This window comes from Haliotis rubra, unplaced genomic scaffold, assembly GCF_003918875.1.
Source record: "Haliotis rubra isolate DU_JTF1 unplaced genomic scaffold, ASM391887v1 Scf134, whole genome shotgun sequence".
Classification (NCBI taxonomy): domain Eukaryota; kingdom Metazoa; phylum Mollusca; class Gastropoda; order Lepetellida; family Haliotidae; genus Haliotis; species Haliotis rubra.
This window is the reverse complement of record NW_025765270.1, coordinates 868260-1078369: the sequence shown is the minus strand read 5'-3', so window position 1 is coordinate 1078369 and position 210110 is coordinate 868260. Positions and strand designations below refer to the sequence as shown.

Genomic DNA, 210110 nt, shown 5'->3' with positions numbered 1-210110 from the left:
ATATCACATCATGTCAGCTACTATCTCAGTTATATCACAGCATGTCAGCTTCTATCTCAGTCAGCTACTATCAGTTATCTCAGTCACATCATGTCAGCTACTATTTCAGTTATATCACATCATGTCAGCTACTATTTCAGTTATATCACATCATGTCAGCTACTATTTCAGTTATATCACATCATGTCAGCTACTATCTCAGTTATATCACATCATGTCAGCTACTATCTCAGTTATATCACATCATGTCAGCTACTATTTCAGTTATATCACAGCATGTCAGCTACTATTTCAGTTATATCACATCATGTCAGCTACTATCTCAGTTATATCACATCATGTCAGCTACTATCTCAGTTATATCACATCATGTCAGCTACTATTTCAGTTATATCACATCATGTCAGCTACTATTTCAGTTATATCACATCATGTCAGCTACTATTTCAGTTATATCACATCATGTCAGCTACTATCTCAGTTATATCACACATCATGTCAGCTACTATTTCAGTTATATCACATCATGTCAGCTACTATCTCAGTTATATCACATCATGTCAGCTACTATCTCAGTTATATCACATCATGTCAGCTACTATCTCAGTTATATCACATCATGTCAGCTACTATTTCAGTTATATCACATCATGTCAGCAACTATTTCAGTTATATCACATCATGTCAGCAACTATCATCATGTCAGCTACTATCTCAGTCACATCATGTCAGCTACTATTTCAGTTATATCACATCATGTCAGCTACTATCTTCAGTTATATCACATCATGTCAGCTACTATCTCAGTTATATCACATCATGTCAGCTACTATCTCAGTTATATCACATCATGTCAGCTACTATCTCAGTTATATCACATCATGTCAGCTACTATCTCAGTTATATCACATCATGTCAGCTACTATTTCAGTTATATCACATCATGTCAGCTACTATTTCAGTTATATCACATCATGTCAGCTGCTATTTCAGTTATATCACAGCATGTCAGCTACTATCTCAGTTATATCACAGTATGTCAGCTACTATCTCATTTACATCACAACATGTCAGCTACTATCTCAGTTATATCACATCATGTCAGCTACTATCTCAGTTATATCACATCATGTCAGCTACTATCTCATGTCAGCACTATTTCAGCATCTATTTCAGTCACAGCATGTATGTCAGTTATGTCACATCATGTCAGCCACTATTTCAGTTACATCACAGCATGTCAACCACTCTTTTATTTATATCACATCATGTCAGCAACTATTTCAGTTACATCACATCATGTCAGCTTGTTTTCCAGCTAATCACAGACCATTGGCTGAAAGGAGTATAAAAGAACAAGGAGATTCAGGTAACAGACAGTTGCTACTAAACCCACTATCACATGTGGACTGCCCACCAAGGGACAGAATCAAAGTTTAATCATGGTAATAATTCAAACCCAATTTTAGGAGCTTCAAAACAGCCGGTCTTCACACTCTTGGTTTAATTTTCTCCCTTGAACCTTTACCTATTACTTGTTGACTTTCACCCATGGATGGAACCCCAGCCCTGTAATTCTGAAAGTAGGTCCCTCATTCCGCGGGCTAACAGTTCCATGGGTTTTCAAATCAATGTGAAGCTGTGGTGCAATAACACCTGCCCTGTCAGTATGGAGAGGTAGGTAATCGGACAATCAATAACTCAATCAGGCACCACAACAGCTTCTGTTTCAGGATATGGTTGTGTTTCTCCTTCAGTGTAATCAGCTACATAATTCTCAACAGCCTGGATTATATATACTACTCACAACAAGTTAAGGAACAGTCTATCAGTCATGCCATTAGACATTAACCATGGGAATAAGAAGGAATTGAGTGTTATTTTACTTATTGTAGCTCTACACACATGCAGTAAGGAGGAATGGTTATGTGTTGTCAGCACAACAATCTGAAACAAGTGGTTCCACTTTCTTAGTCATTGATCTACTTGGGTTAATTCGAGGGAGGGAGAAAGATAGAGCAAGAGGGGGAAAGGGAGAGAGAGAGAGCGAGAGAGATAATGAGAGAGGGAGAGAGAGGGAGGGTTGTTGGGCTGGGGGGTGGAGTGGGGTGACGTGGAGTGGGTAGGTGCAACAAAGGTGTCCAGTAAACAACTAAGGCTGGTGAGTGACAACATAAGCACAGATGGTTAAGTCATGGAGTCTGACCAACCAGTTTATTTTAATCAACTCCTACAAGCACCTGTTGCTGAGTCCCATCCAACCCAAACTTTCCACATGGAGTATCTCCATCTGACATGGCTATCTCCAATCTGAAACAAATAACACCATGCAAATTCAAAAGAAGCCCTAATAAGATGTGATACACAGAAGCTGGGCTCCATACCACAAAGCCATCTTAGCACTGTGGTGATCACAATTACCATAATTCAACACAGGCTGACAATGGTTGTAGCACGGAGATGGCACTGGGGACAGAGTCCTAATCCTGTGGAAGACCTACACATGATTCATTCACAACTATAGCAAACCATGACGGCTAGGAGTGATGGATAAATAGTGCAGTGATCGAGAGACATGCTACGTATTTGGCAAGCATCAGTACTGGAATTACTTGACGCAGTGCCCCCAGTGGTGACATCTGGTGACGATTTCCATCCACATCAGTAAGAAACAGAGGAATGCTGGGGGAATGTCTGCTGGTTCTGTCACTTGCACAGGACATTGAACTCACAAGTCAACAGGAACATACACCATGTAAGTGATGTCTCAGGACACTGAACTCACATGTCAACAGGAACATACACCATGTAAGTGATGTCTCAGGACACTGAACTCACACGTCAACAGGAACATACACCATGTAAGTGATGTCTCAGGACACTGAACTCACACGTCAACAGGGACATACACCATGTAAGTGATGTCTCAGGACACTGAACTCACACGTCAACAGGAACATACACCATGTAAGTGATGTCTCAGGACACTGAACTCACATGTCAACAGGGACATACACCATGTAAGTGATGTCTCAGGACACTGAACTCACACGTCAACAGGAACATACACCATGTAAGTGATGTCTCAGGACACTGAACTCACATGTCAACAGGAACATACACCATGTAAGTGATGTCTCAGGACACAAGTCAACAGGAACATACATGATATAAGTGATGTCTCAGGACACAGAACTCACACGTCAACAGGAACAAACACCATGTAAGTGATTTCTCAGGACACGGAACTCACAAGTCAACAGGAACATACACCATGTAAGTGATGTCTCAGGACACTGAACTCACATGTCAACAGTGACATACACCATGTAAGTGATGTCTCAGGACACGGAACTCACACATCAACAGGAACATACACCATGTAAGTGATGTCTCAGGACACTGAACTCACATGTCAACAGGAACATACACCATGTAAGTGATGTCTCAGGACACAGAACTCACACGTCAACAGGAACATACATGATATAAGTGATGTCTCAGGACACAGACCTCACACGTCAACAGGAACATACACCATGTAAGTGATGTCGCAGGACACGGAACTCACATGTCAACAGGAACATACACCATATAAGTGATGTCTCAGGACACGGAACTCACAAGTCAACAGGAACATACACCATGTAAGTGATGTCTCAGGACACTAAACTCACACGTCAACAGGGACATACACCATGTAAGTGATGTCTCAGGACACTGAACTCACATGTCAACAGTGACATACACCATGTAAGTGATGTCTCAGGACACTGAACTCACACGACTCTCAACAGGAACATACACCATGTAAGTGATGTCTCAGGACACTGAACTCACATGTCAACAGGGACATACACCATGTAAGTGATGTCTCAGGACACTGAACTCACACGTCAACAGGAACATACACCATGTAAGTGATGTCTCAGGACACTGAACTCACACGTCAACAGGAACATACACCATGTAAGTGATGTCTCAGGACACTGAACTCACACGTCAACAGGAACATACACCATGTAAGTGATGTCTCAGGACACTGAACTCACACGTCAACAGGAACATACACCATGTAAGTGATGTCTCAGGACACTGAACTCACACGTCAACAGGAACATACACCATGTAAGTGATGTTTCAGGACACTAAACTCACACGTCAACAGGAACATACACCATGTAAGTGATGTCTCAGGACACTGAACTCACAAGTCAATAGGAACATACACCATGTAAGTGATGTCATAACTGAAAACCACTGTGATGGCATATTGTACGTACATCATCACGCAATGTTATTACACAATGTCTTATATCATTGTAAAATTATTTAACAGTGATATCTTCAACAGGTGAGTAATAAATTGTCTTCTCGGAGAGGCAGAAGGTTGGCGGTTCAATACTCAGGCCTGAAATACACTGAAGCTGCTTGTGACCCTGGCTGGCACTTGGCATCAGAAAGAAAGACATTTTTGTTAAGGTGGCACAATCAATTTTACCATTACAGCTGATCAAACTGACTGTGTTTGAAAACCATTTCCTTGTGCGACTATACATGCTTACTCTGCCTTGTGAGAAATTAAGACATTTCTATAATCAGAAGCAACTTTGCTCAAACAGATTGTACCATTTGTCCTTATCATAAGAAAAGTGTTTATGAATCACTATCATATAATTATCATCCTAGGGAAACAGTGAGCATATCCAGCCCCTAGCCATTGTGTCAGTCAACGGTTCACCCAGAAAACACTGAACATATTATAAATCAAAACTGTTAAATGTTCATCAATATTGTCACTGATGTGTCAGATTTAGAAATGTTTCGGACATGTCTACCATAAAACATTTTGAAGGCATTATAATGCCTTGAATGCTTTGAAATCTTCACAGAAAGAGATGCTGAATTATTGCTCAACATTAAGCAAAAGAATGTTTTCTACTTTCTAGAGGTTTTCTTCAATTTTTTCTAAGTTACCATGGAAACTGACTTTCATAAAATGTCAACTTCTGCATCATATGTTTTCTCAGCAATTACTTCGCTTTTCACTTTAATATTTTCAGATTCTTACTCAATGAGAAATGGCTAAGTGAGTCAAAGGCAGATATGCACATTCCTGGTATGATCCAAAAAGAAATTATGAAAATCTATGTAAAATGGCAGACACAACCAGTGTATCCTGAATAACAGTAATAACCCTGTACTGATTGTAGTGACATTACAGAGTCCGCGGCAGCTTGTGCAAACAGCCAGTACCATGACAGCGACCTGTAAGCCTTTCACAGTTAACTCCCTTGTTCTGATATCAGACGACACTTCCTGCACGTTCTGTATTTCGTGTGTAATTAATTACAATACAAAGCCAGCTAAGTGAAACAATTGACTACAGAGCTGATTGACATTTATGTCTCTGAAATGTAAATATGTTATGTTTGATAAACTGGCTTGTTTTACATAATGTAATACTAACCAACAGAGAATCAACTTCAAACTTCTCTGCATCACTTTCAGCTGTCTCCACAATCAAGCTCCAGAATATCTCACCGAACTCATCACAGAATACATTCCATCAAGATCACTCCGGGTCCCAGAATCAGCACCTACTACAAGTTCCCAAATTCCACCTAGTTTCGTATGGGAAAAGGGCTTTCTCCTATGTTGCACCAACTCTTTGGAACTCTTTACCTTTAGAAATCAAATTATGTGAATCTCTGTCAACCTTCAAGTCAAAAGTTAAAACTCACCTGTTTCAAAGTGCCTATGACTGACTCTTTTAATCAATTCTTTTCAGCGCATTGAACATTCATAAGTGTGTGGACATTTGCGCTTTATAAGTGACATTATTATTATTTAATGGACAGCAGAGAAAATAACATCACATTCATCCTGAAAATGAAGAAAACTGGACATGCCAAAGTAATAAAGACATACTTAGACATTGGGTAGACATTGTCTACGATCTTTATTATTCTATAGATGCTTCTACTGGTTTTTACTGTTTCGTACATTTAGGGCCAAGAACTGTGTGATTATCTTCCAGTTTAAATATCCTTGTTGAACACAGTATATCTATATATAAAGTCAGTTACTTAATTAGCAAACAAAGCAAACTGGATGTCCTTATGTAGCAGGGCGTGGAGTCATCCCACAGATGACATCCTTACCTTGTCAGCTTGCTGACGGGGTTAACCTCTTTGGTCATGTGGACAAGGCGTCCGACTTTGGATTAGAACGTCCGTAGTTCGAATCCCAGCACGGGACTTGGATATTTTATGGCCGCCTCACTTATATACCAAAATGATGTCCTTTTGTTCTTATTTTTCACACAATTCCGAAGAATTACTGCATTTGTTATCATCAGAACATTTCTGTGACAACAAACTCACATACTGAATCTGTGCCACCATACTGTAGAGTATTTCTGATAAAAAAACATGAGTCATCAGAAGGACTCCACTACACAACAGAACAGCCAGGCGAGGGGCTAGAGGTACTAATTATTGGCTTGTAACAACCAGGGGCTAGGGGGTGGGGGCTAGGGGACGGGGGCTAGAGAAATGATGCCATCAGAAGATGACAATCCCCTCAGCCCCAACAAATTTGAAAGAACAAATCGTCTGACAGTTCTTAAAGTACAACTTGATGTTTTTAGACTAAATCCAAATTATTTCCATGGAAATCATGAAAAATTTAAATGCCAAAAATCTGCAAATAGCAAAAGGCAGCACTTCAAGGTGTGTTTGATATATCTGCCAACTCTTGTAGAAAGATATTGCATGGTTTTGGAGGCGTGCTCCAGAAACAGAGCCTGCCCCTCCCTTTTGAGACTAAGTCTGAATCGTTTCCATGAAAACCGGGAAAATCTGCATACAGCGAAAGGCACCACTTTGGGATCTGTCGCATATATCTGCCAAGTTTTGTTGAAAGATATTGAACGGTTTTCGAGTTATACTCCGGAAATGAGGCTCACCCCTCCCTTTTGAGACTAAGTCCAAATGTTTCCATGGAAATCGAGAAAAATATAAATGGCAAAAATCTGTAAATAGCAAAAGGCACCACTATAAGTTCTGTTTGATATATATACCAAGTTTTGTAGAACAATATTGAACAGTTTTTGAGTTATGCTCCGGCAACAAAATGCTTATGGACGGACGGATGAGGCATCGACATCCCCCAGCATGCAGGGGGGATAATAACAACCATAAGTCGTCAGTTTTCTTCTGATGCCAGATTTACCATATCACAAGCAACATAGATAACACTGGACTTTCAACTTATCAATAATTAAAGTGTACCTTGTCAATACAACCAGCTCTACCAGCTGTAAACAGCTCACTGGTTTTCTTGTGTCACTGTCAACTGACTTGTAATTGAAAGCACCGGTGAAAACAGTGAGCTTTACTGAAGAAGAAAAGAAGAAGACTGAATGGGAATTTGCTGTACATCATCATATATATATGAATATAGGATAAATAAGATAAATATAAGAGATAGTATTCCTGCCAACATTCACATTGTTACCCTGAGCCATGACAGGTTCCTCCTGTCAGAACATGTCTCTTCATCTTGACTGTAGGACCCACCATGGCTTGCAGGTAACTCTTACCATTTTGTTTCTGATAGACATTTGTAATTGCCACCAGAGACCATATCGGTATATGGTCTCTATTTCCACCATGTTATAGTATGATGCCTTCTTGATTCATGATCCTTCTATATCTATGGCTTAGAGTCTCTTTTCCCCCTCTTGCTGCTGCCCATCTGTCACCTGTCAGTTGGTGCCACAAGTTTGCTCTGGGTATTTTGTATGTTCTCTCTGATAAGTTGACAGTCCCATTAAATTACTGCCAGTTACTATTGTTGGACGACTGGCTAGTGAAGCGCTCGTATAATATCTATACAGATGTTTTAGGATGTTACAACTGTGAAATCAATTAAAGTAACAACTTTTAGAGAGAAAAATAATTAAACATATTATTACAATGGTGATAATTTCCAGCCATGGTAGTGGGGCGACGGTACAGGACCAGGCAACGCTCTGTGTGCCCTCCAACGTAAACGCCCAAATATACATATGGTCTCGGGACAAGTCTGGTCTGTCAGATAAGAAGAAACGTACCTGTGATCCCATATAGCATATGTTCACGGTCAAAGCGCCAACAAACCAGTGACATAGGTCAACACTGTCTCTGACCTCGGTACTTGAATGGCCCGCTGTCATTTCTCCTGGAATGGTCCAAGGGCGTGTAACTCTAACCTGCAGGAATCAGGCGTCAGCTGGGGGGTTCAAAGTTCGGCAGACCTGGGTCAGTGGGTGTTACCACATTCCTGTCAATCAGGGGTCACAAGACTCAGTCTCACCAAAGACCATATAATAAATATCATTATTATATGGTCCCTGGTTTCACTTAACCAATGATGACAAACCTTAACCTGGACAGAATCTGATAACAACGTTTAAAATGCATAATGACTCTCAGAATGAGAAGCACGGCAGTCACAGACAGACAGACAGACAGATTATTTATTAGAGTCTCACCTAATGGACATAAAATAATACAGCATAATATACAAAAAGAATACATGAGCCACTCCATTTGGAGTTATGAGAGACTATCTGTTAAAACCATGTACAATGATAAAATACACTATGATATGAGAAGCATAAATATGATTATAAGCACATATATATATATAACAGCGTCTTGTTTGCGTCCGTTACAGAATACAAACGGCTGTGGGTTGTGAGGCCGATACGTTTATTTCTGGTCTATTTATTAAACAGCCTGAAAGAACATATAAGAAAGTATATTAAATGGAATCACATAAATATGTACAGGTTCAAATCACTCATTAAGTATATAAGATACACCTAACTTGTTTGAGTGGCATTTTAGAAGTTGAGACGTACAATATATAACAAGTTTTATGGATAACAACTTCTTTATTTTCGTGAGTGCGACGTTTCGATACAGATTCTTGTACCGTTGTCAAGCAAGAGTGATACATGAAGTGTAGGAGCTGCATATATATACTGTATATAACAATGAAACAACATAATAGACAAAGGAAACAACATAATTGCCATGATTGGCTAAGCAGTAAGCTGATGAAGCCAGTAAGTACATAAAGGATAGTGAATGGAAGCCAGAGATGTAGTTACAATGAGATGTTTATACAATGGATGCGATGTTTATACAATAGACTGGGCTTGGTGGAGGAGTGGATCATAAGCAGATGGAATGAAGTATCCTTGGTCACGGTTGATGGTAGGCTTGTGGCGTTTGATGTGAATGGCTTCTGTGAGCTTGCGTTTAGTGAAGTCCGTTTGGTTGTTGGCGAGAATGGTGATGTCGGACCACTCTATTTGATGATTGGGGTTGGCTTTGATGTGGTCAGAGATAGCTGATTTGGTGTCGGAATTAGCAACAGAGGTGCGATGTTCTTTGACTCGGGTGTTGATGGGTCGGGATGTTTCACCTATGTAGCATTGTCCACAATCACAGTCTATTTTGTAAATAACACATTTCGGGTTGTTGTTGTTGACGGTGGGTTGTTTTCTTCCGTTGGCATGGAGGAGGTTGTTGAGGCTGGAGGACGCTGAGAAGGTAGTGTCTATTCCTGCCTGTTGTTTCAGGAGTCGGCTGATTTGGTGTGATGGTTTACCAATGTAGGGAATGGATATCTTGATGGGGGCTGATTCTGGTTTAGATCTTTTGGCAGGAGGTGAAAGCGTTGCTTCGATGGTTCTGTTGACTATTTCAGGTGGGTAGTGGTTGCGTTCTACAAAGACTTTCCTCAGGTGTTCAATTTCTTCCTGTAGGTTTGTTGAGCAGATGTTTTTGGCTCTTCTGGTCAATGTAGAGATGACGCTTGACCAGAAGAGCCAAAAACATCTGCTCAACAAACCTACAGGAAGAAATTGAACACCTGAGGAAAGTCTTTGTAGAACGCAACCACTACCCACCTGAAATAGTCAACAGAACCATCGAAGCAACGCTTTCACCTCCTGCCAAAAGATCTAAACCAGAATCAGCCCCCATCAAGATATCCATTCCCTACATTGGTAAACCATCACACCAAATCAGCCGACTCCTGAAACAACAGGCAGGAATAGACACTACCTTCTCAGCGTCCTCCAGCCTCAACAACCTCCTCCATGCCAACGGAAGAAAACAACCCACCGTCAACAACAACAACCCGAAATGTGTTATTTACAAAATAGACTGTGATTGTGGACAATGCTACATAGGTGAAACATCCCGACCCATCAACACCCGAGTCAAAGAACATCGCACCTCTGTTGCTAATTCCGACACCAAATCAGCTATCTCTGACCACATCAAAGCCAACCCCAATCATCAAATAGAGTGGTCCGACATCACCATTCTCGCCAACAACCAAACGGACTTCACTAAACGCAAGCTCACAGAAGCCATTCACATCAAACGCCACAAGCCTACCATCAACCGTGACCAAGGATACTTCATTCCATCTGCTTATGATCCACTCCTCCACCAAGCCCAGTCTATTGTATAAACATCGCATCCATTGTATAAACATCTCATTGTAACTACATCTCTGGCTTCCATTCACTATCCTTTATGTACTTACTGGCTTCATCAGCTTACTGCTTAGCCAATCATGGCAATTATGTTGTTTCCTTTGTCTATTATGTTGTTTCATTGTTATATACAGTATATATATGCAGCTCCTACACTTCATGTATCACTCTTGCTTGACAACGGTACAAGAATCTGTATCGAAACGTCGCACTCACGAAAATAAAGAAGTTGTTATCCATAAAACTTGTTATATATAAGATACACCTAGTTAAATACATCTGAACTATGTCACAAGATATAATGTTACATAATATTAGTACAAATATACAACGATCATAAAGACATACTGTAGGTATCTTTAGGAAATATTATTGTAAATACATTTCTGGTATATAGGGAATCTGGTCAGGTATTACATACCAGGCTGGTTGTACCCAAGCTGATCATAATGGAGGATATTCTTCTGAATGATCACACTCACAGATCTGCATAACAAATACGTATGTATGCAGAGAACAATATATATACAAGTGATATGATATAAAATAATGTTTAAAAGTACAATTGCATTCGCCACACAAATAAAACATGAAATGACATGTAATATTACATATATATGTCAATCAACCACACATATCAAACATACGGACATGCATTTAAGCGGACTAGTAATTACTTTTATAAGTTGTCTAATATTTAGTTGATATACGTTGATATACTATACATATTTATAAGTTATATTATATTTCAAGTAAACCAAGTCTGACTTACATGGACAATACATTATATTTCTAAGTCTAGTAAACAAGAAACTGTCCATATATACAACATTTTATACAATATGAACCAACCTGAAATCGTCATAGAATTCCCATGACTCTGGCTATATCTCTCCTTGAACAGTACAAGACGGCATCTGAGTTTAAAATCTGAACATTGTAGTTTAGCTGTGGCCAGCTTGGCCTATCAGTAAAACAATAGAAATGACTGGGAGCTGGAGCAAAGAGTGTTGGAAGCATGCAGTGTGACAATTAGTGGAGGTTAGACTGAGAGTTACAAGGCTTACTAATACTATGCAGAGCTATAGACTAAGAGTAAAATAAAGTATAAAACATAACTAAGATTCTTACAGGTGTTCTAATTGTTTAATAGAGTGAGTCATTAAATGGAAACAATGCCATCCACCTTGATACTTAATATAATCTTCCTAACTAAAACCTATGTACATATATATATATTTGAGTCTGCCACATATGTACATACATACATGCACACACACACACACACACACACACACACACACACACACACACACACACACACACACACACACATACATACATACATAGGGAACATATTAAAAGCATAAAATATATAACTAGGAATTGTACAATTTTTCCATTCCTTTGTCTAAAATAAGTTTACATGTTTTGGAACATAAAATGACTATCACAGTGCAAGATAACATAAAACTAGTTTTAGTGATGTCATCAGCAGTATTAAACTCGGGCCACACTTCAGCACATCTCTGCAGTAAAACCTGTCGGACATCATTGTATAGAGGACATCGCAGTAACACATGGGTTTCGTCTTCGGTACAGTCATTACAGTTAAAACAAACTCGTTCTGCAACAGAGAGGTTAATATATTGTTTCTATCCTGATAGGGGCGACTCCACATCTAAAAACGGCTAACGCTTTTCTGTGAGATTTGGCCATAGGGGTAATGACGTATGCCTCAGCACCGAACTCCGACTTGAAACAACCGTGAAGTCGTAGTTTGTTACGCATATCAGCTCCACATATAGAGTATCAATGCAAAGTTACTTACATGCATTAAAATGCTTTTATTCAAAACTGTAGCAAAATATGAGTTGAATTAGCTGTGAGGATGACATATATGGACTCCTAGAGGGGTCATAGTCGCGTTGTCGCCCTCACAATTTTAAACAAGAAACAGTGGTAAAATTAACCAAAGAGCGACAATGCGATAATATGATATGTCTTGACCTTGAAAACTGTTGTCATGCCGCATTGTCGTCCTTTGGTTGAATAAAAAATATTATTCAAAGTGCGATAATGCGACAAATGGCCAAAATGTCGCATGGTCGCACTATGGTTAATTTTGTTACTTTTTGCATGTTTTGTAAGGGCGACAACGTGACATTGTCCCTTCAAGCCTCCGAAGACATTACATGCACAATGCTAATCACCATTGGTTAGGATAACTTAACTCAACCAAACTAGGAAAAAATCAGTAAGCACGTGCTAATATTGGCCAAGAAAATGTGCAATTGGTTAAACCTTGATAGCCTCCCGTGAGTTACAAGCCAGACCATAAATGTGACTTTTCATAAGACTTGCAGACGACACTATCAAGGACATCTCAAACTAAAACATTCAACGTCTTTAACGTTCTCTAACCGATGTCCATGTGCATGGTATGAGTTATATATATATATCAAGCCAAACAAGTGTTTGTACTGCGTTGCCATAGGCGGATCCAGAAGGGGATTGCAGGGGTGCGCACACACGCACGCATGCACGCACGCACTCACGCACACACTCCTTCATCCGCCCCTGCTTTCATTGTTTATTACTGAAGCGACACTTGCAACTAAAGTCCTAACTTTAGTATAGATGACAAATGTTATAGAAACCTAAGACTCGCCGCACCTCAACTCAAATATTACTTCCTCGGACTATTTAGTATAATCAAACCAGGCTATAGACCACTAGCGACCAAAGATAGACCACCTTCCTGGGGATCAAGGGGACTTACGATGCCTCTGCTTCCTGCAGGATTTCCAGGATTTTTACGCCATCACTTTGGGTTTTGTGAGTAGAGACGTTGCAAGTGTTTGCCTGTCGGTAGGATATCAAAAGCTCAATCTAAATTGCCCTGATTATCGGAACTGAGCTGGATGAAATTTACCTTCGGCAGTATTTTAGCCATATCCTGACTAGAAGGGTAATACATGCATAATACGTACATGTAGTTAGAATCCTGTCATCGAAGGACAGTAACTGGGCCACCACATATATTTAACATCAATTTAAGTCATGAGCTCCACCGTGTCCACTGTGTGAACCGACCTCCCAACAAAACTACTTTTTCTGAGGCCCAAACATGAAGTTGAATGTTAGAATTGAAAATATAGGAGTGCACCACCTGTTTTATCATATTCCTGGAGGTGACCTAGAATCGCGATTTCGAGAACCCCGTCAGGCATCACTTTGTACCCGATAAAATGATGGTTTAAAACATCTTCAGATGTCAGTTGTCTTATATCAAATGAAAGCTAGACGGAAGGTATTGTGGTTACAATGATGTCATTTCCATCCGAATGGAATGGAGACCAGAACTACTTCAAACACGAACGATAACTCCCAATAGAAATACACATTCCAGAAGCACATCGCTGTTTATAAAGAATTGAACCTATTGGAAAAAATGTTACTGATATGACAAAGAAGAATTTTTTGTTGAAAACATATTTTATTTAACAATCCTCAGCTGCAGTTATATTTCAAAATGTTTATTTATAAATATGGTTTAAAGTTTATAAAGAGGAAATTATGTCTTAAGTGTAAATTAACTTCTTCAAATTTAACTGACATTTAAGAATCGCAAATGTTTCCTTGAATAGACAATTACAATAATACTTTTTAAGTGTAATAAAACCAAATACAGGTACGCATTTGCCACAAGATACATTATAAATATTCAGTTTAGCTGACTAAAGCTTTCGAATTTATTACATATATTTTCCATAAACCAGTTCTGTCCATATGTTTTAGCTATATTGTAATAAAAGGTGCTAGCTGTGATAGTACAGAATCCGCCATTTGATGGTTCCGAGTAATCGAACTGTGAGTTTGTCTCACACAAAGCACGTGTTATCGGCAATCTGTTATTAATGTATTAAATGAAATGTATCTACCGGGGATCAGAATAGCACCCAGACGCGTTTGGATACGTACCTTCGATGTACATGCTGCACCTGGCATATATGTACAAATGACATCTCCATATTCCCTTTTTTTTCCTCCCTACCGACCTAATATCTTTTTTTAAATCCGTACACCAAGTAATTTTAAAAAAAGGCCTAAACAGTAAACTGGGACCCGGTAGAGTACTATGTGTGACACCAACAAACAGAGAAATGTGCTGTGCTTAACACTGCAAAAAAGTGTACGTTTACAAACTTGTAAATGTCCTGAAAGATGAGTTTTACAAGGCGTTTACAATTTTGTAAAGATCAGGCTAGCTATTCTCAAAACTTCTTAAGCCATACGAACTTCTTAAGCCCATTCTTAACACATTGGCTACGATCAAAGTTAAGAATTCTTAGGGCTACGAACGTTTCGAGAATAAGGGCCCAGATCTACAAAATATTTACAGTTTTGTAAACATTCACAAAGGGAGATACCTGGTGTTTAAAGCTAAAAGATTGTTCTGTATGGGCTATATGCAGTTTATACGTCCTGCTATAGTGGCATTAGAGTGTCGATTTAGATCCTGAAACAAATATACCCAATACACCCATGTGGCAAGTCTACATTACCACACTTTCGGGAAATAAAAAGGAGTACAGAGACTTTCTTTATCATATTTTATTATATATAATTGAGGAACCATTTTTGTCGGTAAAATCAGAGAACTATAATTAGTACTACGCTCCTTGTATAGTTGATAAGCAGACAGGTTGAAACTGTTTCTGCTGAATGTTGCGAATGATCATCGCTCTAATGCACCTAAGAGATTCGTCTAAGGAGCGGATTGCACATGCGGTGAAAGTTCCGAAAGCGGTGAATTTGCTTTTGTGTAGAGCTGCCCGTTTGTATGGTATGTGTGAATGAGGAACCTTGCGTATTAACCGTTTATATATGCCAATCAATTCTGGAGGTCGGGGTTTGATTAATATGGAGGCTGTTCATTATAGAATATTATTGTGTACCTTTGCACATATAAATTTATCGGATGAATCTCTGGTGATGGATGTCAAGACTCATGATGAAAGCAAGGAATTCCACAGCTATTTTAAACATGCCAAGGTTGTTGGACAGAATCTGAAATTTGAGGTTGATTGTGTTGATGGTGATGTACTGCTGGATGGTACAGTGATGGGAGTAAACCATGTGAAGTCCTTCACCAAGTCTGCCCAGAGTCGGACATTTGTGGAGAAGCTTTCTGAGAAACCATTGCATCGTGTATACATGCAGTGTGTGGAACAGAATAGCGATCCCACAGACTCCTTCGCCTGGATGAAGTCGGCTGGTCTTAAATGTGAAACAGAGGGCTTTTTTTGCTGCCCATGGCCAGTCACTTCCCACTTCGCAATCGCCTAAATGTGATTCTTAAAGAAAATATTAACATGAAATGCCGACTGTGTAATGAATTTTACAGAAACTGTCCAACACCTTGTCAATGGATGCCCTTCCTTGACACAAACAGCATATCTTAAACGACATGATGGCATGGCTCGCTGCTTGTACTACCGTGTCCGCCATGCCTGTGGCTTTGACTCCGAGGTCCATCCATGGTACGACCCTGAATATGTCCAGGACGTCATGGAAAATGATGCTTTCAATGCTTTTGGAATAGGCCCATATACAGCCTCAGAAGAATTCCAGCCAACAAACCTGATCTTGTCCTTTTTGATGAAGCTAATGAATTTATTTATATCAGTGAATTTTCTGTCCCTTTTGACAGCAATTTGATTTGCAAGATTCAGGAAAAGCATGATAAATATGCGACCTCGCCTTTGAAATGTCTCGCTTGCATCCCAAGTACACTGTCGTCAGACTCCCCACTGTTCTCGGTGCCCTTGGTTTGGTACCTCCTGATCTCTTGGCGCAGATCAGGAGAGTGACCAGGTTCTCCACCGGGAGCACAACCTTTCTGACACTCTGGGTAATGCAGAAGGCTGCAGTGTTGGGGAGTCTACATATTCTCCGGAAAGTTCTTGGTGGGTTCGATTAGGAAGCGTTTCCTGGGAGAAGTCTGGGCTGCGTGTAAAGGGGGCAAGGGCCCTGAGCTGATGATAAGCCTTACCAGCCTGACTGATCACGCGAACCCTCTCTGCTGCATTTGTCATCTAATCTGTAAAGAATAATAATGATAATAACAATGTTGATGAAAATGGTATTATATGGAAGTGTGTTTCCCATTTTTGATAATCCCTCCTGTTATGCAAATTAAATTATTAAAAAACGAACAAATAATGTCATGCTTCTCTCAGAGTGAAGCAAGATCATTTATATAGTGTTTCCAATTACATTAGATATTTCTTTTTCGTCAGAACAGAATTCACGAAGTGTGTGTGTGTCTGTCTGTCTGTGTCTGTCTCTCTCTCTGTCTCCCTCCGTATGTATGTGTGTGGTGTGGTGTGTGTGTCTGTGTGTGAATGTGTTTGTGTGTCTGTCTCTCTGTGTGTGGTGAGTGTGTGTGTTTGTGTGTGTGTGTACACCTCATATATATACACCTCTAAAGTAATAGGTATGTTTAAGAACAAATATGATTTGAAACAGTAACATTTTTCATGTTACCATATGCAGCCTCAAAACACTGAATGAGATAAATGCTGTATGATGAAATGGATCAGAGAACATTATAATGTCATATATGAGGCTTTAATGTGTAATGAATTTACAGAAACTGTCCAACACCTTGTCATGGATGTCCTTCCTTGGCACAGGAAATATAAGCCGTATATAATCACTATGTTGAATAACTCATGACCAAACACTTCAACTTAGTACGGGCAGATTTATTTCCAGAACATAAGGAGTATTTCTAAGTAAGAGGTGTGCAAAATTTTAATGAGCTTTATAAATCTGAAATCTATTTTAAAGATAGCAGTTTACTAAAGCAGAACTTCAACAGTTGACCATTCTCAAGACAGATCTCACTTACACTGCACTTGTGAAGGACAACCTCTTCGTGCTGAGTGCGAGGGAACAGTAACAGCTCTTCTACCGTGTAGACCCGGGGCAGAATAGGTCCACAGCACCCCATTTGGTGTAGACAGGGGTAAATAAGGAAAACAAGACGGCCATTTAGTTTTTTTTGTGATGCACATGGTCTATTGTTCAAACAGTATGGTCTATTGTGTGACATCTTTAGGTTAGTTAGAAATAGATCATTAACCTCATTACACTGGTAAAGAATATTCGACAAAGTGTGACCTCATTTAACAGGTATGTGACCTAATTAGGCAGGCGAAGAATATTCTACTATGCGTGACATCACATCAGTTCTGGTAAACTCTTTCTTTCTACAGTATTTGGAGAAACAACAAAGCACAATAGACTGTGTATAATGTAGCAATTATTGCATACAATGAGTCTTTATGTATATGTATAAATAAGACGCGAAACACAAATCTGTAGACATTCTGTCACAAATACATAATTCTTATTTACAAAAATACGGCTTGCCACGGTCTGTGAATTTGTATACATGCTTGAACACTGGAGATTCTTTTATTGTTCTGACAGACTGAATAATGTGGTTTTCTTATTCTCGATTCTCTAATACTGCCCGTCAATACATTGCATACGCAATTATTCGCTTTTCCCCTCTATGACGTTACAAATAACAAGGGGAGTGGAGTTGCTTTTCATGTTAGGAACTTCACTGGCTGCCCACATCACACCTGGGCCCAAGGAACTTCACTGGCTGACCACATCACACCTGGGCTCAAGGAACTTCACTGGACCACATCACACCTGGGCTCAAGGAACTTCACTGGCTGACCACATCACACCTGGTGGGCTCAAGGAACTTCACTGGCTGACCACATCACACCTGGGCTCAAGGAACTTCACTGGCTGACCACATCACACCTGGTGCTGACTTCACACCACATCACCTGGGCTCACCTGGTGGCTGACCCAAGGAACTTCACTGGCTGACCACATCACACCTGGGCCCAAGGAACTTCACTGGCTGACCACATCACACCTGGGCCCAAGGAACTTCACTGGCTGACCACATCACACCTGGGCCCAAGGAACTTCACTGGCTGACCATCACACCTGGGCCACAAGGGAACTTCAACTTCACTGGCTGACCACATCACACCTGGGCCCAAGGAACTTCACTGGCTGACCACATCACACCTGGGCTCAAGGAACTTCACTGGCTGACCACATCACACCTGGGCTCAAGGAACTTCACTGGCTGACCACATCACACCTGGTGGGCCCAAGGAACTTCACTGGCTGACCACATCACACCTGGGCTCAAGGAACTTCACTGGCTGACCACATCACACCTGGGCTCAAGGAACTTCACTGGCTGACCACATGACATCTGGGCTCAAGGAACTTCACTGGCTGACCACATCACACCTGGGCCCAAGGAACTTCACTGGCTGACCACATGACATCTGGGCCCAAGGAACTTCACTGGCTGACCACATGACACCTGGGCCCAAGGAACTTCACTGGCTGACCACATCACACCTGGGCTCAAGGAACTTCACTGGCTGACCACATCACACCTGGCTCAAGAAACTTCACTGGCTGCCCACATCACACCTGGGCTCAAGGAACTTCACTGGCTGACCACACCTGGGCTCAAGGAACTTCACTGGCTGACCACATCACACCTGGGCTCAAGGAACTTCACTGGCTGACCACATCACACCTGGGCTCAAGGAACTTCACTGGCTGACCACATCACACCTGGGCTCAAGGAACTTCACTGGCTGACCACATCACACCTGGGCTCAAGGAACTTCACTGGCTGCCCAAATAACTCCTGGGCTCAAGGAACTTCACTGGCTGCCCAAATCACACCCGGGCTCAAGGAACTTCACTGGCTGCCCATGAATTTTAGAATTCAGTTGAACATTCTCGCACTGATTGTTAAGACCAAGCATTGACTGGCACCAACATACATCTGTCATTTTATTGAAGATCATGTTCAAGCTCGATCTTTACGATCCTGCAGCCAACATATTTTGCATGTACCAAACTCCCGCTCCACAACCTATGGTGACAGAACCTTCTCAAAAGCTGGTCCAGTACTCTGGAATTCCCTCCAGACAACCCAAGACACATTCAGGAATTATCTGACGTTAAGTCTAGCTTGAAAAAGGCACTTCTTCAGATTGGCATACAACTGAACATCCTTTGTTAGAGACGGTTTTCCCAAAAAGCAAATTTGGTCAGACTTTCATGGACTGGATACTATATAACTAATTAGGTCTTCAGACGAAAGTCTGGAAGACCTACTGTTATTATCCGAATATTATTCTTCTTCTTATTCTTATTATTTGTACAAATTTTGTGACAGCTCTCCTGACCTAACCGCTTGGCCGATTTTCGTGAAACTTTCAGGAGTGATATCCTGTATGCTGAAATTGATACATAGTCGAAAAAATCCCGAATTCCGGCTTCCGCTAAGGGCAGATAACCCAAAATGTCGAAATCTTTGAACCTCAATATCTCAAAGACTATAAGAGATAAATTGACCAAATTTTCACTCAGTGTAGACAACATCATTCCCCATTGATTCAACCCATAGCGGAAGTTTCGCGGCAGAATAAATTTTCCGCAATTTTGAAAAAACTGAAATTTTTGCCGATTTCTTCGTTTTGACGGTGCCTGTCTTTAAAAATCTTCTTCTCCAGAACGGCACATAGTACAATCGCGTTCGATATATCATTTTAAAACCCACACTCCGGACTACTTAAACCCTTCAAGGCATATGGATATCTTGAATAGTTTAAGAGTTATCGCCCTTGGAAGTCGGTGAATTGTTTAAGACGCATTTTCATAGGGTTAAGAAAAAGGTCACAACTCTGCGAAAAATGGATTCCATTTTTCTCAGGACCAACCTGTAGGTAATTGAATGGGAAACACTTTTGCTTCACATCATGGTTATGTAAAAATCAATAATAACGTCATAATTACGACACAAACACAGCCTTCGCGATTATGCACATTTCCGCACTTTTTTGACGGTGCCTGTGTTTAACAATCTTCTACATCTGAACGGCAAATAGTACACAAGTGTTCTATATATCGTTTTAAAGCCCATACTCCGGACTACTGAGGTTGTTCAATGCATGTCGATATCTTGAATAGTGTCGGAGTTATTGCCCTTGGAATTGGTCAATTTTTGGCAAAACGCATTTTTATAGGGTTCACAGCTCTGCAAAAACACAATGGATTTCATGTTTGAAGGTACCAAACTGTAGCTCATGAAATGGGGAACATCTTTGCTTCACATTATCATTATGTAAAAGTCGATAATTACGCCACAATTACGCCACGACCAGGGAGGGACATTAGGATTTCGCATTTTGTCAGTTGTGACAGTTGTGAGATAGCTGGAGGAAGTGTCGTAAAATCTAGCAACACTGCCCACGTCCTGGTTTTCCAGTGCCCACAGAAATAGTTCCTTCTTTAACAGGCCGTAACTCCGTTGTTCTTGGGTCTACATTCAAAAGAATTAGTGTTCTGGATTTGCCAGGATGTGATCTCTCCAGCAGTTTGTTTACCAGCCTCACTGTGAGAAGAATACACTTGACTTTTTCACCACAACAAAGTCTCCAACATTTACCAGTAATCTCTCTCATAGTATATGCGTCCTATAAAGAGACTACCACTGCAAAGCGTGGTCCACGTGCAGATATATGAGACGATGTGACTCCTAGTTATAATTGTTATTAACTGAGTCTGGCCACCTGACTGTCTCTCACGAATGGCACACAATAATTTCACAAGGTGAGGTGAGGTGAAATTAGGTTTTCAACGTGCTTGAGAATATTTCGCTCATATGACGACGTGCATGCATGTGTATGTGTATGTGCGGCTGCTTGTACTAGCCCAGACTTAAGCTGGTTTTATAGTGCTAGCCCACTGAGATACCATGCCACAGTGAAGCATGAATACCCCACTCAGACACATTATACTGACTCCGAGCCGACCAGTCCTTGTTGTACCCATTAATGCCGAGCGCCAGGCAGGGACCAACAAGTACCATATTTTAACGTCTTTTGGTATGACGCGGTCGTGGATCGAACCCACGACCTTCCACTCTCCGGGCGGATGCTCTAACCACTACACCACGGAGTCGGTCAATTTCACAAGGCATGATACAAAAGGAATAGACATGTATGCACTGTATTTGTTCTGGTGCGTACTATGCTGGTTGTACAGAGCTAGCATGCTAGTTTAACATGGATCTCACCATTCAGACACCCAGCTGACCAATCCTTGTATTATTCCGTTAATGCCAAGCCCAAGGCAGGGTGACAACCGGTACCATTGCTTGACATGTTTTGGTTTGACTCTCTAAGATAAGTCAACCACTAAAACTCTCATCTCTGGGCTAATTCACCCAGAACACATCTTGTTCAAAGAGGGAGAGATAAAAAACATACAATCATATTTTGTTATAAAAGTTTATTCGAATCAGATCACAGTGTTGACTTTCCTCTGTGTTTCCAACATTATGCTTCAACATAACCATAAGGACAAGTGCTTTTCTCACAAAAACACTTAAAAAGCAGACAGGGGCCTACCCCAGGATTTGGCATTGTATATCCCTAACATAACAAAGACAACTACAGATGATGCCATCAAGAGGATAAGACTCTACAATCCAGACAACCATAGCTTTAATAATAAACGCCTTAGTTTTGCGTATTCCCTAGCAGGGATATATAGTGTGTTATCACATATTTCCTTATCAGGTATATATCGTGTGTTATCACATATTCCTCATCACAGAGATATTGTGTACTATCACAAACAATATCAGGAGAAGAATCTAGTTGATATTTCCAACGTTCTGCACTTCCAATTTAGACTGAATGATACTAGTGATGATCCGGCGTTTATTACCAAAACATGGTGAAGTCAAATCGGGAATTATGCTATAAATATACAAAGAGTTGAAATCTGAGGACCACCAGGGCATTCCAGCAGTCATTTAGCACCATGAGAAAAGAGTATTATTACATGATTAAAATATCTAGACTTGCTGAGGATTTCATTACAAGTGGTTGCTATACTAACTCCTATACAAGCCTTGTCATCGGGTAACTTTAGAAGCAAAATAACAATGTTAAAACCACATATGTTCAAACAATAGCTCCTTCACTCAACAATGCACTACAATAATCATTTATTGTCTACTTGACGAGTAGATATTTTGCTTATGACATTCCAGTAGGTGTGCCTTAACAATATTTTGCTTTTAAAGCCAACCACATTTGATTACATTTTGCCAACTTGTGACAATATAATTTGAACAGATGACAGGTACGTTTGTATGAGTTTATACATTTCAGTGCTTAAATCTACACCGCTGAAATATGTACAGTCAGTTTCTATGCATATCTATAAACATTGTTTCAATATACTGAAGGGTCATAAATAGCTATATCAGAATCTAACAATATATGTTTTGAATGTTTCCATAGCATAATCTGTTAAATTGTTACAAATTCTTCTTAAAATCTTATAGTCTTGTCAATAACAAGCATTACTTCTTAATCGTTAAGATTCAATAAAAGTTACCTTATTTAAAAATATTTAAATTCCATAATCAAAAGAACACTAACCAAGTTAAAACTATAAAATGCTGATTGGATTTATAAACGAAAATACAAAAAGTATAAAACTGAGGTCCATATTAACACAAATGTCATAAAATGCCACCAATATTATGATAAAACATTTCGTCTCGCGTTCTTCAACAGAATAACATTCGACTGAGCAACAGAGCATGTTCTCTCTCCTGTTCTACAATTTGAAAATACCTAAAATTATGTCCCTTATAGACTTAGTCCCCCTCATCATTTCTTACCATCTAGACATGGCCTAACATTGTAACCACCCACAGCATTAGACTTCACATCTAAGGGGCCTTTGTTTTGTATCCTAAGATCCAGAATGCAGCCGTTAAAATTGTGTTCCACTGCCCCGTCTGTCATGCCTTCCAGCTCGGGCAAACCACCTGAAACATTGAAGATGGAATTATGTGACTTCTTTAAGTGGCATTTAGAATCTTTTAAGATGAAGAGGAGCACATTTTATGGATCGACAACTTTATTGCAATAGATGCGACATTTCAGTGTAGAACCAAACACTGTTATTATTTGCTTGATAACGGTGTTAGGATCGGCATCATGTTGCATCTAGAGCAATAAAGAATTTGTCTATCCATAAAATGTGTTCCTCTGGACTTCTGTATTTAATTAGGCCAACCTTTTAAATATATATAAGCAATGAATTCTGTGTCACATTTTCAAAAGTGTTTCAGTTAATAATGCTTTTGAGACGAGAGCCTCTGGTGACACTTGATGTGATGTGTTCTAGTTTAGGAGGTGATGGAATAGCCTGTTAATTTCAGCAAGGTTGGAGTTTCCACAGAACTTGTGCCATTTCTGGTGTTCCCTGCCATGACGTTGCTATCAGTATTGCTACAAGCAGGTAAAACCGTACTCATACACTTTTATGGTGATAGCAAAGAAACATAGCAAATCTTGTATTAAAACCCAATGTCAGCCGATCCTGGCACAATAAAGGGCCACAAGCATGTCCCATGTGGTCCAGAAAAAACAGTTACTGATATGAACAAAGGCCGGCTCTGTGGCTGTAAGATGGTCAACAATACACCAAGCCATCGTGTCACTGATTCAACGGAATATCAGTAGCTGGGAGCCATTCTAACCCAGAACCACCTAGTGGGACAAGCATAGGTTGCCTGGGCTCTAGTCTAGGTTGCCTGGGCTCTAGTCTAACCCTGAACTGGTTCAAACACCTGTGACGTACCCAAGTAAATATTGCCCTTGACGTTAAGGACTTGGAGCGGTCCGACAGATGCACCAATCACTGATGGGCCAGCATCAACTGTCAGATTTCCTGTTCGGCCAAGTCTGGAAACAAACAATGGTCAATATCAGCATAAGAAAATGACGGATAAATTATTGCCTTGTTTGAGTGGCATTTAGAAGTTGGTGTGATGATAAATTCTATTGCTTCTTTAATATAGACATCAGTGAAAGCCCTTTCCATAGAACTCTCTTCGTTGATAAATTATTGCACAGTTTAGACATCAGTGAAACCCTTTCCAAAACTCCTTGGAAGATTAATAGCTGCTTATTTGACATCCCACCTTCACAATGACATATTCATATCAAACACATGCTGGGAATAGTATAACCCCCACTTTACTAGGCACATGATAGTTACATGTAAGAGGTCCTCACATACCATCACCAACTGGCATCTAATGGTTAAAGCAAGTGTCTTTGAGATCTTGTGTTTGTACATTATATAAACACAAAATTCAATAACCATTAGGAATCTTCCAACTGAAGGTTCAAATGTATATGGACATTCTCTCTGAAGTTAATTATTTGTCACACTAAGCCATTGTTACTGACAAATTAAACACTTACCTCTGAGCTATGATTTTGTGTGAAAATCCATCATCAATTTGTGAAGTAGATCTAATAACAGCTTCTCCGCTACCTAACTCATACCTGAAACAGACACACAGACAATGTTGGACAGGATCATCCAAAAGCAAGAAATAATCGTAAAGACAAATAAGCCCCAACTGTGAATGCTCTAATGAGCAACATCTCAAGTTGTCAGTTTCACCAACTGTCAACCAACACACACAGGTTGCTGGGTCTATTTGTACCATACCAACAATCAACCAATTCAGCTTACTATTTGATTCTCTTACAACTCATGTGGGTGACTGGGTCCAATTCTTATCAACCATCTCCACAAGATGTTAACAATTCCATTACCTAAATTCTACAAAGCCGTCTTGAAGCACAAGGGCCACATAGTCTCCTCCGCGGAGTGATGTGGTTGGCTCCTGGCCTTGCCAAAACAGTAGACCATTGGACTCCACCGTCTTGACGGTCATCTCGAAGGACTCCCCGGTCTGGCGGCCCTTGTGGAGCAGCAGGTTCTTAGGGAACTCCACATACCCATCACCAGTCACCTCGAAGGAGGAGCGCACCTCGATTTCTGGAAGAGATGGGGAATACAGATTATACCAAATGCACAAATAATTAAGCAAGCTTAAAATGTGAGTGAGTGTGTTTAGTTTTACGCTGCACTCAGCAATATTCCAGCTATAAGGCGATGGTCTGTAAATAATCAAGTCTGGTCCAGACAAACCAGTGATCAACATTATGAGCATCGATCTATGCAATTGAAGTATTGATCATATGATCACATATTTTGAAGAAAATATATACATATTTTTTAAATGTACAATTAGAGAATTTTCATTGAACAATTAAAAAACGAAAATGAAATTCAATCTTGCTGACACTTAATAAAGATTCCCCTGGCCTTATTTTTCTTAATGTAGAATCCTTAGATATTGACAAGAAGTCAGTTATGTTGATGGTTGGACACTCTCTTCTTCCCATAGATATGTAACCTTCCAAACTGATAAATAACACAATGTTCCTTGCTTTGGTCAAATACTGGGATGTTAAGCATGTATTTATTTCCTAATGTCAAATTAAAGACTCTTCCTTAATGAAATCTTGTGGTCTAATCAGAGCAAGTGAAGACCCTTTGGCGTAATTAGAGCAAGTGAAGACCCTTTGGCGTAATTAGACTAATTGAAGACCCCCTTTGACTATCGAAACACATTAGTTACAATTGTTACTTGCATCTGATATAAGTAAATATACTGTCATATGGTAATGAAGTAGTTTCAAGAACAGTTTCAACCAATAAATCTATGATCTTGATTTATGCCCACTGGCATAGAACCCTTTTGCAGGCCAAACAACCAGAACTTGAAGCAACATATGAGTTGTGAGAACCTATTCTAACCTACTTGTCTTTCAGTTAACAACTGTTTACAAAACATACCTGTATTACAGCTGGTGCCAAAGTATCCGAGGGGACAGTCACACCTGTATCCACCGTTGTACACGCTGCAGCGGCCACCGTTCTGACACGGTGAAGACGTAATGCAGATGTTGATTTCAGTCTCACAGCTCTTGCCTGGACAAGAAAGTCAGAGAATGATGTGACTGTCATTCAATTGACATTTCATATATTATATGTACAGAAAATATATTAGCATCAAAAAGGCGTTGCCATGTTGGTATTCAGACCCAGGTCCTGCTCCACAACTATAGCCATATGTTAAGTTAGGATATTACCACCATGACAGTGTATAACAGGGTATAACTGTGTATAATGGGTTCCAGGTCTCTAATACAATGTATCCATGAACAATCACACTGTCCAGGTATCATATGAAATATAATGTTCATGTGTATTGCACTGGAACAATTACAAGTGGGATAAGCTATTGGGTACTGGGATCTATTCTATGTTGGTTTTCCCTCTTGGAATCTAGTCTTTGATTCCACATCTGACAAGTACTGAACCACACCACTTTGGGATTATATACTGGAGGCCAATATTTCTGCCTGGAGTTCATTATTTCTGCCCTAAAGATCTGTATTCTGGAGGTCCATATGTCTGTGGCACTCCTAGTGTGGGTTCAACAATGTTCTAACTTCCTCTAAGCGATGAAAACGAAGAACCTACCTATATGTCTGCCTATATTTCTGCCCTAAAGATCTGTATTCTGGAGGTCCATATGTCTGTGGCACTCCTAGTGTGTGTTCAACAATGTTCTAACTTCCTCTAAGCGATGACAATGAAGAACCTACCTATATGTCTGCCTATATTTCTGCCCTAAAGATCTGTATTCTGGAGGTCCATATGTCTGTGGCACTCCAAGTGTGGGTTCAACTATGTTCTAACTTCCTCTAAGCGATGACAACAAGGAACATCACATTCATTGCATTAAAGAAGTTGACTATCCATAGAACTTAGTTTTCCTTAATCTTCACAACTTCTAAAACGCTTCTCAAAGAAATAAAGAACCTACCTGTGTAATCGGGTGGGCAAATACAGCGATAGTCGGTGAGTGAGATCTCACTGCAGTCGCCGCCATTCTGACATGGCTTTCTGTCACAGATGCCCCGGTCCCCACAGTCATACACGTTGGCGCTCTCAATAGCATCCTTCAACAGGTCAATGTTGTTGGTGTTGATCCTCAGCTGATAAAAAAAAAAAATAGGTTTTAAGTTAACTTTTTGAATGAGGTATCCATAAGGACAACTGACCTATAACAACATGGATACACTTTGTGACACAACCATATTCTGAAGAAGCAGGTCAATTCTTCTGAAGGTACACCAACATGAGTGATCTGGCCCCGATTTCTCGAAACAAACTTAAGTTTTTACTCAAATTTCAAACTGAGTTTGACAATTTGAAACAGCTGAATTTTTAACTCAACTGCATTTTTTAACTAAAAAAAGCCCAAACAAGTTAAGTAATCTATCCACCAAACTCAAATTGTCTGCTAAGTTTGAGTTCAATATTGATTTCCTGCATTTTCCTGCGTTTTCTCAAATTTGAGTAAAAACTCAGACTTAAGTCAAAACTCAGACTTAAGTTTGTTTCGAGAAATCGGGGCCTGATTCTACCTCGGAACTGATTCTTGATGTTTGAGTGAGTGAGTTTGGTTTTATGCCACTTTTAGCGATATTCCAGCAATATCATGGCAGGGGACACCAGAAATGGGCTTCACACATTGTATCCATGTGTGGAATTGAACCCGGGCCATGGCGTGACAAGCGAACGCTTGAACCACTAGGCTACTCAACCGCCCATTGATGTTCGAGTAAAACCTGACATGATACAGGCCACTGACACTGAAACAGTAAACCCTGACATTAACTAGAAAATCCTGAGCAAATATTAAACCTAGACACAGAAATAGGATAATTGGGGTTCCTCCACAACACGGCCCCCTGTTTTCCAATAATCTTTACGATAAGCAAAAGTGAACTTAGGACATATTCAAATGCAGGTTCCTACTGGGTACACATTGAAAACGCCATTCCTATGTTTAAGAAGGTCCAGCTGTTCACAGGTCACCTTCACCTACAGTTACCTCCCTTAATATTTTCTGGTATACAACAAAACAAACCTCGCCAATACAGCCAACAAATCCGGGAACTTCTCCAACAAAAGCGGAGGCAGGTAGTACTTCCTGTGGATCAACTCCACCCAGATACAGAGGGCGCTTCAGGTTCAGGCCAACTGTACGGCCAGTTGCGGTTCCTGGAAGAAACATCATCCATAATCCTCTAACATAAAAACACTTTCCTAACAGCTATTCAAATCCCCAAATAAGACTTGTAATTTTATTTTTCTCAAATCTGAAATAAAGTTTCAGTTTAATTTCAAATTTTCGTTTTCCTCATTTCATACAGTCTTATGACCTCAAGCAAAGCCAGATTTTAGATATTTCTATCATACATTTCTACAAAATCTTTTTATATTAACTGTTATATGTATATATAATATCCCTTTACCTTTCATAGCAAGATAATTCAAAACATTCATATATTGGAATACAGTGAACTTTCTCCTTCAAACCAATCTTCATTTATTTCTTTTTAAGCTTGGCATTCTTATGAAAATGTTTTGGTTTTCTAAGATTTATTATTTAATAAATTAACTTCAGAAACAGCTATTCTGATCAATTGAGAAATTGTTCTACTAAAAAGACATATGTCAGTGTCTTTAATGTAATCATTTTCAAATAGGAAAAATTTCTTCAGGATTCAAACTTTCTCAAATTGGTTAAAACATCTTCTTGTTTTAGTTTTATCACGATAAAGTTCACTGTATTCTTCATAATAATCCAGCACCTAGTAATTTTTCAAAGGAGAAGATATTCCTGGTGTAGCAGTGTAGTCCCTGGCCACCAGAACAAACTAAATATAGCAAGCCAAGCAGCAGCAGCAGCAGCAGTAGCAGTAGCAGTGGTTTATGCACAGATAACACGCCGGTACAATAAATACCATAACAGCAACATGAAGTACAATATTTACAACATTTAACAAATTTATAAAAGAAATCCCACGCAACATTTTCACACCAAACTGCACAAAATGAATTAAAAATAACCAACATGGCCAAAATAAATTTGAAATTTTCCTTGCCTTGATAAAAATATTGGCAATTTTAACAGCTAAGGTTAATCATAAATGAAATATAGCTAGCTAGGATAAAATAAATTGAAACTTAAACAAATTTGATGAAACAATTCTGAAAATATAATAATTTGGATTAAATTAGTTTGAAACTAAAATATTTTGATAAAAATGTTTAGACTACATATGATATCAAAGTGAGATGACTGTGTACACTACGAAAATAAGCAGTAGATTTTTCAAAGAGAAGTCAAGTGTTTCAAAGAGAAGTCAAATGTAACTAGTATTACTTGATGGATAAAGTCCTGATCTAAATGACTATCAGCACCTAGCAACAGGTTCCAACAACATACAGGAGCTTCAGCTTTGTATGACGATTCCAGGTCTTTAAAACATCTAAATGTGATTGGTCTACAGGAGCTTCTGCCTTTTACACTGGGCCTATATTCCATGTCTTCAATGACTGTCAGCAATATCACAGTTATAGCATGGCATGTATTATCCAGCCTGGACCAGTTATACCACTGCTGGACAGCAGTCATGTTGCCGTAGTCCAGGCACATCTGTCACAACTGTGGGGCAACTGGTCAAGTAATATTCTTTCAATTCCTGCAGCTCAATCACAGGCATGTGGATTCTGACTCTGATTCGGGATGCGAATATTGGCTTGAATTCATCATAAAGTAATTTAGCCTCCTGTATGATGTTAAGAGAGATACAGCAATGTGTAGAAAGTAACCACTAACATGAAGCAAGCAATGCACATATAACATAGACATGCCAAGCATTTTCCATGCGGGTTAATAACACCCGTATTGCATATAAAACCCAGCTCTATACAGCATGCCCCCAAACATTCCTTATGGATCAAACATATTGCATGCGTTAGTTGGAATCCCAGGTATTAGAATAATGAATGATGGGATTGTTTCATTGGCTGTTTTGGTCATTTTGTTTTGTTTCACTTAATTATGTATTATTGTATCATTTCATGCATTCATTAAATATGATTTTGTAAGCATTATCAGTAACCCTGTTTCCCAGTACACATTCTGATTCAGGCCAAGAAGAAAGGTTTCATGAATATGTGTTAATTTTGTAAGGCAGAATTTACAGAAAAAAGAACAATTTTCCAAAATGTTCAGAGTTCTAAAGTGGCTTAACAGGACACTTTATAATAAGTTTTAAAAAATATTCTTTTTAAAGTTCAGGGAAAATATTACTATCATGTCTATGGTGAATGGTCACAACAATAGAAACCTTTGATAAAAAAAGTTACCACAATTTTACTAAGAACGTTTTGATTAATCTGGTTGAAATGGTCATAGCTCCCATCCCTCATGCATTACATATAATTCTGTCACAGATGTGACATGTAGACATCACTGGACAAGTTAATCCATTAGACTTAGACTGTTTACCATTCATGAAAGTATGAGAGGATGATAGGTGTAACGTAATGCAGAATGAAGTGGTGCCGATGTCCTTATTTGAGCATCTTTGTGATGCACCAGAACTAAGGTTCATGGACAGATTGATGATCAATAAGCGACACAAAAGCCTTAGTAAACAAAGAAGTCGAGGTTGTCTAGCAGCCTGTCTATATTCTGTATGACACAAAGTGCTTGAGCTGTTTCTGATCTCACTCATTTCAGATACAACACTGATGTTCCCTGTTTGTTCTGAATGTCAAGGACACAAGCACGCAACAAGGGACATAATCTGGAATGAGTAAGATGCTACCTCGATTTGCCCACTCTTGCATAACACAGAACATAGGTATATTAGAAGTGAAGCAGAACAAAAAAATCTGAGATGACGGAACATAAGTGACAGTGACGTGGACAGAAAAGAAAAATAAATGAAGCAGCAAAACCAAAAAATATTGCCTCGATTTTTGCCAGTGAAATTTGAAAATGATACCTCTGTTATAAATATCACCACGATCCCGTCTAGAATAGTAGGCGTAATAGTCGTAGCTATTCCTAAGGCGTTCTGCAGCGGTAGAAAATAAAATCATGGAAAGGATAGTTTTCATGAAGGTGTAGGCCATCAAAGAAAAAGATGACGTACACATGTAGCAGGAAGGGTGAATGAGTGAGTGAATGGGGTTTTAAACCCTAGTCAGCAGTATCACAGTCATGTGGTTGATGGTGTAAGCATCATACAATGCTGTAGGGCACATGCTGAGTTGGTTCACAAGATGATCTACCCTCCAGGGTTCTCACACACAACAGCCATGTTGACCATCTGATACCCATTAGTCGTCTAGTCTGACAAGCATAGAATGTACCTGGCATCAAATCTATAACATTAGGATCACACATTGCTATAGGGGCATATTGAGATCGTTCCCAGGTGTTCTACCATCCGAGACCGTGATACACAGCAGCCATGTTGACCATCTGATACCCAATTGTCATCTATTCTGACAAGCAGAGACCTCACATCAGAATCCCTACAGGATCTGCTGAAAGGAGTGAACTGTACAACACAACATGGAGTCTATGTTCAAAATCTTTAAAACCGACATCTGTATTTACACTCTACAAAGCAGATAAACATATTCTTATCTGGAGACCCTATATGTATTTATGCAACAACCATGCACCACAGAAGGATGGAAATCTCAATATGAATACAGAAATCTTAAGATGAAAACAGAAATCTCAATATAACAGAAGCAAATTTCTAACATACATATTAATGAAATCACAAAAAATGCTTGATATTAAAAAGAATTTCACATCAGGACGCAACAGATTAATTCTTTGTTCTTTGCTGTTTCAAGGTCTCAAAAATTTGGAGTCTTGACACCCTCAATGTATAACTTAATTTGGAGTCTTGACACCCTCAATGTATAACTTAATTTGGAGTCTTGACACCCTCAATGTATAACTTAATGTGGAGTCTTGACACCCTCAATGTATAACTTAATGTGGAGTCTTGACACCCTCAATGTATAACTTAATGTGGAGTCTTGACACCCTCAATGTATAACTTAATTTGGAGTCTTGACACCCTCAATGTATAACTTAATGTGGAGTCTTGACACCCTCTTGTATAACACTTGACACCCTCAATGTATAACTTAATTTGGAGTCTTGACACCCTCAATGTATAACTTAATTTGGAGTCTTGACACCCTCAATGTATAACTTAATTTGGAGTCTTGACACCCTCAATGTATAACTTAATTTGGAGTCTTGACACCCTCAATGTATAACTTAATTTGAGTCTTGAGTCTTGAGTCTTGACCCCTCAATGTATAACTTAATTTGGAGTCTTGACCCCCTCAATGTATAACTTAATTTGGAGTCTTGACCCCCTCTCAATGTATAACTTAATTTGGAGTCTTGACACCCTCAATGTATAACTTAATTTGGAGTCTTGACACCCTCAATGTATAACTTAATTTGGAGTCTTGACACCCTCAATGTATAACTTAATGTGGAGTCTTGACACCCTCCATGTATAACTTAATTTGGAGTCTTGACACCCTCAATGTATAACTTAATGTGGAGTCTTGACACCCTCCATGTATAACTTAATGTGGAGCCTTGACACCCTCAATGTATAACTTAATTTCAAAACTCTATACAGTTTCAAGGCAAGCGTTTAGAGGCCAGTGTCTTGATGAAGATGTTGCCGTGCACATCTCATACACTATTTAACCAAAAAGGGAGATCCAGCTGTACAAAGATTCACTGCATTTGTTTCAGAATAAAGGGAACAGCAGGGTCCTGTTTCACAAAGCGATCTTAACACTACGACTGTCGTAACTCTATATTAAAGTATGGGAGATACGATAGTCAAAGCGCTACGACCGTCGTAACTCTATATTAAAGTATAGAAGATACGATAATCATAGCACTACGACTGTCGTAACTCTATGTTAAAGTAGAGGAGATACGATAGTCGTAGCGCTATGATTGTCGTAACTCTATGTTAAAGTATAGGAGACACGATAGTCGTAGCACTATGATTGTCGTAACTCTATGGCAAAGTATAGGAGACACGATAGTCGTAGCACTATGACTGTCGTAACTCTATGGCAAAGTATAGGAGATACGATAGTCGTAGCGCTATGATCGCTTGTGAAACGCGGCTCTGTCCTGAAGAACAAGTAATTAATTAGCTGTCGCAAAACATTAGTAATTAACAGTATTTGACAAAGAGATTTCCAGCCAGCGACTTTTCCATGGAGCTCAGCAATGTATTATTGCGACTTCCAGCAGAAAGATGTCCTGTTTGTTAACGAATCACCTACTGAAATATCAAGCTTTCTGCCAAAGGCACATGATTCGAGAATTTCAACACAACAGAGACATCCTGAAGAATACCCAACTTGAAAGATTCCAACTTCGTTACTGAGCAGTCATGCAAAGCATAGACTATTAGTTATAAACTTGTCATGAAGACATCTATTCCTCAGTTTCTAGAGGACTTAAGGCTATATATGGAGTCTTGTCTACATAAACTCAGGGAAGGTCGGAGTGGGAAAGGGTTCAACTTGGAAAAGGGAATAATAGGGGCTGCCCTAAGCTAGGGGAAGCTCCAACATAGCTAACTACAAAACACAATCCTGAAAATAAGGTTTCATGTCAAATGTATTGAGGTCAAACAGCAAAAATCTGTTAATTCTTTACACAGAAATATCTAACCTGACATATGTTTATGTTAATCAAATTACAATATCAATTTCAAAGACGATGACTACAGATTTACAACCGTGTCACGCCAAGACTGAAGAATATGAAGAATTAGTTTATACACCATTTGACCTCATTGATATATCTGTACCAGCACAGGTCCCCACTTACCGTTCACAGGGTCTTCATTGTTCACGATCAGCATGCCCTCGTTGCCCTTCCTCTCAGCAACAACCATCGTCCAGTCATCAAGGCGGAGAGGGTTGCGACTCCTCAACACAGCTGGACCTAAAACCAGAATCATGGTTTGAGTGAATGTTGTTGGGAACACATTAGAACTGATTTCAGTATTTTGTTTGTTTGTCTATTCATTGTTTACACATCAGGACCATATTTTGCTATGTGGTATACTGGCTAATGAATCTTCTATGATTTTGTAGAAGACAAAATATTATGGATGTCAAATTATTTATTGTATACATGTTTCTGGGCTATTCCTTGCCCTTTCATCAGGTGAAAGGGCGACGTAGAGGCAAGGAATAGCCCAGAAACGTTGTGTGTACAATAAAGAAGTTAACATCCAAAGTATTTTGTCTTATACTTGAATATCAACTTCTATATGCCCCTCAAGAACCTTCTATGATTTTGGTTTAATTACAAGGAGACAACACCCACTACAAAATGCTCTTAAGCAGTGAACAATTCATTCTCCATAATAGCTAAAATATTGAGTGCCAGTAAATATATTCTTACCTGATCCAGTGTCAAAGCGGAATTCGAGGTAGCCATCCTTGATCATTATGGCCATGAAGTCGCCACGTCCATCCTGCTGTTGTGCGTTGTAGAGGATGAGGCCGTCATCCAGGGAGCGAGGCTTAAACATGAGGCTGAGCTGCACCTGCAGCAGACCGTCCTGGATGGTTGGGTAGGAGATGAAGGACGTCTTGTTGAAGGATGGGTCGATGATGTCCACATCTGAAGGAAACATTTTGGATGTGTGAGTGAGTGAGGACTGTATTTAATACAAACTAGGCTGCTGTCAATGATTACAGCATATCAACCTGGAAAGAGTTATAATGGCACCATACACATGCCTATCTATATCATTAAGTGTCCCCATCCACTGACCTTTAAACAATACAAAATGAAGATACACCAACACTGTGCATGCGTGCAACTGTATAATAACTTCTTTGAGTGTCATTTGTTTTTAGAAGTTGGAGAGTCAGATAAGGACAATCTTTTATGGATGAACAACTTTTCTATTCAGGTGCTGCGAAGTATTATTACATTCTAGAAAATCATGATCAAAGAAGCAATTTTTAATAAAACAACTAAACAATATGTAAACAAAATCTATATAAATGCAACATTTTCTTACATCGCTCGCAAGATGTTCCTACACGTCCGATTGGGCAGATGCAGTTGAAGCCAGATGGGCCAGGCAGGTCATAGCAGCGACCCTCAGATCCACAGCGGCCTGCAATTGGAGTGAGAGAGTGAGTGAGTGAGTGTCTGAGGATATGGACAGCTGTTAAATTAACTTTCCAGCTTGTCTACCAGGCAACACTGGAACTCTTTGACATTAGAAGACAAGTGTGACTTGTGGACTTTCCAGTTTGTTCATTGCAGGCGTCTGTATACAGAGTGAACAACTGGGCGGACTCACTGGGTCCTGGGTAATATGAACTGTTTCTGCCCAGAAATCTCTCCAGGAAGACAAACACAGGGTACAGAGATATAGACTGTCCTATTCAGTTCGAGAATCTCCAAAATGAGATAAGTATGGGTACTGGGAGATAAGTATGGGTTCTGAGAGATAAGTATGGTACTGGGAGATAAGCATGGGTACTGGGAGATAAGCATGGGTACTGGGAGATAAGCATGGGTACTGGGAGATAAATATGGGTACTGGGAGATAAATATGGGTACTGGGAGATAAGCATGGGTACTGGGAGATAGATGGGTACTATGGGTGCTGGGAGATAAATATGGGAGATAAATATGGGTACTGGGGAGATAAATATGGGTACTGGGAGATAAGCATGGGTACTGGGAAATATGGGTACTGGGAGATAAATATGGGTACTGGGAGATAAGCATGGGTACTGGGAGATAAATATGGGTACTGGGAGATAAATATGGGTACTGGGAGATAAGCATGGGTACTGGGAGATAAGCATGGGTACTGCATGGGTACTGGGAGATAAATATGGGTACTGGGAGATAAATATGGGTACTGGGAGATAAGCATGGGTACTGGGAGATAAATATGGGTACTGGGGTAGATAAATATGGGTACTGGAGATAAATATGGGTACTGGGGAGATAGGGTAAGATATGGGTACTGGGAGATAAATATGGGTATAAATATGGGTACTACTGGGAGATAAATATGGGTACTGGGAGATAAATATGGGTACTGGGAGATAAATATGGGTACTGGGAGATAAGTATGGGTACTGGGAGATAAATATGGCTACTGGGAGATAAATATGGGTACTGGGAGATAAATATGGGTACTGGGAGATAAATATGGGTACTGGGAGATAAGTATGGTACTGGGAGACTATGGGTACTGGGAGATAAGTATGGGTACTGGGAGATAAATATGGGTACTGGGAGATAAATATGGGTACTGGGAGATAAATATGGGTACTGGGAGATAAATATGGGTACTGGGAGATAAATATGGGTACTGGGAGATAAATATGGGTACTGGGAGATAAGTATGGCTACTGGGAGATAAATATGGAGATAAGTATGGGACTGATAAGATATAGGTACTGGGAGATAAATATGGGTACTGGGGAGATATGGGTACTGGGGAGATGGGTATGGGTACTGGGAGATAAGTATGGGTACTGGGAGATAAATATGGGTACTGGGAGATAAATATGGGTACTGGGAGATAATATGGGTATGGGTACTGGGAGATAAGTATGGGTACTGGGAGATAAATATGGGTACTGGGAGAGAGATAAAGATATGGGTACTGGGAGATAAACTAGGAGATAAATATGGTACTGGGAGATAAATATGGGTACTGGGAGATAAGCATGGGTACTGGGAGATAAATATGGGTACTAAGCATGGAGATAAATATGGGTACTGGGAGATAAATATATGGGAGTACTGGGAGATAAGCATGGGTACTGGGAGATAAATATGGGTACTGGGAGATAAGTATAGGTACTGGGAGATAAGCATGGGTACTGGGAGATAAATATGGGTACTGGGAGATAAGTATGGGTACTGGGGGATAAATATGGGTACTGGGAGATAAATATGGGTACTGGGAGATAAGTATGGGTACTGGGAGATAAGTATGAGTACTCGGTGATAAATGTGGGTTCTGAGTATGAATACTGGGGAGCTGTATGGGGAATCGGGAATATGGGGAACACATTCAGTTATGAAAATCTCTTCAGAGAGGCATTGGTACTGGGATCTTCTTCACTGAATTCTCCATGGGGATTTCAAAATCTGATGATCATTACCTGGGTAGCAGCGTTCTCCAAGTAACTGGCACCTTTCACCAGCCCATCCTTTTGGACACAAGCACCTGTAGCCATATGGGTTGTTGGCCGGTTGGCAGGAGCCTCCGTTGAAGCATGACATAGTTTGGCAAGCCTCGTATTGCTGAATTCCATACATGTCGATCACATCACCACCAAGGTTCAGGGGAACACCCTCCAGTTTAACCTCGCTCACAGTACCTGGAGCAATTACAGTTGTCATAATATTGGCAGTACTATGGATGATTTTGTAGACGCCACAAAGCATGTCACACATAAGGGTTCTTACATATCACCACTTACATATCAGCTTGAAATTCCTATGGTCATTTATCTAAAGGAAAATTGCAACATAATGGTCATACCCTCTCTTACATGGTCAACTGAATTAAAATGGCCAACATCTACCTTATATGACCAACATCTACCTTACATGGCTAACTGAATTAAAATGGCCAACATCTACCTTATATGACCAACATCTACCTTACATGGCTAACTGAATTAAAATGGCCAACATCTACCTTACATGACCAACATCTATCTTACATGGCCAACTGAATTAAAATGGCCAACATCTACCTTACATGGCCAACATCTACCTAACATGGCCAACTGAATTAAAATGGCCAACATCTACCTTACATGGCCAACTGAATTCAAATGGCCAACATCTACCTTACATGGCCAACTGAATTCAAACGGCCAACTGAATTCAAACGGCCAACATCTACCTTACACAATCAACTGAATTATAATGATGGACCACTTCCTTACCCACAAATCCCTTGGAGAATCCAGCTGCCCTTGGGATGCTCTGGAAGTTTGGTACGCCACCAATGTACATGTTCTCCAGGAGATCCAGGCCCTCAAACCGCCCTGGAGCTTCGCCATAGTAGGCCGGCTCGTCGTTTACAATCAAAGTACCTGGAGGAGAGTTTGCAATCATCAGTATTGGTACATCTGTATTATACATATATATCGATCATTGGACATTAAATGTAAAGAAGAAAATATTTCCCCCCATTCTTTGGTGAACTTCTGTATAAGTATACAAATTAATCAGTTCTTGTGAACAGCATATCTGAATACTGAATCCTATGAGTACCATAAATATACAATATAATCAGTTGTTGGTAAACAGCATATCTGAATATTGAATCCCATAAATATACAATATAATCAGTTGTTGGGGAACAGCATATCTGAATACTGAATCCTATGAGTACCATAAATATACAATATAATCAGTTGTTGGGGAACAGCATATCTGAATATTGAATCCCATAAATATACAATATAATCAGTTGTTGGGGAACAGCATATCTGAATACTGAATCCTATGAGTACCATAAATATACAATATAATCAGTTGTTGGGGAACAGCATATCTGAATATTGAATCCCATAAATATACAATATAATCAGTTGTTGGGGAACAGCATATCTGAATACTGAATCCTATGAGTACCATAAATATACAATATAATCAGTTGTTGGGGAACAGCATATCTGAATACTGAATCCCACGAGTACCATAAATATACAATATAATCAGTTGTTGGGGAACAACATATCTGAATACTGAATCCCACGAGTACCATAAATATACAATATAATCAGTTGTTGGGGAACAGCATATCTGAATACTGAATCCCACGAGTACCATAAATATACAATATAATCAGTTGTTGGGGAACAGCATATCTGAATACTGAATCCCATAAATATACAATATAATCAGTTGTTGGGGAACAGCATATCTGAATACTGAATGCTATGAGTACCATAAATATACAATATAATCAGTTGTTGGGGAACAGCATATCTGAATACTGAATGCTATGAGTACCATAAATATACAATATAATCAGTTGTTGGGGAACAACATATCTGAATACTGAATCCCATGAGTAAGATAAATATACAATATAATCAGTTGTTGGGGAACAGCATATCTGAATACTGAATCCCATGAGTAAGATAAATATACAATATAATCAGTTGTTGGGGAACAGCATATCTGAATACTGAATCCTATGAGTACCATTCTTCCTATCTCTCTTGAACTGCACAGTGTTCCAAGTGTTCATCTGAACAGGGTTGTTGCCACGGATAATAGCAGGACCCGAGCCCACGTCGGAGCGGAACTCTGGGTAGGCTCCGTTCAGTCGAAGCACATGAAGTCCCCAATGCCCGTGTTATATTGGCCGTTATACAACAGCATGCCATCTGTGGCCTCCGGACGGAAGGACATGATGATGTCGAAGTTGAGGTACACATCCTGGAGTGGCTGGTAGCTCATGTAGGAGACGGGATTCTGGGGGAAGTATGGCACCAGTGCTGAAACAACCATAGAACATGATCATATACTAGTTATGGGACAACATATCAACATCATCAAAATAGATTATCATATTAAAAAGACCAGTTAATCACAAATTTTTACATTTTACATATGACAAGGGAGTTAACACATACATGACATGTAAATGTGAATTATTCCTGACAATAGCACATACATAGCCAGATGCCTTTCACTGACCTACGTAAATGTAATTCCTACTCTCAGTTCAAAGTGGAATGTACAACAAACATCGGTTTCTCTCTATTTTTTTCATGCTCCTTGTAGCAAGATGCCAGTGACATTTGAAGGTTATCCAATTACATTTGTGATATATAGTTGTGATCAATGGTGTGAATGGCAAACAAAACATAGTACCCATCTTCCTTATTGCTCAGATAATTTACGAAACAAGGTTGTTATGACTCAAAACTTGACACATACACAGGTTACTAACATAGCTCATAATATATAAGTATTTCTAATGACTGGTCAGCTGTGTTGAACCAGTGAGTGAGTAAAAAGTTTGGTTTTATGCGGCTTTGAGCAATATTACAGCAATATCATGTCAGAGGACACCAGAAATGGGTTCACACATTGTACCCATGGAGAATCAAACCCTGGTCGTCGGCATGATGTTGAACCAGTGATGATGCCTAGATTTCATGTCAGTTAGACGACACCTACCACCAACAATGAGGACCACTGGTATTTGAGCAGTTCCGTATCGGTTTGCGGCCTGGCACATGTAGGTTCCTCCGTCTTCTTCTCGAACTCGGGGGATTGTCAGTTCACCGTCTGTGATTGAGTGTTCTCTGTAGACAAACCACATTTACAAATTCAGAAATACCCAGCACTGCAGTGTTTCATTCTGCCTGAGAAACAGCTTATCCAGGATCATAGCCGGAGTCTGATTTCTTACCCCAAATCTGTAGCAAATGTCACTGGGAGTTCCCATTTCAAATGAAACAGAGGCCCAGATAAGCTGCGTATCCGGGTAAAATACGCATAGAAAATTTCCAATCACGCATTGAAAAATAATTGTTGCGTACCAATTACGCATTTAAAATGTTAGATACGCAAAAAGTTTAAAACTAAATGCGTACGAAATATATTCATAAAAATTGCTTGTGTAATGAAAAAGACATCGATTGCTATCAAGTTGTACTGTTAGTATAGGACTAGTGTTGTACTGTCAGTATAGGATGAGTGATTTTTTTATGAAATCATTTCCATTATATTTAAGTTGGTTTTGATTAGGTATGACATAAGGCAGGACATACCTGCTTAGTAAACTTACTCAACGACATAATACTTAGGTGAGTAAAATGACTGAAATACGCACATATTTGAAAGCAGTGGGTAACGGAAAATATAATACCACTCAACATTCATAATATCCACTCCAAAAAAATACAGTGGGTACAGTACCCACATGAGCTAAATCTTATCTGGAGCTCTGATGAAATATTTGTCAAACTCCTGTTATTGAAGTCTAATGTAATGGCTGTATGGACAAAATATTTCAACTGATACCAGGACCAACAAAGTGGAACTAGTTTACTGTTAAAGTTAACATTATTCCACTGAAAGCTATCTAAAGATCATTTTGAATATAAAAAAAATAACAACTTAAAATATAATCCAAATAAGCAAAATACAAATTTCACAGCTTGTCTGCAAATGGCATTTAGGTTGGAAACATAGATAGCCCATGTGGTGGACCTTTGACCCACCTTGGCAGATCTCCTTCCTGCTTCATCCAGGTAATGGCAGGGTTGGGATATCCCTGGGCATCACATGATAGAGTGGCAGGACCTCCCAGGGCTGCTGTGTTGATATCTTGTGGGACAGATATCACTGGGCGAGCTGGAGGATAACATCATATCATATACAATATGTATGGAATAAATGCATATATCATCACATAAACACACAGGTGGTCAACATGTTATCGTTAAAACCTCAAGATAACATACAGAACATGTAAGGCATAAAGGTATGTATTTAAGTATAGCTGGATGTACTATGAAATATGTGTGATATCACTCGGTAAACAATAACACAACACAAAATGCACTAAGGGAGATAACCTGTGATATTCACTGGCTATTCAGGTGATATAAAGCCGTATCGACCATGTTACTCACCTCTGACAAACAACTGTACTTTACTCTGTACGGTGCCAGCTTCATTGGTTGCAGTACACACATATGTGCCGGCATCCTCAGGGCGGACTTCAGGGACAATAAGGATGCCCTCACCAATAACAGCACTGGCTGGGAGGGCGCCCTCCACCTTGGACCATTTCACCAGGGGCTTGGGTGTGCCTGAGCAAAGTAACAGCGTATGATAGGATCAGGAACATTCCACATGGTTCTCAGGAACATTCAACATGGTTGAACATGAAGACAAGAACTGCTTTTTGGAAAAAGAAGGGCGCATTTGGTGATCTAGCTATTCACTCTCAGAAGGTATAAACTTGTCTTGAAAATGCATTACAAAAATAATTTAGCCATAGTGTTATCAGCTTTAGTTTGGAGACAAATTTCCTCATGTCCCTCGATCTGGATCAGAGCATAATGGGACACAGAAACCTACCTGACACAAGACACTCGAAGTCGACTCTGTCGCCAACATTGACAGTCTGCACGCTGCTCTGTCCTCCTCCGCCACCACCGGGGATGATGCCAGGACCACCTGTTGGTAGAGTCAGGAGTGAGTGTTGGTGCCAGTTATAATATATATCATTTTGCAGTGTTTCCGCTACACTGTTACTTGAAGAAGTTTACATTAGCACTATTTATACAAACATGTCATCAAAGAAAAGTATAATCACCAATCACAGATCCACATAAAACAACTTGTGAAACATTAACAGACTATTGAAAACAGATTCCATTTCAAAGATGACTAATACAGTCTAGTTGTAAAATGTAAAAAAATATGCCACAACAATTGTCCACACAATATTGATCCCTGAATTATATAATAGGAAAGGTTCCACACTATCCACTTGGCTACCCATAAAAATGAACAAGATAAATATTCTTGTAACAAATGCCCAAAACAGAACACTATTTACTATTTGATTCTTGAAAAAACAAAACCTATGAAGCATAAACATTATAATGTGAATATCAGTTATATTTTCTGTCAACATAGAAATCTGCCACCATCCCTATCAATACAAAACACATTCCTTGTATTCTCCCAGAACTTCAGAGATGGGTCTAGTGAATGAGTATTTAAGTCCTATCATGGCATGCCTTCTTGCTGTAGGAGGAAACCTTGCAGTGGAGCAGGTCTTAATCGTTGACCACTTTAGTGAAATCTACAAACACAGGAATGGTGCTGATAAACCTACAATCTTGGAGTTTAACCAATGACCACAGATTTCTGTAAATTCAGAGAGAGAAATCATCATGATAAAAGCCTGAGCTGCACCCTTAAACTTGCAGCCATACCAAGCAGAAAACTGAATGTTTAAAGGCAGATGGACTGACCCTGGACGCGGACGTAGGTGTAGTCCCTGTTGCTGCCAGCCTCGTTGGAGGCAGTACAGATGTACCGACCAGAATCCTCCTCAGCGACATTGTAGATGCTGCAGTAGAAAGCATGGGCATTATAGTACTATCATATATCGAGAACACTAAATAACAAAATATATTTGCATAAGAAATGTTTACACAGACAGTAAAAGAAGACGAGAGGGAAACTAAATGACCAAAACTTGACTTGACAGGATGACTGTACGTACGTGAGCACACCATTCCTGATCTGGTGCTGGGCAGGAAGCTGTCCTCCCATGTCCTTCTCCCAGCGGATCTGGGGAGGGGGGGAGCCTGTAACGTCACATCGAAGCTCCACGGTGCGACCAGCAGTTATCTGTTCATTCTTGGGAGACACCACAACTGTTGGTGGAACTGGAATGGAAAAACAGGGCAATAACATAGGCTGTTCATGGAACTAGCATAACTTTACATAATGGCAGGATCAAGGTTACTACAATGTGGAAATCAAGGTTATTATAAGCCATTACAAGGTAATCTATACTTTAATAATGTAGGTTATCGAAGGGAATACTGTAAATCCTGGAACTAAAATGCCAACCCTGCATTATGTTAACAAAACTCATTGTCGATTACCATTGACATAAACTATTGACCTCAAATTGAAAATATTTTGTATAAAATTATACAAGTACATGTATAAAGTTACTGCATATTAAAGTACAATAAACCATCTGGATCACATCTTTGGTGCTTTTTGGGGCAGTGGGGTAGCCTAGTGGTTAAAGCATTCGCTAGTCACGCCGAAGACCCGGGTTCGATTCCCCACATGGGTACAATGTGTGAAGCCCATTTCTGGTGTTCCCCGCCGTGATATTGCTGGAATATTGCTAAAAGCGGCGTAAAACTAAACTCACTCACTCACTCACTCTTTGGTGCTTTTGAATCTTTACATCTTGAAAATAGTAGGAGTTACCAATGAATGAAAACCAGTAGAGTTCTGAGAACAATAACAAGACCATACAAGAAGACAAAGTCATCAATATCCCCCACAATGGCAAAATACTCTTAATGAATATGTCTACGAGGTATGACTATGTCAAATGTGTTGGCGTGTATATAGCTAAGTGGAAGGAGAGTACTGAAAGGTTTCAAAGTTCTGCTCCAGAAAGGAGCATTACCATCAAATTCAGTTGAAGTCAAAACTGTTGCCATGGAAACACAATTTTTTTAATATTTTATTCACAAATCCAAATCTACCAAAAGGCACCAGTTCACCAGTAGATCTACCTATGTATGAAATTTGGTGATGAAACAGTGAACAGTTTTAAAGTTCTGCTCCGGAAAAGAGTACTACCACCAATTTCAGCCTAAGTCAAACTTGTTGCCGGGAAACGCAAAAAATATTATATTCAGAAAACCAAAACTACCAAAAGACACCAGTAGACCACCAGATCTATCTATGAGCCACGTTTGGTGAAGAAATATTGAACGGTTTTAGAGTTATGCTCCGGAAAAGACAAATGTGCACGCACGCACACACGGATGGGCCGGAGTCCATTTTAATACCCCCGCAACGCCGCTTTGCAGGGGATTAAATGGACTCCATCCGTCCGTAATGCGTCCGTGCACATTTGTCTTTTCCGGAGCATAACTCTAAAACCGTATAAAAAGAGTATCCCAAGTCTGACTAATTGACCTACCTGATATCTCGATGACAGCGTACCCCTCCGAGCTGCCGGCATTGTTGGTGGCGATACATCTATACTGACCAGCATCTGCGGCCGTTATGCTGCGGATTTCCAGGACTCCATCACGCTCGATGGCAGTTGGAGACAGAACCCCATTGACTTTGGTCCACTCAATCTGGAAAGGTCCGCTACCACCAGGCTGGCAGTTGAGTCGCACAGTCTGTCCGGGTCTCGTGGCCACCTGGGCAGGTGTGATGGTCAGTTGTGGGGTCACTGGAAGCAGTAAGGTGATTTATCTCTAAAAATGCTTCCTGGTATGAAAATACTGTAGGCAGTTAGTAGTAAAACAAGCTTGGACTACTTCCAGTGTACTTCACTCAATGCATCTAATGCATGAGACCAACAAGATGACCGACCCTGGTATATACCTGGTGTCTGCCTTCGTCAACAACAGAGGTGGCTGCCTAAACCTCAAGCCTTCAACAACAGAGGGAGACCAACCCTGGTATATACCTGGTGTCTGCCTTCACAACAACAGAGGGAGACCAACCCTGGCATATATACCTGGCCTTCATCAACAATTCCGATCTGGTATATAACAGAGGGAGAGGGAGACCGACCCTGGTATATACCTGGTGTCTGCCTTCATAACAAGGGAGACCAACCCTGGTATATACCTGGTGTCTGGAACAACAGAGGGAGACCCTGGCATATACCTGGCCTTCATCAACAATGGGGGAGACCGACCCTGGTATATAACCTGGTGTCTGCCTTCAAACAATAACAGATGACCGAGGTATATACCTGTCTGCCATCAACAACAGCCAGACCGATCCGGCACATACCTCTCCAACAATGGTACTCGGGGGTGATCTGAGGGATGTACAGCACACCCTGACGGATGGAGTGGTTGGGTGGGAGAGGCTGGTTGCCAGGGGGACGCCATCTAATGACAGGAGACTGGAGGCCTAGAATAATTAAACAACAACAGATTAACAAACTTTTCCCGAGGAATGAGCTGGCATTAAACACTTGAGGCATTTCAGCAAGTTGGAGGATCTTAGAAACCTCAGTTTCTCAAACAGTATAAATAGCACTGCTTTCACTTTGAAGTCATTTTAAAAATAAAGTAAGAAAAGTGTAAGCAAAATGCATTGCAACATGTTTGCAAACAATGTCTCAGTGAAGGACAATCCCACCAGAGCACTAGAGGTGGTAGCCATGTTTGATCCTACCTTGTGCAGAGCAGGTGAGTTCCACTGACTGTCCGGCAACAAGAGACATCTGGTCAGGTCCTTGAATGTCCACTATCACATCAGGTCGGGGTCCGCCACCAGTGATAACTGAAAGGTAATATGGGATTACTGGATCAAAATTGTTTAAACTTGCACAACATCCATGAAAACTTTGAACACTGAATACATACTATTTATAACTATCCAAACACTAAAGATATTCAAAAGAGATCATTCAGAGATCAATTCAATAGTTATTATTCCTTGTGTGGGCAAATCTCAGTTTTCTACTCCAGTACTGCAATAAGTGAAGGATCAGTAACTCATCAAGGTGAGGTGAGGTGAAATTGGGTTTAACGTCGTGCTTGAGAATATTTCGCTCATATGACGACGTGCATGCGTGTGTATGTGTATGCGGCTGCTTGTACTAGCCCAGACTTAAGCTGGTTTAATAGTGCTAGCCCACTGAGATACCATGCCGCAGTGAAGCATGAATACCCTACTCAGACACAGTATACTGACTCCGAGCCGACCAGTCCTGTTGTACCCATTAATGCCGAGCGCCAGGCAGGGACCAACAAGTACCATATTTTAACGTCTTTTGGTATGATGCGGTCGGGGATCGAACCCACGACCTTCCGCTCTCCAGGCGGACGCTCTAACCACTACACCACGGAGGCGGTTTGTAACTCATCGACATGCTAGAGATGATTAATGAATTTAAAAGGTTTCTGAAGGATTTCTTGGCCCCGCTGCACGAAGCTGTCAAGGCACTCCTAACTACCATACTTTCACATTTGCTTATGACAATCACATCACTTTATGCAAGAACCTCCAGCTCTACTCATGGAAACCAATAAATCTGACACAGACTTCAACCAGTGCGTACCTTCAAGATCTACTGTTGCCTCATCCCTGCCTCGATCATTGGTGGCGATACAGACATATCTGCCCTCATCAGACTTGGCCACAGAATCAAAGATGAGTCTAGCAGATCCTTCATCTTCATATGAAGCTTCTGGGAGCACATCACTCCTCCTGCGTGTATCACTACGCCAGAACACATTGGGTGTTGGCTCGCCTTCACCAGTACATTCCAGGGTGACCCGATCACCCTCCAGAGATACCACTTTGCGGCTGGGCAAGACGGAAACCTTGGGTGGGCCTGTAACAATGTAAGACATGGTAACATTTGTATGTTACCACAGCTTCAACATGTTTGTAGTTTAAGATGGCACTAAGCAATACTCAAGCTCTACAACAGAAGCCTGTAAATGGACAAATCTTTACCAGACTCATTCACTCAAGTAGCATTTTATATCTACCACAAAGAAAATGCAATTAACCATTTGCTGCTTTATTTTAAATTCTGATATATTTTCAAAAAAAACCCACACCTGTTATTTTAGCAAGATAAATATTGTACAAGTTATATTTATCTGAAATTGCTATGGTTACGTCACTTCCTTAATGATATTGTCAGAAGTGATCCACACCATTGGGTGGCGATGACATGCAAACATCCAAATCATCAGACAGACCACCTCATACATTCATACACACCAGCATAAACGGCTAGGAACCAGTTCTAACGCACCACCAAATGATTTGCTTATCTCATACAGCCATCACACTGTTAGGGACCAGCTCTATCTGGAACACCCACAGGTTTGACAATATGCTTGCAGGGAAGCAACTCTTCAACCCTTCACCCAAATATTACCCCAGAGTCTTCATTACTGACCTTCAATCCTGAGGGTGGCCGTGGCAGTGACTGTTCCCATGGCATTGGTAGCAGTGCACACATAGGATCCCTGCTCGTCACCAGTCACTCCCTTGAACATAATGACTCCATTCTCCTCCATCACGTCTGTTGTCGAAGTGAAAGGCTCGTCTCCAACTCTGCACATACATATGATATCGTATTTTAAGTCATTATCCCTATTTCGTTACATGTGGGCAAGGACAGTATGTCTACAACCACAAAACAATTTCAGTAACAGCAACGTGCAGTGAAGTTGGACAAAGTACTGTGACTATGCGTCCCAGTCTACCCAGCTGTGAATGGGTACCTCGTTAGGATGAGACAGCCAAAAAAAGTTGTATACTCCCCAGGGAGTTGAGATTGATAATACGATGTGCCGTTGAGATTGACATCCAATGATCGAGGGGAAAAATGCCAGCGCCTTGAGCATGCACTAGTTGTGTGGATATGTGCGCTATATAAATATCCTATAATAATAATATTAATAATAATAATAACCCCCTGCAAACACTCTATATCTTATTGATTTAAAGACAGGTGTATAGAATTGTAAATATGTAAATAACAGATTCATCACGTTGCTGTGAATAAGACATAAAACACTGAATTAAATGGCCACTCAAACACAAACAAGTAAATATGTTGGAAAAGTGAAAAAATCCTGAATAATGTTGACACCAACAAATCCTGAACATCTTACTCATTTATTGTTATCTGTATAATGCTCTTTCTTAGAACAGTGTCCGGATTATGGACCCCAGTGATAGCGGTATATCGAGGTTTCACTGTATCACTTTTAATCTGCATACAAAATATATACTGAGAGAAACAAATAAGGGAACACAGGAAAATTCGAGCGTTCCTGTAAAACTTTCCAGTTTTCATCACCAGCTTTGAATAGCGCTGTGTGAGGAAATCTGAGAATAAATAAAGCAACACTACCATGAAGTGGTGTTTCTTTACCTGTTTCCCTCAGTATATTTAGTACACCATTTTACTATTGAGCCAGGTGTGTTAGATTAGACAAGTGTGCCTCTGTGTACCTGGTCCATGTGATCGTCGGAGATGGTGTTCCCCCGGTGACACGGCACTGGAACAGGGCACTGGCGCCACTCCTGATAGTCACAGCGTTTGCAGGGTACAGCTCCACCACTGGCATCTCACGACCTAACACAAACAGGTGCTTGCTCAGTACATATATTAATAATGAAATGCATTACTATTCCTCATCATTCTAAGCTGTAATATACAAGATAGAATTCACACTGTTTAAACATTCAATTAAGCAAATTACCTCAACCCTAAAGAATACAATAGCATATGATCACAATACATCTTCCATTTTAAATTCTGATTACAATTTTATCAATTTAAAGTTTTCTTTTACACATTATACTGGTAGTAGTTACAAAAACTCGCACAATGCAGTTTTACTTCAGAATTTATCATATTTGTACACACAAAGAACCATCTCCTGAACATAGCAGCAAGACCATCATGACACTGACTTATAATCTGAGCGCGCTAAGACCAGCATTACTTACCACACTTAAACATAGAGTTACACAAGTGGGACTGCTATGATCATCACCTAGCGCTAGGACCATCTCATACTTTAAACATACATATCAAATTGTTTTAGTACATCATCATGGACAATAATTTGTGCAGGTGAGCCCTGACAGACCAGGGTTCATATCAACAACAGTACCTATTTCCTTAACAAGCACAATATACTTACGTTCAACATCAATCATAGCGGAGGCCATTGCTCTACCAGCAACACTCTCGGCCAGACAGATGTAAACTCCACGATCGGCCATTGATGCCTGGGTGATTCTAAGGATTTCTCCATTTTGGCTGACCTGAAGACAACAATATGATAGGTCTGCTGGTACAGAAATCATAAACTGTTGACTGAATATTGCTATTCAAGAAGGACAAGAAATATTGCGTGTTACTCGTACTTGAGACATATTACCACTTTTCCTCGCAGTTTACAAGTCTCCCTTTGTTCCTTAAAGTACCTTATCCCTGAAGATCCGGGTTAGAATATTGATCTTCAGCAACCCATGCTTGTCGTAAGAGGCGACTAACGGGATCGGGTGGTCAGGCTCGCTGACGTGGTTGACACATGTCATCGTATCCCAATTGTGTAGAACGATGCTCATGAAGTTGATCACTGGATTGTCTCGATTATTTACAGTTCGCGGACATGTAGCTTGAATATTGCTGAGTGCGGCGTTAAACAACAAACCAACCAATGCTAGAGGTACGTACCACATGGTTGCTGGAGAGCTCTCCTCGGGCCCTCTTCCAGGTGATGGTTGGTTTGGGAACTCCGGTGACAACACAGCGGAGGGTTCCTGTTGTTCCAGACGGAATCACCTGCATCTTCTCACCAATAGTCACGGTCGGAGCCTCTCCTAGAGAACAGGACGTTAGATTGAACTCATTCAAACAATAAATACTTGGCTAGCAATCCATTAACTTGGTTTGAGCAACCAACAAAATGAGGTTTTGAAACCAACAAAACCAACAATGCATTTTAACTCATTCTAACAGTAACAATCTGTCCTCCAAATCCATAAATTTGGTCTGAACCACCAACAAGATGGCTCCATACCACAACCAAGCAATAGATATACTCACTCTCTACACCAGCTTCAATGGTGAGGGTCGTGCGTCCGACGCCGGTCTTGCCAGTGGACGTAGTACCAGTGCACAAGTATGACCCAGCATACGATGGCTGGACATTGGGCAGAGTCAAGATACCGTTGTCCTGGCTGGAACCTGGAATGTAAATACAGTAAGTACAGGATTCACAAAATCATTCAGTGAATGAGTTGGGTTTAAAACTGCTCTGAGCTATATTTTATTTTTAGAGACAATACCTACCTGATGGGAGACCCTGGCGTTCCCGAGACCACACAAGGATCACATCGCCACCATTTTGAGAGTAGCATTCCAAGGTGACAGTTGTTCCCAAGATGGCAGTCACTTGCGTTCTCCTGATCACAATCGTCACTTCTGGCTCTGAAAAATTATTTAAATAAATGTAAAAGAAACAAGTTTATGGAAAGAGATCGTCTATGTTGCCAATAAATAACCGATCTCAAAAGTTACTTTTACGAAACCTAGTTTACTTCATGACAAGTGGATCTGGAACATCATTCAAACTTCAAAACCTAGACTGCCATGCTAAAGTATATTGACATGCTGTGTGGACTCTCACCTGGAGCAGTTCCTGTGACGTACAAGATGGTTCTGACAGTCGACATGCCGGCAGGGTTGCTGGCCTTGCAGTAGTACTCGGCTTCATCACTCTTCTGTACAGAGGAGATGCGGAACACGCCGTTGTCCACTGTGGCATAGTCAGGCAGAGGTCCACTCTCTCCACGTGTCCACACGATTGTCGAAGGTGGACTGGACTCGGCAATACAGCGGAACTCGATGGAATCTCCAACATTAACTTGCAGGTAGCGTGGCTCAATTCTGGCAACTGGAGCCTCCTCACGACCTGGAATAAGAACAGAGCACATACACAGTTAAACCCTTGTTGAAGATACAGTGAAACCCTAGTTACAAATACAGTGAAACCCTTGGTACAAATACAGTGAAACCACTGTTACAGTGAAACCCTTGCTACAGATACAGTGAAACCCTTGTTACAGATGGTGAAACCATTGTTACAAATACAATGAAACCCTTCTTACAAATACAGTGAAACCCTTCTTACAAATACAGTGTAACCCTTGTTACAAATACAATGAAACCTTTCTTACAAATACAGTGAAACCCTTGTTACAGTGAAACCCTAGTTACAAATACAGTGAAACCTTTGGTACAAATACAGTGAAACCATTGTCACAGTGAAACCCTTGCTACAGATACAGTGAAACCCTGGTTACAAATACAGCTAAACTCTTCTTATAGTGAAACCCGTCTTACAGATAGTGAAACCCTTGATACAGTGAAACACTTGTTACAGATACAGTGAAATCCTTTTAAAGATATAGTGAAATCCTTGTTACAGACAGTGAAACCTTTGTTACAGATTTAGTGAAACTATCCATACAAATACAGTGAAACTTTTGTTACACTCTTGTAAGCAAATGCACCAGTCACTGAACTATCTGACCAGCTCTCCCTGACATAACAATTATGCAAACATTATCTTTCCAAATGTAACCTTCTTACCAGGTATGCTGACAACGGCAGTGACACGGTCAACTCCATAGGCATCGGAGCCAGTACAGGTGTAGGTGCCCTCATCTTCAGGCTGGATGTTGGGGATGACCAGGACGCCATTCTGGTCGACGGCCTTCTCTGGCAGACCAGCGCCATTCTTGGTCCATGACAGAACAAAGTTGGCCTGCCATGGTAAAACAACTAGTTAGACATCATGATTGTATTGTATCATCATCATGTATAGATAATTATTTGAGATTATATTACTAATTTTAAATTAATATCTGTGTTAATCTAGTTGTTTTACTGTCCTCCGTTGACAGATATTTATAATTTACTTTTAATTATTGTAAATCTATAACTTGATTTAGTCACGATATGACTGAAATATTGCCCGATGTGACTATAAATTTTAACTCACTCACTCACAAAAATTCTCATCAATGTAGACAATCTATCAAGAACAGTGGCAAAACTAAATCTGAGAAAGTTTTGTAAACCAAAGTTCAAGTAAAAATATGCTTGATTCATTATAGGCACAACTGCTCCTGTTACCTGTACAACTGATCACGGCCAGTGGAAAGTGATGAGAACTTTTGTAACAGGATATGTAGCACTGGTGGTTTTGTATTCACAGGAACTACATACTTGATTTGGAAAACTCAAAATTGGTCCCACAAAAAAGCTAAAACCATTGCACATGTTGAAGGACTAGCAGACATCTTTGATGATCCAATCCCTGAACCCCAGAATGACCAAAGCTGTAAAATGTACCTCAGTATTGTAGGAGATGGCGACACAGATGAACCTGACGCTGGCTCCGATCCTGGTCTCCACTTCACGCGGCTCCTCAATGCGGACTCGGATAGGATTGGTGGGTGCTGAAGTGGCAATAGGCAACAAACATTCACTTCTACTGCTAGGTTTTGTATCTGTCATATCACAAGTCGTATATGGGTTCATATATTTATCAGGTTTTCGTTACAGTATGCCAATCTGCATTAAGATGACTGACCGTTTTCTCACCCATACACTCGGTTTTACTTGAGGTTTAAGCTTCACATGTTAAAGAGAGTTACCTCCCCTTAGTCTACATCCCAGATATATCACACTTGGTCTGTGTTTTGAGTTCATTTGCCATGCAATAAACATGAAAGAACCTAACCATATAATGTTAGTGCTGGAGAATAATCATTCTAAATCATCTGCAGAAACAGATTCACACACTCTGTTAATTGTACGCGCAGACACACACTGATGGCCATATCTCAGTACCCTCATCCCTGTCATTCCTTCTCAGCATTTAAGTGGAACCAAAGAATGGGCATTACACCTTCCAATCTGTTCTGTCACAGAACCCAATCTCTAGTGTGACAAGCCAACACTTTAACAACAAGACCTATTGTTGCTTTTGACATTAAATCTAGCAAACCCTTGACATATTTAATCAATTCAGAAGACATAAATGAACAAATGTTTCTAAGTACCGGAAATAAGGCAGTAGTGAAGTCATTATGGTACAATCACTCTAATTATACTGGAAAGGTGAGTGAGTGAGTGAGTTTAGTTTCAATAAATCTGGATCTTAATCAAGTCTGGACCTGAAAATCCAGTGATCAACATGAGCATCGATCTGCACTGCTAATTGAACTGATGACGTGTCAACCAAACCAGCAGCGGAGTCTGACCACCCGATCCCGTTAGTCGCCTCTTACGACAAGCATGGGTTACTGAAGATTCATTCTAACCCGGACCTTCGCGGGTCATATTGGAAAGGACATGCAATTGTCAAGGTGAGAATTTGAAACATCATGGCAGAACGATGACTTGGAATGGAAGTCTGATATTTCTGTCATGTTTTTAAACTGGAATCAACACAAAGGTATGATGGTGACAAGGTGTAAGGTATTGTAATGGAGTGGAGCTTCAAATCCCCGGATTATAGAGGATGGTTCAACATGGCTGTCGGAGTATCCTTGTCTTTCCTTACCACTGATCGTCAACTCCACAAACTCTCTGACACTTCCGTAGTTGTTGGTAGCAGTACAGACATATCGACCACCGTCAGACGATTCGAGGTCAGGGATGGTCATCTGATACCTGGCACTAGTGCGTACTTTCCCAGGCATTGGGCGTCCGTCCAGTCGGCTCCAGACAACGTTGAAGGGTCCCACGTCCGGACACCTGGCACTGGAAGCTTGCTGTTGATCCAAGAGGCTCACTCAGACGGATAGGGGTCACCACAACCTGAGGGCGATTGTTCACTGAAACAAACATTATAGCGATGCAGGTAATCTCCAGCACACAAAGGAAACAAGCGGAGTTTCCCGCCTTTACACATATGTATGTGCTGTGGGCTGCTTATACTACTGTAGGAAGAACAAATTGTAACAGCAAAGAGGATTTCAGTTGAAAATCTGAAATTTTAGTTGTAGAAGGATTTCAGCCACAAATACAAGATTAGTGGCAATGATGTAATAAATCTGGATTTAGGAAATACTTCCTACTGAAAGCATTCATATTCAGTAAAAAGTCAGACATACAATTTAATTATATAATCTGTTAATGAAACACATTACAGCATATCCATCATTTGATTTCACAATAACAGTCTGACAGAAAACATTCTGATTCTAAAATTTATTCAAATATTTTTATAAGACAAGGAAGACAACTCAATATGTTTCTCCACAAAAATACAACCATTCTCTCTCTTTGCTGAAGTATTGATAGCTATACTGTTTCATTTAACAGTAGCCAGATATGAAGACAGGTTTAAAGTATTACTCACCATCTCTGTCACAAGAGCCACCAGGTTCCCTTGGGTTGCCAACAAAGCCTTCACCACAGCTGCAGAGAGAAGTGACATACAGGGGAATAAATAGTCATATCAACCTTCTCACACTTACACTACAACATAGCCTTCACCACAGCTGCAGAGAGAAGTGACATACAGGGGAATAAATAGTCATATCAACCTTCTCACATACTAAATAGTCACACTACAACATACAACATAGCCTTCACCACAGCTGCAGAGAGAAGTGACATACAGGGGAATAAATAGTCATATCAACCTTCTCACACTCACACTACAACATAGCCTTCACCACAGCTGCAGAGAGAAGTGACATACAGGGGAATAAATAGTCATATCAACCTTCTCACACTTACACTACAACATAGCCTTCACCACAGCTGCAGAGAGAAGTGACATACAGGGGAATAAATAGTCATATCAACCTTCTCACACATCACACACTTCACCACAGCTGCAGAGGGAAGTGACAACAGGGAATAGCATATCTTTCTCACCACAGCTGCCTTCAGAGAGAAGTGACATACAGGGGAATAAATAGTCATATCAACATAGCCTTCACACTTACACATACAGGGAATACATAGTCACATTACGCCTTCACCACAGCTGCAGAGAGAGAAGTGACATACAGGGGAATAAATAGTCATATCAACCTTCTCACACTTACACTACAACATAGCCTTTCACACTTACTACAACTGCAGAGCTGCAGAGGTGACATACAGGGAATAAATAGTCATATCAACCTTCTCACACTTACACTACAACATAGCCTTCACCACAGCTGCAGAGGGAGAAGTGACATACAGGGGAATAAATAGTCATATCAACCTTCTCACACTTACACTACAACATAGCCTTCACCACAGCTGCAGAGAGAAGTGACATACAGGGGAATAAATAGTCATATCAACCTTCTCACACTCACACTACAACATAGCCTTCACCACAGCTGCAGAGGGAAGTGACATACAGGGGAATAAATAGTCATATCAACCTTCTCACACTACACACTACAACATAGCCTTCACCACAGCTGCAGAGGGAGGTGACATACAGGGAATAAATAGTCATATCAACCTTCTCACACACACACTACAACATAGCCTTCACCACAGCTGCAGAGGGAGGTGACATACAGGGGAATAAATAGTCATATCAACCTTCTCACACAGGGAATAAATAGTCACACTACAACATAGCCTTCACCACAGCTGCAGAGGGAGACATACAGGGGAATAAATAGTCATATCAACCTTCTCACACTCACCCTTCACCACAGCTGCAGAGGGAGGTGACATACAGGGGAATAAATAGTCACAACTTCTCACACACACTACAACATAGCCTTCACCACAGCTGCAGAGGGAGGTGACATACAGGGGAATAAATAGTCATATCAACCTTCTCACACACACACTACAACATAGCCTTCACCACAGCTGCAGAGGGACATACAGGTGACATACAGCCTTCAGGAATAAATAGTCATATCAACCTTCTCACACTCACACTACAACATAGCCTTCAGTCACAGCTGCAGAGGGAGGTGACATACAGGGGAATAAATAGTCATATCAACCTTCTCACACTCACACTACAACATAGCCTTCACCACAGCTGCAGAGGGAGGTGACATACAAGGGAATAAATAGTGACACTTACAGGGGAATAAATAGTCATATCAACCTTCTCACACACACTACAACATAGCCTTCACCACAGCATGAGCCTTCACCACAGTACAACATAGCCTTCAGCAGAGGGAGGTGACATACAGGGGAATAAATAGTCATATCAACCTCCTCACACTTACACTACAACATAGCCTTCACCACAGCTGAAGAGGGAGGTGACATAGAAGGGTATATGAAGTCACATATGAATGTATAGCCTTTTGAGCTTTGTATAGCCATTTTGTTGTTCATTATTTGTAGCCACCAAAATATAGCTTGAATACTGATAAAGGCAGCATTACAACAAAAAACATACAATATGCGTATATTAAATCATTATCCACCCAGCAGAACAAAGATAAAATATTCTTAAATTTTGTGTGGTTATCTTTTACTCACGTGCCACAGTCACGTCCGGTATATCCTTGTGGACAGCGGTCACATGTTACACGGTTGTCCGAGGGGTCCAAGAAGCATGTGCGAGAGAATCTGGGAATCAAACGACAGGATCAGAGAACAAACATGGCTGACTGAAATATCTGAGTTGCTTCCATGCAAGAGTATTGTATGAGCGAGTCAGAGGATATGGAAAGAGATAACACTTGCCATTTTCACCAAACAAAGAAAGATAAATAACAATTCATCTCATGTCATAAGTATTATGGCATACATATACTTACTAAATAGCTGGGAGATACGTCATTCGACTATTACTAAATATATACCACCACTCCATATTAGCTTATATTAACATGCACTAATATGTAGCAGGGGTATTTTTCATTGAACATCAGTGATATATTTGGTGGTCACCTGATATGTATCTACTCACTGATTGGATGGGATGGTCAGAGGACATGGGCATGGCCTGCAGTCGCTGCGAGTGCCAACTGTTGGATCACCATAGTAACCAGAGGCACACCTCTCACATCTGTCTCCCTCCGTGTTGTCATTGCAGTTCTGTAAGGTAACATCATGGTAACATCATGGTAACATCATAGTAACATCATGGTTCAATGTGAAACACATCGTAGATGACTCACCATCAGACATGTCAATGGAATAACTGATTTTCTTAAAACAACCATTTTGTTTCTGTTTGGATAACAGAAGTTACACAAAAATACAGCTAGAAGGGATTCACTGATACTTGCCGATGATGATTAATTTTTTATTCACTCTTTTTAACAGAGGACATACTTGGACCTGCTTCCTCAGTTTACCTATAGCAAGGCCTATACTGACAACTGCTCAGCACATGGAATCTGTATGAGATTCTTTTAAGTATTGAAGATGCTGATATCACATCAATTGCTGATATCTATTACAAGAGTATGCTCATAAGAACGCTGAATCTAATAAGTCTCGATGATCTACTTTCAACTTGTGCGGCACCTACCAGACAACGTCCTGTATTGGGGTCACATGACGATGCGTGTCCGTTACAGTTGCAGCGTACACAGCGTCCACGAGGAGTTCCAGGTTCCTCTACAAGCAGGTAGCCAGCAGCACATTCCTGGAAGAAGACACGGGGTATAACTAACACTACTCATCAGGTATAAACATAGCGTATTACATGACGTCACATACATGACTTTACCACATAAGTGTTAAGGAGAATTCATAAAGGATCATATAATTGACAAATACAAGCTTAAAAACAGTAAACTTTTGTGGACCTCAGTGTAATTTAGACACAGTTATAGCAATTTTACTTCAAGATCTGGGTGCTGTTGTACTCCCATACCTTAACATAGACTTCAGGTAGTCTTAGCACTAAGGTGACCGTAACTCCCATACCTTAACACAGACTTCAGGTAGTCTTAGCCCTAAGGTGACCGTAACTCCCATACCTTAACATAGACTTAAGGTAGTCTTAGCACTAAGGTGACCGTAACTCCCATACCTTAACATAGACTTAAGGTAGTCTTAGCACTAAGGTGACCGTAACTCCCATACCTTAACATAGACTTAAGGTAGTCTTAGCACTAAGGTGACCGTAACTCCCATACCTTAACATAGACTTCAGGTAGTCTTAGCACTAAGGTGACCGTAACTCCCATACCTTAACATAGACTTCAGGTAGTCTCTAGCCCTAAGTCTTAGCACTAAGGTAGACTGTAGTCTTAGCACTAAGGTGATAACCCCATACCTTAACATAGACTTCACGTAGTAGGTTATTTTGTACAACAACACCCAGGCTGTGAACAGTTTTCAAAGGCACCAGGAAACCTCACCTCACAGGACAGACCAGTGTATCCCTCGGGACACTGACAACTCTCCACCTCGTTTGCAAGACGCTGTCCAGTCGAACGGGGCACAGCGATGTCCATGCTGATGTCACGCAGTGTAGCGGAGCCCATGATGGTGTGGTGAGTGGCACGGATGAGGATTCCGTCAATCATGGACAGAATGGTGAGGAAGGAGTCTCGTGTTGGGGAAGACCCATCGAAGGAGCGGAATGATGACTAAGAAGAAGACACACGGTGAAATGCAGATGAGATTGAATGATGTTTTCATCATAACTACTCATTGTTTTCGGTGGTAAAAATGATTTTGCAACAATAAGAAAAACCTGAATAATAATTCAACAGAAAGAATCCAGAGAACATAAGAGGAAGATCTGGGTTGACCTCACATGAAAGATTTCAAAATAGTTTCCATCAATGTTCCCAAACATTATTCCAGGACAGTTTTACTCCAGTCTAAACCTAGTGCTGCACCACGGTCTCACCTCACGCAGGAGAATCTCATAGGTCTGTGGTTCAACTGGTTTGGCAGATGGATTGAAGATCATGTACAGTCGCTTGTCACCACTCTGAATAACACAAATAATGGGTTAAAATCACACAGTCACCATTCTGAATGACATGTATTTTTTTTAAAAATGCCTATCGATTTCAGAAGAAGTGAAAGATGCCGTCAGAATGTTAGAGTTCACAAGGATCATTTGTGTAAACATTAATGACACCCAAATGAAGGTATGTGCTAGAAATGGTCTTCTTGTAACCACAGCACTAACAGGATCAAGCTGTCAGACTCACTGACTTGATAGATGCATTTCATTGTATTCCAGTTGAGTTGATCAATGCTCATGATGTCAATCACTGGATTGTCTGGTCCAGACCTGATTATTTACACAATGCAGTCATATAGCTGGAATATTTCTGGAGTGCAGCGTTAAACAACAAACACATCCATCTTGAATTGCCGTACAGATGATTTGTAACAGCTCAGCACTTCAATGAAAGTTCTAGATTCTAGATGTAGGTTCTGGAACATTTAATGTTGTTAGGTTTTTAATACTGGATAGGTAGAGAAACTTACGATGATTTCGATGTCAACATCCATGTATGTTTGTCCAGAGTCATAGGCAACAGTATACTCCAGGGTGAATCGGAGCATACCACCGTAGGACGAGACCTGCAAGTACAACATTGTACAACATTATACACATCCACAAGTGGCAAGATGAAGGTTTAACATTGAGTTAAAGATTATCAAAATAATCTACAAATCTAAATGCATATAGTAGACAGTTCTCATATGTTTTGAGCATCAAATAGAACTGTTCTTTAGAAATGAAAGACAATCACTGGAATAATCTTTTGTAACATCATCATTATTAGGAAGTCAAGAATAGAATGAGACTAATGGTTAATAAACAAACAAAAATCTGAGAATTATCTAAATTTACATTTCAAAAACAAATTTGATACGGACCTTGTTGCCACGGAAACGGGGAGGCAGCTGGAAGAACAAGCTCTCCCGTTCTCTCTGGATTCCATCGAAACCCTTGAAGGTGATCTGATCCTGGCTGGCATCAACCTCAAAGCCATCCTTGATCATACGACTCAGGCGCCGGTTCGTCAGACCGAAGTTGTGGGTACCATCTGAGTTAAACTGTGGTCGGATCTGGAAATCATATAATCAGGTTATAGCTGTAAGCTTGACTGCTGTTACCCAAAACCTCAGAAGAACATGGTTGATTCAGCAAACTGGGAGGACGGGGTGTAGTTTTGTTTGTAGTCACAAACATGACGGGGGGTACTGACAGACTGACACCACGTCCCGGTAGTAAGTGAGTGAGTGAGTTTGGTTTTACGCCGCTTTTAGCAATATACCAGCAACATCACTGCAGGGGACACCAGAAATGGGATTCACACATTGCACCCATGTGGAGAATCGAACCTCGGGTCTTTGGTGTGACAAGCGATCGCTTTAACCACTAGGCTACCCCACCGCCCCCATCACAGTAGTAGCTGGAGCTGGTACTGAAGATACAGACTCAACACATCCCGGAAGATGTTGAATGAAGTTTTTGAAAGGCGAGCATGACACGTTTTATGAATAACAACTTCTTTTTTATTCTTTTTACGATGTTTCAAAGCTAATTCTGGCTCCTTCATCAGGTGAATGCTGAAGCTAATGACACTCACCACATCACGTAGCCGGTAGCGGAACTGGTACACCTCCATACAGAAGCAGGACAGACATGGTGACTCCCATACCAGCAACACAGGACAGACATCCTTGGGGACTTGACTCATCCAGGTAGAAGTATCCAGCAACACAGGTGTTACACTTCTGGCCCTGAACGACATCGGCACCCTGAACGTAAGCCTGGAACAGTAACAGTAGATGTAACGATGAGCTGCTCTGACACGGGCACCCTGAACGTAAGCCTGGAACAGTAACAGTAGATGTAACGATGAGCTGCTCTGACACGGCACCCTGAACGTAAGCCTGGAACAGTAACAGTAGATGTAACGATGAGCTGCTCTGACACGAGCACCCTGAACGTAGATGTAGCGATGAGCTGGAACGGTAACAGTAAGCCTGGAACAGTAATGTAATTCGATGAGCTGCTCTGACACGGGCACCCTGAACGTAAGCCTGGAACAGTAACAGTAGATGTAACGATGAGCTGCTCTGACCCTGAACGTAAGCCTGGAACACGATGAGCTGCTCTGACACGGGCACCCTGAGCGTAAGCCTGGAACAGTAACAGTAGATGTAACGATGAGCTAACGCTGACACGAGCACCCTGAGCGTAAGCCTGGAACAGTAACAGTAGATGTAACGATGAGCTGCTGACACGGGCACCCTGAGCGTAAGCCTGAACGTAAGCCTGGAACAGTAACAGTAGATGTAACGATGAGCTGCTCTGACACGGGCACCCTGAACGTAAGCCTGGAACAGTAACAGTAGATGTAACGATGAGCTGCTCTGACACGAGCACCCTGAACGTAAGCCTGGAACAGTAACAGTAGATGTAACGATGAGCTGCTCTGACACGAGCACCCTGAACGTAAGCCTGGAACAGTAACAGTAGATGTAACGATGAGCTGCTCTGACACGTGAACGTAAGCCTGGAACAGTAACAGTAGATGTAACGATGAGCTGCTCTGACACGGGCACCCTGAACGTAAGCCTGGAACAGTAACAGTAGATGTAACGATGAGCTGCTCTGACACGAGCACCCTGAACGTAAGCCTGGAACAGTAACAGTAGATAACGATGAGCTGCTCTGTAACGATGAGCTGCTCTGACCCTGAACAGTAACGTAGATGTAACGATGAGCTGCTCTGAGCGTAAGCCTGGAACAGTAACAGTAGATGTAACGATGAGCTGCTCTGCCTGGAACAGTAACAGTAGGCACCCTGAACGTAAGCCTGAACAGTAACAGTAGATGTAACGATGAGCTGCTCTGACGACTGCAGCACCCTGAGCGTAAGCCTGGAACAGTAACAGTAGATGTAACGATGAGCTGCTCTGAACACGACATGAACAGATGTAACGATGAGCTGACACGGACACCCTGAATCCCAGCCCCTTGGCAGGTTCATAAAGATATCCTTCAGTCTTGTGACATTTACTTTCTTGCTCACTGCTTCAAACTTCACAATATTAGTTGTATCCAAAACTCAATTTAGAGGGTATAAGTGATGCCAAGGTAACATTAATTTTCTTGTTTTAGTGAAACACAAAGCCAAGTTGTGTCTAACAGCATTTTCTGCAAAAAAATAATTTTTATTACCGTTAATATTAATTACCCCTTAATATCAACAGGTCAATCCCTGAAAACTGTAATAACTCTGTAGACTGTGCATTAAAGAAACCACAGCTACTATGTAATGTTTCTCTTCAGCAATCTGGGTTTGGATATATTTTTATCTGCATTTTATGGAGAAAGTACAGTCAACGAACGTCCCCCCTGAAATCCTCTCACCTTGCACTGACACTGGTCAGTGTTGGGGTCACACTGGGTATTGGGGATAGTTCCTCTCTGGTCACACTCGCAGTCCACACCTGCAATCACAGACAGGTATTAACAGGTAAGGAACCACTTTTATTTATCCAAGACAGGTATCACAGAAAAGTAATCTCTTTTCTCAAAGACAAGTATTAACAGGTAAGTAACCATTTTTATCAATCAGAGCCTCGTATCATAGAAAAGTAACCTCTCTTGCCACATACAGGTGTAAACAGGTAAGTAACCATTTTTATCAATCAGAGCCTCATATCATAGAAAAGTAACCTCTCTTGCCACATACAGGTGTTAACAGGTAAGTAACCATTTCATCATCAGAGCCTCATATCACAGAAAAGTAACCTCTCATGTCAAATACAGGCATAAACAGGAATGTAACCACTTATATCAATCAGATACCGGTAACCACATTAGAGTGTTAATGAAGTAATAGATAGTTTCAGGAAAAGAGGACTGCCCTACCTCTGAGTTGACAGTAGTCTCCAGGCTGTAGTGGGTTGCCTGTGTATCCTGGCAGACATCTAGAACAAGGTCAAGGTCATTAGGGTCACGGTCAACAATCACAGTGAACTTCCATCATTAAATACTGATGCCAGAACAATATTGTGAGGTCATTAAGTTCAAGTTCACACAACATAAACATTGTACACACATAGTTACCCCACAGATAAATATAGTGTAGCCTTTTAGTCTAGTTTATGAAAACGGAATTAAATGTACTGATATTTCAGGTGTAGTTTAGCTAGCAACAGACTTCATGTGTTAATGGAAGCGTATTGCAAAGTTTCCTATAGTAGTGTGATACATGTTAAAAGAAACTCAATGAGATCAATGTTGTCACTGCTCAATGTCAAACTAACACACACACAAAAAACGATCGCATGTCGTTAAGCCTTTGATTATTCTGACCAGGCTAGCTATTATCGAAACGTTCGTAGGCCCTTCGAACTTCTTAAGCCCATTCTTAACACACTGGCTATGATAAAAGTTAAGAATTCTTAGGGCTACAAACATTTTGAGATTAAGGGCCCTGGCCATATCAATCCTGACAAAAACACAAGTTTATGTTTCCACCTGACACAAACATTTCCAAAGGAGTCTTGTTTAGGGATCATTGTGATCATTAATTGTTTCAGTATTGCAGCAATTAAACCATGTCAGTCTTGACTCACATTTCACATCGGCGGCCGGTGTGTCCAGCGGGACAAGCGTTGCAGGTCACCTGACCATCGGTATCCAGAATACAAGTTGGACTGAATCTGCAAAAAAGGGTACACACCAATCAGTTATGATGCCACCGTTATATCAAATTTCAGTATATATATTTAGTCACATGGAGTGTCTGAGCAAGAAGTGACACATTTATAGACGCATGCTACATTCTGTAAAACCTGCCAGCGAATCAGTGGAGCTGAAAAACTAAGGAACAGATTCAGAGATTCGGGATTCAGAGTTGGTTTGTTGTTAAACGCCGCTCTCAGCAATATCCCAGCTATGTGGTGGTGGTCTGTATAAGTAACTGAGTATGGACCAGACAATCCAGTGATTAACAGCATGAGCATCGATCTTTGCAATAAGGGTACAATGACATGTGTCTACCACGTCAGCGAACCTGACCACTCGATCCTGTTAGTAGCCTTTTCCGACAAGTATGGGTTGCTGAAGACCAATTCTAACCCGGATCTTCACTGGTGACAGGCCACAGAACCAACTTTGGCCCAGGTTTAACCGAGTTCAACAGATACTTGACAAAATAATTTCAAACATGCATACATAAATAAATCCTTGTTCAATTTTATGGATATGTTTCAAAACGTATAAGTTTTTGTAGGGATACATTTATTAAATATTAATAACAAGCTGCCAGGGGTGAAGTCATGTGTTCTTGTTCATTATCAGTGATGCTGGTTAGAGACATTTACTCAGTATCAGGTCTCCAGGTTGGGCAGCACCATTCCCATAAACCCCATATCATGAGTACCGTTCTGACAAACCTTTAAACATAAACATAAGCGTTGGCTCGCCACGCCAAAGACCTCGGTTCGACAGATGAATGTTGCTGGAATATTGCTAAAAGTGGCGTAAACAAACTCAGTCAGTCAGTCAGTTAAACATAATACAGATGAATCTAGGATTCAAACCCACAATTTGGATTCAAACCCACAATCCTAGGTTTTCTAGGAAGTGCAGCTCTCTACAGCAACCTGTGACACCTTAACTGACATCAGTAACCCCAGAACTAAGAAGGACAACTGCTGTGTAAAGCTTAGACTTTCCGCCACGTGCCTACCACGTTAACATCATGACAAAAGTATTTTATGCTCAACATCTGTGCTGTGCATACAATGCACCTGTTTATTAACAAAGCATATCCACCATGATACACACATTTACAGGGAAACGCCATTGAAACCACTGATCCGAGATTTCATAGCATCATGAAATGCATTTTATTGCCCAATTAGCTTTACAATTATTTTTATCAGTCTGTGAGATACAACTTATATCCCCCTTGAAGAGTCTCACAGTTTTTTCCTGAATTAAATCCAGCACAAGAGCACCCATTATGGCATTAGATAATGTCACAGAATAAGATGCAATAACTTCCCCAAGTGGAGGTGGTTATGGCCTTCTGCAAGAGTATGCCATTACTGACTGAGTTTGGCTTTACGCCGCTTTTAGCAATATTCCAGCAACATCATGGCGGGGACAACAGAAATGAGCTTCACACGTTGTACCCATGTGGGGATTTGAACCCGGGTCTTCGGCGTGACGAGCCTACACTTTAACCACTAGACTACCCCACCGCCCCAGTATGCCATTAACCTACATGAGGAGGAGGAATGAGTTAGTGTCTGACTCTGAGGGTGCGGGTTCGAATCCAGGATGGGACTCAACCCCCCAAAAAGTACTTGCATCTGTACTTTACTGAGAAAGCGTAATCCCAAATATAACATATGTTACATCTGATCACTTTCTAAATAGCATTGTGTATTCATAAAAATACCATACATAAAGTCATTGACATCCATGTTAATTAAAGTATCACAATTGAAACACTTGAATTAATCCCAAACATTTTCAGATCTCAATCAAGTCTAGCTTTGAAGTGTGAGATATCTTCTCCCAAAGAACGATATTGATTGAGACTGACATGGGCTACACACAGCCATGATGGTAAACATAGTTACATGACCAATTAATCCCTGGCATGCTGACTCCATGCTTCAGTAACCATAGGCCTACAACATTATGGCTGAAATCCATGTTGGGAATCTGAGCTCTGATTTTTATGAAATGTTTCCATACCAACATGGGATGATTTCATTCAGAAAAGCTGGAAATTTACAAATCAGATCAATGAAATCAGACAAGATTAAAATATCTTGGATATGAAATTCACAGATAGCACAGGAATAACACTTATTGATTACATAAAAATGCAGGACATTTTATGATTCTATGATTAGTAAATGCGTAATGGATACGCTTTGGACATTGACACTGTGGACAGATTTGATGCTTCATTAACTTGTGATAATCATTAATTTTGATTAAAGTGATTTTATGATGAGATTTGTTCATCTGATTTTTCAAAGTGTTACATTTTGAATTAATTAGTTTGACATTATAAACAAATGATTAAAAATCAGTGTACATGTAACTGATAAATTAAATTAACAATTAAAAAATAATGTAATTAACATTCCCAGATTGCCTTTAATACTTATAAACTATAAGCAGCAAAGGATTAAAATATTACAGGACTTCTTCTTCTTTTAAAAACAATTCTCGTAATAACAAGAGAAAGGATATATCCTGAACCAAATTTTTCTTAAACTCTCCAGTAATATTACAAGCATTTTCAACAAAAACAGGTTCTTCATCACAAAGAACTAGTAAAACAACATTTCTGAAGCTGAGGAAAGTCTTCAAGATGCTTAGACTTGGAGTTGCGGACAAAACAAGGCTTGTGGTTTGACATAGTGTACACAGAATAACATTCATTATTTCCAGATTAAGATCCATATCAGTCTTGCATGACTAAGCAGCACCGAGCCATCACAGGTTTGAATACACCCACGGTTGTCACATACCATCTATTATCACAGAATTCCTCTTCTCACTCTACATCATGTCTGATAAAGGATAGCACAGTCATTGACCATCAAAGAAAGATAATCATATGTTTCTCAAAACAAACCCAACTCATGTCGTAGCGTATGTCCTGTCATAGTACATCACATGCCACTTTCAGAGACAGAAAGACATTTAGATGCAACAAAACAAACCCAATTCATGTCCTAGCATATGTCCTGTCGTAGTACATCACATGACACTTTCAGACACAGAAAGAAATTTAGATGCAATAAATGAGAAGACAGTGAATTTTTAAGTCATTCATATGAAAACAATTTATTTTCACACATCCTTTAACTGCTAGCTTATATCATAAACAAACTTGAACACAATGCTTCAAACGGAAGGTGAATTAACAGCCAGTGCCAGACATGTCTCCGTAAACACCTCTGTTTTTTATATTTGCATAGGTTCTGCTTGTGAAATATGATCTATCATTGTGACCAAAATATATTTCAGAACACCCGGGACTCATCCTAGTGGTAAAACTGCTGCTTTATTTCTTTCTGGTGGTACCAACATCACACCAAATCAACTCATTCTAAGACATTATGAGAAACAATAAAGAATCTTGTACATAAACCACATACATCAAGTATGAACATAAAGACTCAACTTGTCCTGATAATTGCAATCTTTTATCTTTTGAACACTGCTGGAACATCTAACAAATATCCTGACACCTTCAAGAGGCTGATGTATGAACATATACTGAGACTTACTCAATTATCTCGTCTGGTGTCTTGGAATTATCCACAGAGCGTTGTTGTGTCAGAGAAGATAGAAAAAGGAATATTTTTGACACATGACGAAATCGAATTCCTTCAATCATCGTTGAATATAATTAACACATACATTCCAACTCTCAGCTTAGTCCCTGTGTTCCGATCCAGTACCCATCCATGTAAACATAACAAGTGTACACAACCCAGCGAGATGTGATCTCTCGGTCAGGGGAAATAAGCCTGTAATGCTAACTTGATTAATTGAAGAAGTTTATACGGAGGCAGCTCTACTACATCTTGGCTGTAGGTGTTCACGCAAGGTCGGTCTGGAGCTGAACAATGTCAACTGACATTTAGAATGATCCTGTACAAGCTTGTGGGAGGCCTCTCAGGCTATGAGTTCAGACCATGTAAATGAAGTATTGACAAGTGGAGAATCTTTAGACAAACCACAAATGCTTCTCGAACTGTTTCCCTGACCAAACCCACAAGTATGTACTACAGTCAAGCTATGCAAATACAATCTCTCCATGACTCATAACAGTTCCTCAGCAGAGCATACACATAGACACATCAAAAGAATTCTACAAATTCCTTTTAGCTGTACAACTCACTGAAAAAAATATCATGGAATACATGTACTCCAAAACTAATTACAAAAAGAGCTCCATACACCATCATGACTCAAAAGGCAGGATTCCTATACTGTATACACATACTAATTTGTTTAAATCATAGTTCACTGTCACCATTTTGAACATCGGAATATTCTAAGATATTAAAAAACAACATAAAAATACATCAATTTTTTTATGAACAAATAGTGAATGTTAATTTCAGATAAAATAACATGAATTTTGTCCCAGTTAATCATTTCATATTTCCAAGTGAAGAACATGACAGTTGTAACCATTAACCTCTGACCATCTTCTGAGAGATTGTCAACAAGTAAGTCACTATATTGTATTCACCCACAGTCACAGGACACCCCCACAACTTGCATTCCTCCACTAGCTGGAACAAGCGATTACTCATTAAGAAATGTAACCTACATGGAAGAAGGTCAGCAGGAGGTCGACCTCAGTGGGAGTATCATTCATCCTATACAAGACAATGCACACGAGATAGGCAAGGTCATTAAGTGCAAAACACACTACACTAATATTAACATTGACGCCCAGAATCTGCTTGGCTCTTGAAGAACAATGCCGTTACATTTCTCACAGGTTTCAAGGATTCGATCCATTTCATAACCTTATTTAACCAATTAGTTTGCAGTACATTCTCCTGTTCATTTCACAGTTGTCTTCCCAACAATCTCCAGAATCTGCTGAGATCGGGTAAATAAAAATATGTCATAAGACCTTTTTCAATTGCAGACTTTATTATTAAAATGTGAACAATTTTGGACATAACGTTTTCTATTTGTTTTTACATTTATCCAATTAATCCAAGCAATAGGAATGGGTTTAAAAGATAATTTGCAACATGTCATGATACATGATCTTACAAGGGACCATTCCTTTCAATCCCACTATGTATAAATGTCTGTTGTTCTACAAAATCATTAATTGTCACCAATCCTACTTTCAATACTGGCCACGCACCACAGAGAGAATTCTGGGCCTAGATTTTCGAAGCTCTCTTAACGCTAAGATAGTCGTAAGTTAATGTTAATGTATGGTACTTACGACTATCTTAGCACTAAGAGAGAGCTTCGAAAATCTAGGCCCTGACCATTACAAGACGATCATTTCTCAAGTAAAGCAATTAATGTTTGGCTACAAAATTATTTTCAAGCAACCTTTAACTCTGTAATAACAAAACCTAAATATGCTAAAAAGATCACAATAAAAATTAATTATTAATTGCAACCAATAAGTAGTGTTCGAGCAGAAACTACAGTCTAAGTGATCTTAAGAGTAGCATTGGTCACTGCGACCTTGGCACTGAAGAAACATCGTTCATCTTGGCATCCATTAACATGGTGATACATTCTTATATCCCTCTGTGAATATACATTCTTATATCCCTCTGTGAATATACATTCTTATATCTCTCTTTGAAAGTAAAGCTGGTTTTAGGGGAAATATTTGTGAAAGTGATGTTGGTTTTAGGAGGAATATTTGTGAGGAAAGGCCAATCCCCATTGACAGTATCTCGCACTGATCTGGAGTTTACAACTTTCCCCGGTCTGTTTATCATCCAAATGACGCTTCCAGCTTGTCCCAACCTTTGACCTCTATTGATCTGGCGACTTGCCATCCATTTAGAATCCAAAACAACTCTGTCAGTTTAAATGTGATTGCATCTTGGGGTGTAGACGTCAGAGACAAGTTTGTCTTGTGAACTGAGTTGGGGGACGTAGGAATCAATATCAGATAGAAAGCTCATGTCGGTGAGCCAGGCTTCAACAGACAGCAGAAATAACAGAAATATGAATGGAATCTCAGAAAGTGAGATGGGTCAAGAAGAGTGGTGCCATGGTCAGCAGTGTCTCCAGATCATGGTGACCTTCAAAGTCTTGCATGGAGATAACAGTCATTTTTTCACATTCTGTGATCATGCACACAGTGAGTAAGTGAGTGAGTTGGGTTTTACACCACTTTTAGCAATATTCCAGCAATATCATGGCAGGGGACACCAGAAATGGGCTTCACACATTGTACCCATGTGGGAATCAAACCTGGGCGTGACGAGCGAATGCTTTAACCACTAGGCTACCCCACCGCCCTCGTGTACACAGGGTCTAATTTGTTAGCTAATATCACACTGAGCAATATTCCAGATACATGACAATGGCCCACATATAATCAAGTAAGTGCAGCAGGAACCAATGATTGATATCATTGCAACACCCTGAGCTGTTCTGATGACACACAATACACCAAGCCAGTAACCCGGAGCCCAGGAGTATTCTGCTACGAGGTTACTTGAATAATGCTAAGGGCATCGTAAATCTCCTGACACTTGGGATACTGTATCTACCAGCAATAAGCACCCTCACCATTTAGAAAAATTGGGTTGCTTACAGTGGTGTTCCGACTAATTGAAATTATCGAAATTATCGCAGTGACCAAACAATCAAGCAATCGATCAAATTTTCTCATAATCGAACACAAACGATGTTGTCACTACTGTCTTAGTGTCTGAAACACTTGAAACATATTTTAGAAGTTGTCATGAAACATATTTTAGAAGTTGTCAGGGCCTGAAGACATGTTTAATTCTTAGAAAACTGACTTCACTTATTGAAAAGTCATCACTGCATATTTCTTGAAGACTCCAGGAAGTTTTTGTTCATGATATATTAGCATTCACTTTAAAGTAGCAAGTTGCATCATTTTACATATGATGTGAAGATTCTACATAAAACTACAAACAACAGAGAACCACGTTATATCAGCCATGAAAACCTGAATAGAAATATATGAAAAATGACACTAACCAATTTGTTTCGATGATTGCTTGTTGGTAATGGATCAATCATCAATTGTGAGATTTCAACCAATACCCAACACCAGTTGCTTATTATAACTTAAAGTTAAATAATAACTATAAGTAAAATTTGTTGTCAGAAAACATGTGGTAGTGAACAAACTTAGCTCAAATGTCACAAATTTCAGTCTGCATAGAGGTGTCCCTAATGATTCCTTACAGACTCTTCAAGTTGGTCAAAAGTCAATTAATAAGGGCACTTAATAAGGTGATTAGGGATTGATTGATTGATTGATTGATTGATAGATTGATTGATTGATTGATTGATTGATTGATTGGTTGGTTGATTGATTAACACCACACACAGCAATATTCCAGCTATATGGTGACTGTAAATAATCGAGTCTGGACCAGACAATCCTGTGATCAACAGCATGAGCATTGAACTATGCAATTGGGATATGATAACATGTGTCAACCAAGTCAGCAAGCCTGACCGCCTGATCCTGGTAGTCGCCTCTTACGACAAGCACAGGTTACTGAAGACCGATTCAAAACCGGGTCTTCATGGGTCGAAGATATATTCATTCAATCATGTTGTATAATGCTTTTTGGCCGATAACTGTCATAACATACATACTAGGCTATACTGTAACCTGTCATGTGATATTGTCAATAATTACACATTGCCGTGACCTTCTAACGGCCCTATCCAACAAGCATGAGTCATATTTTCTACAAATGCTCATTATATGGAAACAAGTGGCCTATCTATCACAACTCCCATATTTAAGCACAGAGATTTGTTGTAGTGCTATCGTTGCCTTGTGAATGACTCTTTGATATCAAATTGGATTATGAATACACAATGCCATTTAGAAAGTGGTAAAATATAACATGGTACATTTGAGATTACACTTTCTCATTAAAATACAGATTCCAGGACTCTTGTAAGTTTGAGTTCCATCCGAATTCGAACCCAAACTCTCAAAGTCTGGCACCTAGTTCTCAGCACACAAAACAAGCAAACTAAGCCAAGCAGCCACTGTGGCTTTAAAAAGGGTAACATTATCAGTGCATGTCGACACGTTATCAGCCTTGTCACACGCTGAGACTATCCTCTCCTTACAACAAGCACCTGCTGGGCACCCATTCTGCCTTGAACAGCATCAGGGCAAGGGAACAGATTATAGCAGCCTTCCAAGAACAAGGAAGTCATTGTGCTGACACTGACGTTTAGCAACATCTGAAAGGCTTCATTACAAATTCTTGCTTGTAATGTGTGTGTGCATGCATGCGTGCATGTTTGTGTGTTGACAATATGAAACATTCAAACTGCTCCCTTCCGATTATGACCACATCACAAGAATCAATTCAATTTGATGAGTCAGCTTTACTTCAACTATGTTTAAAAGAACTGTTTAATTATTTTAAAGGTTTAAAAAAATGCTACTGTCTGAAATTAAGGAACCACTTTATTCATCATCTTTGCAATGTGCTTAAAGGGTTGGGAATTAAGCTGCTATAAACAGAATGTGTACACTTCATGGAGAATGAGACCCCAGTGCGATACAGCTTGTAGACATGTACACTTTATTCATTGCTACAATAAGCTGATGGTCCCCTCAATGCGATGCAGGTTGTACATGTCCACCACTTGGGATGACAATTTAGATAATTCACACACATAATTGATATAAGGCCCCCAAAACAAATACTTGTGTTTCTGCTTTCCTGACCAACCTCAATCTGTAGCCTGTTCTTTAGTTACAGCTTAATAACCTCCTTGTGTTGTCATTATTTAGTCAGTTGCTGCAGTTTGTTGTGTAAGGGGCGACTAATGGGATCGTGTGGTCAGGCTCGCTGACTTGGTTGACTCGTGTCATCGTTTCCTGACTGCATAGATTGATGCTCAAGATCACTGGATTATTTGACCCAGACTCAATTATTTACAGACCGCCGCCATATAGCTGAAATATTGCTGAGTTCGGTGTTAAACCACAAACCAACCAATTTGTAGGGCATCACGTTAGATATATGCTTATCCTTTAAAGAGAGAGAGATCTACCTCCTCCCCCATAAAAACATACCAAGTTGAAATACAAGACATCAATACTCCATGGTTGGGTGTCTATGTGAAACAGGAAACACAGGTATTGTTTGAGGGGCCTAAAGATCAAAGATCAAAGTACTTACTGGTTGGGCCTCTCTGTTAGGGGGCAGGGGCATTTCTGACAGTCGTTGACAGATCCACGTGAAGCATCACCATAGTAACCAGCAACACATCTCTGGCAGTTCTCTCCTTCAGTGTTGTGTTGGCAGTTCTGGAGAAAAAACGTGAGTGAGTGAGTGAGTGAGTGAGTGAGTGAGTGAGTGAGTGAGTGAGTGAGTGAGTGAGTGAGTGAGTGAGTGTGAGTGAGTGAGTGAGTGAGTGAGTGAGTGAGTGAGTGAGTGAGTGAGTGAGTGAGTGAGTGAGTGAGTAAGATGTTTCTTATTGTGACGAAGTTCAAAGAAGTGACACACCACTTTGTTGGATAGATGATATATAGTGCCTAAAAGATCAGGGAACACCTGAAGGTAAATGTTGGGAGTTAAACTGCTGAACAGCAGCTCTTACCTGACTACACTGAGGTACTTCAGGCCAAGAACCATAACAATTTACCATGCTTTCAATATCTATCCAACAAACAGAGTAATACCACTGGGTTCATATTCTGATATTCACTCTGAAGACAGACTGACAGCTACACTGTTATCCCATGGCACTTGATTAGCCATGCAATATTTTTGGCTCTGATGTTTGCATGAATCAAAACATACTAGGCCATTAAAGGACTACTGTTTGTGACTGGTTGATACAAGACTTGGCCGGGCTAGTGCTACACTATAGTGTTGGATGGGACTAACCACGAGACAATCGTCAGTCCCAGAAAGCTTTATTGGGGTCATTCATTAATACCCAATTTCTGTCTGTTAAATAATGATCACCCCAGTATGTCACAGCATGATATGTTGATTTTAAGACGACATAATACCCTGGACCTAACTGTCATTACAGCCTTGTTTGGTGCCTGATCCAAATGACTTGTACCTATGTGGGGAAGTTGGTGCAACAAGCAAACGCTTTAACCACTAGGCTACCCCACTGCCCAATCATAAGGAAGATAATGATACTTAATAATGTAATAAGAGACAATGTAATTACAGTATTAATTCCATTCTGATTTATCATCCAAAACTGTGTTCCACAGGAGATATTGCGTGTGTGAGATCCTATGATATCTCCTAGGAGATATCGTTTTGACAGTAGATTTTGTACAGAGCCCTGACAATGCTATGACATCATGAACTTGATGATGTCACAATGCTATGACATCGCTTCACTACAAGTCTAATGGCAGAACCGTGTTCAGAGATGTACATTTTTCATTGAAAACTAATGAAGAGTGATTTTTTATGATAAATAGAATCTCACCCTCATGTCTTCTGATATCAATTATATCAGCACTCGATAAAAGTAAAAATATCCTCAGCAAGCCTCGGATATTTGTAACTTTATCAACTCGTGGTGTGATATATATGATATCAAAAGACACTCAGGTGAATTGTCTATCCTCAATTCACGTTTGTCCGAATCCCTCAGCGAAGCCAGAATTGTGTCTGCAACTGGTGCAGGAATTGCTCATTGCAGATATATGGGGCGCTCCTCGAAAAGCTTGGGGGCCAGAAACCACGAAGATAACCAGCTATGCCAGAAGCTGGTTGTCGCGGTCTGCGACAGGACCCTGGAAATCCAGTGGTATCGAAGGCACGCCCACGGTACCCTGTCCGTCAATCTCCATTGGCTACAATGTCTTGCTCCTACAAACAGTTTTAATTCCATTCTGATTTATCATCCAAAACTGTGTTCCACAGGACCCTGTTACCTCTACAGCCATATTGCTTGTGTGAGATCATATGATATCTCCTAGGAGATATCGGTTTGACAGTAGATTTTGTACAGAGCCCTGACAATGCTATGACATCAGTAAAGCCGCATGCGACCCCCAACCTGTGAGGGAGGCGTCGATCTGAACTGAGAGGAAGGTGTCGGGTGTCGAGGGGATCCCCCTGGACAAATTCCCGACTTCCGCCCACCATCGCAAGGAGGGATTAACCACTCTGGCGCTATGAGCATAATCTCGTGAGTCTCTGCGAGTGGGACCACAGCTGAGCTGAATTGGTCGGATCTCGGACGCCAAGACGCCAAACCACGGCCCACTGTAAGCCGCCATGTTGCCGAAAGCAACCGGGCCATGTTCGGGCCGACGCAACGGGGACTGGAGGAACTGTAACACAGTCCCTCGGACTTTGACGATGCGTCCGTCGCAAGGAAACAATCCCTAGCGCCCTCCAGAACTTGATGCCGAGCCGGGCGAAAGCGGATGCAAGCGGGAGGGCCGAGGCGATGGAGCCGGAGGGCTGCTCCAACAAAGGCTTTGAGTCCTTAAAGCAGAGACAGCCTCCGCCTGCGCCTCCCTAACCACCTGCAATGCCCCAGGAACAGGGAAGATCCCATGGTATAGGGCAATGAAAGTAGAGTTTGCTGTGTGGCCGGCGAATACCGTGCCACAGACAGCCACAGGCGGCGCAGAAGCTCCATGACTGCACCCATCATCTGGCTGGCACGCTGTCCACAATGCTATGACATCGCTGCACTGTGTCAGCTCCGCCGACGACGACCGGGCGCCATTGAGCTCCTTACAAGTCTAATGGCAGAACCGTAAAACAAGCGTGTCTATCGCGTTCAGAGATGTACATACCCACATTTTCATTGACAACTAATGAAGAGTGATTTCTGATGATAAAACAGGAAGGCTAGAATCTCACCCTCATGTCTTCTGATATCAATTATATCAACACTCATCGACAAAGTAAAATATCCTCAGCAAGCCTCTTCGGTATTTTTAACTTATCAACTCGCTCTTGGCTGTGTAGGTGATATATTGATATAAAAAAAACTCAACTGGTGAGATTCTCTATCTATCCTTGAAACTGACTCTAATGGTAGAGCCAGGTCCCTGTTGGACCACCCAGCAATCTCCTTAATACAGAACCATTCCTTGAACTAAGAACAGACACTAGCACCCTCACATGGCAGATTAACATGATCACAGACACTCACCCTGCAGACTCCGGACTCTGGGTCGCACTGTCCTGAGTGTCCGTTACACTGACAGGGCACACAGAGACCCAGGTAAAGGCCACCACCAGACCTGGTGTAGCCTGTGTCACAGTCCTGAAACACACACACTGACATGTCAACAACTTCTGTACAATATGAACAGGATGGATGAGATTGTGAATGTTGTTTAATGCAAAATTCAACACCCCTAAATAAATTTTTTTACACCCATACATGAAAGATTCAGGACCTAAACCTAATGCCTAAAATGTTTAAAATATATTGGCATCTTGGATAAGGATTCAGCATATAATTTGAGCGTATGAACCATCAAAGTCAGTGCCAATATAAATATACTGATCAAAGAAAGTTAGGGAACATGCATATTTTGTGGGTATTTTGCAGTGAAGACTGACCACACAATTTCAAATACATACAGCAAATCTATTCAGTGAATGTTCCTTAACTTTTCTTGTTGAGTATACCTGGACATGAAGCACAGCAGCAGAGGCTACAGACCTATCACACTCAATGTTTCATCTTAAAACAAAGAATTTGCCATTTAGCTCTGTGGCATACAATAACTCAAGAGTGTACCACATATATGGCCTTACCTCACAGGACAAGCCCTTGTATCCTCGGGGACAGCTGCACTGCTCAACAGCGTAGGCGCGGTCCTGTCTGGTCTGACGGTTCTCCGCAATGTCCAGAGAGATGTCGCTTATTCTGCAAGGAACACAGAGCTGTAGTCAGTAATATTCTGCTCAAGACAGAAGTCAATATTCTCCCACATACTAATCTCAGTCACCTCAACTTCTTCTCACTTCATAATAAAACAGACATAAAAATTCTAGAGAATGCTGTACTTGATTTGAAAAACACTTTCATCAGAGCCCTTTTGGACAGAAGGATTGCATAAAACTATTCCAGAAAACACAATTCGGAACCTCTCTGGTGTAAAATAAAACAAAGAACTAATCCACTGGTACTTACGCAGCTTCATCGGTGGACTCTGAGTATGTTCCTCGGATGAGGATGTAGTCAAGGTCGGCAAGGGCCATCAGCAAGAACTCTCTCATGGCGGGGTCACCATCCAGACGATACCATTGTTGCTGAAACAGAGAACCAATCAGTCACCAGAATGTCACAGACATAATCCTTTCTTCACAACAGTGGACAAGATAAATGGATGGCAGTAGAGGATCCGGGCATTACTTTTGAGGATTGTATGTAACAATAGAGTATTAGGGTATGTACTGCCAACATGGGAGTGTTAAGGGCTGCAACACTGCCAACATGGGGGTGTTAAGGGCTGCAACACTGCCAACATGGGGGTGTTAAGGGCTGCAACACTGCCAACATGGGGGTGTTAAGGGCTGCAACACTGCCAACATGGGGGTGTTAAGGGCTGCAACACTGCCAACATGGGGGTGTTAAGGGCTGCAACACTGCCAACATGGGAGTGTTAAGGGCTGCAACACTGTCAACATGGGAGTGTTAAGGGCTGCAACACTGGCAACATGGGTGTGTTAAGGGCTGCAACACTGGCAACATGGGAGAGATAAGGGCTGCAACACTGTCAACATGGGAGTGTTAAGGGCTGCAACACTGCCAACATGGGAGTGTTAAGGGCTGCAACACTGCCAACATGGGAGCGTTAAGGGCTGCAACACTGCCAACATGGGAGTGTTAAGGGCTGCAACACTGCCAACATGGGAGCGTAGCGTTAAGGGCTGCAACACTGCCAACATGGGAGAGTTAAGGGCTGCAACACTGCCAACATGGGAGCTGCAGTGTTAAGGGCTGCAACACTGCCAACATGGGAGTGTTAAGGGCTGCAACACTGCCAACATGGGAGTGTTAAGGGCTGCAACACTGCCAACATGGGAGTGTTAAGGGCTGCAACACTGCCAACATGGGAGCGTTAAGGGCTGCAACACTGCCAACATGGGAGCGTTAAGGGCTGCAACACTGCCAACATGGGAGTCTTAAGGGCTGCAACACTGCCAACATGGGAGTCTTAAGGGCTGCAACACTGCCAACATGGGAGTCTTAAGGGCTGCAACACTGCCAACATGGGAGTGTTAAGGGCTGCAACACTGCCAACATGGGAGTGCAACACTGCCAACATGGGAGTGTTAAGGGCTGCAACACTGCCAACATGGGAGTGTTAAGGGCTGCAACACTGCCAACATGGGAGAGTTAAGGGCTGCAACACTGCCAACATGGGAGTGTTAAGGGCTGCAACACTGCCAACATGGGAGAATTAAGGGCTGCAACACTGCCAACATGGGAGTGTTAAGGGCTGCAACACTGCCAACATGGGGCGTGCAACACTGCCAACATGGGGCGTTACATGGGGGCGTTAGGGCTGCAACACTGCCAAGGGCTGCAACACTGCTAACATGGGAGCGTTAAGGGCTGCAACACTGCTAACATGGGAGCGTTAAGGGCTGCAACACTGCCAACAGACAGTGTCAAAGTACATACCTCAAACATGGGAACCTGGAAGGACTGTCTGGAGTTGGCCTGGAACTGTTCCCGGGTAGCCCGATATACCAGAGTGATGTCATTACCCTGGATAAAAAGAAAGAGAGAATGTCAGCCAATGAGAGAATCAGTTTGGATTTGCAGAAAGGAACTGTGGCACCTTAGATTGCTGGGTTCCCTTGACCATTCATATGTTTCAAAACATTTCATGCTGAAAGAGGTCAAACTTTTATCATATCACATCTACTGGAGATGGACAAGTCAGTAGTTGATAATATGGACAGCGTAAAATCACATACAGTCAAGTATGTCATATGGCCTATCCAATTGAGGCCTAAACTTGCTTGTGACCTTGAGAAGACAATTAAGCTGTCTGGCCTCATCTCGGTGAACAAGAAGAGTACGGGGGACCTATTGTAACCTAGGTGTCCAAACAGCAAATAACATACCGAGAGCTCAACGATGGGCTCCTCCATGGAAATTGGGGTGCTATCCTGACCAGGGCGATATCTCAGTGTGAAGCGCAGGTATCCTCCATAGGCTGTAACCTGAATAAGAGAAACACACTTATGAAACATAATGGCACAGGTTTTACAAATTGCAAATAAACTTTGAGAATATTGGGCAATTCTCTCATTCTCAAAAAGGAACTGACCATTTGTACTTGCATTTTGTTGTAACAATTGTTAGCAGAACGTTTTGAGATAACAGATTTTACTTGGGACTAACATTGCAAGATATCTCACACTGACGAGATCAGCTAAACACAGCAGTTCTCTCCCCTACCTTGTCACCAAGGAAACGCTGAGGAAGGCTCCAGTAGTAGAGGTTCTCCCTGAGGTTGTTGAATCCACGGTATGTCAGCTCACGAGAGTTGCGGTTGACGGTGAAACCCTGTTCAATCTTCTCCTTCCTCATCATGTCCGTCAAGCTGACACCCATACGATCCTGAGTGAAGGACACCCCGATCTGGCAACAGATAAACAACATGGCATTGACGGAACTTCATAAATGGGCACTGGAATACCACCAAATCATATTATTCCCTTATACTCCACTGAGAATATATATAAGTTAAAGTACTGTGACTCACCAGGATTAACTCTGACACAACATGACTAGAATGTCATATACTTGACTGAGCGTATACAACAGTTATAGCATAGCTATCCACCTGACCTGTCTTATACTTGACTGAGTGTATACAACAGTTATAGCATAGCTATCCACCTGACCTGTCTTACACTAGACTGAGTGTATACAACAGTTATAGCATAGCTATCCACCTGACCTGTCTTACACTTGACTGAGAGTGTATACAACAGTTATAGCATAGCTATCCACCTGACCTGTCTTATACTAGACTGAGTGTATACAACAGTTATAGCATAGCTATCCACCTGACCTGTCTTATACTTGACTGAGTGTATACAACAGTTATAGCATAGCTATCCACCTGACCTGTCTTACTGAGTGTATACAACAGTTATAGCATAGCTATCCACCTGACCTGTCTTATACTAGACTGAGTGTATACAACAGTTATAGCATAGCTATCCACCTGACCTGTCTTATACTAGACTGAGTGTATACAACAGTTATAGCATAGCTATCCACCTGACCTGTCTTATACTAGACTGAGTGTATACAACAGTTATAGCATAGCTATCCACCTGACCTGTCTTATACTAGACTGAGTGTATACAACAGCTATAGCATAGCTATCCACCTGACCTGTCTTATACTAGACTGAGTGTATACAACAGCTATAGCATAGCTATCCACCTGACCTGTCTTATACTTGACTGAGTGTATACAACAGTTATAGCATAGCTATCCACCTGACCTGTCTTATACTTGACTGAGTGTATACAACAGTTATAGCATAGCTATCCACCTGACCTGTCTTATACTAGACTGAGTGTATACAACAGTTATAGCATAGCTATCCACCTGACCTGTCTTACACTAGACTGAGTGTATACAACAGTTATAGCATAGCTATCCACCTGACCTCTGTCTTATGCTATATTGAGACCACAGATCATATCAGGGTGTACCCACCTGACCTCTGTCTTATGCTATATTGAGACCAGGGATCATATCAGGGTGTACCCACCTGACCTCTGTCTTATGCTATATTGAGACCACGGATCATATCAGGGTGTACCCACCTGACCTCTGTCTTATGCTATATTGAGACCAGGGATCATATCAGGGTGTACCCACCTGACCTCTGTCTTATGCTATATTGAGACCAGGGATCATATCAGGGTAAACCCACCTGAGCTCTGTCTTATGCTATATTGAGACCACGGGATCATATTAGGGTAAACCCACCTGACCTCTGTCTTATGCTATATTGAGACCACTTGGATCATATTAGGGTAAACCACCTGACCTCTGTCTTATGCTATATTGAGACCAGGGATCATATCAGGGTAAACCCACCTGACCTCTGTCTTATGCTATATTGAGACCACGGATCATATTAGGTGTAAACCCACCTGACCTCTGTCTTATGCTATATTGAGACCAGGGATCATATCAGGGTGTATCCACCTGAGCTCTGTTCTATGCTATATTGAGACCACAGATCATATTAGGGTGTACCCACCTGAGCTCTGTTCTATGCTATATTGAGACCAGGGATCATATCAGGGTGTACCCACCTGAGCTCTGTCTTATGCTATATTGAGACCAGGGATCATATCAGGGTGTACCCACCTGACCTCTGTCTTATGCTATATTGAGACCAGGGATCATATCAGGGTGTACCCACCTGAGCTCTGTCTTATGCTATATTGAGACCAGGGATCATATCAGGGTGTACCCACCTGAGCTCTGTTCTATGCTATATTGAGACCACGGATCATATTAGGGTGTACCCACCTGAGCCTCTGTCTTGTGCTATACTGAGACCACGGATCATATCAGGGTGTATCAACCTGAGCTCTGTCTTATGCTATATTGAGACCATATATTGAGACCACGGATCATATCAGGGTGTATCAACCTGAGCTCTGTCTTATGCTATATTGAGACCACGGATCATATTAGGGTAAACCCACCTGACCTCTGTCTTATGCTATATTGAGACCAGGGATCATATCAGGGTGTACCCACCTGAGCTCTGTCCTATGCTATATTGAGACCACGGATCATATTAGGGTAAACCCACCTGAGCTCTGTCTTATGCTATATTGAGACCAGGGATGATATCAGGGTGTACCCACCTGAGCTCTGTCTTATGCTATATTGAGACCACAGATCATATCAGGGTAAACCCACCTGACCTCTGTCCTATGCTATATTGAGACCAGGGATCATATCAGGGTGTACCCACCTGAGCTCTGTCTTATGCTATATTGAGACCATCATATCAGGGTACCCACCTGACCTCTGTCTTATGCTATAGACAGGGATCATATCAGGGTACCACCTGAGCTCTGTCTTATGCTATATTGAGACCAGGGATCATATCAGGGTGTACCCACCTGAGCTCTGTCTTATGCTATATTGAGACCAGGGATGATATCAGGGTGTACCCACCTGAGCTCTGTTCCAGGAGGTGCTGGTACACATCTGAGTGACGCCCATACAGAAGCAGGCGATACAGCCGAAGGGGTAGTTCTGGGACAGGTAGAATGTCTCCGGCTTACACTGATTGCAGGTGTTTCCAATCACATTGGGCTGCAAAAACACAAACCATTTTCAGTTATTCCTACACGTACACAGAGAAAAGAAGGTAAAATAAATGCTATTTTCTCAAAGTTTGTGACCCTCCACAGATCTATGATACAGTCAGACTTTTAATATATTTCATTGTGTACATTATTCCTAGAACACAAACCTAGTGAGGGGAAAACAAAAACTATAGGCAGTCATTATTCTTGATCTTCAAATACCTGTACATTGACATGTGTTAAATAATCATGTGTCTTGCATAAATGTAACCACATCTACTGTGTGGTACAATGTGCATTATCAAACTCTTTTTCGTTTAATTTCTTTTTTAATAAATATTTATAATCCACCTTTCCAGGCTTCATATCCTACTCAAAGCGCAGATAAGGATGCTGAAAGCGCACAGTCTGATTATTACTACCCCGGATAAGCCAAGCTGCCTGTGAGGCGCTAGAATGTTAATAGTCACATGACTTCTCCCACCGGGTACCCATTTTCTGCTGGGTGAACAGCATTCTTATTGATTCCATTCCTTTAGGATGAAAGAATAGATACAAACAAATTTGTGGCTTATAAATATTTTTGGAGATATTTCTATTAATTTGTAAATGTTAATAATCCCTTTGTTTTTCTGGTGCAGCTTGTAAACCAAAAAACCTAGCAACTGTTTTTCATAGAAAGTATTGGTACTTACCCTACAACTACAGCGGTCGGTGTCAATGTTGGGGGAGGTGGAGAGACTACCCCTGGGGTCACAGCCAGTCTCAACTGCAACATAATAATACACATAATTACAATAAGCCAAATCCTCACCCAAAACATGCTCAGAATACTATTTTCTGACTGAGTCAAAATCATGTGCATTATCACTTTGAAATCTCATGGTCAGTTTACGTTATCATATATACTGTACATAGTTTATAAACACAGCTATTTTGAGTGGAAACCTACTGTTGTCTGGTTTGCAGGAGCTTCCAGGGGTGCTGGGGTTGCCACGGTAACCTTGGGCACAGGTCTCACACTGTCGACCGGTGTAGCCCTCAGGGCAGGCAGTACAGCGAATACCTGCGTTGTCTCTCACGCAAGTGCGGCTGAACCTGTACAAGGGAAGAATACAAACTGTATCCTAACACAGTACGGTGCCATTTTCATGGCATGACATAAGAAAGTGAATGCTCTTGCTGATCGATGCTCATGCTGTTGATCACTGGATTGTCTGGTCCAGACTCTATCATTTACAGACCACCGCCATTTAGTAAGAATATTGCTGAGTGCGGCGTAAACCAACAAACCAAACCAACCCAAAACAGACAAGAGTCAGTTTGATATTTTGATAATTCAGAATTGTTCTCAAGTCACATGACATGAAGATGACTTACTGATTGGACGGGATGGTAAGAGGACATGGGCAGGGTTCACAGTCATTTGGAGTTCCTCGTCTGGCGTCCCCAACTGATCCTTCAATACACAGATTACACAGGGGTCCCTCCGTGTTGTGTTGGCAGCTCTGGAAATGGAGTGAGTGAGTGAGTTTAGTTTTACACAGCTTTTAGCAATATTCCAGCGGGGGGAACACATTGTGCCGATGAGGGGAATCGAACCTGGGCCTTCAGCGTGACGAGGGAACGCTTTAACCACTAGGCTACCCCACTTCCCCTCTGGAACTTGAGAAGAAAGTGCCATACAACTGTACTCTTGTTTCAGGTTGTCAAACCGTAGGAAACCGTATACTCCGTATACGGCTCATCACAGAACATGTTTGTGATATACATACATAATTAAAAAAATTGGAAATAAAACAAGTTATTGAAGTCAACAAATATAATGATGCTACAACTGTCTACAAAACTTATAGCTACGTCCTGTATAAGCCAAATATATCCCCAAGATACTGCTGTAATCTCAACTTTTAAACAATAGCAAATATGTATCCTGGAGTAAACATTCATCAATAAATATTGAATAGCGACAGACGTATATGTGCGTGCCTCCTTTCACTAGTGTGGACTGTGTCTGTTTAATAGAGCTAAGTGAGTGAGTGAGTTTAGTTTTATGCTGCTTTTAGCAATATTCCAGCAATATCACGGCGGGGGACACCAGAAATGGGCTTCACACAGTGTACACATGTGGGGAATCGAACCCGGGTCTTCAGCCTGATGAGCGAACGCTTTAACCACTAGTCTACCCCACCACCCCAAATAGAGCTAAATGACTGAGGTATCACATAGTTTGACATGAATGAGGCCCTACTCAGACACAGTGTACTGACTCTACCTCTCCCCCCCCCCCCCACCAAAAAAAAAGTCCTGGACTCATCCCCAATGTATCATGTTGCCTTGAACCACCGGCCTTCCACTTTCCAGGAGGATGCTCTGTATCAACAAGGCCACGGAGGAAGTAAATATCACTTGTGAGGAGAAACAGCCTCAAATTTGCTGACACATCAGAAGGTTAAACAATCACATGTTTTTACTCACCCTGCATTCTCCAGTAATAGGGTCACAGTCGTTGGAGTGGCCATTGCACTGGCAGGGCAGACACTCACCCAGGTAACGACCCCGACTCACACGGTAGAACCCGGCAGCACACACCTGGAAAAAGTATTCGATCAAATTTATTTACTTCATTTTGTAAAGAACGATTTCATCTCACAGACCACAGTCTTTTTCATTTCCTTCTTAAACCACAAACAGTCCAACCCTACCTCTATCATACCAAGGACTACCCTCCAGTCTCTTCATTGGTCTCACAGTCTCTTATTGGTCTCACCCTCTCCCCCACCCCACACCCCACCCTATCATACCAAGGACTACCCTCCCTCCAGTTTCTTCTTTGTCTCACCCCACCCCACATCACCACCCCTATCATACCAAGGACTACCCTCCCTCCAGTTTCTTCTTTGTCTCACCCCACCACACATCACCACCCCTATCATACCAAGGACTACCCTCCCTCCAGTTTCTTCTTTGTCTCACACCCCACCCCACACCCCACCCAACATCCCACCCCCTATCATACCAAGGACTATGCTCCCTCCAGTCTCTTCTTTGTCTCACCACTCCCATCCTACCCTATCACATAGAGGACTGCACCCTCCAGTCTCTTCTTTGTCCGAACCCTATCCGGTCACACCCAGACTACCCAGATCTCACCTGACAAGACAGACCAGTGTACCCTGTGGGGCAGGTACAATCTTCCACAAGCTCAGCTCGGCCAAGTCCAGTTTCCTGAGAGACAGCAGTGCTCAGCAGTACGTTGCTGATTCTATAGGACAAAATGAATGAAACACATGTTCAAATTTAACAGACAGTAGTTCAGGCATATTGTGAAATAGTTCATTTATGCAGGTAGCAGATATTACCACTTCAGGAATCTGGTTGGTTGTGTGATGACGCTCTAGGCAGTGGCACTGGCAGTTTTGAGAACTGGGCCAGCTCGGCAGGACCAGTATGGTATGAGCGATATTTAATCCAGACAATCCTAATGGCACAGTGAGAGAGAAAAAATTGTCATGGATCCTTTTGGCTGCAGGAAGTTAATTATTTTCAGTCATTACAGATCTCTACTTTATGACAGAGTAAGTAATATTTAGTCCTTTTGAAGTCCCTCACCTGATGGCACAGTAAGAAAGAATCAATCTTTGCAAGTCTCTACTTCCTGACAGTTAATACTACCTCACTCTCACATGTCTCTAACCTGATGGCAGACTGACGGTCATCGTATGTGGCTCGGATGAGGATGCGAGTAACATTCTCCAGAACCATCATGAGATCTTCGCGGTTGGCGTACTCCGAGATTGGGGTGTCTCCACGGCGAGGCCCATCACTCTTGTCCCAGGCAGACTGTCAACAGTACAGACACAGCTGAACATATAGGGTTTACCGCAGTGTTGGTGACATTATATCCAGCGTTTACCATTATTCCACCCATACCAGGGTTTGGTGCACACCAATATAAGCTTCACTGAGATTCAAACCCAGAACTTGGCAGGATGATCCAATGCTTTAACCGCTAGCTTACCCAACAAGTTAGTTATCAGGGCCCATGACACTTACGACTATCTTAGCGGTAAGAGAGCTTTGAAAATCTAGGCAGAACCATACCAGACCTTCTCTACTGTAAGAACTCCTTATCTGGGTTCAAATCAATTCACACATTTTACATAATGTTCACTTTCATTTCATCCTTATTCAACCATATTTTGAAATTTTATAAAAAAATTGTTATACCACCTTTTGTTATGTCCATCGTTTTGATCTCACACCTACAATTTCCCGAAATTAGCAATTTCCCAAACAACGCAGGACACCTGGTGACACTTACCTCAACCAATGGAATGTCGACTCTGAAGGGGTCACCAGCATTAGCAGTAGCAGCTGTCCGGTGGTACAAAGTAATTCCATTACCCTGGCAACAGAAACAGAAATATTTAAGTTAAACATCTCCTGAAGGGCTCAAATACTGAAGATGTGCAAATATCTTTTGTGATCCTCAATAAGCATTAGCAATTTTAGACCTCCAGTGAAGATTTCAAATATTCCAGGTTCAGTGTCCACTGACCGTGATGATGACGTCCTGGTCCTGGGTTGGACGGGGGGAAGTTGCTGCGGATGTCGTAGGAGATGGTGTAACTCAGTTTGCCTCCATAACTTGTCAGCTGTAACAGACCAGGTGTAGCTGACACAGTTTAAATATGGAGATTATACAGCTGAGTATCATAAATGTCACATCCTTTGAATAGCATATCATATACATACGAGTAAGTAAGTGAGTGAGTTTAGATTTACGCCATGTTTAGCAATATTCCAGCAAGATCACGTCTGGGGACACCAGAAATGGGCTTCACACATTGTGCCCATGAAGGGTCTTCGGCATGACGAGTGAACGCCTTAACAACTAGGCTACCCCACCGTCCCGATATATACATGAGCTTTGGATAAAATTGGCACATATATATTTCATATATGATATTAAACACATGGGTAATAATCCTTTACAATAAAATGACATTCTTAAAACAACCTAATATTAGTGAGTGAGTGAGTTTGGTTTTACGCCGCTTTTAGCAATATTACAGCAATATCACGGCGGGGGACACCAGAAATGAGCTTCACACAATGTACCCATGTGGGGATTCGAACCCGGGTCTTCGGCGTGACGAGCGAACGCTTTAACCACTAGGCTACCCCACCGCCCCCCAACCTAAGATTAAGCCATTGCTATTCACTACAGTAACTTCAGAAAACATGAAGCAATACAAAGCCTGAGTGACCTGCCCCATTATTGGCCAAAAGCCATGTTGGTTTACAAACATACTCGTCTTACTTAATGCTGTGCCTACTAGGTAAAATGACGTTGTGATCAGTAAACAGAAACCTACCCTGTTTCCCAGGTACTGGGATGGAAGACTCCAGTAGTAGCTGCCCTGCTGTAACACACGGTCGAAGTCCGACACGGAGAACTGGCGGGACGTGGGCAGGAACTGGATGAATCCTTCCTCCACAGGCAGGAGATCTGCACGACGGACCATCTTGATCTGGTTGCCAAGGGTGATCTGAAGACCCAACAGTGACAGTATGCACAAAATGGAAGAAGAGATGAATATTGACTCCTATTCTTGAGATGGCTGAGATTCTAGAACTTAATGCCAAACTATCTGATATAGGGGAGATAATTCTGTTTGGAGAAAATATTGCCTCCATTTTACATAACTTCAATCAATGTTTAAAAAAATCTTTGAGAACATGTAGTTCGTTAAAACGGAAAGAACTCGAAAGGGTTCCTTGAGAGCACAGTTAGCAATCTTGCATCAATATCAAGACAGACTTTTTACCTGAGATTTCTGCAGATTTGAACTGTAACACGTCCTGGTCTGTCCGAAGCAAAAGCACTTGACACATTCACCAAGCTGTCTAGCACCAACGTTATAGTCTGGTGGCTGACACACGCCAGCTTGCCCTAGGGAACAAACAATCAGATGAGAGACATGTAAGTTAATGAGAAGGGGATGACACTTGCTTACTTCTTGAAGTCAGCATCACAGTAAATTCTTGTCTGCCTCAAACCACCACAATTTTACTTGAGTCAAGTAACCATGACAACAGTTCCCAACTGTTTGGGTTTCAAAATCCAGATTTATATATTTCATATATAATAATCAATCTGAAGAATTGCATAATTTTTAAAGAACAATAGATTTCATAGATACTGTCAACTTACGTCTGACAATGATGATAGCATCCGGGACAGCAAAGATGGAGCCCTTGTTGTTGAGAGCCTCGCAAGGTGTAGGCACCAGAGTCTTCTGGGATAGCTTGGTTCACAGTGAGGCTACCGCGACCATCAACAGATGTCACAACCACACGCTCGTGCCTGTAGGGATGTTGCCCCAGTTGAGACGCCAAACGATGAGTGGAGTGGGGACACCGACAGCCTCGCACACGATGGAGAAAGATCCACCCACCTCGACCTCGACCTTGGGAACAGGTGGCTTCACAATGGTAGGTGCAGCTGTGGAATAAGGTAATACATTTGAACAGTGTTCCACGGATGAACTTTGGATCTGAGCAAGCTACTGTAAATAGGGTCAGACATGAGTATAGTTTATGTTTCATCCCGAAATATGTTCAGTGTTCCACAACTTTAAGACAAAAGGTACATTTGAAGTTTACTCACCACATCCAATCTCATCGGAACGATCCTGACAGTCAATCTCGCCATCACACTGGTAGCTGGAGGGGATGCACTGGTCCCCAGTCAAACACTTGTACTCATCCGCACGACATGCCGCTCCTGGCTCCCGGGTCGCTGAAAACACAATTCATCGTGAGGGATTGAGCATATGGGTATTTGTATTTGCGTATTCTAGGCTACACCAGCTTTTATTAAAAAAAAAGCCTGTAAATGATTGCATCTGGACCAGAAAATCCAGTGACTGGAGCAGTCTGAGCAACTCATCCCATCAGTTACCCCTTAAGACAAGACTAGGTTGCTGACTGGTTTGATCATACCCTGTTGTCCATTGTCTGCCATCATATAGCTTGGATATTGCTGTCTATGGCATTAAACAGATGTATCAGCTGACATCCTTTGGTTCTCTGCTCCAGGCCTTAACAGAGACTAAAAAAATTGTGCCGACTTGAAAAAATCCTGCTTTAAAAGTACTCCATCTGAACATCCAACTGTGCTTTGAAAGTCCTCAAACTGACAGGTGTTGTGATTTCTGCCTTTAGTTATAGTCAATGAGATACCCATCAAGTGGTTTGGGTGGTCGGTTCGAGGATTTTGAATGTGCCTCAGTGGCATACCTTGTTGCTCAAAGTAAACATTAGTGACAGCCTCATAAAGATTTGGAGCACTATGGGTCTGTGAAATGCCAGTTTGCCCATAACCTTGTCGGTTGTCCACAGACCTGGGAGTGGTGACACATCAGTGCTTTATGTAGCTTCCATACCTCATATGTTAACCTCAAGGTCAGGTAACATTGTATGACTGCCTTAAAAAGTATACAACATTGCACTACGACTGCTGAAATACAGCAGCTCATGACATCTTGATGATACGTACACAACAGGATTCCAAGGAGGAGAGTGTAGTGATAGAAACATCCATATAACTCCATGGCCACACACAGGAAGTCAGTGCTTGTAGAGGTCAACATACTATAACAATGTGGACAGGTCACTCACACATGAAGTATCTGGTATATCTCCTTCAAACTGGGGAATATCTACTTATAGACTACAGGTTTAATATGCAAATATGCTGAGCCAGCAATATTCCAGCTGTATCAGCATTAATAGCAGAAATTTGGACCAGGCAAACCAGTGAGTGTTGTTCTGCAAAGGATTTCAATACCTTCTAAGGATTTCAATACCTTCTAAGGTTTTCAATACCTTCCAAGGATTTCAATACCTTCCAAGGATTTCAATACCTCCCAGAGAGTTCTATACCTTCCAAGGACATGAATCGGTAGAGGTACTAGAGGTATCTCCATAAACCTGATCAAATACTTACGACAGTTGGTCTCATCAGAGTCATCACCGCAGTCATTGTCACCATCGCACCTCCAGATCTTCATAGCACAGCGGCCATTGGCGCAGCGGAACTCATTGGGCTCACAAGGCAGAGCAAAATCTTAACAAACAGATACATTTTTATTACCAATTCTTTTTCATCTCCTTCATACATCTTATTACAACGCTTACCACCACAGAGTGAGTGAGTTAAAATTCAAAGTCACTTTAGCAATATTTAAGCCAAACCGTGACTACCACTACAGAGCATTACATTGTGACTGATTTAATGGAATCCATCGATTGGTCGTTTTCATCAACACTATTTGTCAAGTTAACAAACAATTACTGTATATTCATATCTATTTCATCCTTTATGTGAATAGAATCATAAGCCAAAACAAACCAAACATGTAAAGGAATTTTTTTACAATAAATTTGAATGATTACACCATATAAAGGGATCAACTTACTGCAGTTGTTCTCATCTGAATTGTCAGTGCAGTCATTTTCTCCATCACAAAGGTAGTCGCGTGGAATACACTCTCCGCTGGAACAGGTGGCCTCGCCAGCACCGCAGGGACCAGAGATAATCGGACGCTGAGTAGGAGGACCAACTAAAAAACAATTACTCACTGATTGAAAATCTATGCAAATCGCAAATCAAAATCTCTCTGTGTGTGAAAATTTACAATAAATAACATAGTCAAAACGTTTGTTCGTTCGTCTCTTGAGTTGATGAGGATCAAAATACTATTGAGACAAGAGAATACTTTATGAATGGGGATAATTAGAAATAGCAGAGTAAAACAGATAGATCAGAAAGTTATCTATTCAGATGTCAGGACAGCTAATGTTCTCCATTGAGATACCGGGATGACAGCATACTCACTGAAGTCTACTTGGAGTCTGGCTGTTGATGTGTAGCTGCCGGAAGTGGCTGCAGCAGTACACACGTAGTCTCCAGCATCTTCCTGGGTAACTCCGCGGAACGACAAGCGGCCGTTCAACTGGGTCGCACTGGCAGGCAGAGGCTGAAAGGAAGTTGATGTGACAGATGACTTTTCAAAATATTGTAGATATATCGTTGATGGTCGACTAAATGGGAGAAAAACTCCTGTGTCATCTTGGCTAGCTGTGATGATGTCTGTGAAAACAGGAATGGCACTGACAGACCACAGATCCTGGATGGGTGATACCAGGTACTCAAACCCATATGCAGCATTAACCTTTTTCCTCTGTGTCATTGGAAAATTGCATGGGTATAATGATGTCAAGCCTAGAAACATAACTGGGGCAAATCTGGATTCAAACCCACTGTCACAGGTTCCTGGTGTTTGAAAGGGAAGCAATTCTATCACTTTTAGCAATATTCCAGCAATATCACGTGGGACACCAAATAGGCATCAATGAACCTAGGCCTTCAGCATGATGAGTGACTGCTTCAACAAATGGGCCACCCAATGTCCAGCTAAGAATTAAGATAAAAAAAACAACAACAAAAAACAGAAAACAAACCAAGGCAACTCACCCTGTTGCCAGAGCGACTCCAGCGCACAACTCCGGACGTAGATCCTGTCACCTGACATTCAAACACGGCTTCTCTGCCCGCTCGGACTCTCATTGTGGCAGGAACGACAGAGATGTCAATTCTCTCTGCCTCTGTTGGACATCAGCACAACTTATTACAGGCACGCTCTCATCTCTCAGAAAGTCATATGATCATTTTCAGCTGGATAATTTCAGAAAAATTTCATATTTCTTTGTCATGACATTGTTCAAACTTGTAACAGTATTTCTTCCTAAGAAAATCTATGACACAATCATGTATTGGAGTATTGATATTTGCTTTCCAGCAAACATCATGAAGACATTCATCCCAGTAAGTTCCTAAATATCTTAAAATCATCTTTACACAGATTGTCAGTACAAGATAAGCCTGTGCAAACGATAAACTCCCTCAACATGGCACTCAACCACAGACACATGCCGTTTGATGACCTAGAAATGCAAAAAGGCTTGTTTTGGTCATGCGGACCAAAATACGTTTGCGAAGGCGCCGCTGCTGTTGACGCAATATGGCGACTTTGTCGTTGAGCTGCTGCGTTCTTATAATCAGTGTGGCAATGATCACTGCTTTGCGACAGCATTCGTGTGTTGAACAAAGCTATGCAACTATAAGCAACCCGCCTCCTTACAGGAAGTCATCTCTGCATTGTCTACGGTGTTTCTGGGGATGGGTTTTAAGGCATGGTATTTTTAAAGCAACATGCACTGTTTTATGACAAAATATGCAGGGTTGAAGGGTTTAGGAATGTGTTTGTGACTACATGAACACATTAGTCTTGTGGCAGTCAGTTGAAACATCAGTTATTTAGCATGAAGTGTCAGTATGGTTGAAGTACTAGCAACTGGCAGTCTAAAAAGCTGAACTGCAGGACATTAAACAAGCACATGATGATAAATACTGCACCAAGGTACTGTTGCTCACCTGCACATCCATGTTTTCTGCAAACTCTTAGCGTATCATTGAATTTCAGACATCTAATCATGTAACTTATATCAATATTTTGCCTTTTATACCCAATAGAAATAATTTGGGCAGATAACTGAGACTGTCGTAATTGTCAGTAATCAAGTGAATTTTATGGCAGTTTTGTTTGCATCGAGATGGGATTCAAATATTCTCCATTTTTAGAATGGAACCAGTCTTCAGTGTCTGGACCAAACCCACTGGGCTAACATGGTGTTACTGTTAGATTGTCATATCAAGATGTTGTGTTATATTGTCTGCATGAACAAGGATAGCATGACATCAATCCAGTGCTTCAAGGAATCCATGGTTAACATCTTGTAATTACAAGTATTCATACAAATGCTTTCCACACTTGCTACTAACTTACCTTAAAACGGAATATCTTTCTGATTTTGATGCTTCTTTTGTAACATTAAGTTTCCACAGTGTGCATAATGTCTTATAAATCATTATATATGATTCTAACATGATGAAACCATGAGATGCTCTAACTTACATAGTAATTGGCACATTTCCTTTGTGAGTTTCATCATGGTTCTGGTAAGATTTTCCTATTTCCTATTTAGTCCCATCCTCAGAGTTTTAGAACATAAAACCAGGAAGAGTTTGGTGCGATAGTATTAATGCAGCTTCATCGCTATGGCTACATTGTAGGAGTTTGATGATGATAATAAGATGACAACAACATGAGCCCACAAGAACCTTTGGTCCTGGCGAGTTGAAGTTACTCCTGAAGATGGTCAGTTGTGCATGTCAAACAGTTTCATCGACGTCATTATCTTGTCATCTCAAACTGTTTTTCTTACATGAAACATTTGTTGTATCAACATTTATTAATTCCCAAAATGATTCATATTCATAGTAAGCACATCTACATTTGAAAATGAAACTAGAATCCTGTTTGACATGAAACTTCTGTTGTCTTAGAAAGTGCTGAGGTGTCACACGTTTTCACAATGTTTCTTAAATCAAGATTTTAATCCTTGACCCCCTCTGAAAATAAATAATTCTAAAATCCATTAATTACCACGAAACAAAGGGTGAAGTGGTTTATGAAAATGAGACATCTCACGCACTTTCTAATTTACTGTCACCAGCTAGTGCGCAGGAACTTACGACAATCAAATTCGTCAGTGCCATCAGAGCAGTCGTATCTGCGATTACAACGACTCGCTTGGCTGATGCATTGCCCATTCCGGCAACGGAATTGGTCTGTTCGGCAGCCAGGTGGCGCTGTCAATCAGAGAGTTATCTACCTCATGCAACAGTAGAAGGTCAAACGATCCCATAGCAACAAGACATGGTTCCGACTGGTCAGTTGAGTGCAAAATAGGTTTGGGGGTATTTTTGGAGATTGAGAGATAAAGAAGGGAAAGCAATCACGTGCCAAACATATCCTCATTTTCATATAATCAAACCATCCTAGAAGAATCACGAAAACAGGTCTGACAGGTATTTATCAAGGCATTCCCAGATGCCAGTATTCAAACCCAGGTAAGAAAACGGCATTGCAATTGGGAATATATCACTTCACTCCAAAAATGTTCATTATTTCTTTACTCCCAACTCCATGTTTTGCTATCTCTATTTAGCCGTGCTTATCGACAGTTAATATTCCAATTTGAAGTTTATGGCCTGTCAATTTTCATCAATGCAAATTACCTGTTTTTAGTTCATAATAAGAAATAAGTCACACGACAAGCAAAACACAGAGTACAAAAATAAATGAAATTTGTTTTGTTTAGAAATTAAAAATGTTACATAAACAGTCATCTTAAATGGAAACATCTTGTCCTAATATCATCAGTAAAGTACCACCAGTATGTCATGTGACTCACTTCTTTGACCAATGGGTGTTGAGGACTAGATCTTGGGTGTGATATTACAGTTATAGCATAAGATTAAAGCAGGGGAGGTTCCTATAAGCATGCAGTATACAAAACAGGTAATCTGCATAGAATATACGCATAAATTCATAAACCACACCAAATATTTGACTAGATCCGTGTGTACCCAGGTATTACTAAACACATGAAATGAAAGCCTTGAGTATCTCTTGGAAATTCTCTGTCACATATTTGACTTAAAGTTGTTAAGGCATTGTCAAAGAAATGGTTGCTCTTTTCTCTGTACATTCAGTTAAATTCCTTTTATTCATTCTTAAGTGCACACCCAAATTTGCCAAATCTTAAATATATCTTATTCCACTTTTTCAAGTGAGACACTCTGGGCAAAAGGTTAATGAATCATTGACTGATCTGGATAATTCAATCCAACACCATGAAATGAAATCTGTGTTCAGGTGTAAGTCTTTCAAAATATAGGAAACAAAGTACTACACAGTGCAGTTCATGGCACCTGATGATGCCCACATCCTGGAACTATAAGGGTCTCTGCTTGGTGACACTAGTTCTGTTTCTAAATAGGGTTGAGGGTATGTCACACATAAGCGTCTAAACTGAGCGTTCGAAAAAGCCCATCTGTCAGTTCCTGACCACAAAACAACCAAAGTGTTTCAGCCGTCCATTAAGTCTTCTACTCAGTGACTCAGGACAGAATCCCTTTCCAGATGGATTTCGAACACTCCTTAAATGAATTAGATATTTCCTTCTGCAGATACATTCACATCCAAGCCAAGACACTAATCCCTGCATTCTTAGCAACAGAAAACATGCAACTTACGGCATTCCTGTTCATCGCTGCCATCTGCTCAATCATATCTACGGTTGCAGCGATCAGCTTTGCTGATACACTGGCCATTCCTGCACTGGTATTGGTCATCACGACAAGTTGCAGGTGCTGAAAAGTTCAAGGTCAATGATACAAATTTACAATTACTGACAACAATTGACAGGTGACAGAAGCTACTTCCTAACTAAGAAACCAGCTTAGTGTGTTTTTGTCAGCATTTCAATAACACTATTTCAATCCTCCATTTTATGCACCTTACACAAATTTCCCCTTGAATCACAGTGTTATTGATGTGATATATATCCGATAAACATGGTATCACAATCAGTGAGTGAGTGAGTTTAGTTTTATGCTGCACTCAGCAATATTTCAGCTATATGGTGGCAGTCTATAAAAAATCGAGTCTGGACCAGATAATCCAGTGATCAACAGCACGAGCATCGATCTACGCAATTGTCAGTGAACCTGACCATCCTATCCCGTCAGTCGCCTCTAACGACAAGCATGGGTTACTGAAGACCAATTCTAACCCGACTCTTTATAGGTCAAATCTATGAACATGCAAACAGAAACTACTTCAAAAATTGAAATATTTAAAACACTTACGACAGTCTCCCTCGTCACTTCGGTCACGACAATCTGGACGTCCATCACAGAATCCCGACTTAGGAATACACTGGCCGCTAGCACAGGTAAATTGGTCATCTCTACAGGCTGTTTACAAGACAAATGTACATGGAAATCTTAATCCTGGCACATAATACAATTCCCAGCAAAAACAAAAGAACTGAAAATGTTAATAATCCCTCCTACTACGTTTAGTTGCACATTTGGTCTTCACTGACAAAGTCGTTATCATATACAGTCAAGCACCGTTGTGTCGAACTCTCATAACTCGATATCTCGGTTGTCTCGATATAACATCTCCTTCATAATTTAGCATTATTCAAGCTCTTTTAACTCGATACGGATGTTTCGATATTTTGGATATCTCGATATAATTTCATGGTCCCAACAAGCAAAATTACCCTTTTAACTCAATATTTGCAAAGAAACTCGATATTCACCTACCTTTCATGGGCAAGTATCCGTCTGAACTGAGGATGTTTCCACACGTTTACACACGGTGTGGCATGAATCAAAGGGATGCGGTAGTGTAAACTAATTAGGGCTAATTGAGTTGAAGGTGTCACTTGTTTGTTATTTAATTAGGATTAATTAAGAAGGAATTAATTAGGAAGTACTCACTGTTACGACTAAACACTACTGATTATAAGGGATTATAGTTTTGAATCAAAACATACTGAGAATCCAAAGAGGGTTTTGTGTAATCGCAATTGAGAACGGCAGATGCGTTTACAAGATTTGTGGAATCGAGAGATGGAGGGCGAGATGAGATATCATTCAAGATGCACACTGTAACATGAGGTGTATCATTTGTGACTGCAACCCCTGGGAGTAAAAGTGTATATACAAATATATATACATGCATGAAATCTACTTTTTGTTTTGTTTCCTTTCATAGTGATATGTGATGATATGCCCTGGTCGGATGTCTCGAAGTTCGGATAACTCGATATTTTATCTTGGTCCCATGAATATCGAGACAACGGTGCTCGACTTTCACACAAAGCAATACGATGACGTTTTCTTACCACCAGAAAGAGAAGCTGAACCCCTTCTTCAGAATGCTTTTTGGGGGTTTCTCAAAATTTGGCTTATCTGCAGTCATATATAATAGTAAGACAAAACATGCCAGGTTCAAATATACATGTATCAGTTCCTGTCTGTTGCTACTCACTGCACTCTTGTTCGTCGCTTCCATCTGTACAGTCATATTTTCTATCACAACGTTCCTCAGAGCTGATGCACTGGCCGTTGTTGCAGGTGAACTGGTTCTCTGTGCATGCGGCAGGAGCTGCAACAAATGAGTAGTTGTAAGTCAACACCCTGGTGGATGAGTTGGTTTTATGGCCTCTTTAGACAGTTTTTCAAATACAACTTTGTACATTCTAACTAGATGTGGAAAACAGCAAGAAGTGGCACAACTATTAGATTTCATGACAATATTTCCCACAAGAATCCCAACAGGAGAACTTATATGAAATACTCAGGACAGTATCTCCCACCAAGAAAGGGAATATGAAAGACTCAGGACAATATCTCCCACCAAGAAAGGGAATATGAAAGACTCAGGACAATATCTCCCACCAAGAAAGGGAATATGAAATACTCAGGACAGTATCTCCCACCAAGAAAGGGAATATGAAATACTCAGGACAATATCTCCCACCAAGAAAGGACAGAATATGAAAATACTCAGGACAATATCTCCCACCAAGAAAGGGAATATGAAAGACTCAGGACAATATCTCCCACCAAGAAAGGGAATATGAAAGACTCAGGACAATATCTCCCACCAAGAAAGGGAATATGAAAGACTCAGGACAATATCTCCCACCAAGAAAGGGAATATGAAAGACTCAGGACAATATCTCCCACCAAGAAAGGGAATATGAAATACTAATGGCAACATGAAAATGAATACATATAGAACACTTACAACAATATATCCTTGAACAATCCACAATAGGAATGAATTTCCCCTGGAATCCCACTAAGGCACAGATTATGAAACACCTATGACAGTCCAAGTCATCACTGCCATTATAAAAAGTGGGTGGGTGGGTGAGTGAGTGAGTAGTGAGTGAGTGAGTGAGTGAGTGAGTGAGTGAGTGAGTGAGTGAGTGAGTGAGTGAGTGAGTGAGTGAGTGAGTGAGTGAGTGAGTGAGGTGGGTGGGTGGGTGGGTGGGTGGTGAGTGAGTGAGTGAGTGAGTGAGTGAGTGAGTGAGTGAGTGAGTGAGTGAGTGAGTGAGTGAGTGAGTGAGTGAGTGAGTGAGAGTATGGTCTAATGCCACAGTTACATCATGGTATGTCAACTTGATGTGTGAGGAAAGGGTTAAAACGTCAAGATTTTGTATGTTTTCCAATTCTGTGAAAACTATGACCTGAGCAAATTGTGCTGACCAAACCCGAAATACAATGACAGTGAAGAGGGAATCAGACCCACAAACATGGGTTTCTCTGACATGTCTCAGTGAAGAAACACTTTATAGCAGATTGCGACACATTTGACAATAAGGCTATGCTCCTCCTCAATATTCAAGCACTTGGATCCCTCGAGATTGAACACTGAACCCATGCAGGAACTAAAACTCGGACCTTTAATAAAATGAGAGAGTTCATTACCCACTAGGCTACCACATCACCTACTACTTAGTGAGACAAAACATGCCAGGTTCAAATATACATGTATCAGTTCCCTTCTGTTGCTACTCACTGCACTCTTGTTCGTCGCTTCCATCTGTACAGTCATATTTTCTATCACAACGTTCGTCAGAGCTGATGCACTGGCCGTTGTTGCAGGTGAACTGGTTCTCTGTGCATCCGGCAGGAGCTGCAACACATGAGTAGTTGTATGTCAATACCACAAGGTCTTCAGCTGATGTGTGAGTGAGTGAGTTGGGTTTAAGGCCTCTTTAAAAAACAGTTTTTCAGTTTCAACATTGTACATTAATAAATGTGGAGAAAAGTAAAAAGTGACACAGCAATTAGATTTCATGACAATATCTCCCACAAGAATCCCCACAGAACACTCACAAACCCAGGTGTGAAACCCAAGGGCACAGGTGTGAAATCCTAAAGAGCTAAGTTATAAAACCAACAACTACAGGTGTTAAACCCATGATTATGGGCTTGAAACCCACAAACACAGGTGAAAAAATACTATAAATACAGGTATTGAATACAGGTATGAAATCCTAAAGAGCTAGGTTATAAAACCAACAACTACAGGTGTTAAACCCATGATTATGGGCTTGAAACCCACAGGAAAAAAAAACAAACTACACAGGTATTGAACATAGGCAAACTAAGTGGTTTGATTACAAAGGGGATTTTCCCATTGTTCAGGAACCAGTAACTCAATTTACATGTCACCTGCAAACTGGATATTAACCAGGAGCAGGCCAATCAGTAACCACAAGTCCATCCGTATTCCACATTAACTGTCACCATATTGTCCCCTTTTTAGGCATATGGTAAAGAATCCTGATTGGGAGGGAATACCAAACACTCATGGCAATATCTCCCACTAGAATCCTGATTGGGAGGGAATACCAAACAGTCATGGCAATATCTCCCACAAGAATCCTGATTGGGAGGGAATACCAAACACTCATGGCAATATCTCCTACAAGAATCCTGATTGGGAGGGAATACCAAACACTCATGGCAATATCTCCCACAAGAATCCTGATTGGGAGGGAATACCAAACACTCATGGCAATATCTCCTACAAGAATCCTGATTGGGAGGGAATACCAAACACTCATGGCAATATCTCCTACAAGAATCCTGATTGGGAGGGAATACCAAACACTCATGGCAATATCTCCCACAAGAATCCTGATTGGGAGGGAATACCAAACACTCATGGCAATATCTCCTACAAGAATCCTGATTGGGAGGGAATACCAAACACTCATGGCAATATCTCCCACAAGAATCCTGATTGGGAGGGAATACCAAACACTCATGGCAATATCTCCTACAAGAATCCTGATTGGGAGGGAATACCAAACACTCATGGCAATATCTCCCACAAGAATCCTGATTGGGAGGGAATACCAAACAGTCATGGCAATATCTCCCACAAGAATCCTGATTGGGAGGGAATACCAAACACTCATGGCAATATCTCCTACAAGAATCCTGATTGGGAGGGAATACCAAACACTCATGGCAATATCTCCCACAAGAATCCTGATTGGGAGGGAATACCAAACACTCATGGCAATATCTCCCACAAGAATCCTGATTGGGAGGGAATACCAAACACTCATGGCAATATCTCCACAAGAATCCCGATTGGGAGGGAATACCAAACAGTCATGGCAATGGAATCCTGATTGGGAGGGAATACCAAACACTCATGGCAATATCTCCCACAAGAATCCTGATTGGGAGGGAATACCAAACAGTCATGGCAATATCTCCTACAAGAATCCTGATTGGGAGGGAATACCAAACAGTCATGGCAATATCTCCCACAAGAATCCTGATTGGGAGGGAATACCAAACAATCATGGCAATATCTCCTACAAGAATCCTGATTGGGAGGGAATACCAAACAGTCATGGCAATATCTCCTACAAGAATCCTGATTGGGAGGGAATACCAAACACTCATGGCAATATCTCCCACAAGAATCCTGATTGGGAGGGAATAACAAACACTCATGGCAATATCTCCCACAAGAATCCACTATCATGCCAGTATTACTCCTGGAATCCCAATAATGAATGGAATATGAAGCACTTACGACAGTCCTGTTCGTCACTGCGATCAGCACAATCAAACTGCCTGTTACAGCGAGCTGCACTACTGATACACTGGCCGTTACTGCAACGGTACTGGTCAGCACGGCAACCAGGGGGTGCTGCAATAGATAGTGTCGGGTAAAATAATTTGTCAAAGATGCTCAAAACAGATATAAACTCCTCTTTAACTGACCTTGTGAAATTGAGATTAACCTGCCTCTCTCAGCAATTGGGTATCATTCAATTAAAACGTTTCCATCTTAGTCAGCTGTAGGGATGTAGGGATGTTTAAACAAAACAAGGAAAAAAACATTTCTTCCTGAAAATGATAGAAAAAAATAACCTCTTTTGGGGCTCCACCCTCAAATAAAGTACTATGCTGGTAGCTTAAAAAATAATGTATTTACCAAAAACTGCTTTTGATTCCTCTTAAAAGATATATATATATGTCAGGTCAAGGCACTAAGGTCAGGAAATAAGGTCCAACCAGACCATCTATGTTAGCTGTATACAAGCAGCATTATGTGTGTGTGATGATTAAATGCTGACTTACGGCAATCAAATTCATCAGTTCCATCTCTGCAGTCGTATCTGCGGTTGCATCTGTCGGCCAAACTGATACACTCCCCATTGGTGCAGGTGAACTGGTCACTGCCACACGTTTTCACAGCTGTAACATATAAACTTACACTTCAAGCTAATCAAATATAATTTGTAACATGAAAAATGGCATTAAAATGAAAATCTGCATTATACCGATCATCTTTACATGCAGATTTGATGCATGTTCAAACTGGCCATTACAGCAGGAAAGCCACTCATAGCTTACTCATGTTTGAACAACTGACTTGCCTGTGTTGGGTCTCAGCGGTGGGGCAGGATAAGCTCAGTTTTGCACAAACACATTGTATTATTGCTATTTAATACTGGCTCATAAACACATTCTCATACATATAGCCAGAATCATATAATTCCCTCTTTCAATCGAATTCTCAAGAATATGAAAGTTTTTTTGTTTTATTATGCTGGCATTGACAAACATAGTCACTAATGACAATTAATTGTTTTGTTATTAATTTACAGGAAACAAGAAATGTTGAAACCTCAGGCCCATTTAAAAAACTTACGACAGTCTCCCTCGTCACTACGGTCACGACAGTCTGGACGTCCATCACAGAATCCTGACTGAGGAATACACTGGCCATTTGCACAGGCAAACTGGTCCTCTCGACAGGCTGAAAATACAGAAACCTTGATTAAATACATTCCAAAATTCACTAACTCCCAAGCTACCACCATCTCTGGCCTCATTCTGAGTTTTAGTGCAAGATGGCGCTGAAACCAATGTCAAGGTCATGGACAGTCAAACTAGAAAGCAGATGACCTCCAACCTTCTGACCTTCACCTTTGTAGTAAAAGGATCAGTCGTAAGCAAGGCGAAACTGACTGGGGGAAATTCTTCAACAGAATTTAGAAGAATTCCTCAGCCAGGGGAGGCAACAATGTTAATAGAGGAAAGGCAGACCACAAAGATGTTTACAGAAGATTGACGAACACAAAAGACAAGGACATTACTTACAAGAAATTTAAGCAAGATTATTTGTGCTTCGTTACCGTTACTACAAGTGAGATTATCATTAAAAGAATTAATCTGCTTGAGATGATTTGTGCACATTTTGTGAAGTGTGAATTAACGTAGTAAGTGGAAGTGTCGAGGGGATTGGAAAAGCTATATTTATCTAGACTACGGTGCTGCGACCATTCAAACACTGTACATGGACATGGGACAAACATTGATACACACTTGGACAAACTGTAACTGTCCTGACCTTGACAAAAGGGGAATAACTCAATGTTGCAGCGCCATCTGGAGGGTTGAGAGCCCATGCTACCGTTACTTACTACAATTTTGTTCATCTGAACCATCAGGGCAATCTGGCCTTGCGTCACAAACCCTTCTATTGTCAAGGCAGTGACCAGTGCCACACAGAAACTGACCGTCTCTGCAGGTCCTTCTAGATGCTGAAATTAATTACTTGTTAATTAGCCATGATCCTTGAACACTGTCTCAGTAGATACTTTCAGCTTCTTGTCTGCTCATAGAATGTAAATGATAAAATCATTCAAACTTCAAATTGCAAGATAATGTAATTCGGACACATATATAATACATACATAATTTTAAAGCACGAACAAATATAAGCCTCAAAATAACATAGACTCAAAAAATACATCATAGAATATAAATGACAAATTAGAATGCTGAAACTATCTGTGCAAAAAGATTAAATTAATTTGATTAAGCATCCTGAAAAAAAGCAACAAGACAAGAGACATTTGTGCAACATTTGACACTAGAAATATATTCATACAAACAGAGATTAGTTGAAGAATGAACTCTAAGCCAAGTTCTCATTCAGTGCTGTGGAGTGTTTGGGATTCATGTTTAGTACACATATTTTTAGTAAATTGTTTCATTAGTGAACAAACTGACACAAAAACTTAAACATATCTCTTTGGGTTGGGTCTTAAAACTTAATCATTTTTGTGGGCATGCACATCTGGCAAATATTGCGGGCAACATGGTAAACAACAGGTAAATATTCACATAAGAAAAGAAAAACTAAGGAAACAGCCAGTGTGAAGAGGATGTTGTAAAAATTGGTAATATACTACAGATGTTGGACAGAGGAGCTAGAGCTATGGAGAGGAAGTGAAAACCCTAAATTATTGCAAATACCTTCCAAGAATTGTTCAACGTCACATGTGGTAGTAGGTCATGTTTCTGTGAGTGATGGGGTTGGATGGGGTAACTCCATATTAACTCAGGACATATCATATCATACAGAACATGTTTAGATGTTTAGCAGTGAGTATGGTTTTAAACTGCTTTTAGCATTAATCCAGCTAACTCACAGTAGATGACATCAGATACAGATTTTACACTTTCTACACATTTGCTGAATCAGGTACAGGCATTCAAGGGACACTGAAATGGGACACTTATTACAGAGAGTGACTGAATCAACCTTACAAATTCATGCCAGTTCCGTGACCAAAGACTACTAAATTGAACTGAGGACATGTTAAATCTGATGTTGGTAGTTTTCACTGATCAGCTGCATTTGAGGGTTGTCATTTGGAACCAGTTCTTAATGCTTCAAATTCTCTACAAACTTTAACTTAATACAACTCACATAACCCCTTCTCCCACATGTGCAACTAATATGTCAATTTCTGGAAGTCAAAGCCACTGAGAAACTACCATTCTCTTGCAACAAGGCTACTTACGACAACGAGTTTCATCAGACCTATCTGTACAATCAACTCGTCCATTGCACCTTAAACCGGCGTCAATACACTGGCCATTTTCACATCGAAACTGACTCGCAAGGCATGTAGGTGATGGGGTAGTTGCTGAAATTAACATTAACTCATGCTTTTCATTTCTGCACACAATCATCTTTGCTGATCTGTTTCGCTTCTGCTAAATTTTCAATGCATTAAATGCCCTTCTCCTTTCAGTACCCTCGAAAAATACACTTCTCCGAAAGCTTCATGAACAAACGTATCGGTCTCAAAGTATGCATTCAACAGAACACAACTTTTGCCTTTTTGTTATTTTGATATTTAAAATTTTGGGTTTGAAATGTGACTTAAAACAAATCAAACAAAATTTTATTTGGATTTATCCCAACCAAACATGAGCTTTAGAACTAAGGGCATTCAATACAAAGAATTCAGTAACTCAAACAGTTTGGAACTGGTACCTTGCTTTCAGTAAGTTTGTTAAAGAAATTAAATCAAATTAAATTAAAGTGAGTTTCTGTTAGAGGATAACATGTTAACAAATGGGGATCCATCAATGCATGCACAAATAAAACCAACACAAAGGGAATGTGACAATGAAGATAATACAATTCCACAAGAAAGAATGGGTCTTTTGTATACAATCATACAATGCCTTCATTTGAAACTTTTCCTTAACAGGATTGAAAGAAGAAAAACATACCCAAATTTTGGCCTTTTTGAAATAAATTTTGTGTCCATGTGACCCTAAAATGCTTTAATAAACTTAAAAGTTCTCACTTAAAGATAATGAGCAATATGAAAATGATGCACATGGCCATATTCTGAATGCTGCCTTGAAGAAATGGCTCACTATATGCTAAAGAATCCTGAAGCATTGAGGGCACCTGGTTCTATGACATTCTTGAAATTCAAAAACATCTACAGAACCATGTTCCTATGCTGAACACAGACTGTTGAAAGTAATCCTACAGGTAGTGCAAAGTTAGTCATCATGTAAGGAACCACTGGTCCTTTAGTAAGGTATCTCAGCCATATATATTTTTGTCAGAAAGGAAAATGCAAATGAAAGACAAAAATCTATGTCCCCATGACAAAACAATGTCTTGATCGGTATGGCCAAAAAGCACAGGCTCTAAAGGACAAACAAGTATTTTGCACTTCTTGCGAATGACTGCAATGGCAAAACAAAATGGGACGATTCGTGAGATTCTTACAGGAAAATTTAAAGAAAATAAGTGTCTCTTGCACTGCATTTAGTTATACCAGTACCAAATCTAATAATTTCACCAACTTTGCATTAACTGAGTAGAATTACTTCCAACTTGAATCAATGAATTCATACATGTTCAATGGAGGGCTGCAGGAGGGGTGTAATATATAATACATGTATGAAGACATTCATAGGCTGTACATGCTCGCCAACACTTCAAGGTAGCTACTAGAATAAGGCCGTGTTGATGTGATCCATGTCTTTTCTGATCACGTTGCATTACTTACGACAATCATATTCATCTGACCGATCCCTACAGTCGCGGCGCCCATCGCATATGCGCCTACGATTGATGCACTCACCGCTGCCACATTGGAATTGGTTAGAGCGACAACCAACCTGACCTGACCAGACAGATAGACAGTCTTATGCATGCAATTCTTGTAAAACTACATCAGTGGAGGAAGAGGTGAATCACTTGTGGCTCAAGGGGTGAAAACTGTGTGTTAATATACTAAATATTACAGTGCTGTCAATATGTTTTAGTACTTGGGCTGGGATCAGACTTGAGTGATTATCATTATCTTTTGTAATACACAAAATTGGATAACTATAAAATATAATTGTTATTTCTTGATCTTCATATTATTAACCCATTAATAACGGCTGGTTATAAATGTTCAGTTTCAGATTCGACAATAAATTCATGTAAAAATGATCTTCAATCAAAGGTTTGTAGACACACTTGAAATATTGTTGATAAACACAAACAAGTTCCAATGATTTCAACAAACTCACACAAATATAGACACAAACAATTTGACATTGACAATACACAGCATGGACAGATGTACACGTGAGTAAACGTTCTCACAAATGTGGACTGGATGAATGAAAGAATTAATGCTACTTCTACATGATGGACATCCTTGGAAACAGACATGCATGTTTAAAGTGACATCTTTTCCACCAAGATCTGTAAATGATTCTGTCCTACAGGTTTCAACACAATTCACCTACTCAGGCAAGCAAATCAGCACTAATGTATCAGATACATAATGGTACACAAAGTAATGGTACACTGACGCATGAATCAGAGTATGTAGCAGCACAATGGCAGCACATCTGAACCCATGTATCAGGCTATGCAAAAATATGTAACTTTGACCCATGATTCAAGATACAAAACATCCAAAAGGTATGTGTATCATGACTTGTATATCAACATAGGCAACAATGATACACAGTTTTAGTGTATCTTTGCTCATACGTTGAGGAACTTGGGTATATAGAAATGTGATGACAGACAAGGTAAGCATTTTGTGACACCTCTAACTACAAGAGTGATTCTAAAGCTGAGTAGACAGAGGGATAAGGAAGGACTCTAACTACCAGATACATCTTGCATACACTTCATACAGAGGATTTCCACTGCTGTTGGTGGTTATTCTCAGGGGGACATTGATTCATTAGTATCATATCTTATCTTATGCTACTAACTCTTACAAACTGAGAAAAAAACATGAAGTTGATTTCAGTTGATTTCATTTTCTTCCAGTAATTATTTACAGCTAAATATCTGAAGGCTGACAAATGTTTATTAAAATTAATTAATCAACATGTAATAATTATTAGATTTTGACCTGTTTTTCAAAACTTGGGCTACTGGTATCCTATTTTCCAAGTACTTGTAAAATTAAACACTTTAAATCAGCTCAAAACATTGTAGCACTTCAGACAAAACTTTGTAAATGAAATAGCCTTTCAAGCAAAACTGTTTCCTTTTCAAAAGTATGTCTGATTAAATTGTTGCAATAGAAACCCTGTTGAATACATGGTTGTACATCTGATTTAACTGTTGTAACAGTAAGTATCTACTGTGTAGAACTTTATATGTACCGAACACACTATTGGACTTCTGATTAAATTGTTGCAATAAAAGGTCTGTTGAATACATGGTCTTACATTTGATTTAACTGTTGTAGCAGTAAGTATCTACTATGTAGAACTTTATATGTACCGAACACACTGTTGCACTTCTGATTTAATTGTTGCAGTAAAAGGTTTGTTGAATACATGGTTGTACATCTGATTTAACTGTTGTAGCAGTAAGTATCTACTGTGTAGAACTTTTGTATATACTGAACACACTGTTGGACTTCTGATTAAACTGTTGCAATAAAAGGTCTGTTGAATACATGGTTGTACATCTGATTTAACTTTTCTAGCAGTAAGTATCTACTGTGTAGAACTTTTGTATATACTGAACACACTGTTGCACTTCTGATTAAATTGTTAGAAGAGAAACCGACTAGTATGAAACCTTGTTTCCAGCCATAAAACAGAGTACAACAACTTTGATTGTTTTGTGAACACATTTGACAAACTGTTTTTAAACATATCAGTGTGGTTTGGGTTTTAAGACTTAATTATTTTCACTGGCATGCACACCTGGCAAATATTGTGGGCAACATGGTAAACAACAGGTAAATATTCACATAAGAAAAGAAAAACTAAGGAAACAGCCAGTGTGAAGAGGATATTGTAAAACATTGATAATATACTACAGATGTTGGACAGAGGAGCTAGAGCTATGGAGAGGAAGTGAAAGCCCTAAATTATTGCAAATACCTTCCAAGAATTGTTCAACGTCACATGTGGTAGTAGGTCATGTTTCTGTGAGTGATGGGGTTGGATGGGGTAACTCCATATTAACTCAGGACATATCATATCATACAGAACATGTTTAGATGTTTAGCAGTGAGTATGGTTCTAAACTGCTTTTAGCATTAATCCAGCTAACTCATGGTAGATGACATCAGATACAGATTTTACACTTTCTACACATTTGCTGAATCAGGTACAGGCATTCAAGGGACACTGAAATGGGGCACTTATTACAGAGAGTGACTGAGTCAACCTTACAAATTCATGCCAGTTCCGTGACCAAAGACTACTAAATTAAACTGAGGACATGTTAAATCTGATGTTGGTGGTTTTCACTGATCAGCTGCATTTAAGGGTTGTCATTTGGAACCAGCTCTTAATGCTTCAATTTCTCTACAAACTTTAACTTAATACAACTCACAGAACATGTAAATAAACATTGTTCTCTCAGTGAAGACAAGCTATAGAATATAGATTATACTATTGTTCTGAACTAATCTTTAAAAAGACACATCTTTCATTCTGCAAAGCAGTAAGTATTGGTTCTTAGATAATATTCTATGGCCATCATAAATTCGATGACCATCTACTACTAGGGCTGTTTCATTCAGGCAGGAGCACCTGAGAACTATTCCTACACCACCTTCTCCCACATGTGCAACTAATATGTCAATTTCTGGAAGTCAAAGCCACTGAGAAACTACCATTCTCTTGCAACAAGGCTACTTACGACAACGAGTTTCATCAGACCTATCTGTACAATCAACTCGTCCATTGCACCTTAAACCGGCGTCAATACACTGGCCATTTTCACATCGAAACTGATTCTCAAGGCATGTTAGTGCTGGGGTAGTTGCTGAAATAAACATTAACTCATGCTTTTCATTTCTGCACACAATCATCTTGCCCATCGGTTTTGCTTTGGTTTACTTTCAATGTATCAAATGCCCTTCTTCTTTACATAGCCTTCACAAATGGAGCAGTTGACATTTAGCTTCTTGAACAAAAGTATGGGTTTTTATAATATAAAAATGAGCAAAAGAAGTATGCATTCAACAGAACACAACTTTTGCCTTTTTTTGTTATTTTGTTTCACAATTCTGGTTTGAATTGTGACTTAAAATAGTTAGAAATACAAATAACAAAAAACTAAGTTCCATTTGGGTTTATCCAACCAAATATGAGTTTTAGAGCCAAGGGCATTCAATACAAATAACTCAAACAGTTTGGAACTGGTACCTTGCTTTCAGTAAGTTTGTTAAAGAAATTAAATCAAATTAAATTAAAGTGAGTTTCTGTTAGAGGATAACATGTTAACAAATGGGGATCCATCAATGCATGCACAAATAAAACCAACACAAAGGGAATGTGACAATGAAGATAATACAATTCTACAAAAAAGAATGGGTCTTTTGTATACATTCATACAATGCCTTTCATTTAGAACCTTTCCGTATGGAGGATTAAAAGAAGAAATGTACGCTCTTTTGGGATAATTTTTCTGTCCAGATAATCGAAAAAAGCTATAAAAAATTAAAAGTTCAACTTAAAGATAATGAGTGATATGAAAATGATGCACATGGCCATATTCTGAATGCTGCCTTGAAGAAATGGCTCACTATATGCTAAAGAATCCTGAAGCATTGAGGGCACCTGGTTCTATGACATTCTTGAAATTCAAAAACATCAACAGAACCATGTTCCTCTCCTGAACACAGACTGTTGAAAGTAATCCTACAGGTAGTGCAAAGTTAGTCATCATGTAAGGAACCACTGGTCTTTTAGTAAGGTATCTCAGCCATATATATTTTTGTCAGAAATGAAAATGCAAATGAAAGACAAAAATCTATGTGCCCATGACAAAACAATGTCTTGATCGGTATGGCCAAAAAGCACAGGCTCAAAAGGACAAAAAAGTATTTTGCACTTCTTGCGAATGACTGCAATGGCAAAACAAAATGGGACGATTCATGAGATTCTTACAGGAAAATTTTGAGAAAATAAGTGTCTCTTGCATTGCATTTAGTTATACCAGTACCAATTCTAGTAATTTCACCAAGTTTGCATTACCTGAGTAGAATTACTTCCCCACTTGAATCAATGAATTCATACATGTTCAATGAAGGGTTGCAGGAGGGGTGTAATATATAATACATGTATGAAGACATTCATAGGCTGTACATGCTCGCCAACACTTCAAGGTAGCTACTAGAATAAGGCCGTGTTGACGTGATCCATGTCTTTTCTGATCACGTTGCATTACTTACGACAATCATTTTCATCTGACCGATCTCTACAGTCGCGGCGCCCATCGCACATGCGCCTACGATTGATGCACTCACCGCTGCCACATTGGAATTGGTTAGAGCGACAACCAACCTGACCTGACCAGACAGATAGACAGTCTTATGCATGCAATTCTTGTAAAACTACATCAGTGGAGGAAGAGGTGAATCACTTGTGGTTCAAGGGGTGAAAACAGTGTGTTAATATACTAAATATTACAGTGCTGTCAATATGTTTTAGTACTTGGGCTGGGTTTATGATAATCTATTGCTAAAAACAAAATCAGATAACTATAAAATAAAGTTTGTAATTCTTGATCTTCACATCTGAATTAATAATGTTTGGTAAAACATATTCAGAGTCAGATTCGACAATAGATTCATATAAAAATGATCTTCAATCAAAGGTTTGTAGACACACTTAAAACTGTTGAAGTTAAACACTTAAAACAAACAGAACATTTTTGATAAACACAAACAAGTTCCAATGATTTCAACAAACTCAAACAAATATAGACACAAACAATTTGACATTGACAAGACACAACATTAACAGATGTACACGTGAGTAAACGTTCTCACAAATGTGGACTGGATGAACGAAATAATTAATGCTACTTCTACATGATGGACATCCTTGGAAACAGACATGCATGTTCAAAGCGACATCTTTTCCACCAAGATCTGTAAATGATTCTGTCCTACAGGTTTCAACACAATTCACCTACTCAGGCAAGCAAATCAGCACTAATGTATCAGATACATAATGGTACACAAAGTAATGGTACACTGACGCATGAATCAGAGTATGTAGCAGCACAATGGCAGCACATCTGAACCCATGTATCAGGATACGAAACGATATATAGTGAAGTGTATTTTTACATCCACAAGGTAGGTGTATCATGACTTGTGTATCAACATAGGCAACAAAGATACACAGTTTTAGTGTATCTTTGCTCATACGTTGAGGAAATGATTCTGTCCTAACTTATATGTTGAGGAACTTGGGTATATAGAAATGTGATGACAGACAAGGTAAGCATTTTGTGACACCTCTAACTACAAGAGTGATTCTAAAGCTGAGTAGACAGAGGGATGAGGAAGGACTCTAACTACCAGATACAACTTGCATACACTTCATACAAAGGATTTCCACTGCTGTTGGTGGTTATTCTCAGGGGGACATTGATTCATTAGTATCATATCTTATCTTATGCTACTAACTCTTACAAACTGAGAAAAATACATGAAGTTGATTTCAGTTGATTTCATTTTCTTCCAGTAATTATTTACGGCTAAATATCTGAAGGCTGACAAATGTATATTAAAATTAATTAATCAATAGGTAATAATTATTAGATTTTGACCTGTTTTTCAAAACTTGGGCTACTGGTATCCTATTTCCCAAGTACTTGTAAAATAAAACACTTTAAATCAGCTCAAAACATTGTAGCACTTCAGACAAAACTTTGTAAATGAAATAGCCTTTCATGCAAAACTGTTTCCTTTTCAAAAGCATGTCTGATTAAATTGTTGCAATAGAAACTCTGTTGAATATTTGGTTGTACATCTGATTTAACTGTTGTAACAGTAAGTATCTACTGTGTAGAACTTTTAAATAAACCGAACACACTGTTGGCTTCTGATTAAACTGTTGCAATAAAGGTCTGTTGTATACATGTTCTTACATCTGATTTAACTGTTGTAACAGTAAGTATCTACTGTGTAGAACTTTTGTATATACCGAACACACTATTGGACTTCTGATTAAATTGTTGCAATAAAAGGTCTGTTGCATACATGGTTGTACATCTGATTAAACTGTTGTAACAGTAAGTATCTACTGTATAGAACTTTTAAATATACCAAACACACTATTGGACTTCTGATTAAATTGTTGCAATAAAAGGTCTGTTGTATACATGGTTGTACATCTGATTTAACTGTTGTAACAGTAAGTATCTACTGTGTAGAACTTTTATAGATACCGAACACACTGTTGCACTTCTGATTAAATTGTTGCAATAGAAACTCTGTTGAATACATGGTTGTACATCTGATTTAACTGTTGTAACAGTAAGTATCTACTATGTACAACTTTTAAAAACTCAACACACTGTTGCACTTCTGATTAAATTGTTGTAACAGAAACAGAGTAGTATGAAACCTTGTTTCCAGCCATAAAACAGAGTACAACATCTTTGATTGTTTTGTGAACACATTTGACAAACGTTTTTTTAAACATATCAGTGTGGTTTGGGTTTTAAGACTTAATTATTTTCACTGGCATGCACACCTGGCAAATATTGTGGGCAACATGGTGAACAACAGGTAAATAATCACATAAGAAAAGAAAAACGAAGGAAACAGCCAGTGTGAAGAGGATATTGTAAAACATTGATAATATACTACAGATGTTGGACAGAGGAGCTAGAGCTATGGAGAGGAAGTGAAAGCCCTAAATTATTGCAAATACCTTCCAAGAATTGTTCAACGTCACATGTGGTAGTAGGTCATGTTTCTGTGAGTGATGGGGTTGGATGGGGTAACTCCATATTAACTCAGGACATATCATATCATACAGAACATGTTTAGATGTTTAGCAGTGAGTATGGTTTTAAACTGCTTTTAGCATTAATCCAGCTAACTCATGGTAGATGACATCAGATACAGATTTTACACTTTCTACACATTTGCTGAATCAGGTACAGGCATTCAAGGGACACTGAAATGGGGCACTTATTACAGAGAGTGACTGAGTCAACCTTACAAATTCATGCCAGTTCCATGACCTAAGACTACTAAATTGAACTGAGGACATGTTAAATCTGATGTTGGTGGTTTTCACTGATCAGCTGCATTTGAGGGTTGTCATTTGGAACCAGTTCTTAATGCTTCAAATTCTCTACAAACTTTAACTTAATACAACTCACATAACCCCTTCTCCCACATGTGCAACTAATATGTCAATTTCTGGAAGTCAAAGCCACTGAGAAACTACCATTCTCTTGCAACAAGGCTACTTACGACAACGAGTTTCATCAGACCTATCTGTACAATCAACTCGTCCATTGCACCTTAAACCGGCGTCAATACACTGGCCATTTTCACATCGAAACTGATTCTCAAGGCATGTTAGTGCTGGGGTAGTTGCTGAAATAAACATTAACTCATGCTTTTCATTTCTGCACACAATCATCTTGCCCATCGGTTTTGCTTTGGTTTACTTTCAATGTATCAAATGCCCTTCTTCTTTACATAGCCTTCACAAATGGAGCAGTTGACATTTAGCTTCTTGAACAAAAGTATGGGTTTTTATAATATAAAATGAGCAAAAGAAGTATGCATTCAACAGAACACAACTTTTGCCTTTTTGGTTATTTTGTATTTTACAATTCTGGTTTGAATTGTGACTTAAAATAATTAGAAAAACAAATAACAGAAACTAAGTTCCATTTGGGTTTATCCCAACCAAATATAAGTTTTAGAGCCAAGGGCATTCAATACAAAGAATTCAGTAACTCAAACAGGTTGGAACCGGTACCTTGCTTTCAGAAGTTTGTAAAAGAAATTAAATCAAATTAAATTAAAGTGAGTTTCTGTTAGAGGATAACATGTTAACAAATGGGGATCCATCAATGCATGCACAAATAAAACCAACACAAAGGGAATGTGACAATGAAGATAATACAATTCTACAAGAAAGAAATTGTATACATTCATACAATGCCTTTCATTTGAAACTTTTCCGTAAACAGGATTAAAAGAAGAAAACATACCCAAATGTGAGCCTTTTTTGGATAATTTTTCTGTCCAGATGATCGAAAAAAGCTTTAATAACTTAAAGGTTTTGACTTAAAGATAATGAGCGATATGAAAATGATGCACATGGCCATATTCTGAATGCTGCCTTGAAGAAATGGCTCACTATATGCTAAGGAAACCTGAAGCATTGAGGGCACCTGGTTCTATGACATTCTTGAAATTCAAAAACATCTACAGAACCATGTTCCTATGCTGAACACAGACTGTTGAAAGTAATCCTACAGGTAGTGCAAAGTTAGTCATCATGTAAGGAACCACTGGTCCTTTAGTAAGGTATCTCAGCCATATATATTTTTGTCAGAAAGGAAAATGCAAATGAAAGACAAAAATCTATGTGCCCATGACAAAACAATGTCTTGATCGGTATGGCCAAAAAGCACAGGCTCAAAAGGACAAACAAGTATTTTACACTTCTTGTGAATGACTGCAATGACAAAACAAAATTAGAAGAATTGGGAGAATCTTACAGGAAAATTTAGTGTCTCTTTCATCGCATTTACTTATACCAATTCCAATAGTAATTTCACCAACTTTGCATTACCTGAGTAGAATTACTTCCAACTTGAATCAATGAATTCATACATGTTCAATGAAGGGCTGCAGGAGGGGTGTAATATATAATACATGTATGAAGACATTCATAGGCTGTACATGCTCGCCAACACTTCAAGGTAGCTACTAGAATAAGGCCGTGTTGACGTGATCCATGTCTTTACTGATCACGTTGCATTACTTACGACAATCATTTTCATCTGACCGATCTCTACAGTCGCGGCGCCCATCGCACATGCGCCTACGATTGATGCACTCACCGCTGCCACATTGGAATTGGTTAGAGCGACAACCAACCTGACCTGACCAGACAGATAGACAGTCTTATGCATGCAATTCTTGTAAAACTACATCAGTGGAGGAAGAGGTGAATCACTTGTGGTTCAAGGGGTGAAAACAGTGTGTTAATATACTAAATATTACAGTGCTGTCAATATGTTTTAGTACTTGGGCTGGGTTTATGATAATCTATTGCTAAAAACAAAATCAGATAACTATAAAATAAAGTTTGTAATTCTTGATCTTCACATCTGAATTAATAATGTTTGGTAAAACATATTCAGATTCAGATTCGACAATAGATTCATATAAAAATGATCTTCAATCAATGGTTTGTAGACACACTTAAAACTGTTGAAGTTAAACACTTAAAACAAACAGAACATTTTTGATAAACACAAACAAGTTCCAATGATTTCAACAAACTCAAACAAATATAGACACAAACAATTTGACATTGACAATACACAACATTAACAGATGTACACGTGAGTAAACGTTCTCACAAATGTGGACTGGATGAACGAAAGATCTACTTCTACATGATGCACATCCTTAGGAACAGACATGCATGTGCAAGCTGACGACTTTTCCACCAAGATCTGTAAATGATTCTGTCCTACAATTTACAATGCAAATTCACCTACTCAGGCAAGTAAATCAGCACTAATGTATCAGATACATAATGGTACACAAAGTAATGGTACACTGACTCATGAATCAGACTATGTAGCAGTACATCTGAACCCATGTATCAGGCTATGCAAAATATGTAACTTTGACCCATGATTCAAGATACAAAACATCCACAAGGTATGTGTATCATGACATGTGTATCAACATAGGCAACAAAGATACACAGTTTTAGTGTATCTTTGCTTATATGTTGAGGAACTTGGGTATATAGAAATGTGATGACAGACAAGGTAAGCATTTTGTGACACCTCTAACTACAAGAGTGATTCTAAAGCTGAGTAGACAGAGGGATGAGGAAGGACTAACTACCAGATACAACTTGCATACACTTCATACAAAGGATTTCCACTGCTGTTGGTGGTTATTCTCAGGGGGACATTGATTCATTAGTATCATATCTTATCTTATGCTACTAACTCTTACAAACTGAGAAAAATACATGAAGTTGATTTCAGTTGATTGATTTCATTTTCTTCCAGTAATTATTTACGGCTAAATATCTGAAGGCTGACAAATGTATATTAAAATTAATTAATCAATATGTAATAATTATTAGATTTTGACCTGTTTTTCAAAACTTGGGCTACTGGTATCCTATTTTCCAAGTACTTGTAAAATTAAACACTTTAAATCAGCTCAAAACATTGTAGCACTTCAGACAAAACTTTGTAAATGAAATAGCCTTTCATGCAAAACTGTTTCCTTTTCAAAAGCATGTCTGATTAAATTGTTGCAATAGAAACTCTGTTGAATATTTGGTTGTACATCTGATTTAACTGTTGTAACAGTAAGTATCTACTGTGTAGTGTAGAACTTTTTGCAATAAAGGTCTGTTGTATACATGTTCTTACATATAAACCGAACACACTTTTGTATTGGACTTCTGATTAAATTGTTGCAATAAAAGGTCTGTTGCATACATGGTTGTACATCTGATTAAACTGTTGTAACAGTAAGTATCTACTGTATAGAACTTTTAAATATACCAAACACACTATTGGACTTCTGATTAAATTGTTGCAATAAAAGGTCTGTTGTATACAAGGTTGTACATCTGATTAAACTGTTGTAACAGTAAGTATCTACTGTGTAGAACTTTTATAGATACCGAACACACTGTTGGACTTCTGATTAAATTGTTGCAATAAAAACTCTGTTGAATACATGGTTGTACATCTGATTTAACTGTTGTAACAGTAAGTATCTACTATGTACAACTTTTAAAAACTCAACACACTGTTGCACTTCTGATTAAATTGTTGTAACAGAAACAGACTAGTATGAAACCTTGTTTCCAGCCATAAAACAGAGTACAACATCTTTGATTGTTTTGTGAACACATTTGACAAACGTTTTTTTAAACATATCTCTTTGGGTTGGGTTTTAAGACTTAATTATTTTCACTGGCATGCACACCTGGCAAATATTGTGGGCAACATGGTGAACAACAGGTAAATAATCACATAAGAAAAGAAAAACGAAGGAAACAGCCAGTGTGAAGAGGATATTGTAAAACATTGATAATATACTACAGATGTTGGACAGAGGAGCTAGAGCTATGGAGAGGAAGTGAAAACCCTAAATTATTGCAAATACCTTCCAAGAATTGTTCAACGTCACATGTGGTAGTAGGTCATGTTTCTGTGAGTGATGGGGTTGGATGGGGTAACTCCATATTAACTCAGGACATATCATATCATACAGGTGAACATGTTCAGATGTTTAGCAGTGAGTATGGTTTTAAATTGCTTTTAGCATTAATCCAGCAAACTCACAGTATATGACATCAGATACAGATTTTACACTTTCTACACATTTGTTGAATCAGGTATAGGCATTCAGGCGACATTGAATTGGGCACTTATTACTGATCATGAGTCTACCTTTCAAATTCACTCCAGTTCCATGACCTAAGACTACTAAATTGAACTGAGGACATGTTAAATCTGATGTTGGTGGTTTTCACTGATCAGCTGCATTTGAGGGTTGTCATTTGGAACCAGTTCTTAATGCTTCAATCCTTCTACAAACTTTAACTTAATACAACTCACAGAACATGTAAATAAACATTGTTCTCTGAGTTAGGACAACATACAAAATATAGATTATACTCTTGCTCTGAACTAATCTTTAAAAGACACATCTTTCATTCTGCGAAGCAGTAAGTATTGTTTCTTAGATAATATTCTATGGCCTTCATAAACTGGATGACCATCTACTACTAGGGCTGTTTCATTCAGGCAGGAGCACCTGAAAACTATTCCTACACCACCTTCTCCCACATGTGCAACTAATATGTCAATTTCTGGAAGTCAAAGCCACTGAGAAACTACCATTCTCTTGCAACAAGGCTACTTACGACAACGAGTTTCATCAGACCTATCTGTACAATCAACTCGTCCATTGCACCTTAAACCGGCGTCAATACACTGGCCATTTTCACATCGAAACTGATTCTCAAGGCATGTTAGTGCTGGGGTAGTTGCTGAAATAAACATTAACTCATGCTTTTCATTTCTGCACACAATCATCTTGCCCATCGGTTTTGCTTTGGTTTACTTTCCAATGTATCAAATGCCCTTCTTCTTTACAAAGCCTTCACAAATGGAGCAGTTGACATTTAGCTTCTTGAACAAAAGTATGGGTTTTTATAATATAAAAATGAGCAAAAGAAGTATGCATTCAACAGAACACAACTTTTGCCTTTTTGGTTATTTTGTATTTTACAATTCTGGTTTGAATTGTGACTTAAAATAATTAGAAAAACAAATAACAGAAACTAAGTTCCATTTGGGTTTATCCCAACCAAATATAAGTTTTAGAGCCAAGGGCATTCAATACAAAGAATTCAGTAACTCAAACAGTTTGGAACTGGTACCTTGCTTTCATTAAGTTGTTAAAGAAATTAAATCAAATTAAATTAAAGTGAGTTTCTGTTAGAGGATAACATGTTAACAAATGGGGATCCATCAATGCATGCACAAATAAAACCAACACAAAGGGAATGTGACAATGAAGATAATACAATTCCACAAGAAAGAATGGGTCTTTTGTATACATTCATACAATGCTTTTCATTTGAAACTTTTCCATAAACAGGATTAAAAGAAGAAAACACATACCCAAATGTGAGCCTTTTTTGGATAATTTTTCTGTCCAGATAATCGACAAAAAGCTTTAATAACTTAAAAGTTTTGACTTAAAGATAATGAGCAATATGAAAATGATGCACATGGCCATATTCTGAATGCTGCCTTGAAGAAATGGCTCACTATATGCTAAAGAATCCTGAAGCATTGAGGGCACCTGGTTCTATGACATTCTTGAAATTCAAAAACATCTACAGAACCATGTTCCTATGCTGAACACAGACTGTTGAAAGTAATCCTACAGGTAGTGCAAAGTTAGTCATCATGTAAGGAACCACTGGTCCTTTAGTAAGGTATCTCAGCCATATATATTTTTGTCAGAAATGAAAATGCAAATGAAAGACAAAAATCTATGTGCCCATGACAAAACAATGTCTTGATCGGTATGGCCCAAAAGCACAGACTCAAAAGGACAAAAAAGTATTTTACACTTCTTGTGAATGACTGCAATGACAAAACAAAATTAGAAGAATTGGGAGATTCTTACAGGAAAATTTAGTGTCTCTTGCATTGTATCTACTTATACCAATTCTAGTAATTTCACCAACTTTGCATTAACTGAGTAGAATTACTTCCCAACTTGAATCAATGAATTCATACATGTTCAATGGAGGGCTGCAGGAGGGGTGTAATATATAATACATGTATGAAGACATTCATAGGCTGTACATGCTCGCCAACACTTCAAGGTAGCTACTAGAATAAGGCCGTGTTGACGTGATCCATGTCTTTTCTGATCACGTTGCATTACTTACGACAATCATTTTCATCTGACCGATCTCTACAGTTGCTGCGCCCATCGCACATGCGCCTACGATTGATGCACTCACCGCTGCCACATTGGAATTGGTTAGAGCGACAACCAACCTGACCTGACCAGACAGATAGACAGTCTTATGCATGCAATTCTTGTAAAACTACATCAGTGGAGGAAGAGGTGAATCACTTGTGGTTCAAGGGGTGAAAACAGTGTGTTAATATACTAAATATTACAGTGCTGTCAATATGTTTTAGTACTTGGGCTGGGTTTATGACAATCTATTGCTAAAAACAAAATCAGATAACTATAAAATAAAGTTTGTAATTCTTGATCTTCATATCTGAATTAAAACTGTTTGGTTAAACATATTCAGAGTCAGATTCGACAATAGATTGATCTAAAACTGATCTTCAATCAATGGTTTGTAGACACACTTAATACTGTTGAAGTTAAACACTTAAAACAAACGAACATTTTTGATAAACACAAACAAGTTCCAATGAATTCAACAAACTCAAACACATATAGACACAAACAATTAGACATTGATATATACACAACATTGACAGATGTACACGTGAGTAATGTTCTCACAAATGTGGACTGGATGAACAAAAGATCTACTTCTACATGATGGACATCCTTGGAACAGACATGCATGTTCAAAACGCCATCTTTCCCACTAAGATCAGTAAAGGATTCTGTCCTTCAGGTTACAAGTATCAGATACATAATGGTACACAAAGTAATGGTACACTGACTCATGCAATGCGCAATGTGAGCACATCTGAACCCATGTATCAGGCTATACAACGATATCTAGTGTAAGTGTATTTTGATCCATGATTCAGGATTCAAAACATTCACCTACTCAGGCAAGCAAATCAGCACTCATGTATCAGATACATAATGGTACACAAAGTAATGGTACACTGACTCATGCAATGCGCAATGTGAGCACATCTGAACCCATGTATCAGGCTATACAACGATATCTAGTGTAAGTGTATTTTGATCCATGATTCAGGATTCAAAACATACACAAGACTCGTGTACCAACATGGGCAACAACAATACACAATTTTAGTGTATCTTTGCTCATGTATTGAGATATGTTACTTATGAGGAACATGTGACACCTCTAACTACAAGAGTGATTCTAAAGCTGAGTAGAGAGGGATGAGGAAGGACTCTAACTACCAGATACATCTTGCATACACTTCATACAGAGGATTTCCACTGCTGTTGGTGGTCACTCGTACCAAACATATTCTGATGGGGACATCAATTCATTAGTATCCTATCTCATCTTATGCCACTTAATCTTACGAACTGAAAATTATGTAGTTGATTTCAGTTGATTTTCTTCCAGTAATTATTTACATCTACATATTTAAAGACTGACAAATGTATATTAAAATTAATTAATCAATACAAAACTTCGGCTACTGGTATCCTATTTTCTAAGTACTTGTAAACTGAAACACTATAAATCAGCTCAAAACATTGTAGCACTTCAGACAAAACCTTGTAATTGAAATAGCCTTTTACAAAAGCATGTCTGATTAAATTGTTGCAATAGAAACTCTGCTGAATATTTTGTTGTACATCTGATTTAACTGTTGTAACAGTAAGTATCTACTGTGTAGAACTTTTATAGATACCGAACACACTGTTGCACTTCTGATTAAATTGTTGCAATAAAAGGTCTGTTGCATACAACGTCTTACATCTGATTTAACTGTTGTAGCAGTAAGTATCTACTGTGTAGAACTTTTATAGATACCGAATACACACTGTTGCACTTCTGATTAAATTGTTGGAAGAGAAACATACTAGTATGAAACCTTGTTTCCAGCCATACAACAGAGTACAACATCTTTGATTGTTTCTGGTGGAGTGACCACTACACGCTAGTCTGCTAAAGCTACTGGGTGGGCCTCATCCAGATGACTATGCCAGGACACTACAGGAATGTAGAAGACATAAAGCATCATAACAGAAGAACCTACGACAATTGTCTTCATCACTTCCATCGTTGCAATCACGGTTCTGATCACATCGCCGCCGTGCATCGATACACTGCCCATCCTGACATCTAAACTCACTTGCCCTACACGCTACAAAGGATAAATGTTAGTGTGTAAGTGCAGAACTAATAATCATCACCGTAGGGTTATCTTCACACTATGCAACCTTATACTTCAAGAGTGTTCAGTACTATCATCAGTACTGTCTGGGTATACCATTCCTCCAACATTCAGTGTCTACTCAAAGTATTATTTTGCATAAAAAAATATAAAAAATATATATTTAAAATATAATCAGAGAAAACCAGGATTCAAACCCATGACCATAGGGAAGCTTTAAATGAAGGGGCCACCCACGCCCAGATAGTCAAAGAACTGCAACCATTTTGTGAATAATGGGACCAGTGTCACAGTGAAATCTATACTAACTCTAAAAGTTATTGAAATTAACCCACCACAAGAGATTTCATCGGAGCCATCAGCACAGTCAGGCGTGCGATCACATTTACGTGCAGCATCAATACATGAACCATCCAGACAGGTAAACTGATTGGCTGAACATGTGACCACTAGCATGAAAGAAGTACACTGGTTAGTTCCATGGAGAAGACGAGGACAAGTTTTGTGACAAATAGAATATAACCAGTTATCTAGAATTAGGAACTGTAAACCGTTTGTGACATGATAAACAATGAAGGACATCACCTTCAAATATTGACACAATGTGTTCATATGAAAAGGATCACACATAACAAACACAGTGTAACAATGGGAATGAACTCAGCATGAAGTCACAAACATATGGCTCAGATAGAACTACTGAAAATACATTCAATTACATTTCTGTCTCCATGGGTAATATATAACCTGTGACAAAACTAGGACAATAATAAAAGCCATATATTTATCACTGTCATGTTCATTAATAACAAGATATCAATAACAACACTAACAATGTGTTGATACGAACTGTATCACATGAGGCAGTATGTGTTATTTGTAGACAGTATGTGTTATGACTTGTTAGTATTGCTAAAGTCCTGATCAATGGTCTGTAATCCACATGGATTAATGGCAATGAGAGACAGTCATGGTATATGTCTACAATGATGGCACACTTCATTAAAACATTGAGTCAGCAACCTACCACAGTTGCTCTCATCACTGCGGTCGCGGCAGTCAGGAACTCTGTCGCATCGTCTGCTGCTTGGAATGCAGCGTCCATCATTGCAACGGAACTCGTTTACACTGCATTCTAATAAAACAGTGATAAACTGTACATTAGCACCATGGTGTTAGTGAGGGATGGAGTGAGTGAGTATGTTTTTGAGATACCTTTCGCAATATTCCAACATTATGACGATGAAGGGTTCCTATAAGGACCTTCACACACCTTCATGTTTGTATAGGAGAATTAAAAGCATGCACCTTGTTCTATGAAAATGCTTATTTATTAAAAGAACTCTTCGTTAAAAAGTACAAATCTTGAAACAGTCTCCTGAAAGTGAACAAAAATGATGAGTGTGAAACAACAACGAAAGCTTGACAACACCTACCACATTGGAGTTCATCACTGCCGTCAGCACAGTCAGCTCGGCGGTCACAACGTCGTGAAGACGGGATGCATCGGCCATCTCCACAGGCGAACTCATCAGCACCGCAGGCTACAGCTTAGAAATGAGCTCACATCAGTGAGTTAGCAAATGCCACCTTGAACACTATCTATTATAATAATGGCTGTTAATAAAGCACCTGTGCTCAAGGATAACCCCGGATAACCCAAGCTGTTTGTGAGGTGCTAAAAGGTTAACAGTCATATGACGTATCCCACCAAGTACCCATTCACTGCCAGATGAACAGAGACAGTTTATGAACAAACACATTTGCCTAAGGTGATAGGGTGTGTGACGTGCTTCATTGTGGGGATGGACAGAAGTCCAAGTAACTCTCAGGAGTCGAGCTACCAGACACGGTCCCCCCATCCAAGGACTGTCCGTGACCAATGTTGCTTAACTTCAGCTTATTTGTGACCTGGGCTCTATCCACAGGACCACACACCACCACTTGTATCACAGAAATCATAGCACAAGCAGCATCACCATTGGAAGCCATCCAGATAGCAGCTCTTGAATGGCCTGCATCAAGTCTATGAGACTAGTCCGTCTTTAAGGGAGAAACCATTATATTCTCTGTGGCCACAAAACAAAATATTTGAGAACATCCTGTACGGACATTTCATCGTTTAAGGACACAAACTATTATGTTCAAGCATTTGGGGAACAAATGATGTCATTTTTAAGTTGGCCCCTAAACATTAACTTATATAAATAAACTTACGACAACTCTGTTCGTCACTGCCATCAGCACAGTCATAGTTTCTGTTACAACGTCCCTCGGCAGAGATGCACTGGCCATTTCTGCATTCAAACTGGTCTTCACGGCACGCTGCAAGCAAGGGCATTGGGAGTCAAGGGAATACTTCAAGAGAATGAATAGGTGAAGTGCTGCAGGTTCTACACACTTCCAGCTGGTGCAGACCAATGGTGGTGCAGGTTCTACACACTTCCAGCTGGTACAGACCAATGGATATGGTGGTGCAGGTTCTACACACTTCCAGCTGGTGCAGACCAATGGATATGGTGGTGCAGGTTCTACACACTTCCAGCTGGTGCAGACCAATGGTGGTGCAGGTTCTACACACTTCCAGCTGGTACAGACCAATGGATATGGTGGTGCAGGTTCTACACACTTCCAGCTGGTGCAGACCAATGGATATGGTGGTGCAGGTTCTACACACTTCCAGCTGGTGCAGACCAATGGATATGGTGGTGCAGATTCTACACACTTCCAGCTGGTGCAGACCAATGGTGGTGCAGGTTCTACACACTTCCAGCTGGTGCAGACCAATGGATATGGTGGTGAAGGTTCTACACACTTCCAGCTGGTGCAGACCAATGGATATGGTGGTGCAGGTTCTACACACTTCCAGCTGGTGCAGACCAATGGATATGGTGGTGCAGGTTCTACACACTTCCAGCTGGTGCAGACCAATGGATATGGTGGTGCAGGTTCTACACACTTCCAGCTGGTGCAGACCAATGGATATGGTGGTGCAGGTTCTACACACTTCCAGCTGGTGCAGACCAATGGATATGGTGGTGCAGGTTCTACACACTTCCAGCTGGTGCAGGCCAATGGATACGGTGGTGCAGGTTCTACACACTTCCAGCTGGTGCAGACCAATGGATATGGTGGTGCAGGTTCTACACACTTCCAGCTGGTGCAGACCAATGGATATGGTGGTGCAGGTTCTACACACTTCCAGCTGGTGCAGACCAATGGATATGGTGGTGCAGGTTCTACACACTTCCAGCTGGTGCAGACCAATGGATATGGTGGTGCAGGTTCTACACACTTCCAGCTGGTGCAGACCAATGGATATGGTGGTGCAGGTTCTTTAACTTCAATGTGCTCTTTAGTCTTTTTCAGAGGGGGTGGAGGGGTGTGGGGTGGGGATGGGGTGTGGGGGGTGGGGTTCAGGTGTCCGAACCCCCATGGCACTTTGGGGGATGGCTTATCAACAACAAAAATCCACAGCCCAAATATCTGCCATGTCAACTGTATTATGTCTGCTGGAACAATGACATGTAACTTACGGCAGTTCTCTTCATCAGAGCCATCAATGCATTCTGGGACACCGTTGCAGCGAGCAGCAGCGTCCAGACACTGGCCTTTGCTACAGCGGAACTCCGATGCAGAGCATTCACGTTTAGCTAGTGACAAAGAAAGTCATTCATTTGGTGCAAAGGCCGTGATGTGTAATAACTGTGTATAAATAACACTTCTCTGGGTACATAGACATGGAATAACAGCTTCATAACGTAGATGTTAGGCATAGGATAAACCATCACTGCACCTTTTAGCACAAATTTTCATATTATCTCAACAAATGTTTGCAACATTACTTTCCCCATGTCGTCTTGATGTGACACTTCCAGACATGTCAAAATTCTGTTTAAACATAGAATTTATCCTTTTACATATATCGCTAAAAAGAATTTCTAAAAAAACAAAATAATCTGTATAGTAGACATAATACTTAAGTAATACTAGAGTCATTACACTAGAACAATACTGTAGTCCAAATACTATAGTACAGTCTCATGTGCTAGTGTTAATTACATAATTACCATCAGTTTCATTTCAGAACCAAAATTAGCTTTCACTTTCACTTTCAAGTTCCAAACTTTGGCCAGAACAAATTTACTACTTCTTTCACAGATGTTCCCAAGCCAAATACCTAGAGCAGGAATGCCAAAAAGAATCCAAATGACTATTGTGCCCATCACCACACTAATATGTGTGTGGTTTACACCTCCACCTTCTTGTGGGTCTTTGTTTTGGGGAAACCAATAGCTTTTGCTTCAGATGAAGTCCTGCATGGTCAAAATGTTACTGTAGATTTTTACATCAATGGTTACTAGGTAGGATTATTTTACCAAATTTACAAACGCAAAATAAATAGCCATAAGTGACAGGCAGATGTTTGAAACAATAAAAAACATAGGTCTGTCAAGGAGTGAAAAACACTGAAAATGTTATAATTGTTATCCTCTGACTACCTTCTTAGAATACTTAACCTCCTCTCTTTCACAAATAACATAAGTATAGAGTTTGCTGGGTGACAAAGAAATTTGTGCAAACACATCTCAAGTGAGTGATAAAATCTATATTGCTGACATCATAACATCCAGATTTCTCATTGGATATTACACTGAGACCCAACTCACAACCTGGATGCTCAGGTACAAGTTTTGTCCTGAAATAAGGACAAAGTTTCTGTCACAATTTCATCTTTTGGCCGATGTGAAGTGGCGCCCATATTGCTAGGTCAAACACCTACCTTCAATCCTCACGTCAATACTCTCCTGATTTCGCTCAGTACGACAAGTGTAACGTCCACCATCTTCAACACGCGTTCTACGCACATATAGTTCACTAACATAGTATCTGTCTCTCCCATAATTCCTCAAAATCACATTCCTGCGATCTTCCTCCAGTTTTCGGCCATTTTTATACCATTCCAGACCAGTGACGGGATCCCGCCGAGTGCTGGAAGCGTTACACGTAAGTTTGATCTGTTCGTTGGGCTTTACACTTTTAGTCCCACTGATAACAATAGCTGAAATTAAGTCATGTATGCATGAATATACTTTCACCTGGGAACATAACGTAGAAATCTGGAACTACTTTAACAGTTAAGTACCTGCCATGATACATTTACTACAGTACTGTTAAACAATATGTTGGCTCTTAACTTATTCAAAATCTGATCCTCCAAGCTTAGTTCTGATTAATAACAGACAGGAATACTCAGAAAATATCTGTAAATATACTGCCGGAAATAAGAAAAGAGCAAGAAAATTTCAGATCGGTATGTGAGCGAGTTGGACCTAAAGGAAGACTCCAGTCATTGGCCTGGTGTTGGAGTGAGCGATATGGTTTTAGAACACTTTAAGCAATATTCCAGTTATAGCACAGTACTCATGTTGTACCCATGTGGGGAACTGAATCTAGGTGTTCATTGTGCTAAGTGAATGTTATAAGCACTTAGCTACCTCTATATAATTAAATGGAATAAGGTGTCTTGTTTACGGCAGTATATAACGTGTATGGTAGTTATTTCTTCAGCTCCAATCATTTTTACAATGCACACACAATAAATACTTGAACTGTGAACTTATTGCCCTGCTCAGTACAAAGTGTGAGAATACAATGTACAATATGATACATCAAAATGAGACCATGTCATGCAATGTACAATATGAAATGTGCCAATAAGACTGTGTAGTACTGTGTACAATATGTTATTTCCCAATGAAATGAGGATTCACAAAGTACATTATGATACGTCCCAATGAAACTATGTAACATAATGTACAATATGACACATCCCAATGAGAAGTTTCACAAAGTACAATGATATGTCCCAATGAAACTATGTAAAAAAATGTACAATATGACCTGTCCCAATGAAACTATGTAACATAATGTACAATATGACCTGTCCCAATGAAACTATGTAACATAATGTACAATATGACCTGTCCCAATGAAACTATGTCACATAATGTACAATATGACATGTCCCAGTGAAACTATGTAACATAATGTACAATATGACACATCCCAATGAGAAGTTTCACAAAGTACAATGATATGTCCCAATTAAACTATGTAACATAATGTACAATATGACCTGTCCCAACGAAACTATGTCACATAATGTACAATATGATATGTCCCAGTGAAACTATGTAACATAATGTACAATATGATATGTCCCAATGAAACTATGTCAAATAATGTACGGTACAATATGACCCTTCTCAATGAAACTATGTCACATAATGTACAATATGACACATCCTAATGAGAAGTTTCACAAAGTACAATGATATGTCCCAGTGAAACTATGTAACATAATGTACAATGTGACATGTCCCAATGAGATGAAGTTTCACAAGGTGCAATGGTATGTCCCAGTGAAACTATGTTGCATAATGTACAATATGACACATCCCAATGAGAAGTTTCACAAAGTACAATGATATGTCCAAATGAAACTATGTTGCATAATGTACAATATGACACATCCCAATGAGAAGTTTCACAAAGTACAATGATATGTCCCAATGAAACTATGTTGCATAATGTACAATATGACACATCCCAATGAGAAGTTTCACAAAGTACAATGTTATGTCCCAGTGAAACTATGTAACATAATGTACAATATGACACATCCTAATGAGAAGTTTCACAAAGTACAATGGTATGTCCCAGTGAAACTATGTAACATAATGTACAATGTGACATGTCCCAATGAGATGAAGTTTCACAAGGTGCAATGGTATGTCCCAGTGAAACTATGTTGCATAATGTACAATATGACACATCCCAATGAGAAGTTTCACAAAGTACAATGATATGTCCCAGTGAAACTATGTAACATAATGTACAATATGACACATCCTAATGAGAAGTTTCACAAAGTACAATGATATGTCCCAGTGAAACTATGTAACATAATGTACAATATGACATGTAACATCCAATGTGACAAGGAGAAGTTTCACAAAGTACAATGATATGTCCCAGTGAAACTATGTAACATAATGTACAATGTGACATGTCCTACAATGAGATGAAGTTTCACAAGGTGCAATGGTATGTCCCAGTGAAACTATGTAACATAATGTACAATATGACACATCCCAATGAGATGAAGTTTCACAAGGAACAATGGTATGTCCCAGTGAAACTATGTTGCATAATGTACAATATGACACATCCCAATCAGATGAAGTTTCACAAGGAACAATGGTATGTCCCAGTGAAACTATGTAACATAATGTACAATGTGACATGTCCCAATGAGATGAAGTTTCACAAGGAACAATGGTATGTCCAAATAAAACATATCCATGTCAGTATCAGGACTGAGGTCTGAAACAAAACTTTCACACAATTTCAATTGTAAGTATGAAAACTGAACACATGCTTACATAGCTTCAAATAATGTTAATTAATTTGCTGGAACTGTTTTCAAGCTGTTAAGGGTAAAGAATAAACCCAAACTCGATGATCTTTCTCCTGTATCCACAGGATGGTATGTTCGTTTCAGATGCAACTTGATGTAATGGAGGTTTCAATATTTACCGACACTGGATGATCTGTTTTATAGAAATATCACTGGCATTGTCCTGTTATGAAATTACTTTATTTCTTGCAAAAAGAAATGCTTTTGATGACAACATTTCGAAGTGGGTAGATATGACATGATCCTGCTTGGGAAACTCAACAGTATCATTGGTAGGAAAAATGGATTTCTAAAGATTCTTCTTTTTTAAAATTTGATAGGCATGTTAAACAAGAAGTTTAAACAATTCTTTAGTTTCACTTACTATAAGTCAAAATATAAATATAAAAATTATTAGGGAACTTCTCAATTCCCATTTGGGAACTTATTTCTTCCCAACTGGGAATTCCCAAGACAAATCTCTGCTTCAAAATCACGGGGATTGTATAACCATGATAACCAGCAGGATCCTGTTACGTGGTGCCTGCATTGTGACTGGTGCATGCTGCTGCACAGAGTGGTATAATGCATCGTGGGATATATAGAGGATACTAAACGACCTTCCGTGTAATACCATTTTTATTAAACGAGTTAATGATTTGGTATCAAATGAGCGAAAGCGAGTTTGATGCTAAATCTTTCACGAGTTTAATAAAAATGGTATTTCACAGAAGCGAGTTTAGTATTCTGTTTATTACTCTCCAACAAAAACTGATAGAAACTATCTACGTAGTGTGATGACTCAGCTTTTCACGAGTCAAGAAAGGTCTAATACCATTGTGACAGAGGTATTAGCATTGTGACGTCATAACTGTAAACGATTATGACGTCATACGTATACTGCTGTAAAAATATTACACTGCAGTATCTTCCACGGGCGAGTAATAAAAACAATAGCCCATGCTCTTCACAAGAGCTGACACTATACTTGAACAGTCACAACATTTTACAACAGAGTATCACAGAGTGTAAACTAGATCACTAATCTATCTACCACTTTTGAAATTATAGAAGTTTAAGCTAAACTAAAGTTCAATGAAAAGAGAGACTTGAAAAAGAAGAACTGAACACCAAATTCTTACTGACACAGTAGAAAAGTGTCAAGAATAAAAGCAATAAAAGCAAAGGTATAGACCATGAAATATAAGCAATGAAAACACTGTTTAACATGTTTAAAATGTGAACACATCTTGACATACTGATATAGGGTGTTATTGCATATCAAATATGTGGCAGTGTTATATTTTAAGTATAACATATTCCTTAAGTATGTGATATGAATTATAGTACAATGTGATATATCCGATATCATAATGAGAAATAGGTACACAGGCGCGCATAGAGATTAGGATTACATTTGATTATCTTCTTCCAGTGATATTTACAACCAAAACCAGTGTGGCAGCACAAAGTGCATATTAATTATGATGAATACACTGCAAGAATGAATGTCTTATATGTTAGCAAAAAAACATTACAAAGTGATTGCTTGTATACATATACTTCCTTATCAAAACAAAGAAAGTCTACAATCTTCATTTTCTGATTCTATAGACAGTTTTGATTCATTTCCAAATCTATACTGATAAATATTCATGTAACATTTTAAATTTCATTTTCATAAAATGAATTAAAGAAAATAACTTGTCATATAGATTGATTTTTTCAAAATTTACATTTTCAAAATGTGCTCTACATTGCACAGCGAATAAACATGCAGATACAACAGAGCTCAAGCAACCACTTGAACAACGTGAGTTGAACGCTAACAGCATGATACATTTATATGCAAACAGCTTGAACAAGAGAGTCGGCTGAAGGTAGAACACTTTACCTGATCGAGAAGTCGCTGTGAATATAGAAGGATGGCGCTGAATATTTACAAACAAGGAGTTGTACGTATAAGCAACCAGTCATACTAGATCATGGTTTGAGAAATTTCTCAAGCAGTTTTCTGTGTATATATAGACCCTTCATTCCATATGTTAAGAGTTTCAAATGACCAAATTTACCCTACTGACTCAATTACTTAAGTATTACCCAAATACAGTAGAATACTTTTATAACGAACACGGATATAACGAACTGACAGCTATAGCGAACTGTTTTTAAAAGTCCTGAATAAACCTTATATTATCATATAAAAAAGTGAATAGTGAACTACGGGTATAATGAACTAATTTCAGTGGTCCCTTGGAGTTCGTTATAAAGGTATTTTACTGCAAATCAAACCCATTTAAACTCAAGGATAATTCCAACATTAATTAGACATGTAACCCTTCAATTAAACACAGTCAGCCCCATAAGACAGGATTATTCTGTATGCTGCTTAAGAAATTCTCAAATCTACAATCCAGTTGTCATGGGTAAACTTGTACAATGTTGAAAACCTGTACCAGAGACAGCATGAAGCAGGCAATCATTGCAGTAAGCAATAGGCAGAGCATTTTGACAGTTTTGGATCGAAGCAGAATGACAAATATAACTTACATGTTCAAACAAAAACAAAAGTACAATTACTTGACGTAATGCAACAAAGAAATAGTTACCCTTTACACCTGTTGAATGCACAATATGGACAAACAATACTCACTGACAGACTGGACAATTGTCAAGAAACATGTGGCACAAAACTTACACAAGTGTTGCACAAATCATGAACAGTGTTGTACAAATACAACCAAGTGTGTATACTTACAATACAGAGGAGGCATACAAATGAAATACCACAATCAGCTGACTTTACCATGACATGACATACAAAACACGTATTGCACCCCTACACATGGTATAAGGGATGAACTGCAATACACAAAATGTCCAAGGATTATTCATATCAATTCATCAGTTTTGATAATAATTTATTCAATTTCTCATAAATTTGACTTTTTGCAAGCATATGAAAATTTGGCTTTTGATGCAGTGATGGATAAATGGTTTATGTTGACACAAAGATACACATGATTGGGGGCTACGTTCACAGTATTTCATGTATAGCACAGCATTTCAGCCTGATCTGGAAGGAAGTGGTCATGACTTTTACCACTTTGGTGAGCAAACCGAAATGCATAACCATGTGAAACCAGGGATCTGAACCCATGGCTTAAGGCTAGAACTCAACACAGAGAACTGCAGCGCCTCACACCACTGGGCCACCCCTGCCCCTTTGACCATACAAGTCTTCAAGATGATCATGAATTTGATTTGTCATTTGATAAATAGAACATTTACAGTCATTTGTGAATGACATGATTGGTTTCAGCGTCAACGCTTCATGGGTCAGTACACACTAGAGAGAGGATGCGCTTTCGGATATGGGATTTGTGGGTCTGTTTAGCATGTGTTTGAGATTCAATAGTCTTGGTACACACTAGAAAGAGGATGCGCTTTCGGATATGGGATTTGTGGGTCTGTTTAGCATGTGTTTGAGATTCAATAGTCTTGGTACACACTAGAAAGAGGATGAGCTTTCGGATATGGGATTCGTGGGTCTGTTTAGCATGTGTTTGAGATTCAATAGTCTTGGTACACACTAGAAAGAGGATGAACTTTCGGATATGGGATTCGTGGGTCTGTTTAGCATGTGTTTAAGATTCAATAGTCTTGGTACACACTAGAAAGAGGATGAACTTTCGGATATGGGATTCGTGGGTCTGTTTAGCATGTGTTTGAGATTCAATAGTCTTGGTACACACTACAAAGAGAATGAGCTTTCGGATATGGGATTCGTGGGTCTGTTTAGCATGTGTTTGAGATTCAATAGTCTTGGTACACACTAGAAAGAGGATGAGCTTTCGGATATGGGATTCATGGGTCTGTTTAGCATGTGTTTGAAATTCAATAGTCTTGGTACACACTAGAAAGAGGATGAGCTTTCCGATATGGGATTCGTGGGTCTGTTTAGCATTAGAGCTGTGTATCGGTGCCTAAGTGGCGAGACGATATATCCTGATACCAGTTTAATGAGGTGATACAATATATCATGACAGTATTGGCAAGGAACCTGCGAGATGATTATCATCACGATACAGTGATGGCTATACGATACGTATCCCGATACTTTACAATTCTAAACACAGGACATATATGATAGATATAATGACTGAATCTTTATTTGTTATACAGCAGAACATGTGCAACATTCACACACACTTAAAAGGCTGTTCATGTAATGAAAGTTTCAGCATTTAATGCTTAAGAAAGTACAATTCAAACATAAACCTTTGATCTAGGCTTCCCTTGGAAAGTTGTGTTTCTCCACCAATGCTTTCACTGACATTTCAATGTAATTTATACCAGAATCACTGAAACAAACTCTTAAGTATGCTTTCTAAATATATCTTCTCTTTCTTAAAATAGCTACGACATCGTTCATAGTTGTTAATAAATGGTGTTATTTGTCAAACAACTAAAACATGTTTCAATTACTTAAAGACAAGTCTTTTACAGTTCACTGAGATTGAAAAATTTTCACATTCTTTCACTGATACACCAACTCCTTTGTTCATCTAACAAAGATGGCAGACACAAACAGATTCCTATAAGGTTCAGATTGTTTTTAAAATTTAAAAAGTATTTCAAAGAGACTCCCTTCCTACTCCTAATGCAATACTCCTTACAACTTTAAGTAGTATTTAAGTAGTATCGGGATATATTGTCTCTTGTGGCGATACATCGATGTATCATGGACCCTTGCAATATAAATATCCTGATATATGGCCTAAATGTGTTTTGTATCGATGCACTCGTATCACGTAGTTGACGATGCAAACATCGATACTATCGATGAATCGTTACACCACTATTTAGCATGTGTTTGAGATTCAATAGTCTTGGTACACACTAGAAAGAGGATGGGCTTTCGGATATGGGATTTGTGGGTCTGTTTAGCATGTGTTTGAGATTCAATAGTCTTGGTACACACTAGAAAGCGGATGCGCTTTCGGATATGGGATTTGTGGGTCTGTTTAGCCTGTGTTTAAGATTCAATAGTCTTGGTACACACTAGAAAGCGGATGCGCTTTCGGATATGGGATTTGTGGGTCTGTTTAGCATGTGTTTGAGATTCAATAGTCTTGGTACACACTAGAAAGCGGATGCGCTTTCGGATATGGGATTTGTGGGTCTGTTTAGCATGTGTTTGAGATTCAATAGTCTTGGTACACACTAGAAAGAGGATGCGCTTTCGGATATGGGATTCATGGGTCTGTTTAGCATGTGTTTGAGATTCAATAGTCTTGGTACACATGACACAATCATTAATTATAAAAATATGTTTTCAGTTATTTAACTCAAAATCACATCCTTTACACATGAGTATAATCAGGCAAAATACTGCATCTAAAAAAAATCTAATCTTGTATGCTGTCAAGTACTTCACAGGTTTGTATACACTACTTTTCTCCATCATCCTGAATACTGCTGTTTTCGGCTGCAGTCAGCCACAGATTGGTTCAACCAGAGGGGAACCAATGGCAGTGTAGGAAAGATAGCCCGTCCCAACGTCCGAGACGGGTGAATTTTGTGGAGGACGGGTTAAAAAAATATCTAGTCCGTCCTCATGTCGGGTCAATTTTAGCAAACCAATGACATATATATAATGATTATAACCTTTTTGAATATTTACTGCCGAAGGTGTTTTATTTATATTTGGAGGACAGGCTAGATTTTGGCAGGACTGGTAAAAATATTGACCTGCCAGTCCTGTGGACAGGCTAGATTTTCTACATCTTTCCTACACTGCCAATGGCCACCATGATTGCATCAGTTATCTTTCTTGTTATAGTCCACAGTTTTACTCTACATGTTACTCCAACATATGGCAACAGCAGTTTCTCACAAAGCTCATGCATGAATCAGGGCTCATTTGACCTCTGTGAGCTATACACATGCTCTGTTCATTACCTGATCATAAATCAGTGTACATCACGATTACAGAACAAATGGATCTTGTGTTTCAGACATGATGTAGAAACATAATGTATACGAACCCGCGATGTACTGACATTGACCTGTGCTATGAGACGAGGGGTAGCTGACCCATGAATGGTTGGTGACTGGCTTGCTGCGACGTGTCACGAAAGCAGCGCCTTGACTGCGCGACAGGATACTTACGACAAGCAGCCTCATCAGAACTGTCTGAGCAGTCTGGCACACCATCACAGCGGAACCGCTCATCAATACAGGAGGAGTCCGCACACTGGAACTCTCCTGGGGAACAGCGGGCACCTGCAACAGGAACATTGGCATTGACAGTGTTGCTTTACACTTGCAACATTGTGACATCACTTTACACCAAGATGTACATCTCTGAATATGCCATAGGCTTGCAGTGCAGCGATGTCATAGCATTGTGACATCATAAGGTTTTTGAAGTCATAGCATTGTGAGTCATGTAATTGTTGAAGTCAGGGCATTGTACAAAATCTACTGTCAAAACGATATCTCCTAGGAGATATCATTGATCTCACACAAGCAATATTTCCTGTGGAACACAGTTTTGGATGATAAATTGTTTTACACCTGTAATAGGAAAATGGCGATATCCCTCTACACCTGCAACAGCAACATAAGGACACCTGAAATATTGCTTTTTACCTGTAAGAGGACCATTGTTGTACCTGACACTAACATAGGGTATATTGTTTTACACCTGCAACAGCAACATAAGGACACCTGAAACAGGTGTTGTCATGCCAACCAACACCTTTTTGACCAGCTGGGTGTTGAACAGCTCATCAGGATGTTCTTGTGGAATTTCAAAATTACATGCTTATATGTCTGAGATAGCAAGTTTACACAAAGGAATTTCAATGAGATAAATATGATCTGAATCAAAGACTGAAATAGATACCTTTAAAATAATAATGAAATAAGAGAATACCAATGCAAGGGAGATAACTCACTACAGTTCAATTCATCAGATCCATCGCGGCAGTCCTGAGCTCCATTGCACTCATACCTGCTGTCAATGCATTGACCATCACCACAGCGGAATTGGCCCTCCGGACACAGCTCGGGCAGGATGGGAACTGTCAGAGGAATTGGTACACGATTAATCATGAACGAGGGTCGGAATCATATTTTACATCATTATTGCACCTAAACTTCACTATAATTAAGAATATGCATCATTTGTTACATTATGACAAATATCTCCCTACTAATTGGGTACTCTCATTGGATCTGCCAGACATACTGCATCTATTGGCATCTTCATCAGAACTGCCAGAGGAATGGTACAAGATTAATCATGAAAGAAGTTTACATTATTTTGGCTTATAAACATTACCATGATTAACAACCAAACATTTCAGCATTTTGATATGCATCATTTGTTACATTATGACATATAATTATCTCCCTACTAATGATGTAATCTCATTGGCTGTGCTAAACATACCACATCTATTGGCGTCTTCATCTGAACTGTCATCACAGTCAGGGTAACCATTGCAAACCTGGGATCTATCAATGCATGTCCCATCATTACAGCGGAACTCGGCTGAGGTGCAGTTCCTGGTGGCTGTAAGGAGACATCTAATGCTTTAATCATGTTCAACATATTCTGAAAATACATTCAAACCCTCCAGATGAATTATGAATTAATTGAAGACATTGAATAAATATCCACTTCACAGTTCACACTCCAATGTCTATTTCAAGATTCATGACAAATGATAAAAGTAATTACTTCGTGGGCATTAAGTGATTTTAACCATTGGATAGGTTATGAATTTATGATTATTTTGATATTGATTAGGCAAACTTTACATATTGAGCATTGAAGGAATTAAAAATATCAGATAAAATTTCTAACTGCCACAAAAGAATATCTCTTTCTCTTCTAGCAATGAAAGACACTTCACATTTCTTTAGATAAATACTATATATTTTGCAATGTCATAAAAGAAGAAGGAGAGGCCTGTTTTAACAATATTGTAGCTGCAATATCTTGCTGCAGGACACATAAACAAAGACAGTCACTAATTAGAAACACATGTGGATTCAAACATGGGTCTGCAGCAGGACAGACAAACATCTTAACCGCATGGCTACAAGTTCAACTTTTCAATGACATCGCAGATGTTTCTTATATAAAATCTCATATTTTGAGGTTACATTTTGCTGAAAAGAAAGCATATATTTATAAAATAAAACTTTCCACATAAGTTTGATATGACTTACTAACATGAGGTGGGACACGAGACAAACAAACACAGACACATAGAGGCCCTACCTGTCCACATGGACACACCTTTGAAAAGAAATTGCCACTTCAATTGCCAAATTAATTTATCTTATACATAACAGACCAGTTTGTGTCCAAATAAATTGACTCGTCTAAAATTTGAATACTGCAGATATAGTACAGCATGATATAGTGGTATTGCCTAACACAGAAATAACAAAAGTTCAGGTATGTGTTAAATACTGATACTTGTCAGGACCAGACAATGCAACGTCAGTATCATATTGCAACATTGTTATATACATATTTATAATACAAGTTTCCGTTCATGCCTGTTTCAGTACAGTTTTTAAAAGCTGGACTAAAAAACTGAGACATGAAGTGGCCATTTCTGTCACAAATATACATAAAGAAACATGTGAGGGTTGTTCCATGAACAAAAGAAACACAGCGACTGACAAAGGAAAGATGATGAAGACTGTAATAAGAACTGGGACTGGGAGATTCAAGAAGCAGCACACTGACACAAGTAACAAGAATGGACAATAAATCTGAAAGTAAACAACAATTTTGATCCACAGAATCTGAAATACCTGGCATTTTTGCAAACAGATTTCTAAATGCTTGTTTTAAATATTGTTTTGTCATTTAAGTCTGGGCAAGTTCGGAATTTCAAAAACTGCTGCAGAGGCAACTTATCACAATCACATGGTCTACTGTGTAACTACAAAAACAACAGTTATCTGAGATTCAACACTACTGCAAAATGATGACAGGGAATTCTAAAGTTGAAGTTAACACAAAACACTTAATGGACACACAAAAACAAATAGACAAATAGATAATGAATATTAGATAAATTCATGCCAATGTCTTGGTAACAATTACTATCACACTGAGTGATCTTCAAATCAATGTATTAGTATTCTTTTTAGGTGTCAGTTTGTGAATTTGAACAAGGAACATGCAGCCTGATTATTGATACACAATGCCATTTAGAAAGTGGTCTAATGTAACTCGTGTAATATTTGGGATTACACATTCTCAGTAAAGTACAGATTCTAGTACTTTTGTTGGGTTGTGTCCCATCCGGGATTCGAAACCCACTCTCTGAGTCGGGCACGTAATCACCACAAAGTCAGCTGTCTAACCCACTCAGCCAACGCAGCTTCCTTCCCCAAGGATGGAACTCAACCCAACAAAAATACTAGAATCTGTACTACTGAGAAAATGTAATCCCACATATAACATTTGCTACAACCTCATTATTGTTTTGCTACCAAATATTCTGTAAAACAATGAATTAAATCTCATGACAACATTCCACTCGGACTCTGTTGTCATGGGCATAAGAAGATATGACTCAGAGACAGACAAGTTGTAATACAGGATCCCTGATATCAAGGTATAACATGCTGACATGACACTATCCTATCACTGAGGATGAAGGAACACTGTCTCCAAGGCAACACACTGCTGGAGAGGGACACAAACCTTTGGTCTCAGCACTTGACCACAAAACTGGTTCTTGGCAACTACCAAGAACTTGAGTACAACACCCGTCCAACAAGACTGCAACACAAGGTCTTGAGACTGACCAATTCAACAGAAGACTTTACCAGTCTTAACTGAACAAGACTGAATGGTTGAAACCACAGACAACACACTAGTCTCTGGCTACAGGCCATTGGACTAGAACCACAAACAAAACCATGGCAACCATTTCTAAGGACAAAATCATAATGATTCCCACATTTTCTGGTAGATATTTGAACACATATACTGAGCAGATAGAATAGGGTAGGACCTAATCTCTCGACAATAATTGTTACATTAAATTGTTAAATAGTTTTAATGGAAATATTCTTGGGTGCTTCCTTGATGCAGTAAAAATTACAAGCCTTTTAATATTCAGATATGATATGAAATATAAAATATCACAACATAATAATACAATTATTATTTATATCTTAAGCAATGAAATATAGAAAACTAGAATTCAAAATGTTTATTGCAAGCAAAACATATAATGTATTTGAAGAAAGGAGGGTTTATGATGCATTTAAAGCTTTTTCAGCACAACATAAAAAAGTACTCACAAATCTGTTTTGCTGAAAGCATTCTTTTTAAGCCTTGGTGAAACATTAAAGGGAAAGGTCTGGCAAGCAAACTTCACCATAAAATAAATCTCTTGGAAAAGAATCTATACATAAGTGGGAGAGTAAAAAGCAAGCACCCAAGAGAATCCAAAAGGAAATCCAAGAATGCGAAGCTTGTTGGTTTTCATTTGCAAAGGGGGAATACATGTCTGGCCGAAGAAATGACAGAGACAAAGTATGTTCTTTTTTTACAATTGTTGGTCTTTGTTTTTGAGACAGGCATTTCCTTACAGCTTTTTAATAACTAAATTACCCATAAATTATATAATATATTTGTAAGTGATTGACTGCCAATAACTGTTCATTTCTACGGCCTTTTTAAGCAAATGCAGAAAACTTGTGAGAGAATATTTCGCAGACTGTTCTGCCTCCACAGCGCTGGTGAACTTACGACAGTCGATTTCGTCTGTTCTGTCGGGACAGTCAGCTCTGCCATCACAACGAAGACGATCATCTATACACCTCCCCCCTTCGCATCTAAACTGTCCCCGTGGGCAGGGGACGGAGGCTTTGGTAAGGGACAAGCAGACAGTGTTATCACTAGGTTAAGTGAACAGTAGTCCACACCAAAACGTACAGCTTTGGCTAATTTGGGCAAGTGCTAATGCCCATGTTATATGATTAATACACATGATCACATCAGCATGCTTTCCAGAAAAGATAGATGAGGTGTCCTAGGAGATAAAGTCCATGAATGTTAAGTAAAATAGTATTAATCCCTGTGAATGTTTTCTATTTCTAGTCATGCTTGAATGTCATTAGTAAGAATCCCTTTCCAGAAGAATAACTACCACTCCTCTTAAGTCGACATTACAATACAACCTTTCGAGAAATCTTGATGCATATTGAAAAATTGCAAGTAAAACAAATATATCCCAGGAGTTCAGCAATAAAATTGTAATGGTGACTTCAAAGTACAATGTACAATGACACACAGTCATATTCACTATCAAACAATTGTCCAAATACTGACAAACTTTATGGATAACAACAGCTTATATTTTGTGAGTGCAACATTGTTATCCACAAAGTTAGTCAATATCATACTTCCCAACTTCTTAAATGCTACTCAAAGAAATTATCCAGATATTATTTTTCTGACATCTGTCAATATGCATCCTTCTAGAAGCAGAGGAAGAGCATATTTATAGCCTGGTTACACTGGAATCAAGCATCTGCCATAACCTCTGTAGTAGTCCACAATGTCCATGCAACTGATGAAGAAGGTCCCTAATACCACAGAACATAGCCTTCCATAACTTCCATGTGCACATCTGAGGCGGAAACGCCCATGCTGAATGCATGAAGATTTGATGATGATGTTAAAGCCCTATCACCACCTCAAGAAGGGAAGCCCTTTTCAGAGAACCAATAGCACCACGAGGAAACATGCATTCTTCTTGACATTCACACCCTCCACCATAGACAACTACCTCATATAGATTCATATACCAGAGTATCACGCTATGACAACATGAGGACAAATATTTCTACAAAATGGAATGAAAGCTGTTCAAGTGGGAGCTATTGCTTTACATCTCTCCATATTTTAATGAGTTAAAAATATATTTGTACAATCAATGAACTTTTTCATAAATTGTAATTTAGAAGAATACAACACTTTTCACATGTTTTTCCGTTCATTGGAGATATTTTATCTGTGTCCAAAGGTTTCAAGATTTAATGGAAAGATGTAAAACCAAATAAGACAAGAAATCAATGAGCAATCCATGTAAAACTAAACATGTGAACCATACCACACAAAAACATTATCACTTTACTGTAAAAGATATTAGTTGTTAAACAGACCTATATTTTGTCATAAACTCAGTGAAAGATTTGTGCAGTAGCAAGAAAGTTATTAACTAAAAAGCAAATGAAATTTCAAGCAAAATTGTTACTTAAATTGATTTTAATTACAGTTAGAAAATAAAGAATCAAATGAGTTAGATTGATTGTTTTGTCATTTATTTGAAGGATTTGAAAGTTTAAGACTGAATGAATCAAAACATTCTTCTCCAAGAAAGGATTGGAAATGTGAAATTATCACGATTTACCCTTTTAAATATTAATGAAAAATAGAGTATGCTTTTAATTCACTTTTTCAAAAGTTCCACACATTTGATTACTTTACATAATAGATTTATCACATAATTCTTCAGAAAAATGACAAAATTCTGCAGGAATGTTGGGCATGGCGTTAATACATAACCAATGACAATAATAGATACTTACGACAGCCAAACTCGTCATCACCATCGGGGCAGTCTCCACGACTGTCACACCTCTGCAGGATGCTTATACATGACCCATCAATACAGCGGAACTCCTCAGGTGAACAGCCTAGTTGCAACAAGCAGAGTTAAAGCATGGTGAGCAATAAGCAACACTCAAACAAGCTGAAGCTGCAAAAACATAATTAGTTGGCAAATTTGAAAGCTGCATTCATTAAAATTACAGCCTAAATGTGCCCACATTGTGTACAATAAGATAAGTATGTTGTGTCTGACATAATTGAAAACATACGAAGTAGGAAGATTTGGGTACAAAAGAATGAAAAAAAGAGTACAAAATGTTGTTAAATACAACATAAGATACCAGTCAGCTATTTGGCAAGGTGCAATACATACTACTGGTATTTAGACGAGGTATTTGAAGTTTGGCCATGTGTTTTTCAAGGTCTTCCAGAGTCCTGGATATACTCCAACACTATTTTAAAGCTGTTTGGTTGTTTCAGTGAAAAAGACTTAAATGCTCTTTCTGTTTAAAATAAAATGTGTATCAATATACCTCAGTCAGAGAAAGATGCTTTTTGTATTTGAGAAAATATCATTAAAGAGTTTTCTTACTTTTTGTTTAATTGTTAATATTTTACTTTTCATTTTTTTGCCAACTACAAGGTGCTATGTTTTTATACGTCAATCCATATTTAAATTATTTATATATTCTCAAACCTGGGACATGCTAACAAAATAATGCTTATTGCTGTTGTCAATAAAGTCAAACCATATATTGCTGGTTATCAATAAGTGAAGAGAGAATGTTCTGTGGTTGCTCTTCATGATAGCACTGCAAACTTATTCAAAGAAGAATGAAGACAATTTTTATGGATATAATAATAATAATAATAAATATATATTTATATAGCGCTTATTTCCAGTTCTGTTAAACTGCTCAAAAGTGCTTTTGGGCAATGAATTGTCCTGGGGAATATGTACAACAGTGAGTCTATATACACGGAGAGTTTGCAGTTCAGGCGTAACATGAGGTGAAGAGGTAGGTTTTCAGGTGTGATTTGAATGTTTCTATGTTCTGAGAAGATCGTAATTCAAAAGGGAGAGCATTCCAGAGCCGTGGAGCTACGATTTGGAAGCTTCTATTTCCAAAAGATGTTCGGGCGGAGGGAACTGTCAGTAGGAGTTGGCTATCGGATCGCAAAGATCTTGCAGGTTGGTATTTGTTAATAAGTTCGTTGAGATAGGGAGGTGCCTCAGAGTGGTATCCACGGAAAGTTAGAGTCAGTGTTTTGAACTTGATTCTGTATACAACTTCTTCATCACCTCAACTTCTAAAATGCCCATCAAAGAAGTTATTCAAAGAAATTAGCAAACACTGCAGTATTCATTTGTGAGTGTGAGTATGATTTTACGCCGCTTTTAGCAATATTCCTGCAATTTCAGAGCGGGAACACCAGAAATGGGCTTCGCACATTGTACCCATGTCGGGAATCGAACCCAGGTCTTCGGCGTGACGAGCGAATACTTTAACCACATCCTACCCTACCGCCCCTATTCATGCATTGAAAATTTGTTGACAAGGTTCATAATAAGAATGAAATAAACAATTTGCTAGTGCTAGTGAATAGAGACTAACAGCGTGACATGAGCATTGAGAACATCAGTAGGAAAATAATGACATGTGCCCTGCAAGCCTACAGCTTTAATCACACGTACCGGTACAATGATGAAGCACCTGATGTGTAACAACAATTCAACTTATAATTTCACAGCCTGAATTAAGTACCACGTTGTTTTCACTGACTCATATGCTAAAGAAAGGGTTGAGGTTAAGCGAATTATTCAAGAACTATAATGAAGGATTTTGTTTACAATTACTTTGTTGGATATGACATGCATCTCTACCCTGACTCACATACTAAGGAAATGTATGTCAGTCAACCAATGTCGGCAGGTATTTGAATATCACTCACACTCGTAACCTATCAGTTTTTTATACCGCACAATCTTTCTATCTCAAGGACAAATCTCAAGGACATTATACATGGTGAATGATCTAAACCGAATGTTTAACATGCAAGGGTCAATATTTAAATAAAATTGAAAAAGTTTATGCTCAGAGAATAATAATTTATGTCTGGCTGTTTGGAAATGAAAGACAAATATTATTTATACTGAATCATCTGGAACCTGACTTGCTCCCATCTCATCTTACAGGAAAAACAGACTGTGTCCTGACTCACCCTCATTTCTCCCACACAAATGAAATACTGACATTCTTCAGCATGATTAGACTATCCGAACATTTTCTCACCCACGATAAACTGGTTAGAATAGAATCTGATAATTTCTCAGTTTTCATTGATTTATTCAAGTTTCAGTAGAAAAATGATTCTGGAAAGTTGACTTGTACCTGCTGTGGTTATATTTGTAGCTTATAGAATATTGCCACTGTTTCTTTATGGAATGCTATGCAATAAAATATCTTATCTTATCTTGAAAGGACATTCTGGAAAAAAAACAAATGATGCAAATATATAGACAGATGTACATGCAAGATTCAGAGTAAAAAGATTTTATGTTATAACAGAAAAACTATGTTCTTTTATGAAACTAAGTAAATTTTGGCTAAACTGGTACTGTAAGATAATAACTTGTTAAAGCCTAGTATATTAATGTCACAATGTCCTCAGCTGTAAATGCAAACTGTTACTTATGAAAGTCTCAGTACGTATCATAAGAAGTTTTTATATTTGCTGCACTGAAGATAACAAAACATAAGTTTATTTTGGATTTTTTTTTATTAATTGAAGTACATATGATGAAATCTTTGGGACAACCAGTATTTAGCCATAGAGCAGGTTCTGTGGAAAGTAGAATCCTTTCAATGTTAATAGTGGTATCCTTTTCACTCTTTCTGGTAATAGATGTTAGCTTTAAGATTAAACTGTTTGACTATGGTTTGAAACTCAAACAGAGGTATATTTAATCCGGTGTGGATATCAGGTGTGGTGTGAGAGGGAATATCATCTAGCAGTGACATGACATGCTGTAGGCAGTCTTGCATGACAATATAAATATTAATGATGGATGTCATGTTTTCTTGCTGCATTGCCATACAAATCCTCAGAATTTAATCATATCGCAAAAAGCATACCATCAACCAAGACTCAACTTGACTATACTTCGTGACTGAACGTACAGACATCTTAGCATGTTGATCTACATTTTTTAAGTATCATGTGTACTTGTTACAGTGCCTGTGATACACGTATTACATGAAGAACCCTGTCAATAAGGAGATATGAAGCTTATAGCATAGCAAAGTGTTGAATAATGTTTCTTAATTCAGTATCATGTGTACTTGTTACAGTGCCTGTGATACACATATTACATGGGAGAACCTGTCAATAAGGAGATATGAAGCTTATAGCATAGCAAAGTGTTGAATAATCTTTCTTAATTCAGTATCATGTGTACTTGTTACAGTGTCTGTGATACACATATTACATGAGAGAACCTGTCAATAAGGAGATATGAAGCTTATAGCATAGCAATTCAGTATCATGTGTTACTGTGTCTGTGATACACATAATCTTCAATAAGGTGATATGAAGCTTAATTAATCTTTCTTAATTCAGTATCATGTGTACTTGCTACAGTGTCTGTGATGCACATATTATATGAGGAAACCTGTCAATAAGGAGATATGAAGCTTATAGTATAGCAAAGTGTTGAATAATGTTTCTTAATTCAAAATATCATTTCAAAACAATACATATATTGATGACTCCTAATCCTACTTAGACAGTAAACCATATGTGTGTGGGCTCAGGATTACAAGAGCGAAAGCAGATATGTTAGTCAGGTTAGAAGTCAACTGTATGAATGGTACACGGTTATCAATACCGACAAACTTACACACAAAAACATCCTGAAAAGTGAATGACATTAATTTACAATACATACCTCCTGAAATGCCACATTCCTCGTCACTGCCATCCGGACAGTCGATCTGACCATCACAGTATTGGTAGATAAGTATGCACTCTCCGGATTTGCACTTAAACTGGTCGTCAGCACATTCTGTGGCTGAGGAGAGAGAGAATAGGGTGAGGAGACATACCACCAGCACTTCCATGTCTGCAGTACCCCACACCCTGTACACAGCACACAGTCTCAACCACCCACTCAATCGCTCAGGCTGATCAGCCTCTGCTTAATACAGCCCTGCTCCGCTGGATAGTGTTCACTGGGAATATCTGATGTGTATCTCTTCCGTATTCCCTAGCATTGTTTAATTACCCAGAGGATCCCTTTTGTATTGCTTCTGTATCTCCTGGCTCTGTCCAAGCAGTTTATGAAGACAAATGGCTTAAGAATCCAATATTTGACAAATTTTCATTCACGCTTTCATCCAAGATTTGTGTGGAATTGGAGCAGATTAAACATATTGATTTCTAACTGACACATCTGGTGCCATCTCTAATTAAGTTGTTTGGCGTTGACGAACAAATGGTTCTTCCTTCCAGTTGTGATTCTGCCAGAGGGCACGGGTTAGCAAGAACTGCACAAAACAAAATATCACTTGGAACAAAATGCAACCTCCAGAGTTTTTCAAAGTACTACAAAAGTTGTAAAAGTGTTAATTCAGCAAAACACTGTTCAACAACAAAGTCTGAGGCTCATCAGATTGAAACTTGTCTTCTATTTGCAAGGTTATTTCATAAACTAGTTGTTGTCCTTTGTGAAAACACAAGTAAATATTCACAGTTCTTGTCTATCAACACACATCAGCACCAAACTCCAGAACGTCCAATCGCAATCCTCCAAATCGTACCAGGATGTAAGTGTCCACTCATCGGCAGCCTAGGTTTTAACTTCACCTAATTCATCAACCACGGAAATTATCCCTCACAATGAGATTCCACTTTTGTAAATTGAATTTATGACATTTCTACATTTACGCACAGCTCCATGTCGCTGGCCGGAAATTGAGAGTGTAACACCAAGATGAGGTAATCGGTGTGTGTACTGTCAGCTTTAACATCTGATCACTGCATCCTACTGTCCATACAATATGTCATACCCCCACTCTGCCCTATAATCACACGTGAAAATCATCCCCAATCAAGTCATTTACTTTAAATCTAGGGCCTATAGAACTAACGTTGCCAAGGCAACCACTGTTCATGAAAGAGACCAAATTACTTCAAACTTAATCCGATTGCTGATTTCACAAGTTTTTCCAATTTCTTGAGGCACCAAATGAAGGAAACACCTCCATCTTGCTGGCTTTCCAAACCTGTCTCTCTTCAATCTGGAGATTCAGCCAATATCAGCCGGAAGGGTTAACAAACATCTATCTCAACGCAACAAGATCACAACGATGAAGGGGGAATCACAAGAATTCCACTGTGTTAATGTAACCTTCTCCGATGTTTTTCGTATAATTGTAGTGACTTCTGTCACAACATTGCAGCGGATTTCAAAGCCAAATTTGAAAATGCAACACACACAGACAGCGCACCTGTCGCTCAACACTCAAGACTGCGCCATTTTGTCTTGCAAAAAAACTTTCACAAACTTGTCGGTATTGTGATGAATAAATGCTCTTTCAAAACACGCCACAAATATCCCCTATCTTTCTGCTGAGTTTCACTATGACTGAGACGAGTCCTTAAAAACATTTTTCAAAATGGCAGAGATCACAGTGCTGAAGTCCAGCTCTCACTGTAACTATAACTTGATAGGTTGTCATGATAGGCCATACACCTACACAAACTAATAAATGTTTGAGACGCGCATAGGGCAAACAAGGGACGTGTCTAGCATCATTAATTCATCATATTTAGTCCCCTTAGTGCTATGACTGCATGGTGTTTATTCAGAACCAGAGACTGCATGTGAGAAGTTGTCAGTGGGCCCATGTATGGCAAGGGGTTAAACTGTCTAGGAAACTCCTTGTGAGGTATAATAACATGTTCTCAATACCTCTGAGTACATCCCCTGCTGTAAAACTCCTGAATTGTAATACACAAAAATAATGCGTGAGACATAATAATGTGTTTCTCTATACCTCTGAGTACATCCCTGCTGTAAAACTTCCAAATTGTAATACACATGAATAATGTGTGAAATATAATAATGTGTTTCTCTATACCTCTGAGTACATCCCTGCTGTAAAACTTCCAAATTGTAATACACACGAATAATGTGTGAAATATAATAATGTGTTTCTCTATACCTCTCAGTACAACCAAGCTGTAAACTTCCTGAATCTTAATGCACACAAATAATGTGTGATGTGTAATAATGTGTTTCTCCTGAATCTTAATACACACAAATAATGTCAGGTAAAACAGACAATCACATCTTTGTGTATTAAAAACTAAATGACTTCAATAAATACTGGATTTTGATTGGTTAATTAAAGTCATTCAGTGGTCCATAATCATGTTACATACCTCTGACTTTCCATCACAGTATGTATTTTTGTAAAATCTTAATAAAGTGGTTATGGTAGAATGGAGATAAACATACTGTGTTGGAAAATCAGAGGTATATAAAAAATCATAATAGCTCTAAAAACATTTATTTAAAACCTCATGCTATGCGTTTGGTTATAAATCATATTTAGACCTATTATAATTCTGTTATATACCTCTGATTTTCCAACACAATATGTTGAAATTATAATAGCTGTAATTTTTTAAATTTAAAACCTCATGCTACGCGTTCGGTTATAAATCATATTTAGACCTATTATAATTCTGTTATATACCTCTGCTTTTCCAACACAGTATGTTGAAATTATAATAGCTGTAATTATTTTTATTTAAAACCTCATGCTATGCGTTCGGTTATAAATCATATTTAGAGCTATTATAATTCTGTTATATACCTCTGCTTTTCCAACACAGTATGTTGAAATTATAATAGCTGTAATTTTTTTTATTTAAAACCTCATGCTACACATTCGGTTATAAATCATATTTAGAGCTATTATAATTCTGTTATATACCTCTGATTTTCCAGCACAGTATATTAACTACTAATTACATGAGCATCAAGAACATGAAGGTTGACTCTAGAGGATGGACATCTGCTGTGTACTGGAGGCTCTCAATGCACACTTGTCCTTCAGCCTTGATGTCTATCAGCTGAGGTTTAGGAGTTTTACATGAAGGTAATTTCCTATCAAGATGCAAATGAAGGACCTGCTTTCACATAAGCGTGACCTTGACAGGTGAGTGTCCAGGCCCTCCCGGTTGCTTGTCCAAGTCTTGGCGAGGACATTGGCACACAAGGGTACCTCATCACAACTCAAAGGCCACCCCCTGCGTGGTGATTTCAGCATCACAATGCATCTAGTCATGCATACACATGGCTAAATAGCTTCCCAAATATCTGATTGAATTTGTTTCCGGGGGAATGACAGTTTTCAAGGGGAATTAGACACAAGAAGAACTTTGTAAACATGTTGACAATCATGAAAGTAAATATAAGATTTTTACGCTTTTTGGTTCTCATTTTCATATAGGAGGATTATGATGACTGTGGTTAATATTACAATGGACAGGTGATATTACTGACAGGTGCCCCTTGAATATGACCAGTCAAAGAAATACCTACCATTCTGTTCCAGAAGAAAGCTTTGGCTACTCAATCTGGCATCCTTTCAGGCACTCATTCCCTTCAAACCTCTGGCCCTGCTACACTATCAAGTATGTGTGATTTGTTGCCTGTCTTTTGTATAGCATAATTCCTGGACACAGAAAAAGCTTACTGACACAAAAGGTCCACCATTGTAGAGATACATGTACTTGCTACAACCGGATTGAGTGTCACGAAGAATGGGCTTCACAGTGTTCCAGATAACTGTACTCGGTGGGCAGGATATGCTGGTATACGAACACTTCGTATCATCAGTTATTGAAGCTGATTAACAAACACATACTTATGGCAAAGTCCAAATCAAACAATGGACGCTGCTTTAAACAAAGTTTTCTTGTGGTAAGAATGTGCAATTTGAGATCAAATATCACTTGGCATAAAGTATCTTGAATATTTCTAGAAATGAAGAAAACTTGGAGTATTTTGGTGAAATGGCACAGTCCAAAACATACAATGGACTTTAGCAAAGCTTTTTCGTGGAACAATTGTGCAATTTGAGATCAAATATCACTTGGCATAAAGATTTAACCTTTAAATTGTATTTCCTGTTCAGTTAAGTATCTTGAATATTTCTAGAAATGAAGAAAACTTTGAGTATTTTGGTGAAATGGCACAGTTTCTCTTAAAGTACTATTGTTTCACATAAAAAAACGGTATCTAAAAATACATAATCCACAGAAGTTGGGTGCAATGATCAGAAGAGATCACATCTAAAATTATTATTTTACAGGGAAAAATTTTTATCATGTTATTTTAGTTGCAGCTTTAGTGATACATATTTCAGAAAATATTAACCTAAAATACAGTATGTTTCTACAGCTTACTGCTTTTGCTGCATATTTTTCACATATTAAATCTTTTTAATTTTCCCCTTATCTGCTGATCTATATTTGAAGCATGTTACACTTTGTAAGATAGGCTATTTAAACATTTTGGCTATGTAATCTACCTTTTTAACCAAAAGCTGTCTGTGTTGAGTGTTCATCATGTTGCACTATGCAATCTCATTAATCAGTACATCAAGTGCACACTCTACGTCATACAAGTCACTTAGTGGCTTGATAGTTCAGCATTAAAGTGTAGCTGTCAAACTTCCAGTATTCAATGTTTCTTCAGAATGCCAGAGGAGTAGTTATAATCATAACAGCACCATTAATATAAGTACCAGGGCCCCATTCCACAATACAATCTTAGTGCTAGGACTATCACAGTGAGTGAGTGGGTTTAGTTTTAACGCCGCTTTTAGCAATATTCCAGCAATATCATGACAGGGGACACCAGAAATGGGCTTCACACATTGTACTCATGTGGGGAATTGAACTCGGGTCTTTGGCGTGATGAGAGAATGCTTTAACCACTAGGCTACCCCACCCCCCAGGACTATCGCAGGCCAACGTCAAAGTATGGGAGTGATGATCACCCTACTACCATCACATTGTGGAACAGGAACCTGGCCAGACTCACATTGTGGAACGCAGAGCAGAACCTGGCACTTGAAGGGCAGACTCTAGAAGTAAACTGCACTACTCATCACATTGTAGAAACGGACCACCTTAGCACTACCATCACATTGAGGAACGGGAACCTGGCGCTTGAAGGACAGACTCTAGAAGTAAACTGGACCACCTTAGCACTACCATCACATTGTGGAACGGGAACCTGGCGCTTGAAGGGCAGACTCTAGAAGTAAACTGGACCACCTTAGCACTACCATCACATTGTGGAACGGGAACCTGGCACTTGAAGGACAGACTCTAGAAGTAAACTGGACCACCTTAGCACTACCATCACATTGTGGAACGGGAACCTGGCACTTGAAGGACAGACTCTAGAAGTAAACTGGACCACCTTAGCACTACCATCACATTGTGGAACGGGAACCTGGCACTTGAAGGACAGACTCTAGAAGAAACTGGACCACCTGGCACTACCATCACATTGTGGAAACCTGGCACTTGAAGGACAGACTCTAGAAGTAAACTGGACCACCTTAGCACTACCATCACATTGTGTGAACGGAACCTGGCACTTGAAGGACAGACTCTAGAAGTAAACTGGACCACCTTATGTCTAATCACATTGTGGAAGTCCTGGCGTCCAATGTTAGACTCTAGAAGTAAAAGACCCAGGTTCAATTCCCCAGATGGGTACAATGTGTGAAATCCATTTCTGGTGTCCCCTCACATGATATTGCTGGAATATTGCTAAAAAAAAAAGCAAGGTAAAACCAAATTCACTCACTCACTCACTCTCAAGTACAAATAAGTATTATCTTGCCTGTTCACAATGAAATAAAGTTTTACATGTTTCAATAATGGACCAGAAGTGGTTTTTTGGCACAGTTTAATTCCAGAGGGAGCACTGGAACATGGATTAGTGAAAACTAGTCCATGTCTAGTCCTGCCTTTTTCACAAAATATCCTAACCACATATGGTACATCTAGAATACAACTTTCAGATTTCTATTTATCATTGTGTTCAAATTAAGCTCAATCAAAATTACAGGTTATTTTATGGCAGTTTTCATATCACATCCTATATCAACCGCACAGCCAATGGCCAAAGGACTGTTATGGGAGCTGAGCGTAGATGAGGGATATAATATGAAAACAGCAACATAGTAACTTTCTTACCATCAACCATATGTTCAAATAAATTAATCTATCAATGTGTACATTATCCAGAACTTACATCCGTGTTCTGTCTGAGTTAATAAAGTTTTTTAACAGATTCTTGTCTATGCTGGTTAAAAGCAACAATTTGTTCACAAAACCTCCCTATCCATTTCGCTTTTCAATCTGTCCTAAGTTTTCTCTAAGATGGAGGATAGATCTAGCTCCAAAAATTCGATTTGCAAGTGAATACATTATATTTTGACCTTACTGCAAGCTGAGCAGGCAATGCACTAAGGGAGGTAACTCTGATTTCATACCACATGGGTTGATACTAACCTCCAGTTTATAACGTAGTAACAATATCAACCCTGCAGGGGGTGTTATGAGTGCAGTGTATCTTAGCTCTATCACACCTGTATATCATTGCTAGGTATGTGATAAATATGTTTATGACATAGCAGACAGTGTCATCGATACAGTAAACCATTCCAATAAACCTGGTTTCTGCGAGATCAATGTCTGCCTGCACAATAGTCTATTGACTACCGACCCCAAAGGTAGAAAGGGTTTCCAGGAGTGGATGATTCTGAGGACGACTCTTGACTGGAAATCATTTGGCACTATACGGTAAATAAGACAGTTCACTCCATACATTCATATATGGTTTCTGAAAAACACTTTTAATGACAGCAATTACTACTTTACCATCAATTACTGTTATGACATAACATTACTGACTGACTGAGTTTAGTTTTACGCCGCTTTTAGCAATATTCCAGCATATCCTGTGTGTGTTCGAACCGGGTCTTCGGTGATGAGTTTAACCACTAGGCTAAATATTATCCTGTGTGTTTCCGTGGTGTAAATATCAAGTGATGAACATCAATTATACTCATCAAAGGTTAGCTAAAGACAATTTTTCTTTCCAAATATATATTTACGATATAAAACAGTGCCATATCCGTCAGTTGTTAACACAGCACTGATGCCCTGAAAGTATCCTACCTCGACACTTGTCATGACACTGGATGTAATGCTCTCTTTACTTGCTGTGTGGTACTATATTTCTATAGTGATGTATATGTGTGCTATGATTCACGAGAATGAAATCTTAATGTCCCAAGTGTATATTGATATTAGTGGTGGTTCGATTAATTGAAATAATCGAAGATTGGTTGCAGTGTCTAAACGACCAAGCAATTGATCATGTTTTCTCATAATCGAACACAAAACAATTCTGCAACACTTGTTTGCATTAACAATATTTTTCATAAGGTTGGTTTTGTCTGTTTCATTTCATGACCACTACAAGCTCGTTCCAAGTCATGATTGAATTTATCTTAAAGACTCCAAGAAATTAATGTTCAGTACCTACTAGTCATCCTCTAAAGATGTGAAATTTGCAAATGCATTTTGTGCAATTTGCAAAAACACAAAGAACTACATGTTTTTTTCTTTATTTTTTGTCCATTAACAAAAATAATCAGGAAAATTTCATAAACGACACTAACCAATTATTTTCGATGATTGATCGGTTGTAATGAATCAATCATCAATTATGAGATTTTAACCAATTCCCAGCACTAATTGATATATATCTGATGTATCTTATCCTTCCTGAACGTTGAGCAGTATAAAATGCTGGGTCTTGGACAATCTGACTGTTATTCTTTGACAGCGTGATTACTAACTACTATTGAAGATGTGACAGACATGCCGATTCTTTCATGTCGCTACAGTTAATTAGTCATACTATGTGATAATGTTACAGTAATCGATAAATAATATGGTCCTTATCTTCTGTTGAGTAGTGTATGCAAGAAACTGACATAAAATATGATACTTGGAGTAGTGAAGTGAATACCAGATGATCATTGTGAGATAAGAGTGAAGTGGTTACGACTTTCTCTCCCACATATCCTGCCGATGACGATCCGGACACGCTGATCCACATTAGACCACAGGGACAATAGTGACGACAGCGATTAGACAGATCAATTATCGCACTCAGTTTCTCTGATTTTTTAACACTACAAACGTTACTCAGATGACAGACTGAATTAGCAATTTTAGTGTCACTGAATTTTTAACACTTTTCACAAATTGTGGTAAAATGGAAAAACACCCACTACTTCTGTCTTCTAAAGCAACCATGATAGGGACACAAGTTTATTTGTTGTTTAAAGCTGCATTCAGTAATATTTCAGCAACTTGATGGCAGTCTGTACATAGGAGGTGAGGTGAAATTGGGTTTATCGTCGTGGTTGAGAATATTTCGCTCAAATGACGACGTGCATGCGTGTGTATGTGTATGTGAGGCTGCTTGTACTAGCCCAGACTGAAGCTGGTTTTATAGTGCTAGCCCACTGAGATACCATGCCGCAGTGAAGCATGAATACCCCACTCAGACACATTATACTGACTCCGAGCCGACCAGTCCTTGTTGTACCCATTAATGCCGAGCGCCAGGCAGGGACCAACAAGTACCATATTTTAACGTCTTTTGGTATGACATGGTCGGGGATCGAACCCGCGACCTTCCGCTCTCCGGGCGGACGCTCTAACCACTACACCACGGAGGCGGTTTCTGTACATAGGAGCCTGCATCAGTTTAGAGACTGACATTATGAGTATTCATCTACAGAATTGGGATACAATCCCATTTATCAAACACGTCATCAAGCATGACAAGACTCTGTTAATCACCTCATCCATGGGTCACTAAATACCAATGCCAATCCAGACTATCCATGAAGATCCGGGTTAGAATTTATCTTCAGCAACCCATGTTTGTCCTAAACTATGACACTAACGGGATCGGGTGGTCAGGTTTGCTGACTTGGTTGACACGTCATTGTATCTCAATTACATAGATCGATGTTCTTGATGTTGATCACTGGATTGTCTGGTCCAGACTCAATAATTTACAGACCCCCGCCATATAGCTGGAGTATTGCTGAGTGCAGCGTAAAACTAAACTTACTCACTCACTCACCCAACCCAGACCTTCATCGAGAGACAAGGATGCCAAGAAACGGCTTTGTACAGGGGAAGAGAAGATTTATCTTTCATGTGACTTTAACCCTTTGGCTACTAACAACTCACTCCAAGGATGAACAGCTAATACTTACATGGTTAAAATGATCAAGGCACTTATATAAAATACAATCTCTGAAGTCTCACTAGAAACAACAAATGCGGACATGTTTTTCAATTACTCTAATGAACAAGAGTGTAACATAATTCCCTGTGGCTGATTATCCAAATATGATAACGATTTGAATTTGCAGACAGGTCATATGTTAAAAGCTTTAACATGGTCATGAAGTGCTTATTCAGCAAATTTTTTCTCTATGGGTTTAATCAAACGATGACAAAGTGACATCTCGCTGAATTACTTAAGTAGGGTTTTTTTAAGTTGAACGATAAATATGCAAAGATATGACTTAATACAGGACACTGACACACAGGAATATCACATTAAGCGGATTTGTATCACAGAATTTCACAATTCATATCAAATTCACAATTCAAGTTTTCACATTGATATACATTGCATGCTTTAAGAACTCATTTTTGCAGTTACACAATTTCTTTGCCATCAAAGCATAGGTAGTTCCCTGCACGAGGTGTTATAATGAAAAAGAGATTGGACATATTCATTTGAGTGCTGATATTTTGTATAAAGTCACTGTTTCATTTCAATGTGAATCAGATTGAACAAGCTATGTCTGTTCTTTCTCTTAAATAATTCACTCAATATTATAGCTGTGATATAGTGACACCAACAAATTACCTGACTGCTCCACTTCTATTGTCACATAAACAAGAATATATGAAATTTATAGCATATGTGTTTATATGTACAACCCTCATATCACACCAGCCACATTTCATCCATCAGATAAATTGTCATCCCCATAAATGTTCACAAATGTTAATGCACACGTACAACACTCATATCCCATCAGCAATATTTCATCCTTCAGATTGATTGTCATCCCCATAAATGTTCATATATGTTGGTGTATAATCCTCGTATCACATCAGCAATATTTCATCCTTCATCAACAACTATAATGTCAATCGACAGTTGTATTGTTCATGTTAACATCAAACAATGCCCTGATTGTTCATGTTAACATCAAACAATGCCCTGATTGTTCATGTTAACATCAAACAATGCCCTGATTGTTCATGTTAACATCAAACAATGCCCTGATTGTTCATGTTAACATCAAACAATGCCCTGATTGTTCATGTTAACATCAAACAATGCCCTGATTGTTCATGTTAACATCAAACAATGCCCTGATCACTTACAATCAAAATCCACTTTGACAGAATTCAGCAGCATACAGAGAGACAAGTATTTGTGCAATCTTGTTTGTTGAAGCAGGACTATATGTAAAATTGACACTATCTTTTTGTAATTAGAGTAGTCAAATTGCTAAATTCATAAAAAGAATGTATGAGTGAGTGAGTGAGTGAGTAGAAACTGAACAACATGTCAGCAATACTTCAGCCATATCATGACAAGAAATTGAGTATAAATACTTAACATAATTAGACAAAATAAAAACCTGTCATTGAAACCTAACATATAGAATTGTTCAGGATAAGTTTTGAACTTGCCAGGATTGCAGTTGTGCCCATGCAGTAACATATATAAGGTCCAGACAGCAGGTTCATAACGCTTCATATCCTAGAGTCTTCATGTTCATGTCTCCTCCACACATCACCATCATGTACAATGAGGAAGATACCAGTAAAGTAATACTTACGACAGCTGATTTCATCCGATCCATCAGGGCAGTCGATCTGACCGTCACACCTGTATGAACCAATGACACACTCTCCATCGTTACAGGTGAACTGGTCTGCAGCACAGGTTCCAAGGGCTGTGTCTGGAGATGGTAAACAGCACAATACAGGTTCATAGTTAAAAAATCCATACATGATAATGATAATGAATTTATATAGCGCCTGTTTCCAAAATGTACTTGCTCAACAGCGCTGAAGAAGAAAGTCTGAAAGACTATGAGAGGGATATTGTGAACAGATGGGTTTCTAGGGCTTTTTTGAAAGAGTCTTTACATATACAGCTGTGATTGTCATAAGTGTGTGTGACAGTATGGGAGTAACAATTGTCTTACCATTATGATTTCTTTGTGGGACAAAGGCCTGCCTCTTTTATGGTGAACAGGAATTATGCAATGGGTCAATGAGTGAAAATACAATGGTTACCTTATAGGACATCAAAGTGAGTGTGATTAGTTTTTACACTAATTTTCAGGCTATTTCAGTAATATGACAGTATGGGAGATTTAATACTGCAGACAAACAGCAAGATTCTAACAGTTCAAAGTAGAATAAGTACAGCCTACATTTTGGGAGGTGACCTCTGATATTTCCTTCCCATCTTCCTGTGTGATGACAGTGCATGGGTTACCACAGACTGTGACATTTTATACCAATATAGGAACTGAACTTTGAGTGCAATACGCTAACTAGTGCACTAATACTTGGTCTACTCTCCTGCCTGGTTGCTAAGAATGTTTCAGGTCAAGAGAGTTCCTGTTCAGATGGCATTCCTTGGGTTCAAGATCGACTGAAGCAGCAGTAAAATGCCCCTTTGTCTATCTGAACAGAACAAAACATTACACTTGATTGTCCGGATTACTGAAGACTTACCGGTACCAAAAATAGCCTATCAGCTATATATTATATAGATAAATATTCAGTTCTGTTTAAAAGATGTTTTGTCATAATAAGAGTTCAAAAGCAACATGTGACATGGCTTAACCATCTTGTTCTGACATATACTACAGGAATCCATATTTGTATTTTACCAAGAACATGCCAAGGTCGGTAAGATTTGCGGGGACACATCCCCTTCATATATTCCTCTATTTATCACAGCATAGCTTGTTACCAAAACAAAGTAAGACCTTCGGAGTCACCAACATACATGCCTTCTATTTCTACTTTGTTCTGTTCCTTGAAACTAATCTTCTATCATATCGATCATATTATGGCTTGGAAACAAGACAGGTGCTGCACACATGTAGGAATCAAACCTAGGATCACAGTATCATGAACAAACACCTGAACCATTAAGCTACCCAAATGCCTCTTTAAACACAACCTCAGTCAAAGATATATTTCAGTGACAAAGTGTCAGCCTATAGTAAAGTCCTACTTCAGGCGTTTCACCTCTGTAGACATCTGATCGAATATACAGATCATACACATGTATTCTTTAGGATGAGAGTTCTGAAGTTCCTGTACAACTCATTATTTGAAGCTACAGCCCGTGTACCTGCAGATGTACATTGTAATGTATTACTCATCATCTCTCAAGCTCCAAGTCATCTTAGACCCTCTATTGTCTTTCTACAATCATCCAGTTTAATCATTCATTGCAAATTGTTCCTTTGACAAACAATGGATATCATTTATCTGCGTAGACAGTCACATCACAATGGTGTTAAATAATTACATTGTTTACCTTATGTGCCTAATTAAGTATATACATTGTATTGTCCACAAGCCACATTGAATAAATACATCGTAATCTCTACGTGAGACCGCATCATTAATTATACACACTACCCTTTGACCTTAAAATTCAAGAGAGGTGACCAAAGAGAGTGACACACAAAATGCAGTGTCATGATTGGACTGTAAATTGACCAATCAGTGTCAGACATCCATGGGCTTGTATAATGAAGCCAGAAACAAAAACTGCCAGCTCCACGAGAAGGGTGCCAGTTTCATGGCTGCAAACAGACAAAGCTTTAACAAACCAGTAAGGTAGCCTAATGGTTAATGTGTTTGCTCATTGGAAGTCAGCAGTTCAATCCCCCACAAGGGTACCATCTGTTTAGAAATCATCACTCTTGTGGTCAGTCTTGTGTGATATGGATAAAATATTGTTAAAAGGTAGTATCATATCACACATAATGACAAATTGTTACTTTGCATTTGCTGCTGACAACATCAGTTCTATTGTAAGAAAGCAAAATTTGTTGTGTTTTCCCTCATTAATCGGATAAAAAAAGGCCAAGATATCATTTTGTAATTTAAACTTTGGAGGGGGAGATACTAAACGATCCTAGGTGTAATACCATATTTATAAAATGAGTTAATGATTTGGCATCAAACGAGCAAAATGTGTTACTTATGTCAAACAGACAGGACTAAAACTTTGACAGTAGCCATTTTGATTTGTCATGTGATACATCACGTGATTGAAAGTAGTTCCAGCAGAATAAGGTCCACAATTGGTGGTACTACACTAGTGTAATATTATTGTATAAATATTACAGTGCAGTATCTTCCACAGGTGTGTAATAAACAGTATTTATTTCCTTCAATGTGATGTGCATATCGCTCATGTGACCATGATTTATATGTGCTTCAGTTGTCTCCCTTTTCTGTTAATCAATTGTTACAAATGAATCTGTGATAATACCCTTGTGATAAAAAAACCAATAAACCAAACCAAAACATTGTGATATTAATATATATAAATGAAATGTTTACAGGGTATTCCTCTGCTACTTCTCCTTCTTCCTGTGATCTAAAGAATAAATGGATTCACACCCTACAGCAAGTCATCGTGTTTTCTCGGCGTGGTAGCTGTGACCTATACAACATAAGCATTAGTTTGCTTATGGCGATATTTCAGTTACTCACAGCATGCCAACTCAGTTGACAAGCTGTATGTCTGACAAAAACACTAAAACGGAATAGACTAACACTTAATCTGTGAAAACATTACCTTGATAGAAACAATTAACTCTAATTTGAAAAGGCGCCCCAGTAAAAGGGAGATTCAAGCTGAAGCTATGGAAAGGTTATTTTGCATTACAGATGGGCTTGGGCAGAAGGGATATAATATGGCTTGGAGACTGTGAGACGGAGTGTAAGGGTACTCTTTCGTAGTTCTGCCAGTGAATATCTTTCAGAATATGCATAGTCTCTGAAAATATATCATTTTGAGAGAAACGAAGGATTCCATATAAAAGGAACCCCTAGTGAGGTGGGAGAATCGGACCCTAAGGCACCAACCCCTAGTGAGGTGGGAGAATCAGACCCTGAGGCACCAACCCCTAGTGAGGTGGGAGAATCGGACCCTAAGGCACCAACCCCTAGTGAGGTGGGAGAATCAGACCCTGAGGCACCAACCCCTAGTGAGGTGGGAGAATCGGACCCTAAGGCACCAACCCCTAGTGAGGTGGGAGAATCGGACCCTAAGGCACCAACCCCTAGTGAGGTGGGAGAATCGGACCCTAAGGCACCAACCCCTAGTGAGGTGGGAGAATCGGACCCTAAGGCACCAACCCCTAGTGAGGTGGGAGAATCGGACCCTAAGGCACCAAGAGATGTCGAGACAAGCTTTGTTTACTGTTATTTAGGGTTTTAGCAAGAGACAAGGGGCAGAGTGGAAGGGACGTCAAAATGGTTCAGGGACTGTAACACAGACTAGGTATGTTGCTGATGTGATCAGAAACCTTATCAGCCAAATATGGGATTGTAATAGGATCCTGCATGTCCAAGGGAAGCAACTTAACAGTTTACTGGCAAGCAGGAGGCACACATACCTGTTGGGGACACGCCAGCATAATCCATTATGGCACGGATGGCAAAGGTGGCATCAGTCTTGGAGTACGGCACACTCTCAATATTGAAAGGTATTCCTTCCTGGATCATGTCATCGTACAGCTCCACATAGTAATCTTGGAACATCTCATTCAATGATATAATATCATCCTCCAGTGTGGCACTAGCTATCACGTTATTGGGTGTTCCTCTGGGGTAGAAAATGCCGATAAAATCTCCACGTTGTACATTGATCGGGGTTTGAAGCTGCACAATTCTAATTCCAGTTGGGCCAGGAGGAAGTTCTGTCTTCCCCACCAGGGTAAATTCCGTATCTGTGACTTGTTTCCATACACCGACGTAAGCGACGCCAGTTGAGATGAGGCGGTAATATTCCCAGCCGACGACGTTTCCACTGCAGGGGAAGATGTTGTTGACGAGGAGGTTGGCCCAGTTGGTTCCGTTCCTAGGCAGTGATTCCGGTTCACGTCCGACAAAGCTTGGACAGGATACTGGCTCTGTGAACAGATATTTTCAACAGTAAGTCCATACATAATTTCTGTGTCACATGCAATGGAACTTCATTCCACAAAATGATCACTGCACCAATGTGATTGTAACTCCCATACTTTAACACTGGCGTACAAGTAGTGGGGCACTATGATATATTTGTGGAGCAGGGGCCAGGATGAGTTTATGTGAAGACAAATTTCCCTTGTTCCTCATCATGATAAAGCTGGAATATTGCTAGAAGAGGTGTAAAACATAACTTACTGATAAGCCCACACTTATGACAAGAGTACAGTGTTGTGAGCTGTTCAGTTCTGGAATCTCACATACATGTGATGCAGAAAATGCCAGTGATAATATATGTCTAATTTCATCATTTTCAGAAGACTGACTGACTGAGTTTGGTTTTACGCCGCTTTTAGCAATATTCCAGCAACATCACGGCGGGGGACACCAGAAATGGGCTTCACACATTGTACCCATGTGGGGATTCGAACCCGGGTCTTCGTGTGGACGAGCCAACGCTTTAACCACTAGGCTACCCCACCGCCCCATTTTCAGAATACAGTCTAGCGGAGTGAAGAGTGTAGTGGAGTGAAGATTATGTAGATAGTTGACATTGTAGATGAGCATAGACAGTTGAAAATGTAGATGGGTGTTGACAGTTGACAATTTGGATGGTTGACAATATAGAGGAATGTAAATGGTTGGCAGTTAGTTATTAGCGAGTTAACACAATAACAACAATAAAGTGTTTGGACTTGATTGCACGTGTCCTGGCTGTTTATCGTGGAGGCTGAACCTTCTCCATTGGAGGAGTGTAAATGGTTGGCACATTAACTGTACAAGGTTGTCAATTCAGAGAAGTGTGGACTGTTGACACTCTAGGTGTATGGGTTAACAATTTAGATGATTGTCGATGGTTGACAATTTAGATGATTATCAATGGTTGACAAGTTAGATGAGTGTGGATGGTTGACAGTTTAGATGATTATCAATGGTTGACAAGTTAGATGAGTGTGGATGGTTGACAATTTAGATGATTATCGATGGTTGACAAGTTAGATGAGTGTGGATGGTTGACAATTTAGATGAGTGTGGATGGTTGACAATTTAGATGATTATCGATGGTTAACAAGTTAGATGATTATCGATGGTTGACAAGTTAGATGAATGTGGATGGTTGACAATTTAGAGTAGCATAGATAACTGACAATGATAACAGTGCAGAGACTAGGGGAATATAATGTTCCTACTCTAAGAAATGAAAGACTTAATAAAATGTAAGATAAACTTCTTTGCTTTCACATGTTTATCAAAAACATCACATAACGAAAAGGCAAAATATTTGATAAAGTCACGTTCTGGTTAGTGATGATACAATGGTTGGTTCTGAGATCTAGCACTCTATCCTGTGAAGGCAACATAAACCTGTGCATTGTTTTGTACTGTGAAGAATTCTGGGACTTTGCCATGTACCAACACAAGTATATCAAGTTGCCCCAGCTTAGTCTGCCACTGGCTCAGAATAGAACAACTTGGAAAACACACAGGAATTCTCTAACCTGGCAGCAAGGCTGATATTGAACAAGGATGTGACAGTGCACACTCCACCTGTGTGTACACCCTTGTTTACCATGACAACCTTAATGTGCCAGGATATAACAGATTTATACACCATCAGTGTGCACTAAAGTTAGTTGATATGACATATATGTTCAGGATATAACTGAGTTATACTCTACTACTGTGTTCTGATGTTAGTTGATATGACATATATGTTCAGGATATAACAGAGTTATACTCTACTACTGTGTTCTGATGTTAGTTGATATGACATATATGTTCAGGATATAACAGAGTTATACTCTACTACTGTGTTCTGATGTTAGTTGATATGACATATATGTTCAGGATATAACAGAGTTATACTCTACTACTGTGTTCTGATGTTAGTTGATATGACATATATGTTCAGGATATAACAGAGTTATACTCTACTACTGTGTTCTGATGTTAGTTGATATGACATATATGTTCAGGATATAACAGAGTTATACTCTACTACTGTGTTCTGATGTTAGTTGATATGACATATATGTTCAGGATATAACAGAGTTATACTCTACTACTGTGTTCTGATGTTAGTTGATATGACATATATGTTCAGGATATAACAGAGTTATACTCTACTACTGTGTTCTGATGTTAGTTGATATGACATATATGTTCAGGATATAACAGAGTTATACTCTACTACTGTGTTCTGATGTTAGTTGATATGACATATATGTTCAGGATATAACAGAGTTATACTCTACTACTGTGTTCTGATGTTAGTTGATATGACATATATGTTCAGGATATAACAGAGTTATACTCTACTACTGTGTTCTGATGTTAGTTGATATGACATATATGTTCAGGATATAACAGAGTTATACTCTACTACTGTGTTCTGATGTTAGTTGATATGACATATATGTTCAGGATATAACAGAGTTATACTCTACTACTGTGTTCTGATGTTAGTTGATATGACATATATGTTCAGGATATAACAGAGTTATACTCTACTACTGTGTTCTGATGTTAGTTGATATGACATATATGTTCAGGATATAACAGAGTTATACTTACTACTACTATATGTTCAGGATGTGTGTTCTGATGTTAGTTGATATGACATATATGTTCAGGATATAACAGAGTTATACTCTACTACTGTGTTCTGATGTTAGTTGATATGACATATATGTTCAGGATATAACAGAGTTATACTCTACTACTGTGTTCTGATGTTAGTTGATATGACATTGATATGACATATATGTTCAGGATATAACAGAGTTATACTCTACTACTGTGTTCTGATGTTAGTTGATATGACATATATGTTCAGGATATAACAGAGTTATACTCTACTACTGTGTTCTGATGTTATTGATATGACATATATGTTCAGGATATAACAGAGTTATACTCTACTACTGTGTTCTGATGTTAGTTGATATGACATATATGTTCAGGATATAACAGAGTTATATAACAGAGTTATTCTACTACTGTGTTCTGATGTTAGTTGATATGACATATATGTTCAGGATATAACAGAGTTATACTCTACTACTGTGTTCTGATGTTAGTTGATATGACATATATGTTCAGGATATAACAGAGTTATACTCTACTACTGTGTTCTGATGTTCGTTGATATGTTATGTTCAGGATATAACAGATTATACTGTGTTCTGATGTTACTACTATGTGTTCTGATGTTGTTCTGATGTTGATATGACATATATGTTCAGGATATAACAGAGTTATACTCTACTACTGTGTTCTGATGTTAGTTGATATGACATATATGTTCAGGATATAACAGAGTTATACTCTACTACTGTGTTCTGATGTTAGTTATATATGTATAATGTGTTCAGGACATACCAGATTCGTATTCCACCAGTGTGTATATAGTACATAAGCATTACTCTGTTACTGAATATGTATAAGAAGAGACTCACCTTCAAATTGTCTAAAATCAAATCCTTCAGGGCTGACCCTGTACGGTCCGATATAACCACTTTTGATGGCATCTTCAATAATTTGCCTCAAGGCATCTGGATTATCAAATCCCTGAGATCCGAGATCAAATGAAACCATAAGAGATCCTTTGCTGAAACATACAAAGAAGGAAAGGGTCAGATGACTGTGTCACCATAGAACCAAACTCAGGGAATACTGTGTTTTTACCAAGCACACGCTTCAAACTTGGCAGTGAGGAAGATCTCAGTCTACTTTCATACGCTTGTCAAATTCAGAAAGTTATATCCCAATTTCACAAACAACCGTAAATAATAATATATTTCAAGCATATTTCTTGATTTTCACTGAATTGTTGTGTGGGTGATTTTATTCCCACTTCATTTACTCCTGTGTTCACAGAGCCAGAGCTTCAGTGTGATGCTGAAGGACAAGACAGGTCAATTCATAGAGTGAGTGAGTTAAGTTTCAAGGTGCTGTTAGCAATATTCCAGCAATTTCACGGTCAGGGACACCAGAAATGGGCTTCACACATTGTACCCATGTGGGGAATCGAACCCGGGTCTTCGGCATGATGAGCGAAAGGTTTAACCACTAGGCTACCCCACCACCCCATATTCATAGAAGTAGCATGCTGGACTCAAGTTTGTCTCTAAACAGTTATTGTGTGTATCAAACTAGCTGGCAATGATCATATCATATAACATGAAAATAATGTTTCAGGAAAGTCTCTCAAAAGTCCATTGTTTCTCAATCTTACAGATTAAATGTTTTCCCTGCATTTGTCCAGGGCGGTGTTCCTCAAAGCAATCGTAGGTCTAAGGCAATCATAACACTTCAAACCACGCTTACGACAGTCAGAGTACTAAGATAAATGAGGCCTTCTGTGTTTCGTATGTGCTCCTCTGCCAAGTCTCTCCACAAACAGTCCAAAAAGTTTTAAAAACTGTGCTATTTAAGTCCCTACAACACATACAATACTGGAAGAGCACTCAGGCGTTATGGTGATGTGCACCAGTGCCAACAGTTTACACAGAAAGTATGGGTAAAACGTAAGTGTTTCATCGTCAGGGAGCATTCATTCCTCTGATTGCAAGAGAGTTATTGTTTGATTTAATTATTGTTTTAGGAGTTAAACTGGCTGGAAAGGGAGTGAATTCTGATTTACTGACACATATGGTGTTGTCGGTGCATGAAAACATGATCAATTGGTTGGGAAATTATTAAATTCAACAGAGGCCAAGTGTCATTCAGATTTTCGTGTGACATATGTGCAGTGGTAGGCATGGGATAACAACTCTCTTGTCAGCAAATGTTGGAAAAATTACCTACATTACCACTCGTCTAAAGGCCAGTACTATTGAAATTCCAACTCAAATGCAATAATTGATTAATGACGTATATTTTTCTAATGATGCATTTGTGAAAATATTTGGCTGAATACACAACAATGGACAATTCCCAAATATAGATGATTGGAGTAGGTGTGTGAGTATAAACACACAAAAAAGTAACAAACCACAAAAATTTGGCATTTGTAGAGACAACAGTGTAGTCTTTTAAAATAGTGACGTCATGTGACCAGTGTCATGTGATCAGTGTCATGTGAACACTGGACTAACCACATGGGTGCAACCTATCCCAGAGTGCAGCACATGTATCCAGCTGCCTGCTGGGTATAAACCACTATCAACATTTAGCATAGAAACAAATATACAGTTTATGTAGAGTATCAGGATAAAATATGAGAGAATAGTGAATTTCAACATTTTGACATTATGTGAAGGTTGCACGGCTTGTAATTACTTTGTGGACAAGCTACACACATTTCAACACATTGACCACACCCACAACATGGTGGGACTCCCAGTCACAGTTGCAAGGAGTGAAGAGTGGTTGCCATGTCGACCTGTACACAGGAAGCCACAAACATTCATAGTAGGTTTATACATGGTGTCAGGATTATCTCGCAGAAAATAGTCAGTGACACATTAAATATCAGAACTGTTTAAAAAATGTACATAACTCTACACAGAACAGTGTTCAGCAATCTTAATCATTTCAACAACTTCCAAAGACTGGATATAAAAAATATTTCTTAGCAACGGACTGGGTGTGGACTTTTGGTGAAGTGTTCAAAATGGTGGTATGAAAGGAGAACGTGCATGCAGTGAAATATCAGGATGTTGAATTCAAACATCTGAACAAACTTAAAATATTTCAGCTTCAAAGAAAATCTGGTTGATCACTTACTAGTCTCGTGGGATGGGAGAATTTTTATTTCTTCAATAAATGCATGAAAGAATAGAGAAAAAACACATGTAAAACGTAAACAATTTCCACAGAGCATACTTTTGAGCTTCTAATGTTGTTTGGATGACTGCAGTATGTGCCAACTGCACTGACTGGCCCACCAAACACAGTAAAAATTGGCTGTTTTCCACAAATATTTTGATACCCTAAAACATTACATTTCAAAGTGAACCCACAATGAGGCACTTTACTTTCAAATCAACAATCCCCTGAAATACCAGTATTAATTTTTACCTCATACGATTTATTGTTTCAAAAAAATTAAAATATTGAGAACTGGTACAACACTACTTTTCAGTGAGGATGAATAATAACCCAATAAACGACCTGGGAGGTTATGAAACAACTGATGTCAAACATCCAGGTCAGACTCCACACCCAGAACAATCTCATTGTGCTCAGCAAAATTTAAAATCTGTTAAGGAATTCCTACCCAATATTCATGAGTGAGTTTAGTTTTACACCTTTTAGCATTTACACATTTCAGCAATATCACCGCCAGATATGGGCTTCACACATTGTACCCATGTGAGGAATCGAATCCCGGTCTTCGGCATGATGAGCAAACGCTTTAACCACTAGGCTACCCCACCGCCCCACACAACATTCATGCCTCTGCATAACATTATTTCATTGTATCAAGTTGTATCAAGTGTTAAAACATTAAGAGTTATAAAGTAGTCTAGTTATAATCTGTTGGTTATGGGAACGTAAGAGAGGTCACTTGAATTTGGAAAAGAAACAACAGCAATCTTCAGTTATCTTTAAGTAGGAATTACTGAATGCAAACTTTGGAGATTGTCATGAAATGTTTATATCATATTGATCAACATATTTCAATGAATAGGCATTCAATGTGAATAAAGTGGAATTTAAAAACAGCAAATTTGGAGTAATTTTTAAAATGTTTTTTTTTTAAGAATAACACAAGTATGGGTACCCCAATATTTGTTTCTTTATCATCATACTCAAAGGCACAATTCTAAATACTTAGGTTTCTGCAAGGGATACCTGCTTTCCTGATAATCATACCAAGTCAAATATCACATAAAAAGCAAACATTCCTATTCTACACTAGTATACATATTCATTTTCATGATTTTTTTTATCATATTGACAAAACACTAGAATTCACTGATATCCATAACAGAACAGAAACAAGTGAATCTCAACCCGTATCCACACAAGCTAATGATACAGACAAGTAGATATATATATTTCCACATGCCTCCCAGGGAGATAACACTTTTTATACACCACCAATGCTAACTGGAACAGAAGTTGAAAGATAGACACCATTATACCTCTCCTTTCACATTATGGGAACTCTAGATCACTTAGTGACTCATCAAGTACAGAGCAGTTTTCATTTCTGATCATCGTCACATAGAAGTTGGCAGGGAGCAAACATCCATGCAATGTACATAGGAATACAAACACGATGTCCTTCTGGTTGATGAGTTTAATAGTGGTGCTTCAAACACTCCCACAGCTGGTGAACGCTATTCACATTTCTAGAGTCTAGTGGTCTGTATTTGGATAAACCCAGAAACTAAATCTTTTCAAAAGACATCTTTCAAACATTCATTTGTCAAGTTTGTAAAAGTAAAAGATTTTAACAACAGAGAGTTAAATATCCTCCATGTGCTCACCTCTGTCCACTACATACAATGTCACTGTGTTTAACTGCATGTGTCCTCTCAGTTTCATTCAATATGTTCATGGCAACATGGGGTATTTCATTTGGAGTTCAAAGCATTTTTAGGAGTGAGATCATTGGGGGATGGCTGCAGTTTGAAGGAAAATTATTAACCAAAGGCATTTCAGAAAATGACCAATTTATTGGCATTCCAAAGCCTAAACTCACTGTCGTGAGGGTAGCAGCCTCTGTGGTCATTCTTTGGTTTCAACACACTATTCTGTTTGGCTATGAAGTTTACTACCTACTTACTATCCACTACCCTGTATCACTACCTGCAGCTATATTTCACTTTAGGAGTATTTAATATACACTTCATGTACAAGTAATATACATCATAGACTGGTCTAGGCCACTGGCCTACTGTGTGACATTGTTTTTGTTATCTCATGGTAAAATCTCACTTAAGGTCCAATCACTTGGTGTATCATATATAGTGAATACTGAATTGTTTTGCTTCCCATGCTGTAATTAACGTATCTCCCTGATTCTCTTATCACTATGTTGAACAGTTACTTCTAACAATGTTGGGGGCAGTGGGGTAGCCTAGTGGTTAAAGCGTTCGCTCGTCACACCGAAGACCCAGGTTCGATTCCCCACATGGGTACAATGTGTGAAGCCCATTTCTGGTGTTTCCCCCGCCGTGATGTTGCTGGAATATTGCTAAAAGCGGCGTAAAACCAAACTCAGTCAGTCAGTCAGTCTAACAATTTAGATAATGAAGTATTTCTAATCCTATGCAATAATGAACATATCTATTATAGCTAGCTTTTCCAGAGTAGATAATGAAGTATTTCTAATCCTAGGCAATAATTAACTTATCTATTATAGCTAGCTTTTCCAGAGTAGATAATGAAGTATTTCTAATCCTAGGCAATAATGAACATATCTATTATAGCTAGCTTTTCCAGAGTAGATAATGAAGTATTTCTAATCCTAGGCAATAATGAACATATCTATTATAGCTAGCTTTTCCAGAGTAGATAATGAAGTATTTCTAATCCTAGGCAATAATGAACATATCTATTATAGCTAGCTTTTCCAGAGTAGATAATGAAGTATTTCTAATCCTAGAGCAAATAATGAACATATCTATTATTATAGCTAGCTTTTCCAGAGTAGATAATGAAGTATTTCTAATCCTAGGCAATAATGAACATATCTATTATAGCTAGCTTTTCCAGAGTAGATAATGAAGTATTTCTAATCCTAGGCAATAATTAACATATCTATTATAGCTAGCTTTTCCAGAGTAGATAATGAAGTATTTCTAATCCTATGCAATAATGAACATATCTATTATAGCTAGCTTTTCCAGAGTAGATAATGAAGTATTTCTAATCCTAGGCAATAATTAACATATCTATTATAGCTAGCTTTTCCAGAGTAGATAATGAAGTATTTCTAATCCTAGGCAATAATTAACATATCTATTATAGCTAGCTTTTCCAGAGTAGATAATGAAGTATTCCTAATCCTAGGCAATAATTAACATGTCTATTATAGCTAGCTTTTCCAGAGTAGATAATGAAGTATTCCTAATCCTAGGCAATAATTAACATGTCTATTATAGCTAGCTTTTCCAGAGTAGATAATGAAGTATTCCTAATCCCCTGCTATAATCAATGCACTGGTTTCATGCCCACTCCTGCATTATTCATTCACTCCCAGAGAAGGTGTGGTTTTGGTGGGGGACCAATCTGTCCTCCATTAAACCAGCCTGAATGTCTAAAACAATACACAAGGTCTACAGACTCTCTGTAGACATGGAACATGTGGTGTCGTGATTGAGTGGGTGCCAATACCGGAACCAGTGCTGATTCAGTCTTCATTACAGATGTGTGGTGTGCTTACTTAAATAAATGACAGCCATGGATACATTCCCAACCTCTTATAGCCCTTACGAAACCCTCACAGGTGCCTGGAGGTTGTGAAAACACTCCCAGAATCATAAAGTCTTTACAAACCCTACCATAGCTCTCACAATCATGTCACCTGTACAACATTTCACAGACCTTACAAAACCCAATCATTGATCTCACAATTCTAATACCTTTACAACCTCTTACAGACCTTACAAAACCCAACCATTGATCTCACAATCCTAATACCTTTACAACCTCTTACAGACCTCACAAAACCCAACCATTGATCTCACAATTCTAATACCTTTACAACCTCTTTGATCTCAGACCCTTTACAAAACCTTACAAAGCCAACCATTGATCTCACAATTCTAATACCTTTACAACCTCTTACAGACCTTACAAAACCCAACCATTGATCTCACAATTCTAATACCTTTACAACCTCTTACAGACCTTACAACCTTCTAATACTCTTACAGACCTTATCTCACAATTCTAAATACCTTTACACACCCTCTTACACCAATCATTGATCTCACAATTCTAATACCTTTACAACCTCTTACAGACCTTACAAAACCCAACCATTGATCTCACAATTCTAATACCTTTACAACCTCTTACAGACCTTACAAAACCCAACCATTGATCTCACAATCCTAAAACCTTTACAACCTCTTACAGACCTCACAAAACCCTACAATGGGACTGACAATCATAGACATATTCAGCTTACTTTCATCCTTAAGAAACTCAGGATAGAATGTTCGAGTCACAATGACATTAATATGTGATACTTTGATCCCCATGCAATACACCCAATACCCATTAAACACCCCTACCTATGCACTGTGTAATGTCCTTTTGAACAATTATATTGCAATATCAGTCAGAGGGATGACATTTAAGATTGATGCTCATACTGTTTATCACTGGATTGCCTGGTCAGACTCAATTATTTACAGACTGCTGCGATATAGCTGGAATATTGCTGAGTGTGGTGTTAAACAGCAAACCAACCAACCTAACTGACATTTACCACTATGATGATCACAAGTGAAGAGATGATAAATCAGTCACAGCCAGGGAAAGTCTGAGACAAGTCCAAGACCAGGCCCCGATTTCTCGCGAAACAAACTTAAGTCTGAGTTTCGACTTAAGTTAGAGTTTTTACTCAAATTTGAGAAAGTGCATTTCCCAGAATGAACTAAAGTCGATATTAAACTCAAACATAGTAGACAATTTGAGTTTGGTGGACAGATTACTTAAGTTGTTTGGGCATTTTTATTTAAAAAAATGCAGTTGAGTTAAAAATTCATCTGTTTCAAATTGTCAAACTCAGTTTGAAATTTTTGAGTAAAAACTTAAGTTTGTTTCGAGAAATCGGGGCCAGGTCACCCTGGCATCTAAGGGAGATAACTCTACACAAACAGTTGCAGTACCCATTAAACTACCCCTGGCCTCCTAAAACCTGAAACATCCAATGCCACATAATGATGACTAAATGAAAAAGATAAGGCATACTTCTCCTGCAGCATGCACCTGACAGACAGACTTTATCTACCTTGCATCATCACAGACTTTAAGGAGCACCATCTGCTAACATTATTCCCTTAACTCCACTACTAGCCACGGCCAACATGTTCCTTCAATCTTCTATGGGAGAGCCACTCCCCATACTCTGATATCAGGTTAGATATCACACCTGACTAACGAACATTAACAGGTGTTTTACATAAAAAGCTGCACTTGTCAGACATGTTTTAACAAATTTATGAAGCGAGCCCCGGCTCCAGTGGGAGCAGTGACTTCAGTGTGGCAACTTCTTTGAGTGGCATGTTTCAGTGTGGCAATCATTAATTTTTGCCCTCACAGATTCCTGATTACGACATAATTGAATTTTGCAGAGCCTGTCAAAAACCCATCTCCTGATGTTTAACGCATTATTTTTGTAATCAAATTTAAAAAAAGTTGATATAAAGACTGGAAAGTTTGACATTGTTATAAACAAACATCAAGAGCATCATAACCTCAACATTCCAGACCTAATGCAAGCCAGGGGAAAACATACACCTGGTGATCTGTGTTATATAACAGGTCAGTATTCCATCACTATGCTGGGAGTGTATCATGAACTGACTTGTTCCTTCACATCTGTACTCCCTACTAAGTGGTCTATATAGTGGTGACTCTTTCACACACAGAATCCTAACGGATTCTTCATTGTGATGTCACAGTGACCATAAAGACTGGTGTATAAATGTCGTAACAACCATGTGAGCAAGAGTTAAGTGAATTTAAAGTGAAAAATGTTCTGTTGCAACAATGTATACTATATGATGAACTTTCATAGATTTGTTTAACAATTTAAAAAGTTTTTCACTTATTATCAGTTTTGAAATATAACTCAGAAGAGCAAAATGTAAATTCTGCTTCTGAACTCAGGATTTGGAAACTACTTAGCTTTGAAACTGTGCACAAGTCTTCATGAACCAAATCATACTTTAGCTCACAAAATATGGAAATACAATTAAGATTTTAGTAAATTCTGGTACCAAATCTGGCCCTATCTGCTCCAAAAATATATCTTCCATGCCTATTAGTCTGGGTATTCAATATTTTCTACATACATGTTTACTCAGATTTGTTCATATCTATCTTGATATTATAGTAGTTTGTAGAGACTCTGGTCCCTGCTGTGGGCAATTTCTCTTCTCTTCTTCCTGCCCAAATGCAACCCATACATGTTCCATGTTACCTATGATCTTCACACCAGCCTACAGCACCATTACCTCCTCCAGCTATGTAAAAAACATCAAGTTCTCCACATATTCCTTGCTTAAACTATGGCAGTTTTCCAAATAGTTCCAGAAAACATCAGTGCAGCTCAATATATCTGCCAGCTCAGTTCCTCCTGGGCAGTTCGGTTATCTCAGGTCATCAAGTAGAACGTTCAAGTCATAACAATTGCAGGCAGCATGTGCACTGTAAAACGGGAGGAATTCCCAGGAAACCGATACGATACGTGTGATATCCCAATTTCTTGAAATATCACACATCTCAGTTTTCCATCAAAGATGGCAGCAAGGATGGTAAATAAACAAGGGAGGTAATCTGTAATTTGATGATCTATCTGCTGTCGTGTCTCCATGGCCATTCAGTGTGAGAAGCGTGTGATTTGGAGGCACTGGATTGCCGCAGACAGGCTGGGTCATACAAGGCAAGTGTGGGCAGTTTGCTGAGCCATCAGTTTGTACTATTTCCTACATACCATGAGTAATCCTCAACACACACCCTCCATGTCTGCTACCACAATCTGAGGAGGACCATTTTGATCTGGACCATGCACTTATGGGCATGGGAAGGAATATTTCCATGAATTAACATTTTCGTGTGGGAAGTGACCTTCCCTTCCCATATGACATTTTAATGATAAATAAGCATGAATGTTTCAACCAAATTACCCAGCTATCATATTTCCAGTTGTATGTGAGTTACTATGGTTTAACACCGCTTTTAGCAATATTTCAGCAATATCACAGACGGGGGACACCAGGGATGGGTCTTCAGCGTGATGAGCGGAAGCTTAAACCATAGGCTACCCCATCGCCCCTTCCAGTTATTAACTTAACAGTCATATCTTCAGTTCCTGACTCAGGTTTCTGGTCATCCCTGGATCCTGAATCAAGTCAATAACAGTTACTGCTGGCTCCGCTATAACTAACATCTTTACTTTACTGAGAAAAGTGTACCGGTAATCCCAAACATAAAATATAGTTCAGTTATCCCTAATTTCATACCCAGTTATCCCAAGGTCTTGAACCCATATATCTCCAGTTCTTGAACTGGTTACACCCATTTCATAAGCCAGTTATCTCCAGTTCTTGAAGCCGGTTATCTCCAGTTCTTGAAGCCAGTTACCTACAGTTCTTGAAGCCAGATATCTCCTGTTCTTTTAATCCAGTTATCTCCAGTTCTTGAAGCCGGTTATCTCCAGTTCTTGAAGCCAGTTACCTACAGCTCTTGTAGCCAGATATCTCCTGTTTTTAATCTTGTTATCTCCTGTTCTTGTAGCCGGTTATCACCAGTTCTTGAAGCCAGTTACCTACAGTTCTTGAAGCCAGATATCTCCTGTTTTTTAATCTTGATATCTCCTGTTCTTGTACCGGGTTATCACCAGTTCTTGAAGCCGGTTATCTCCAGTTCTTGAAGCCAGTTACCTACAGCTCTTGAAGCCAGATATCTCCTGTTTTTTAATCTTGTTATCTCCTGTTCTTGTAGCCGGTTATCTCCAGTTCTTGAAGCCACTTATTTTCACAATATGTCTCCAAGTGCATCTGTCCTCTTCATCTCCAAGTTATTCATTTACAGGTCACTCATGTTCTTTTAAGTAACTATTCACTTCATTTCCCAGAAAACTGTCTCTAAAGAGATTCTTTTGGCCTTATTATCATTTTTCTACTCCAACATTTTGTCGATACACAGAATATGATTTATTTTCAACTTACCTAAATCCCAGAACAGTAACAAGCTGCTGGCCTGGTGTGTTGCGGAACAGAGCTTCGATGGCCTCCGCAATTTGCTGAGCTCTTGACTGGAACTCAGGACTGTATCGGTTCTTAAGTTCATCACTGAACGAAAGATCCGAGAAGTTCAAACTCACTCGGAAATACACTGAAAAAGAAACAGAAAAGACAGTTATTTACAATGTTTACTTGCCTCGAGCTACTGTGAAACCACTCCAGACACAATGTGTATGGAGTGAGTCTCCCTGAGTGAGTGTGTGAGTGAGTGAGGAGTGAGTGAGTGAGTGAGTGAGTGAGTGAGTGAGTGAGTGTAGTTTTTTGCCACTTTTAGTAATTTTCCAACAATTTCACAGTAGGGGACACCAGAAATGTTGTCAGTGGGTGACTAGACGTTTCTCTCTTGACAAGCAAACCAGTATTGCCTGAGGTCTTGCAGTGTTTATTGTAACTGTGTTTAGTGTGTGGAGCTCTTCTACTGTACATGGATGTGCATGTATTTCTGAGGAGGCTTTCTTATATGGAAGTAAGGCGGTGGGGTAGCCAAGTAGTTAAAGTGCCCATCACGCCAAAGACCTGGGTTTGATTCCCAACATGGGTATAATGTGTGAAATCCATTTCTGGTGTCCCCTACTGTGAAATTGACTTTTTCCATATTTCATATATTTCTTGGGTGTAAATATAATTTGTGAATCATACTGATGCCAGCCATCATGCATGAAATAGGCTTATATGAACAGTAGTAGTGTGATCTGCATGTACTGGTACACGTGGTAATGGTAGACAACTCTGTATTGCATGAGCAAACTCTCAACAGTAATGATATAGATGTTGTACACCCTACTTTAAAGAAGGGAGGGATCTGAATGCATTAATTTGTAGATGTGCGAGGTCTGTCCATTGCTTCACAATATCAGGTTAACAAAATATCGATATTAATCTTAAATTTAACATCCTTATGAAAAATGAATTTTGGACGTGTTTAGTAGGTATGTTTGTGAAGATATTTACAGGAGTCTGAAAAGTTCCAGGGAGTACAGATCTTTAAAGTATCCTCGATGCTCCACTCACTCATCTTCCTCACCCAAAAAATAACAGATGCTTCAATTTTGTATGAGTTTTGTAGTTTTATAATCCATAAAAAAATCCTGATAAGTTGACATTTGATTGTATTATGTTCTTGTTATTTTCGGTTTCTGATACTGGCTTGGGCTTTCTCGGGGTTTGAATTTGTAAATAGAGACATGTTGCTCTAGAATATTTAGTAGATATCCTGGATATTTCCTGACACCAGTGAGTTGAATAACAGCCACTTCCATCCCCGCTGACACCAATGTCTCCAGTCCAGATGCTTAACAAAATACCAGGGAACATAATCTGAAGGTTTCAACATTGTTGTAATTGCACAACAAGTACAACAAACTGTTTGACATCAGAACCACTGTGTCAATATGAGCTATAACAGCCCCCTGGAAAGGGAGAGAATAAGAGCACATTCAGCAGAATTCCTTCCATGCCACTTAATTCAGCCTCCAGATCTACACCCTCATAAAACAATAAATTATAAATCGGCTTTATCCCCCAGACTCTGACAGATTGTGTAAGAAGGCTTGTCCCTTTCAGCTAATGTGGCACATGTTCTCCCCTTGTGCTCAAACTTTTAAATGCCAGACTTTCTCACAGATCCATTCCAGTCTGACATTTTCCCTGAGGAAATGAATGAAAATAAGCTATTACATTGGAGTAAGGAGTTCGAGTATGTTGTTTTCCTTGCAGGCCTTTGTACCTGCACATTGTATACAAGACTGTCTGGGAATATAACATGGTGAGACCAGTATCTACCAGAAGGGACGATATCATACATATTGCCCAACACTAAAGGGTGGAGCCTGTAGAGGTGATTACATGACAAACTACACTGTAACACAAGGATAGATCCAGCAGTATTGAAGGGGCTGGGTGTCAAAATACAATGATGAATTTGTATATATCATGGGTGTTCACATGTCACGTTTATAAACATTTGTTTGACAAGCCTTTGTAATTTTCAGTGTTTGGGTTGTAGTGATGTTGCATGTTCAACACTGCTGGAAATTCCTTTGTATCAGTGTTGTTTTTCTAGTAACAGAAACTGACTGCAGAGACACTGAGTGCATGACATAACAGGGGTCCAGGAAAACCCCATTTTCCATCTTTGTTGATGATTGAACTTCAGAAAACAGAAATCGACATTATCAGAAAATAACCTTCAGTTCAACTGGAAATATTTCAAACACACATAAACGCTGACTGGCCAAATTTTTCTATCATAGCTGACAAACTACATTAAGAAATATCTGTCCGATCCACAGAAGCAGGGAATATATTTCAGACAGCAGTGACCAGAGAATATACACATATATAAACCAGGGCTGATATTCAAGACAGCAGCACCAAGAAAGTATATAATTGGGGCTGATATTCTAGACAGCAGCACTGAGATGGTATACTACTGGGGCTGTCATACCAGACATCAGCACCTAGATAGTATTTAGCAAGGGCTTATGGGCATACATCATAGACCATATTGTGGAAGGGCTGGCACCAAGAGGGTATTCAACTAAGGCTGGTATTCCAGATCAGAACCAAGATGGCCTACGTGTACGTTGGTATTTCAACCAGCAGCATGGTATATAACTAAAGCTGATGTTCCACATATCAGCACCAAGATGGCCCCTCTGAAACTGAACCGCTCATAAAGCCTGTCCACACCTACTCCTCCAGCCAGGTTCCAGGTGAGAAAACAATCAAAGCCACGGCTCCCGGAGGTGGAAGGTGGCGATCTACATTAACATGTCTCTATCCACAGAGATAATACCACATGTTCCAGCACTGAAACCAGGGAGCCAAGTACAGATACAAGTCGGCCAGTATATATGGGTCATACTCTTAGAGGGGCTCTCTACAAATGAGGTTTCGGTCTGGCTCTTAAAGGGGCTCTCCAAAGATGAAATTTGGGTAAGGCTCTTAAAGCAGCTTTTTACTAGTGAGTTCTGGGCAAGACTCTTATAGAGCTCTCTACAGGTGAGATTCGGGTCTGGTTTTAAAGCTACTCTGCAAAGGTGAGATTTGGGTCTGGTTTTTAAAGCTGCTCTCCAAAGGTGAAATTTGGGTACAGCTCTTGAAGGGATTCTCTACAGGTGAGATAGGTGTCAGAATTGTAAAGAACTCTTTTCATAATCATTAGCTGACACAGGAACACTTGAAAGAGAGCTACAGCTGCACTGGGTACAATATATGGATGTAGGGGAGCAGATTACTTGAGTACTCTTAACCTCATACTGGGAAACCATGTCAGTTGACCACTTTAACAAGATAAGCACATACCTAACTAAACAAGAAGATATGGGTCAGGATGTTATAGGGTCTTTACTACATGGAGTACAAGTCTATACCATGTAAACCAAACAACAAATACATTAGAAGGGCAGCACATACTGAGCTGCTATTTGCTATAATGAATTAGACCTTTTCTTATCATAGCTGAGAGAAACGTTTTTATAAATGCTTCAAATGAAACCATAGTGATATGAAAGTACTTTTCATTACAATGATTTTGACGTTTTTGTTTTATACTGCACTTGGTCATAGTCCAGTAAAATGACAGCAGGTAAATAACCAAATCTGGGTCAGGTGAGCCAGTGGTTGCTAGTATGAACAATCTCACTACACTATCAAGGTTCAATTACACACAGTCAGCCAAATCCCCACTTTGTATAAACATTGTATCATCTGCTGGAGTAATTCAGTTTAGCATAAGGTTACATAAGGTAATTTTTCATATACTGATCACAATTTCCATCAGTAATATGCCTGTCACATACTGCCAAAGAGTGAGTGAGTCACTGAGTGAGTGAGTGAGTGAGTGAGTGAGTGTTCCAGTAAAATGTTGGTATGGCAGCTTGATGTTGGAGGAAAACCTCAAAGTTATGCTGCTCTTAGATATTACCCACTGTGGTGAAACCCGCAAGCATGGGTGTGGTTTGATGAACCTGGCAACATATACTTGGGTTTCAAACACATAACCGAAGGTCGCTGGAGTGCCCAAGGGAGGCAACTCTGCACAGTGAAGAGCTGTTCTGGGCCACCCAATGAACCAGAAGTAACAAGTTCTAGTTCTTCCAGCTGGTTCTCAAACCTATGAAACAAACATATCATCTAAACCACACCATATAAACTTTATGTTTTTGACAATGAAACTGTCAAACAGGCCACCATTTATGTAAGACACTACTCAACCAGTCTATCATTTTCAGGGGTAAGTAATTCCAATCTGCCAGCTGCCAGAGATGAAGGTCTGACTGAGCCGATCCAGTCCAACCCCTTCCTGCATCCTTCCTCCAGTCAGCAAATTATCAACAAACCAATATAAGCGTCTCCTTAAAGATAACTGACAAGTTTATTTGATAACCCCAGGATAAACTCATTCCTTAAAGAACCAGTTCTGCAAGAACTCGGAGGCAATACTGGCTTGCTTGTCAAGAGAGAAACGGCTAATCTCACACTGACAACAGCTGCCCAGACTAATATCACCAAATCGTATCATGGAACATAGGGTAGTCTATAGTCTGTCATACAGACCCTGAAGCAAATATATCCAAGAAAGCCCACGCAAGTCTAGAAAATGTGGCAAGTCTAGATTTCCTCAGCTTCAGGGCTCCTTTTCATTATATTATATTTTTTTACTATGAACTTTTTTCAGCAAAATATGGTCATTTCAGAGACTAGTTGTTAGTCTAGGTAGTCTAGTGGTTAATGTGTTCACTTGGCAACTTTGCAAAAGTCTATGTTCAGTTCTCCGATCATACATTACTGGAGTTCCTTTCCTTGACCAATCCATGACAGACACTATCTGAATTTACATGTAACTCCAAATGCTAATCACTATATATCCTAACATATATATGTCTCCATCAGTGCATTGACAATATTTATTATCAATACTGGACAAAAATAATTAGGGATAAATGTTTTGAAATTATGAATAATGATCTATTTATTCATTGACACACTGATAAAATATCAATCATAAAAATACCAATATCCCTAACTTATTTTGTCCAGTATATTTTGGTATAGCGTGTTCATCTTCATCCCCACTACACTGCATACTGACTTTCAGCCAACCTGTACCACTTTGTTGGTTCTCATTAATTACTGTTATTAATATCACGATAAGATTAATATTACATTATTAGAGCCTTCACTGAACAATCCCTGGTTTCTGTATGTAATCAAGCCCATCAGCCCCATGTTCAGGGCAACCGCATTGTCTCTTCACGTGTCCATTATCATATATTTGTAACATTTATAATTTCAGTCAGTCTGGTATTCTGACTGCGTGTGTCGGTACGCCAGCAAACAGGAAGTGCTGCCTACAGGGAAACGCCCTGACGATGAGCTGGATCTCTGCTCGCCTCAGTTATGTCTGAGCTTTCAGTCAGTCTGGTATTCTGACTGCGTGTGTCGGTACACCGGCAAACAGGAAGTGCTGCCTACAGGGAAACGCCCTGACGATGAGCTGGATCTCTGCTCGCCTCAGTTATGTCTGAGCTGGAAATTTCAATTTGTTTTTCCTTGTGATTTCTAGCCATGTATTCCATTCATTGTGGTTTATCGTTCATAGATATTGTATTACACATCTCGGACAGTGATTCCAATGTTTTATATTCCTCAAAGAGATACTCCCCATGGTATTGCTGGAATATCACAAGAAGGATTGAGGATTCACCTTTGGGTGAAGTTATATCACCATTATCAAGCCAGTGATTACTTGCATGACAATGGCCATTGAACCTATACCAAAACGTCCTCCTATTGTAAGAAAGAAGATCATCCATATATCTTTTCCAATTTCTCAATGCCTCTCAGTGGTGGGGGTAGCCTAGTGGTTAAAGACTGCTCATTACGCCAAAAAACGGGTTCGTTTCCCCACATGGGATACAGTGTTGGCTCGTCACGCTGAAGACCTACGTTCCATTCCCCACATGGGTACAATGTGTGAAGCCTATTTGTGGTGTCCCCTGCCATAATATTGCTGGAATATTGCTAAAAGCAGCATAAAACCATATTCACTCACTCACTCACTAATGCCTCTCAAAGAAGAAGTACCCTTCATTCACTAACTCTTTTAATAAATCACTCATTAATTGGAACTAATATCAAGGAGACCAAAGAATCTTTCATATTTTCCTCACACTGAAGACAAAAGAGATGTTTTGCAGACTGATAAGTCAATATGCTTAATGTCATCCCAGGCAGCTCCTGTGGACATGGTCCTTCAGCAGGTGTGACTGGAATCACAATGACACCAGTTGCACTGATTACCCTGGTCAGGTAACACCACAGGTAGGAGTATCTGTGTCGGAGCATCCCATTACCTGGAGCAATAGCCTAGGTGTCTACAGTCTGGGGTCCTCCTGGCTCCAACATGGAGGGTTATTGCTTTGGGAGGCGCCACTGATTGAATATAAGAGTGAGTGAGTGAGTGAGAGTGTCTTGCTTTCATTATTATCACATACTTCAAAAAGAAATTACTCTGACAACCAGTATCTGCCTCTCAAGTAAACAAATATGATAATGATTGATAGTTGAGAATTAATACACATATTTTAAATCTTTTATTTTCCGAAGTGTTCTTTATGTAGCAGGCTACTTAATTATTAAAGACGTGCATATTTGCAGCAGCAATGTACAGTTTTTAAGTTGATCAATGGCAACCACTTATTCAATCTTCTTCAAGTTTGTATCACTTCTTGGAGAAATAATTCAAAATCAACAGACTTGATGACTGTAACAGATGCATGCCTGTTAGATCCACCACTGAGTGATTCCACACAGATTATCTCCCCCTGAAGTGAATTTAATGAGTGTTTAATGTCCCTGTGACCACATAAATCAGAGCGCCTCCTATCTACCGGTGTTCTAGTTTCTCGATGGCTTGACCAGACACTATGCCAACTCAGGCTGACAGTTTACTGAATGCCTCCTCAAAACTGTCCACTTGGCATATTTAGAACACTCTGTCCGGGTGATATATGCCCATATATCCAACCTCCTTTAGGCCTGGTGTTTACACAGCTAACTTGTAAGCTGTGACATCCTTTATATAAAACATTATATTAGTAGGTTTAATGTGTGGTATTTGCTTTCTGGGACATGTCATCAGTAGGCACGATTAAAGATGCTTTCAGAATGTACCACCTCACCCACTTTCTATAAATACGGTGTGTAGATTATAGATTTATAACAACAATAATATCATTGAAATTTTCTCTTATATTGTAAGTAGTGTAACCTTTGTCATATGACAATGTGACACACAAGTATGTCTGTTGGTCAGATTTTACAACTTAACCATCCATGCTTAAAGTTAAACCATGTACAGACCCAGGTTAGAATTAGTCTGAAACAATCCATGCTGGTCGTAAAAGAAAACTGACATGATCAGGCTCAGTAGCTTGGTTGATACATGCTATCATATCCCAACAGGCAGATCACAGGATTGTCTGGTCCAGGTTTGAGTATTTCCAGACGGCTGGCATACAGCTGGCAAATTGCTGCGGCTTTAACCAACAAACAAAAGATGAAATCTCACTGCAAACTGAAAAGCAATGTTCCCGCAGGCTGATTCATGTCAGATTTTAAGTGCTCTTCAAAAGTGGAGGACTGTGGTCCCTGATTGCTGATCATACCGACATCACGTACATTCCAATGATGAAGCAGAAACCTTTACATTCAAGTCCAGCATCAAATGTTGACCTCCATTAGGAATATATATACCGGGGTATAACTTCTATATACATATACTGCTGTGTCATCAATTCCATATCCTGACTGAATTCCAAACTGACAACAGCCACAGACATGTTTGGAGGAACTTTTGTTTACACTTTCATCTGCCAGGGAGGAAATTGCCAATTGAAGACCTTAGAACTATTTCCTGTATTAAATCCTGAAATGTTTTGGCTATGGAATAAAACTGCCTTTATTTCTGTACTGGCCAATGAACTATTAAATGAGAACTACTTCCACTCAAAGTACAAACTGTTCTTAAAAAACTTAATACATATGCATCTGTTGCCATGGTAACTATAAGTTACGAGAAAAACTTCATTAAACCATAAACTTTCTTCATAATTTAATATGAAATGTATTTAAAATAATATGAATCTTCAGGTTTGATATAAAAAATTTCAACCCACAAACAAGCCATATCCTGCATGTATTTCCCATATTGCCCCTCGATGTATGATGCATTGCCTACATTGTTGGTAATCTACTACAGAGATACAGATATTTTTCACACAGTCTTGCCTATACTATAAAGGTAGTTCATGTTAAAAAGCACATATGGATACAATGGCATCTGTCTGCTGATTGCTGTTGTACCAAAGCATGCCCTGTTCACAAAGCAAACACGCAAAAACATGAATGAGAATATTTTGTCAGTACCTCATCAGGGTTTTAAAAAAGTATAAAAACTGTGTATATCATACATCCCCTCACCTGATTATTATCACACACATGCGCACATATGCACGCACACACGCACGCACACACACACACACACACACCTCCCATGTCCTCCCTTCATACACCCCAACACACAGACAAATAAATGTATGGAAACAACATTGCGTCAAAACTGCCTGGTGTCAAAGACACTGGGACGCTTCAAGCACATGGAATGTGAATATTTCTTTGACTTAACCTCAAAGTATCGAGTAAGCATTTCTCTCATTTGTTGCTGACATTCGAAACATTCTCTGTGGTTGTTGCTGTTACTGAATGAGTGTTGAAAACACCTACACCCTCTGCCCCTTGTTTTTCTACTCAGTAAGATGGCCTCTCAGACATACTATTAAGGCAACAACTAACTGTGATGAAAGGAGAATCCTGACAGGCTTCTGTTGGCCCCATCACAAGTAATTCCCTACCTAGACAGGGCTGACATTCATACATTGTACCACAATGTTGCACTAGTTGAAACTGTGTCCCCTGACTGTAACTAACTGCATGGCTATAAGATGCTTTACACAACCACAGATAAGTGTGATATAATTATAATAAACCAAGCTATATCAGTAATGTTATGAATATATAAATGTAATATTAATGTAATATGAATAAATATGCAATTTACTGCATCCAACAGGCATTTTAGCAGATTTACTTTATTAATTTCATATATCTTGTACTACTTTTTTAACAGCAGAATATTTACTTGAAATATATTCATCTTTAATGGTATTTTGTTTTGTATGGCAAATTCAATACAATTCACTCCCTTAAGTGCCGTTTATATGGATAAAGTAAAACATAATAAGTAATATTGGGTAATGGGGAACATATCTGCATAATTGACAGAAACCAGTGGGTACTGTATAACCTTGTAGAAGGATGGTGCACAGTTCAATGTGTAGATTATATATAATGCTACCAATTTAATGCATGGGTGCTCAAGTACTTTCACTTGTGTTCATTCATGTTATTACTTACATGTTATTACTCACTTGTTATTACTTACATGTTATTACTTACTCATTATTACTTACATGTTATTACTTACATGTCATTACTCACTCATTATTTCTACATGTTGTTACTTACATTTATTTACCAACTGGTTGGTCATAACTGGCAAGTTATAACTTATTAACTTTCATGTTATTACCTACATGTTGTAACATTTATTTACCAACCGGTTGGTCATAACTTGTACATTATAAGTTATTAAAATATTATTACCTACACATACGTACAATGTAGCAATGTAAGAACAAAAACACATTAAAGGTATTCTGCGCCTGTTTATTTTTCTCTAATTTTGAGGATCACTTTAATTACAGTGACACTTCTTAACTAAAAATGTCAAATCTTTTTAGATTTTGTTCAAATTCTAAACCAATATTTTAACAGTGTTAATAAATACTTAATTTCACTGAAAAAACATGTTCTAATCTGTTCAGAAAACACCCTTAATTTGACAGTCAAACACAATTTGGTACAGAAACAACACACACAATTTTCCCAACATCTTCTCATTCTTCTGACAAAGCTTGAAAAAACACAGTTCTGTGTCTTCTCTGTTAGAGGCTTAGCCTATTTTGCAGTGCTAAAACACTTGTAGGTATTTCTTTACTGGCTACAATGTCTCCCGTTGACAGACTTGGGTCACTCTGGGGTCACCTGGTCATATCCAGCATTCCAAGGTACAAGCACTGGCAGGACAGTTGTGAGGACAACAGGTGAAAACGATGTTGTAGCTCACCTGTGTAAATCTGCAAGAGGTGGAGCTGGGATCATATGACTGGATTGTCTGTGGAAAACCAAACTGTGTTTCCTGGGCCTGACTTAACCTTACTGATGTTAAAGACTTATGTGAAGTCTTCTTCTACTGAGACTATTTCTTCCCAAACAAACAGCTTTGTGATTTTAGTGACTTGATTTATAACATTGCTTATGAGCTTACACTTATCATGAGTGAGTGAGTGAGTTTAGTTTTACGCCACTTTTAGCAATATTCCAGCAATATCACGGCGGGGGGGCGGGGGACACCTGAAATGAGCTTCACACATTGTACCCATGTGGGGGTTCGAACCCGGGTATTCGGCGTGACGAGCGAACGCTTTAACCACCAGGCTACCCCACCGCCCCCACACTTATCATGAACACCTGGTATCATCACTGACTGTGAACCATTCCAAACATTTTCACCTGTTTTGCTGGAATCTGTTATATTTTGGCATACTGGCCAGTAACCACACCAAGAAGTCTTAGTCTTCAGGGATTTCATAGAAGTTCAGGAACAGACAACAATACTTCAAGTCGTGCACTAGAAACATAATAATGTTGAAATTGGCCTCAACAACTAGAACACATCTATGTTCAGCTTCATTTCAAATGTCACCTCAAACTCAACAATATTAGTTTCAGAAAAGATTGACCTTTTGCCTATAAGGACCAAGGAGTTCACTCAACCGAAGAGAATCCGACTTGCTTATAACCACCATGAATGATACAAGAGAAGGGAGGTAATCCTCACTCTGGCGGTAGAGCTGTATGACTTACAAGCCACTAATGGTTTTTTTAATGAAACAATTCTGTGACAATAACTGTCTTACTCAACTCCTTGTCAATCCGAGCAAAATACAATGTCATACTTTAGGTCTGGCTCCAGTGACTCAGTACACTGTTGTCACATACTGAACCAGTTAGACAGACACTAATTATACGAGCAAACCTTGAGGGAGACCGATTTGTTCTTGTGAAGACATAAGTACCTGCTTATGTCCCAGTAAATCCTTTGGTCTCTGTGAATAATGGCTTCAGGTGATAAACACAATCAGCAAAAGTATGTCAGAAATCTTGGGCCAAGGAAAAGCGTACTTACAGCCTGGCAGGTACACAGGAGTGAGTGAGTGAGTTTAGTTTTACGCCGCTTTTAACAATATTCCAGCAATATCACGGTGGGGGACACCAGAAATGGGTTTCACACATTGTACCCATGTGGGGAATCAAACCCAGGTCTTTGGCGTGACAGGTGAACACTTTAACCACTAGGCTACCCCACCGCCCCAGGTACACAGGAGCACACCTTGCAATCACTAAGTTTCTGTGCATACGAAATTGTTTCAAAATATTTTTAAAATCTATTAGAATTTGTTTTTTTGATAAACTGTCTTTAAATATATGACAGAATGGCTCAAAGAAAATATCATCATTTTCAAAATTTGAGGAAATCTAGATTTCTCAAAAGATTGAAGACGTGAAAGCTTGCCCAGCAGTTTTGTGTTTTTCCGAGTACACATACAGTTATCTTATTTTAGGATTTTTTGTTTTTATAATTGTCTGTAAATGTAAACTAGAAAGGAGCCCCAAGAACTTCCTCACATAAAAGAACTGAAGAAATCCAGACTTGACAAATTAAAAACAGCAGCAAGCCTACATATGCATACACATTTTCTGCATTCCAATTGATGCAGTCTGTATGAGCTAATACCATGATACAACTGCCATAAAATAGCTGATAGCATTCAAATCCTTACAAAAGCTTTAAAAAACATTTCTGGAAAACATGTCAAAGACAGTTCCAACTTGAAGCATCTGTCCCAAAATAACTGTCTGATGCAGTTCCCTATGTTCACTCATGTCAAATGTTCGTGTTGTTTTGTAGGGGAGTATTTGCCTTGCCTTTGCATGTGTTTGTGATGGGTGCCACAGGTGAGGCAGGATATACTCAACATTTGGAACACCCCTGATATCATCATTATCTGATCATTATTCATCCAAGCATGCTTATGCTTGAGTCATTTAACTCTGCTTAGAGTAGATTTATAGGGAAGATAGTGGAAAGGGTAATGTGACTTCTATTTGGATGTTTTCTATCTTTTTTGTCTATTTTGTGGTAGATTCTCCACACAGAGTGTCAGTGGAGGCATAGTCTGGAGGGAGTGAAGGTGACACTTAATCTATATTGGCATAATCTTGCCACAACACAGTGTAATTACATGAAAAAGACAGAAACATAACATCAAAGATAGTTGTCAGATTGGCAGTCTCTTGAGTCAGCAGGCAAGGATCTGCCACTGTGTCTACATGGTTACCATAGTGATATCGTATTGCACACATACAAACAAACACTTACTGTGAGCTTATATCAAGGGCTATCCATTTCCTACTCTAAAAATATGGGTAAGCATTAGTAAACACAGACTTTTATAAATAACCTAGAAGCCAGACATTCAGAGCTGTGTCAAAATGGTTTTGTACAAGTCTGCGGTACATTTGGTATGTTCACTGGTAAATGTCACTCAGCATTATTCCAGCTGTTTACAAGTGAATAACTGCATCTCAAATTGACAGACCCGTGAAGATCCGGGGTAGAATAGGTCTTCAGCAACCCATGCTTGCCAGAAAAGGCGACTATGCTTGTCGTAAGAGGCGAACTAACGGGATCGGGTGGTCAGGCTCACTGACTTGGTTGACACATGTCATCGGTTCCCAATTGCGCAGATCGATGCTCATGCTGTTGATCACTGGATTGTCTGGTCCAGACTCGATTATTTACAGACCACCACCACATAGCTGGAATATTGCTGAGTGTGGCGTAAAACTAAACTCATTCACTCACTCACTCACTGAAATTGACAACCCTGTGAGTGATGCTATGAGCACCAGTCCATGAAATCGGGATATGATGAAATGCAATGAACCAGGTCATTGCACAATACCACCCATTCCAATAAGACACCTCTACAGATAAACATGTGTTGCTTGGTTACATAGTAGACTAAAACAGTTACACCAAACACAAAGGGACCACTAATTTAGGTTCCTAACCATAGCTTGACATTCCCATGTCAACTAGAATATACAGCAAGAGGCTGGGGCCCAGACAGTTGGTATCGAGTGTCAGACCATTATAAGTGTGATTAACATAGTCTACTGTATATTTCTACCCAGAATTCCCAACAAACACTCATCTTGATCACTACTGTCCCCTAATATTTCATAGGTAGGTGCAGAATATATTTTTTTAAAATTTCAATTTTGCTTCTAATACTAACTAGTTGGGTGGGACTTGTTAAGGGGATTTGGTAGCTGATGGTTTGATACCCCAGATGGTTTGACACCCTCAAAAGGTTTGACACCCTTGAATGGTTTGACACCCTCAAATGGTTTGACACCCTCAGATGTTTTGACACTCTCAGATGGTTTAATACCCCAGATGGTTTGATCCTCTCAGATGGTTTGATACCCCCAGATGGTTTGACACTCCCAGATGGTTTAATACCCCAGATGGTTTGATCCCTTCAGATGGTTTGATACCCCCAGATGGTTTGACACTCCCAGATGGTTTGATCCTCTCAGATGGTTTGATACCCCCAGATGGTTTGACACTCTCAGATGGTTTGATACCCTCAGATGGCTTGACACGCTCAGATGGCTTGATACCCCCAGATGGTTTGACACTCGCGGGAGACTGCCAGTTCGGTTTAACTGTTTCTATTATCATTAGAACAGATGGAAAGCCATTCTGTACACCACAGCAAAATCTGCCCATCTTTCTGGCTGCCTGCTCCCATGCTCTGGATAGTAGATTGTGCTGATGTACATCCATCCATCCATCCATCCTCAGCCAACATGTCATCCCTCACAGCTACCTTCCTGAACTATTTCTTTCAGCCGTTTGTCTGAGGGTCTTAACCAAGGGCTCCATGCCAGAATACAAAAATATTTGATACCTTGACTAACGACACAGGTTTAATTCTAGGTAACATATTCATAAACCATGAAACCATCTTTTTAAGACACTGAATAAAGGTTTTTCTCATCTATATCAAATTATCTGTTGTATTTTGTGAAAATGTTAATTGTATACACGCTACCATCATTTAGAGCCTCAGAGAAGAATGACATAGGTTTTCTGGGTATAATTATCCCAATATCCCGGTGAGAAACTCCGCCAACAAAAACAATGACAGTGTTGTTACAGAAAGCGGAATACTGGACATGGTGAGACAAACACAACTACTTCCAGACACACAAACATCACATCAAAGCCACTGAGGCGTCCAAACACAGCATTCACATACAGCTCTAAAGACTGTCGTAGAGTCTACTGTGGTTTCTTTCCTGCAAAGCACTCTTGATCTTTCCCATTGTAACCCAAGACAAGATATTCATCTGTTACAAAGCCATTTCTAGAAATCCTACAATCTAATGCTCTGATTTAGACAATGATATAAACCGTATCCATTTTCTTCTTTGTTTATTAAAAATAAATATGCTATGAAAAATCCCACAAATGTTATTATCAGCAAAATCATGTCCGGTATTCAGATTCCAAAAGGAAAAAAATGGAATTTCTCTAAATTTGAGACATTCCCCAATCTGTACCAAGAACCTTAAACCCCCCCACCCCACAAAGATCTGGCTTAGAATTGTCTTCAAAATTTGCTTGTCATAAGACTGACTGACTGACTGAGTTGGTTTTACGCCGCTTTTAGCAATATTCCAGCAATATCACGGCAGGGGACACCAGAAATGGGCTTAACACATTGTGCCCATGTGGGGAATCGAACCCGGGTCTTCGACGTGACGAGCGAACGCTTTAACCACTAGGCTAACCCACCGCCCCGCTTGTCATAAGAAGTGACTTAGAGGATCTTTGACTGATGCCCATGAAGCCAATCACGGGAATGTATGGTCTGTGTGCGTGCATGCATGCATGCACAGATGTTATCTAACTGGAATATTGCTGAGTGCAACATGAAACAAAAAACAAGTTACAGAAATATGTGGACATTGTGAACGAGATTCATTCGTCCAGCGAATCTTACTCCGCAATGATTGATAAAGCTGGCAATGCAGCGTATATTTCAACTAAGTTACAGGTACATTCTGATGATTACACTTATCAGTGAAAAGTTGCTTTTATGGGTTGTAAACATTTAAGACCTACTTGTATAATTTTAGGTTAAACATTTTGAGGTCAATGTGGAACAGTGTTGCATACAGTTAAGTGGGATGAACTCAGTTGAACTTGAAACAAACATCACAGGCACTTAATAGGTTTATACTCAGATCCAAATTATATTAAAGGTATTAATTTACAATTAATTCTCGCCTATTAGGTGCATTTCTAACCAGAGATAATTTGTATTCAACTGACCATAGTATTGCCCCCAGTCATTATATGAGCATTTCCTGTACAGACAAAACATTACCGCCATGCTTCCAATCTGCACCCTGCAGCATTCATGCCGAATTCTGCACTGAATCTGCACATGGCTGCACTAAGCTGGCCGATTATTCTGCCTGGAGTGTTCTGCTACAACTTGGATGACAGATCTCACCGATATGGTTATCATGCACTTGATAACTGATGCCATGATACAAGCCCAAACCATGTACGTCACCGACTTCGTCAAAGACCCTTCCAAGCCAGGAATCATCTGGTAGAGCCTTCACCTTAAGTATACAAACCAGGGGCTGGTTCTAGGAAGAGGTAATAAAAGAATAATATTCAAAAATGCTGTTCTCAAAGGCATCTATGTTGTAGGAATAAGGTCTGACACCGAAACATCACACAGGAGGCTCTGAGTAAACAGTTTTGTGTCTCGCGTGATGAGAAGCCTAACAAGGTATCTTTGAAAATATTCATGAACCTGAGATACTTGCGTTAATTATGTTATTTATAATAACAAGCGTATGTTTTTACACTAGCTTTCTGTATGCATGTTCTTAATGACACGGATGATGATGATGGTGATGATGATGATGATGATGATGATGATGATGATGATGATGATGATGATGATGATGGTGATGATGATGATAAGGCCATGTGTGATGAATGTTTGTACATTCTACATTCTGTACTTTTGTGTTAGTAAGACAGTGAGGCTGATGAAAGTTTATCGATAAAGCCTCAAAATAAACCAAGCCTTATTGGTGTTTGGAATTAGGGTATTGCGTATTCTGCAGTCATTGGTCACTGAATGAGTCTAGTCTTTGCACGACACCTACCACACAATGTCTCAAGGTTCAGATTTACCAATATACTATGTTGGGCTTGTTGTTAAGCTGTTCAGTTAACATGTCTTCCGTCACAGAGATTATACCAATGTCCACAGAGATTATACCAATGTCCACAGAGATTATACCAATGTCCACAGACTGCAGACAGGCACCAATGTCCACTGTCTGTCTGACAGGCACCAATGTCCACTGACTGTCTGACAGGCACCAATGTCCACAGAGTGCAGACAGGCACCAATGTCCACAGACTGCAGACAGGCACCAATGTCCACTGTCTGTCTGACAGGCACCAATGTCCACTGACTGTCACCAATGTCCAGAGTGCACAGGCACCAATGTCCACAGAGTGCAGACAGGCACCAATGTCCACAGAGTGCAGACAGGCACCAATGTCCACTGACTGTCTGACAGGCACCAATGTCCACAGAGTGCAGACAGGCACCAATGTCCACAGAGTGCAGACAGGCACCAATGTCCACTGACTGTCTGACAGGCACCAATGTCCACAGAGTGCAGACAGGCACCAATGTCCACAGAGTGCAGACAAGCACCAATGTCCACTGACTGTCGGACAGTCCTTGAACATCATTATTTACCCTTTGGCCCAAACTGACATGCAAAAGCTCCAAATGAATCAAGTCTTGATTATACTCAGATTCTGAATCATCCAGGACACTGGGGTTCCTTTTTAATTCAAAGAATTTTGTTTCTATAAAAATTATACATATGCTGATAGTTAGCCTCAGTCTACTATGTCTGCACTGTGGGAAACACCCCAAACACTTAACATGTACATCAAGTGCTTCAGCATCTCCCAAACCTTCAGCATTTTCCAGACCTTCAGTATCTCCCAAACCTTCAGCATCTCCCAAACCGGTTCCAAACAACAATATCTGATATGAAATGTTAGATGGTACTTCAAATGTTATTAAATGTCTGTGTGATATGGAATGTAGGATGGTACTTCAAATGTTATTACATGTCTGTGTGATACGGAATGTTAGATGGTACTTCAAATGTTATTACATGTCCGTGTGATACGGAATGTTAGATGGTACTTCAAATGTTATTACATGTCTGTGTGATACAAAATGTTAGATGGTACTTCAAATGTTATTACATGTCCGTGTGATACGGAATGTTAGATGGTACTTCAAATGTTATTACATGTCTGTGTGATACGAAATGTTAGATGGTACTTCAAATGTTATTACATGTCTGTGTGATACGGAATGTTAGATGGAACTTCAAATGTTATTGCATGTCTGTGTGATACGGAATGTTAGATGGTACTTCAAATGTTATTGCATGCCTGTGTGAGAATCTGTGATGACTATCACTTGAAATATGGGAAGTTTGTTACGACAGCTACCACTTAACCTTGTCCAGAACATCAACAAATTCCTTTAATCTCAGTGTGAATTTAGTGACCCAACCCAACAGGTTTGAGTTAAAAGGCATCAAACAGATGTACAGGGATTGTAATGGAATTGAGAATGACAAAGGGGATGGGTTTTGGGTGTTGGCGGTGTGCATACCCCTTTTTATAAAAGTTGTATTTACACCCAAAATGTCATCAAGCATGTCCTAGATCACATCTCCAGTTCATCTAAATGTCGATAGTTTTATTTGACAAACAGCCAAACCACAAAAACAGCTGCACCAAGTCTTATTGTTTGTTTACATAGGATTCAAACTGAGACAGCTGTAGAGGAACTCCTCAAAGTGACCTACAATGGCTGCCAACTGTTTTGAAACATGCATTCAGCTGTTGACACAACAGGAAAAAAGTGGCATTCCAAACTTTGGTATCATTTCCGTGACTTCTTGAAAACTCAGCAAATCGTCAACAATCTCATGGGCTTGCATATCGTGCTGTCTGTGCCCTCATCAAACCCTTGGCTTCACATCAACATGAAACTTTATGCAGATATATCACCACTCCGTACAAGAAACCAGATCGCTATCACTTTGTTGGTCGGAAGGGCTCCAGAAAACACAACGCTTGGCATACATATTTGGTGATGGTCTCTGAGTTAGAAAAGGGATCATTGTTTGATATATAAAGTTTATGCATATTTAATAATAAACTCAAAGAAACCAGTTTCATGTCTGTTGGAGGTAACCTAGAATGCTCTAAAAGAAATTAAAAAATGAATCCACATAAGTCTGGAATGATTTGGATTACAGATCACCACCATATAACTTGACAATGGTGTAAGAATCTATACCGAAACGATGCATCATATATAATAAAGAAGTTGTTATCCATAAAGTATCTCACTTTCTTATTACTCCCTAACCCTAACCCTTCTAAAAGGCAAATCAAACAGATCACCACCATATAGCTGGAATATTGCTGAGTGAGGCGTAAGATTAAACTAAACTCACTCACTCAGTGGAAGGATTTTGTGGCTTAGCTGCAGGAATTTAAGCACTGCAGTCTCCCAACTCCTCAGATTGATGCTCATGATGTCGACCACTGGATATATTGGTCCAGACAGACCACCATGATATAGCTGGAGTATTGCCAAGTTCCTGTTTGGATGATACTGATGACAATGTCGGCAGTTTTACAAGACAGCCTGAAATACTGTTAAGGCAATGTTGAATTAGAGTGAGTTTAGTTTTATGCCGCTTTTAGCAATATTCTAGCAAAATCATGGCGGAGAACACCAGAAATGGGCTTCACACATTGTGCCCATGTGAGGAATCGAACCCGGGTCTTCGGCGTGACAACAAACGCCTTAACCACTAGGCTACCCAACCACCCCACATTGAATCAGAACTCCATCTCAACAAGGTTAACCTCATGAGGATAGACACTATTCAGACACCAATATCAGGAAGTGTTTGGGATTTAAATCCATAAAATGTGTCTCCTGGTAGATAAGGAACCTGGATAACTCCACACCTATACCCCACCTGTGTCTCATCTTACATCGTGACAACCACCTGACGAGAATCAACAAACCCAAATCTAATGAAGACAACTCTTTATTGTTGTTGTGTAAGGCCACATTCGGCAATGTTCGAGTGAGTGAGTGAGTGAGTGAGTTTAGTTTTATGCAACTTTTAGCAATATTTCAGCAATATCATGGCAGGGGACACCAGAAATGGGCTTTACACATTGTACCCATGTGAAGAATCGAACCCAGGTCTTCGGCGTGACGAGCGAACGCTTTAACCACAAGGCTATCCCAAGGCCCCTTCAGGTGACTGCATTACATAAATATTCAAATCTAAGAATATTGTTATCAGTCATATCATAGAAACTATTGCACAACTTAAAACATGCAAGAAAGATCTCTTAGCCTAAGAAAACAATCATTATTAATATTTCAAAATATTTGGGACTGAAGTTTTCTATTTCATTACCATCACTGTGATATATAACAGGGTAATATTCAGAGTTTTGTCAGGGAGGGTGTGTCCAAGGATTGATCTGCTCCATCAGTAGTTATTTACCCTGTGTGACATTTCAATTTAACTTTTTTTTCAATCCTGAAAATCCTGCACCTGTTTACATTATAATTATAAAGCATTAAGCATGCACATTAAAAGCATTTGAGAATTGAAAATATTGTCCAGTTCAGGGTGTAACCCCTAGTTTCTTTAATTGCATTGAAAATTCACCTATGCTCATTTCGAAAGATCAATTACATCAGCCTAATGACTGGTTTAAAGAATATTTCGACTAATACAACAACCGTGTCTAACAGCATTATACCAAGGCTGTGTAGTGTTGATTAACTCCACAAGCAATCAGTGACGTGGGGTCTTGGTATATATTAAATCAACTTTATAATGTGAAAACAGTGGCCATATTTCATATCGTAAGAGCAAAATGTCCTGACATTGACATATATTATCATAAACAGAGCATTAAAATCTTATCTTATCACGTAAAGAGAGTTGATATTTATGTAACTTTAATCAAGTACCTCTTTTCAGCTGTGGTGTTGGTTCTTTTTCGTCTTTCACCCACTGCAGTATGTTTCAGTTAGATAATTCTATGGATGTTTTAATATATTCAACAGTCATGATATATAAGGCAGAGATGTCTGTGCCAGTAACAATTGACACTCCGACAGACGCTCCGACAGACTCTCCGAACATACATGCTCCGACAGACTCCCCGACATGCGCCCAAGAGACTCTCCGACAACAGACAGACTCTCCAGGCACTCGCCAACAGGCTCTCCGCCATGCGCTCCGACAGACTCTCCGACAGACTCTCCGACATACACTACAGACTCTCCAACAGACGCCCGGACATACGCTCCGGCAGACTCTCTCCGACATACGCTCCGACAGACGCCCGACATGCGCCCGACATACACTCCGACATGCGCTCCGACAGACTCTCCGACATACACTTCGACATACACTCCGACAGACGCTCCGACATGCACTCCGACATGCACTCCGACATGCGCTCCGACATGCGCTCCGACATACACTCCGACATGCGCTCCGACAGACTCTCCGACATACACTCACAGAGACGCTCCGACATGCGCTCCGACATGCGCTCCGACAGACGCTCCGACAGACTCTCCGACATACGCTCCGACAGACTCTCCGACATACGCTCCGACAGACTCTCCGACATACGCTCCGACAGACTCTCTGACATACACTCCGACATGCGCTCCGACATGCGCTCCGACAGACGCTCCGACAGACACCGCCACAGACGTGCCAACAGACTCTCAGACAGACACTTGGCCAGACCCTCTGCCAGACGCTCCAACACATGCCCTGACAGACACTCCGACATACGCTCCGACAGACACCGCCACAGACGTGCCAACAGACTCTCAGACAGACACTTGGCCAGACCCTCTGCCAGACGCTCGAACACATGCCCTGACAGACACTCCGACATGGGACAACATAATCAAGTCAAACAGGGATGAGTATAATGAGCAATGATCCAAAAGATCTTGGCAAACTGACCAAGTCATAAACTAGACCACATAATCTACAAAGTTGTCTTGTACAACAAGCGTAGGTTGCTAGGGACCAGTTCTAACTCAGAATCCCTACAGAGAAAGAAGCATTGGTTGCTAGGGACCAATTCTAACCCAGAATCCTTACAGAAAAACTTGCATTGGTTGCTAGGGACCAATTCTAACCCAGAATCCTTACAGAGAACAAAGCATTGGTTGCTAGGGACTAATTCTCACCTGAAATCCCTAAAGGCATCAAGCATAGATTTCTGGGACCTGGTCTAGCAAGAAATCCCTACAAGGCAAGGTTGCTGGGAACCATGTCAGAGCAGGAATCTCCACAACGTGGTAAGCACATGAAGCTATAAAACCATCAAGTTGGGAGTTCCAAAATGAAGCTTTGCAACATTCCTATTGCTAATCTACCAGCATGTTATGCAAGAACAAATCAACATACTCTTTGTCTTAACTTACAGAAACTACCTAATGATGTTTGTCAGAAAATAACATTACAATTCAATCGGTTGCCATGCACAGGTTTGAGCCATGGCAGAAAGTAATATTACAACCGAGTCGGTCACCATGACTCGTGCCTGTGGATGGTTCCTTCATCTTCGTGATGAGCTCCGAACCAGACATTCTGGGAATAGCTTTGCAAGTGAGAACATGGCCATAACTTTTTAACATATTTTAATAATCAGTTCAAGATGTAGTCTTAAGTTGCAGCCACTAGCTGAACTCTGAGCAACAACGCTGAAACATGTCTGAGCAGTGTAGCCTGCTGCCCAGCTTCTTGAGACGTCAGTGTAGATCTTGTAGTATAATACATGTACATGCTAAAAGAGATTTTTATCAAATTATTTAATTTAAGTACCTTTTATCGAATTATTTAATTTAAGTACCTTTTATCAAATTATTTAATTTAGGTACCTTTTATCAAATTATTTAATTTATGTACCTTTTATCAAATTATTTAATTTAAGTAACTTTTCGGTTTTTTAACTTTCTTATTTGAGAAACTTGTTAGCATTTTCAAAGATCAACTGTAGAGCAAGAAGTGTAGCCTGGACATTTGCCCACGAATTCAGATATACTCCAGTGATGAACTGCAGCTCAAGAATTCTGAAACTGAAATAGTCACCAGTGGTACTGAAACTGAAATAGTCACCAGTGGTACTGAAACTGAAATAGTCACCAGTGGTACTGAAACTGAAATAGTCACCAGTGGTACTGAAACTGAAATAGTCACCAGTGATACTGAAACTGAAATAGTCACCAGTGGTACTGAAACAGGGATAGTCACCAGTGGTACTGAAACTGGACCAAACTTTCCAATGTAAACATAATTTCAAAGCAATGCAAACAGTGATAGTTTTATGTTGTGATATACCATATCACTGGTCATAAAACATTCTGTGAAAGACTTCTGTGAAAATTCAAAGAGGAGGAACTCTGAACATGTAGCCAACTCACATACCACTAAAACATTCTGTGAAAGATTTCTGTGAAAATTCAAAGAGGAGGAACTCTGAACATGTAGCCAACTCACATACCACTAAAAAATTCTTCACTGAACTCGTGTACTCCTGTCCCCAGAAGAAAATAGGGCTAATAATACATACTAGAGGGAATGTTTCACAATAATTACAGTAGATATCACTCTCATGTCTCTCATCACTGACATTATACACAGCGTATATCACTTATTGTACGGAATGGAAACTAGAACAGTTTAGGATATAGATAGTTTAGGACTGGCCACTTCTTGCGGTGAACAAGGAACTTGTACATTTTGCTGGTCACTTTTTCAACATAAGTGCACATTTTGCTTTATCGGATATAGAAGTTGCTATAAACTGAACTGGGAACATTATCACCGAGTTACCATGGTAATTACTGCTTCTTTACCAAAGAGTGTGGGAGTGAGTGAGTTGGGTTTTAATCCTCTTTTAGCAATATTCAGCAATATCACGGCGGGGGACACCATAAATGGGCTTCACACATTGTGCCCATGTGGGGATTCAAACCCGGTCATCAGTGTGACGAGCCGACGCTTTAACCATTAGGCTACCCCACCATCCCTGAAGAGTGTGGGAACACTGTCTTCGTTGCTTATACTGCTGCTTCAATGGAGACAGTTATACGGTTCCATGATCTGGTGTCCATATTCATTGGAGAACTAGAAGTAATCATTATCACCTTGTGTATACTTGAAACCTTGACCCTATGTAAACAGGGTAATGATTTCATTAGATGATCATCGTTAAACTTCAGTAGGCAGATGAGCTGAGTGTAGTATCATTGACCTCATTCCAGTGCACCCTGTCTGCCAAGAGACCCACCCAAACTCCATCATAAATCTAACCCTCCAGCAAGCAGTGCGCTCCACCATATATACATACATCTAGTAGCAAGCAGGTTCTGTGAGTCTATCCACTTTCTGCATTGCCAGCTAATTAGGTCGCTGAACAGGCTCAATGATGAAGTTAATCAACATAAGACATCCCTCAATTGCCGAGAGATGGAGGGTGAACTTGTCAGAAGTACATGAAGATCAGAAACCCGTGGGAGTCTACTTCATGTCTGACCCAGTCACAGAACACTCCCCAAATTCCTCTGTGAACAAGACCGGACTGCACAGTCCACAACGCCCTGAACAGATGGCTGCAATGGCCTTGAAACATCTACTCTTCAAAGCTACCATTTAAGTCCAAAGTGCTGCACATCCAACACTGTTCAATAAGAAAAGCCATGCTGACTGAAAAAGGACTCTGACAATGGTTCAATTAAACATTGGTCTATTGGGCCCCACCTAATCTTATCACCACAAATGTGCCTTATTGGCCACAACTTCATGCATCTTCATGACCGTTGATGGCCACATTATCATACCTACATCTGTGTCAAATGTCCGAAGATACTAAACACTGAGTCAACGGACGTAGGACAAGGCACTAGTAATTTGACAGCATAAACATTGCTTTATCTTCCACAAACAGCGCATTAGGGACTGCGTATCAGTATGCCTGAACCACATCTCAGGCACCAGAACTGTACAGAAGACATAATGATGTTTGGGAAACAACCTACTCCAGAGTTGCCATGACCTTCAAGTACTCACACAACTGACACACAAACAAGGACTTCCACTGTAATTGTTTATTTGCTTTTCTTTCAGTCGCTCTCACAGTTAATTATCTTGGCGTGTGTTCTTTGTCCAGTGACGACAGAGACTGTATGATCAGGATCATGTGTTTTCTGTACCTGGCACAAGCCATATGGTTGATGCCATACAGTTCTATAGATTTCAACTAAACTTAACACCAACTCCCAGCCTGTTTGACTGGCTTCACTGAGTGTTTACTTGCTGCTGAGTATGTTTGTCTTATGGCAAATTATACTTTTAACTCTCAGTCCAAATGGATGTGATTTTCTGACCGATTTTCTCGTTTTCTTCAGATACCACTTCTGCCATAGGGGATTCCTAGTTAGAATAGCACCCCTTCACTTGTCTCCCCTTTGGGATTCTGGGTTAGAATAGCACCCCAACAACCAACACTTGTCTCCCCTTTGGTATTCTCTGTTAAAATAGCACCCCTTCACTTGTCTCCCCTTTGGGATTCTGGGTTAGAATAGCACCACCAACAACCTACACTTGTCTCCCCATTGGGATTCTGGGTTAGAATAGCACCACCAACAACCTACACTTGTCTCCCCATTGGGATTCTGGGTTAGAATAGCACCCCAACAACCTACACTTGTCTCCCCATTGGGATTCTGGGTTAGAATAGCACCACCAACAACCTACACTTGTCTCCCCATTGGGATTCTGGGTTAGAATAGCACCACCAACAACCATCACTTGTCTCCCCATTGGGATTCTGGGTTAGAATAGCACCCCAACAACCAACACTTGTCTCCCCTTCAGGATTCAGGGTTAGAATAGCAATCCAGCAACCTGATCACAAGAGGCATCTAATTAGCTGGAGGAGGTCTGGTTCTATGACTTGGTTCATGGTGCACACTTAGCACCTTGACGGTATGGATCATTGCTCCGAGGTCCTGGTTCTCCCATCAGACAGATTGTAAACTTTGATACATCGGAGGTTCACCATTAAGTCTCTCACTGGAAACATTCTAAGGCTGTGTTTGTAAAACTGTCTTTTAATGTATAACAGACATTTCTTTAAAGTCAGCTTGAGGAAACTGAAGAAATCTATATGCAATGAAATAATGAAGGCAGGCTTGAAGTTTCGGGGCATGTTTATTCCAGGAGCTGCATGAGAGATTAATTAAAGTTCTTAAACTCAACTCAACTGGGCTCATTGGTGGCTCAGTGTCTGAGGTTCCTTGTGAAGACACTTGGTTCTGGGTTTGAATCCTGGCTTGCCCTTCCTATGTTAGACAGCTACCATACCCTCGCTTGTGGGTTTCACAAACAGTAAACATCTGAGACATGCATGACATAAGGCTTTCCGCCCAAATTTAGCTGACACACTTAATATACGTTCAAAGTGGTGTGTTCAACTTCGTACCATACTAGTTCCAAACTTTGTTTTGAAACAGAAAGCATTAGATGCAGTTCCTGACACTGTTGAATCACTCTTGTGAGTTTTCCCAAATCCCCCGCCAATACTGTGGTGTGCAAACGTCAGCTGTTGCACCATAGGAGCGCAATTAGCCTGGCGGACAGATGGTAACTCTCTTCCAGTTCTCATATCTGACTGCCAGCGAAGCCTACCTGACTCAAAAACTTCCAGGAATATGAAAAGACTCTTGGGTGTCATGGCAACCGTAGACAAAAACATGGAGGAAATGTTTCTAATAACGTTGCACAGTAGATGAATGTACCAGAAAGCAATTAAATCTGCATCAGCTTCCCGAGTAAACTGAACTGCTGTGACTTTCTGTGAAAAAGAACACACACTTCTGCCTCAATTCCTCTTGTCCCATTAAGAAACGTTAGAAACAAGAATCGTTTTCATCTGGTAACCGATCTTAACAAATTCCTGCACACTGAGTGTAAACAAAGTATGTTTTTCCACATCACATTCAATCATCCTACATTGAAACATTTGTGATAAAACAGTCTTAAAGGGTACTTTGGCATTTACACTTTCAATTCTTGTATAGAAAACTGTCTCTACTCGCTTGAAGCACTAAAGGGCCATCCAATTGAAGGGGTCAGTTCAATTTGTGCATGTCTACTCACTCAAGTTTTCGAATTTTGTTCAATTTAGCATGAAATAATTATCTAATTACAAAGACATTAAACAAAGTCTACAAGTAGAGTGTGCGAGTGCTGGTGTTTTGCTGCTTTTAACATTATTCTGTAAATAATGTGGAAGACGCCACTTGCTAGGGCACTACAATTTGCTGATCAGACAGAATGTCTCTGTCATTAAAGGTGAACCTTCATATAGCATGCCCATGTAGAAACATTGGTCCTTGTCCATGATGAGAAAACTCTCCACCCAAACACCACTGGAGAATAATGGACAAGCGATCACTGTGCCCATAAAACAACTCTTCCGGGCAATATGATATGTTTTGCACTCCTGTATTAAGGAGTGTCTGCATGTGGGGACTTCGGGAAGGAAAGGATAGGTCCCCAACATATCTGATCATGGAGGCACACCTGATGGATACACCGGTGGCTGCAGTAACTTAACATATAGCCTACACACACAGACACACATGTGTACAGACACATGGACACACATGTGTACAGACACATGGACACGCATGTGTACAGACACAGACAAGCATGTGTACAGACACATAGACAAGCATGTGTACAGACACAGACACACATGTGTACAGACACACGGACACCCATGTGTACAGACACAGACAAGCATGTGTACAGACACACAGACACGCATGTGTACAGACACACAGACACGCATGTGTACAGACACACAGACACAGATGTGTACAGACAGACAGACACGGATGTGTACAGAAACACAGACATGCATGTGTACAGACACACAGACATGCATGTGTACAGACACACACATGCATGTGTACAGACACACACACATGTGTACAGACACACAGACAAGCAAGTGTACAGACACACAGACATGCATGTGTACAGACACACTTGTGTACAGACATGCATGTGTACAGACACAGACAAGCATGTGTACAGACACAGACATGCACGTGTACAGACACACAGACAAGCATGTGTACAGACACAGACAAGCATGTGTACAGATACAGACACGCATGTGTACAGACACACAGACAGACACAGACACACATGCACACAGACACAGATGTGTACAGACAGACACACAGACAAGCAAGTGTACAGACACACATGTGTACAGACATGCATGTGTACAGACACACAGACATGCATGTGTACAGACACACAGACAAGCATGTGTACAGACAGACACGCATGTGCACAGACACACAGACAAGCATGTGTACAGACACACAGACAAGCATGTGTGTACAGACACACAGATGTACAGACAGAGACACACATGTGTACAGACACACAGATAAATATATTCAAAGATGATGTATGTTAAACAACTATTGAGTCAATAAACTTAAGCTGCAAAATGAAGTATAACCACCTCTCATTACTGTAGTGGTATACCTGCCTTATCAACTACCTGTAGCTTACTCCACTTATGCCTTAAAGCAACAACTAAAAGTGGTATAACAGTTAGTTCCTAGCTTCACTGCACAAACCAACACTATCACATAGGGAATACGAGACTTATCACCCACACAAACATTATATCCCTTTGAGCTCCAATGCAACATATTATCCAAATAGTTATTACTGTTGCTGGCTTCACTGGACAAACCAACACTATCAACTGCTTTATCACCTACATAAACATCATTCTCCTTATGTTGTAATGAAACATAATTCCTGAAGAGGCACTACACTTCCATGTAGTATATATGTTTTATCACCTACTCTAGCTCCCCTTATGCTGTAATGTAATACAAGATGCCTAAAGGTGACCATTATATACTTGTACCCTGTTTGTACTGCAGTGATCTAGCACCGCTTTATTACCCTTATGTAATGAGTAACAGCAACTATCATGTTCCAACATTGGGAAGTCAGTAGACTGAGTGTGAGTGAGGTTAGTTTTATGCCGCTTTTAGCAGCATTCCAGCAATATCACGGCAGGGGACACCAGAAGTCAGCTCAGGAGATGCTAGGTGCCATGTCTTGTAGATTTTTATTGTTGTGATGTTTTTTTAAAACATGTACAGTATAAACAGTACTATTTCATGATATTTTGGGGTGTTAGGGATGTATTCCTCCCGAGAATCCCCAAGGGGAGACAATCCTGAAGGATCAGGGATGTATTCTTCCCAAGAAGCATGATGGGAAGACAATCACGGGGTGCTGAGGATGATGTGGTGGTATTATCCATTGATTGTGCCTGTATGAAATAGGTTTCACTTACCAGGATATATTCCAATTGGGGGCGACGGTGTGGTTGTGCCACTCCCCTCCTCCTGGCCTGACCCAGGGTCGTCGTGGAGGAAGTCCTCGTCATCCTGTAATGTAGCTTCTCGTACAGTCCGCTTCACGGTCTCATCCACAAACTCAAAGTCACGCTCCTGAAAAAATGACAAAACTTGTGTAACGATACTGCATTTATGCTAATATGATGAAGATTTTAAATGATGTATGGTTAAAAGGGCAAATAGAATTGCATTTTCCAGAAACTGGAGAAACGTAGTCTTGACTAAGTACATTGATTAAGCAAGAAGACAATAACATCTTCTTCTAATGGCCATCAGCCGCTGTCCTAGGAAATAGTCTACCGGTATCTGAAAGGAAGTATTGTAGGCTCCTTGGGGTTTTCAATTAGGGTTTGTAAAAGAGGCCATATTGACATATACAAATCTTGACACCTGACGTTGTACAGACTGACTGAGTTTGGTTTTACGCCACTTTTAGCAATATTCCAGCAACATCACGGCGGGGGACACCAGAAATGGGCTTCACACATTGTACCCATGTGGGGATTCGAACCCGGGTCTTCGGCATGACGAGCCAACACTTTAACCATTAGGCTACCCCACCGCCCCGACGTTGTACAGATCTACAAATGCGGTAATCATGTTTTGTACCACACCTAATGTTTGTGCATTTGCAACATCTTATTCTATTAATAATCTTGACTTTGTTGATCTGGTATCAAAGTCATACACATTATTAGAGGGTCCAAATCATGCCTTTCAAGAAACCCCCATTTTGATTTAAGAGTTATCATCTTCTGAAGATTAAACTAGATTAACTTCAATGGTCAAGAGAAGATTAGATGTCAATACCACACAGACAAAATGTAATAACATACAAATCTATGTTAATTTTGTGCTGTGTGTAAACATCACTGCTTATCAGGGACCACAAGCGACTATGTCAACCCACACAACAACTGATCCAAGGGCTTAATGTCTATCAAATCTCACTACAACGGATAACAGTGTTCTCTTTCCTTCTCAGCCTCCAGGTCAAACAACTTCATAAAGCAACTAGACACCCATCAAAATTTCCAAGTAGTGGTTTATTATATCAAGTAATCCTTCGGTTTAATCACTAGAAGATTTCATCACAAAGCACTGTAATCCTCAGCACCAGCTCTAATCCTATTCCGACTCATTTTCTTGCATGAGATGCTTCGGTGAGCACATACTATACAAGCTAGGAGAGTACCTGAAGAAGGTATACGAACACCCTACACAGACACCAAATATCAAGTGGAAGGGGACAAATAATCTATTCAGAGGTAAAGCAAAGACCTTTTTAAGTGGCAGTACCCAGCATCTGAACACAATTCCTCTTCATGTTTCGTAAAGCCATTCACGTCTAATCCCTAAAAAGTCCTACTACACACATAAATATGATTGCCAGTATCTGTTTCTCAGGGGTTCTGAAACCTAGGTGTCTGGCAGCATGACCTTGAGTGTGACCGTGAGTGTGGCCCTTTCAAATGGTGACCCCATCTTGACTTCCCCCAAGCTGTATGCTGGTGGTAGAGTCTTTATGGTGTGAAACTCAATATTTGTCAAGAATTATAATCATTTGTTGAGGAATTTGGTTGAAGTGCAGTGACATGACCTTGTGAACAATTCACTTTTATTCCTACAGAAAAAAATAACTGCTTCCAGCAATGATGTGTAATTTACTACATCAACAAGTTAAAGAACCTCTAGAAGTGGAACACAGTGTGTTGCAATAGAAGTCCTGAATTAATTTCCAAAATATGTCACCATCTTTACAACTTTAAATGAATTCTACATCTTACCATAATCTCCTCATACATTATTTCCATGTCATTATACCACATGATTTCTAAAAAATTGTTGTAATGTACATGCTTTATGTGTGAAATGTATCTACATATGGTACCTGCTGTGTTTATATTTGTAGCTTATAGAATATTGCCACTGTTTCTTCATGGAATGCTATGCAATAAAATATTTTATCTAATACCCACCAGTCAGGACAGATTAACAATAGTAACACGTAACAGTGACATGTTCTTTAAGTTCTTTTGCATGTTCAACACTTTTCTTAGATTCCCCCACAACTGGATCACCATGTGTCGCAACACCCACCAAACCAGATTAACAATAGTTATACGACAAAATAAAGTGTTCATTAAAATATTTTGGATTTCAACAACACTTTTAAGATTCATATCATAAAAATATACTTGTAAATTTTAAGATCAAATGTACAATTTTCGCTTCAAACAGCAAAAGATTGAACTCAGTCAATTTTATGAAAATATGCCCATAATATTCATGCTCCCACAGTGATTTGTTCAGTACACATGGTTACTTCTATTTGCATGTATGTATTACCATGATTCTTTCTTAAATGACTGGTATGACACACAAACAATACAAACTTTACTTTTCACTTTCTTAATATTTCTAATTAACTGCAGTGAGGTTTAGCATGTCAACCAAGAGGTCAAACCAGACCCTGACCTTTGACCAAGTCATCTGACCAGCACATGTCAGACAAGTGTTTGAGGAGTGTTCTGGCATATAGTACCTGTTGACAAACGCCCTCTCATTACTGGGGAACAATTACAACTATTCTTGAGACATTCAATCAGCGGGTTTCAAGCTGTGGGTTTTAAATACATCACTTTAAATACTGATGATCTTTAATTTTCTTCCCAGCTGTAGATTAATTGACTGTCATCAATGACAATGGAGTTAATGCATTTGGTTCTATGTTGAGGTTCAGAGGGAATCACAAGGTATAATTACATTAAGTTTGCCCTGTTGGAAGATAAAAATGTCAGACTTGCCTCACAACTAATATCACTACGGTCAAAGAGGGCAGAACCTGACACATGTGAGACTGTAGTATCTTAGTGGCCATTGCCAATTAAATTATTCTTGATTAGTCTAGAAACTACATTGCAATTAGCAAACAGCAAATTATTATCAGTTGCTAATTGTGTGACAAACAATCTTTAGTGACTTCAGGGGCAGTGGGGGTAGCCTAGTGGTTAAGCGTTTGCTCATCACACAGAAGACCTGGGTTCGATTCCCCACATAGGTATAATAGTTGAAGCCCATTTCTGGTGTCCCCCAGTGGAATTTTGCAAAAAGCAGGGTAAAAGTAAACTCACTCACATTCAGTCTACTGACTTCACAATATTCACAAGAACATTTTCTATCCTTGATGTTAGTACTGCAATTCACCTCGAAGTGAAACCAGCTTTTGTTTGGACTGTCACAACAAGTAAATATTTTGTAATACGGACTGTTTCCACTCCGTTTTCTGACAAATTGTGATCAGTTTTCGAGTTCTTTATCTCCAAGATGGTTTGATCATCCACATCGACAGATCTAGAGCAGCAGGGGGATCAATTTGTTTGCTGGTTTGCCCTAACTAGGTGTGCCCCAACACTTTCCAGACATCTTACATATCAACCTATTTCAATCTCCTTTCTGATGTTATATTTAATCTTTGTGACTTGAATTTGTACACGTACACACACACATACACAGAGGTAGACATGCATGCACATTCATTTCCACACATTTTATCTCCATCAGGACGTTTCACAACGAAATATGCTCCTCCACATGTTTTAGCTAACCGATCTCACGTCTCATTATAACCTGTGTAGAAACTGATCTGTTATCTACAGGAGATCCAATGTACACATGTTAAAGTATGTCTGTCATCTGTGACCTGCAGACATGCTTTACGATCTGTTGATGTGATATACGGCATGTATACACCAGGTGATAACTGACACCACAGGGGAGTAATTTCAATGCAAATACTTGCAAGATGAGAACTGGTTAGATAGCAAATGTTGAAGAGTCTGACCCCTTGACCACATCCCACCACCAACATGCCATGTGTACTAGTCAGGGTAGACAAACATGGAGAACATTTCTCCAACCAACCATTGAGTAAAGACTGTTGGCATCTTGTGTCAGCTTTGGCAATCCAAACCCACCAAATATTCCAAGCTGCCATGTATCTCTGACCTGTTATTCCAGATCCTGCCCAAAACACCTGTCATCCAAAATTAAACCCATGTTATAGATAGACTTTATCATAATGACTGCGGCATCTCTCACTGATACGTCTGCATTTCAGGATAAGTGAGTCATGAGTTCTGTGCAAGACAGAAATCATGTGTGTGTTTGTCAGTTTCATAGTGTTAGCCAATTGAGATATCATGCTGCCGAGGGGCGGTGGGGTAGCCTAATGGTTAAAGCGTTAGCTCGTCACGCCGAAGACCTGGGTTCGAATCCCCACATGTGTACAATGTGTGAAGCCCATTTCTGGTGTCCCCCGCCGTGATGTTGCTGGAATATTGCTAAAAGCGGCGTAAAACCAAACTCTGTCAGTCAGTCATGCTGCCAAGTATATCCCACTACCGACTAATATTTGTTGTATTTCCCTGATGCCATGGTGTGCTTGTCACTTTCATAGCATTCAACATGGATATCCTACTACTGGCTCTATGCCGACTCATCCCCTAATGCCTGCAGCAGCAGCAGGCAGGGTAACAACAGGTACCACCTTCTAATGTTTTAGTGTGTGACCTAAACCACTGACCTGCTCCCCACACAGACTTTCCGTTTATCCACTGTACCACAGGGTCAAGAGATTGGGAGAAGTTTCTGAGGGAACATTTCGATGTCGCTAATAAAGTTGAGCTTATGCAACTTTGCTCCACAATCCATGAACCTGTTGTCCACGTTCATTATAGATCTGGATGATATCAAACGATTTAATGACACATTAGAGTCATCTCTAACTGTATATTGATACTCATAGTAATTTGAGTTAAAAACAAATATAGGAAAAGTGTTGAACATAACAAAAACTTGAACATAATATCCTAGAATAACCCATTCATCCAGAGCATATTCCAAATAAGGAGGTATCAGAGTTCATAAAAAATCATGAGTGAGTTGAGTATTCCAGTATTCTAGTATTAACAGTATTCTAGTATTAACAGTATTCTAGTATTCTAGCATTAACAGTATTCTAGTATTAACAGTATTCCACTATTCTAGTATTAACAGTATTCTAGTATTAACAGTATTCTAGTATTCTAGCATTAACAGTATTCTAGTATTAACAGCATTCTAGTATTAACAGTATTCCACTATTCTAGT

At 39.5% G+C, this 210110-nt stretch overlaps 1 protein-coding gene and 1 long non-coding RNA gene across 2 annotated transcripts; both read right to left on the bottom strand.

Annotated features, from left to right (window-relative positions):
* Positions 1-8745: 8745 nt before the first annotated feature.
* On the bottom strand, positions 8746-11214 carry LOC124267836. The gene is made up of 2 exons (XR_006896142.1): positions 10830-11214; positions 8746-8872 (listed from the first exon to the last, which is right to left on the bottom strand). It is a non-coding gene; the product is annotated as an uncharacterized LOC124267836 (long non-coding RNA).
* A 10759-nt stretch (positions 11215-21973) lies between these two features.
* On the bottom strand, positions 21974-205046 carry LOC124267847 (basement membrane-specific heparan sulfate proteoglycan core protein-like). Its single transcript, XM_046702838.1, is given in 111 exon segments — positions 21974-23546; positions 24365-24468; positions 24994-25077; positions 25354-25579; positions 26444-26578; positions 27480-27651; positions 28590-28723; positions 31525-31596; positions 34425-34541; positions 35007-35228; positions 35635-35733; positions 37754-37972; positions 38549-38698; positions 39819-39940; positions 39943-40114; positions 40803-40930; positions 41852-41984; positions 42266-42445; positions 42717-42815; positions 43622-43719; positions 43876-44041; positions 45331-45591; positions 46149-46286; positions 46554-46661; positions 47443-47718; positions 48298-48455; positions 49362-49485; positions 50060-50183; positions 50599-50744; positions 50971-51111; positions 51217-51354; positions 51554-51838; positions 52519-52693; positions 53284-53390; positions 54500-54635; positions 54637-54773; positions 55301-55359; positions 57406-57495; positions 57839-57966; positions 58406-58522; positions 59244-59474; positions 59741-59824; positions 60334-60429; positions 60730-60921; positions 61253-61280; positions 61487-61599; positions 62126-62137; positions 63239-63318; positions 63743-63801; positions 64453-64539; positions 73780-73907; positions 76748-76861; positions 77362-77473; positions 77741-77859; positions 79238-79324; positions 79687-79785; positions 80024-80206; positions 82790-82930; positions 83619-83692; positions 83876-84021; positions 84304-84431; positions 85402-85515; positions 86077-86188; positions 86621-86766; positions 87248-87331; positions 87485-87505; positions 88305-88478; positions 88758-88882; positions 89144-89207; positions 89209-89295; positions 89298-89434; positions 89600-89731; positions 90941-91060; positions 91413-91556; positions 91832-91973; positions 92471-92601; positions 94592-94708; positions 96200-96274; positions 96773-96880; positions 97968-98084; positions 99507-99623; positions 101550-101666; positions 102101-102217; positions 102675-102782; positions 103450-103569; positions 104839-104964; positions 109467-109592; positions 111004-111120; positions 114052-114177; positions 115587-115703; positions 118736-118861; positions 120281-120397; positions 122298-122405; positions 122771-122884; positions 123463-123570; positions 123872-123985; positions 124653-124760; positions 125972-126088; positions 127219-127497; positions 131792-131806; positions 136072-136185; positions 136863-136988; positions 137360-137482; positions 140699-140815; positions 142543-142650; positions 146514-146636; positions 157621-157743; positions 161446-161961; positions 165478-165629; positions 175885-176050; positions 204896-205046. Coding segments are annotated over 109 exon segments (14190 nt in total). The 5' UTR covers positions 165617-165629; positions 175885-176050; positions 204896-205046; the 3' UTR covers positions 21974-23385.
* Positions 205047-210110: the final 5064 nt, after the last annotated feature.